The sequence below is a fragment of the Cervus canadensis genome, chromosome 17 (assembly GCF_019320065.1).
Source record: "Cervus canadensis isolate Bull #8, Minnesota chromosome 17, ASM1932006v1, whole genome shotgun sequence".
In the NCBI taxonomy this organism is placed as follows: domain Eukaryota; kingdom Metazoa; phylum Chordata; class Mammalia; order Artiodactyla; family Cervidae; genus Cervus; species Cervus canadensis.
This window is the reverse complement of record NC_057402.1, coordinates 19,770,763-20,059,120: the sequence shown is the minus strand read 5'-3', so window position 1 is coordinate 20,059,120 and position 288,358 is coordinate 19,770,763. Positions and strand designations below refer to the sequence as shown.

At 36.8% G+C, this 288,358-nt stretch overlaps 6 protein-coding genes, 1 long non-coding RNA gene, 2 other non-coding genes and 1 pseudogene across 27 annotated transcripts in view; 5 read left to right on the top strand and 5 right to left on the bottom strand.

Moving 5' to 3' along the window:
- The window catches only part of SEC23A (SEC23 homolog A, COPII coat complex component), a 58,718-nt gene extending 15,185 nt beyond the window's left edge, over positions 1–43,533 (bottom strand). Inside the window, exons 1-17 of one of the 2 annotated variants that reach the window (XM_043489532.1) lie at positions 43,341–43,533; positions 39,301–39,542; positions 37,865–37,922; positions 37,549–37,635; positions 36,409–36,645; positions 35,133–35,212; positions 33,805–33,949; positions 27,494–27,652; positions 25,191–25,306; positions 20,929–21,052; positions 18,012–18,092; positions 15,981–16,070; positions 14,224–14,330; positions 9,473–9,626; positions 5,593–5,670; positions 3,747–3,908; positions 213–299 (exon numbers count right to left, since the gene is read on the bottom strand). In XM_043489532.1, the coding sequence (XP_043345467.1) occupies positions 213–299; positions 3,747–3,908; positions 5,593–5,670; positions 9,473–9,626; positions 14,224–14,330; positions 15,981–16,070; positions 18,012–18,092; positions 20,929–21,052; positions 25,191–25,306; positions 27,494–27,652; positions 33,805–33,949; positions 35,133–35,212; positions 36,409–36,645; positions 37,549–37,635; positions 37,865–37,922; positions 39,301–39,521 (1,986 nt within the window). In that variant the 5' untranslated portion in view covers positions 39,522–39,542; positions 43,341–43,533. The remainder of the gene's footprint in view (positions 1–212; positions 300–3,746; positions 3,909–5,592; positions 5,671–9,472; positions 9,627–14,223; positions 14,331–15,980; positions 16,071–18,011; positions 18,093–20,928; positions 21,053–25,190; positions 25,307–27,493; positions 27,653–33,804; positions 33,950–35,132; positions 35,213–36,408; positions 36,646–37,548; positions 37,636–37,864; positions 37,923–39,300; positions 39,543–43,340) is intronic. The other variant, XM_043489533.1, reaches the window with a different exon arrangement.
- On the top strand, positions 26,708–27,091 carry LOC122454867. The gene has a single exon (XR_006273547.1). It is a non-coding gene; the product is annotated as an uncharacterized LOC122454867 (long non-coding RNA).
- Positions 43,534–56,795: 13,262 nt separating the features above from the next.
- GEMIN2 (gem nuclear organelle associated protein 2) lies at positions 56,796–72,801 on the top strand. 2 transcript variants are annotated; one of them, XM_043489414.1, is made up of 10 exons: positions 56,848–57,030; positions 57,409–57,493; positions 58,903–58,992; positions 59,263–59,322; positions 62,223–62,336; positions 64,058–64,102; positions 65,263–65,331; positions 66,593–66,703; positions 68,051–68,109; positions 72,391–72,801. In XM_043489414.1, the coding sequence occupies exons 1-10, from the start codon at positions 56,861–56,863 to the stop codon at positions 72,428–72,430; spliced, it is 843 nt and encodes a 280-aa protein (XP_043345349.1). In that variant the 5' UTR covers positions 56,848–56,860; the 3' UTR covers positions 72,431–72,801. The 2 variants fall into 2 exon arrangements, with proteins under 2 accessions (XP_043345350.1, XP_043345349.1); XM_043489415.1 differs by lacking the exon at positions 57,409–57,493 and having other exon boundaries at positions 56,796–57,030.
- Positions 63,820–63,925, bottom strand: LOC122419921. The gene has a single exon (XR_006263127.1). It is a non-coding gene; the product is annotated as a small nucleolar RNA U13 (small nucleolar RNA).
- A 4,385-nt stretch (positions 72,802–77,186) lies between the features above and the next one.
- TRAPPC6B (trafficking protein particle complex subunit 6B) lies at positions 77,187–88,591 on the bottom strand. Of its 2 annotated transcripts, none has more exons than XM_043489416.1 (6): positions 87,805–88,591; positions 82,881–82,948; positions 81,839–81,956; positions 80,789–80,872; positions 79,051–79,144; positions 77,187–78,336 (listed from the first exon to the last, which is right to left on the bottom strand). In XM_043489416.1, exons 1-6 carry the CDS (start codon positions 87,883–87,885, stop codon positions 78,305–78,307), a joined length of 477 nt encoding a protein of 158 aa, XP_043345351.1. In that variant the 5' UTR covers positions 87,886–88,591; the 3' UTR covers positions 77,187–78,304. The 2 variants fall into 2 exon arrangements, with proteins under 2 accessions (XP_043345351.1, XP_043345353.1); XM_043489418.1 differs by having other exon boundaries at positions 87,686–87,823.
- A 2,906-nt stretch (positions 88,592–91,497) lies between these two features.
- Positions 91,498–98,802, top strand: PNN (pinin, desmosome associated protein). Its single transcript, XM_043489413.1, has 9 exons — positions 91,498–91,952; positions 92,605–92,676; positions 93,064–93,132; positions 93,654–93,726; positions 93,839–93,933; positions 94,093–94,168; positions 95,221–95,376; positions 95,453–95,591; positions 96,348–98,802. The coding sequence occupies exons 1-9, from the start codon at positions 91,840–91,842 to the stop codon at positions 97,718–97,720; spliced, it is 2,166 nt and encodes a 721-aa protein (XP_043345348.1). The 5' UTR covers positions 91,498–91,839; the 3' UTR covers positions 97,721–98,802.
- Positions 98,803–116,307: 17,505 nt separating this feature from the next.
- On the top strand, positions 116,308–206,861 carry MIA2 (MIA SH3 domain ER export factor 2). Of its 16 annotated transcripts, XM_043434633.1 has the most exons (30): positions 116,308–116,623; positions 118,331–118,464; positions 121,262–121,348; positions 127,617–128,844; positions 135,033–135,251; positions 135,356–135,456; positions 149,908–150,036; positions 157,153–157,174; positions 157,262–157,350; positions 161,983–162,054; positions 163,523–163,549; positions 164,101–164,211; positions 164,854–164,925; positions 165,817–165,921; positions 170,082–170,204; positions 172,451–172,568; positions 174,047–174,093; positions 174,840–174,930; positions 177,335–177,473; positions 178,107–178,208; positions 179,228–179,288; positions 179,927–179,962; positions 183,218–183,285; positions 184,509–184,591; positions 186,207–186,335; positions 189,290–189,448; positions 200,154–200,276; positions 204,195–204,253; positions 204,911–205,145; positions 206,251–206,861. In XM_043434633.1, exons 1-30 carry the CDS (start codon positions 116,509–116,511, stop codon positions 206,415–206,417), a joined length of 4,251 nt encoding a protein of 1,416 aa, XP_043290568.1. In that variant the 5' UTR covers positions 116,308–116,508; the 3' UTR covers positions 206,418–206,861. The 16 variants fall into 16 exon arrangements, with proteins under 16 accessions (XP_043290568.1, XP_043290569.1, XP_043290570.1 ...); XM_043434634.1 differs by lacking the exon at positions 163,523–163,549; XM_043434635.1 differs by lacking the exon at positions 186,207–186,335 and having other exon boundaries at positions 116,324–116,623.
- LOC122419809 lies at positions 155,526–156,485 on the bottom strand (annotated as a pseudogene).
- Positions 206,862–213,266: 6,405 nt separating the features above from the next.
- Positions 213,267–237,047, bottom strand: FBXO33 (F-box protein 33). The gene is made up of 4 exons (XM_043434651.1): positions 236,110–237,047; positions 218,436–218,546; positions 217,131–217,816; positions 213,267–215,329 (listed from the first exon to the last, which is right to left on the bottom strand). The coding sequence occupies exons 1-4, from the start codon at positions 236,709–236,711 to the stop codon at positions 215,058–215,060; spliced, it is 1,671 nt and encodes a 556-aa protein (XP_043290586.1). The 5' UTR covers positions 236,712–237,047; the 3' UTR covers positions 213,267–215,057.
- A 23,471-nt stretch (positions 237,048–260,518) lies between these two features.
- TRNAR-GCG lies at positions 260,519–260,590 on the top strand. The gene has a single exon. It is a non-coding gene; the product is annotated as a tRNA-Arg (tRNA).
- Positions 260,591–288,358: the final 27,768 nt, after the last annotated feature.

The following is a 288,358-nucleotide window of genomic DNA, read 5'->3' as shown; positions in this document are numbered from 1 at the left end:
AAAGAAAATAACCACAGACAGGTCAACTGCAAATTAAGTCTAAAAATTCACAAAAGGAAGAATCACATTTTACACGTAACTTAATAAAAATGGAAATAAAGTTTACCATAGAGACACTAGTCATATAGTAAAGGGAGGGAAGCTTCTAGCAATATGAATTAAAAGACTTTACTGAAACTATGCGCACAGCTTTAAACACAAGGGAATCTTACCTCACCATGATAAATCAAAATCTGGAAAAACGTATCCATGAGGAGAATACGATCTGCAAGAATGCTGCTGCTATCAAGAAGAACCGGCTGATGTGAGGATAATAATGAAAGAGGAAGAAGGAAAAATTAATTACTTAAAAATAAAAATTTATCTTTTGAGGATCTTTTAAATTTTTAAAATGCATTATCTTACTACTTAAAACCTCTTGCTATTATGAATTCTTAAAGGATGTTTCAATTTAATTTTCTGAGAAATCACTAAACTGAAATAACAATTGAAACTAGAGTCTAGCCATAGGAAATCAGAGATGACTCCTAAGTCTGATGGTGTGCGGCACCACTGAGTGAGAGGGGAAAGGCTTGGGACAGAGAAAATTTGGAGATGGAAACACAGTTCTGAATATGAAATAGAAGGAAACAGCCTGAACTGACATAAACTGGGGTATCACATGCATGAAGATGGCAATTAGAGCTATGTGATTAGACTGCACCGCTTCAAGGGAATCTAGAGAAGCCAGAGATTGAGCCCGGAGCACACCAACATTTAGAGTTCAGAAAGCGAGAAGCCAGCAGGGGGAGTCTGAGAAGGAACAGGCAATGAGGAGGAGGAAAACCAGTAGGTGCTGTAGGCGTTGGAGAAGCCTAGAGCAAAAGATTTTCAAGCAGAGTCCTCACTGGGTAAACGCTGTTGTGAGTTCCAGCAAGATGAGGGCTTGGTGGCCTTGATAAGAATTGTTTCAGAATAATCTCAGGGACAAGAGTCTGACTAATCTAGGTTGAGAAGAGAATGTAACGTGGGAACATATATACAACAAATAACTCTCTGCGTTTAGCTGTGACTGGGGCCAGAGCAATGAGGCAGCAATTAGAGACAAAGCGAAGTCCAGGGGCTTTTGTTTAACAGGAGTGACACTAAGGTTTCTATGTTAATGAGAATGATCATGATGAGAGATAAGACAAGGCAGAAGAGAAAGGATAAATTCAAATGCAAAGCCTTAAGAAATGAATGGGATTCACGGTTTAAATGGAGAGTTTGAAATCTGACAGGAGCAGGCAGTGGGATTCCATTTTTCTTCTAAACACTTTTTGACATTTTCCAGATGTTGACAATTTACATATATTACTAAGACAGTATGGTACTGGCACAAAGACAGAAATATAGATCAATGGAACAGAATTGAAAGCCCAGAGATAAATCCACGAACCTATGGACACCTTATCTTTGACAAAGGAGGCAAGGATATACAATGGAAAAAAGACAACCTCTTTAACAAGTGGTGCTGGGAAAACTGGTCAACCACTTGTAAAAGAATGAAACTAGAACACTTTCTAACACCATACACAAAAATAAACTCAAAATGGATTAAAGATCTAAATGTAAGACCAGAAACTATAAAACTCCTAGAGGAGAACATAGGCAAAACACTCTCCGACATAAATCACAGCAGGATCCTCTATGACCCACCTCCCAGAATATTGGAAATAAAAGCAAAAATAAACAAATGGGACCTAATGAAACTTAAAAGCTTTTGCACAACAAAGGAAACCATAAGCAAGGTGAAAAGACAGCCCTCAGATTGGGAGAAAATAATAGCAAATGAAGAAACAGACAAAGGATTAATCTCAAAAATATACAAGCAACTCCTGCAGCTCAATTCCAGAAAAATAAATGACCCAATCAAAAAATGGGCCAAAGAACTAAACAGACATTTCTCCAAAGAAGACATACAGATGGCTAACAAACACATGAAAAGATGCTCAACATCACTCATTATCAGAGAAATGCAAATCAAAACCACAATGAGGTACCATTACACGCCAGTCAGGATGGCTGCTATCCAAAAGTCTACAAGCAATAAATGCTGGAGAGGGTGTGGAGAAAAGGGAACCCTCTTACACTGTTGGTGGGAATGCAAACTAGTACAGCCACTATGGAGAACAGTGTGGAGATTTCTTAAAAAACTGGAAATAGAACTGCCATATGACCCAGCAATCCCACTTCTGGGCATACACACTGAGGAAACCAGATCTGAAAGAGACACATGCACCCCAATGTTCATGGCAGCACTGTTTATAATAGCCAGGACATGGAAGCAACCTAGATGCCCATCAGCAGATGAATGGATAAGGAAGCTATGGTACATATACACAATGGAATATTACTCAGCCATTAAAAACAATTCATTTGAATCAGTTCTAAGGAGATGGATGAAACTGGAGCCCATTATACAGAGTGAAGTAAGCCAGAAAGATAAAGACCAGTACAGTATACTAACGCATATATATGGAATTTAAAAAGATGGTAACGATAACCCAATATGCAAAACAGAAAAAGAGACACAGATGTACAGAACAGACTTTGGGACTCTGGGAGAAGGTGAGGGTGGGATATTCTGAGAGAACAGCATTGAAACAAGTATACTAGCAAAGGTGAAACAGACCACCAGCCCAGGTTGGATGCAAGAGACAAGTGCTCAGGGCTGGTGCACTTGGAAGACCCAGAAGGATGGGATGGGGAGGGAGGCGGCAGGGGGGATTGGGATGGGGAACACATGTAAATCCAGGGCTGATTCATGTCAGTGTATGGCAAAAACCACTACAATATTGTAAAGTAATTAGCCTCCAACTAATAAAAATAAATGAAAAAAAATAATTAAAAAAAAAAGATATTTCTAAAACTTACTTTCCTCATTCAAACAACTGTGAGACCAAATATATAGCTAGACCAATTAAAAATGTATTTTCTAGAAATGTAAAAACTATGACAAATTACTTTAAAAAATAGCAACAAAATATAACTTTTTAACCATCATTTTTTTACAAAAGTGAATAAAGGCAGCATTAGAGATCATTAATCAATAGATATTATATTCTCTTTATACTGACCCTTCCTAAAGTTATTATTTTCAAATATAGTCATTATATACTTTTAAGTGAACAAATTGTTTTAATCATGAAACAGAAAAACTATCTATTTGAAAATAGGTTAAAATAATTGGGACAGTTTGCTAAAAAGGCAAAATGGATAGCTTTATCATTTTTCTGAGTATATATCTTTATAATCAACTGTATCTTATGTTCCAAAAGAATATAGGATAATGGGACTGTATTAAACAAGAGGCTTTGTTTAGACAGAATGCCCTAATTGTCAGACAGTAAACTCTGGAATACAGCTTATAGAACCAACATCACCTGCAGACACTGGTAAAGACATAAGACTAGTCATGAGCCCTGTAGGATTTTTATCAACCAAATGACTAGACAAAATGATCTTTTAAAAAGTCTGTTAAAAAATTTTTTAAATAAATAAAAAGTCTCTTATAGCTGTTTATTTTTTAATAATTTCCTAATATAGCCTAGCATTTTATCTAGCATAAACACTCATAAATATTAAGAGTATATATGAATAAGAAGATATTCATGCTTGAATTAAATTCTCACATTTAATAACTATATTTCAAGAAAGACCTAGTTGTTTTACTTTAATAGCACACAGCACAGTAACAAAACCAATTTCTTTTTCTACCCCCTTACCTCTGGTGGTCCACTAAAAGAATAAGCATATAGAATAGGCTGAATCATGATGAGAGACTGGGTCAAGTCTTGACGCATAAAGTGGTGACGATAATATGAACTCTCATCAGGACTATTGTTAAAAACTTGCAAGAAAGGAGATCTTCTTAAATGAAACATAAACTACAAGATAAAACACGCAAGATAGCTTTTACTGATTTTAATACAGCAACAGAAGTTTATTACTATGAACATATTTGATTACAACCATTAATACAAAAAAACAACTTACAATAAGAACATTCTAAATTGTATTTCTCAGAATTTTACCCATGATATTTATCAGTTACTTAAAAATGCAACTCAACAACAACTAAAAAGTAAAAGAGATGACTCAAAAGAAAAACAAGACTAGGGACAAAAACCCCTTGTTTGGATCTAAGTCAAATATTTAGACTAAGGGCTTCCCTGGTGCCTCAGTGGTAAAGAATCCGCCTGCCAATGCAGGAGACACAGTTTCAATCCCTGAGATGGAAGATCCCCTGGAGAAGGAAATGGCAATCCACTCCAGTATTCTTGCCGGGAGAATTCCAAGGACAGAGGAATCTGGCGAGCTACAATCCATAGGGGCACAAAAGAGTTGGACACGACTTAGTGACTAAACAACAATAACTTAGACTAATGCCCTCAATTCCCTTACTATTTTCTGATATGAAGTGAGGTCCGAGAATTCTCAAAACACAAAGGGTTGCCTCCCTTAAGACAAGTGAGTGAGTGACAGTCACTTAGTTGTACCTGACTCTTTTCGACCCCATGGACTATATATAGCCTGCCAGGCTCCTCTGTCCATGGAATTCTCCAGGCAAGAATACTGGAGTGGGTAGCCATTCCCTCTCCATTAAGACAATGCCTTATTCTAATTCTCCAAAATCTCAACCAGAGACTTGGGGAAGTCTCCCCCTATAAACATGGAGTTTCTAGGTTACAGATCAATAAAGTATTTTCAAAAAATAAGAGTATCTCTGAAAAGAAGGCCGGAGATTTAAACAAAGTTTTTGTGAGGAGCAAAAATTTGAATTTCCGTATCTCAATATTAATCATCCTTCCAGGTTAAGGTAAAATAAAATATCACTTCTTCCATAAAGATATACCAAATAATCCATTTGGAAGGATTCTTTAAAGTTTCCTTTAAATATTGTGTCTCTCTTGTAGTGTTGTATCTCACTTTCTTTTCTGCATTGTTTACATATATTTCAGATCTCATCCTTCAAAATGAAAGCTCCTTGAAAACAGAATCCATGTCAACCATCTTTATTCTCCTAAATTACTTGCACTTCGTATATACTCAGCTGAATAAATATTATCTCTATTACTCATCATATAAACCTATATTTTTGAGAATATCTACCAAAACAACAGACAGACAGACTCCACTATCCAAGTAGAAAGGTTCTGTAAGATAAAGGTTCTCTTCTATTTATCTGGGATGTCTCCATAAAGTTGTCCTCAGGCAATGATACCATAAGACTAGCAGATTGTTAAGATTATTTCCTTTCGGCAGTACTGCAATTAGTTAGATCCCTTTTATCAGATGGAAAGCTAATCTGCTTCATACCAAATTGTGCTCCCCGATAAGGTTCTGGTGTAAATTTCTACTCACCACAAATAAATGCTATATGCAAGGTTATCATAAAAATACTACTTACTTTTCACTAACTATTCAACCATAATACTATTTTCTTAGCTATCTCAAAACTTAAAACCTAACCAAAAGAATAATCCTGTAAGATGAGTAATAAAGGCAACAGGAAAAGTGAGACCCAACGCTATTATCAACACTAAGAACACAGATCTCCTGTCTACTCACCTGTGGATAAAGGGAGAAAGTTTCTGAAAATCTGAAGGAACTTGGATCATCTTTGTGATACTCGCCAAACTTCTGACACTAAATTAAATAAAACTTGTTAGTAATACATTCTCTGGCACAGAGCTAAAACTTCTGCCTATGTGTTTTCTATTTTTAAAAAGTTATTCTCTTTAGGAGGCAGATACTTGACACAGGATAAAACTGGGATATTATTTATAGACTTACCAAGATAATGATTATAAAAAAAGACAGAAATTTGAATTTTGGAAGCAAACAATACATTTGCTTCAGTGCAGAACAACTCACCTTAAAAGTGTCTAAATTTTTTTAAACTAAGTGTCTCTGATAGCAAATAAAGAGCTCTGGATGATGGCCCAAAGAGCTCAATATGTGCCCCCTAAGACCCTACCTAAAAAAGACAATAGTCTACAGACAGAAAGATGTACTGTCAAGATACCATAGTGGCTCTAAAGGCAAAATGATGGTATAAAATTGGGTACACTCGAAAAAATACCAAAAAGAAAGAGCTACTGAGGAAAAGAAAATCAAGATAAACAGGTAAACCAGTAAACAAAGAACACAAAGGCAGAAATTAAAAGACAATAAAGGAGACACATACTCTAGCAATAGGGAAGTAAACTCTCCATGATAATATAACAAAAGGCGTCAAAATAACTAAGATAATCCACAGGAGAAAGTGCTCAGCACAATGGCTGACACTAAGCACCAGTAAATGGTAGCTTCCTCTTTGTTCTTCAGCAAAGTCTCTGACCTGAAAAGTTTCTATAGTACTTATGTAACTGGTCTACTTCCTGGCGACATCTATAGTACTTGCATATAATCAAGGGCAAAAATAACAAGCAAAAAGTAACAAAAGATTCACTGCTGAAAGTAGTACAGGGCTTTTGTAGCCTAAAATGTTCAACTAAATCATTTACGTAGCTATCTGTGCCATAAAGAGCACATAAAAGGCATAATTGGTTTGATCACATCTTTGGCTTTCAGGAAAAATCATTTCAGAACCACAGCTATCCAAAGGATAAAAAAGCTGCAGTTGCAGCACTAATCCTCAGAAAATACATCTTGGTATCTGGGAATAAGTATTTCTGACATCAATGCGCCCTAGTGACATTTCACTGATGAAACTTATAGATTAGGATAATAATTTTCACTGTCCAATATGAAAAGCCACTAGCTATGATAAATTTAAATTAATTAAAATTAAATTAAAATCCAGCTTCTCAGTTGCACTAGCCATATTTCGAGTACTCAAGAGCCACATGTCTGTAGTAGTTCCATAATGGACAGTGCCAATAACAGAACATTTCTGCCGTTGTAGAAAGTTCTCCTGGAAGGACTGGTCTAAACTATAAAATATACTTGAGATCCAGAACATCAAACACATTGAAAAGATTCTTCAGAAAAGCCAGTATGTCACACATCATTTGATTTTATTAGAAGATCAGTTACTTTTTCATGTTTTTCGTTTTCATTTTTATTGGTCACTGCATTCCTTCTTTTGCTAATTCCTTGTCCATGACCTTTGCTTATCTTTTACCCAAATACTACTGATTTGCAATAGCTCTTATATATGAAAATTTTCACATTTTGCCATACATGTAATAATGTTGGTAATAAATTGTGCTACTGGTATTTTTACCACACAGACTCTTGTCTCATTTGAATGTAACAAATCTTTTAATATTTTTATTTAATGGCTCCTGATTATATGTTTCATATTTAAAGTCCTTTTTCATCCAGAAGTTAAATACATATTAACTTATTTTTTTTATAAATATTGCCTATGCCACAGATGACAATATAAACTTTGTGTAATATACACAAACATAAATCTCTAATCTTTGGGTTACTTTTAAAAATTTTATTGAACACTCAAATGCCCTAGAATTAATTACTGGAATTGTGAGGAGTAGTTCTTATTTACAACCCAAACAGAACACTACAACAAATGAGGAAAAAAGAAAAAAAAAACTGAAGCAAAAAGGAGGTATATCAAAGATCCACTGTTTGAGTTATTTAGTAGCAGTAAGACTGGGCAAATAAACCGACAGTAACACAATTTTCTTGGAGAAAATAACAACACTTGTAAAAACTTTAGTCTTTAATTCAGCAATTAGTTATGCACAAAGCCAGCCACATAAATGGGCCCAAAGGGTCAAAGCCTAACCTCTATAAGAATATGGTAATAACGGAAGCAGTCCTCCTTACAAACAGCACAACTAAAGTGCCTGGTCCCATCAGTATACGAGAAAAAGTCCAGCTTCACACTGAAAGCTACTTATCAGTGGGTTTTACACCGGTTGACAACCCAAGTTGTACTATTCAATTTTATGTCATATGTCATAACCTACAAATGCAGTGATAGCTCCAGCAAAACGGAAAAAGTACTTTACTACAAATCATAACCATATAACAAATAAATGTGCTGATTACTTGAAACAGCTTTTAGATTCTCAAAGCAGTAAAGCATTTGTTAAAATTACATAGTCACAATCAGTGAAAAAGCTCAGGAAACAAGATATTTCAAAGCAAAATTTATTATCTAGAAAAGTAAAAGTCACACAGTGAATAAGAACCTAATAATGACCACATGTAAAATTACAGTAAGTAAAAATGCTAGGATAAGATGAAGTCTGAGAAATTAAAAAGGTTCCATTGTAAAACAATATAAAAAATGAATGCATTCATGACATGTTACATGATGTTGAAGAGGTCTGTATAATAGGCTGAAAAATAACAGCTTCCCTATTCAAGCGAACAAGTCAACAGATTTCACCAATGTCATGCCAAGTTGCTAAATGACAGTGAAATTCCAGAGGACTTTTCTGCTGCCCTAAATAAGCAAAAGGCAAAAACATATTTAAAGTTTTGATCTTCTTAAATGGAAACCGAAGTCTACCTTGGAGAAACTATGCTGGCATTTGTACTGATGGTGTCCAATTAATGGCTGGCTCCAAGAGAGGTTTTATGACTCTTGTCAAAAAAAGACAGGCTGATGTTGTCATAACACTGCTTTCTTCACAAAGAGGTACCAGCGTAAAAATGCCCTCGAAAGTGAAAGAATGAAAGCACTGGATGATGCTACAAAAATGGTTAACTTTATTAAACAAATACTAGTTCCCTCAATAATGTTTTAAATATACATGAAAATTTAGACAAAAAACACAAAAACTTCCTGCTAAAAAAAGAAGTTTGATAGCCTAGCAAATAGAGTTCTCAATAGAGTTTCCAAACTCAAGGAAGAATTGAAGAAGTACTTTCAAGAGAATTATAGGCCAGAATTTGCTGAGTAAATAGGAAGCATTAAGAACAGAACTTAACTAGGCATTCTAGGTCATAAGGAGAGTAATGAGTTCCTGATACGTTAAAGCCCAAGTATAATTATCATTCTTAATAAGTTTACTAACATATACTTTGGTAGCCTAGATACAGATAATAAAGACTTGTCTAAGTTTTGTATGTTAATGTGTATAATTTTTACATCCTAATTAATTTCTCTTCAAACTTCCACTAAAATAAAAATAGAAAATTAAAACCACAGCAGCGGAGGAAAATATGCAAAAATACAGTAAAGACAAATACAGCAATTAAATTGGGAATTAATTTGATATCAGTCCCCCAAAATAATAATAGGTTATATAACTGTCACTCCTTCATTTTAAGGAAAAAAGGCATTTTCATTTACTGGAAGAGATCAATGAACTCTACTATTCATTACTATGCCTTTCTCAGCAACTTGATCAGTAGTCCCTCACACAGTCCTTCAGTTACACTGTCAAATACCTTTGAAAGAAATTATCAGAAAGTATTGACCATAAATAAATGCATACCGATTTAGAACAGTATGTTTATTTCTTACCAGTCTGATGAGCTGTCTGTCTAGCCATCTAAGCACATCTGGACCTTCTTCAGTTTCGGCTCTATAAATCGCCAGCCGAGCCATGAGAATGGCAGCTGCCTCCTGGTCAAAAGATGCAGCAATGTTTTGGATCTGAGTTTGAGCATCTGCCCAGCTAAAAACAAGAAGAAAACACAGAATTTCTGCTAAATTATTATGTTCATGATACCTTAGTTGGCTATTACACAGATTTAAATTTAAAAGATACAGAAAATTACTTCAATATTTCAAAATTCCAGTATTACCTAGAAAAATCAGGTTAAAAAAATCACTAGTAGTAGTTTCAGTACAGTACTCACTGTTTTTCAGAAAAATACATGCAAACCTAATAAAATCCTCTAAAATAACTGCATGTGCCTACGCGCTTCAGTCCTGTCCAACTCTTTGGACGCCATGGACCACAGCCCGCCAGGCTTCTCTGTCTATGGGATTCTCCAGGAAAGAATACTGGAATGAGTTGCAACACCCTCCTCCAGGGGATGTTCCTGATCCATGGATGAAATCCATGTCTCTTATGTCTCCTGCACTGGCAGGCAAGCTCTTGACCACTAGTGCCACCACAGAAGCAGCAGATTTCCAAACACATTCCTTAAAACATTAAGATCTTTACACATAAAAATAACAGCATAACTATCTGTGTGTGTATGCACACAGATACACGGGTTGGTATCACAACAAACTGTGGAAAATTCAACAGTTAGAACTGGACATGGAACAACAGACTGGTTCCAAATCGGGAAAGGAGTACATCAAGGCTACATATTGGCACCATGCTTATTTAACTTATAAGCAGAGTACATCATAAGAAATGCTGGACTGGATGAAGCACGAGCTGGAATCAAGATTGCTGGGAGAAATATCAATAACCTCAGATTCACAGATGACACCACCTTTATGGCAGAAAGCGAAGAACTAAAGAGCCTCTTGATGAAACTGAAAGAGGAGAGTGAAAAAGTTGGCTTAAAACTCAATATTCAGAAAACTAAGATCATGGCATCCAGTCCCATCACTTCATGGCAAATAGATGAAGAAACAGTGGAAACAGTGACAGACTTGATTTTTGTGGGCTTCAAAATCACTGCAGATGGTGACTACAGCCATGAAATTAAAAGGCACTTGCTCCTTGGAGGAAAAGTTATGACCAACCTAGACAAACCTATCAAAAAGCAGAGACATTACTCTGCCAACAAAGGTCCATCTAGTCAAAGCTATGGTTTTTCCAGTAGTCATGTATGGATGTGAGAGTTGGACTATAAAGAAAGCTGAGCACCAATGAATTGATGCTTTTGAACTGTGATGCTGGAGAAGACTCTTGAGAGTCCCTTGGATTGCAAGGAGATCCAACCAGTCCATCCTAAAGGAAATCAGTCCTGAATATTCATTGAAAGGACTGAAGCTGAAACTGAAACTCCAATACTTTGGCCATCTGATGTGAAGAAGTGATTCATTTGAAAAGACTGATGCTGGGAAAGACTAAAAGCAGGAGGAAAAGGGAACGACAGAGGATGTGATGGTTAGATGGTATCACTGACTGAATGGACATGAATTTGAGTAAACCCCAGGAGTTGGTGATGGACAGGGAGGCCTGGCGTGCTGCAGTCCATGGAGTCACAAAGAGTCGGACACGACTGAGCGACTGAACTGAACTGCACTGACATGGGTTGGTATATCAGATTTTAAAAATTCATTTCTTCAATCTTATAAAAACAGAAAAATGGAAATGCAAAAAATTAAGTTTTCTCCCAGACTAAATAATTACCATTTCCTAAACTGGAAAATGAATAAAATATCAGAATTTTTTCTCATTGGTCTTTAATTCAATTATTAGTAATAAAAATTATCTAATTAAAATTATTATGTATTCTTTTCTCTCCATATTGACACAATAAAACAATCAAAAATAATAAGTAAAATTTTAGTCTAAGTGATTCATTTGATATTATATATAAAATAACACAAATTATTAAACTCACTTGCACTATAAATCTAATCCAGTCAAGCTGATAAAGGGGAGACCCATCAATAGCTTTTGTTTGTTTGTCTAACATTCCACAGGCAGAGTTTTTTAATACTTCAGCTGATCCTGTTCCTAAAGTACCTCACTTTAAGCAATTCTGGCAATACTTATAGCTTTGTGAAAAGCTGAACCACTTTTATATGACTCAGAGCTCTAAGAAGGGATCCCAAGAAAACTCAGGCAGCAACACTCAAATTCTTCTTTCTTCCTTTGCTTTTAATTTTTTTTCAAGTAGACAAATAATTGTTTAATATTTTCCAGGTGACTTATAGCCATAGATTATCTCAGTCTAATGAAATACCAAGAAGCAGAAAACAATGAGAATGAATAAAGGAATAAGAATTGGTGATTTAAAGGTTATTTTTAGCACAATTTAAACAATTAGTGATTATACTAATAGTTTAATTTAATTACTTTTTAACTAAAAAAATAACATAGAACTAAAACCAAAGCTGTTGCTTGTTTGTTTGGCCATGCAGCAGGGCTTGCAGAATCTTAGTTCCCCAACCAGGGAGTGAACCAGGGCCAACAGCAGTTGAAGTACCAATGGTTAGGACCACTAGACCACCACGGAATTCTCAAAAGCAAAATTGTTTTAAATGGCAATTTCCCCAACTTGTACGACCATGATATTCACTTGTTGAAACATTTTTCTCCTGAAAACATAACGGTTCAACAGTGAAAAATACATTAGCAAGCAAACACATACAAATTTACTACCTAAAGTTATTTAACCATAAATTTAAAATTTTATTCTTAAAGTTTAAAGGGTTTGTTCACATTGCAAAATCTGTCTTCTGTATTTTCAATACTCCTTCACTATGATTCTTACCACTAGTTTCAAACCAAACTTTCAAGATCAAAGCTATTTTCTCTATACAACACAGGATAACTTGACTGTATCTCAGGAACTTAAGTCCTTTACTTTCACATGGCTTATTCACTTAACAAATGTACTTACCTCAGCCCCTAAAGTCGTATTTATAATAAATAAAAGGAAAAAAATAAGACTTGATTATTGAAAATGGCCAGGATAAGTTAATTTGAAGGAGTGGGCGCTTTGATGAGACACAACGATATAAATGGCACCAAAACACACATGGTATCTCTCTACAAATGGCCTCAAAAATTCGGTGCAAAAAAAAATTGAAGATCTATAAATCCATGAAAAATTTCTCAAAACAAAAGTTCCCTTTCTCTTGAAAGATTAACCTCTTTTTAAAACTTTTCATTTTAAGAATATTTCAAACATAAAAGCAATGAGTAGAATAATCTATATATTCATCACCTAGATTAAACAATTGTCAGCCCTGTAACATTCTGCTTTGCCATTCTCTCTTCCTTCATACACACATACTTTTTCTTTTGCCAAACTTTGTGAGAGTAAATTAAAGATAGATATATCACCTTCTCCTTAAATACTTCAGTGTGTATCTCCTAAGAACAAAAAAGCTCCCTTATACACCCCCAGTTACAAAATTAATGAAGTTAAACACTGATATAACTCCAGTATTCTTGTCTGGAAAATCTCATGGACAGAGGAACCGGGCAGGCTATAGTCCACGGCTTCGCAGAGTTGGACACAACTTAGCAACTGAACAACACCACCGCCACACAATCTGGAGGTTGGGATTTGGGGAAATAGTTCTTGATGGAAATTTGGCATAAAATGGAAAGTGAAGTGACCTAGCAATATGGAATTTAGACTTTTGTATGAAATTAAAATTTGTGTATAGAATAATAGCTGCAAATATTCAAACAATAAAGTCCGTGGTTAAAGGAAAGAAAAACCTGATAAAATATTATTATCCTATATGCAGACCAAATTCAAATTTCCCCAATTGTCTCAACAATGTCCCTACAGCAAAAATTTTCCGGACAGGATTTTATCCAGGATCACATACTGGCTTTAGTTGTCATGTCTTTAGTCTCCTTTAATTTCGACAAGTTACTAACAGTTTCTCTGCCTTCTAAGACATTTTTGTTGAGTCTGAGCCAGTGGCTTTGTAAACTATCCCTCAATTTGACATGCTCAGTTGTTTCCTTAAGGAAATACTTTGAATTCCAAATTAAGCTATACATGCATGTGGGTGTGGGATGTGTATATGTTGAGGGGGCATAAATAAATTGACCTATTTGCCAAGAATCAATACTTCAAAGTTTGTAGCATGAAATCTGAACAAATATAAAGGAAAGCCCAATTGGCATTTTTTGTTCAAAAGAATAATATATTCCCTTAACATTCATTCAAGGATTTTAAGTCAGAGCAAAGTTATAGCAGGACAATAAATCTAATCTCTCTACATACTGCCCTCTACTATTTAACAGGCCATCCAACACAACACTATGTTGAAACATTAGGCCATGTCCATCACTCACCAAAACAGTCTCATGGCTTTCAGAAATGAAGCTGGAATTTAAATACATTTCAGTAAAAGAAGAGCTATGATGCCTTCCTTCAGTGTGCATTTTCTAGACCATACCTAGACCAGGTTAAGTTTATACTGACCAACACTTCCTACCCAGACAATCAAGTCCAAGACAGACAAAAGTAGACCAAAAGTCTATTCACATCTAGACTCAGCTCATCTAAGAATCCTTTCCAGACTAACTTCATTCCAAAATGTCATTCAAAATAGGAAGCCAGTTTTGGGAGCATGACACATAAATTAAATCTCTAACAAATACAACTTACTTCCTAGCAATGGTGGTCACTCGTATACGTCTCTGCCCACTTGAATGCTGATACTGAGTCACAAACTGGATTGCACCACGCCCTCCTTGAGGAATTGGAGCATTATGCTGCATAAAAATAAAAGAGTAGAATCTAAGCAAAGTCTATTACAATGTTGTCATGCACTCATGGATTGCATATCCTAGCACTAACAATTCATTCTAAAATCTATCAGAAGGATGCTTATTTCAAGGGCATACAGAACAATGGTGATTTGCCACATGAAAGAGAAATGGATTGGGGAGAGGAGAAAAATTACGCAGGATAAAAGGGGATTGAGTCAAGCTAGGAAACCAATTTCAAGTAATATATAATTCAGAGAAACATGAAAAAGCAAAATGAAGGGAGAAATGTAAAGAAATTAAAAGATTAAAAGAAAGCATATGTGAGGCAATTCTGCCTAACAGTAACTGGATAAAAAGAAATGGAACTAACATAAAAAAGAATGAAATAATGCCTTTTATAGCAATATGGATGGACTGAGATATAAGTCCATCATACTAAGTAAGTATCATACTATCATACTAAGTAAGAGAGACAAACATGTATATCATATGATATCATTTATATGTAGAATCTAAAAAAAAAAAGATACAAATGAACTTATTTACAAAACAGAAACAAATTCACAGACATAGAAAACAAATTTATGGTTACCAAAGGGGAAGGTTGGGGTGGGGGATTAGGATTTTGGGATTAACATATACACACTACTATATATAAAATAGACAACCAACAAGGACCTACTGTATAGCACAGGGAACTATACTCAATATTTTGTAATAACCTATAAGGGAAAAGAATCTGAAAAAGAATAGAAAAATACATATGTATAACTTGGCTGTACACCTGAAGCTAACACAACATTTTAAATTGAGTACAATTCAAAAAAGAAAAAGAACTTGAGCTAACGTCTCCTCCCCTAGGTACACAAGATGAAAACAGAGACTTTAGGAAGATAACCACATGATGAACAGATGACCAACAGAAAACCATTAACGAGAAGAGACCAACAGTAATATATGATAATAATCCTCAGAAACAAGATGGTCAAAAGGGAAACTTTCTTCATGCCCTTTGACAACAGACATTCTTGCTTTGCTGTTGTTGTTACTGTCTGTCAAGAAAAGCCACTATCTTTTTCACAAATTCTAATAGTTAAAGAAAAATTACTGCATCTATTTTAGGAAGGCTCACTACTAATACTTCACAGTTCATTTTATGCCCAGTAACTACTGGTATATCAATATTTATATGTTACATCATTCTTTAATATGATAATGTTCTCCTGCAGCAGAACAAAATATCTTTCCAAATACTGGCATCTTTACCTTCCAATCTTCTTCTATAAATTTTGATATCTTAAACTCTCTTTCAAAAGGACTCATATATCAGTATATACCTTGTGACACCTAGGAGGAACTAGATACCTACCTACAAAAACGCATAACTAGAACAGAATTTAAGATTTTATTTATGCTACAGTTTTAGAACAAAAGACCAAAAGCTGGGTTGCCCAAGGTTGGGTATTTGCAGCTCTCCCTGACATCTCTATTATACAGTATGTCCTCTCACCAAGGAGTATAGCCTTGAGAAATAGAAAATGACAAAGAAAAATTTCAAACCAGAATAAGCTTTTGGTCATAGCTCTGGAAATACTCATGGCCTAAATTATGTTTTCAAACATACATTTCAATATTCAAATATAAAAGTCATACCTGATTGACCACTTCAAAATATATGGCTAAGGTTGTAGTGGGACTGAGTCCACATATCTTCCACTGACAAGTGCCACCTGTTCCTATCTCCTGTAAAAATAAAACATAGCATATTTGAAAGCTAGAGAATATAATTTATCTCTGGTGGTGGTGGTGGTTTTGTCACTAAGTCGTGTCCGACTCTTACAACCCCATGGACTGTAGCCTGCCAGACTCCTCTGTCCATGGGATTCTTCAGGCAAGCGTACTGGAGTGGGAATTTACCACTACACACACACACACACACACACACACACATATGCATATATATATAAAGGTGGAAAACTAGAAAAAATACCAGTGAGAAAAAATTTACTTCAGGTTTCTAACCAATTCAATAAATGTCAAATGTCTAAGATTTTTTTAAGATCATTTAAATATGCCATGAAATAAAATTAAGCAGTTTTCACACAAATAAAAGTAATTCAAATCCTTGCTAAGTACTTAAATTATAAAAGTTTCAGCATAAGTTCCTCATGTTGTAGACATTAAAAGTATACTCAACTTAATGAAGTAATTACAACTAACATTACCCTTCTATCCAATGATTTAACCCACTTAAAGAGATAGTGATTTAGTGAAGTCCCTCCGTCGTGTCCGACTCTTTGCAACCCCATGGACTGTAGCCTACCAGGCTCCTTCGTCCACGGAATTTTCCAGGCAAGAGTACTGGAGTGGGTGGCCATTTCCTTCTCCAGGGGATCTTCCTGACCCAGGGATCGAACCCAGGTCTCCGGCATTGTGGGCAGATGCTTTACCATCTAAGCCACCAGGGAAGCCCAAAGAAAGTGAAGTCGCTCAGTCGTGTCTGATTCTGCGATCCCATGGACTGTAGTCTACTAGGCTTCTCAGTCCATGGGATTTTCCAGGCAAGAGTACTGGAGTGGGTTGCCATTTCCTTCTCCATGTGATTTAACATACGCATATATGAATACAGGGCTTCCCTAGTAGCTCAGATAGTAAAGCATCTGCCTGCAATGCAGAAGACCCGGGTTCAATCCCATCGGGAAGGTCCCTGGTAGGAAAAGTCCCCTGGAGAAGGAAATGGCAACCCACTCCAGTATTCTTGCCTGGAAAATCCCATGGAGAGAGGAGCCTGGTGGACTAGAGTCCATGGGGTCATGAAGAGTCGGACAAGACTGAGTGACTAACACACATACATATATGAATACAGGTTCTTTGGATCAGAACTGTGTAATTTAAGCAGTCTAATTCCCAAGAAAACATCTTAGATATAAATTTTTACCATGCAAACTGCTTAAAATTAATTTTTAAAGTGTCATTTCAAAGATGATTGCACACTTTGTATTTTATTCCATCATTTTCTTCACAGCTACATGATTCTACCATTTCAAAGAGCCTTATACATCTCCTAGATGGAATAATAGTAAAGAAAGGAATTAATTCAGCTTGTGGCTTAGCTGGTAAAAAATCAGCCTGCAATGTGGGAGACCTGAGTTATAACCCTGGGTTGGGAAGATCCCGCTGCAGAAGGGAAAGGCTACCCACTCCAGTATTGTGGCCTGGAGAATTCCATGGACTGTATAGTCCATGGGGTTGCAAAGAGTCAGACATGACTGAGTGACTTTCACTTTCACTTTCAAAATCTTAAATCTAATTTAATTACTCCAATGGAACCTCTATTAATGAAAAAAATGGGGGGATTAATTTTGACTTTCAGAAATCTCCAACTTTCCAAATCGTAGTAGTTGCTTTCTTTCCCCCAGGCACAATGGGGCAAGGAATAACTTAGGCATAAAAAATAGAAGGCAAGTGACAGTGCAAAAGTTTTAATTTAGGGACAGATGGAAATAGTAGTATGTGGAAAGAACAACCACAAACAGAGGTATACCAATGGAAGCTGAACCACATTCTACTGAAAAGCAGCCCACACAGTAATTTTGAAAAGGAATGCTACATACTGCCACCCCAGGTCTCTATTGGATCTGCCCTGAGAAATAATGATTTTTAGAAAAAAAGGTCATGACTTACATTTTCAGACACACAGGGTCCTTTAGAATTGAGAGACACACAGGGTCCAATAGCTCCTGAAATCTTTATTTCCCTTGAGGTCTGCAAAATAAGAATATACAGTCAGCCCTCCATATTGGTGGGCTCCACATCAGCATTGTTTTGAATGAGAGCTTTCTGGATATATGTGGCAATTTCCTAAAATAAGACAACAATTAAATTTGCTGCATCAAATTACTCTTCTTTTCACAAGCAATTTCTCTGTAGAATGCAGCACTGCTGGACAGCATTTTACCCATTAATTGAACTTCTTTCAAAATTGGAGTGAGTCCTCTCAAACTCTGTCACTGCTTCATCAATTAAGTTTATATAATACTTTAAATCCTTTGTGGTCATTTCAACAATCTATACAGCATTTTCAGCAGCAGATTCTATTTCAAGAAACCCCACTTTCTTTGCTCATTCTTAAGAAGAAACTCCTCTCCATTCAAGTTTCATCATGAGATTGTAGCAATTCAGTCACATCTTCAGGCTTCATTTTCTTTTATATATTTATTTATTTCACTGTGCCAGATCCTAGCTGCAACACACAGGACCTTTGATCTTTATTGCAGCATGCAGGATCTTTAAGTTGTGTCACGTGACTTCTTTCAGTTGCAACATATGAACTCTTATTTGCCGCATGTGGAACCTAGTTCCCTGACCAGGGATGGAACCTAGGCCCCCTCATTAGGAGCACAGTCTCAGCCGCTGGACCACCAGAGAAGTCCCCAGGCTCTAATTCTAGTTAGCTCTAATTCCCCACTTCTAATTCTAGTTCCCTAGTTGTTTCCACTATATCTGTAATTACTTCCCCCACTGAAGTCTTGAACCCCTCAGAGACCTATGAGGCTTGAAACGTCTTTCAAATGCCTGTTAAGGCTGATATATTTTACCTCTTTCCACAAATTAAATATGTTCTTAATGGCATCTAGAATGGTGAATTCTCTGCCAAGATTCATCAAATGAATCACCGTCTATGGCAGCCATGACCTTATGAAACATATTTCTTAAAAAATATGACTTGAAAGTTGAAATTACTCCTTGATCCATGGGCTGCATAACGGATATTGGGTTAGCAGGCATGAAAACAACATGAATCTCATTGTCCATCTATATCAGAGCTCTTGGAGTACCAGGTGCATTTTCAGTGAGCAGTAGTATTTAAAAGAGAACCTTTTTTTCCTGAGCAGTAGGTCTCAACAGTGGGTTCAAAATATTCAGTAAACATGCGGTAAACAGATATGCTGTCATCCAGGCTATGCTCTTCCACTTAAAGGGCATGGAGAGAAGATTCTTAAGGGTCCAGGAATTTTCAAAAATGGTAAATGAGTCTTAACTCAACTTAAAGTCACCAACTGCATTAGCCTCTAACAAGAGAGTCAAGACTGTCCTTTGAAGCCAGACACTAACTTCTCTCTAGCTATGCAAGTTCTCAGTGGCATTTTCTTCCAGTAGAAGACCATTTCACCTACACTGAAAACTTGTTTTAATTAGCTACCTTCATTAATATCTTAGCTAGATCTTCTGGATAATTTTCCTGCAGCTTCTACATCACCACTTGCTGCTTCCCTTGCACTTTCATACTTTCCTTAAACCTTATGAACGAACTCTGTACTAGCTTCAGATTTTTCCTCTGTAGCTTCCTCACCTCTCTCAGCCTTCCAAGAACTGAAGAGTTAGGGCCTGCTCGAGATTAGGATTTGGCCTAAGGGAATGTTATAGCAGGTTTTATCCACTATCCAGGCCACTAAAAATATCTGCAATCAGGCTATTTCACCTTCTTTTTGCTATCATTCATGTACTTTTCATTTCCTTCAAGAACTTTTCCTTTGCCTTCACAACTTGGTTAAATGTTTGGTGCCAAGAAGCCTAGCTTTTGGCCTGTCTTGGCTTTTGACATGGCTTCCTCAGTAAGTTTTTTTTTTTTCTTCTCAGTAAGCTTTTGATTTAAAGTGAGAGATGTGGGACTCTTTCTTTCACTTGAATGCTTTAGAGGCCATTACATGGTTATTAATTGACTTAATTTAAAAATATTATTGTGTCTCAGGGAATAGGAAGGCCTGAGAAGAGGAAGAGAGACAGATGGAGTGATCAGAACATATACATTTGCTGATTAAGTTCACTGTCTTAAATGGGCATGGTTCATGGTGCCCCAAAACAATTATGGTATTAATGGTAACATGAAAAATCACGGATGACAAATGCAATAATAAAGTTTCAAATATTGTGAGAATTACCAAAATGTGACAGAGACATAAAATAAACAAGTGCTGGTGGAAAAATGGTGCTAACAGACTTGCTCCACACAGGGTTGCCACAAATCCTCAACTTGTAAAAAAACAGTACCTACAAAGCACAATAATACAAGGTATAGTGTAAAGTGAAGTCGCTCAGTCGTGTCCGACTCTTTGCGACCCCATGGACTAATGTAGCCCACCAGGCTTCTCCGTCCATGGGATTCTCCAGGCAAGAATACTAGAGTGGGTTGCCATTTCCTTCTCCAGGGGATCTTCCCCACCCAGGGATCAAACCCAGATCTCCCGCATTCTAGGCAGAGGCTTTAATCTCTGAGCCACCAGGGAAGCCCCCAATACGAGGTATACCTAGCCTTAAAAAGTTAAACCCTATATAAACAAAAAATGGAGTCAAAGGAAATTTTACTTACATGATTTTTTGTTTTAACAATTATCTATGGATGCTCAAGGAAAATTTCATTATATGTTTAATAATGAACAGTATTATGGTGAATAAAATCTCTAACTCCAGGTTTCAATGTAAAATAACCACTGTTTTTAAAGTATATATTGAATTTGACTGATGGTATTTTAAAATTATGATCAGGCATACAAATTTCTCTCTTAGTAACATACCACACATGTCAAGTTTTAGCTCTTACCTTTATTTCTAATGTACCACCAAAGCCCATTTTAAACTGCCCATGCATATCTTTGGTAAAAACTCTTTGAAAGGTCTGCTTGAATAAAGAAGTGTTGAAAGAGTCGCCCATTACCATGTATCCTCTGCATGAAAAGAACAAGAAACAATGTGATGCGAGTACTTGGGTCTATGTGGTAAAACCAGAAAAGCAGACTATTTCTCAACACTACTAACAACATTTTAAAGATACTTCCTAAAATGTGCTTATTAACATTAATTTTAAAAACTCAATTATATGAAAATATTCCTCCCCACAAATAATCTCAATTCTGAGGGTACCTGAGTGCCCCTAACACTTGTATTTGTCCTCAGTAATTTTTTAAAAATCTTTTTTAAATAGTTTATACATCATACATTACAAAATTCAGAGAGCACAAATGGGTACACAGTACCATGTGTTGGATGTGAGAGTTGGACTATAAAGAAAGCTGAGTGCCGAAGAATTGATGCTTTTGAACTGTGGTGGTGGAGAAGACTAGAGAGTCCCTTGGACTGCAAGAAGACCAACCAGTCCATCCTAAAGGAGATCAGTCCTGGGTGTTCACTGGAAGGACTGATGTTGAAGCTGAAACTCCCAATACTTTGGCCACCTGATGTGAAGAGCTGACTCATTTGAAAAAACCCTGATGCTGGGAAAGATTGAGGGCAGGAGGAGAAGGGGATGACAGAGGATGAGATGGTTGGATGGCATCCCTGACTCGATGGACATGAGTTTGGGTAGACTCTGGGAGCTGGGGATGGACAGGGAGGCCTGGCGTGCTGCAGTCCATGGGGTCGCAAAGAGTCAGACACGACTGAGCAACTGAACTGAACTGAACATATGGGTCTCTCCTACCCCGGTTACCCAGTTCTCCCTGCTAGTGAAGACAGCTGAGTTAATGGCATGCATTCTCATTTTTAAAAACAAGTATCTACATGTGTACATGTATATGCATGTATCTGTCTCTGTGTGCCACATCAAACTTAACCCCGTGAATGAGAATACAGGGATACTTTGGGAGCATTTTCACTTTATGCACTTAAATACTGTTAATTTTTTTTTTCCATAACCACGTACTTCTGTAAATTTAAGTTTTAAAAAAATATTAATTGTCAAACAGAAACTATCTGAGATGCCATTTCCACCCTAATAAATCAGCAAAGCAGTCTGACAATATATTCTGTTGAGGAGACTGTGGCAAAAGTAGGCACTTTCATAATTGCTGATGGGAATGGAAAATGGTACAACCCCAAGGCAAGGGAATGTGACAATATATAACAAAACTAAATATGTATTTTCTCTTTAATCCAGCAAACACACTGTTAGGAATCCATCCCAAAGATCACTGGGCAAACAAAAACAAAAAGCAAAATATAGACACAAGTCTATTCACTTAAGTACTTTTTACAATAATAAAAGATTGGAAATAATCCAGATGATCATCTGTTGAACTAGCTGAATAAAATACTCTATATCCACACTGTGGAGTAATATACAATTGATCCTTGAACAGCACAAGGTTTTGAACTGCATGGGTTCACTTACACGTGTATTTTTTTTTTTTTTCAGTAGTAAATACACAGAACCATACTATTCACTGATGGTTGAATCTGAGAATGTAGAACTGCAAATATGGAAGAACCACAGATATGGAGGGCTAGCTAAAAATTATATTCAGACTTTCCACTATGCAAACAGTCAGTTCCCCTAATCCTCAAATGGTTCAAGAGTCAACTGTATAAATCTATTTCCAGGATGTGGGTAAAAAATGCAAAGTAGGAAAAAATGCAAAGTAGGGGAAGGCATGTAAAATTTCTGTTTACAATAAATGGGGGATTAAAAAAATTTTAATAAAAAATTAAAAGAGGACACATATACTCATAAACATGAGTACAAACATTTATAAACATTTTGTATAGTTTTTAAATAATAAAAACATTTTGAGCAGTTTTTAAATAATAAAAACAATCAAAAATTAAATTAGGCAGAAGAATAAAACTGTAATTAATCAATGTTATTTATTTATTTGGCTGTGCAAGGTCTTCACTGAGGCATGCAGGATCTGGTTCCTGGACCAGGGATTGAAACCAGGCCCCCTACATTGGGAGTGTGAAGTCTTATTAGTCACTGAAGTACCAGGGAAGTACTCAACAGTAATTTTATTTTTGATACTGCTAAAGTCCTAATTTATGTCATTTCTGATGCTATTAAAGATTGTATGTTGTTAAATTTTGCTTGCTCTTTATTGTTGACTCTTGAACAACCCAGAGTTGGGACACAGACCCTTATGCTCAGTCAAAAATCTATGTAAAACTTTTTAGTTACCCCTTTGTATCCACAGTTCCACATCCCCAGATTCAACCAACTAAGGATAGTGTAGTAATTCAGTGTATATTTACTGAAAAAACATCCATATATAAGTGGACCTGTGCAGTTCAAATTCATGGTATTCAAGGGTCTACTGTATTTGTTACTGGTATACAAAAATATAATTGAAGCTTGTACACTGACTCTGATTTAGAAGTCTTGACAGCCTAACATACTGATTTTACAGTCGACATGTACATTCTTTCAGATTTTCTACTTTTGTAAACATACCATCTATAATGATCTACGTTATACTAAACCTAGTTAAGCATCCTAAATTAATGGCAACATATACTGCACTCTTATTACCTGCTCCCTTTTACAACAAACTTTTATGCAAGAGCTGTCTATACCGTTCCTAGTCAGTGTGGCCCTTGATCCATCAACATTAGCATCACCAAGGGTCTTGTTTGAAAAGCAGAATTTCAAGTCCCATCCTATGCATACTAAACCCAGAATCTGCATTTTACCAAGATATCCAGCTGATGTGTAAATGTGAAATGGAAGTCTGAGAAGTTCTGGTCTATACCAGCTGCTCCCACTCCCCTCTCCTGTTCCTTTTCTTATTCATTCTAAGTCAACTTTCAACCTCTTAAGAAAGTCACCAATGACCTTCACAGTGATAAATTACACAATCTTATAATCTCATCCACTTTTACTACTTTTAAAAAAATCTGTACTATTCTGGCAACTCCCACATTTATATCTACAGATATAAATCCAGACCTATCTTCTGCCTTCCAGGTTCTAATATCCAACTACCTACTCAACTCTTCCAACGGATGTCTACTGGCATATGAAACCAAACATGCTCAGAACTGAACTCCTAATCTTCTCCCCAACTGTTCTTCCTCCCAGTCGTGCCCATTTCAATAAGGAACAGCACAATCCTTCTAGACTCATTTGCTTTTCTCAAACCCCAGATCCAACCTATCAGCAAATCTTCTACCTTCTAAATATATCCAAAATCCAACCATGTCTCACCATCTGTGATACCACCACTTGGTATTCCTGTATCTCACTGCTGAAGACAACTGAAATCAATGACCCTTTTAAAACATTTAGTCAAATCATATCACTCCTCTCCCGAAAACTCCCTAATGACTTCCCATCTCACTCAAAGTAAAATCCAACAATCTAGGGATAGGAAAATATTCAACCTGATAAAAGCATCTACAAAAATCCACAGCTAATGTTATTCTTAATGGAGAAGGACAAAATGGCTTCCCCCTAATCAAGAATAGGCAAATCTATAGACACAGAAAGTAGTTTAGTGGTTGTTTAGGCTGAAAGGGGAGGGGAAGGAAAGAGAAATAGAGAGTAACTGCTAATGGGTACAGAGTTTCTTGCTGGGATAATGTAAATGTCCTAAAATTAAATTATGTTGATAGTTAGAATATACTAAAAAAATAAATTATATGCTTTAGGGACTTCCATGGCTGTCCAGTGGTTAAGACTCTGTGCTCCCAATGCAGAGGGCCCTGGTTTAATCCCTGGTCGGGGAACTAAGATCCCACATGCTACATGCCATGCAGCACAGCCAAAAGAAAGTAAAATAAATTATATGCTTTAAATGGGTAAATTTTATGGTATGTTGATTAAATTTCACAAAAGTCACTAAAGTAATAAAATACAACAATGACTTAAGAGTATCAAGATGAGCTTTTCAAAGAGAACTTGTGCCTTTTTAACTGTATTTTAGAAAAAATTTAAAGTGAGCATCACCGAAAGGAGTATCAAGAACTTAATAGTTGTTGCCCGAGAGTGGCCAGATGATGACTCAGTTACTTTTTCCGAAACTGTCATTGGTTTATATTTGTAAACTCTCATTATTAATTTATAATTGTAAAACATATAAAAATGTGAATACATACCCGGTAAGGTTAGGACAGCATTTCATCTCCAGGAGACCTGTCTGATCTAATGCACATGCATAGATATCAATAACATGACCAGTGGTAGCAGCACGATTAGCCAATGCTTCAAAATGCTACAACAGAATTTTTAAGATCAAATCAAAGTAATGTACAAACTTCATCATCCTATAACTCTTTTGCCATTAATAGGTCAAGATGATCTAAGAAATGTTCAGAGTCCATAGTAATTTAAATGTGATTTGTCCTAATTTAATTTTCTATAATGTCTCATAAAATAATACAATACATTACAGTAAATCTGGCACTTTCACATTCTTTACTTTAACTGCTATTCTTTCTAAACTCCTCAATCAAGTTAACCTTGAAGAAAAGCATAGTGAACATCTTGCTCTTCATACATAAAAATAATAGAAGAATCAACACAGAACTTTTTCTTGGCTAAATCTATACCCAAGTAACATCAAAAACAGAAAGACAATAACAAAAGTGTTAAGATAAACAAATATAAAACTGTTTTTGCAGCTCTAAGAAATATTCCAAGCTCAAAAGAGAAGTTAGGTGTCAGGAAAATAGTATCCATTAATAGTAACAAAAATTATCTGTTATTAACTACATACTAAAAATTGAATAATGACTACCAAAAAAAAATACGAGACAATACAGCACAACCAAGCTAAAATTGTAAACTTTAGAGAATTTTTTTTAAAGGGGGGATGGTTGGGAATTAACAAGCAGAACCAATACAAGGGTGTCAAGAATTAAAAGTAGTAAAAATGTACTGACACAAACCCAGGTAAAATTGAAGTTTCATGAACAGAGAACAACTCATGAGAAAATGATGGACTATTCAAATTACGAATAATACTCACATCTAAAAAGGGCAGCCTCTTGGAAACAAGAAATAGGAAAGTTTAAGAAATTCTTCCTTATGGGAAAGATGTTCATTAACATGAGTATTAAAAAGACACACAGGTTTTCTCCCAGGATTAACTTCTAAAGAGACACCTACTGGTGCTCACTATTAAGTTTTTAATTAAAAAATTAAATTTTTAAAGTTTTTAATACTTCAGCCACCTGATGCAAAGGTCTGACTCATTAGAAAAGACCCTGGGGGAAAAAAAAAAAAAAAGAAAAGACCCTGGGGAGCGGCGGCGGCACGGGGTGCAGCCTCGGAGGCTGCGGGCAGCGGCTGGCGGGCAGAAGCGTGTTCAGAGAGGATCCAGGAAACGTAAGGGCAGTGGAAAGTAGACTGGAGGAGGGTACACTGATGCTGAAGTACTATGAGCTTTCAGAACTTCTGGAAAGACTACAAAGTTCTGGTTGTTATGGTACCTCTGATTGGGTTCATACATTTGGGGTGGCACAGGATCAAAAGCAGCCCTGTTTTCCAAATTCCTAGTAAGGACAACCTCTCTGAACCAGACACTGGCACTTACAAGTCCTAAGAAGAACCACCTCCCAGGGAAGTAACAGGCTTGCAAGTTTCAGAAAGAAGCAGCTCTGAGTCAGAGCTTGAGCTAGAAAGAAGAGATGAAAAATAGCAGTTGGATCAGAAAGAACTGGCTTCTTGTAGCTGTGATTTCCTTCATAGGTGTCCATCTTGGGACATATTTTATACAGAGGGCTGCAAAACAGTCTGTAAAGTCTCAGCGTGAAGGCAAACAAAAGAATTTGAATAATGAAGAAAAATACATATTTGGAATTACTAAAATGTCATTATATCGATCATTATGTGCCAATTAGCTTCATAAGCATGGACCTCAGTATTTAATTTTATAGTCACCATGCTGTAAATTCAAACTCTGATTCCTGAAAGATAATCTTGTTAAATGTTAAAACCCAAGACAATACAATGAATAGAAAACTCTGGTTAACAAAAAAAAAGCTTTCTTCACAAATTAAAAAAAAAAAAAAGACCCTGATGTTGGGAAAGATTGAAGACAGGAGAAGAAGGGGACAACAGAGGATGAGAGGATGGCATCACCGACTCAATGGACATGAGTTTGAGTAAACTCCAGGAGTTGGTGATAGACAGGGAGGCCTGGCGTGCTGCAGTCCACAGGGTCGCAAAGAGTTGGACACAACTGAGCAACTAAACAACAAAATTAAGTTTTTAAATATTTAAAACCAGAAAATAAAATACCCTAAGTTATCAAGGAAAAAAAGACTATTTCTCTAATTCGGAACGGCAGCTTATAGGTTCACCACAATATCGGATTTATCATCAAGTAATTATATTCCTCCTCCTTCATCAAATGAATTTTTCTAATAAGGCAAAAAGACTTAAAAATAAAACTTACCTTAGTTCCCTTTTTGACATATTTGGCATTGTCTTTTTCAATGTCATGCCATGATCTTATGGGTGTCTTCAATTCATCTCCAACCACCATTCCAGGCCCCTGAGTGGCTGGACCACCAATGAACATCATGATACGAGCACCAGTGTTGGGAAAAGTACACTATCAGGAAAAAGTAACCCATGAGAAGAGTTTAAGGGGAAACATGGATATACATTTCTGATAGTGAATTTTGATATATTCTTTCTAAACAACAGGAGAGCACACATATTTCAAGAATGATCAAATGTTTAAAACAAAATTTAAACACGAGATGTTAATATCTTTCTTTTGAAAGTCTATTCTAATAACCATGTTTTCCTTATTTTATTTTTCTAATTTTAAAATTATCTATAAACCTGATCCCTATAAGCAAGGTTGTTCCTCCTGCTTAACTAGTACAGACGGGAAGGAGTAGGGAAAGAAGAAGAAAATAGGGCACTCTATTTGTTCCACATTAGTAATGAATAATATCATATTCAAAATGCTTTTATTTTTAGTTTCTATAAGCAGTTATTGAATAAAAATTCAGAGTGCATTCTCAAGCTACTTATTCATTACATTCAGAAAAGAATATATCACTTCTCAGGCTTTTGGCTAAGATCAAGTGCAGAAAAGAATGTAAGTGACATAAACTTTAATAATAATTTTAAAAATCACATACTTAACAAATCTAGGGAAAAGCAAAGAAAACTGCCTTTTAATTTTCATTTTCATATATCCTTATATATTGTTTGAATGTTTTTATTAGGTATACTTATTACTTGTATAACTTTCTTAAACTAGATTAATAAATAAAAATACTCTTTTCATCCTGGGTATCATCTTCCTGATGTAATAGCAATCATGTAAAGCTGAAACATCAGTAAAGAAGAACAAATAAAAGTATACAAACCAAACCAAAAAAAAAAAAAAGTATACAAACCACACATCTTCATAACTAGAACACAAAAAACGTTTAAACTTTGAATTACTTATAAGGAAAAAAATAAACACTAAGTCCCAGTGAGCTATCTCCCATGCAAACCTTCACAGAGAGCAAGGGCAGTTTGGGGAAAAGTACAGGGAAAAAAAGAAGGGAGCTAGCAACCAGCATAGAACAACTGCCAGATTCAAATGAAAACTTAAAGGAAACTAAAGAAAAGCAAGAAATTACCCAAGAGCATAAAAACGAAGTAAAGAAGAATAAAAGAGCAGAGACAAAGTGGCTGAAATGAAAGTGGCTGACAAAGAAGAATAAAAGAGCAGAGACAAAGTGGCTGAAAATAGGCAAAGATCCAATTTATGTGTAATTGGAGTTCTTAAAGAAGATAAAACAATGAAAAAACACTTAAAACTATGATACAAAAGATTTGAATACACATATAAAAAAGGATCACCAGACACTGGAGAAAATTTACCCACAAGACACTACTAATGCTATTAAGATAATAAAGATAAATTCCTCAAGATCTCCAAGCAAAATGATCAAATAATTTACATGGGCATGAGAATTAGACTGGCATCAGTCTTCTCAAAATCATCAAAGCAAGAAAACAACAGAGCATCATTTTCAAAAACTACCAGATAGAAAGTGAGAAGGAAGGCTTTTTATATCCTGCCAAGTTATCCTTCAGCTATAAAAAAGCCACAGAAAAAGTGTTTAAACATTAGACAGTTTATGAAATTCTGTACCCTTACATCTTCTTAAGAAATTTACTAGAAGACAAATTTCATACAACAAAGGGACTGACACTACTCTGAATACATAGTTTTGTACAACTTTGATTTGGAAGCATGTTAATGTTTCACTATACATATACACACATGCAAAACAAGAATGGGATTTTTAAAAAAGAAATGTACAGAATGTGCAACAAATGTAAAACATAACCACACGAAGTGGGGGGAGGGTATGGATAACTAACCCAGTTCACTTTTGAGTATAGTATATTTTGTCTCATATATCCTCAGAATGTTAAATAAACCTTGAGCCCTAATTCCTAGGCTTTTTTCACAGAGGTTTGAGCTAAAAATTATAAAACTAGTCTATCTGTATTCTAGGACTGAGAAAACAAGTAAATATATTTTGAATAGTCACAGCCAGCTTCTCACAGTCAAAGAAGGAGTTACAAATATGCAAAGTGGGAAGGACAGAATAAACCCTGTGGTACTAAATTGGAATTAGATACATCTGAAAGAACTCTTGGTTTTTAATATATATAGTGTTTAAGGTTTTAATAGAGATAGACATAGATGTTTGCAGGGGAATGTAGATATATGTATAAATATACGCACACATATGTACACATACACTTAATTATATGGATATGTGTGTATGTATATAAATATACAGCTATAGAGAGAGAGGGAAACATACATATAGATATATCTACTAATCTTCTTCTTATACATATCTACTTCTTAGCTCTATTCACTAGGACATAAAAGCAATGACATTCTGGTAACAGTGAACACATGAACCATCAGTTCAGTCACTCAGTCGTGTCTAACTCTTTGCAACCCCATGGCCTGCAGTACGCCAGATTCCTGCCTATCACCAACTCCCAGAGCTTGCTCAAACTCATGTCCATCAAGTCAGTGATGCCATCTAACCATCCATCCTCCGTCATCCCCTTCTCCTCCGGCCTTCAATCATTCCCAGCATCAGGGTCTTTTCCAGTGAGTCAGTTCTTCACATCAGGTGGCCAAAGTATGAAAGCTTCAGCTTCAGCATCAGTCCTTCCAATGAACACTCAGGACTGATCTCCTTTAGAATTGACTGGCTGGGTCTCCTTGCAGTCCAAGAGACTCTCAAGAGTCTTCTCCAACACCACAGTTCAAAAGCCATCGATTCTTCGGCACTCAGCTTTCTTTACAGCCCAACTCTCACATCCATACATGACTACTGGAAAAACCATAGCTTTGACTAGATGGACCTTTGTTGGCAAAGTAATGTCTCTGCTTTTTAATATGCTGTCTAGGCTGGTCATAGCTTTCCTTCCAAGGAGCAAGCATCTTTTAATTTCATGGCTGCAGTCACCAGCTGCAGCGATTTTTGAGCCCCAAAAATAAAGTCTTTTTCCATTGTTTCCTCATCTATTTGACATGAAGTGATGGGACTAGATGCCATGATCTTAGTTTTCTGAATACTGAGTTCTAAGCCAACTTTTTCACTCTCCTCTTTCACTTTCATCAAGAACCTCTTCAGTTCCTCTTCACTTTCTGCCATAAGGGTGATGTCATCTGCATATCTGTGGTTAATGATACTTCTCCCGGCAATCCTGATTCCAGCTTGTCCTTCATCCAGCCTGGCATTATATGTACTCTGCATATAAGTTAAATAAAAGCAGGGTGACAGTATACAGCCTTGATGTACTCCTTTCCCAATTTGGAAGCAGTTTTTTGTCCCACATCTGGTTCTAACTGTTGCTTCTTGACTTACATACAGATTTCTCAGGAGGCAGGTAAGATGGTCTGGTATTCTCATCTCTTTAAGAATTTTCCACAATTTGTTGTGATTCACACAGCCAAAGGCTTTGGCATAGTCAATAAAGCAGAAGTAGAAGCATGGTTATGTTTAAAAAGAAACAGAGCTAAAAGAAACCAGGGCTTTTAAATGGCTGATTTCAGGTCAAGGGCAGGGAACATGTAAGATGAGCCTTGAACATCTTACTATACTAGAAAGCAAGTAAATGTTCAAACAATGATGAGGACATATAATAAGGACCCAGGAGCCAGCTTAAAAGGGCTCCCATTGCCCAAATCTGGACAATTTGATTTTCAAAATAAATAATGACAGTAAAGGAATATAATCCATTGGATGAAATAAGAATTCACGTTGATATAATCATATAAATGAAGAATAGAACACTCTTCCTCAAGTAGAAAGTCAATAAATGTAGAAGAAATGATGGAATTAGTCACAATTTAGCCCCCCGCACAATAATAACTGATCAAGCAAGAATCAAGAATGGATGCTAAAACTACTGGGTAAAAGTTTGATGAGTACAGAAGGAATCTCCCCATTAGATACTTACAATGGGAAAAATATAACGCTACAGTGAAGAAACCTGGTAGAAACTACTTTGACCAAGTGATCAAAGCTAAGTAAACCAGCAGAAATAAACTAAGTTAACGTCACATCATGGACTTCCTCAGATGCTCCACTAAGCAGATCGCAAATCAGTATTTGCATTTTTTTTTGCAATATTCCTGCCAAAAGTGCAAAAGCTCAATCTACTCATGAGAAAAGATCAGATAAACTCAAATTGAAAGTCATTCTACAGAATAACTAGCCTAAACTAACACAACATTATAAAGCCATTGTCCTACAATTAAAAATTTCAAAATTAAAATAAAAAAATAACTAGACTGTACTCTTAAAAAATATTAATGTCACGAAACACAAAGAAAAACTGAGGAACTATTAGAATAAAGGACACTAAAGAGACACGACAACCGAATACAATAGAGTATTATTAGGATAACTGGTGAAATCTGAATAAAGTTTAAAGATTTGGAAAATAGTGTTCTATCATTGTTATCTCATGACTGTTAAATGAACTGCATTATAAAAGGAATGTTCTTGTGTAATTAAGAAGTACACACTAAAGTACTTAGAAGTAAAACGACATATTTGTAACTTACTTTCAAATGGTTTCACTATCTATATAAGCATCTAGAAAGAGAAGGACAAATCAAACGTAATAAATGTTAACATTTGAGGAATCTGGTTAAAAGATATAAAGGAATTCTTTAAACGATTTTTGTGACTTTTCCGTATGTTTGGAATTATGTCAAACTAGAAAGTTAAAGGAAAAAAAAACCTGAAAGTAACAGATTATAACTCGTATAAAACAGGAAACCATCAATCCACAGTGATATTAATAAATAAATGAATAAATTGAAAGTTTGATGAGGAATGGTTTTAAAGATCCTCACCATCTAATGTTTATTAATCATAAAGGGAAGAGAAATGAGAATAATTTTACAGTGGAGACTTCTGCCAGACACATTTTAATGAATGATCAAAGTGATCATCATCAATAATGGGGCAAATGAAAATCATGTGTCACCTGATAGGCTATAAAAAGAACAGATCACTTCTGTGATCTTCCTGCCAAAGATGCAAGACCTCAATCTAATTGTAAGGCTACCATCAAGACAAACCTAATTTGAGAGAAATTCTATATACTGGCCTGAATCTTCCAACATGCCAAGGTCATGAAAGTAAAGGAAGGCTGAGGAAATGTACTCAAGTGGAGACTAAACAGACATAATCACTACATGTGCGTGCATACATGCTGAGTTGCTTCAGTCGTGTCCAACTCTTTATGACCCCATGGATTGTAGCCCACCAGGCTCCTCTATCCATGGAATTCTCCAGGCATGAACACTGGAGTAGGCTGCCATGCCCTTCTCCAGGGGATCTGCCCGACCCAGGGATCAAACCTCCGTCTCTTATGTCTTGTGCATTGGCAAGCAGGTTCTTTACCACTGGTGTCACCTGGGAACCCAATCACTACATGCCTCTGAATTAAATCTTTTAAGCAAAAAAAAATTATTGAGATAATCAGTGAAACTTGAATGAGTTCTGAGAATTAGATGGCAGTAATATATCTGTGCTATGTATTGTATAATTCAATGGATATGAATTTGAGCAAACTCTTGGAGATAGTGAAGGACAGGGAAGCCTGGTGTGCTGCAGTCCATGGGGTCGCAAAGAGTTAGATGCAACTTACAACTGAACAACAACAACACAACAATACATCAGTGTCATGAATTGTATAAAACATCGGTATATATACACTGATATATACATCACATATTTTAAAACCTGATTTTAAAAGCTGTATTGTGGTTATATAGGAGAATATCTCAGTTTATAGAAAATACAGCTAAAGTATTCATGGAATTGGGAACATCACTTAATCACAAATAGTTCAGAGAAAAAAGTCCTTTGCAACTTTTCTAGTTAACATTTCAAATTTTAAAAAAAACTTTTTTTAACAAAAACTCTTCTAATTATTAATATAAAGCCAAGATATATCAAGTTTAAAATTTTCAAATTGTATTTAGTAAAATTCTCCTTATCCCGCCACTCTTAATATTTGGGAAAACATCATTCCAGAAGCTTCTCTACACACAAAAGGATATACCACAGATCAAACTTTAAATAAAATCATGTATGTGCTGTCCCATGACCTGATTTTTCCACCCAGCATCATCTTGTGCATATCAGTCCACACATACATGCACATATTTACATTCCAAAATAAAGTTACTGTCTCTACCTCAAGGAGTCCTACAGCTATGGAAAGTGCCACCCCAGAGGAACGCAAAGGTCTCTTTCCCTGTGGTACAGGCCAGGGGTCTCGCTGAAGTTCTCCCAGAAGGTCTGTGAGATTCATGTCTATCTTCTGTACTGGCTGCAAGAATCTACAAAACAAAATAAAATAAAAAGCCATTGATAAATGTTTGTGGGTGAAGGTTTAAGAAACAAATTGTCCACTTTCTTAAAAACAGAAAAAGCAGCTGAATACATGGCAGACCAAATGGTTCTCAAACTTTTGTGTATATCAGAATCAGTCAGAGGGTTTGTACTGACAGACTGCTGGTTCCAGGGTTTTGTTTCAGTAGGTCTGGGGTGGTGACCAAGAATTTGCATTTCAAGTAAGCTCCCAAGTGATGCTGTTTACCGCTGAGAAACTCCGTGTGTACAACTACTGTAAAGAAAACACTCAAACCAAGTGTTACTTTGAGATTGCATCTTCCATTTACCAATCTAGTAAGTTTTAAAGTTACTGAATTAATTATGAGAAGATGCATCAACTCAATTTTACTAATACCACCTCTGATCAGTAAGTTTAGCAGAAAAAGCTACCCATAAAGGTAAGAAGGTAAAGTAAAAAGCTTATGGGGCCCTATTTTTGCTTGGCTGTCCTCCCAAGCACAAAAATTAAGGTTTTTGAACTTAAAAATAGAAAAATCTGGAATATATCAAAACTGTATTCCAGAGGCTTTCCTGGTGTCTCAGTGGTAAAGAATCTGCCTGCCAATGCAGGAGACACAGGTTTGATTCCAAATCCAGGAAGATCCCAATGCTGCAGAGCAACTAAACCCCTATGCCACAACTATTGAGCCTGTGCTCTGGAGCCTGGGAGCCGCAACTACTGAGCCCGTACATGCTAGAGCCTGTGCCCTGCAATGGGAGCGGCCACTACAGTGAGAAGCCCTTGCACTGAAACTGAGGAGTAACCCCTGCTCACAGCAACTACAGAAAAGTCCATGCAACAACAAAGACCCAGTACCATCCAAACAAATAAATAAACAAAATGCCCCACATAAATTAAAAATATATATATATACTCCAATATTCAAAAAAAAATTTTAAAGACTGTATCAAAACTAAAGTAACTCCTTACATTGTAATGATGAAAAACCAACCATTTCAGCGATGTGATGTTACCTCAACTCTTTTTTAAAAAGTACACTAATTCAGTATTTATATTCCTAAAAATATTTAACAGTATGGTATCACTGAAGGCCTGTGTTCAAGTTAAGGGTGAAGACAGATGCATTAACTGTAAAACTGTGAGGTTCTTTTTGCCATATTTATTACCTGTTGGAAGGCGGTGGCTGCTGCACCTGAGGACCACGTGTTGCTTGAGTAACTGGTACTTTAGAGAGCCCCAGCATCTCCTGTAAAGAGATTATTTCTGTGATGTCCGTTTAATTACTCCTACAAAGATGTACTAACTATTTATGGCATGGAAGGTGCTTCCACAGGCATTAGAAACACAAAAATAAAGAACACAAAATCTCTTCCCTTGAAAGCAAAAGTTCCAAGTGGGCAGACTGTCAGGTGAACAGTGATACAATGAAATAAACATCATAAGAGAGCAAAGTACAAAGTGCTATGTGAGCAAAGAAGGGGGAAACTGGCTCAAAATACTTCACTTCTAATTAACAGTCAAAATAAATTACTGTGTAACTTGAATGTCTGTATTCTTAACTTGTATTCATTTATTCCTTTCAGCAGCTAAATAGTTCAAGTATCTGTTATGGGCCAGGTATGTAATGGTGAAAAATATAAATAGTCCCTGACTATATGGAAATTTAAATCTGGCAAAACCAACAAAAGTTAAAGTATTAGCTAATTAAGTGTAATAATAAATATGATGGATAGACAATAAGAAATTGTATAAAGGGGGATTATAAAGTAATAAACATCTTGCATGCCTATGATTTTTAATTCTCTGACTTACATGAACATTCTCTGCCCTCTCAACTATCTTCCAATTGATGAACATATTCATTTAAAGTAATATGAATATCTCTCATGATCTATCAAAATATCTAGACAGAAAAAGATTTTGAAAAATATACCAAGATAATCCTAGTATGTTGCACATAATTCCCTGCCTTGGAAGACAAGGCTTTAATTTGCTGCAAAAACAAAAATATCCCAGTGTATGAAAAAATACATATATTCACGGTTCACCTATTAACTCTCAAGCCTTAAAATAGCTCCCCTTGCCAAACACAAAGTGTTCAGCTCCTAAGTGACACACAAAGAAACAAGAGATAACACTGTGTGGCTGCCTCCTCGCAGTCTCAGCATGACTCTTCTACAAGCCTTCAGATTTTTGGTAAAAGAGCTTCAGTTTCACTCCAGATTTTACAGATACTTCAAAGGTGAAGGGTCTTCAATCTCTATGATTACAGCGTGAGGCAAACGAAAGAAAGCTGAGGCCAACACTAAGTTTAAAGGCTTTGTTTTAAGACAACTATGTTAGTCATTCATAACATTTTCTGGAAGCATCTATCTAGAAGGCATTTTTAGACGTACATAGAAAGATATGCAGAGACAGGCAAACCACCATTCTTGTTGTTACCTGCAGTTGTTTGGCAGACAGATCTTTTGTTCCTCTGAAGACATAGCTTTTTGAAATGCCCTCACATCCAAGTTCATGAACCTGCACCATTCTCCCAAAAGTAATTAAGCCAACCAAAGCTGTAGGTGGTAAAAGGCTTAGTGACATCTGCATAGATTCTTTCAGGGCTTGTAAATCTTCATCTTCCATGCAAGTATCAACCACATAGAGGAATATCAAAGGCATCTGAGGACCACGCTTTTAAAAAACATTGTGATAAAAAAAAATGTTTTAAAAGTATAACACTTCAGCTCAATACACAGGATAATCAATAGAGGACTAATTAAATAATGTATTATATGTTTAACAATGGAATTCTAATAAAGCCATTTTACAAATGAAACAGATTCTATATCTAATACATCATCAAGTGAAAAATTAACTTTATGAACATTAGTTATGTTACACGAAGGGGACTTTCACTTTCAATTTTACTTAACTGCATGAAGTTTGATTTCTTACAAGTATTTCTTTTAAAATAAGAAAACAGTAACTTTAAAGCTTAACAGCAAAATTAGGTTATTTTTATAAAATAATTACCTAATCTGAATTGCATTGTAAAGGAACTGGAAACTAGTCAGAGTGGACAAATTACTGACAGGCTCAAGTGAGTCATATTCTGCTTTCTCTACAACATTCATAAAAGATATTACCTTAATACTTAAGTATTAAAATAAACTATGTAAAGCTGTTCAGAAAGGGAAGAAAAATTATTTTCCTAACAAGAACCAATTCAAGAGTAATTTCATCATTAGACTTGGGGATATATCATTAAGCTCCAGTATCATATTGACCAAGTATCTGTAACTAACCTTCCAACTACAAAGCAAAATTGATTCTTTACTATTTATTGACCTACTCAATATAGCAAATCAAACCTCCCCGCCCAAAATCCTGGCCACCTTTCAAATAACTACAATAGAAATTACCTTGCTCAAACTGACCTTGACAGTTCTACCTTTGAAATGCTCAATCAATTCAATGTGAGAATGAAGAATGAACCTTTTAAGTCAGCTCAACTGAATAATTATTTTGGTATAAAGTACTGCTAAATTACTAGATATTTTAAACTTTCTTAAAGAGTTACTCTTATGTTCTTACCAGAACTACATATTCAATGCTAGAAAACTGAGGTAAAAGTTCAGCAGGCTGATTCAGTTCAGATATACCAGCGTAAGTTGGTGGAAACTACAGGTAGAAAAAAGCAAAATATTTTAAGAAATTATTACCAAGTAATGAAATTTTAAACTGTAAAGAAGTATTTCCTGATCACTTAATTACTTAAAAATAGATACTTTAATCATTTATTTATTTAATCCTAAAAAAATTAATCTTTATTTTTAAATATGTATTTTCCTGCATATATAGATCAGCATTAGTATTACAGCATTAACATCTACACTGGGGGCTTTCTTACCTGATTCCTTTGATAACAAAAGTTGCAAGCCCAGAGTTTTGCTCGATAATCCACTTGACTGTTTTAAGAAAAGATACAATAGCTCATGATTCAGCTAAACTGTGCAGTAATTCCAATTTGAATAAAATTAACTTCTTTCTGAAATGAATTAATTCAAATTGACAGTGAAAGCGATCTTTAAAAGCCATGTATTTTTAGGTGTTGCCAATATTTAATTCATACTTTTAACACATACAAGCTCACCAAAATGAATATATTGTAACTTTTAATATACAGCAAATACCAACAATAAATTAAGATAATACTATTTTTTTTCTCCAAGTGACTCAGTAACTTCTAAACTCAGCTCTAGAAAACACATATTCAATAAAAATATATACAGTTATTGAAGGCCATTATTCTAGGTGCTGATGATAAGTAAATGAGATCAAAGGTCCTACTATCTTAAAGCTTATTATATTCTAGAAGTGAAAGACAATAAATAATACATGCATAAATGCAGAAAATACTTTTAGATAGTGGTAATAAAAACTAAAGATAACAAAGCAAGACATGAGAATGTTATTTGGGAGGGCAACTTTAAAGGAAAGCCTTCATTAATAAACAACTAAAATGTAACTGAAATGAAAAGAAACCGGTTACAGGAAAATCTGGGGGCAGAGCAATCCAGGCAGCATGTACAGCTACTGCACAAAGTTTGTGGTAGAAATAAGTTAGGTATATCCAAGAATAGAAAGATGATAAGGTGTAATGTAGGTGAAATGAAGAAAATGGATGATACAGATGAAGGCAGAAATATATACAGGCTAGATTATATAGAGCTTTACAGGTCTTGATAAGGGGTTTGGATTTTTCATTATAAGTGTAATTCTCCACTCTTCTGGGTGGAGAAGAGACTACTGAAAGGCAAGAATGGAAACAGGAAGAACAGTTAGGAGGATAACAAAACCACCCAAGAAAAGATCACCATCTTTTGAAGCACCATGTACTAGCAGAGAATGAGAGTAAGAGACAGGATCAATAATGTTCTTGAGACAGAATCCACCAGATTTGCCAGTGGATTGAGTGGAAAGAGGGAGTAGAAAGAGGAATAAAAGGTGATTCTTCAGACTCTGGCTTATATAACAAGAAATCATAACATTTTTTAAACACCATACCACTCATTTATGACTTTTCAAATGACACAAAATAAGGTGATAGCCAGCATCAGTATCTAGAGAATACTGATAGAATCTAACAGTTTACATACTGACAGTTTTGCATTTGGTTTCTTTTTAACTCACTACAACTAGTATGAGTCTAAAATTTTATAACTCTGATTCTACTTTAACTTAAAAAACAACTATAAACAAAAACATTTTATATAAATGAACAAGAAAGAAACTACATTTTTAAATCATAGGGACACTTCAGTGTTTTCCATATGCTTTAATTACCATAAAGGATTCAAGACTGCACGGCAAGTGGTCCTGCTACAGAGAACAGGTTCATATTGAATGGGTGGCAAATCTGGTCTCTCCTTCAGTGGTGTAAATAAGGCTGCTACCGGAACGACCATTCTTGTAGCTTCCAATCGACTCGATGGCCAAACATTCCAACTAAATCGGACTCCATCTCGTTCTTCATTTTGTTGGATGAATTCCAAATAGGTTGTCATTGTAGAGCTTGATTCTTATTTCTGAAACAAAATTTAAAGATATTTTTAAATCTTATTAAGAAAATTCAAAATAAGTATGTTTTTCCCAGTTCTACTGATACTCATCCATTAGAAATCATAAACGAAAGAAAATAATTATTTCAGAAAAAAATTAGTAAGTGAACAATGACCTCAATTATAATAAAATAATGAATGGCTCTACAGAACCCAAAGCTCATTAAGCCCCAAGTGAGGTATTTTATCCTTTTTTCATTCACTCTTGAAAAAAACTACAGAAAAAATAATAAATGATAAAATTGATGTCCTATTGATTTAAGTCAAAAATGGAGAAAATCCAAGTCCTAAGTTTTTTGTATCAGCCTTGTGAGTTACATCGTTTTAATAAACAGATTGTCAAAAACATTAAATTCTAAAACTCACATGCTTTTCTACCCAGAAGGTAGTAAGCTTCCACTAAACTTGCTAAAGATAATGCTTAAGAGTACACAACAAAAAGATTTTTCTAAAAGAGGTACTTCTATTTTAGACAGGCAATTTTTTATCATACTAATACAGGACATTTGAGGCACAAGAAATAAATACATGATAAGTAGTAAAATACATGATAAGTGTTCCATGTGATGTATACATCATTTATTTCTTTTGCAGAAACAATTCAGAATACTTCTAACATTCCAACTTATGACAGCATTTTAAACTCTAATTTGAGATACATAATTTCAATATAATCATTTAAACTCACTACCAGAAGAGGGAGATGCCATTCTGGTTAGGGCCCGGTATCAAAAGACATCTTCATCTTGTTATTCTTTAACTGCTTGACTAGGATGCCAGCTCTCCTACCTAGGCAACAGGTCTATCTCATGCTCTCAAACTGCAGCAGTGGTTAGTGATGGAGGGAAATTATAAAATTTAAAGGTCTAAGAAGATAGAATCTCAAGTACTATCTGGCTGGCTAAAAGATTTGTGGGAGGGATGAATGGCATCAAGAATTGAAGAATTATGAAGGTAGGGTACCAACAGAGCCAGCATGGATGCTGAAGTTGCTAAGAACAATGATGGGATGAGGAAATGATTCTAAAATATAAGTGAGGGAAGAAAAGGTATTATTAGATATAACAGTTTTCAGAAAAATGCTCAAATATATTTTGATAATGCAAATTACAGAAACTGATGCTTAACAAATCTAAGTATCTTAAACAGCTAAGAACTTTCCCTTCTTTAAAAGAAATAAGAATGTTATTAGTCAAATTATATCCTAATTGAAAATATAATAAGAAAATAAAAATTAGACACTGTAATTCCTCCTATCAGAATTTCAGAGACAACTAGGGAATCTTACACTAAGCAAAAGCAATCATGGATTTTTCAAAGATTGACAAAGGGTAGAGAGAAATCCTAAGATAACTAGATTTGTTTAGAAAAGATTATTTTAAAGCTAAATATAGCAGACAGCTTTGAGAAAAATATAAGCATTCAAGAAAAACATGGCTGTTGAAAGATAATGATAAAACAAAGGTCAAGGATAATCAGAGGGGAGTTAGAAGATGCCAACCTCAGTTTTAGCACAGGAAACAATAAGAGTTTTCCAACTATGTGTTTATGTGAGGCCAGATTTCCTTCATACAATTCAACCAGACAACATATCAAAACAGACAGCAAGTAGATCTGAAAATCCACCTGTCTTCTATTAAGCCTAGCTCAGCTGGCAAAGAATCCTCCTGCAATGCAGGAGACCTGGGTTCAATCCCTGGGTTGGGAAGATCCCCTGGAGAAGGGAAAGGCTACCCACTTCAGTATTCTGGTCTGGAGAATTCCATGTACTGTGTAGTCCATGGAGTTGCAAAGAGTAGGACGTGACTGATCGACTTATTTTTTTTTTCTTTTCTTTTCTTCAGGATCCTCAGTAATGTTTAAGAGTATAAAGAGGTCCTGAGAATCACCTCCTTAGGATTCCAGGGCTTAATTTAAAAGCATGGAAGCTGGTAGAGAAAGGCTCTATGAAACTTATCATGAAGACATCTACACACAGGCAATGGCCAGGTATAAGTTTCTACAAGAGGTAACAAGCCTGGATTGTAACCCCACATCCTTACTTTTTATTGAGACATACTGAGTATCACCTGACTGATATTTGAGTACAATTCCCCTCCTCTTCCTCACTGTTTGTCCTCTCAATCGCTCTGCTCTAACATCCGATTTGTTCTCTAAATCACATCTATTTATTCATTATCACTTTTCAACAGTAGTCTGAAAAATGTCCCACGTTTTTCTTCTTAACTGGTCTGATTACAAAGATAAGCAAAACACCTCCCCAAATTCCCTCACCTTTCCTAGGGAGAAATTAATCTTAAAATCACTCACTCTAGAACAAATGCTGCCAGGCTTGGTCCCATACTCAACAACATCATATCTGAAATAAAGTCCTTTTGCAAACCAGCTCTTTATGAAATGGCATTATTTGATAAGCATTCTCTCCCCTAGTATTGTCTCTATAAAAGCATAAAACTAAAAAATTTTGATTCAAACACTAAACTAGGATGCAGAAAATAGACTGACTAGTCATTACATTTTATTAAGTGGTACAAAACATAAAAGACCATTCTAAAGAAATGTCTCCTTTTTAGCACAACTTATAATCATTGGGAATTACTCTAAATACTTTTTCACGGTATAACTAGAAGTAAAGAAACATTAAGTCACTGTAACCTAGCACATCAGATATATGCCCATTAGCCATTTTATAGATAGCTAAGTGAAAAAACTGTAAATTGTAAGTAAAATTTGAGTTCCTTCCAAACAGATGTATCTGTTAACAGACAATTAAACGTGGCTTTCCCACTTTTCTGTCCTAAAATCCTCAATTGAAGTGTCTTCAACTACTTCCCACGACTAGATTTATTATGCTGCACAAATAGCTTAATCTCTCAGATCCTCAAATTCTCATCAGTAAGATGAGAGGTTTGGGTTGGAAAACTACAAGGCCCCTTCCAAATCTAAAATGCTGAGCCAATTAAAAATAACTGAACTTCTAAAATGATGTCTGTTAGACTACTGGAGAAGGCAGAAAAGGAAGACTTAACATACATCTATATTTAAATCTAAAACTTCTTTTAACCAAGTTCACTTGGCTGGTTATCCACGACTTTGAGGCTTGGACCTTGAGGAAGCTCCCGTGAAAACACGGATTCAACATAAACTCACTCCAGTGATTCCAAGCGGATTTACGATGACTTTTCCCTTACCACCAAAACGGGAAAACACTTAGGGCCGAATGGAAGTACGGAAGATGGGTCCAATCTGAAAACTGAAATCTATTTGTAATCAAGGCCCAAGGTGTGAGCTCTAGCTGGCACTTTTCTCCTTCTCCCCTTTAACTCCCAAGGCCAAACTACGAGTGACGAAGTCACCTCGGGTCAAAGTCTAGGGCTCTTCAGATGAGGCAAGGAATGACCCAAGAAGCCAAAGTACCCAGAAGCCGTGATGGGGTGGGGTGAGGTGCGGTGGAGAAGGCAGATCGGCCAGGAGCGGAGGGTGGGGTGCTGCGAGAGATGCCCCAACTGCTGTTTTTCACTCGACTCTCATCTTTCACCCCTGATCCGGGGGAGATGGGTGAGGGGGCCGGTTCCCAGGCCCTGACAGAACTAAGCAGAGGTGGTGGGTGAAGAGGTGACAAGTTCAGGGCTCAAGGCAGCCCTCACCGGGCCGAGTCGCAGCCCCAGAGCACCCCCACCTGGCCCGGGCCACCCAGAGGGCAGAGTGGGCACCACCCTCGAGACCCCGGCCCCGCGGACCCGCCGCCGCCCTTCCCCCGCTTACCAGTGAGCGCTAGCGGCCCCGAAGTCGATCCTTACCACAGTGCCACCACGTATGAGATCCGCGCCCGTCGCAGCCTCTACCTTACAAACCCGTCCTCTCCGCCGAGCGGGAGCGGCCGTGGCACCGCAATCAGGGACCGCGCTGCCCCGCCCCCGGCCTGCGCACAGAACTCTGCTGGACCAACATGGCTGGTGCCGCCTCTGCCACGTCAAAGGGAGGGGGAGGGGCGGGGCGGGAGAGGAGGGGCGGGGCGGGAGGGAGAGGGGCGGGGCGGGAGGGAGAGGGGCGGGGCGGGAGGGGAGAGGAGAGGAGGGGCGGGGCGGGGCGGGAGAGGAGAGGAGGGGCGGGGCGGGGCGGGAGAGGAGAGGAGAGGACAGGCGGGGCTGGAGGGCGGGGCCACTCTGAGGGCGGGGCGACCGAGCCGCAGAACCGCAGGGGAGCCCGCGGGAGCGCGGCGGAGCCCGGAGGTTGGAGAAGGGGAGGAGAGAGGGGAGGGGGAATAGGCGGAGACGGAGCTTGAGGGGCGGGGCGACAGTGACAAATCTGACACGGATACCCCGGAAAGGCGCAGAAACCCGGTGGAACTAAAACGCCAGGGTGGGGCTGCGTCGTGGCGATGCGGTCTCCTCTCCCGGGAGGCACGGCGGATCCCATTCCCCGTGGGCCTCCACGATGTGGGACTTTCTGTCGCCAGACTCCTCACCTCGTTGAGAGAAACGGAGGTGTTCCCTAGGACATCCTCTCCTCTAGGGCCCTGGTTGATTCCAAGAACAAGCCGCATCTCCCCTGAAAAAGCAAAGTGAGAAGTTCGTTCTTTCGCTTAGTACAACAAACATTTACTGAACATTTGTCTGCTTTGTGCTAGGCACAGCAGCGATGCTGTGATACCGCGTAAGCAAAAAGGGCCAAATATTCGGTCTGGAAGAACTTACATACTATTTGTACACTATTGATGTATTCCTAGTCAGTTTACCTCCCCTCCCACACTGCCTCTGCTTCCTCTCCCCCCTAAACACATACAAATAAACACACACACACCCTCTACAATCTTTGGTTGATTAATCTTGATGTGTTTTCTGATTCTCTTTCCAAGAAAAGAATTGAGTAAAATGGGGAAGACCGAAACAGGCTGGAAAGACACTGGAGCTTGATGGTCTGAGGCAACCCCACCCTTCAGTGAGGAGTTTGTTGACTAAAAAAATAATATAGTCACAACCTTAAAGTAGAGAGGTATTTTATTTGGTGGGAATGTTAAGGACTTTGAGCCCAGAAGCAGCATCATTCACTAGACCTGAGAAAACTGCTCCAAGGAGGCAAGAGGGGAAGTCATGCTATTATACAAGTTTACAACAAAGTGGAGCAGGCAGTCTGACCATCAAAGATTATTGTGAGGTATGGGAAATCAACATTCAGAAAACTAAGATCATGGCATCTGGTCCCATCACTTCATGGGAATTAGATGGGGAGAAAGTGGAAACAGTGTCAGACTTTATTTTGGGGGGCTCCAAAATCACTGCAGATGGTGACTGCAGCCATGAAATTAAAAGACGCTTACTCCTTGGAAGGAAAGTTATGACCAACCTAGATAGCATATTAAAAAGCAGAGACATTACTTCACCAACAAAGGTCCGTCTGGTCAAGGCTATGGTTTTTCCAGTGGTCATGTATGGATGTGAGAGTTGGACTGTGAAGAAAGCTGAGCGCCAAAAAACTGATGCTTTTGAACTGTGGTGTTGGAGAAGACTTTTGAGAGTCCCTTGGACTGCAAGGAGATCCAACAGTCCTTCCTAAAGGAAATCAGTCCTGAATGTTCATTGGTAGAATTGATGCTGAAGCTGAAACTCCCATACTTTGGCCACCCGATGTGAAGAATTGACTCATTTGAAAAGACCCTGATGCTGGGAAAGATTGAAGGCAGGAGGAGAAGGGGACGACAGAGAATGTGATGGTTGGATCGCATCACCGACTGAATGGACACAAGTTTGAGTCAACTCCAGGAGTTGGTGATGGACAGGGAGGCCTGGCATGCTGCAGTCCAAGGGGTCGCAGAGTCAGACGCGACTGAACTGAACTGAAGGGAAATCAGTTATCAAGTTAAGGAATTTAGCATTCTATGTATGGGAAGATGCAAGTCTCTGGGCTCACTGAATTCATTCCTTTTATATGGACCTCAACTCTCTGGGGCCAAATCCTGTTTCCTGATTGTTTACATCCTTAATTCCTTGTTCACCTTTAGGAGTGGCAAATGTGGCAGATGGCTGCTTCCCCTAGCTTCTCAGCAATCCTGGGGGTGGAGGGTAAGGAGGGGGGCATGGCAGCATCTGCTGGACAGAAGGCATTGTGTTCCAAAATTGCTGATGTCTGTGACATTTCTTATTTATTGATATGGCAGGAGTTACTTCATGTCACAGATTGTTCATGAAATTATTTCCAAAAAGGACAACACCTAAACTCTTGCCAAGCTTAGCCCTATAAGCATTTTACTGCACAGAGAAAATGATTAATTTTTTTGTTCTTCGAAGCTTATATTCACAAGAAAGAAGATACATAGCAAATATATATTTTACTTTCTCTAAACTTGTTTTGTAAGATAAAAGAGGATGATTTTGGCTGTCAGATTTTAAACAATCCTGAAGAGGAAATGGGAATCAAAGGCCAAAATTCTGTACAGACCTGCAAATAAAGTGGGGTCAATGTGCCACCTTAACAAGGATTCTTGACTGAAAGTACAGCAAGTAAATAGCTGTAAACAATGATATAAAGGTGGAATATGGACATTCACAGAAAAAAAAGCAAGATCTAAGAATGAGTAGGGTAAATAGACACAGATGAGGGGATCCACTGGGATTCTGGAATTCCGTGAGAAATAAATCAAAGTCCAGCACCTTTGGTAAGTTCATTCATTTTATGGTCCCCAGAGAGGGATCTTTACCATACAACTCAATGAATTCTAAGAACTCATAATGTTTATGTTTTCAGTTGGACAAAAGGCTGTTGTTTCCTATTACAATGAAATAAATGTTAGGATGGGTAACACATTCAATTATATCTATTTTTATGTACTTAAGGATTAATGAGTTTAAGAGTTAACCCTTCTACATATTAGGAACTATTAGACCCAACTTTAGTTTTCAAAGATTTCCTCTTCTGGGAGTACTATTTGTAAGGATTGATTTTTTACAACTTTTATTATTTCTTAAAGGTCTTCAAAAAAACAAAAATTCATTTTAAAAAAATAGGATAAAACTTAATTCTATTTGCAGTTGTTACATGGGTCCATTGAACTGCTGTAAATCTAGGATACATCATGAAATCTTACTGATCTTATTTTTCCTGTCTTGCAACATTCTGCTACTTCATCATCCATGGAATTATTTCATCATTAATGATTAATTGTTCCAAACTATGCTTTAAAATATACTAAAATAATAAGAAAATGGAAAATGATATAATTACCTAAGATGATAGAATAGTGAAGTAAGTCATCACTATTGCATTATCCTTCAGTTTTCTTTTTGCAATGCTCCAAGTACTGTAGCTTCTTTCAAGATCTTTGTACTATGCCTCTAGCTCTCATTGAATATAGTTGAGAATTCAGAAGATGAATACAGAAATAGAAATACAGAAATTGCTCTCTAATAATGAGAGCAAAATCTTAAACTAAGAATCTTTAGATGACCATTTCCTAAATGAATGTTTCAAAGTCAAGAATTAATGAGTCAACAATATATTTCTAAAGACAAAAACCGTGATATTCTCATTCAGTTATTCATTCAAAAGGAATAACTTCATTCCACAAGATTTGCAACAAGCAGTTGCATGATCTTATTTTGCTAAGAGTACATATTATTGAATTGTTTCATCTTTTATGATGTTTATATGGATAATTTACTTGATAAGATTCTTAAGGGGATATTGGCTAATGGCAATTTTGTATACGAAGATGATAAACAGATAACCTAGAAATTAAAAATTCTTTGAGTTGCTCATTTATTAAACTAAAAATACAAATGTTTTGCAACTAGGTAGCAAAGAAGAAGAAGGAAATGGCAACCCAGTCCAGTATTCTTGCCTGGAGAATCCCAGGGACTAGGGAGCCTGGTTGGCTGCCATCTATGGAGTCGCACAGAGTCGGACACGACTGATGTGACTTAGCAGCAGCAGCAGCAGCAAAGAAGATGGCTGTCTTCTGTTCAACAAAATGATGAGCCTTTAAAGGTTTCAGAAAATTCTTTGCCTTATGTTTTGATGATGCAACTACAAAAAGAACCAGAAGTAACAATAAGCAATTCATAGTATGCAGTAGTAATGTATTTGGAATTTGCAGTCACTTTGTGCAAGATGGATGTGTTCCAGACACATTATTGCAGGCAATTAGAAGGTAGTTGCATTCAGAGCACATTGCCCATTTGGGGTATATCTTCAAAACCAGGAAAAAAGGGAATAAAAACTGGGATATTCTATGCTTAGATACTTATTTAAATTTCCAATAAAGTTGCTTTCCATTATCCTTTTATTCTTTTTTTAACAATGGCTTTATTGAATATCCCTTTAATCTAAATATGTATCAGTTATTCATGAAATGACTTGAAGATATAAACTTTAAAAATATAATGAGTCCAGATGGTAAAAGGTGAAGACTATTTTTTCTGATATATTGAGAGTTAAGTAGTTTTGATCTGAAGAAGAATAGAGAATGGGAAAAAAGTTTTTTTAATTGAAGTATAGTTGATTTACAATGTTGTGTTTGTTTTTGGTCTGGTATACAGCAAAGTGATTCGGATACATAGATATAGATAGATATGTGTATATATTCTTTTGACTAGATCAGTCTGACTTAAGAAAATACTGGTAAGATTTATAGTAGAGAATGTTTTGCCTATGTTCTCTTCTAAGAGTTTCATGGTATCATGTCATTTAAGTCTTAAGTCATTTTGAGCTTATTTTTGCAAGTGGTGTGAGAGTGTGTTCTAAGTTCATTGATTTACATGCAACTGTCCAGGTTTCCCAACACCACTTGCTTAAGAGACTGTCTTTTCCCCATTGTATATTCTTGCCTCTTTTGTTGAAGATCAATTAACCATACATGTGTGAGATAATTTCTGGGCTCTCTCTTTTCTGCTCCATTGATCCATATGCCTGTTTTGTGTAGTACTACCACACTGATCTCCCCTGGTGGCTAGTGGTATAGAATCCACCTGCCAATGCAGAGGATACAGGTTTGATCCCCGGTCTGGGAAGATTCCCTGGAGAACCCATTGCAGTATTCTGGTCTCAAAGAGCTCGTCATGACTTAGCAACTGAACAACAACAAACAGCATTGTTTTGCTTACTCTAGCTTTGTAGTAATGTCTGAAGTCTGGGAGGGTCATGCCTCCCACTTTGTTCTTTCTCCTCAGGATTGCTTTGGCGATTCTGGGTCTTCTGAAGTTCCATAAAAATTTTAAGATTATTTGTTCTAGTTCTGTGAAAAATATAATGGGCAATTTGACAGGTATTGTATTAAATCTGTAGATTGCTTTGAAGAGTATGGCCATTTTAAAGAATGGAAAATTTCTTGAGCTTCTGAGAAAGGAGTCAGACAATGAATTGGAAAAAGGGAAAATCTCCAAAAACAATCTTTCCTGGCTTTCTAATTTAATTATAGACATCGATAGACCAAGGCATTTTAGATCAATCTATTAACCTGAAGGATACTAGTTAAACATTTACCAACATGCAACCGATTATAACTGTTTGCTTTCAGTAAGTCCTAGCACAAAATGACTGTTCCCCGAAATACTTATGAATTGAGCATGAAACCTAAACAATTATAAAATACTGTTTTTATCATCATCATTCTTATGTACTTAGATTGACTGTAAAACTATAAAATCTGACATAAATCCCCCACAGAAAAAGTCTTTTTTAAAAGTAAATACTCCTAAGATAATTACTTCAAACTAGTATTTTTGAAAATGTCAGAATAGCCTGGGGTACTGCAGTCTATGGGATCACAAAAAGTCAGACACAACTGAGTGGCTGAACAACAGCAAATTAAAAAGAGAGAGGAAGAAGGAGAGGTCCCATGGTCAAATAAAGTCTGGAAATGCCAGCTATGTAAAATAGGTCTCTTAACTTGTCAAGAGTTTTAATATGTTAATATTTATTGTGAATCTTTAAGAGTGGCATTTGTGTACATTTCGCAAAGATGTTTGACCTAGGACTTTTTCCAGGGACTATCTAGGGGCAAGTATTCTGAACAACCTATGACTTTGTCTTCAGTCATTAATCACTTTAATCACTAGTTAATGTGTAACAGCCAGTATTTTCCTTCCCACTTTTGAACCCACAGATTTTTCCAAACTGGAGATTCCAGTAGTACACAGAGAATGCAAATTTCTTGGAATTGCATATACTCACCACCAGATGGAGCCTTTGCCACTACTTTTTCTTTTTGGTTTCATTTGTTTTTGGTTTTTGTCCTGTGGGATCTCAGTTCTCTGCCCAGGGATTGAACCCGGGTCACAATAGTAAAAGCACCAAATCCTAACCACTAGACCAGGGAATAAATGAAGCACCTGCAGTTTTTTCTAACATGTGTTTCTAACAGTTTTTTCTTTTATGTGTTCAGATGGTGACATTATAAGACACTACCCAACTATTTTTGGAGTACTCACTAGAAAAAGTAATACTAAGCATCAGCAGAATGTCCATATATACTTCATATGTGACATCATAGTCCATATAGTGTTGTAGTCTGCGCATACAACTACAATTGTTGTTGTTGTTCAGTTGCTAAGTCGTGTCCAACTCTGCGACCCCATGGACTGCAGCATGCCAGGCTTCCCTGTCCTTCATTATCTCCTGGAGTTTGCTCAAACTCATGTCCATTGAGTCTATGATGCCATCCAACCATCTCATCCTCTATCTCCTCCTTCTCCTCCTGACCTCAATCTTTCCCAGCATCAATTTCTTTTCCAGTGAGTCAGCTCTTCACATCTGGTGGCCAAAGTATTGAAGCTTCGGTTTCAGCATCAGCCCTTCCAAAGAATATTCAGGGTTGATTTCCTTTAGAATTGAGTGGCTTGGTCTCCTGGCTGTCCAGAGGACTCTCAAGAGTCTTCTACAGCACCACAGTTCAAAAGCATCAATTCGGCATTCAGCCTTCTTTCTGGTCCAACTCTCACATCCATACATGACTACTGGAAAAACCATAGCTTTAACTCTACGGACCTTTACCAGCAAAGTGATGAAAAAATCTGAAAAATAGTCTTGGAATGTTATATTAATTACATGAAATAGTTTTCCATTATAGTATTATCTAGTTTTAAATCACCTTGAATGATGAATCCTTTTCAATGTCAGGAGTTTGTTTTGTCTGTTCTTATTGCAGAATACACATGGTGATAAATTTTTGTTCATGTTTGACCTTAATGAAACTGTAGATCTTTTTTATTAGTTCCAAAAATGGGCAGAAGACCTAAATAATCAACATCACAATTTATTAGAGAAATTCAAATCAAAGCTACAATGAGGTACCACTTCACACCAGTCAGAATGGCCATCATCAAAAACTATACAAACAACAAATGCTAGAAAGGGTATGGAGAAAAAAGAGCCCTTCTACACTGTTGATGGGAATGTAAGTTGGGGCAGCCACTGTGGAAAACAACATGAAGATGCCTCAGAAAACTAAAAACAGAATTACCATATGATCCAGCAATCCCTCTCCTGGGCACAGATCCAGACAAGATTCTAACCGAAAAACCTACAAGCACCCCTCAATTCATTGCAGCACTATTCACAATAGCCAAGACAACCTAAATCTCCAAACAACCTAAATCTCCATTGACAGATGAATGCATAAAGATGTGGCACATATATACAATGGAATGCTACTCAGTTATTTTTAAAATGCCGTTTGTAGCAACATGGATGCAGCTAGAGATTATGATACTAAGTGATGTAAGTCAGAAAGAGCAAGACAAATAACATGATACCACTTACATATGGAATCTAAAATATAACACAAATGAACCTATCTGTGAAACAGAAACAGAACCATAAACATAGAGAACAGACTGGTGGTTATCAAGGGGGAGGGATAGGGTGGGAGGATGGGGCTAGCAAATACAGGCTTTTATACCTAGAATGAATAAACAACAAAGTCCTACTGCATAGCACAGAGAACTATATTCAATATGCTATGATAAACCATAATGGAAAATATTAAAAAAAGAATGCATAAATATATACATATATGTGTAACCAAATCACATTTCTGTACAGCAGCAACACAGTGATGTAATTCAACTCTACTTCAATGAAAAAATTGATAAATTTGCAAAAAATTCAATTATACACAAGAGTTGAGTTCAGTTCAGTTCAGTTGCTCAGTCATGTCCAACTCTTTGCAACCCCATGAACCGCAGCACGCCAAGCCTCCCTGTCCATCACCAACTCCTGGAGTCCACCCAAACCCACGTCCATTGAGTTGGGGATGCCATCCAACCATCTCATCCTCTGTCGTCCCCTTCTCCTCCTGCCCTCAATCTTTTCCAGCATCAGGGCCTTTTCTAATGAGTCAGCTCTTCGTATCAGGTGGCCAAAGTATTGGAGTTTCAGCTTCAACATCAGTCCTTCCAATGAACACCCAGGACTGATCTCCTTTAGGATGGACGAGAGTTATAGAATTCTAAACTCAAATAGATCTCAGTGATCAGTTAGTCCAATCCCTGTATATAACAAATGAATGTGAGGATAGTAGAGTTTAAGTAGCATATCCAAGGTCAGGGTGTTTATGTCCATTTAAAACCTAGAGCACTTAGTACTAGTTTCATGCCTGTCATATCCTCTTTAAATGTTGGCAAGCCTTGGCATTAAAATTTCTAGCTCTTGTTCAAACAGCAATTGTTTCTATTCCACAGAGTGCCCCACCAGTGTTATACTTCAGTATCATTTCATTCTGCCACTCTGACCAAATCCATAATTATTACTAAGAGTACATGTAATCAAACAAAACAAATGAAATTGTATGATCTGCTCTTAACTCAGTTATAGCTAAAGAAACATAACATGGTTATTTTTAAATTTTTTAAAAAATATTTTTAAAAGTTTTTTTCCTTTTCTTTTTGTCTAATGTTTATTTGATTTCCTAAGAACATAAGTGAAGTCACTCAGTCGTGTCTGACTCCAAAGAACATAAGAATTAGTAAAACCATGTAGCAAAGAAGAGAACTCCTACTTGAAAAGGAAGGAGCTAGATTTGTATTTTTACTTTAAAAGGGGAGTAAAGTTTTGGGTTTGGGGTTTCTATAATTAAGTTAGACTTTGCCTCAATTTTCTGGCATCAAGTCAGCTTTGTTGGATCTGGATTCAAAAGCTTGAGAACAGCATTCCCAGAGATAAAGAGTCTGACTGCTCATGCCCAAAGGGTGTGACCTAAGACTAGGTGTGACCTTGAACCTAATAGAATTGCCTCTCTCTAATCTATAGCCAGTGGGTCATAAAGGCTCTCACAAGTGATGAGGTGTATCTTGTGGAGCATGGTAATTTTTAGAGCAATGGTTCATTAATCTGACTACCCAAGATGGACTCTCCCCTTCATCCACTTCCTAGTTGTATGATCTGGGAATGTTATATAACCTTTTCTGAGCCAGTTTCTTCATCTGAAAATAAACATAATAATTGTACTTACCACTTAGAATAACAACATATCATGATAATCTGTATAAAACATATAGCCGAAAGAAAGAGAAAAGCAGTTTCTGAGAACCTGAAATTAGCCTGGCTCTATCTATGGGTCGGGAAGATCCCCTGGTGGAGGACATGGCAACCCACTCCAGTATTCTTGCCTGGAGAATCCCATGGACAGAGGAGCCTGGCGGGCTACAGTCCATAGAGTCGCAGAGAGTCAGACGTGACTGAAGCAACTGAGCATGCACACATGGTCAGGCCTAAAAAATCACATGTAGGTATTTAACCAAGGAACAGGACTCCTCAGAATTGTCCTCCTCAAAATTGTCCCCATTTCCTGACAGCAAACCTCCACTGTCCCCACATCACCTACTAAAGCCCAATGCCTATGCCAGTGTCCGACACATAATAAAAAACTGATAAACCTAGACAGCTTATTAAAAAGCAGAGACATACTTGGTCAACAAAGGTCCGTCTAGTCAAGGCTATGGTTTTTCCAGTAGTCATGTATACATGTGAGAGTTGAACTATAAAGAAAGCTGAGCATAGAAGAATTGATGCTTTTGAACTATGGTGTTGGAGAAGACTTGAGAGTCCCTTGGACTACAAGGAGATCCAACCAGTCCATCCTGAAGGGGATCAGTCCTGGGTGTTCACTGGAAGGACTGATGTTGAAGCTGAAACTCCAATACTTTGGCCACCTGATGCGAAGAGCTGACTCATTTGAAAAGACTCTGATGTTGGGAAAGATTGCAGGCAGAAGGAGAAGGGGACGACAGAGGATGAGATGGCTGGATGGCATCACCGACTCAATGGACATGAGTTTGGGTAAACTCTGAGAGTTGGTGATGGACAGGGAGGCCTGGCGTGCTGCGGTTCATGGGGTCACAAAGAGTCAGACACGACTGAGCGACTGAACTGAACTGAACTGAAACGTTACTTGGATGACTGAATTTATTAAAGTTTAATGGCATAAAGGGACAAGTGAAATTTCAGACTATGGCCAAGGAGAAAAGAAAGTACCCGACAAAGTATGGTAACACAGAAAAATTCTAGGGTGTGTGCTAAGTTGTTTGAGTCATGTCCGACTCTTTGAGAACCTATGGACTGTAGCCCGCCAGGCTCCTCTGTCCATGGGATTTATCAGGCAAGAATACTGGATGGCTTGTCACGCACTCCTTCAGGAGTGCGATCTCCAAGCCAGAGATCAAACCCGTGTCTCTTATGTCTCCTACATTGCCAGGTGAGTTCTTTACCACTAACACCACTTGGGGAGCCCCAAATTCTAGGGGAGTAAATCTTAAAGAATAAGGAGGAAAAGATAAAATGGATGGACTAAGCTATGTTTCTCACTTGGAATGCTTTCTAAAAATTTCAGTTTCAGAGTCCTACAACCAATAAACAGAGTCAGAAACTCTGGAGGAGAGAGCTATAGGACCCAGGAGTCTGTATTTTAAAGAATTTCTTCCAGTTAATTCTTGTATACGCTAATACTTGAAAATATCTGCTTAAAAGGACATAAAATACAGGGACAAATTTTTCATTTAGTTCTGCAAGTTTGACTTAGCAGATGCCGCTGTCATCAATAAACAGACATTCTGTGCTCACAACCTTCATATTACTCCCACAGCCAAGAACCAGTGTGAGAAACATTGAAACATAAAAATCTTTCCACTGTAAACTAAGAAGTGACTGGAAATCTTTAAAAACAGGGCCTCCGAAGCAGTTAAGTATCTTAGAAATAGTTCTTCCTAGGAAGAAATGGTTATTATAGTTTTAGAAGTTCAGATTTCTAAAAAGTTTTTCTTCAGAATAACTTCATCAACAAAATATAGTTTCTTCTCAACTGTCTCATAGCTCAATCAAAACATTCAAAAATTCTTATTGCAGGGGACTTCTCTGGTGGTCCAGTGGTTAAGATTTCACCTTCAATACAGGGGCTGCGGGTTCTATCCCTGGTCGGGAAGCTAACATGTCTCATGACCAAAAAAAAACAAAACATAAAACAGCAGCAGTATTGTGACAAATTCAATAAAGACTTAAAAAAAATACTTGGTGCAATTTCCTATTTATAACCATATCAAACGTGTTCCAAAATTCATTCCTTAATTCTTTTAAGCCAGATTAGTTTTAAAGAGCAGACAGTAACCCTTATAAATGTTTAATTAATTTCCTCTCTCTCGAATTATTGATGTCCTTTATTACACACTTCTTTTGAAAAAATTTTCTTATTATTTCCTGGGACGAGCTTTGTTCCATTTTGTTATCTCTCTTCTTGTCTCCTTCATCCATGTGTAGTTTTGCCATGCACTTATATACGGAGTCCAGTATTAAGAATTGTTCCCTTTGTGGTTGATCTAGTAGGTTCTTTTCTACAGAAAAATGGGGGGGGGGGGAATTGCTAATAAGCTAGTTTCCAAAGAAAAAAGTATGTGTAAGAAAATCCAGAAATGACACATTATGATTTCTAATTTATTCTTGATCATCACCAAAATGTTTGGTGACAGGAGTGTTTCTCCACATCTCTTGTAAGTTTGTTTCTTCTAAAATCAGTAAGAGTTTTTAACCAAATAACTTTTTAGTTTGCAGCCAGACAATTTCTTTCCATGTCTCCCAATTGTTTAGTTAGTATTTATAAGCACCAATTCTTAAGCGCTTAACCTAAGATTGTCCTTACTTTACTCCAGTTTAGAAAGTTACATTCTGGTTTTAAAATAAATTGTTTGCAATCTAAAGACTGATTTAAGAACAAACAAAAAAGCCTTAAATTAAATAGACCTTAGAAAACAATTGTATTCACTCAGAGCTTGTTTAGAAAAGACATAGTACTTTGTTTAGAAGAGACTTAGTACTTTCATTGTTTCTTGCAATTTGTGACCTAGCATAAGTTAACTTAAATCCATTTCTGCCTTGTTCACTCACTAGTAAAGTAGAAATAATAGTACCCCCTCACAAGATTGCCCCGAGATTAATAATGATAACTTCTGGGTGTTGGCATTAGCTTTGTTCTTTGCACTATTTAAGAAATCTTTCTTAAAAAAGAAAAAGGGATGGCTACTCTAGTAATAAGCTTCATTTTGGATAAATATAAACTGATCTGTGGCACAACCAAGTACAAGAAATTCCTCTGGGATACTAGTTTTACATTCATTTGGCATCAGATAAATCTGGGTTGGAATTGGCTCTTCTCTTCTGTTGTTCTTGTTCATTGGTGTCTGACTCTGCGATCCCATAGACTGCAGCACGCCAGGCTTCCCTATTCACCATCTCCCAGAGTTTGCTCAAACTCATATCCATGGAGTTGGTGATGCCGTCCAACCACCTCATCATCTGTCACTCCCGTCTCCTCCTGCTATCAATCTTTCCCAGCGTCAGGGGCTTTTCCAATGGGTCTTCTTTAGAAGAAAGTTACAATTGTCCTTCACCCCTCTTTCAGTCGATTTCCTCCCCCACAAACCTTGCACAATACCACTTACTTTAAAAGACAGTAAAAATTAAATGAGGAAATGCAGGTGATGTGAATTTAAAGCTCAATAAATGATCGTTACAGTAACTGCTCATTAACTTAAAAAGTACTTACAGTTCCCTCAATACTAATGATGCATAAAAGTTAATAACCCTCGGTCTTAGAAAGGTATAAGAATAAAACACAGAAAAAACTTCAGAACCACTTCTACCAGGAACTAAGTTCGCAGTCTTCACTACAGCACCGGACCCTTAAACTCTGGGACAAGCTTCAGGTTTGCTCATGCGCAGTTACGCCCCCTAAGGCCGGCCTCTTGCTCAACTCCGCGCCTAACGCGCCTCCATGTGCGCCTGCGCTGTGACCCCAGCTCTGGCGCATGCGCTGGGTGGGACGCTCTTCATTGAAAACTATGGCGTGGGTACCTGCGGAGTCTGCGGTGGAGGAGTTGATGCCACGGCTTTTGCCGGTGGAGCCCTGCGACTTGACGGAAAGTTTCGATCCCAGCGTACCTCCGAGCACTCCCCAGGAATACCTGAGGCGGGTCCAGTGAGTGTTGGACCCTGTGCGGGTGGGCCGGTTGTCCTTACGCCCTTGGGCACAGTACCCGTACCCCGCTCGACCCCGAAGTGCGATAAAGCCCCACTTCTGTTCCCTTACCATACTCGGTCAGAACAAAATCCCTTGATTACATCTTTGTGTGAGTGAGTTTCTGTGAACTTCATTTTATTAAACTTGATTACTCGTGACAAGATACATGCTCTTAGATTGCTTTCAGTCGAGATAATTTCAGAAATTTATTGTTTAGAGCTTCAATTGCAATTCTGAACTTTGTAATTTTATATTGAACTGTAGAAGTTGGATCGCTTGTTATACTACACGTGAACAATAGTAATCACGTTTTTTGCATTTATTACTTGTTTGTAGGATCGAAGCAGCTCAATGTCCAGATGTTGTGGTAGCTCAAATTGACCCAAAGAAGTTGAAAAGGAAGCAAAGTGTGAATGTTTCTGTGAGTGTTATTACGCGTCAGGGGATTTTTTTTTTTCCTGCCCGCAAATTAAAAGACGGAGGCTCACCGTATAGTGTCAGAAAGTATCAGGATCAGTTACAGTGTAAGATTTGACTGCTGTATGCTCAGTGAGACAGTTGCTTGTACTTTTCCCCCCAAAAGGACAGCTGGCGTTTACTGCCTCTAAAGAGGCTTTCAGTAACCCTGACATTCGTGGAGTTTTGCTCATAACAGTTTAGGAGCATGATCCGATCTTCATGGAGTCTTTAAATAGGTTGTTTATGCCAGCCTTTATTTTTAAGGTACCTTTTACCAGTTCATAATTATTATTGGGCTAGCGTTTAATCTTACTTAGAGTAGTTGGTATGTTTTGAATTTGACTAGGTTTTGTTTTTTAAAAACAGAAACCCAAGTGTCACACTTTTCTACCTACTTGCCCACTGTGAACCTTTTCATTCATTTATTTATCCAGCACATTTTTTTTTAACTAAGCAGCTGTATGCGCCAGGCACTGGGAATACAACAGAAGATGAGACAGAAAAAGTCCCTACCCTTGTAGAATTTGCTTCTCCTGAGGAAGACATTTAAAAAGCAAACAATTATATATTGTGTCTGTTGCTGTGAAGAAAGTTAACATATAATGACCAGTAAGTAACAGGGAGAACTAGTCTGGATGGGGTAGCCACAGAAGGTCCACTTGATGCTGTTTAACCTATGGTGGAAGGAGAGCAGCATTTTTTTTTTTTTTTTTTTTTTGAGAGCAGCATTTTTAAAATTACCACAGTTCCTTTTCCTTTTTTGTTCTAAGTAATTTGTTTATCTGATGTTTATTATCAGGAGATTTTAACTCAGACACTATAATGTTTCATATAATTCCTTTACAGGAATTTTTAGTTGATGACAGATGCTATCTTGTATACCTGGCTTTTAAAATGTGACCACACTCAGTTTTGTTTCAAGGCAATATGTGATCAGTTGTGACCTATGTGCTGTTTTGAAAAAACTCAAATGTAAAGTCAAATGTCTTGAATTATTTGCATTCTGCTCATACCGGAATGTTTTATTTGCATTATGTCTTTTTGTTTCAAACAGTTTTGCTATTATAGAAAGGTAGTACTGGGTTATATCTTTAGGTCTTATATTTGGATTTTGTAGAAACTCCCAACTATAAACTGTTCCAGATTGCTTTTACTAAAGCAACTATATAAGGATCTTTTCCTGATGTTTTAAACTCAAACATAAATGAATTGCCTCCTTTTTTACATCTGCAAAAAGTACTTCCTTTCTTGTGTAGTCTTACTTGCTTTATTACTCATTTTTCCTCTTGATTCTGCTTTCACTTTGCAGAGGCTTGAGATTCTAGTGGTAACACTTAACACTGATTCTGAAATTTATGAACTGATCTCTAGCTTTCAGGATGCCAGCCTGCCCCGGAAGGATACTCCCCCACTCTTCAGTGGCAACGGCAACAAGTGACACAGTTTTCAACTGTTCGGCAGGTAGGTTTCTACTTTTATCATTTAATCAAATTAAAGCCTTCCTTCAGATTTATTTCTGTTCTTAGACTGTAGTTGGAAAATTTGGGCTACTAAATATATAAAGATAAGAACATTCATGAATCAGTTACCAAATTACTATTATAATCACTCAACGTAATACAATTTGAAACATTTTCCAGGCTTTAAGATTGTTAGAATGTTGTGCAGCAATTGATTTCTTTTGAGTTATCCATTCTATGAAGATCATTTGTCTGATTTCTCTTCCTTTAGAGTGTGAACAGACATAGAAGTCACTGGAAATCACAACAGTTGGATAGTAATGTGACCATGGTATGTAAGTTTCTCTCTTTCCATTGTACAGTGTATAACTATTTGAAACAGTCAGTATTTACTTCAGTTCTTAAAGACTCTCTTGTTTAATCTATGTTATTTTAGTTCTCTCCCATCTACTATTAATAGTAACAGTTCCATTGTCTTTTCACCTGAAAAGGATAGAATAAGTAATGCAAGTTATGTTTATGACACCCTTAATCCACATCTTAAGAGACTTTGGATCACTCTCTACAAGTCTGTAAAGGTCCTTCTAGACATTTGGTTTTCGAGAAAGTAAATACATTTTTAGTATTTACAAAAAGATTGAATAAAGGTGCCTTGGATTTTCCTGATGGGATAATGGTGCCAGTACCAGTGACTGACTTTTTAGTAAAGTTTGTCATGCTTACTGGAAAGTACTGTTTCATGTATTATCAGCTTAGACTAATTTTTTAAAATTTTTAATTGGAGGATAGCTGTTTTACAATATTGTATTGGCTTCTGCCCTACATCAACATGAATGGTATACATACATCCCCTCCCTCTTGAACTTCATTCGCACCTCCCACCCCATCCAACCCCTCTAGGTTGTCACAGAGCACCTGATTTGAGTTCCTTATCTCATCCAGCAAATTTCTACTTGCTATCTATTTTACATGGTAATTTATATGTTCCATGCTGCTCTGCAAATTCGTCCCACCTTCTGCTTCCCACACCGTGTCCCCAAGTCTGTACCCTATGTCTGTATCTCCATTGAAAAAGTGAAAGTGTTTGTCACTCAATCGTGTCTGACTCTTTGCGACCCCATGGACTGTAGCCCACCAGACTCCTCTGTCCATGGGATATCCCAGGGAAGAATATTGGAGTGGGTTGCCATTTCCTTCCCCAGGGTATCTTTCCAACCCAGGGATTGAAGCCGAGACTCCTGCGTTGGCAGGCCGATTCTTTACCACTGAGCAACCAGGAAAGCTCTTTAATGTCTTAGGGAGTCTCATATTCTTCTGGAGGATCAAATGAAAGCTGTTTATTTTCAGAGGGGGGAAAATGCACCTATTCATACAATTTTGCTCATTGTTTCACGTGGTTCATAGATTTCAGGGGGTTTTTTGGCCATGCTGCGCTCCCCGTGGGATCTTGGTTCCCTGACCAGGGATCAAACCCATGCCTCCTGCAGTGTAAGCACAGAGTCCTAACCATTGGCCCACCAGGGAATTCCCCATAGATTTCAGGTTTTAGAAGCTTCTTCTAAGCAGTGCTTCCTAACATCTTTTAAATGATGTCACTTTGGGATAAATGGAGGAAGCTGCTCTCATGGCTTAAGACTACCAGCTGAAAACAGAGATTCAGTAACCTCTGTCTATGCTTCTGTATACTAGTTGGAAGCTCTGCTCTAGAAAAAGTGTGAAAGACACTAACATCACTTGCCCAAGATCATTTAACTCATAAAATAAGTATAGCTGAGATACAGACCAGACTTTGATTCGAAAGCCTTTCACTGTACGGTGAGGCCTCCTGGTAAGAAGAGGGAGAGGGCAGTAGGTAGGTAGATACATTTTTTCCTTGCTCAAGGTAAGGACTTTTGGGTACCTATATAATTCAAAAAGAAGCTGCATCAGTAACATGATGATGATATAATTTTGTCAAAAAAGAAATGACAACATAATTAATTGACTTAATGAAGATCCTCTATCAAAACAGTGGAATATTACATAGCAGTAACATATATTCATCGTGGCAGATGTGAAACATGTAAATAATAATATGAATTTTTAGAGCAGCCTCTGAAGGCAGCTATGTAAATATGAATATTGATTGATTGATTGATCTAATCATTTGTTAAGCACCAACCATATGTAATGATTAGGATTTTCAGTGCTACCTGAAGTAGAAACAGTCTCTGACCTAGTGGAGTAATGGGAAAACATTGTTCCAGGACAGTAGGCTTTTACCTTTTAGGGGTTTTGTTTTCCTTCTGAGAATCTAACTGCATGTGTGTATAAAATGATTTGTGAGGTGATGTGTCCAAATAAAAATTGTTCTGTTAACTGAATCACTTTGCTATACACCTGAAACTAACTCAATATTATAAATCAACTATAAATAAATAAATATTTTTTTAAAAAATTTTAGGTTGTTCTGTTAAGATTGAGCTGAAAGGTCATGCTTTTTTCCTCTGACAGTGTAAATCTGTTCCTTCTTTGATTGGACAGCCTTTTATGTGAAGTATGTAATTGTGTCTCCTTCCTTGGGATAAATAGGCTTCATTCTTGTAAGCATTCTTAGTGTATTTTTTTTAATATCAATTTTACATCTTTATCACCCTCTTTTGAGCACGTACTTGCTTGTCAGTGTTCACTAAAGTATGATCCAGACTGAAAAGGTCCCACATATGGTGTGACCACTTGGGTCCTGTATCGGTTTGCTAGGACTGCTGTAACAAACCACCACAGATGGAGTGGCTTAACAAACAGTAATGTATTTTCTCACAGCTTTGTGGGTTAGAGGGCTAAGATCAAAGTTTCAGTAGGTTTCTCTAAAGGTCACTCTTTCTCTCTGGCTTGCAGATGGCCATCTTCTAGCTGTGTCCTCACATGGCCTTCTGTGTGCACACGCATCCCTCATGTCTTTTTATCCAAATTTCCTCTTCTAACAAGGATGTCGGTCAGATTGGATTAGGACCCAGTCTACCCACCTCATTTTAACTTAAATCACTGCTGTAAAGACTCAGTCTCCTAACCGTCACATGCTGGAGGTGAGGGTTTCAACATACGAATTTTGAGAGGACACAGTTCCCTCTGTTACAAGCACTATATGTTTGTGTGAGGTGGTGGGAATATGAAGGAATCCTCACTTGTTTTTTCATTGATCAGTATTAAAGAAAATACGTAAGTAAATTCTTTTTTTTTTTTTTCTTTTAGCCAAAATCTGAAGATGAAGAAGGCTGGAAAAAATTCTGTCTAGGTGAAAGGTTATGTGCTGAAGGGGCTATTGGACCAGCTGCAAGTGAAAGTCCTGGAATCGATTATGTACAAGTAAGTGATACTGTGACTAAACAAACAAAAAACAGGTCCTAGTTTTGGTGGGAGATTTAGTATAGAGACTTAGCAGAATACAGCTTAGGCCAAATCCAGTCTCCTGACTATTTTTATAAGCTCATTTGCTAAACATAGAAGCATAATAGCTTTTTTGTTTTCCAAGTTTATAAAAAAATTTTAAAAAGCAAATAATATATGACTGATTTAGATCAGCCTGTTTTCTAAAACAGTGTGTGCTTTAGCTGTTTAATAATTTTTTGAGCTAGATAGGACTTTTTTTTTAATGATTAGGCAAGGGTCAAACAATGAGTTCTGAGCAGTCAGAGAAACAAAGGAAAACATGACTCAGGTGCTTAAAAATGCTTAATAAATTGCATATTCTGGCAGTGAAATGTTGAAGCTATATTTATATTTTACAAATATAAAGATTATTTATGTTTCATATGACTTTAATAATAAATTATGTGGCCAGCTGCTTCTTGTCCTTCAGGATTCACCTGCCCCCAAGCTTGCAGATGTCCATACATCTGCATTACTGGTAACTCCCTATTCCATGTTGTCTGTTCTGTTGAATAGGTATTTATTGTTTTCTCTTTGGTGCCACGTTTTGTTTTTCTCATTTAAAATTAGCTTATCCCCTAAATGTAAAAGCTCTGAAAATTGCCAAACAAGACCAAGACCCCAGTTGGAAAAAAAAAGCAAAGGATGTAAAGAGACATTTCACAGGAAGGAAATGTAAATTGTTCTTTTATGAGAAGATGCCCAAACTCACTTAAAATAAAAACATTACAGCTCCATTGAGCTGGGATTTTTCAGTTAACATTGGTAAAGCAAGTTTGACACACTCTTAGTAAGGGCTGGGAAAACAGGCACTCTTAATGCATGGTGGTGGGAGTGTAGACAGATTCAGTTCTCAGAGCTAGTTTGATGCTGATTCTTAAACAGCATTTCGTCTATTGGATTATATCCCTAATATATGTTACTTTTTAAAATTCTATTATTTATTTATTTATTTGTTTAACTTTTCTTCAAAATTTTTTAATTTGGCAAAGAATGTATATTTATTCAGTTTGTTACTGCAAAATATACTTTAATGCGTGTCCACTTAAGTTTCTCATAAGTCGGTACCGTTTTCATAATCAAAGCTCCCAACATTAAAGTCCAAAATAATTTTTTTTATTTAAAGCAGATTAGGTTTGAAAGAACTCATTCAAGTACCCTTACTTCCCCAAAATGTTTGCTTTAGCTAAAAGTTTTTGAAAGAGTGTGCACAAGTTATTAATATCATACTATGTTTTTAATTACATGCTTTATTTTAATATCTTCATTACTCAGATCATTCTATATTTTTACATTTATGTATTCAAATGTCAAGACATTGTTTTCTTGGGCATTATTAGCATAATAGTTCATGGAATATTTTATTGTAATATATAATGAAGGAATTTTTTTTTTTTTTTCTTTTTTCTTTTTTTTTTCACGTCAGACAGGTAATGTGCCGATGTCGTAACAAGGTTTGTGAGGGAGGCACATGTCACGCAGCAGCGTGAACACCCAATCATCATGCTCATGAACTACAAAAGGATCATAATGAAGGAATTTTATCTATTTTTTGTTTTTATAAAACAGCATGTTGAGAAATTCACCAATTTAAAAAAATGAAGCCTCCCCGTCTTTGTAATACCACTTAGTAAACCTCAGTCTCATTTTTCTTTCAGATTGGTTTTCCTCCCTTGCTTAGTATTGTTAGCAGAATGAATCAGGTAAAATATATCTAATAATAATAAGAATATATGCATTCTTCTGTTTGCAGTGTGTGTTAAGATATTTGAATACATTTATTTAATTTTTACAGTATGTAAGACCCTGTCCTAAACTCTTTAAAATTCTTACTTAATCCTCACTACAGCCTTATATGGGGAATTATTATTAATATCCATTTTTTTTTAATAAATGAGGAAACAGTTGGCGATTAAGTCATTTGCAGGTGGTTTATTGGCAAGTTTTACTGGCAGTACTGGAATTCAGTCCCAGGCTGATCTCACTTCAGAACGCATGCTCTTTATCATGCTGCTAAACTATTCATACGCTTATGTTTCAGTTATAAGTCTTAGATTATGGGGTTTGAAAAAATTACTAAGGTTAGATTGCTATTTCTAGTTCCAGATGTTGTGCACACTTCATTAAGAATTAAATTTGAATTTCTTAGGTCAAAAGGGAAGCAATATGGATTTTATTTGTTCAGTCTCTCAGCACTAGGAACTCTGTTACCCACTTAAAGAGCAAATAAAACTTTGATTGTTTGTATTCACATATATTGGCTACCCTTGGAAGATAAATTTTTTAACAGGTCATACTCTGTTGTAAATAATATACTAGCCTACAGTTTTACTTATTTGATCATTTACATTAAGATACTCAAATAATTATATTAAATTCAATGAGAGTGAATTTTGTAAATGTCCCATCTGTATTAGAATAAGCTAGAGAATTTGGTAAATTCTATCTGTATAGCTTTAAAATTAATCTTTCTCTAGCTAACTTTGTCTTTAGATTATTTGTACTTTGATTTAATGAAAATAAGCTGAAGGTATTTATGCAAAGACCTTTTTTTAAGAGTAGGTGAAATTTTTAAAAAATAGTTCTGAACTAAATTAGTAGTTACTAACTAAATCCTAGGATTTAAACCGTGTTGATAATTGAAAAATATATAAAAATATTTGTCAAAAAAGCCTTATCTCACTGAGTGTTCCATCTAATCAAATTACTAAATAGAGTCAAAGGTTTCTCTTTAAGTCTAAAGAAGAAGTCCATTTTAAGCAGAGCTGCTTTCTCACTGAACTTGGTGTAACTCAGCTTGAACTTGTCAGTGCTATATTACTAATGCTGTTCTCCCATCTCTTCCCCCTCCCCCTTTTTTTAGTCAACAGTAACTAGTGTCTTGGAATATCTGAATAATTGGTTTGGAGAAAGAGACTTTACTCCAGAATTGGTAGTACTGCATCTTTTTCTTTTCGTAATGCAGACAAAATTATATATACTTACCTTATATGTAAGCTATGGCTCTACACTATTTATATATATGTATGTGTTATTCATCTATATGTATAATGCAGATAATGCTTGTTTGCAGTAAAATAAGGAACTTACAATAGAATGTTAATCAACATAGTACTTCCTTCATTGAGAGTCTTGCATTGAGGAGGAAAAAAATCAACCAAATAGTTGGTTTATATCCTGGGAGAAGCTGCTTATCTTTTCACAGATCAGTAACAAACAGAATGGCTACCAGTCTGCAGACCCCATTTCAAATAGTCCTGGCTTAGAGAAGTTTGAAATGCATTTGTAAAATGGTTTTGAAATCCTGTCCACTAAAGAGTATCAGAAATAGGAATAATAGCAAATATATGTGCCAGGCTTCATTCTAAGGATTTTATGTATAATAACTCCGTGACTCTTTGAATAACCTATGAGCTGTTATTTCCATTTTACAGATGAGGAAACAGCTCATAGGGATTCAGTAACTCGCCTGAGGGCACACAGATTATGACTGGCAGAACCGAGACTCATGCTGGGGCAGTCTGGCTGTACTCTGACCAACTATACTGTACTGTCCTTCTATTTTATTGCGTTACACTCAGAGCTTAAAATTTTTTCACCTTCAAAATTGGGTAAATTTGACAGATGTTATGTAAATGAATTGCCCACTTAATCCCCTAATAGGAAATCCTTTGCAGTTAGATTTGATTTTAAAAACAAGTATTTTTCATCATTGAGGATACTTGCAAAAAAGAGTATCTGAAGCTTCAAGGCTCCCAGTCAAAACAAGATATAATGTTTGCCGTCCAGAAGCTTCTGGTCAAGTTTAAATGTATACCTCTCTTTTCACGTAGAAGAGAATCCCACTCACTCTTTGTGAAAGGAACCTGGATGTGAATCTTTTTGTTCAAGAAAAAGTCATTGAAATAAAGCTTGAATAGATCAAAACCATTTTTTTTAAAAAATGGAAAAAAAAGCCATTGACTTGGGGTTGCTTGAGGAGCTACCTTAGTGTGTTGACAGATTGCTATTTAAACTTTGTTCTAATCCTCTTGAGTAGTCCGTGGAGTGATGTGTTGCTCCAAATAAACTCAGTCACGTGTACTGCTGGTGGAATATAACCTGATACGGCCTTTCTGAGGTACAATTAAGTAATTATAAATTAAACTTACGGTGTAGTTTGCCTACTTACTACTTTTTTAAATCCTGTATAGGGAAGATGGCTTTATGCTTTATTGGCTTGTCTTGAAAAACCTTTATTACCGGAGGCTCATTCACTGATTCGGCAGCTTGCAAGAAGGTGCTCTGAAGTGAGGCTTTTGGTGGTAAGTTCAGACTCACTATTTCATATTGGAAGTACTCAGCAGCTTCTGTGATCGTAAAGAACGATTTCAGTGAAATAACAAAACGTGGACTATGTTGTTAGACAGGATTAGATTTAGCTGCATAATAGAAGAGTCCAAAATAACATTATCTTAAATAAAATGGAAGTTTTTTCTCAAAGGGAGTATGAAGGTAGGCAGATTAGATCTAAGGTGGCGGTAACCCAGGCCTTCCAGTTCTGCCACATGTGGTTTCCCTCCCCAGACTCACTTCATAATTCAGGTTCCGCCAGTATGTTTCACTAAAGGAAGCTGGAAAGAAGAGAAGGTCCTTCCCTCTAAAGAGCCTTCCCAAAGCCTCTTACAAGCACATCTGGCCAAAACAGCTCATTGGCCAGAATTTGGTCACATGACCATAAAGAATTATAGGAAATGTTTATTTTGGTTGGGTGACAGTGTACCCATCTGAAAATGAGCTTCATTTGCTACATAATAAGGGGAATCAAGCCAGAGTGGTCAACTAGCAGTCTGTGGCATGATAATGGTTTTGAATTTTTCTAGTTAGACCCTTCCTCTAACTCATGCCTGCAGCATTACGATATAAATTAATTCGATGCAGACTAAGCTGATTTTTTTTCATTCCTCCTTTCACCTGCACAAGATATATAACTGTTCTCCACTGACTACTCCAAAATATTTTCATTAAACTTCCATGAGATGGCACAGACTAATTTAAATGGCCTGTACTCTGAGCAAAATGTAACTTATTACTCACTATATATTTAAAGTGAATTTTAGGAAATGTATAGTTCAGGAACAACTTCCTTCATCATTGAGAACTCTGATCTGAAATATTTTCTTTAAAATATGTCTGTATATTTTGCTTCCATTAGTGTCCAGTTAGGACACAGGCTTTTTTCAGTCTTATACTTGGAATCAGGAAAGGTATCTCTCCCAAGTTATCCTCCTTAGAGCCCTCAACTCTTATTCCTTTCTAGGACCTATTCAGGAGCTTTCTTTAAAAGATCTTAGATGTTTCTCAAGGAATCATTAACTCTACAGTTTCTCTGTTTTCTTTGATGTTTCCTATATCCATGTGATTATGATTGTCATATAATAAAATGTTCGTGTTTTGCACCTTAAAACTTCCTTCAAAAATAATAGGTGGTTGGGGCTTTGCTGACAATCCAGTGGAAGCAAAACTCTGCTTCCACCACAGGGAGCGTGGGTTTGATCTCTGGTCAGGGAACTAAGATCCCATATGCTGCGAGGCCACAATAAAAGAAGAAGAAAAAATTAGGGGATAACAGACTACATTGCAAGCTTTCTTTTTTTCTTCTTACTTTTTAGGACAGCAAAGATGATGAAAGGGTTCCTGCTTTGAATTTATTAATCTGCTTGGTTAGCAGGTAAGTAATCCTTGACTTCTTTATGAGCTTCCCTGGCGGCTCAGATGGTAAAGCATCTAGCTGCAATGTGGGAGACCTGGGTTCGATCCCTGGGTTGGGAAGATCCCCTGGAGAGGGAAATGGCAACCCACTCCAGTACTCTTGCCTAGAAAATTCCATGGACGGAGGAGTCTGGTAGGCTAAAGTCCATGGGGTCAAAGAGTCGGACACGACTGAGCGACTTTACTTTCACTTTCTTGCTTTATAATAGCAGTATTAATGGTGGTAGAAAGTATTGTTTCCATTTTACAGTGAGGAAGTTGAGGCATAAGGAAACAGTATTATATGTATCACAATTCCCTTTATTTCTAGTTTTTCTCTATAAATAATGCTGCATTGAAGATTCTTATACCTACAGCTCTGCTTATTGCCTAAGGGCAAATTCCTGGAAATAAATTAAAGGACTTGCATGTACTTGTAAAACTGAGATATTTATTGCATTTGCCTTCTAGAAAGATCATACCACTCTGGGTTCCCACTAAAATGTTGGTGAGAGTGCCCATCTACTATTCAACGCTGAGTGTTTTCAGTTGATGTAAATATTTGCATTCTAGTAATAAAAAGATGCAGATTATTTTTATTTGCTTTGTGTGGTTATCCATAAGGGTAGAGTATGTTTCATTTTATTGCAGTATTTTTTAATTGCTTGTGTCCTTTGTTCATTTTCAGTTGGAGCATATTTTTATTTAGTTTATCTTTTATTTCATTTCTTACATTAAAATTCCACCTGGAATTTACATGAAAATGTCTTCATATTCTAAGTTCTTATATGTGAATATGTGTATACATACACATACATATTTATTTTAGGTCTCTTTCTGGACTTGATATTTTTGTTCATTGGTCTGTGTTTTTAGTTTCTTGGCCTATAATAATTATGCTAATGATAATAATTAATACTTGCTGGTCAGTTGTGCCAGGCATTTTTCTTAGTGCTTCAAAATAGGAACTCATTTAATCCTTAGAAGATAGGGCAGAAGTTTCTGAGGCTATAGACTTCACTTAGGAAAACCTATAGGTTACAGCAGGTTTGAAAACCATTTAACATAGGCCTTGACTCTGTTTTAACTGCTTCAGTGTAAGCAACTTACATGGTTATAAGTCTTCTGTGTTTTTTTTGTTGGTTTTCTTTCAATAGCTTTAAGGCAATAGCTGCTAATTCATAGAAATACCTTATCAGATGAGTAGGATCGCACTCACACAGGACCCAGTAACTGTTGTGTGTGCATAGTTGCTTCAGTGTAGGGTCTGACTCTTTGTGACCTTACAGACTGTAGCCCACCAGGCTCCTCTGTCTGTGGGATCCTCTAGGCAACAATAGTGGAGTGGGTTGCCATGCCCTCCTCCAGGGGATCTTCCCAACCCAGGGATCTAACCCAGTCTCCTGCACTGCAGGCAGATTCTCTACTGCTGAGCCACTGGGGAAGCCCCCCGGTAGCTATTAGCCACCTTAATTATTTTACCAATCATAATTATTTTTTATGCTCCATATTATAGAGATTTTTAAACACATAAAAATGTTTTAAACAAATATTAGACATATTATTTCTCCTGTTTTAGTGTATCTGACTCATAAAGGGTTTTTAAAAAAAATGACTGTAATATTGCACTCATAACCAGTAAATTTAGTGATAACTCTGTATCATCGGATGCCCAGTTGTGTTTCATATTCCCTAATTATCCCAAGAATGTCTTTTTATGTTTGAATTTCAATCCAGGATCCAAGTAGGATGCACTCGTTGCATTTGTCTGATATGTCTCTTAAGTACCCCCATCAACCCTTTCGGTTTTTTTCTTTGCTATTTATTTGTTGAAAAAAACGGATCCTTTGACTTGTAGAATTTCCTGTATTTTGGTTTTGACAGCTAACTTCATGGTGGTGTTTAATGGTTCATTTATCCTGCATGTTTTCTGTAAACTGGTAGGTAGGTCTAGAGGTTTGATTATATATAATGATGTGTGTTTGTGTGTTTGTTTACAAGACTGTGTGCTCTTGTGTCACGTCAGGAAGCATACTGTCTAGTTTTCTTTCGTAGAGTGGTGTGAGGATGATCTTCACATTCAGGTAAAGGGATATAGCAGTCATTCTTTTTGATGCTCAAATTGTTCTATCTTTGGATAGTGGGAGCCCTTCAAATCAGTTCCTGTGCTTTTTGGTCTATGACCTCAGTGGTCTTTTGATAGCTTTCTTACTTTCTGCTCTGCCAGAATGACTCAGTTATATCTTGGGCACGTCTGGCTCCAGATCTGGAATTAGTCTTTTCTCCTGGGAGTGCTGGTTCATCTTTCAAAGTAGAAAGTGGTATCTAGAGTCCATAAATTGAACATTAGGGAAGCTAGATGTTTTCGGGTTGGTCATTGCACCTAGACCTTTTCACTGAACAGAGCTATGAAGTATGTATTTTTTAGAAAGAAAAATAAAATCATAGGTCCAAGTTGATATTTCAGTTCTAACTTAAGATTACTTGATTTTTCTTAATAACATAATTATTGGCTTTATCCTACAATATTCACATAGTAGTTTCAGAATAACAATACTAACAATATTACCAGTAGTAAAACTGTTGAAGTCCCTTTAAGAATTCTTTGCAGTTCTTTTTGTCTATGGTGTATCTTACTAGTTACATATATCAGAACATCATGTTTAAGATTACTTGGAATTATTCTCCTATTTGGTTTATGCCACCAACATAGTATAGGAGAAGACTCATTTAGTGGAGTCTGGTTAGTGATTTTATCTTTACTTAAACTTGTTTTATAATTTCATAAAATATTTACATTGTTCCAAAGTTAAAATTGTAATTTGTATTTTAGAATCCACCTTTATCCTCTGTAGTCTCTTTTCTCCCTTTTGTAGTTATCTGTTTTATTGTTAATTTTTGATTTATCCTCCCATTCACTGTTTCTTTTTTAAAAATATAAGCAAATGTATATATACCCTGCACATGCTTATAAAATATAACATACTTAGCTTTCCGTTCTGTACTTTGATTTTTCACTTAATGAATCCTGGGAATTACATGGTTTCAGTGTAGATATTTTCCTCATTCCCTTTTTTATAAAAGCCTTGTAATATTTCACTGTGTAGATGTACTATGGTTTATTCAGCCAGTCACTTTATTGATGGATATTTGGGTTGTTTGTAGTCTTTTGCTATTACAAAAACATTATTTTTTATAGCTGAGTAATATTCCTTATATATGTATATAGATGTATCCTTTTGGATATGCTACAATTAATATTTTTAAGTATACATTAATTTTTAAAAATTGAAATATAGTTGGTTTACAATGTTGTGTTAGTTTCTGGTGCATGGCACAGTGATTCAGTTATGCATATATATATGTATATTCTATTTCAGATTTTTCCCTTTATAGTTTATTATAAGATATTAAATATAGTTCACCATGCTGTACGGTAGGACCTTGTTTATTTTGTATGTAGCAATTTGTATCTGCTCACTGGGAACTCCTAATTCAATCTCCCCTGCCCTGCCCCTCACCTTTCTCCTTCAGTTATCATAAACTTGTTTTCTATGCCTGTGAGTCTGTTTCAGTTTTATATCATTTTGTTCATTTGTATCATTTTTTAGATTCCACATAAAAGTGATATCATATGGTATTTATCTTTGTCTGACCTACTTCACCTTGTATGATAATCTTTAGGTCCATCCATGTTGCTGCAAATAGCATTATTTCATTATTTTTTATAGCTTAGTGATATTCTTTATATATGTATATACATGTACCTTTTTAGAGTTTTCTCCAGATATATGCCCAGGAGTGGGATTGCTAGATCATATGGTAACTCTATTTTTAATTTTTTTTAGGAACCTCCATACTGTTTTTCCATAGTGGCTGCACCAATTTCCATTCCCACCAACAGTGTAGGAGAGTTCCCTTTTCTCCATACCCTTTCCGTCATTTGATGATGGCCATTCTGATTGGCGTGAGGTGATACCTCATTGTAGTTTTGATTTGCATTTCTCAAAAAATTAGTGATGTTGAGCACCTTTTCATGTGCCTGTTGGCCAGCTATATATCTTCTTTGGAGAAATGTCTGTATAGGTTTTCTGCTCACTTTTTTTATTGGGTTTTTTTGTTATTGAGTTGCATGAGTTGTTTTTTTATTTTGGAAATTATACCCTCATGGATCACATCGTTTGCAAATATTTTCTCCCAGTTCATAGGTTCCCATTTCATTTTATGCTTTCCTTAGCTGTGCAAATTCTTTTTTCACCAGGTATTTTGACCAGCGTGACTTAGCTGATGAGCCATCTTGATGTAGCTGATCTCTCAGAGATAGAAGATACTTGTGATGAAGACAGCCTGAGTCTGAGGAAGTGCACTGCCAGTTCAAGTGCAGATTGCCTCACATTTTCAGCACCGTGTGAAGAGTCTTCAACTTAACCTGTGCAACTCAGGTTGATCTTAGAAGATAGGTTGTTTTATTTTGAATATCTGAGGTATCTTTGAAAGATCTTACCCAGTTTTTAATGAATAAGCAGTTTTCTGTAATCATGTGCTTTTAGAGCAAAAGTAAAAGGTTTATTGATGAAGCATCCTACACAGAACCTGTATGGTAAAATTGTACAGAGGTCTTTGGTGCTGTTTTGTTATTTACATATACACATATAAAATTTTATTGAAAATATGTTTTGGTTACTAGATTTTGTTTGACTCTTTTAACAAAACAAAAGACAGCAGACTAATGTCCTTAGTATTAGAATTAAGATAATCTAGATTATGTGACATGTGTATTCATAGTTAGCTACAAAATTAGTCTGATGTTTTCTCTTTACGCTCAGTACTTATATTTTTTAAAGTTTTCTTGCATAAATGCAATTTTTTCTTTACAAATCATTTTCTATAATACTATAAAAGGTCAACACTTAATTTTTCCGTCAAATCTTTTATCGTTCACTTACACTTTTTCTACTTCTATATCAGGTAGGAGTGTTTCATACTTTAAGTGACAGAAGATCCAAGTAGCAATGGTTTTTCAAATAGGGATTTATTTTTCTCATATAACAAAAAACCTAGAGGAGCTGGCATTGGTTCAGTGACTCCACTTTACCAAGGTCTCTGAAAGTCTGTTAGTTTTTCCCTCTTGGTAAGATGGCCACTGCAGTGCAGAGCGGTGTGTCTGTATTCAAGACAGAAAAGTGAGGGAAGGAGGCAGAGCCTCCCACATCTGATCCTTTCCTCATAAAAGCAAAACCTTCTCCAGAAATCCATAGCAGACTTGTGTTCATCTGTTGGCCTTGAATGTATAAAATCATTACCTCTAGCTCCAAGAAGAATGGGAAATGAAATTGTAAGCTTTTCCAATCTTTCTAATGGAAAAGGAAAAGAGGATTGGGAATAAATGTGGATCGGGCAACCAATAGTTTTGCCACTAGTTATAAATGGAGCAGATATAATTTTGTATTTTAATCTTTTCTACTGTGTTGTCTTCCAAAAGTTGGTTTTGGCAGTGGGGGACGGGGGTCGCGCCCAGTGGCTTGTGGGATCTTAGTTCCCCAACCAGGGATTGAACCCCCGGGCCCTTAGCAATCAAAGCAAGGAGTCCAAACCACTGGACTGCCAGGGAATTCCCTCAAAAAACTTGAGTTTTAAATGGTAGCCTAGTAGTCTTAAGTTGTGTTTTACCAGAATTTTAACATTCTCTCATTGTTGGATATTTAATCTGTTTTCAGTGCTAATCCAATATAGAAAATATCTTTATGTACAACATTTTCCTTTCTTTGACCAGAAGTTCCCAAGAGTAGGATTGCAAATCCAACAGTTAAACATTGCTTTTGAAACTTGACTTAATTGAGGTTTTAAAAATTAAGAATTTTTTTTCTTATTAATTCTGATTTGAGAAGTTCAGGGCTGGTGTAGCAGCTGGCTGTAACAATATCTTAAATATTCTAGGCTACATACAAATTTCTCTTTTATCAATCTTAGAGGATAGTTTTCATCTTTTTAGTCATGATATGGTTGTTTTATCTCTTTGAATCTACATTCCAGGGAGGATAAAAAGGTATCACACTTCTCGATGTCATATCAGGGGAGAAAAGTATTACAAGAAATCCTCAACTTACACATTATTTGCCAGAATTATGATATTTTCTACTTAGAATGAAGGCTGGAAAATGTAATTATTGGTGAGCACATTGTCACTTCTACCAAAAATGGTTCTGTTAGACAAGAGGGGAGAGGGGCTGTTGAGTAGGCAGCCAGCAGTGTCTACCATGAAGAGTTTCAATTTCCAACCAATAACCACAAGTAGCCTTGTAATAGCCTCATGTTCTTTGCTATTTGATCTTTAGTGGGTAAGGCTAGGAACTGACTTATTAATAGTAAAGGTATAAAGTGTCAGTTATTGTTGTAACTAATGTATAGCTTTTCCATGGCTAGTGGCTGAGCATGTAATTATGGTCACTACTCACACAGAAGAATTAACTTTCCTGAGAACTTGAAACAAAAAAGGCAATTTTGCATGTACAGAAGACAATTGGTATATGAAATTATTTTAATGCTCTTATACCTCTGTTTTCCAGCAAACTGTAGGTCTTTAATATTTAACTGAAAATTTATTTTTGTAATAACTTTACTTGGCATAAGGATATTTTTCAGGAATGTAGAAACAAGATATTTTAAGCCACAAATATAGTTAGGCAGACTACCAATATAGCTGAAGGGTTTATCAAGTCTTTAACAAAAGTATCTTCTGATGTTAATGAGAAATTGAAGAGGAAAATTTTTCCAAACTTTGACACAAAAATCTTTTAAGTTCATTGAGAAATTACACATTTTAAATGCAGAATTTAAAGGTAATTATTTTGAAAATAATAGCTACCATACAGTAGTTTAATCAGGTCTGTGGGGGTATGGACCAGATAAATTGGATTGCACCTATTTTTTTTCACATAAAGATTGATTACTTCTTTGGTCAGGAGGACATTATGCATTCATTAAATTGTAACTTTTATTGTATACATTTTTTAAGATAAGATTATTTCATCTGTATCTCTTAGCAGAATTAGTCAATTAGAGACTGAACTAGATGAAAAGTGGTTCAAGTTACCAGTTTTACCATCTGGGGACAAAAATAATAAAAATGCGTTTGAAATTGAGAAAGATGAGTATAGCAGTATATAGTAGAAAAGCAGACCAAATGGACCAAGACAGGTTCTGATGACATCTCCAGGCTTAAGTTCCTTTACAGAGGTTTGGCTGGTAGACAAGGGTTGAACTGTCATCATGGTTAGTATAGGCCACTGACTACAGTTTATAAAAACTAGTTTATAAAGCTACCTCATAGTTTGTCATTCATACAGTATATTTACCTTTGAAACATACACCTGCTCTTCAACACAAGTTTACAGTTCACTTAGGCTGTTGATGACTATAATTAAAACATAAAGTTGTACAGAAAGATACCCAAATAAAAATATCTTTATTGTGGGATTACTTTAAAATAATCTACTGTACAATTTACTTACACCTTTCAAGTCTTTTGGATACACTCATAGTCATGTATATTTATATTTTACATATTGCATGTGTGGTATCCTGTAAAAAAAAAAAACAAACCTTTCTCTCAAGACCAATTAACATCATGCCATGTAAGCAAATACATACAGCTCTATTTCATCCTTTTTACTGGCTGCACATTATTTCCTTGTTTGCCAGTACAAATCAAGTGCCGTCAATGAATATAGTCAAATAGTGAAAATCCTTATACATACAATGAACATTTAGGTTGGTTCCACTTCTCGGCTATTGTTAACAATGCTGCAGTGGACATGGGAGTGCAAATAACTCTTCAACATCCTGATTTAAATTATTTGTAATAAATACTCTCCAGTGGGATTGCTGGAATATATAGTAGTTTTAAATTTTTGTGAAATCTTTATACTCTCTTCCACAGTGGCTGTATCATTTTAACATTACCACTGAGAGTGCACAAGGGTTCCAATATCTTCACATCCTTGCCAACACATATTTTCTGGTTTGGGTTTTTTTTAATGGCCATCCTAACTGGTGTGGGGTAGTAACTAGTGGTGGTTTTGATATGCATTTCCCTCATTAGTCATGATACTTAGCATCTTTTCATATACCTGTTGGCCATTTGTATGTATTTTTGGAGTAATATGTGTTTCAGTCCTCTGTTCATTTCTAATTGGGTTATTTGAGTTTTTTTTGCTAGTTTTAGTCCCCTGTATACTTTAGGTATTAACCACTTACCAGGGAACATGGTTTGCGTCAACTTTCTGCATTCCACAGGGCCACTTCACACTCTGTTCTTTCTTTTGCTGGGCAGCTTTTTGGTTTGATACAGTCTCACTTGTCTGTTTTTGCTTTTGTTGCCAGTGCTTTCAGTGTCAAATCTAAGAAACCATTGCTAAGACCAATATTATAAAGCTCTTTTCCTGTTTTCCTCTGGGAATTTTAAAGTTTCAGGTCTTGAGTCTTCAACACAGTTTCAGTAGATTTTTGTGTATGGTATAAGGGTCCAACTCCATTCTTTTGCATGTGGATGTGTATTCAGTTTTCCCAGTACCATTTCTTGAAGATATGCTATTTTTCTACTATTTGGCTTTATTTGATTTTCTACAAGTCTTGAAAAGGCCTTCTCTACTACAAGATCATAGAACCTCATATTGTCTTTAGCACCTTATGGTTTTATTGTTTTAAATGTAAACCTTTGTCTTGCCCTCCCCCTATAGAAAAAAGAAAATTCAATATTCCCATACTGTTTCCTGTATAACCTAACTTTTGCCTCACCTCTACCAAGACAGGCCTGTTTTTTGGCTACAAGTGGTGGCACTAATGGTAAAGAATCTGCTTGCCAATGCAGGAAACACAAGAGATGCAGGTTCAATCCCTGGATTGGGAAGATCTCCTGGAGAAGGAAATGGCACTCAACTCCAGTATTCTTGCCTGGAGAATTCTATAGACAGAGGAGCCTGGCGGGCTACAGTCCATGGGGCCGCAAAGAGTCAGACACAACTGAGCACACACACACAACAAAATACACAAAAGGGAGACTGACCAATATAAGGAATTTATTATAAAAGAAAAAGTCCAAAGGTATAGCAGTTCCAGGATTGGTTAATTCAGGAGCACCATTCAGGTGCTTTCTGTCTGCACCTGCTATCCTCAATAATGACAGCTTTCATCTCCATGCTTGTCCTTTCATGATCATCATATGAAAGAAGAGGTAAGAGATACACTAGATGAACACTGACCTCAACCCACAGAAGCTTATGGGCCCATGAATACTGGTGTGACTATCGATTCATCCACCCCTCTGCCCTTGGGGAAGACTAAAAGTAAGGGGGAAAAGTACAGATGTTAGAATCTTCACCAGCACTTCCACATATGGAGAGAGAAATGGAAAGTCAAGACTGTTAACTGGAGTAAGTATAACAATTCCTTCCTCAAATACCTATTATTCTTTGGCTCTGGAGTCACTGAATTCACATCTGTATCCCACTTTGTCTAGATCTATATTTTACTTTATTATATTAATGAAGCTTTCAAGAACTGAATTCTATTAAAGTAAAATAAAGTTTTAAAGCAATTTAGGCAGTTAAATATATATCACACACACACAACACACAATGTATATAATGAAATCCTTATACATGCATAAAAACTCAATAGAAATAAATTATAAGCAATAAGATAATAAAGTTTAAAATTTAGTGTACTATTTGCTTTTTTAATAACAAATTCATAAACCAAAATTTGTTCATTTTTACACAAATGATTCTGATTGGTGCATACTTTTCTTTATGCTAATTTACCAAACCCTGAGTTTTGCTTCTCCATTTCTGGTTAAATATGTATCACTCTAAGCAAATAAAAATGTTTAAATAAGGGTCCTGCATTGGTGTTTAGTTATTTGAAATTAGATTTTCATTCTAAATAGTTTCAGTAAAGTGTATGTTATAGTAGAATGTCTCTACTTGCTTTAAGGTCTGTCTTAAATTGATAAAATACAACCTTCCTCTGCTTAAGCGTGCATCTTTCATTATACAAGTTAGCAAATAGCTTATATCAGTACAAATGTCCAACAATGTAATCATTGCCTTCTGAAATATTTTATACAGGAATAATTTATCTCTTTACACTAGTAAAGCCTTGCATTTCAGTAGGTTCTATAGCTTCTGTATCATCACTTGAAATTTACCTAAAAGGAAAACATGAAAATCATTTTGATTTCAGGTAAAAGGTAAACATGTCTAAACATCCATTTTCTGCTCTTTTTATTAAGTTGTTTCAATCAAGAAACTTGCTATATCAAATGACCTTTCACACTTCACACTATTTGATAAAGTCAGTTTCATTTTTATCATGATTATCCGGTTTGTGAATGAATGCCTTTGTTTCTCTGATTTCTATATTTTAGGTATTTCATTGCTAGTTACTATGAATAGAAAGGAAATAGAGTGATGCTCAATCCAATTTTATTCTTGGTTAGTAGCTATGGCGAAGAGATTTTTGAAAAGGAGTTTAGTGATAAAAGACTAGTTAGCTTTATCTAGCTTTATATAACATATGTATTTGAGAAAATTTTTTAAAAAATTTCATTATAAGGAAATTTGCTATCTTAAAATTTTCCTTTAAAAATTAAGAGTCACCCTTTAAGTTGTCTTATAAATTTACATTTCCTTAACACATTTTCTTAAATCATTGTCTCTTACGAATTTTAAAATCATTGACTATAAATATAAGTATGCTACATATAACTACATTAAGTGTTAAAATTGACAAAAGTAAAATGAAATGGTTCTGGCATTTTAAATGTCCTCTAAGTAACAAATACAAGAAACAAACAAAAAGAACACCAGACCTGATAAATAACTGCTAAAAACATTTGTTAAGAAATATGAAGTCAACTTACAGGCAGGCATTGAAGATACTTCAGCTGTTACAATACTTTTTATCCCCAAGTTTGATAAGCCACCTCTGATTAAGCCACATGTAAAAGCTAAATACTAAAAGGAACAAAAGTGTAAAAAGTATTAAGGGTTTACTAAGACAGTAAAGGTATTGCTAAATATCACATTTAGTTAAACCTTGACGTTAATAAGTAAGTCACTTATTTGGAAAAGCTGTAATAATTTTTCAAACTATTAAAAATTCTTACTATTAGATTTCCCAGCTCCTACTCAACTGAACATGGACACATGACTTAAGCTCAGTCAACTCACTGGCCCAGTCCATGACCCTGAATCTACAATGAGTGACAGAAAAAGCTGGAAACAGGTTAGAATTCGTTCTAGAGACAGCAAAGGTGGTTTGTGTCTACCGTCGGTGCTGCTTGAAGGATTCTATCTAGACTCTCCTTGTGCAGCGATCTGGCTGCTTTAACTTCCCATGGTGCCTTTTTTTCCTTGAATTTTGGCCACACCATGTTGCATGGCTTATGGGATCAGTTCCCTGACCAGGGACTGAACCTGGGCCACAGCAAATCCTAACTACTAAACCACCAGGAGATTCCCCTTCCCTGGTTCTTGCCTGTTTTCTGAGCCTTCCCATCAATTCTGTAAGCTAACTAATATGATTCCATTCAATCAAAATTGGTTTCTGGAGTCAAGAATCTTGACTTGTTCAAGACTTATAGCCTGCCACAACAAAGACTTATCCAGTTTAAAGGATCAAAGTGCCAATGTTGAGAAACTGTTAAGGGAACAAGCAAATGGGACTAAGCCATAGCAGAGACAGCACAAAAAGAGAACCAAAAATCAAATAGTCCAAGGTATTTTATCATCTACATTTTTGAATTGCATGATATTCAACAATATGTATGAATAATATAAAAAATATTTTATAATATACATAAACGGGTAATGATAGGTAATCAGATATAGAATCATGAAATTATAAACTGGGAAAGAACTTAGAGATTGTTTATAATATACTGTTACAATCAATTTTATTAATAAGGAAACTAAGGTCCAGAGGGGATCTATAAGTTGTGGAGTTAGCTTAAAATCTAGATTTATTTGGTCCCAAGTTCATACTCTTCCCACTACACCAAACTGCCTTTGTGTTAGATTAATTTAGGTGTGGACAAATTTTACAGATAAAAAGCAGCTTTTACATACTGCCCAATGTATTTTAATCTGTAATACATCTGGCCTATTTATTGATTCCTACTTGAGACTGAAAAAAAAATACATGAGACCCTGAAATGCAGATATACTTAATACAAGACATATATTCTTAGAAATAAATATTAACTATATTAAAAATTTTTTTAATTTACTGATGGAGATTGTAAATATGAACTCTGAATTGAATAATTTTGTATAGCTAATACCAGTTTTTTAAGCTTGAGTATCTTTTCTGATGTATCCATACTATATTTTAGTACTATCTTATCATTAATCTACATTTTTAATGACATTTAAACTAGTGTTTCTTGAATTGGTCATCATAAGCCTACTTAGTTACAAGTTAATATAAACTATTTCAATATGATAAATATCTTTCTCCTATTTCGTAGAGAAGTGTTTAGGCAAAAGGAACAATTTTAAAACATTTTGAATTCACGTCTACTGTGATTAGTATTGTACTTTTCCCTACATTTCTACTTGTTTCATAATAAAAAACCAATCTTTTATTCCATTAAATACCTTTGATGCATGTTCTAAATATTGTTTTCCTGCAGACATTTGAGTAAGCAGGCGAAATTTGTTGTCCTGAAGTACATAGATGCCCTGTCCCAAAAACAGAAAGACATCCAAAGTCAATGTAATCTGTACTCTTCCCTTCAAAACAATTTAAGAATTTTTAAGTTATTAAAACTTTCCCTTCCATTGGTCAAATTTTCTTTATACAAAGAGGTTTTGCAGTGTTCAAGTTGAAGAGCTGTTCATCATTTATAACGCTAATATTTACTGAATGCTTTAAAGATACTGAAGATACAATGATACATAAAACAGTTCCTATCCTTAAAGAATTCAGTCTAGTGTGAAAGAATCAAAAATACATTCTAGGTGAAATTAGCAGCTATATCTAATTAACTCATACCTAGAAAGCCAATAATCAGTGTCACTTTTTCACATAAGCATTTCAAGTACTTTTAGGTTAAGGCTGATGTTATCTGTAAAAATGAATTCTACTGGTAGCTAAGAGAGAACATTATTTTCATTTTTTATACTTTAGTAAATGCCAAATATATTCTAAATATCTCCTAAAATTTTATGTCATTTTTTGCATAATCTCTCACGCAACCTATTAACTTTTTTTTTCCTATTAACTTTTATATTAACAAAATATTTTAAGAATAAAGAATACAATGGCAACTGAACAGGCAAGAATTACAATGAGACTTAGGAATTATTTGAAAGACAGAAATGTGATATATCTGTGGTTCTGCATATTACCACCACTAAGTAAGAATAATGAAAGAACCAAGTCCTAAAACTTATCATTCTGATATTTGCTACTTTTTAAAACTTAAAATTTTATTGAGAGAAAGGGACAGCTGTCATTACAGATAACTGCCCTTGCCTTTATTCACTATACCCTACTAGAGAAAAAAAGTAGTGATGTATTAATAACATAGAAATATTCCTAAGTTTCTGAGAAATTAAGTTTTATATAACAAGTAAGTCACTAAACTAGGACATTTATATTAAGATAAAGGACTTTAAAAAATAGGCCTTAATTTATCTAAATACCTGATGATTTGTCCTTAAATTGTCGATTTGCTTCTTGAATACTGTAGTCCAAAAATCTTTACAAATGAACTTCATGATATCTAACTCATCCTTGAACCTTGCAGTATCTTTTGTAAACCTAAAAAGATCAACTAGAAGTAATACAGTACTTTTCATCCAGAGAAAGGAGGGGCAAATTATTCACTAATTTCCAAATGCCACAATAGCACTGAACATTTACTGACAGTTATAAAGTGACAGGCACCAAGCAACGTAGTTCCCATTTCAGTGAATTCACATACTGTTATATAATGATGGGGCTAAAATTAGTCTTAACAGTAAGCAATTTTAGGTACAGCTGACACATTTTAAAAAAAAAAAAAGCTGAGCATGATCATGGTACTGTTATATAAAATATGAAAGAGAGAGGTCACTCAGTTGTGTCCGACTCCTTGTGATCCATGGTGCCAGGCTCCTCTGTCCATGGGATATTCCAGGCAGGAACACTGGAGTGGGTTGCCATTTCCTTCTCCAGAGGATCTTCCCAATCCAGGGATCAAATCCAGATCTCCTGCATTGCAGGTGGATTCTTTACCACCTGAGCCATGAGGGAAGATCAGGAAAATATAACAGAGTTCAGTTATTTCAGATAGAAAGGAATACTAAAAGAAATTGATCTGTAAGTTTGAAGACGATCACATGCATAAACAGACTCTTAAGGTACACATTTAAACCATATTCCATTTAGGATAAAGAACCTACTAGAGCTTAAGTAGGAAATGCAACAAGATTTTAGATAGTTGTTTCAGCACATCAAAGTTTTCAGGAAAAAAATTTTAAACAAATACTTATTTTCTTCAAATTTTGAAACATGAAAGTTGGATAACTGAGTTAAAATAGCATCAGACCTAAAAAGAAATTTCAATCTGTGAATAAAGAACAGAGAATAAATAAAATTTAGGAATTAAAATGAAAGTATCTCAAGTTTTATGCAATCTTTTGAAATGGATCATCTTTGTTCATAACCTACCTGGAAGAAAATTTTCAAATCCATACTGCTCACCTTTCTATCAATCCTTGTCCCACTCGAAACCCCATGTTTTCCAGTTTAGTTATACAGCGTCCATTTTCCTATTTAAAACAATAATAGTTTTGAATAATTTTAGAATGCCAGAATGTAAATATTTCACTGAACATTGTGAGAAAAAGTGAATTACAGGTCATTTGAATTTTCTTAATCATTTTCATAAGGCAATAAGATAAACAGAACTGTTACTACTTTTCAGAAATGCCAAAGCCTCTTCCCAATTACTCTTCCTGCTTTCCCTGGCTTTTTCCATTTTCAACTATTCTTTCCGTTATAAAATTAAGGTCAAGGTATCGCTTTTGACTTTTTTCTGTCATTCCCTTTGTGCTGTCACTAAGTTCTAAGTTCTGCTTGAAAATGTCTCTTAAAGAGTCACCCAAGCTTTCCATTTCCCAGTGTATCTTAGTTGGTGACCCCACCATCCTATTTCTGGAATCATGCAATTGCCTCACTCTTCCTTTGACAATCTCATCCACTCTTCAGTCGTTAAATAACACCTATGTCAAAGACTCTCAAAATCCTCTGGATGACCTACAAAGCCCTATACAATCCAGACTCCTGTGCCTCTCTAACCTCACCTCCTCTTCTTCACTCACCCCATCCAGCTTCACTGATTTCCTTGCTGTCCTTAAACATGCCAGGCAAGCTCTAGGCACCTCTCCATCTAGATAACTCACATGACCACCTCACTGGCTTTAGGTCTTCATTCACAAGTCATCATCTCAATGAGGCCAATTTCAGTCTTTTAAAACTACAGTATCATTCCACTTCAGAAACTACCTAATGATTCTCAAAGTGTGTCCCAAGACTAACAACATCGGCATCACATGGGAACTTGCAAAAATTGCAAATTCTGTAACCCCACCCCCAATTCAGTGAATCAGAAACTGTAGGTATGGGTCAGTAACCTGTGTTTTAAGAAGCCCTCCAAAAGTGATACTGATGCTCTGATTTCTCTGCTTAATTTGTCTCCAGGGAACTTCTTTCACCATTTAACCCAATATACATGTTACTAATTTTATACTGTTCATGTTCTTCCATCCCCACCTACTAGAATACAGCAACAACAGGGCAAGAAATTTTATATATTTTGAAGCCTTTGTCTTCCATTAACACCACAGGCCTCGTTATCTGCTGAACTTTCTTCTAAGTACTCCACTAATAGGGCTGACTACTAACTCTTTATTTCTAGTACAGATTTTAGCAGACACAGTCATCTAGCGGTCCCATTGTGTGCATGCTCAGTCATGTCCAACTCTTTGCAACCCCGCTGACTGTCACCCATCAGGCTCCTCTGTCTGGGATTCTCCAGGCAAGAATACTGGAGTGGGTTGCCATTGCCCTCCTCCAAGGGATCTTCCCAGCCCAGAGATCGAACCCATGTCTCCTGCGTCTCTTGGATTGCAGGTGGATTCTTTACCTCTAGCGCCACCTGGGAAGCCCCGAGGTCCCACAGGCCCCTTAAATACGGCATGTTCAAAATGATATTATCTTAGCATCCTCAGCTTGCTCTGCCTCCAAAATTCTTTAACCTCACTAATGGCACCACCATCTATCTAGTTACTACAACCAGAAAACTTCCATTTCCTTCACTTCTGTGCTGCCAAGCCTACATACACACTGCAGTCCTGTGGAGCCTATCATCTACATGCTTTCCCAAGTCCATCTTCTCTCTCCTGACTGCTTAAATTAGCTCTTAACTTTTCTCTCCTGGTCTTCAGTTAGAACCTCCTAACTGACCTCCTTGTCTCTAGTTTTTTCTCCTTTGATTTATTTTCTGTATTTATGCTATAGACTTTCTAAACACCAAATTGTGTTGTTTCTCCACTGGACCATACAGCACCACTCTGTTCATTTCCACACCGGTTTCCAAACATGCTCAGGTAGAATGACCTGCAAATCATGACACTCTTTGTAGAATCACCCAGGAATATATTGATAAGCAGGAAATATGCTTACATGCAGACATTCTCAAATCTTAACTATGAATCACATGAACTCTTGAATTAAGCCCTAGGAAAACCTTCTGATGTTGCTACATGTTCATTCACTTTGGCATCTGTGAGTGCTCACTAGTAAGTACCAAATTTTTAAGAAAAACTTAGGAATATTTTATCCATTAATGTAAAAAAAAATATTCCCAATAAATTGCTAAATGTCCAGTTGTTCAATTATTAGATTTAATACCTCTTTGGCACAGTTGGAAAATTATTGAAGTGTGAGAACATTAGTCTTTTCCTTGATTTCACTTAAACTTATGACTTCATGTCTAAAAAGATATATAAAGGCCATCTCTGATAGAATTATGTCTTTCTTTTACATTTTTTTATTATGAAAAATTTGAAGCACACACAAAGTAGAGACGTTACCAAACCCTCATACACCAAGATGCCAGTATGGATTCTAATCATCAAGCCTACTACATAACTTTTTAAAAATCCTTTTTGCTTATATGCACTTAAAATTTTTTCCCCACCATACACAAACTGCAATAGGAAAAGAAAGTTATTTTTAATGATTCAAAACTTTTGGATTTCCTTTCTCTTATAGGACTAGCACATCTCTCAAAATTATCAGTCACGATTAGAACAACCGTTTTGTTTTATTTTGGCTAACCCATTTGGGGGGGGGGGGGCGGATTTTTAAAAAAGGTTTTCCTGGGCAAGAGCTGAAAGAGGGAAAGAAAGTAGAAGAGAGTAGAATCAAGCAAGCTGATGCATGTGTGGTGGGGCAGGGAGCAGGGATTTTATGATAATAGAGTAAAAGAGATGTGTTACTAATTATTCTCTGGGGAAAAGGATTTAAGGAACTCTAACTCTACACAAACACAAATGTCTGCTACTCAGCACTAGCACTCAGCACAGATGCTGAACATTAACTACTGGTTGTTAATGATGTTAAAGTCAAAAGTTTGTAATTTGGAAAAAATCTCTTATTACTGATGAATCTGAATAATAGACTTTGTGGGATTCCCTGGTGGTTCTGTGGTTAGGACTCACTGCTGCGGGCGTGAGTTCAATCTAGGAACTAAGATCCTGCATGCTGCAAGGTGTAGCCAAAAAAAAAAAAAGATAAAATTTGCTTTATTTCCAATACTCTTCCTGATATCTTCCTATTAATATCTCTAATGCATAATTAATACCATAGATTAAATCTATCTCCCCAAAATTCGTATGTTGAAAATCTAACCCCCAGATGGTATTAGGAGGTAGGGGCCTTGGGAGATGATTCTGTCTTGAGGGTGGAGCCCTCAAGAAAAGCATTACTGCCCTTATAAAAGATACCCCAGAGAGCTAGTTAGTCCCCTTCTACCATGTGAGCACACAGCCAAAACACCACTATCTATAAATCAGGAAGCGGCTTTCACCAGACACTAAATTTTCTGGTGCCTTGACTGTACTTCCCAGCCTTCAGAACTGTGAGAAATGAATTTCTGTTGTTTATAAATCACTCTGGCATCTTTGTTACTGCCCCCTAAAACAGACAGTATCCTTCTTACAGTTCACAAACTGACAGCCACTCTTCCTGGATGTCTTAAGGTGCCACAAATTCAACCAATCCAAAATAATTCAGTATCTTCACCTCTTCTTTATTCCTTCTCCATCCAACCCAGCGGCTCAAGCTAAACACTTGGGGATAATTTTCAATTCTCATTCCTATACCTAATCACGTCTTAGAGATTCGGCCTCCTATCTCTCAAACCGTTCTCTCCTCTTTATCCAGATCTTCATCATCTCCTGCCTGGACTCCTACAATAAGGAAGCTTCTCACTACAAGAGCTTCCCTCTCCAGTCCAAAGAATACTTTCGTCTTTCTGAAATGCAAATGGACTGTGTCATTCTTTTTAAAAATCCTCCACTGAGAAGGTCCATGTTTTTAATCATACAAGGCTCTTTCTAGCTTCAGCTTTCAAAACTTTTCACTCTCCACCTATTCAATCTAGTCACAGTGAATGCTCAGGCATATTTAAATACTCTACACCTTTCATTCCACTATGACTTTCCCTTTGCCTAGGATGCTTGACCTGCCCTTAATTTCTACCCCTCTTTATCAACAGCATTATAGAAACTAGAGCTTCTGACCTGAGCATGACTTTAGAATACTTTATTTATGAAATCCTACAACTCCATTATTTCATACCACCAAATACTGTTAATTATTCACTGAACCACATTCCCCAATGACTGTGAGGCAGGGACTTCACCTTATTAATCTAACAGTGTCAGGCCCACAATACACTTAACATATTTTCTAAATGAATCAATTAGTGAATGAAGACTCACATACATTAGAAGTAACCTCCAGGAGGATGGGGCCATTGTTTGCTTCTTCATTACTATATCCCCAGCGACCAGCTCTGACATATAATGCACACTAAATTTTTTTACATTGTGTTTCCTAATCATAGTAACACATGCAAAATTTCCTTTGCTTCGACCTCAAATCTCATTAACGTTCTTTCTCTGAGTTTCCTGGAGTGTTAGTGAGAGTTAGGGATGTGGAGGGAGGGACAGGATTCTCAGGCTAGGAGAGATCTGTCCAGTGGACAACTGGGAAGTGCTGTTAGTGACACTGTAATTAAGTAGGGGTGCCAAAATCAGCAGTTAACTCTTTCGCAAATCAGGGCAGGGACAACACATGGAAGGGACAAAACTAAGAAAATCTGTGGCCTGCCAGACACAGATACGGGACTGGACAAAAAGGTATCATAGAGTAGAAGATATACGAAAGAGACAAGAATGCAAGACTGGACAGCTGACAGGTTCTAAGGCTTAGGATACCTGAAAGTGTACCAATTCGTCTACACTTCGGGAGGCGACGAGTGGCATGCGATGGGACAGGGGTTGAAGGAAAGAACTGAGTGGAAACAAGCAGTGTCAGGGCGTGTGGCAGCACTCACCACCTCCCCCTGCTCCGCGGACTTGTACACTCCAGACACCATCTCGTTATGCAGAAGCAAAAACAACGCCTCGTCCGCCATTTCCTGCTTATTCCTCCAAGCTCGGGGTTTCGGCTCCCGTTTGGGTCCGGCTTGGGGATTCTGGATAGCGCCCCAACTGCTTGGACAAGCTACGCGGCTGGCTCAGTCCGCGGCCGGGCCCTCGTTGCTAGGAGACCGAGGAATCCACTCAGCTTCCTGAAGGCTGGTAATGGAGTGAGTCTGGTCCCGGGGCGAGCTCACCCCCAGGGCCACTCGGCCCTGCGGCTGAACGGGAGAGTCTGACAGCAACGGGAACCAAACCCAGCCCGGGGAGACCCGATCCGGCCCCTAGGCGGGGAGGTGAAAACACAACATCCGGTCCCCTCTACCCCGGCATTCCGCCAGCTCTATGGTCACAGAGTTCCTTCCCCGGGGTGAACTGCTGGCGCCGATAGGAAGAAGGATTTTTCGTGTGCAAAGTGGCAAAGTTGGTAAGAGAAGAGAAGAGCTCCCGCTGCCATCTCTGTTAATTTGTTATGTTAGGCACAACAATGTCTAACAGCTTCATTAAAAGCTTCCACTTCTGCTATATGTTCCTAAATATGAAAAGTTGTATGGAGTGAATAAATGGTCAGTTTTCAGGCTATAAATTTGAGGTTGGTGATGGACAGGGAAGCCTGACGTGCTGCAGTGCATGGGGTCGCAGAGTCGGACACAACTGAGGACTGAACTGAACTGATAAATTTTAGGTATATTGAGAAATTACCCCAATCCATTTTGGATAAGCCTAGGTGTAAGATTTAGAGCCATTTTGGCCGCCAGGAAGGTTACTGGAAGTAAGGGACAAGAAAGGGAAATTTGAATCAGAAAATGCAAATAAAAGACTTCAGAAATGCGACTGAAGGGATGGAGTTCATATAAGAATCTATGGCGGATGTGGACAACTGCTGCAGACGTGCAAATACAAATGTTAGACCATATACACATTTTAAATTTGGCAAACTTTGGCTTAAACGTGTTGCTGCGCCTATGATTAGTTCTTTTCTTAGTAACTTACAGAAAAGATTTTTTGCCCAATGAAGTCATTGCTTCCCTCAAAGTGCTGAGTTTCTCAAATTGTTAACCTTTCAACTCTTCATATTCTTTCATAAAATTTAAGACCATGTACCATAATTGGAATAGAGGCGGGTTTGTTTTGTTTTTAAAAATGTCCCTTCTAACGTTTCAATCAGTTTTTTCAACCACCACAAAAAAATCAAGCGTGTTTCAACAAACCCTTTGAAAATAGACTAATTTTGAAGAGTATTTTGTAATCTTAATCTTGATTTTTCCAGCACTAAAATCTCCCATTTGTGAAATCAGGTCCTTTATGTCCCAGTTGTATTCTCCCCTGTCACCACCAGCAAGGTCAAAGATTAGGCAAAAAATTGGTGTCTTACTAAGGTCTATTTCTTAAACCACAATAACGGTGTCTTCGGATATTTTGGCGACTGGAGGGGAAACTAATATTTATTGAGCATTACTAAATGTTGGACGTGGCATTCTACTGATTATCCCCCGTAAATGAGACTGTTAAATTTCCCAAGGATGTTAGTAATAGATTCTAAGGAAGTAGGACTAGATCCTACCTTTTTGGCTGACTCTAAAAGCATCTTCCCATGGAAACACTGTTACACTTCATGGCACTATTACCACACTCAGGTTCCAAGTACTGTTTACTACACAGGATTGTGGTAAGGATCCATGAGACTAAGCATGCTGACAGTCAGTTCAGTTCAGTTGCTCAGTTGTGTCCGACTCTTTGCAACCCCATGGACTGCAGCACGCCAGGCCTCCCTGTCCATCACCAACTCAAGGAGTTTACTCAAACTCATGTCCATCGAGTTGGTGAAGCCATCCAACCATCTCCTCTGCCTTCAATTTTTCCCAGCATCAGGATCTTTTCAAATGATTCAGTTATTTGCATCAGGTGGCCATAGTATTGGAGTTTCAGCTTCAGCATCAGTCCTTCCAATGAATATTCAGGACTGATTTCCTCTAGGATGGACTGGTTGGATCTCCTTGCTGTCCAAGGGACTGAGTCTTCTCCAACACCACAGTTCAAAAGTATCAATTCTTCTGTGCTCAGCTTTCTTTATAGTTCAACTCTCAAATCCATACATGACTATTAGAAAAACCGTAGCCTTGACTAGATGGACCTTTGTTGGGAAAGTAGTGTGTCTGCTTTTTAATAAACTGTCTAGATTGGTCATAACTTTTCTTCCAAGGAGCAACCGTCTTTTAACTTCATGGCTGCAGTCACCATCTGCAGTGATTGCTCACAATCAGAACCATGTAATTTTTTTCCCCCATACAACAGCTGCAAGCAGAATTTTAGTTCTCCAACCAGGGATCAAACCTGAGCCCCCTGCAGTGGAAGTTTAGGAGTCTTAACCACTGCACCACCAAAGAAGTCCCAGAATCATTTAATTATTTATCAAGACTCATCCTTCTTGGCTTCCCAGGTGGTGCTAGTGGTAAAGAAACTGCCTGCCAATGCAGGAGATCCCTGGATCAGGAAGACTCCCTGGAGGAGGGACCGGCAATTCACTCCAGTATTCTTGCCTGGAGATTCCCACGGACAGAGGGGCCTGGGGCTATAGGCCATGGCGTTGCAAAGGCACGACTGAGCACACACGCATCCTTCTTACCCAGCTTTACATTTTCTTTTTTTGTATAGCACTTAACCCATTTCTACCACGTTTTATAATTAACTTATGCTTTTATCTGTCTCCTCATTCGTCCCATCGCCAAGCTCCTTGTGGGCAGATATCTGTATTGTACAGTGACTATCCAAGTGCACATAGTAGGCATTTCATAAATATTTGTTAAATGCGTAAAGTACAGGAAGCATTTTGCTCCCTGAGAAGCCTACAAACTTCGTGGAAGCAGGAACCACAGCTATCTTGTTCCAGGATTTTTCCAGAGTCCAGATTAACAGATCAAGAACTTTTAAGGATTGTTGGATGAATTTAATGGTAACTCAGATTAAATACTGCTGGCCTGCTAAGCTTAGTGCACGATGCCTAGCTAACGAGTGAAGGATGAGAACATAAAGATTATCCATAACATTGTTCTTCAGAACCCATTTTAAACCAACCAGCTGCAACCTAGGTGTAGAGGCTAATACCCATTATCGTCGCTTTCTTTCTTTCTTTTTTTTTTTTTTTAGTATAACCCTGCACATGATCTGATCATTTTTTTGTAGTACAATCTGGCACTGGTCTGATCATAGGGTGATTCTGGACCGGCGTGACCTAGGACAGTTACATTATCTCCAGATTCAATTTCCTTATCAGTAGTAACAAGCCTGAGTAACAAGTTTATTCAAGCCTTTGGCTTGTGGGGGATAATGCACGTAAAGTGTTTCACAGAGTACAAAATAATTGTTAGCTATTAGGAAAAATGACTTTTCCTCTTCACTCGCTTCCCTCCGCTCTTCTAAGGTTTAACCTAATCAAGAGAAGTCTGCGCCCCGCCCACCGCCTCTCTGGGCATGCGCACCAACGGAATGGCCGCACCCTGTCCTAATCAAATCATTTACCGGGGGAAGACGGGGAAATAGACTCGTCTGAACCCTACTCTGAGGGGATCAGGTGGTAAACGATAAGAGGCACGTCATCTACAGGTTAAAAGGACCAGGAAGACCCCGCTCTCCTCACCAGAAGAGGTGGGCCGCGAACCCACGTCTCCGAGGACCCAAGTAGTCTCAAACCCGCCCCGGCTCTGCGCTAGAAGCGGAGCCCAGCCACCCGCAGCTAATTGGGGAGGGAGGGGACCCCTGCCTGACTTTTCATTGGCCCAGAGTCACAAAGGCCGGCAGTTTCTCCCCCTTCCGGTTGCTGAGTGGTTGAGGCCGAAATACAACTCCTTTTGCCATTGGCTGAGCCCAGCTGTCAGTCCTCTGGCGTCTTGCGGCGCGACACAGGCAGGCGCGGCCTATAGAGCAGTCTCGAAGCCTGCTGCAGGGAGAAGATGGCGGTCGCAGTGAGAACTTTGCAGGAGCAGCTAGAAAAGGCCAAAGAGAGCCTAAAGAATGTGGATGAGAATATTCGCAAGCTCACCGGGCGGGATCCGAATGACGTGAGGTAAGGAGTGGATGGGGAATGCTGGCTCCCAGAGGCGGCCGTGAAGCCGGGGTGAATTGGGGGCGGGGAGGGCGGTCAGCCCTGAGAAGACTGGAACATCGAGGCCTGTTCCCGAGCAGCCGTGGGACCCTGTTCTCTGTGAGGTGGGAATTTCCAAGGCCTTCAGCGTTAAGTCCTGGGTGCGTGAGGAAAGAGCGGAGCCTGGGTGCACCGGGATGGCCTCCCGTCCTGTGGGAAGGCCGGGACTGCTGATTCCCGCCCTCGGCTCCGCAGGCCCGGAACTGCAGCACAAAGCCTTCCTCCTTCCCGGGCTACCCGATTCAGGGTTGGCCCTGGGACCCTCCGGGGACGCGGGCCGCCGCCTCACCCTCCGGCTCTTGCCCACGTGCAACTTTCTTTGGGTTGGTGAAATTGGAACCTGACTCAGGTCTGTTAACGTGTAGTGGTGTTGAGAGAAATACATTTCTGTGAAACTGGTCTTGGGAAAACGAGGTAGTTAGTAAAGTGCCACTTGCCGTGCTTCAAACACGTGGATTTGAAACCTTTTTCTTAGAACTTTTCTGTTTATTTTCTCTTGATGGTGAACCGCACCCGTTGGAGTGTTTGGTGCTGTTAGAAACGATTGTTGCACTGATTTGTAAATATTTTGTAGGCCCATCCAAGCCAGATTGCTCGCCCTTTCTGGTCCTGGTGGAGGTAGAGGACGTGGTAGTTTATTGCTGAGGTAAGATTTCCTTAAAATTTAATACATTGGTACTGTACTAAATTAATGAATCGGTTTAAACAAATTTCGTGCTAGAGTTAGTGTTAAGGAAAGTTTGGTTTGTTTGAAGCTGTGATTAGCTGTAGTTTTCTCTATAGTTAATTTCATTTACATTTACAGCTAGAGATTGAAGAGTATAGTAAGTATATCAGTTATGTGCAAACTTAATTTATTCTCATAGAGCTAAGAGAAATGCTATAAAAACATCCATCTTGAAGTAAATGTCCATTTGAGGTTACTTTATTTGGAAGAGGAGTTTTTAATAATTGCAACTAAATTATCTTCTTAAGTAGAAATAACCATTTTTCTTAATTTTCATGCACTTTATGTTGGACATTTTTATTGCAGGCGTGGATTCTCAGATAGTGGAGGAGGACCCCCAGCCAAACAGAGAGACCTTGAAGGGGCAGTCAGTAGGTATGTTGGAGGACATGATTCTGGAAGCATACTTTATTTTATGAGGTAGAATATAAGTACTTAATATTGTTGGATTGAGTTGTATTAGAATTGAGTAGTATCACTTACTCTGAGTCTTTCACTTGGTATTTGACTGAACTGAGACAGCCAGTATCCCTGAAAACTCAGTTCTTCATGGCAGTAACAGAAATCTTAGCACATGGAGAAGGAAATGGCAACCCACTGCAGTCTTCTTGCCTCGAAAAGTCCATGGACAGAGGAACCTGGCAGGCTGCAGTCCATGGGGTTACATGACTGAGTACGCATGCAGGATAGATATTGGAGGGAGATGGGTTGGTAGCAGTAAACTGATAAAACTAAAAAAGAATGAAAGCACAGTAAAGGTCAGGAGAAAAATAAGATTGAGGAAATAGTCAGTTTGTGTTACTTTCCTGTCTTAAACTACAAAAGCTTAAGTGGATTGAGAGCTCTAGGAAATCAAAGTTTGAATTGGCCTTTTTAAATTCCCTTTCCTATGTCAGGCTGGGAGGGGAGCGTCGGACTCGACGAGAATCACGCCAAGAAAGCGACCCAGAGGATGATGATGTTAAGAAGGTAATTGAGATTAAAAGAACTTCATAGAGGGTGAATATAGTATTTTCACCTTGCTACATTTAGTAGAGTGCTACTGGTATGTTAGATTACTGAGATTTCTTTTCTCCTGCAGCCAGCTTTGCAGTCTTCAGTTGTAGCTACCTCCAAAGAGCGCACACGGAGAGACCTTATCCAGGATCAAAATATGGATGAAAAGGGAAAGCAAAGGTATTTGAGTATCTTTCTGGAGGAAAATAACTCTTGTTAAATAATGCAATTTTAAGAAAATTTTAGGAATTGTTCAAGTGTATAACCGTGCTGCTTATAGGACATGGCAGACTCAAATGAAGTAGAACCTTTTGAAACTGGATTTTTTCTTTTCTTTAGGAACCGGCGAATATTTGGCTTGTTGATGGGCACCCTTCAGAAATTTAAACAAGAATCCACTGTTGCTACCGAAAGGGTATTTATGCAGTTTTTCTTTTGCTTCCTTTATTAAGCTGTCAAGGTAGTTAATTATGTGTTAAATGTTTTAAAAAATCTTAAGATTTAATTGCAAGATTCATAAAGTGCATTACTGATATTTCCTAAGGAGGGAAAAAGATTTAATTGCCAGCCTAAAATAAAGCTAAGGAAAAACTTAAAACTTTCTCAAGTTGTTATTAACTGGTTCTTTCTGAGGTGCTGCTAAGTAACTTAGTGAACTTTTCTTTGTTCATTGAGCCTAATCTGACTCAGGAGAATCTGGATTCAGGTTTTCAGCTCTATAGCAGTCTCACTTTCAGGTCTTGGCCAAGTCTCTCCATTTCTTCAGGCCTTACAGTACTTTCTTTAAAACAGCAAGTTGAACTTATTAATCATTGTAATTTATTAAGTAATTATAAATTCTAAAACACACTCAGAGGTACTCTAGAAGCAGAAGCATAAATTATATTTCCTGCTCTCCCGAGTTTATTTGTCCTATTTCTGGAAGTTTTTATTTTACTAAAGCTACAAAATTGTGTCCTTGGAGTTGAACACCAAGTTACTGCTTCTCAGGGGAGAAGGGAGATAGCAATTCAGTTACAGGAAGTTAATCAAGTTTTATTTCAGAGAGAGTGAACTAGTTGTCTGTTCTAGGATATCACTTGTCTCCAGTTTTTTGCTTTGGAAAGAGTAACTGAAAATAACCTATAAAGACAGTACTCTTCTCTTTCAGGTGAACTTTTATTTTTTATTTATTTATTTATTTATTTTTTTCAGGTGAACTTTTAGGTTAAGTTCTTTCATATATTGTGTTGGAATGAAATAGTAACTGATATTATAGCTGGCAGCTTTAAAATTTAGATTTTTTACATGAAAAGGCTTCAGTCCCCATTTCCTGAAAGGGAAACTGCAGTCTGCCTCAGATGCCAAGTTTGAATTAGCTGGTGTCCTGAATTGCAGATGTGACACATGTTTGTAGACATCAGTAAAATTGCAGTGTTTCACATCAGGGTGCATAATAAGCTTTTAAAGGTTGTTGTTTATCCTTAGCAAAAGAGACGCCAGGAAATTGAACAAAAACTTGAAGTGCAGGCAGAAGAAGAAAGAAAACAGGTTGAAAATGAGAGGAGAGAACTGTTTGAAGAGAGACGTGCTAAACAGACAGAACTGCGACTTTTGGAACAGAAGGTTGAGCTTGCGCAGCTGGTGAGTATATTTTGGAATTCTAAGATTGGTAATCCTTCATGTTGACAAAAGCACTGACCTTTTACCTTTTCTTTAGCAAGAAGAATGGAATGAGCATAATGCCAAGATAATAAAATATATCAGAACTAAAACAAAGCCCCATTTGTTCTATATTCCTGGAAGAATGTGTCCTGCTACCCAAAAATTAATAGAGGAGTCTCAGAGAAAAATGAATGGTAAGTGTAAAGAAGAGGTCCCTTGAAATTTCCTTGGTGGGTAAGGTAACAGATTCATACATACATACATGTTTGTTTCTTTCATGTAGCAGTTGCAATTCGTTAATGTTTTAGAACGATATTCTTAAGGTGCTAACGTGTTTCGAGTACAGAATCATTTGTTTCATGACAGATATTAGGTACAGGAAACTTAACATATTAGGTGGTACTTAATGCATGTTTGTTTCTAAAGCATTTGTGTGAGCTGACTTCGTGTTTTGCTTGACATCCTTAGTAGCCAGGTTCAAATGCTGATGAATCAAGAAAAAGGTGAAGATTGATGTAGTCTATAGAGGAAGTATATACATGGAAGGGTAGATACTACTAAGATTGTGATTAGCTCATTTGTCTCTTTTTGGGATCAGAAAAATTAATTCATGGTATGATACCATGAAATTGATTGTTTAAAAGAAGTTTTGTTCTTTTTCATTTAGTCTGCAGTAAAATAGCAAAAGATAGTCCTGTTTTTCCATCAATTAGATAATATGTAGTTTTGCCTGCTACTGATTTCTTAAAGTGTATAGGTTTCCAGTGGTTGTTTGCTTTTGTCATCTTATATCAATTTGGAATTACTTACTTGACATAATCAGTCTTGTCATCTCTTTACAAAAAAGACATCTCTTTACAAAAAAGACATTCTGTGACCAGATGTCAAATTGTGACTTTGAGTTTTTTAAATCTTAGTAAATTTTACACATGTAAATTTTTATTCTTTAGCTTTATTTGAAGGTAGACGCATCGAATTTGCAGAACAAATAAATAAAATGGAGGCTAGGCCTAGAAGACAATCAATGAAGGAAAAAGAACATCAGGTGGTGGTGCGTAATGAAGAACAGAAGTCGGAACAAGAAGAGGGTAAGGTGGCTCAGCGAGAGGAAGAGTTGGAGGAGACAGGTAATCAGCACAATGATGTAGAAATAGAGGAAGCAGGAGAGGAAGAGGAAAAGGAAATTGGTATAGTTCATAGTGATGCAGAGAAGGAACAGGAGGAGGAGGAACAAAAACAGGAAATGGAAGTAAAGATGGAGGAGGAAACTGAGGTAAGGGAAAGTGAGAAGCAGCAGGATAGTCAGCCTGAAGAAGTTATGGATGTGCTAGAGATGGTCGAGAGTGTCAAAAATGTAATTGCTGAGCAGGAGGTAATGGAAATCAATCAAGTTGAAAGCATAGAACCGTCAGAAAATGAAACTAGCAAAGAATTGGAGCCAGAAATGGAATTTGAAGTTGAGCCAGATAAAGAATGTAAATCTGTTTCTCCTGCAAAAGAGAATGCTAGTACTCTAGAAATGGAAAATGAGCCTGAGGAAAAAGAAGAAAAAGAATCTGAGCCCCAACCTGAGCCTATGGCTCAACCTCAGTCCCTGCCTCAGCCCCAGCCCCAGTCGCAACCTCAATCCCAGTCTCAGCCCCAACAAGTACTCCAGCCCCAGCCTCTCTCTCAGCCTGAGAATTTGCCGTTAGCTGTTTCACAGCCACCACCTCAGGTTGTTCAGGAGCAAGGGCATTTGCCACCTGAGAGGAAGGAGTTTCTTGTAGAGTCTGTAAAACTCACTGAGGTGACAGAGCCAGTCCTGACGGTACATTCAGAGAGCAAGAACAAAACCAAAACTAGGAGCAGAAGTAGAGGTCGAGCTAGAAATAAGACAAGCAAGAGTAGAAGTCGAAGCAGTAGCAGTAGCAGTTCCAGTAGCAGCTCAACCAGTAGCAGCAGCGGCAGCAGTTCCAGCAGTGGCAGCAGCAGTAGCCGCAGTAGCTCCAGTAGCAGCTCCAGTTCCAGCGGCAGCAGCAGTAGAGACAGTAGCAGCAGCACGACTAGCAGTAGTGAGAGTAGGAGTCGGAGTAGGGGCCGGGGACATAACAGGGATAGAAAGCACAGGAGGAGCGTGGATCGGAAGCGAAGGGATGCTTCAGGACTAGAAAGAAGTCACAAGTCTTCAAAAGGAGGTAGTGGTAGAGATGCGAAAGGGTCAAAGGATAAGAATTCCCGGTCTGACAGAAAGAGGTCTATATCAGAGAGTAGTCGATCAGGCAAAAGATCTTCAAGAAGTGAAAGAGACCGAAAATCAGACAGGAAAGACAAGAGGCGTTAATGGAAGAAGCCAGGCTTTCTTAGCCTATTCTTTGCAGCAGAAGATTTCTTGATGAGTTAAAAGGATTACCTTTCCTTGTAAGGAGAATGCTGCCTTAAGAATTGCATGTTGTAAAAAATTTTTTGGAAAATACAGACTGTTTGTTTACCAGACATTCTTGTACTTTTGCATAATTTTGTAAGAGTTATTTATCAAAATTATGTGAGGTTCCAAAATATGTAAAAACAATAATAATAAAAAAAGATTAACATCCCTTGTCATCTTTTTTAAATATCCTATACTCTTCAGTAAGAATCTGTATATTTTAATAGGTAAATCTTTAAGTCTGTTCCCTTCTGTATCATACATTGCTTTTGTAGAAATAAATGTGCATTTCTTTCATTAGCTTTGGGATGTCCTCGTTGACGCTTGTATAATAAATACCCTCTTAATACCATTTTCAGCTTTTATCACTAGATAACTAAACGTGATTAGAATGTTTTTGAAGGTTTCCTCACATTTATTTGCCTTAGACAATTATTTTGAGTTGTCAAAGTCAGAACTCTCCGGCTTTGATGGGAACATAGTTTGTTGCCCTTCAAAATCACTTACCACATTTTTCTAATCTCCCTTGTTATTTTAATCTAAGCATTTCCCCATTTTTCCTGTTTTCTCATATTTAAACCATATATTTGGTAGATAAAACAGTATGACTGGCATTTTCTTTATGATTATGGGAGCATCTTTTGTCTCCATGGTTACTTCTGTGATACGGCATATACATCTGTTAAAGAAAATAATCACTTTCTAGGGGAGGGAGGTAGAAAAGTATATTCTAAACTTGGATTTTAAGTTTGTGGTCTTGTCTTAACTTTTGTGTTGGCCCTATCTGAAACATGCCAATATGTGTTTTCAAGAATTTTTGTTTAAGTATTTGTGTGAAAGTTTACAAAATGAAGGAACTTCATCTACACTTGAATCTGTAAGCAAGATAACACGCAAGTGGTACCAAATGATTATTTGTTGTTTTATAAATTTGTATGAATTGGAGTATCTGTTGCCCATTACTATACATGTGCAAATAAATGTGGCTTAGACTTGTGTGCCTGCTTAAGACTAGTACTTGTATTAACTTTCTGATGCTTTATACAAGAGAGCGCTTAAATTGCAGATGGTCTTTGAGTTCATAATTTTTTGTTGTGACTGTAGCTTTAGGCTTAATTTTGAATATTCATTATGCCTTCTCTTGACAAGAAAACGGTAAGAGTTAAAATGTCAACACATTTCCAGCATTGTATAAATGTTAGTGAACATGGTAAAAGACCTTTTTAAAAAATACTTTCTTGAAGCAGTTATTAAATAGTAAATGTGTAGAACTTCTCAAGCTGCAAAGCTAGATACCTGCATCCCTGGGCCAGTTGTTTCTAACAGTCACTTTACCGAGGAATTGTAATGCTTTTCAGCATACAGTATAAGCTTTATTTTCTTGTGTGCCATTATGGGAGGAAGGTTGGTAAACACTTAAAAGGGATAACCATAGGACAACCTGATTCTTTTCTTAAAGCATCCTTGTTTGATGAATCTAAAATACTTTCATGTATTACAGTCTTAAACAAATTAAATGTTGTTCACTCATTTTTATCCAGAAAATTTGAACTGTTGTCATGCTTATACAGAAGATTATTTTGGGATTATAATGCATAAGGAGAAAAAAGGAAAAGATCTTTGGAATATGCAGAACAATTTTATTTTGGTTAAGCTATATTGATGTATATAAAGAAAATTCTAATAACTTAGCTTTTTAGTGGTATGCATTTATAAATGAGAAAGTTTCATTTTTAAAATTGGGGTTTGCTTTGTCCTTGTAAATGATACTTTAAGGAATTTATGTTTAGAGAATCGTGTAATTGGTTCCTTAAAAAGGTACAAGAAATGTTAGAATATAATAAAAGTAGTGACAGTTTCTTAGGGGAAAAAGACATACAGGAATCCTATTAGAAATTATTTTTATGGGAAAATTTAGAAGGGTAAAAGGGGTACATTTACTGACCAAGGACTGAAATTAGTTTGGAGCTCTGTTAATTAGAGACATCTAAGAAGCTGTTAAGAAAACCCTCTGCTCTAAGAGTCCAACGTTTGGTATGGCCACAGAAATTAGAAAATAGTAGTCTTCGATGAGCTGCATCCAGTCTAGGGCTTGTCTTTGCACTATCGAACTCTGGTAATTATACACATGTTTTAGAGCCAAGCACTAATGCAGCAATTGAATGAGTTCATAGGCTGCTGAATTGACAGTTGATTACATGGGATAGTAATGTAGCCCAGTGCCCTCAGAATAGCAAGTCACTAGCATGTTTGGGGTTCAGTATCTTAACATGAGTTTTTTAGATCATTTTTTTTAAATCATTGAGTAAAAGTAAAATCAGTTTCCCATCTTGAAATACTGCCATTAAAGCACTTAGCCCAGAAAACCTGATGCCTGTTTACATGTTTGGACTTTGCTTCTGTAAGAAGTCAATGGGGAGGACTGCAGCTTGGCAGACCTGAGGTAGCTGAAAATCTCAAACACTACTCTTTGTCTCACCTAGCATACTTCCCATTGCCACTTCAGGAGCTTATTTAAGTTACAGCACCCTTACTATCCTCTTTATTTTCTTCCATAATACTTAGTGTTATGTAGTTATATTGTACTTCGATATGTTGTATATGTCCCATTAGAATTCAAACTCCATGAGTGATTTTTTTTTTTTTTTTAATCCCATTGCTGTAATTCAGATACCTTGGATATGGCCTTGTTTGTTTTAGGCAATATCATGAATAAATTATGATGGGTAATTAATGTTTGTGTGATTTGATCTTTTTCTTTCCAGCTCACTTTGCCTCTCCTATCACATTAAAATATGCTTCTTTAAAACAATGAACTGTTTCAAATGTATCAGCCATTGTAGCTGGACCCAAGGAGATATTCTGGCTTAAGTTCTTTAGCTTTTGTTTATGGCATGTCATTAGAGAGTTTTGAACAAAGAGGTTAAATGATAGGATTTAATAGAATTACTTTGGCTACTGTGCTGAGGAAAGACTAAATGGAACCAAGGCCAGTGACAAACTGTTAAGGAGCTACTATAATTAGGCACAATGTAGTGATTTGGTGGGAGCAGTAGAAGTTGTTAGCAGATTCTGGATATATTTTTAAGATAGTTCCTTTCTTGTGGACAGTATGTTGTGAGAAGTCAGGGGTGATTAAAGATTTTACCTGCACAACTAGAAGTGGATTGTTAGTAACTGAAATGGGAGAGATGAGGATGAATAAATAGATTTGAGAATAGTGAAGGTGAGTGGGTCAGGAATTTAGTTTGAGATTCCTATTGGATATCCAAGTGACAGTATGCAGTAAAAGGAGCAAGACATTTTACTGGAAGTGAAAGTTGATTCAGGAGATGCTTTATTGGAAGTACAAATTCGAGAGTTCTGAGGGTATCCATGGTAAGATCACCAAGGGTAAGAATAGAAGAAGAGTTGTAATGAGAGTCCTGGGTGTTTCAGCTTTTAAGAGAATGGGAAGCTAAGGAGAAAGAAAAATAGGGAAATAGAGGGGTGTTTTTGAAGTTCAGGGAAGGAAGTCTTTCCAGGAGGAAGTAATAATCATGTGCCAAGTGGTGCAAATAGGTTAATGAAGAGTAAGAACCCTTGAATTTAGCAACAGGTCACTAGTGAACTTCAGAAGAACAATTTAATAAAACAAAGCCCTAATATATATGTAGCACAGTGAAAATATATTCACTATCCTGTGGTATAGTGGAAAAGTATAAAAAATACATAACTGAGTCACTTTGCTGTACAGCAAAAATTAAACTATTTGAATAAATTTTTTAAAGAACAGATTCAGGACAGTGATGGGGTAAGAGCATGATGGAAAAGAAATGTATCATTTCCAGTTAAGGTAGTTACATTGGACCTATCTCCCCACTGAGAACTAGAAAAGCTGTGACTTAATAGACATGTATGTGTATGTCTGTGTATATATATATAGAAAGAAGTATAGATATAAACATCTGAAACCTTCAGAGACCCACCAAGGTACTAAAGGATTATAGGGCCAAAATCTGAGAAAGGAAGAACAAAGAGGTGCTTGGTGTTTGAGGCTATTTTTCCCCCAGGACCTATTCTGGAAGAGGCTACCAAGAAGCTGAAAAACAGATGTACAGAATCAAGTGCCAAGCAGACAAAACCTTGAGTTCAGTGGTCACCAAAAAGGGGAGCCCTTTTAAGCCTCCCATGCCCCAGGCTTTGATTGGGAACCCCAAGTTACTATATACTCTAGGCTGAACCAGAAGTATTAATAGACTAGTTTTCAAAGGGACTGAATGAACCTTACTGGATTATTATCTGAGATTCAGAGGAGCAAAGTTGTTTTGTATGAAGATAACATTACTGGTGTTTCAAGTTTTTGTGCAATTTTTTGTACGTGATCAAATATATTTGATCCAAGAGTAAGAGAGATAAAGACCTGGTCAAAAGACAACAGACACAAAGGTGACAGAGTCAAAGGGAATCCTGATAATATGTAATCAATCCTGAACTTTAACTGCTTAATATATACAAGGAACTAAGGGAAGATGGAGAATTTAACAGAATGGAAAATTAGTTTTAAGAAAGAGCAAAATGGAAATTCTTAGAACTGAGAAACTTTTTGAAATCAAAGAGTTCAGTAGCCAAATTTAACAATAGATAGAGACAGTCACTCAACAGTGGCTGAGGATCTCCCACAACTGAGGAAACACAATAAAGCCATAGTCTTGAACCTCAAGTGAAATAAGTAAAAAGCTATTAAGCATGGTAAAACTTTTCAAAACCAAATCCAAATCCAAATGTATGGGAATTTTCTAGTATCTTTTTATTATTGATTTATAGTTTAACTCTGTCATTAAAGAGCTTATTCTGTGTAATTTCAATTGATTAAATTTTGTTGAGAATTACTATTAGGTTAGACCTTGCATATGTTTAGTTGACTATTACATGGCCTTGAACAAAACAGTGATTCTGTAGCTATTTGCAGTTTATGTCAATTAGATTCTTTTTATTGGTGTGTTGCTTAAATCTTTTATATCCTTATTTCTTTATTGACTCAGTTACCAAGAGGTGTGTTATAACTTGCCACTAAGTTCATGGATTTGTCTTTCTCGTTTTGTTTTTATTTTATGTATTTTTGAGGCTGTTGTAGTGCATATAAATTTAAAATAGCTTCTTCATCTTTGTGAATTGACCCTTTTAGAATTTTCAAAGGTGTTTACTTGTAACAATATTTTTTTCTTAAAGTCTACTTTGCTTGATTCTAGTATAGCTGCTGCATCTTTCTTTGGGATAGTGTTGGCATAATTTCTTTTCCACATTTTACTTTCAAGCTTTCTGTTATCCTTGTATTAAAGATGTGTTTTATAAGCAAGATATTTCTAAAAACCAATATGATAGTCTTTGTCTTTTTTTTTGGAATAGTCTGCCTAACTTTAATTATTGACATATTTAGGTTTAAATCTTAACATATTAATAATTGATTATTTTTCTTTGCTGTTCTATTTCTTTATATTTCTTGACTTCTTTTGAACTGAATGAGTAATTACTAATATTTTGTTTTCCTGCTCTATTAACTTGATACATTCTTTTAAAGTTTCTTAAGAGCTTCCCTGGTGACTCAAATGGTAAGAAATCCGCCTTCAGTTCAGGAGACCTGAGTTCAATCCCTGGGTCAGGAAGGTCCCCTGGAGAAGGGAATAGCTACCCAAAATATTCTTGCCTAGAGAGTTCCATGGACAGAGGAGCCTGGCAGGCCACAGTCCATGGGTTGCAGAGTCGGACACAACTGAGCGAGTAATACTTTCACCTTTTCAGGTGGCAGTCCTTTAATTTACAATATTTATCTATGCATGAGGCAATACCCTTAGAACATTTTGCTCCATTTATATGCTAGTTTTTTCATATAGTTTGTCTATTTATGTTTTAAGCCTCATAACACATTGTTATAGATTCATACTTTCATATTCATTTACACTTTGCATTGCTTTTTATACCTTCCTGCACCTTCAAGCTTTGATCTGGGATCATTTTCCTTCTGCCTGAAGAACATTCTTTAGTATATCCTTCAATGCGCGTCTTCTGGTGATGTAGTCTCTGTTTTTATTTATCCTAAAATTCTTTTATTTCATCTACATTTTTGCAGGATGTATTTGCTCCACATAGAAGTTTGGGTTGGTAGGTATTTTCTTTCTGTATTTTGAACAACTTGTTTTATTGCCTTCTGTATTCATTGTTTCTGTTGAAGTCAAATGATGGCCTTATTTTTGCTCCTTTGAAGGTAATCTAGACCTTTCCCCTAAGAGGAGAGGGAAACAGCAGAGGAGAAAATTCCAGGCCCCAGTTATTTCATCAGTGAATTCTATTAATTTGACATAGACCCTTACAGAGAGTAGAAGAGCAAACACTTCTGAGCTCATTTTGCGAGGCCTGTATAACGCTAATAGCAGTATGACACACGGATATTAGACGAAAGGGAAAATTACAGTGCAATTCACTCAACCTACAAATGTAAAACCTTAAACTATGGGAAGGTCAAATCCAGCAGTGGTGAAAAATGATACACAGCAGTAAAATACTCTGCACTTTATCCTTGAGATTAAGAACAAAAAAAGATTCATTATCTCCACCTTTATTCAACATTTTACTGAATGGACAACTCTAGTGCAATAAGGCAAGAAGAAAAAATAGATGGTAGGAAGATTGGACAGGAAAAAAAAATTGAAAACTACAGAGAAAACTAAAAGATTATTGAGAGAAGTTTTAGAAGAATTAAGTGAAAGAATGTACCAGATTCAATCATTAAGATTATTATAAAAATGTTAACTTCCATCAAGTTGGTCTATCAATTCAATATAATTCTAGTATAGGTTCCACAAGTGTGTGGGGGAAGGGAGAGGTGGGGTGTGTAAGGATTGACAGGGATCCCTAAAATGTATATGAAAATAGAAAAGGTAAAAAACCTAATCCTTGAAGAAGGATATCTGGATATCTACCAGATACCAAGACTTTTTATAAACTAAAGTAACTAAGACTGATATTGGTGCAAGTACAGTCAAACAGACCAATGAAATAAAGTCCAGAAATAGATGGTCACCACAATAGCTAAAATTAAAAAAGAATGACAATGCCATATGCTGGTAAGGTTATGGGGTAAAGAGAACTCTCATATATTGCTGGTGAAAAAGTAAAAAAAAAAAAGTAGTATAACCAACCTACTTAGAAAACTGGCAGTATCTGCTGAAGTACATTTCTCTGCAGATCCTATATCCAAGCAATTTTATCACTAGGTATAAATCCAATAAAAATAAGATCGGGAGCTGACTGTGGCTCAGATCATGAACTCCTTGTTGACGAATTCAAACTTAAATTGAAGAAAGTAGGGAAAACCACTAGACCATTCAGGTATGACCGGAATCAAAACCCTTATGATTATACAGTGGAAGTGACAAATAGATTCCAGGGATTAGATATGATAAAGTGCCTGAAGAACTATGGACAGAGTTTTGTGACATTGTACAGCAGGCAGTGATCAAGACCATCCCCAAGAAAAAGAAATGCAAAAAGACAAAATGGTTGTATGAGGAGACCTTACAAATAGCTGAGAAAAGAGAACCTAATGGCAAAGGAGAAAAGGCAAGATATACCCATTTGAATGCAGAGTTCCAAAAAAATTGCAAGGAGAGATAAGAAAGCCTTCCTCTGTGATCAGTGCAAAGAAATAGAGGAAAGCAATAGAATGAGAAAGACTAGAGATCTCTTCAAGAAAATTAGAGATACAAAGGGAACATTTCATGCAAAGATGGGCACGATAAAGGACAGAAATGGTATGGACCTAACAGAAGCAGAAGATACTAAGAAGAGGTGGTGAGAATACACAGAAGAACTATACAAAAAAGGTCTTCACAACCCAGATAATCATGATGGTCTGATCACTCACCTAGAGCCAGACATCCTGGAATGCGAAATCAAGTGGACCTTAAGAAGCATCACTACAAAGCTAGTGAAGGTGATGGAATTCCAGTTGAGCTATTTCAAAAACTAAAAGATGATGTTAAAGTGCTGCACTCAATATGCCAGCAAATTTGGAAAACTCAGCAGTGGCCACAGGACTGGAAAAGGTCAGTTTTAATTCCAATCCCAAAGAAGGGCAATGCCAAAGAATGTTCAAACTACTGCACAATTGCACTCATCTCACACGCTAGTAAAGTAATGCTCAAAATTCTCCAAGCCAGGTTCAACAGTGTGTGAACCATGAACTTCCAGATGTTCAAGCTGGATTTAGAAAGGCAGAGGAAGCAGAGATCAAATTTCCAACATCTGTTGGATCATCCAAAAAGCAAGAGAGTTCCAGAAAAATATCTACTTCTGCTTTATTGATTATGCCGAAGTCTTTGTGTGGATCACAACAAACTGTGGAAAATTCTTCAAGGGATGGGAATACCAGATCACCTGACCTGCCTCCTAAGAAATCTGTATGCAGGTCAAGAAGCAACAGTTAGAACTGGACATAGTCCCTTGGACTGCAGGGAGATCCAGCCAGTCCATGCTAAAGGAAATCAGTCCTGAATATTCATTGAAAGGGCTGATGCTGAAGCTGAAATTCCTCCAATACTTTAGCCACCTGATGCGAAGAACTGACTCATTGGAAAAGACCCTGATGCTGGGAAAGATTGAAGGCAGGAGGAGAAGGGGACGACAGAGGATGAGATGGTTGGATGGCATCACCAGTTCGATGGACATGAGTTTGAGCAAGCTCCGGGAGTTGGTGATGGACAGGGAAGCCTGGTGTGCTGCAGCTGCAGTCCATGGGGGCGCAAAGAGTCAGACATGACTGAGTGACTGAACTGAACTAATAAATCCAATAGAAAAGTATGCAGTCTTCACCAAGATATATACATAATATCTCTAGCAGCCTTGTTTATAGATGGCCCAACTGTAAAAATCCAAATTCCCTCAACAATGAGATGAATAAATTGTGACTTACTCATATGATGGAATGCTGTTCAGCAATTCACAGTTACATGATCAACATGATACCTCCTACAACTGCAATATTGAGCAAAAGAAATCAGTGAGGAATACATATCATGTGATCCCATTGACACAAATTTCAAAAACTAGTCCATAGTTTTAGAACTAATGGTGTTAGAAATCAAGACAGCGGTACCTTTGGGAGGAATGGAGAGGTTAATGACTGAAAGGGGTCATGAAGGAAACTTCTAAGTTGCTGGTAAAGTTCTTTCTTCGCCTGGATAATGGTTATATTTGTGGGAATCTGCTGCATTGTATAGTTAAAACGTGTACTTTTCTGTACCTTTGTTATCCTTAAGATCATCTCAAGAATGCTTATAGATTATTACTACTTCTAGATCAACCCAAACAAGTTAGTCTCTCAACATAGCAAAGTTAACAATCTGTTGAGTGATTCAATTTAGGAAATATTTATTGAAAGCCTATTTATTTTATTTTTGTATTATTTATTTTTTTTAGCTACAGTATGTGGGATCCTAGTTGCCCCAACCAGGGATCAAACCCACACCCCCTGCATTGGGAGTGCAGTCCCTACCATTAGTCTGCCAGGGAAGTCCCAAAATCCTATTTATTCAGTAAAAGGAAGACATTGGAGAATGAGAGAGTGAGTGGTAGTCCTTGCCTTCCATTACTAAGAAAAACTTGAAGCTGCTTTCACTCTCTTAAGGACTGATAATAGTCCTGCATTTATTGAGCATCTGTTCAACACAAGATGCTGGAAATGGAATGTATTCACATAGACCTCACTGCTTCTTAGAAAATAGTCAAGATTCATATGTTTATAATGCATTGTGGTTTAGCTTCTACAGATTTTTCACAATCTTCCCATAAGAATACTTAGCAAACCTGGTTCTAATGGTTACTTTATGGAATTAGTTTCCAGTGAAAAGTGAAAGTGAAGTTGCTCAGTCGAGTCTGACTCTTTGCGACCCCGTGGACTGCAGCCTACCAGGCTCCTCTGTCCATGGGATTTTCCAGGCAAGAGTACTGGAGTGGGTTGTCATTGCCTTCTCTGATTGAAATGATAGCAGTGTTCATTTAATGAACAGATAGGTGCTTTCAATGAGAAATATTGTATGCTGGGCAATTTTGGGAAAAATCTTAAATGTTTTTCCTTTTGGAAGAAATTAACTGGGCAGATTGGTGATACCAGCAAAAAACAAACAAACAAAAAGCCACATTTGTATATATAGGCAGTCCTTGACTTATGATTATGACTTATGACTTAATTTTTTGATTTTATGATTTTTTTTTACTTTACCATGGTATGAAAGCAGTATATGGCATTCAGTAGAAACTGTACTTCAAATTTTGATCATTTCCCAGATGTAACAGTATCTGGTAGGATGCTCCATCATTCAGTGCACTGAATAGTCGTCTGCCCAAAATACAGACCTTCCATTTTGGCTTAAATAGTGTGACACTCTGAAAAAGAAGTTAGTCATGATAGCAATAGGACAGGAATCGGACGATGTCGGATGAAAATGCACTGCCAACTCCCACGTTACTCATCTCCAAAGGGATTTCCATAAAGATATTCAACAACATCTGAAAAGCTAGCCATGGAGATACATCTATAAGTGTGTTTGCCACAACGTGACTCATTTAACATGGCATATTTTTAGAAGCCCACACACAGTTCGTAAGGTTTCAAAGTAAAAATTTCTAAGCTTTTAAGTAGCTCTTTATTACTGTGAATTTATAATAGTCTGAATTTTATGTGCAGGTCTATAAGAAGCAATACTTTGTAATATGATAATATTTCTAATTATTTTTGTTTGAACTACTGCTTGATTACTGTAACTCGACATGACTTTCCTATTGAGAATGAAAAATCAGGATTTAATACTGGGGATGCAGGTCTTACGTCTTTTAACATGCACCATTTAAGTTTTTATGCTCTACAATACGGGGAAAAAAGTGTTCTACAAATGTGAGGAAAGCAGACAGGCAGAAAAGGCTCTTTGGCTGACATTTCACTCTTCACATGCTTTGAGTTGAATTTTTGGAGAAAAGTTTTTTATTATCACTAAATTTTGAAACATATGTATGTAGCTCTAGGTGCCGATTTTGCTGTAACGGAGTCCTGAAGTATGCATGAAGGCGACATGAATTCTCAGCAGGACTGTTGTGGGGCTTGAGTGAAAGTAGATATGTTGGATCTAGTTTACAGTACTCTGTAGAGTGTAATCCTCTGTAAGACAGGTCTCGACCCTTATATGAATGGCTGATATATCAACATGAACTTTCTTATGAGGCAGTTCTCTGGCATAGGCCCAGAAAGCAGTCCTAAAGTAAAAGCCCTCCAATGTCTCTGAATTGTTGATCCTGAAGAAAAAAAATGCTCACACTTTTGTCACTTGAAAATGTTATTTCTTTTAAAATAATTATGGAGATAATTTTCTGTCAACAGGTTATATAAAACAAAATCTGCTCAAGTGTTGGTAATGTTTATTGATAAGACTATGAGCATTTTCACAATATATTGGCTTTGTTCCAGCATCATTCTCACACCTTGTCTGAGAATATTAGAAATACAGATCTAATATAAAGTTAATCTCAATCCCCTGATTACAGTGTGGGTGGGTTATAGATTTTTGTAACATACCTTCAGCAATGCAAATTTAATGAAAAGGATCACTTGACTTTTATTGAAATGAGAGAAAGAAGCAGTTGAGCCTCACAGCTGAAGATACAGTTTCATTTAGCAATGGGACATGACGAATCTTGCCCTTGAAAAGAAATCAGTTTGTTTACTCATTCAGGAATGTGTTAATTTATTCACTTAATAAAAAATTGAGTGATATATTCATTAAGTGATTTAACTTAAGATACTTGAACACTAAGTAGGGGTTGGTAAAGCAAAAAAGTGAGGTTATATATAAACACAAATAATGTCAGTCCCTTCCTTAAAACTTCCTATGGCATCCCACTGCACTTAGAACAAAGCTCATTCATTTCCAAAGTCAAAAGTCCCTACACGATTGGATCTGTGTCTCCTACTTCATCTCTGACCACTCTCCACCTGCCTTTATGTTTCTTGATTATATATGCCAAGTTAGTTTCCACTTTAGAGCCTTGTTTCTGACATACTATAATGCATTCAATGTGACTTTTTCATTTTTTTTCTTTACATCTTTAGTAATCAAACTTCTGGAGAAGGGAATGGCAATCTACTCCACTATTCTTGCCTGGAGAATTCCATGGACAGAGAAGCCTGGTGGGCTACAGTCCATGGGGTTGCAGAGTCGGACACAACTGAGTGACTAATACACACACACACAATCAAACTTCAGACAATGAAGTAGACTTTCTCATTAATTCTCCCCTCTGCACACAATGTTCTGCCTTCCTGCTCCCCCATCTGAAATCAAACGTCACTGTCCAGAAATGCCTTTCCTTGCAATTTTATCTTAAGCAAACTTACATAACAAGTTATCACTACTTTCAGTTATCCTGTTCATTTATTTGCTTGTTTGTTCTTGTCTGTCTCTCTTCACTAGCATACAAAGTCCTTGAGAGCAAGGACTTTGCCCTGTTCATTCCTGTACCTCCAGTCCCTAGAAGGGTGGCTGACACATCACAGGCACTCAATGAATAATACCCATCCTGGAAGGTGAGATTTGCATGTGAAATATTAAGCTTATTGATACAGAGCTGGTGTTCAACAAACTTTAAATTCCTTTCCTACCCACTGATGAGACTTAACCAATTCAGTCCCCTGACCAGCAAATATCAACACACATGCCATCTTGACTATAGAGGATATTGCATACTATCATTCAAAAACACACAGTAAAGGAATAATGACAACGTGGAGGGTATTCTCTTCTGCTCCTCCCACTCCACTCTTTACCACTCTGCTCTGCATCTCTAGAACACAGAACTTTAGAATGGCTTCAAAGTGTTCCCTATTCTCTAGTTTCTGGCTGGGTTTGATGGATTGGAGATAAAATCAGAAGATCAGAAAAAAAGAGATTCTCTTGACTGAGTTCCTTTACTGAAGGTTTCAAGTTTGTTTTGGGCAGTACTTTCCTGGAGTTCTCTCCAGGTTGTGGTTACTGTTCCTTCAGGCCTGGAGATGTTACATCCCTGCTGGTCTTTCTTAACCCTGCCCCCACCTTTGTTATTAAAAACTCCTCAATCACTCAGGAGTGCCTCCCTCAAAATGGAATACTCATCTGTCTCCTGGTAGAACTCTGACTGATAGAATAAGAGGAAGTGGTCAGAATTAAAACATAGCCTTCAGCAACACAAAACAACACAAGCCATGGAGTGACTAGCACCAATGGCAAGTCAAAGTGTGCACTTTCTCCTCTTTTTGCATCTGCGGATCACTAGCATCTGAGATTGGGTCCTCTAGGTAATAAATACTGAGACAGAGTTTTGGGTTCAAGAGATTAACACCTATTAAAGGAGAGGAGAGAAGGAGGGATTGGGCAGAAAGGGAAGTCAAACTCCAATGCAGGCTCTGCAAACTTCAGTCAACCCAACAAGGAGCTCTGTAGTGAGGAATGCCTGTCAGAGTGTCCTGCCTTAGGCTGAGATGATCCTGCTTTTGTATTCACTTGTCATTTATTAACAAGATTCATCAGATCACCCAGGAAGGGGTGATCTTGGGTAAGGTGGCTCTCTGTAGCTGAGGCAGACCTGGAAATAGGTGCACTGTTAGAAGTCATATGAATGTGGTCTCTCTCTCAACATTTCTTTTTTTGTTATTAATTTTTATTGGAGCATAGTTGCTTTACAATACTGTGTTAGTTTCTGCCGTACAAAGTGAATCAGTTAAATAAATATATACATATATAATATATATATATATCTCCACTCTTCTTTGGATTCCCTCCCATTTAGATCATCACAGAGCATTCAGTAGAGATTCCTGTGCTGTACAGTAGGTTCTCATTAGTTATGCATTTATATATAATAGTGTGTATATGGAGATACACAATCTTATACACAATTCCCAGTCTCCCAATTCATCCCACCCCTATTTCCTCCACTGGTAACCACAAGATTGTTTTCTACATCTGTGACTGTATTTCTGCCTTGCAAATAAGTTCATCTGTAAGCCTGTACCATTTTTTAAAGTCCACTATGAGTGATATTATACAGTATTTGAGGTTTCTCAGGTGGCTCGGTGGTAAAGAATCTGCCTGCTAATGCAGGAGACGTGGGAGAGGCAGATTTGATCCCTAGTTTAAAAAGATCCCCTGGCGTTGGAAATGGCAACCCACTCCAATATTCTTGCCTGGAAAATTCCATGGACAGAGGAGCCTGGCAGGCAATTCATGGGGTTGCAAACAGTCTTGCATGACCGAGTTCACATATTTGCCTTTCTCTGGCTGTATGACAATCTGTATGTCACACTGACTGTATGACTCTATGACTGTATGACTCTAGGTCCATCCTGTCACTACAGGTGGCATTATTTCATTCCTTTCTGTGACTGAGTAATATTCCATTGTATGTATGTACCACATCTTTATCCATTCCTCATTTAATGGACATTTAGTTTGCTTGCATGTCCTGGCTATTGTAAAACAGTGCTTCAGTGAATATTGGGGTGCATGCATCCTTTTGAATTATTTTTTTCTGTATATATGCCCAGGAGTGGGATTGTTGGATCATATGGTAGCTTTATTTTTATTTTTTTTTGAAAGAATCTCCATACTCTTCTCCATAGTGGCAGTATCAATTCACATTTCCACCAACAAGGTAGGAGGGTTCCCTTTTCTCTATACACTTTCCAGCATTTATTATTTGTATATCTTTTAATGAAATCTATTCTGACTGGTGTGAGGTGATACCTCATTGTATTAATAGTTTTATTCTGCATTTCTCTAAAAATTAGTGATATTGAGTATCTTTTCATGTGTTTTTTGGCCATCTGTATGTCTTCTCTTTCCAAGCATTTCTTATTGTACAAATTTAATGCCCTTTCCATCTTAACTAAGCATTTACCAGACATTGTGGGTGTAACTTTTGCATTTTGAAGTGTGATAGCAAAACCAGCACAAATTTCTTTTTCCTTCTTCACAATTTCACAGATAGATTTGTTTCTACCTTAGATCTCAGCAATCTCAGCATATGATTTTTTTCTGCTTATTAAGTCAAGTACTTTCCCATTTTCACCTAAAGGAAGTGCTTTATGGCTTCTCTTTGGCATACCCAATTTGCCAGCATCGTTACTCCTGTGTTTGGGGTCATTTTTAAGTAAACCAAAGGCTCCTTGAACACAAGCACTGTGATACCTTGACAACCCATCTGATAACCAAGGTGGCTACTAGGTGACTGATGGACAGGATGTACTGGACAAAGGGATGATTCTGAGCAGGAGGGAGAAGGACAGCAGGAGATTTCATCACACCACTCAGAACAGTGCACAATTTAAAACTTGTGACTTGTTTATTTCTGGAATTTTCAATATAATGTTCTCAGATCTCAGGTAGCAGAATCCATGGAAAGTGAAAATATGGATAAGATGGGACCACTGTAATCAAGCTTCTCTATTTTATAAACTGCCAAGGTAACAGGCAGCTGGTTGAAGAAGTATGTTCCCACTTTAGGAAATCTGAGGCACTAAGAGAAAAGGTAGTACCACATAGTATCAGAAATAACATCACCAAGCAGTAGAAGTGCAGCATTCATGATTATGTCTGTATATTCCCATGGGAAGGTCTGCTTTGTCATACTACCTCTAAGATACTGAACGTTCGTGGCTTTGAGGATTGATTCTTTAGCTCAGTGCAGTAGTTACTCTTACATCCTGTGTGATTTCTGAAGAAAGCTATTGTTGCTCAGTCACTAAGTTGTGTCTGATCACTCAAATATAGACCCTATGGACTACAGCATACCAGGCTCCCCTGTCTTCCACATCTCCCAGAAGTTATTCAAATTCATGTCCATTGACTGACTGATGCTATCTAACCATCTCATCCTCTGCTGCCCCCTTCTCCTGCCCTCAATCTTTTCTAGCATCATGTTTTTTCCATGAGTCAGCTCTTCGTACCAGGTGGCCAAAGTATTGGAGCTTCAGAATCAGTCCTTCCAATGAATATTCAAGGTTGATTTCCTTTAGGATTGACTGGTTTGGCTTCCTTGCAGTCCAAGGGACTCTCAAGAGTCTTCTCCAACACCACAATTCAAAATAATCAATTCTTCTGTGTTCAGCATTTTTTATGATACAGTTCTTATAGCCGTACATGATTACTGGAAAAACCATATCTTTGACTATACAGACCTTTGTTGGCAAACTGATTCCAATACTGATTTGGAAGAAAGCCTTCCAAAGGCCTATCTTTTGGAAGATAGGCCTTCCAAATCAGTGTTCCTGACTCGTACTATGAAATCCTCCTCAGAAGCAGTATTATATTTTAATACTGACACAACACTTGAGCTGCAAAATGCATCAGCCATTATATAACATCTGACTAAGTTAATATAACTATTTTTGCAGTGAAAATTGATACTTCAGTTTCTTTAAACTAAATGTTCTCATCCTTTTCATATACCACCTCTTCATCTGGATCTGTTAGAGACAGTTGACATTATGCTACCACATTTTCAGATTTCTTGTTAAAATATATTTGAATAATAGTTTGAACATAAAATGAGATCATTTGAGTGCATTAAGTAGTAAGAAAGTGGGAGCATTTCTAGCAAGAGTAAATCTCTGCAAGGTGGTATCTTAGGCAAGGATTTTTCTCTTGTTTTTCTGGACTCAAACAAACAGACACATTTCTCTGGGTTCGTCTGTCTCATAATGGAGAACACAATTAAATTAACTAGTTAAGAATTTAGCTTTAACATTTTTTAATACTGAATACAGAAAAGGATGAAGTACATTAATTATTGAACATTCTTGATTTGATACTACGGACTATGTAAGTAATTCTGTGCCAAAATTTGAAGCTGAAGAGCTTCTTCAATATCTTTGACAAATATAGTTTACAGATTTGCAAAAGTATTCAGGAAACAAACCTACACCTTTTTGAGTGTGCACATGTATAGCTATGCAGTGCTCTAATTGTAAACCAAAGGACCCTCAAACTCATGCTCTGTCAGATTTTTCTGAAGAGGGAAAAATCTTTGATCTCAGAGAACAGGTTTCCTACTAATTATTGGTTCTGGAAAACAAATAGAGAACACACATCCTTTTATTTAGGACTTTGAATGCAACAGACTTTCACTTTAGCTTGCTCAGGCACTAGAGGGGAGTGTGGTGTCACACAAGTGTTGCAAGTGCTGCATTCTGCAAAGTGCATGTATGTTGGCATGCCCAGACACTGGGAAAAGGTACAGCAAAGAAGGACTAAGAAAAATATTCCCCTAAGATTGAAACAGGACAAACTTAGTTTCCAAAAGTCTACTTTGACCTAGTGTTTTACACAAAAATTCCCAATATAGGGATTTGATCTCCTTTAAGGGACAATATCATTCAATTTGGAGAAAGAAATGGCCACCTACTCCAGTATTTGTACCTGGGAAATGCCATGGACAAAGGAGCGTGGAGGGCTACACTCCATGGGGTCGCAAAAAGAGTCAGACGTGACTTAGTGACTAAACAAGTCATTCAAGTAATTTAATTTCCATAACCTTACTGTTATTTAAAAATGATATATGCTTACTTATTTTTAAGAAGAAAGTTAAACAATATAGAAAGTACAAAGAGGAAAGTGAAAACAACTGAACTCAAACGATATATTCCCACCGTATGGGGGAGGAGTCTTTCAGACCTCTCTCTCATTCACCCTTTACATACAGAAATACACATATGATTTTAAATACATTAAATGATACTGTATGTATGTGTTGTATGAAACTGCCTTCTGTTTCTGTAATGGTATTGTTGCAGAGGGAATAGACATCTTTCTGTGGTTGTGAGAAGGAGGAGTCACGGGACCTAGGTTTAAATTTCTTCTCCATGCACTATGTGACGTTGGGCAAGTGAGTTAACCCATCTGCATGTACCTCAGTTTCCCCATAATGCAAGAATAGGGATGATAATGTCACCTATTTAGACAGTTGATGTGAAAGTAAAATCAGATCGTGTAATTGTTTAAGACAGTACGTGGATCTTAATAAGTACTTAATACATTTTAACTATCTTAACTGAATACAAGTTTCAACCTCAGAGTAACATGGAAGGTTGTTATAATATGAAAGTGGGATTTTTTTTTAAATAACTTTCATCATGATAATCCTGAATGATGCTTTTAATATAAATTATTATTGCTTCTACATTTAACTATATCTTCCCTGACGCTGGTATTTACATGCAGCAAATACTATGTACTTATTTACTGATCTACCCGAAGACTTTAACAGAAAGAGATAAACTACCTTTTGTGGAGGCCATTTAAGAATTGTTCTGTGGAACACAAGGTGCCTTTAAGCAAGAGAATTTTCCATGGGCTGGCTTTATAAGACATGACTCCAGCTAAAAATCCCTGTTAATTATTAAACCCTTATGTATAATCTGGATACCTGACACTGCAGATACTGAAGATTGAGAACAGAGAGTGTTTTCCCTCAAGTTAAGCCTAAACACCGATAGAAAAAAGTAGTTATCAAGAGGTTGAAAAACCTCAAACCTTTCCCTCTTACATTTAGAAAATATGCTGGGTTATCTCCTGTTTTGGCTGGCATAAATATTGCCTAAACGATCAGTTTAAACCTTGTTTGGGATTCCTGCTTATTTTAGCATGGCGGATCTTAAAGTTCACAGGATCTTCCTTTTGGTTATTTCTCTGACAAAGTGTTTGGAGAGCACAAAACTGCTGGCAGACTTAAAAAAATGTGGTGACTTGGAATGTGAAAGTAAGTTGCTTTTCTTTTTTTCCTCTTAAACTAAAGCTCTGAAATGATATAAAATGTTATTGTGGACATGTATGATAAAAAATGAACATTAATATCATTGGGAAATATTTGTAGTTATAAGGTGTAGTCCACTATAAAAAGGACATGCTAGAAGCAAAACATTTTATGATAGTTTTTAATGTAAATATAAAGGAGTAAGGATAACCTTATATATAAATATATCAGAAATTATAAGGACATTAATCCAGCTTTCAAAACAAACTAGCACTTTTACTACTTTTTAAGATAAATGTAAATGATTTGTATTAAAAAAAAGCCATTTGATAGCTATTTTTATGAAGCTCTTACTTTTTTAGTTTCTGTTTCACAATCAGAAGTTGCTGACTCTCATGAGTTTTCTAAGACTGTTTTTATTTCATACCATCATGATTTATTGTCTAAAACTTTATCACACATTAATCATTTTTGCATAATTTATTATGTAAAAATAATGAAATCAATTTTAGGAGTTGAAAGTTTTATTTATGTCTGAATATTAAGCTTTCTCCTACAATGATAAATTAATTTTCATTTTGTTCTTTAAGAACTTATTATGGTACAGAACGAATAGCATCTTTCATCCCAATATATTAGAATCGCTTTAAACCTTCTATCCCTCCAGTATGTGAGAATTATTTCTAATTTGCAACATGGAAATTAAAAATTTAAAATATTATTAGTATTAACATAAATAATTTAAAAGTAAATTTTTATGTGTAAACATTTTCCTTAATAATTTGGATATGTAATTTAATATAGAAAGAATGTTTACTAGATGATAATAATAATATTATTATATAACCATTATATAATTATATTATTATCTAATTATATAATAATAATTAAAACAATTTTTATTTCTTTCTTTACAGCCTCATTTTAGTTGCCTTAGGGTTAGGCACATATCATGTTAACAGAACATTCACATTTATAGTAATCGATAAAAGTTATTTTAACTTTAATTGCACAACTTAATCAAAATGTTTTACATATGTCAGTATAATTATAATAGTTAATATGATATGTATATTACTTTACATGTTGAAGGGCTAAATCTAGCATATGGGGATATAATCGTTCATAGTTACCAAGGGTCTGTCATGTGCTGGGTCTGCAAGATGAGGGATGTGTATCTAAGCAGAATAAAATAAAATGTAAGATAAGTTTCTCTTCCTCCAGGGATTTTCATTCTAGTAAATGATGATAAGACAGGTCAATATGAAATAGTAAATAGGGGTATAACATAAGAATAATAGGTAATTTTGAAATTCAGAGAAGGGGTGGAGTAGGCTGGACCAATTAGGGATATCTCATATAAGAAGTAGGATATGAGTTGTCCATTAAGAGAGACTGATGGATTTCTAGAAAGGTTTAGGGAAAAACAAAGAAAAGCTCAGAATATAGAAAGCAGATGTTGCAGTGAAAAGAAAGTCAGTTCAGATCTGGCTCCACTATTTATCAGGTGTGTGACCATCTCTTTGAGACTTAATTAAAGGCTCATTTGTTAGTCTGAGATGAGATTATTTACCTCATAGCCTGTTTTGAGAATTTAATAATAACAAGGATAAAAGGTATGAAAGAGCTTATCATGATGCCTGGAGTATAGTAGATGCTAGGAAGAAAACTAATTATCTTTTCCTTCCCTTCTCTACTTTGCATGTTACATAGCTTTAATAAGCAGAGTCTCAGCCATAAGAGATTACAGAGGACCTGACTGTCGATACCTGAACTTCACTAAGGGAGAAGAGATATCGGTTTATGTTAAACTCTCAGGAAAAAGGGAAGACTTGTGGGCAGGAAGTGTAAGTATCTAACCTTATAAATCGAATACAGAATAAATGACCAGCTTGCACAAAGAAGCCTCGTTTTCATCTCTAAAAGAACTTAAAACATTTCAAAGTACTATATATATATATAACTTTTGATATATTTAAACAAACAACATGGACATGTTCACTATTGGTTCCAGAATTTCTATAAAAGTAGCTTTGGGGAAGCCAGTCTGATTGAGATGAAGGCTTAAGAGTGCCTTGAAGTTATTTTACATAAAATGCATAGTTTTTTAACTTAACTTTTATATTTGTTTGGAGAGACTTTAGAGGTACTGATGGAGGTTACCAGGTGACTAGGTAAGCCCAGCCATCCCTTGGTGCTACCAAGGTTTAGGAGAGACTGGGAAGTTTTAGTTAATCAGATTAAAAAACGTGTCTTGGGACTTCCCTGGCAGTCCAGTGGTTAGAGCTCCATGATATCACCTTTCACTGCCAAAGGTGCAGTTCCATTTCCTAACTGGGAAAACTGAGATCTCACTTGGCCAAAAAAATAAAAAAGACATGTCTTTCTGAGCAAATAAAGGTCTGAGTTGCTATTGAAGAGGTCCTCTGAAAGATTAGTAGCCTAAGGAAATGAGATATATTAATTTTTCATGGAAAAAAAGAATAGCTGAGACACTTTTATTCAGCCCAAAGTCCTATTACACTGAAATTCCTAGGCTCCTGAATCATCTTTCTGAATGCATAATGTAGAAAAATTAATGATTAATATTTTCAGTTGAAAATAGATTGGTATCTAAGATTATATCATTATGTTTAAGAATGAAAACATACCATGACACATGATTTTATTCCCAAGCTGAGCAAGCATGACCAAACTATACATACATCATTTCCATATAGCATATGCATAAGATCTCTTCGTTGTATAGCATCTAAACGGGAAGCCTCTGATCTTTATTTGAAGGTGCAGATTCTATGTGGGTCAATCCTGCTTCTTAGCATTAGAGGCTATATGACTGAACCTCAGACATTGTTGACCAGAATTGTTTACCTGGACTTTGCAGCTCCCAAGACTTCTTACTGCTTATGGTTCTTTAAACACACTATTTCTCTGACTTGAATGCACTGGAGGTATCTAATGCAACTATAAGAAAAATTAAACAGTAGGTATCATAAGAAGAAAAGAAAGCATTCTTTCTTGTCTGCTGCTACTGCTGCTAAGTCACTTCAGTCATGTCTGACTCTGTGCGACCCCATAGATGGCAGCCCACCAGGCTCCCCCATCCCTGGGATTCTCCAGGCAAGAACACTGGAGTGGGTTGCCATTTCCTTCTCCAATGCATGAAAGTGAAAAGTGAAAGTGAAGTCTCTCAGTTGTGTCTGACTCTTAGCAAACCCCATGGACCGCAGCCTACCAGGCTCCTCCATCCATGGGATTTTCCAGGCAAAAGTATTGGAGTGGGGTGCCATTGCCTTCTCCGTCTTTCTTTCTTGTCTACAATGTGTGAAAATGATAGTTCCACACAAAGCAAGATGTAATGTGTGGAGCCAGGGTGAAGTTTCAAGCACACTTACTTTTATGCTTTAGGTGTCTAGTCCAGGCAGATAGCCATTTAAGCAGCCACACTGTGGGCTTCCCTGGTGTCTCAGCGGTAAGGAATCCACCTGCCAGTGCAGGAGACACGGGTTTGATCTCTGCTCTGGGAGGATCCCAATGCTGCGAAGCCACTGAGACTGTGGGCCACAGTTACTGAACCTGCACTCTGGAGCCTGGAGTCACAACCACTGAGCCCACATGCCACGACTCCCGAAGCCCATGTGCCCTCGAGCCCATGCCCTGCAACAAGAGAAGCCACTGTGATGAGAGGCCTACACACCGTGACTGGAGAATAGGCCCTGCTGGCTGCAACCAGAGAAAAGCCTGCATGGCAACAAAGACATAGCACAGCCAAAAATAAGTAAATAACTAAAATTAAAAGAATCCACACTGTGTGATTAAGACTCTGGGCTTTTGTTGCTGAGGGCCTGGGTTCAATCCCTCATTAAAGAACTAAGACCCTGCAAACCAGGTTTTGCCACCATAGAAAAGGAGCCACATTGTGGAGTTCGCTTTGTCAGTTTTCAAATAGTTGCAGCAACTGAAGAGCTGGAAAAATCAGAATTGAGGTGTAATGGTGCTAAATCAAAGGGCCAAAAGAAATACACTCTTTAAACTTGGACAGGGGTAGGAAATGGACTGAGAGTGGCCGTGTGAAGCCTTCACTCTTGGGGGACATCTTGAAGGCACTTAAACATGATTGAGAGGACCTCTGTCACCAAGGTACAGAAGTTGAATGGAACCCAATCCCCTCTGGAGGACTCATAGATCTTTACTATCTTGATGAATCCATCTTGGCCCTTCAGGTTTAAACATCTTATCTTATTTTGACATCCTGAAAATGCTGAATATGTCACAGCTCCATCTAGCTTGGCTACTGTCACCTTTCCCTTGTTTTTTCATATTCCAGGTTTATTAGTATAAATCTGTGGTCCACGAGGCAAGAAAGGTCATTAAGAACAGAAAAAGGAAGAAAATGAGTGGTTTTCCCTCTGAAATCTGAAAAAGTGCCATTTTATAGCTTGCCCCTTTGTTCCCTCAAATTAACCCTGTTCTGTTGAGTAGCAAGCGGAATATGATTTAATTGGACTTTCTTTTAGATAGTAAATGAAAACCAATAAATATTTGTGATTTGAAATACATGAAAGTCAAGGACATGGAACAAAATTAGACTCAATAGCTATTGCTTTGATTACTCTTGTTAATATTTATTCTTCATTTTGATAGAAAGGAAAGGACTTTGGGTATTTTCCCAGAGATGCAGTCCAGATTGAACAAGTATTCATATCTGAGGAAGTTCAAATACCAACAAAAGTGAGTAAACAGATTTTGGTTGTTAATTGAACTGATTTATTTTTCTAAAGTAAATTTATGTATTTTTTTCCCTAACAAGAATTCTCTTTTCCAATTACCCGTTTTCTTTTTCTTCTTTCTCCTTTTAATGAATGTATTCTTTATTTAATTTAATTTATTTTTTAATTAATTGATATGGGAGTATAGTTGTTCTGTGTGTGTGTGTGTGTGTGTGTGTGTGTGTGTGTTAGTCATTCATTCATGTCTGACTCTTTGTGACCCCTTTGGACAGTAGCCCACCAGGATTCTCTGTCCATGGAATTCTCAAGGCAAGAATATTGGACTGGGTTGCCATTCCCTTATCGGTTATTAGTTGAATTTAAAATTTCTTGATTAACACAGTTTTCTGTGGTGTAAATGCCCATTGGTTATACATCTTATAGAGTGGATACATAAAATAGTCTTAAGAACTCACGCTAGGAATAGTTTGAGTATGTGAATAAAATCAGGTAAGACAGGGTTAATGACAAAGATTTTGCTTACTGAAAAATTAGCAGGCAGTAGAATATAGTAGTTCAGAGCATAAATTTTGGAGATGGGCTGGGTTCAAAGCCTGACTTAGCCACTGAGTTGTTATGTGATCTTTCTGCCTTTTTTCTCATTTGTGAAATGAGGATGATGATTATAAACTTACCTCATGAATGTATTGAGGAAAAAAGAGCATATGAAAGCACATAAAACAGCATTTACTAAATGCTATGTAAATGTTAGATATTATTACTAATGTTATTGTCCTCCTGAGACAGAGTTTATCTCCCATCATATTCTCTAGGTCTCCAATCTATAAACTTCTTTTGCTGTTGGAGCTTTAACTGAGTTTGATAATGCTGGGCTTGATAATGAGAAAGGGAATCAGAAGGTGACTCTTCAATACATGAATTTGACTAGCGCATTTAATTCAGATTCTGGGTTCGATCCCTGGATCAGCAAGATTCTCTGGAGGAGAGTATGGCCACCCACTCCAGAATTCTTGCCTGGAAAATCCCATGGACAGAGGAGCCTGGCAGGCTACGGTCCATAGGATCACAAAGAGTCAGACACAACTGAAACGACTTAGCACACACACATGCAGGTTAAGCCAGTTTACCTTAAATGAGGTCAGTGTGAAGTCAGCCAGTTTACCTTAAATGAGGTCAGTGTGAAGTCAGTTCTGCCTGGTTAAGTAAACTGTCTATTATCTGGCTCTTTCCCAGCACAAATTCTGGGATTACCTGTCTATTCACTGTGTAACTATCGGTCCTGCCAGTTCTGTCTCCAAAATATATCTATCTGTCTTCTCTTCATTTTTACTCTCCCTATAGCTCTGACTCAAAGCATAATTACCTCCTGAGTAGAACCTGTAGTAGGTTTCTAACTGGTCTTTTTACCTTTACTTTTGCCTTCTTCCAATTCATTCTCTAAACAGCCATGAATCTTATAGTCATGAATCAAAATCCAAAAAATCAGATCTTGTCATTCACTTGTTTTAAAGCCTTTTAACGGCTTTGCGTTGAATCTGGAATCAAGCTCTGACTCCTTACCTGGCTCTGCATGATCTGTTCCTGCCCTCTGCTGACCTTGTCTTATGCCCTTCTTCTGGCCCCGACTATGCTCCTAGCCATGCTGGCCTATTGACTGTTCTTAGACCATGCCAAGCCCTTTCCCCGCCTACAAACCCAAATTGGTCATTCCCCTTGTTTGGAATGCTTTCCCTAAGTTCTTCACCTGGTTAGTCCCTCCTTATCCTTTTGTTGTTGTTGTTTAGTCCTTAAGTTGTATCTGTTATTGCTTAGTCGTTAAGCTGTAGGTCGCAGCTTAAACATCAGTGCCTCAGAGAGCTCTTCCATGATGATTCTAAAGGAATTAATGCTTCTCAACCACAACTTCCTATTTCCTGCATAGCACTTATAACAATCTATTACTTATTGTTTCTATCATTTACTGTAGAATTTCAGTACTTGGCACAGAGCAGAGCACATAGTAGGCATATCAGTTCAGTCAGTTCAGTTCAGTCCCTCAGTCATGTCCGACTCTGCGACCCCATGAATCGCAGCATGCCAGGCCTCCCTGTCCATCAAAAACTCCCAGAGTTTACTCAAACTCATGTCCATCGAGTCAGTGATGCCATCCAACCATCTCATCCTCTGTCACCCCCTGCTCCTCCTGCCCCCAATCCCTCCCCAGCATCAGGGTCTTTTCCAATGAGTCAACTCTTCGCATGAGGTGGCCAAAGTATTGGAGTTTCAGCTTCAACATCAGTCCTTCCAATGAACACCCAGGACTGTTCTCCTTTAGGATGGACTGATTGGATCTCCTTGCAGTCCAAGGGACTCTCAAGAGTCTTCTCCAACACCACAGTTCAAAAGCATCAATTTTTCGGCACTCAGCTTTCTTCACAGTCCAACTCTCACATCCATACATGACCACTGGAAAAACCATAACCTTGACTAGATGGACATTTGTTGACAAAGTAATGTCTCTGCTTTTTAATATGCTATCTAGGTTGGTCATAACTTTCCTTCCAAGGAGTAAGTGTCTTTTAATTTCATGGCTTCATTCACCACCTGCAGTGATTTTGGAGCCCAAAAAAGTAAAGTCTGACACTACTTCCACTGTCTCCCCATCTATTTGCCATGAAGTGATGGGACCAGATGCCATGATCTTAGTTTTCTGAATGTTGAGCTTTAAGCCAACTTTTTCACTCTCCTCTTTCACTTTCATCAAGAGGCTTTTTAGTTCCTCTTCACTTTCTGCCATAAGGGTGCTGTCATCTGCATATCTGAGGTTATTGATATTTCTCCCAGCAATCTTGATTCCATCTTGTGCTTCTTCCAGCCCAGCATTTCTCATGATGTACTCTGCATATATATTAAATAAGCAGGGTGACAATATACAGCCTTGACGTACTCCTTTTCCTATTTGGAACCGGTCTGTTGTTCCATGTCCAGTTCTAACTGTTGCTTCCTGACCTGCATATAGGTTTCTTAAGAGGCAGGTCATGTGGTCTGGTATTCCCATCATTTTCAGAATTTTCCACAGTTTATTGTGATCCACACAGTCAAAGGCTTTGACATAGTCAATAAAGCAGAAATAGATATTTTTCTGGAACTCTCTTGCTTTTTCGATGATCCAGCAGATGTTAGCAATTTGATCTCTGGTTCCTCTGCCTTTTCTAAAACCAGCTTGAACATCTGGAAGCTCACGGTTCACATGTTGCTGAAGCCTGGCTTGGAGAATTTTGAGCATTACTTTACTAGCATGTGAGATGAGTGCAATTGTGTGGTAGTTTGAGCATTCTTTGGCATTGCCTTTCTTTGGGATTGGAATGAAAACTGACCTTTTCCAGTTCTGTGGCCACTGCTGAGTTTTCCAAATTTGCTGGCATATTGAGTGCAGCACTTTCACAGCATCATCTTTCAGGATTTGAAATAGCTCAACTGGAATTCCATCACCTCCACTAGCTTTGTTCGTAGTGATGCTTTCTAAGGCCCACCTGAAAAACAAAAAATAAGGCCCACCTGACTTCACATTCCAGGATGTCTGGCTCTTGGTGAGTGATCACACCATTGTGATTATCTGGGTCGTGAAGATCTTTTTTGTACAGTTCTTCTTTGTATTCTTGCCACCTCTTAATATCTTCTGCTTCTGTTAGCTCCATACCATTTCTGTCGTTTATCGAACCCATCTTTGCATGAAATGTTCCCTTGGTATCTCTAATTTTCTTGAAGAGATCTCTCGTCTTTCCCATTCTGTTGTTTTCCTCTATTTCTTTCCCTTGATCACTGAGGAATGCTTTCTTATCTCTCCTTGCTATTCTTTGGAACTCTGCATTCAAATGGGAATATCTTTCCTTTTCTCCTTTGCTTTTTGCTTCTCTTCTTACAGCTATTTGTAAGGCCTCCTCAGACAACTCTTTTGCCCTTTTGCATTTCTTCTCCATGGGGATGGTCTTGATCCCTGTCTCTGTACAGTGTCACGGACCTTTGTCCATAGTTCATCAGGCATTCTGTCTATCAGATCTAATCCCTTAAATCTATTTCTCACTTCTACTGTATAGTCATAAGGGATTTGATTTAGGTCATACCTGAATGGTCTAGTGGTTTTCTCCACTTTCTTCAATTTCATTCTGAATTTGGCAATAAGGAGTTCATGATCTGAGCCAGAGTCAGCTCCTGGTCTTGTTTTTGCTGACTGTATAGAGCTTCTCCATCTTTGGCTGCAAAGAATATAATCAATCTGGTGTTGACCATCTGGTGATGTCCATGTGTAGAGTCTTCTCTTGCGTTGTTGGAACAGGGTGTTTGCTATGACCAGTGTGTTCTCTTGGCAAAACTCTATTAGCCTTTGCCCTGCTTCATTCCATACTCCAAGGCCAAATTTGCCTGTTACTCCAAGTGTTTCTTGACTTCCTACTTTTGCATTCCAGTCCTCTATAATGAAAAGGACGTCTTTTTTGGGTGTTAGTTCTAGAAGGCCTTGTAGGTCTTCATAGAACCGTTCAACTTCAGCTTCTTCAGCATTACTGGTTGGGACATAGGCTTGGATTACCGTGATACTGAATGGTTTGCCTTGGAAACGAACAGAGATCATTCTGTCATTTTTGAGATTGCATCCAAGTACTGCATTTCAGACTCTTTTGTTGACCATGATGGCTACTCCATTTCTTCTAAGGGATTCCTGCCTGCAGTAGTAGATATAATGGTCATCTGAGTTAAATTCACCCATTCCAGTCCATTTTAGTTCGCTGATTCCTAGAAGGTCGACATTCTAGGCATATAGGAGGCCCAAATTCTTAGGTCAAGTCCCCTGGGAAATAGATGGACTTTTGCATCCAAGAAAGGTACTGGGGAGTACTCTTGGGACTAGCACTTATAAAGAAACACCAGAAAATGCAGGATTGGACAGACAGAGAAGTTGAACTATAATGCAGTTGCAGCAATGATTTCAGGTGATTCTATAAGGAACTTAGAAGCTGAGATGACTTTTCAGATTTGTTCTGAATAGAGGCAAGGGGATAAGCCTTTTTATCCTTGCACGACTGGCTCATCTAGGGTAGTATAACCTTGGGCTACATTAGACTAGTATTTACTAGAGACAGTTTCTATTTTAAGTACTTGATTCATTTAATCGTTTACAACAGCCCTATAAGGTATTATTTTTCTCATTTTGTGAATGAAGAGACTGAGGCATAGGAAGGTCATCTAATTCACCCAAGGTCACAGAGCTAGTAAACAGCAGGATTAAGATTTCAATCCAAGGGTGAAACAGATCACCAGCCCAGGTTGGATGCATAAGACAAGTGCTCAGGGCTGGTGCACTGGGAAGACCCAGAGGGATGGGATGGGGAGGGGGGGTGGGAGGGAGGATTGGGATGGGGAACACATGTAAATCCATGGCTGATTCATTTCAATGTATGGCAAAAACCACTACAATATTGTAAAGTAATTAGCCTCCAACTAATAAAAATAAATGAAAAAATAAATAAATAAAAAATAAAAAATGAAAAAAAAGATTTCAATCCATAGTGTTTGGCTCCAACGTCTATTAATCACCTACAGTGTTGTAGTGCCAAAATTATACTGTAGAAATTGCAATTCTGAGGTTTTTTTTTGTAAAATTCTGAGTTTTATTCTCATTTTATAATGGTGATTACCAAACAGCAGTGCATATCAGTGTCTCATACCTTCAGAAAAAAAAATAGCTTTTATCACTTTATTCTTGAAAATTCGGTTTTCTGTGAAATGAGCAAGTGGATCCCTGTCTCCATTGGCTGCTTACAGTAACTCAGTTAAAGAAGCCTGAGTGTTTTAGTGTAGCTTCTAACCAGGCCATCATGCTTTGGAATCTGGTTTTTCTGAGCTGTGATCATCCTGCTGTAAATTCCGGTCTGAAACCACTGCACAGCTCCAAATGTCCATTCAGTGTACCCTTACAAGGAGCAAGATTTTGTGGCCATGTATGCCTTTTCATTAGAGTTTCTTTGCGGAATATACTCAATACTGGATTGTCTTTTCTTCTAAAGTTCTTCAACTATTTGATCACAAATCCTAATGCAAGTGGATCTCACTGAGGTTTATATCACTAACCCTGAAAAGTCAGTTAGGATACAAATGTTTGCGATTAGGAGTTTTTGCTCAGCTATTGAGCTAGTTGTGTGGCCTTGGGAAAATGACACTCACTTGGAATGATTTTGGACAAACAAGGAGTTTCAGTATATTAATGTCAATCATATATATATTTTTCCTTTCAGGAATCTGACTTTTTCTGTCTTCTTGGAATAAACTATGTATTTGAAAATGAAGCTAGTGAGTTAAACAGTGATAATAGTGAAAATATGTATCCATATGAAGAAGATAATGACCCCAAATCTAGTGTATATGAAAATGATTTTCAGATAGAACCTGGCTTTTATTCAACTTCTGAAGGTAGTTTGTTTGAAGACCAATTTCCAGCTTCAGAGGCTCCTGAAGATATCAGAAGTACTAGTCAATCAGAAGATTGGGAAGCAGAAGCTGGAAGTATGGAACAGTATCTTATTCCAGAAGAGGATCATGTCCCACCGTCTTCAACTGTGCCTGAAGTGAAAGAATGGTTTGGATTCGGAAAGGACCAAACTGAAGAAAAGACTTTTGAATCAGTTATTGAACCTCAAGAAGAAAGCTCATTTCGAAGTAGACAAACAGCAGTGGAAGATGGGAATGACCCAGAGGAATTAAACAGTGGTAAGCCCCAAACAGAACATAAGCAAGAACTTGAATCAGAGTTTGATTCAGTGCCAAAGGAACAGTCTGAACTAGTATCTGAGTCAGAGCACATTTTCAATCCTCAAGACGCTGGTTGGTTTGGTGGTGGATTTACAAGTTATTTGGGTTTTGGAGGTGAGGATACAGAGCTTGAGTTATTGTCCAAAGAAAGCAACCCACCTTTAGAAGATGTTCCTAGTTCCATATCCTCTGAAGAAGAACCCACTGTTCTGTGTACAGAAATATTAACAGAAAAAGAAGACATAATCACTAATAACAGCTCAATTCTCAAGCCAAGCTGGTTTGATTTTGGTTTTGCTATGCTAGGCTTTGCATATGCTAATGAAGATAAAATGATATCAGATGATGGAATAAATGAAGAAGGAGGTGTGGGAGATAAACATAGACATCCTTCAACAAGTGAATTTGACCCTCATAAAGAACAAGAAATAAAACTAATAAAAATTACGGAAACTGAAAATCAAATAGTCAAGGAAAGGGTCTTAGAGAAAACAGATGATTCTGATACTGTACCATATTTTAAAAAGCTATTGTATAATTTTAACAATCGCTGGAGGTTCCAGAATACTCCAAAGGAAACGGAATTGACATTTCCCAAACAGACTCTGGATGAAAGTAATATAGGTGAAAATGATAAAACAGAAGAATTTTCAGCTGAAAAGTACCCCACAGATAATATAGAAGATATGTTGAAAAGTGATTACAGTCAGCCAGGTTAGTATAAAATATCTATAATGTGATTTCTTTTTTAAACATAGGAAAAAGTGAAATTGCTAGTTGCTCAGTCTTGTCTCACTTTTTGAGGTGCCATGGACTGTAGCCCGCCAGGCTCCTCTGTCCATGAATTCTCCAGGCCAGAATACCAGAGTGGGTAGAGATTCTCTTCTTCAGGGGGTCTTCCCAAGCCAGGGGTCAAACCCGGGTCTCCCGCATTATGGGCAGATTCTTTATAGTCTGAGCCTACTTTTAAAAATACAAATCACATGAAAAATCCAGGAATCCTTGTTTTTCTAAATAAACAATAATCAGCAACAAGCTTATCAATCACCCTTTTATCAATATATCTGGTTTGCTCTGGGACTTAGTAGATCTTGAAGTGAAGTGAAAGTCAGTCAGTCATGTCCAACTCTTTGCGACCCCATGGACAGGCGCCTGCCAGGCTCCTCTGTTCATGGAATTCTGCAGGCAAGAATACTGGAGTGGGTTGCCATTCCATTCTCCAGGGGATATTCCCAACTCAGGGTTCAAACCCAGGTCTCCCACATTGCAGGTGGATTCTTTACTGTATGAGCCACCAGGGAAGCCCTTAGTAGATCTCAGTATCATAAAATCTCAAGGGGCAAGGAATGATTGGATATATATGGATATTTCAAGGAGATCTCTAGGTATTTTACAATAAGTTTTAATCAAACTGCTATATGTAGACAGGTTTAAAAATATATGTAGTGCTAAGGCTTTTTTGTTTTTTTTAAACAAAAGCAATTTCTATTCCCTTTGTCTATCTCTACTTCCACCTCTCTCCCAAGGATAATAATTTCTTTTATTTTTTAGAGAAAATTTATTTTAGTATTTATCTATTTTCTAAATAAAATATTTATATTGTTCTTCTTTGATTAACCTATTAACCTATTTTAGATAATGTCCATTGACTTCTTGTTCTGTTAGGTGATAATTTTGCTTATTAGGTTATTCTAAAAACACCTTTCATTAATTTAAAATAGTCTTGGTTTCTAAATTATATTTTATTCTAGATCTATAGTTCCTCACCTCCCCCCTAAGAAGATCTGTGATAACAAGGGTTTTCTTTAAGTGTACAAGATAATATGGAAACTCAAGCAAAAACAATGTAAAAAGTTTTCCACATTCTCCCTCAAGTCTCTCAATTCTGGGAGCTCAACAGAGGACAACAGAAGAGGGCAGAGTAGCAGAGGAGACTTCTAGGTGTCCAGGCATCAGTGACTCCTATGATTAAAAACATGTGGATTATATTTTAAGTAGAGTTATATAACATGACTTTCTCACATCTCCATTCTGATGTCTTTATGATGGACAGATTAGAAACTCAACAAATATTGGCCAATAATACAGACACAATTGAACTTTAGAATGACAGAAAAACTTTCACAAGAAGAGATCAATAATGCAAACTCAGAAAGAAACACATTTCTTTGGAGCTAGTTGATTTTCTTGAATTTCCAGAAGAACTATATGTTATTTCTTAATATTCTACAAAATGTGAGTTCTTTACTTGATCAACATCCTCTAACCAGAATATAGACTTTAGATTCTAAGTGAAGTGAAAGTATTTGTTGCTCAGTCATGTCAGACTCTTTGAGACCCCATGGACTGTAGCCGGCTAGGCTCTTCTGTTCATGGAATTCTCCAGGCAAGAATACTGGAGCGGGTAGCCATTCCCTTCTCTAGGGGATCTTCCTGACCCAGGGATCGAACTTGGGTCTCCTGCATTGCAGGCAGATTCTTTGCCATCTGAGCCACTTCTAACACTTTTCTAAATAAGAAAGGTGTAGATATGATGATTTTCATGATTGAAAACATTAGAGACCTAGATTTTCAAAGGCTAGAGGAAATCATTTTATTCTAAGCTTGTTAGATCCTAAAGAGATATTTGTGAAAAAGCAGATGAGAGTAACTGGAAAGAAGAGAGACTAAAACAAAGCAATATCAACCCAGAAATATAGGCGAAAAATTTTTATAGATGTATAAAAATATTTTAGAGCTTATTTATAGAAACTTCAGGGCATTCTGAATATCATTTTAGTAGAATTTATTTCATGTAGCGATGCTGGGAGAATAACTTGGTAAATAGTCAAGCAGTGCATTTATGCAACTATAACTAGTTTTGAAGGATTTTTATAAAAGTGTTAAGAAATTCTTTTAAGGTTCAGAGAAAAGATGCCTTACTCTACAAATATTTCAAACATTTCACTATTAGCTAAATGAAAAGCAAACTAGGGTCATGCAAAGTTTGCTATTAAAAAAGAGAATACTAAAGGAAGGATTCAGTTAATGCCACAGAGTCTATTTTCTGGATATTGGAGAAATAGCTAAAATAGCCAATATTTTCAGATAATTTCAGTAACCCTTTTAGGGAATAACAAGTGAAAACTGGACTTAAGTATAAAGAATGCATAAGAAAAATGAACCACTGATCTTGAATAAGTATTTGTGAAAAGCTGAGACTTGAGATAACACATTGACAAAAAGCCAATATTGCTGATCTAAGAATTTACAAAATAAATTAATTAGATAAGTTATTTATATTACAATATTAATAGCTATTTTACAAAAGGATTCCAACTGAGCTTATTTAAATAATGAATTTTTCAAGTACAGTTAAATAGGAAAGAAAATTCATTTTTTAATTTGAATTAAAACTTTATTAATTTATTAACAATTATAAGAAAGTCATAACTGTATCTAATGTAAATCTTTTTAAAAAATTGAATTATTTACAATATTTCAGGTATACAGCAAAGTGATTCAGTTATATATAACAATATATGTACATATAAGAACATATATGAGTACATACATAAGAATATATATTATTTTTCAGATTGTTTTCAATTACAGGTTATTGTAAGATATTGAGTATAGTTTCCTGTGCTATTATTAGGACTTTGTTGTTTATTTTATATACTGCTGCTGCTGCTAAGCTGCTTCAGTCGTGTCCGACTCTGTGCGACCCCACAGACAGCAGCCCACCAGGCTCCTCTGTCCCTGGGATTCTCCAGGCAAGAATACTGGAGTGGGTTGCCATTTCCTTCTCCAATGCATGAAAATGAAGTGAAAGTTAAGTCGCTCAGTTGTGTCCGACTCTTGGAGACCCCATATATACTGCTGCTGCTACTGCTAAGTCATTTCAGTCATGTCCGACTCTGTTCGACCCCATAGATGGCAGCCCACCAGGCTCCCCCATCCCTGGGATTCTCCAGGCAAGAACACTGGAGTGGGTTGCCATTTCCTTCTCCAATGCATGAAAGTGAAAAATGAAAGTGAAGTCGCTCAGTTGTGTCTGACTCTTAGCGACCCCATGGACCGCAGCCTACCAGGCTCCTCCATCCATGGGATTTTCCAGGCAACAGTACTGGAGTGGGGTGCCATTGCCTTCTCCACCCATATATACAGTAGTATATAAATGTTAATCCCAAATTCTTAATTTATCCCTCCCTTTCTTTCTCTTGGTAACTATAAGTTTGTTTTTTGCTTGTGAGTCTATTTCTGTTTTGTAGGTAAGTTCATTTGTATAATTTTTCTAGATTCCACATGTAAGTGATATCATATGATATTTGTCATTCACTATCTGACTTCATCTAATATGATAATCTCTAGGTCTATCCAATGCTGCAAATAGCATATTTCATTCTTTTTTATGGCATGTAGTCCATTGTATGTATTTAATACATACAATCTTCTTTTTCTGTTCATCTGTTGATAGACATTTAGATTGCTTCCATGTCTTGGCTATTGTAAATAATGCATGTATGTTTTCAAATTGTAGTTTTCTCCCAGTATACGGCCAGGTGTGGGGTTGTTCGATCCTATGGAAGTTCTATTTTTAGTTTTTTAAGGGACCGCCATGCTGTTCTCCCTAGTGGCTGCACCAGTTTATGTTCCCACCAGAGTACAGAAGGCTTTCCTTTTCTCCACACCCTCTTCAGTATTCATTGTTTGTCGACATTTTGATGATGGCCATTCTGACTGGTGTGGTACCTTACTGTAGGTTTGATTTACATTTCTCTAATAATTAGCAATGTGCTTCTTCTTGGCCATCTGGATGTCTTCTTTGAAGAATTGTCTGTTTAGGTCTTCCACTCATTTTTGATTGAGTTGTTTGCTTTTTTGATATTGACCTGTATGAGCTGTTTGTGTATTTTGGAAATCAATCCCTTGTCCATAGCATCATTTGCAAATATTTTCTCCCATTTCATAGGATGTCTCTTTGTTTTGTTTATGGTTTCTTTCGCTGTGCAAAGATTTTTAGTTTAATTAGGTCCCATTTATTTTTGGTTTTGTTTTCTTTACTCTAGGAGACAGATTCCCCAAAATATTGCTGTGATTTATATAAAAAAGTGTTCTACCGTTGCTTTCCTCTAGGAGTTTTTATAGTATCCAGTCTTGTAGTTAGGTCTCTAAATTTTTTGTGTATGGTATTAGAGAATGTTCTAATTGCATTCTTTTACGTGTTGCTGTCTAGTTTTTCCTGTACCACTTATTGAAGAAACTATCTTTTCTACATTGTATATCCTTATCTACTTTGTTGTAGATTAATTGACCATAAGTGTGTGGGCCTATTTCTGGGCTCTCTAGACTACTCCATTGATCCATGTATCTATTTTTGTTCCAGTGTCATACTGTTCTCATGATTGTAGCTTTGTAGTGTAAGCTGAAGTCAGGGAGTATGATTCCTCCAGATCTGTTCTTCTTTCTCAAGATTGCTTTGGCTTCTAATGTAAATCCTAAGGCTTGCATTTGAGTCATGTAAAAATAATACCTCAGAAATGTAATTAAATATGAAAATAATATAGGAAGTTTTTGGTTTTTTACATATATTTATTTCAAGTGTATTATCAGATAACATTTTAAAAAGAATCAATCTAGGCACACATAAATTTTGGGAAATCAATTGTTGAATAAGTCTTTTTTCCTCTTATGCCATTAAACATCATTGTAGATCACTATTTGAATCCTGTATTTACAGTGGTCCAATTATATTCAGACTCCTGAATTGATTGTTAATTTTAAATTTTAATGTCCACATGTGATATTATTAAATTACAGGTACCTGTTTGCTCACTGGGGACTTTCTTCTTTTAAACAATGCTAAGTGTCAGCATGAAAATGATATGTTACATTCATAACTCAAAGAGCGAAGTTAGATATTGAATAATTCAGTTAGGACTATTCTTTAATATTGTTTTTCAGGACTGCAATGATAGTTTTCTATCTTTGTCTTAAAAAGTAACTGAGAAATAAATTCCACAATTTACTTGACTACTATACCTCAGGCTAGGACTAGTTAGAACCTTTTTTAAAAAAAAAATCCTGTTTGATTAGTTCATTGAATCAAGTGATCTGTTTAAACTATATTTGAAGATTGAATTGATGGCTGTGTGACATGGCATGCACATAAATATATGGTGCAACATTACAAGTATGGAAAATTATAACACATATATTTCAAATTAAATTTTTTTCTTAATTTTGGAGAAGGGTAATCCTTTTTAAGGGCTTCCCAGATGGCTCAGTTGTAATCTGCTTGCCAATGCATGTCGGGTTCACTCTCTGGGTTCGGAAGAGCCCCTGAAGAAGGAAATGGCAACCTGCTCCAATAGTCTTGCCTGGAAAATCCCATGGACAGAGAAGCCTGGCAGGCTACATTCCATGGGATCACAAAAGTTGGACACAACTTAATGACTAAACATCAACGACAACAATCCTCTTTAAAATGAATTTTCTCGAGATATGCATATAGATATATATGTGTGTGTGTGTGTGTGTATATATATATATATATATATATATCTTCATATATACAGGGCCATGAGCCAAAGGATGCAGATGGCCTCCAGAAGGCAGAACAAGCAAGGATATGAATTCTCCTCTAGACCTCCAGAAGGAACACAGCCCTGCCAAAGCCTTGGTTTTAGGATTTCTGATTTCTAGAAATATATTTGTGTTGTTTAAGCTATTAAGTGTGTGTTAATTTATTATATCTGCATTAGGAACTAATACAGACTATAAATTTGTTTCAATGAATTCTTTCCATAATGAAGTATCACAATGCCCACAAAGATTCAAAGGATGACCTGCCTAGAAAAAAATAGGAAGCCTACAACAAAGTAAACATTATTAAAAACCCTAAACATTTCTATTTGCAGATATGGACTCTGAAATAGAGCTCCCTATGGGAATTCATGAAGAAGCTCATTTCAAAACTCTATCTTCTGAAAATAGTGATGAAAAATTAAAAACGTCACTAGACACTGAAAGGCCTACTCAGGTGGAAATGGACACATCTACGGAAAATACCCTGTCAAACAGTCAGATCCTTTTAACTGATAACTCTTTATCTCCTCAAAATTACATTGCTAAAAAAGGTAAGAAACAAGTTATTTGTTCTCTAATGCAGCAATTAAGGAAGAAATTAAACTCAAAATTTGTATCTTATCAAGTATTAACATTTTAATTTATAAATTGACAGAAGATGCTTCTTGGCGTCAGCTTCTGGAATATTTATTTCAAATTGATGTTTATGATTTCCTGAATTCTGCATTTTCACCAATTGTAATTCTTATAGAAAGGGTAAGTTGAAATTTTAGATATTTTTCAATACTTTTATGTGTGTGCTAAGTTGAGTCAGTTGTGTCTGACTCTTTGTGAGGCTATAAACTGCAGCCTGCCAGGTTCCTCTGCCTATGGGATGATGTAGGCAAGAATATTGGAGTGGATTGCCATTTTCTTCTTCAGGGGATCTACCCGACCAAGGGATTGAACCTGAATTTCTATGTCTTTTGCATTGGCAGGTGGGTTCTTTATCACTAGCGCCACCCAATAATTTTACCTATTTTACTAAATATAGGAGTAACTGAAAATTATGTTTGAGTGAATCCTCCATATGTAAATATTATTGATGCATAACATTTCTCTTTGCGTAAAACCTTACATGAAGCTTTTCCCTTACATGAATATTTTGTTGCATGGATGTTCTTAAAGATATTTTAAAAAACCTTTCCTTAAGCTTTGTTGATCTTGAGCATTAGGGTTTTTTCCTTCTCTCTTTTTTTAAATCAGAAGAAATCATACTAAGATTTAACTCAGAAATAATATGAACTGAAACTTAATCTTAAGCAAATTACTAATATTTGAATAACAGCTGTGACCTCAAAATGATGTAATGTGAGAATCTTGCAAAAACAACTAGTACTTCAAAATTTAACCAAGTCATAACTAAAATTCTAAAGTTTGTCTGCTTTTTCATTTATTGTAACTTCTATTAAATTCTATCTCATTTATTGTAAATGAAATATTACAAAAGGACCTAGCCGTAGTATTTGGCACATAAGGTCTTTTGCAAGTGTTTGTTCCTTTTCTCATTTACTACTATTATATAAATAATTGAGGAAGCACTTGTATCTTCTCATTTACATTTTAAGATGAAACTTAACAGTGGTTGCCCTCAAGGAGTTCATTCCCGTTGGACACAGTAGAAAAAGCAATAACTGTACTATGTGCTGTAATGGCCACAGGATGCTACTGCTACACAGGAGGAGCTGCCTGGTAGACTGATTGGGAATGGTAGGTAGAGAGAGTGGGAAGGAGGAGCCTGGGAAAATGTCCCAGAAGAGATCTTACTTGAGCTGATGTTGAAGAAAGAGTAGCAGTTAGCCAGGCAAGAAAGGATGAACATTCTAGGTTGAGAGTGCATTTTTAGAAAGTACAGAAGTGGGAGAGATTCTGGCATTTCTAAGCAATTCAGTCTGATTGAATTTATAAGCAATAAATTTATAAGCAATTTATAAGTAATTCAGTCTGATTGAATATAAAGTGAGACTAAAGTTGAATACTGGGATTAAAGAGAAAGGTTAGCTTTGCATTTGTGATAGGAAGTTGAACTCTATCTTTTCAATAATGGGGCACTATTTTTTTTTTTTTTAATTTTTTTTGGGGGGCACTATTTTTTAAATTTATTTTTAATTGGAAGATAATTGCTTTAAGTAAAGTGAAAAAGTTTCATGTATGAAGTCTGTCAACCCACACTGTCAATATTAATAAGAATTGAATGAAGACCAGAGGAAGGGAGTCCAATCAAGAAGTTATCACTTGAGTTCAGGAAACAAATCGTGAAGGTCTAAATTAGGGTTTATAAACTCAAATGAAATGAGTGCAGCACAGGTAAAGGAGAGAACTGTAGCCAACTATAGAGTGTACACCTTCTCCAAAGGATATAGTTCCTTCAGTTTGGGTTTTTTTTTTTCCAGATTTTCTGATATTTCGAGAAAAATTGGAAATCTAGATTTTTTTTCTCTTTTTTTTTGAAATCTAGTTTTTTTTTGTGTGTGAAATCTCCCATTTTTAAAAAAAGAACCTGTTTTTTAAAAATAATATTTAAAAATATTTATTGATTTATGGCTGTGTTGGGTCTTTGTCGCTGCACAGGTTTTTTCTAGCTTCAGTGAGTGGGGGCCGCTCTAGCTGTGGTGCAAGGGCTTCTCACTGCCGTGGCTCCTGTTACGGAGCACAGGCTCCAGTGCGAGGGCTCCGGGGGTCACAGTACACGGGCGCAGCAGCTGTGGCTTGAGGGCCCGAGAGCATGGGCTCAGTAGTTGCTGCACTTGGGTTTAGTTGCTCTGCGGTATTCGGGATCTTCTCTGACCGGGGACTGGACCTGTGTCTCCTGCAATGGCAGGTGGATTCTTTTTTATTAATTTATTTTTAGTTGAAGGATAATTGCTTTACAGTATTGTGTTGGTTTCTGCCAAACATCAACAAGAATTGGCAATAGGTATACATATGTCCCCTCCTTCTTGAACCTCCCTTCCACCTCCCTCCCCATCCCACCCCTCTAGGTTGTTACAGAGTCCTGGTTTGAGTTCCCTGAGTCAGACAGCAAATTACTATTAGCGATCTATTTCATATGTGGTAATGTATGTTTCTATGTTACTCTCTCCATACCTCCCACCCTCTCCTTCCTTCCCTGCCCTGTGTCCATAAGTCTGTTCTTTATGTCTGTGTCTCCATTGCTGTCCTGCAAATAATTTTATCAGCACTATCTTTCTAGATTCCTTATATATGTGTTAGTATACGATATTGGCTTTTCTTTTTCTGATTTACTTCACTCTGTGTAATAGGCTCTAGGTTCATCTATCTTATTAGAACTGACTCAAATGTGCTCCTTTTTATGGTTGAGTAATATTCTATTGTATATATGTACCATGGCTTCTTTATTTGTTCATATGTTGCTGGACATCTAGGTTGCTTCCATGTCCTAGCTATTGTAAATAGTACTGCAGTGAACATTGGGGAACATGTGTCTATTTCAATTTCGGTTTCCTCAGTGTATATGCCTAGTAGTGGGATTTCTGGGTCATATGGTGGTTTTGGAGAAGGGAATGGCAACCCACTCCAGTACTCTTGCCTGGGAAATCCCATGGACAGAGGAGCCTGGCGGGCTATAGTCCATAGGGTTGCAGAGTTGGACACAACTAAAGCAACTTAGGAAGCACACACATGGTGGTTTTATTCCCAGTTTTTTTTTTTTTAAATCTCCACACTCTCTTCCATCATGACTGTATCAATTTATATTCCCACCAGCAATGTAAGAGGGTTCCGTTTGCTCCGCAGCTTCTCCAGCATTTGTTTGTAGACATTTTGATGACAGCCATTCTGACTGGTGTGAGGTGGTATCTTATAGTTTTGATTTGCATTTCTCTAATATTGAGCAATGTTGAGCATCTTTTCATGTGCTTGTTAGCCATCTGTATGTCTTCTTTGGGGAAATGTCTATTTAGGTCTTTTCCCACTTTTTTTTTCCCATTTATTTTTATTAGTTGGAGGTTTTTCCCACTTTTTGATTGGGTTGTTTTTCTGATATTGACTTATATGAGCTGCTTGTTTATTTTGGAAATGAATCCTTTGTCAGTTGTTTCATTTGCTATTATTTTCTCTCATTCTGAGGGGTGTCTTTTCACTTTGTTTATAGTTTCCTTTGCTGTGTAAAATTTTTAAGTTTAATTAGGTTCCACTTATTTATTTTTGTTTTTATTTCCACTACTCTAGGAGGTGGGTCATAGAGGATCTTGCTGTGATTTATGTCATAGAGTGTTCTGCCTATGTCTTCCTCTAAGAATTTTATAGTATCTGGTCTTACATTTAGGTCTTTAATCCATTTTGAGTTTATCTTGATATATGGTGTTAGGGATGTGGGTTCAATCCCTTGGTCGGGAAGATCCCCTGGAGGAGGGCTCAGGCAACCCACTCCAGTATTCTTCCCTAGAATATCCCCATCGGCAGAGGAGCCTGGTGGGCTATAGTCCATGGGGTCTCAAAGAGTCGAACATGACTGAAGAGACTTAAGATGGTGCGAGGAAGTGTTCTACTTTCATTCTTTTACCTGTAGCTGTCCAATTTTCTCAGCACCACTTACTGAAGAAGCTATCTTTGCCCCACTGTGTATTTTTGCCTCCTTTGTTAAAAATAAGGTATCCATAGGTGCATGGGTTTATCTCTGGGCTTTTTATACTATTCCATTGGTCTATATGTCTGTTTTTGTGCCAGTATCGTACTGTCTTCTTGATGACTACAGCTTTGTAATATAGTCTGAAGTCAGGAAAGTTGTTTCCTCTAGCTACATTCTTCTTTCTCAAGATTGTTTTGGCTATTTGGTGTCTTTTGTGTTTCCATATGAATTGTGAGATTTTTTTGTTCTAGTTCTGTGAAAAATGGCAGGTGGATTCTTTACCCCTGAGCCACCAGGGAAGCTTGAAATCTCCCAATTTTTAACTGCTGGCAAATATTCAGATTAAAAAAAAAATACCATGCAGGTCAGACAAAATGTTCTGTGGGTTGAGTTTGGGCTACTAGCCATATTTTTTAACCTCTGACCTAAGTATCTGATAATGGTTATTAAAATGATTGGAAGAACAAACTAGATAGACCTTTTGCAGATAGACCACTGGATTTAGTGATTGATTGAAAGTAGCAAGGAGAAAATGAAAAACAGGAAAATTTACGAGATTTCTAGCTAAGGTGACCAGGTGCCACTGACTGTAAGAGTATTTGTGAAAACTAGGCTTAATAACACATATTGTTTTGCTTTCAGAGGCTTCCTCCTCACTTTCTTTGGTGGGTTCCAGAGAGTTGACATTACCTAGTAAATAAGCTCAGAGAAATGATTAATTTACTCAGTATGATTTGGTGTTGAAGATGTTGGTTAAAAACATTACTCAGAAATCTGCTCTAGCATAGGAGAGAATAAAAACTAATGATGATGTAGTTTCTAAAATAGTTGTAATAAAACTTTCAACTGCTTATTTAATTCTATTTATTAGTATGTCCTACTGACATAGCCCTTACTTGTCGTCTCCCCATAAATTATATCAGTGAAGTTACTAAATTAAAAAATAATTTATTGCTACACCATATTAACCTTTCTATACAGTTAAGTGCTTATTTAATATAGGCTGTGCTAAGTATGCTTACTTTTGTGGACTCAGTAAATTTTGTCAAATACATTTTATATGAACATCTTGTTTGAGATTCTTTAGACATGAAAATATTGACTTTAAATGTATTAATTATCTTGTGACCCTGGAAAGTCACTTATTCTCTGGGGAAGTCTCAGTTTAAAACTCTAATATCAGAGATTAGATGACAGGCTACTGGTCATAGACTGGCTTGAGCTTTGTGTAAAACATTATGAATCAGTTGCCTGCACTTAAAATGTGCATTAATAAAAAAATCTGGATTTCTGCACTTTGTTGAAAAAGTAGAAGACTGTAATACATAGTCTCCCATTCTTCTACAGCAACAAGAAGTTCAAGCTGAATAGAGCTTGTACTGAGTAGACATGCATTTTTCATTTCCCTACACTTATTTCAACTGTTTGGCCTCTATATGGTTTAAGTTCATAATGTTTGGACTAAATATTCTGAAGCGTTCCTGTCAGACCAGGAATTTCAACAATCTTAATGTGTCTAATAAGCACCAATAAATTTAGGTGAAAGGGTTTCCTTTTTTTCTTTCCTAAATTGTTTCCATTTGTTGATAAGTTCAGTTAGATTTTGTAAAAAAAAAAAAAAAAAAAAAGCCTAAGGAATAGGAATCAACACTACTTTTATCTACTTTATTTTATAATTGAAGAGGCTCTTTGAGTTCTAACATTTATATATTCTTAACTAGAATGCTTCATTTATATATGGAATAAACAATGGAAATTACCCAACTCTTGTTCAACAGGTAGCTTCTGATTTAAATGTTCTGAGAACAAACTCTTACATCATTAGCGAATGAAGATGTGGCTCAGCATGTTTGACTTTCTTTTGAAAGACTAGATCTTATAGCCAGTGATACTGACTGTTTAATCAAAAGGGAGTAACTAGTATTTATAGTTTAGCAACAGGGCCCTTTATAAGGGAAATCAGTTTCTGGATTGTAGACAAAGTTTACTGGTTAGCATGTTTCCAGTGGTCTTGTATGGGTTCTTGTAGCTGTCACAAACACTGACTGCATGTGTTCTCCATTTCCTTTTAGATGGGCCTATATAAGTGGCAAAATCCCGTATCTACTTAAGGAAAACAAACTTTGAATGTAAATATGGTAAAAATCATATACTCTATATGAATATATGTTAAAACATTCAATTTTATTTTTATCAAAGTTACCTAATCCAGGATTTCTCTTTTCAATTGTAGATTTTAAGAGAGTAGTACTTGCATGATATTTAAAGACAAAAACTGACCAGGAGTTTTGTCCATGAAATTAGATTATGGGTTGGTAGTCACAACTCCACCTATAACACCCCTTTACCACACAAGTGTCAAAACAGGATCACAGTCTTTGTAGAAACAGAAAAGTGCAGGATGTATTAGAACCTGAAATCTTTCTCAAAGATATGAGGTACTACTAGAATTTTACATATATATTAGGATATTTTAACATGAACTTTTTAAAAAATGGAATTGAAAGATCTAGAGGAAGAGGTAAGTTTCAATATGACTATTAAGTGTCTACAGAAATGAGGTTCGGATCTGGCATTGAGTTTAAGGTTTACTGTTTTTGCCATGGGAAATTTGTAGATTTTTAAAAAATGTCATTTATCCTTTTGTCCCTGACTATGTTTTTAATATTTGTGGTGGTAATTATTGTTAAATTAGAAAAAAGCACAGACTGTCTCTGGGAGAGCAAAGGGACTTTAAAAAAAATGCTTTAGGTTGTAAATAAGTCCTGAAAGCTGAAAGTAATTCTGGAGTTCTCTAAAAATGTTCAGATTTACTGAAGAATTTTCATTCAGTAACACAATGTTTTGAGGCATACTTTGTTCTAAGATTCTTTTAAATTTTAAAGACAGAGTTTTAGTTTGGCTTCTGTTTGAATAAGCTATGCATATAGTTTAGTTTGAGTATATACTGTCCAACACATATGAAGGTTGTGTAATACCTTAAATATGGAGAATTATTAAGCAATTTCTGCTGTTTTTTGCTACCGATAGTTCCTGAAACTCCTTAGGCTGATGTGGCAAATGAGAGTTCCGAAAATCTAGGCGGCATTTTGGTTCCGAAAATCTTCCATCGTGAATTGGACCATTTTTGGATTCTTTATGGCACAATGCTTTTGTTGTTGCTGGAGCTAAACATTAGGGAAGTTTCCTAAGGAACTAACATATTGTTCAACTGCTGAGTTCTCTGAGGTGATTTGTTAAGGAAGACGTATCCGTTCCGTTCCTTTTCTTGTTGCTTCAACGAGGACTTCAGTTGGAAAATGCAGAGATGGTCTATAAAACCCATCTCTAAGAACAGATCCATCCCCGGGTATTTTATTCAACAGACCTAAATATAGGGTCCTAAATTTAGAGGGCAAGGTGCTACTTTTAGCTCCCGTTTTCAGAGAACACGCGCTCAGCCGAGGTTCACACGGGTTTGATTTGGCGTCTGGGTAACTAGGAGCTCATGGAGTTTAAGAGTTTTGCGTAGCAAGTGCCCAGGTAACTCAGGTAAAAGTGAGTAAGCCCCTGGAACCCTCCGCTGGGCACCGAAGGCCCGATCGATGTTCTCTTGCGTGGGAGAGGTTAAACTTTGCCCAGATCACAGCTGACCCAAGACGCCTTCCTGTCCAAAGTCCGGACACGGTTGGCAGGACGCAGAGGCCCGGGCCCCGCAAGCCATTTTGTGACTGGAATGAAGACGGCGGTCGGTTTCCCTGGGCCGGCGAGCTCCCCCGGGGTACGACGCCATCAAGGCTTCTGTGGGGTGCGGACAGCAGGCTCTTGAAGCGCTGCGAGATGAAAGCATTGGGGGCTGGGCTTGGGCCAGGCGCCGGCAGTCGGGCAGAGGAGGCGCGTCGCGCTGACCCAGCCGGGCGACCCGAAGGGGCCTCCTGGAGAAGTCTAGCAGCCGCCAGCCCGGTGGTGGGGATTTCTGGGCCGTGGTCTTGACCTTTGGTGGGGATGTCTGGGGCCCGCGCTACAACTCAGGGCCGGAGGCCGAATCCTTCTCTCTCAGCCCTGAGCACCTCGATTTCCAAGGATGGGTAGCTTCTCTAGGTAGAGGGCCGGCCCCTTTAAGAGAGAAAGACAAGGACACGTCTACGAACCTCGCGCGAAGAAGGAAGGGAAATTAACAGAGTCCCCGCGACCCCGCCTCCCCGCCGCGGCCCGGCCGAAACCAAACCGCGGGGTAGGGCAGCAAGGAGAGTGTAGATCGCAGACTCGCGCGGGCGGGTTTGAACCTTCCCATCTTCGGTACGCAAAGCGTAACTTGGGGTGGGTGGCGAAGCTCCCCGGGTGGTCAGCATGGACGCTAGAGGCACGGCGGCGCCATTCATCTCCAGCACCCCCCTGTAGCCGGCTCCGCAGTGGTCTGCTCCGGTTGCCGGGTGCAGGTTAGGGTTCCGGACCGAACGCTGCGTGTTCTGTTCATTTGTTGTGGCTCGGCCAGGCCCTGGATACGGCTCCGATTGCCAGAGCAGCCTTGGCGCTATGGAGGGGCCCGGGAGTGCCCCTCAGCCGTACCTGGGGCTGCTCCTGGCAAAGCTTCGCTGGGTGAGTCCAGGCGCGATCAGGGTTACTTGGCCCAGGGGTCGCGGGTGCCTCCCGGGGAGGGAAGCTGCAGACTTTGGCTTTGGGGTCTGAGCCGCAGTGGTCGGAGGTCCTGAAGCCAGTTCTCACCTGCCGGCGGGCTGCGGCCTGTGTCCAGGGCAGTAGCCAGGTTCCTAGGGTGTTTGGGCGGCTTCTGATGTGGTGTAGGGGGACCTGGAGATCCGGAAGGTGAAGAGAGCATTTGCTTATGCTTAGCAGGACTTTAGAAAGGTGAGTTTCCTGATTTCTAAAATCAGTTAGCCTTTCGGTCACGTTATTTATTTTGATGACACGTGGTTTCCCAGACTGTGAGAAACTTGAGGACTGATCCTCTGAAATGAGTTCCTTTTAAGTGCTGAAACTTCGCGTTGCTTGAAAGGACATCTAAGCCTGGAGAGGAATTTGGATTCTAATTCTGCGGTTTCTTTTAAGAAAGAATGCTCTTTTGAGATGCTTTACCATAAGTGAGATTGTTCGTTGCTTCTTTCTGTCTTGTTAATGTAAACGGTCGTGTTAACGTCAAGATCTGGAGATAATGAGCTCCCAGTGTTTACAATTTCTCTTTTGTTTTTTAAGGCTCAGTTTATAATCAGGTTGCAGGGATTTTTCTCAGTAACTTTATAAGTGTCTTTGTTGACATGTTTAGGGGCATTTATGTCACCGTATTTTTTTTAAAAAAATATTTGCGTTAGAAATGTCAAAAGCCCCTTTAAATATTGGGGCAATTACAATTTTTGGTTTCTTATACGTAAATTAAAAAGTTCTATTGCCCTGGTATTCACTGGTGTGTCTCGTGTCTGTGTATGTGTAGATGTAAACACAGATGATAGTTACATGGAGCGTCTAGATAGACTAAGACAGGCTGGGCCACCGCTGTCCTACTGTCAGTTACGGGGGAGGAGACAGAAGCAGTAAGAGGTAGAAATGGATAAAGTGCTTACTGAAGCATACATACAAAGTGCTGAGGAAGTTGAGGGGTGGGAGAGAGGACATTTTCTTGAGTGATTATGAAAGCCTCTGCAGACTGAGTGAATAGCCTAAGCGAGCAATGAAAACAGCATGGTGTGTCCAGCCGACTAGAAGCCGTGTTACTGGAGTGTAAAGTGGGCTCAGGGAGCAACATGCAGTGATGCTTGTTGGAGACATAAGTAGGTTCCAAGTGATGTAGGTGCTGGAGAGCCTTCAAAGTATTTCAGTGGTTAGGCTTTTGGCTTAAATAGATCGTCCTGGTAGGAGGGTGTAGGTCAGATGTAAGAACAACCCAACTAGGAGCACAGTGTACGGGAGAGGTGACAGACTTGTCACAGAGGGATAGAGAAGAGGGTGTGCTCATGCTCAGTCGTGTCCGACTCTTTGTGACCCCATAGACTATAACCTGCCAGGCTCCTCTGTCCATGGGATTTCCCAGGTTAAGAATACTGGAGTGGGTTGCCATTTCCTTCTCCAGAGGATCTTCCCGACCCAGGGACTGAACCTGCATCTCCTGCACTGGTAGGTGGATTCTTTACCACTGAGCCACCTGGGAAGCAGCGAAGAGGGTACTGAATGGGAAATATTTAGTAGCGAAGTGCTGTAGTGGGTAGGAATTTATTGACTGGACACAAAGGATCAGAGAGAGAAAAGTAATGTAGAATGACTCCCAGGTTTCTGGTTATGGCAGCTTTTTCATTCAAAGAGATAGTATATGTAGAAAGGGAAGGATTTGTGGGATGAGAGATAATTTCAGGTTGCACATATTTCCTTCTTCACGAAAAACAACAATAATCAAAACTTAATTTTTGTGGGACTGTCAGTGGAGAGACACATGGAGAAGGGTAACCAAATTTTGGGTAAGTTGTTCTACTGTGTGAACAATATCTTTACCTGGATGATTTTTTTTTTTTTTTTGGCTAAATACACTATTCTCACAAAACTAGCCTGGGGCCTAGGATTGCACAGCACTGCTCTACTTTTTAATTTTTTAGATAAAAAAATAATTTATTGAGATAAAATCAGATAACATAAAATTTACCCATTTTTAATGCTGAATTCAGTGATTTTTTTTGGCGTATGTTCACTGCATTGTGCAACCATCACCACAATTTTGGAATACTTTTATCATTCTAAAAAGAAACCCTGTCCTTATTAGTAATCAGTCCCAATTCTTGCCTCATTTCATTCCTTCAGTTCAGTTCAGTTTACTCAGTTGTGTCTAACTCTTTGCAACTCAATGGACTGCAGCACGCCAGGCTTCCCTTCCATCACTACCTCCTGAAACTTGCTCAAACTCATGTCCATCAGGTCGGTGATGCCATCCAACCATCTCATCCTCTGTTGTCCCCTTCTCCTCTGGCCCTCAATCTTTCCCAGCATCAGGGTCTTTTCAAAAGAGTTAGCTCTTTGCATCAGGTGGCCAAAGTATTGGAGTTTCAGCTTCAACATCCGTCCCTCCAATGAACACCCAGGACTGATCTCCTTTAGGATGGACTGGTTGGATTCCTTGCAGTCCAAGGGACTCTCAAGAGTCTTCTCCAACACCATATTTCAAAAGCATCAGTTCTTCGGTGCTCAGCTTTCTTTATAGTCCAACTCTCACATCCATACATAACTACTGGAAAAACAATAGCCTTGACTAGACAGACCTTTGTTGACAAAATAAGGTCTCTGTTTTTTAGTATGTGGTCTAGGTTGGTCATAACTTTCCTTCCAAGGAGTAAGCATCTTTTAATTTCATGGCTGCATTCACCATCTGCAGTGATTTTGGAGCCCCAAAAAATAAAGTCTGACACTGTTTCCACTGTTTCCCCATCTATTTGCCATGAAGTGATGGGACCAGATGCCATGATCTTAGTTTTCTGAATGTTGAGCTTTAAGCCAACTTCTTCACTCTTCTGTTTCACTTTTTTAGTTCTTCTTCGCTTTCTGCCAAAAGGGTGGTGTCATCTGCATATCTGAGGTTACTGATATTTCTCTCAGCAATCTTGATTCCAGCTTGTGCTTCTTCCAGCCCAGCATTTCTCATGATATACTCTGCATATAAGTTAAATAAGCAGGGTGACAATATATAGCCTTGACGTACTCCTTTACCTATTTGGAACCAGTCTGTTGTTCCATGTCCAGTTAACTGTTGCTTCCCGACCTGCCTACAGGTTTCTCAAAAGGCAGGTCAGGTGGCCTGGTATTCCCATCTCTCAGAATTTTCCACAGTTTATTGTGATCCACACAGTCAAAGACTTTGGCATAGTCAATAAAGCAGAAATAGATGTTTTTCTGGAGCTCTCTTGCTTTTTCGATGATCCAGTGGACGTTGGCAATTCGATGTCTGGTTCCTCTGCCTTTTCTAAAACCAGCTTGAACATCTGGAAGCTCACAGTTCATGTATTGCTGAAGCCTAGCTTGGAGAATTTTGAGCATTACTTTACTAGCATGTGAGATGAGTGCAATTGTGTGGTAGTTTGAGCATGCTTTGGCATTGTATTTCTTTGGGATTGGAATGAAAACTGACCTTTTCCAGTCCTGTGGCCACTGATGAGTCTTTCAAATTTGCTGACATGCTGAGTGCAGCACTTTCACAGCATCATCTTTCAGGATTTGAAATTAGCTCAACTGGACTTCCATCACCTCCACAAGCTTTGTTCGTAGTGATGCTTCCTAAGGCCCACTTGACTTCACATTCCAGGATGTCTGGTTGTAGGTGAGTGTGAGTGATCACACCATCATGATTATCTGGTTAGTGAAGATCTTTTTTTGTACAGTTCTTCTGTGTATTCTTGCCACCTCTTCCTAGTATCTTCTGCTTGTAGTTTTCTTTATGCATAGTAGTTTGTACCTCTTACCTGCCTTCCCTTATCTTGCCTTTTCCTGTCTCTCTCTCCCCGCTAGTAACCACAGATTTGTTCTTTATAACCTTGAGTCACTTTCTGTTTTGTTGCATTCATTTGTTTTATTTCTTAGATCCCGCATATAGTGATAATTCCAGTGTCTGTCTTTCTTCGTCTCGCTGATTTCACTAAGCTAATACCTTCCAGATTTACTCATATTGCAAATAGCAAAATTTTATCTTTTTTATATATGACTAACATTCCATTGTGTGTGTGTGTATACACTACACCTTCTTTTTGAATTTTTTAAAATTTTTATCTTGTATTGAGGTATAGCTGATTAACAGACAATATTATGAGAATTTCCAGGTGTACAGTGAGATAGGACATGGCCATACATATACATGTATCTGTTTCTTCCCAGTATTGTGTATCCAAATACTTCTTTTTCTCAGAAACAGAAATAATTTTAAAAAATTATCATTAGTGTGTATAGTGATGTCACAGTTCTGTGAGCTGGTAGTGGGTAATGTAGGGAAAGGCAGAGGTAAAGATCAGGGTAAAGGGTGTTTTTTTGTTTTTTGGAAAGGTATAAAATAAGGTTTATTTAATACAGCTTAATGAACTGTAGATAGCATATATGGATCAGAGTTATAAAAAAGATTTTAAAAAGGAGAATAGATATTGAAGGGTGTTTTTCTAGATAGAAATGGCCTAAAAAGGAAAGATTTGCCAATAGAGGTTTTGGATTGAAGTCTGGAAAGTCTCAAACCTGATCAAACTTCAGGTTGTTCTTAAAAAAAGGATATTTTTCTCCTATTCCTCTACCTTTTACCTTTTTTTTACCCTGTTTATTTTTGACGGCCCTGGGTCTTCATTTCTTTGCGATGGCTTTCTCTAGCTGCAGGGAGCAGGCGCTTCTCTTAAGTGTGCACAGGTTTCTCACTGGACGCCTCCCTTGTTGTGGAGCAAGACCTCTAGGTGCTCTGGCTCAGTAGTTATGGGACAATGAGGTTAGTTGCCCTGTGGCATGTAGAATCGTCCAGGACCAGGGATTGAACCCGGGACCCTGGCATTGGCAGACAGATTCCTAATCATTCAACCACTAGGGAAGTCCCCTCTTACCTTTTTATGTGATTGAATAATATGTGGGGCCTGGTAACAAAGAAAAAATAACCTCCTTGGATGACAGTGAAGACGAATTGACCCAGAGAAAGGTAAAATACAGAAGGAGCTGCAAAAGCCTTCCACTGTTTTGCGCTGAAGTCTTGCTAGGGAAAGAAGTAATGTGGAAAGGCCATGGTTACAGTATCATGGTCTTTGGAAGAGGAATAATAGAAACAGTTACCTGTATTGAGCACCTGTCCTCCATGTTCAAACAGCATTATTCCCATTACAGATCGAGAAGGTATGGTAGAGGGATTCAGATTCTAAAGCCAAGGTTTCATCAGTAGTTTTTAAACTTTAATAAAGCAGCAGATCTGTTTTTTTACCCCCTAGGTAAATCTTATATGGAAGCCAATATACACTATGGAAAAAACCTAAAATGATTGAATCAGGATAAGAGTATCTGATTCAGCTTCTTTCTTTGGCCTTCTCTCCTCTTACTCTCACTTTCAGGCATCTCTGTAGAACTCTGGTTTAAAAATCATTACATTTCACCCTACTGTTTTCCTTCATCACTTGGTGATAGTGGTTAATAACAGGTCATTTTATAAAACAGGTTTTATACATGTAAACATGTAAAACAGGTGTTTACATGTAAATTTGTACGTATGTTTATGTCTTAGTCTGACAGGGCTGCTATAACAAAAATGCTGTAGACTGAGTGACTTAACAAACATTTTCATCATAGTTCTAGGGGCTGGGAAAGTGAAAGAAAGAAAGAAAGTGAAGTCGCTCAGTCGTCACTGACTCTTTGTGACCCCATGGACTGTAGCCTACCAGGCTCCTCCCTCCATGGGATTTTCCAGGCAAGAGTACTGGATTGGGTTGCCATTTCCTTCTCCAGGGGATCTTCCCAACTCAGGGATCGAACTGGGGTCTCCCACATTCCAGGCAGACGCTTTAACCTCTGAGCCAGGAGCACCATGATAAAGGTGCTGCAGGTCTGGTGTGTGGTGATCAAAACTTTTTAACAAGTTAATTTTCTTTGTCTTGAAGGCTGTGGCAGCATTGCCTGAAGATATGAGACAATCCAACTTGTATGGTTTTCCATGGGAGTTGGTGATATGTGCAACTATTGTTGGATTTTTTGCTGTTCTCTTGTTTTTGTGGAGAAGTTTTCGGTCGGTAAGTAACCAATGCTAGGTATACTAAGAGAATGTTCATTCAGTCTTCACGTTGAATAGGTAATATGAGAAACGTATCTTTTGTTTTAAGGAAACAGGTTGTCGTTTTGTGGGCTACTCATGTTAATGTGTAGAAACTCAATATAGATTTTTTTTTTTTTAATTTTTTAATGGTGTATTTTCATTTTGATAACACAGTTCAAGAAATAATAGTATAACAATGTTCCTGATCCTTGCTGCTCAAAATCTGATCTGAGATCAGCAACATCAATATCACCTGGGAGGTTGTTAGAAATGCAGAGTCTCAGACTCACCCAGACCTCCTGAGTCAGAATTTTCATTTTAACAAGATCTCCAGAGATTCATACATATATTTCAATTTGAGAAACCCTGCTCCAGATCCGCTGAGTGATTGCCTTAAAAGCTAGTGCTACTACTGGATTTCAGTATGAAAGTTTGCATTTGATGCCAAATAAGTACTTTTTTCTTTTCATTTTGAAATTCGTCAGACCTACAGAAAATTTTAAATAATAGAATGACAAAAACCCAAATACCCTTCACCTGAATGCAACAATTGTTAATATTTTACTACATTTACTTTCTCTCACATATGTATAAGTGTGTATGCACACATTTACTCACAAATATACAAATATTTATGTATACATATACACATACAGGTTTTTTTTTTTGCCATATCTTTTAGAGTTGTAGATATCACATATTTCACCCCTAAATTCTTCATTAAAAGCTTTTGCACTACAAAGGAAACTATAAGCAAGGTGAAAAGACAGCCCTCAGATTGGGAGAAAATAATAGCAAATGAAGAAACAGACAAAGGATTAATCTCAAAAATATACAAGCAACTCCTGAAGCTCAATTCCAGAAAAATAAACGACCCAATCAAAAAATGGGCCAAAGAACTAAACAGACATTTCTCCAAAGAAGACATACAGATGGCTAACAAAAACTTGAAAAGATGCTCAACATCACTCATTATCAGAGAAATGCAAATCAAAACCACAATGAGGTACCATTACACGCCAGTCAGGATGGCTGCTATCCAAAAGTCTACAAGCAATAAATGCTGGAGAGGGTGTGGAGAAAAGGGAACCTCTTACACTGTTGGTGGGAATGCAAACTAGTACAGCCGCTATGGAAAACAGTGTGGAGATTTCTTAAAAAACTGGAAATAGAACTGCCATATGACCCAGCAATCCCACTTCTGGGCATACACACTGAGGAACCCAGATCTGAAAGAGACACGTGCACCCCAATGTTCATCGCAGCACTGTTTATAATAGCCAGGACATGGAAGCAACCTAGATGCCCATCAGCAGATGAATGGATAAGGAACCTGTGGTACATATACACCATGGAATATTACTCAGCCATTAAAAAGAATTCATTTGAACCAGTTCTAATGAGATGGATGAAACTGGAGCCCCTTATACAGAGTGAAGTAAGCCAGAAAGATAAAGAACATTACAGCATACTAACACATATATATGGAATTTAGAAAGATGGTAACGATAACCCTATATGCAAAACAGAAAAAGAGACACAGAAATACAGAACAGACTTTTGAACTCTGTGGGAGAATGTGAGGGTGGGATATTTCAAAAGAACAGCATGTATACTATCTATGGTGAAACAGATCACCAGCCCAGGTGGGATGCATGAGACAAGTGCTCGGGCCTGGTGCACTGGGAAGACCCAGAGGAATCGGGTGGAGAGGGGGGTGGGAGGGGGGATCGGGATTGGGAATACATGTAAATCAATATAGATTTTAAGAAATTTTTTTTTTTCTTTCATTTTTTGGCCACACCATGCAGCATGCAGGATCTTAGGTCCCTGACCAGGGATAGAACCTATGCCCCACTGCAGTGGAAGCATGGAGTCTTAACCACTGGACTGCCAGGGAAATCTCTAGAGGAATTTTTTAAAGTGCTGAAATTTAAAAAAATTTCTTTACACGAGTATTCCATACTAACACTAAAACCCTGCCTTTATTTCTTATTTCTTATTTGGGTGGTGTTTGTTTTTAATAGTCTACTAAACATCTGTGAATATATGACCCACCTGGAATCAAAGACATTGACCGTCACTTATGTTTAGATGCTCCTCCTCATTTCATCCCCCTGCCTCCCTGAAGTAGAGGTAATCCTTTTCAAGATCCTGTGTTGATATTCCAGTGCCTCAAAAAAAATTAATTTTTGTCATATGTATTAAATACATATATCCTTCAGAAGTATAGTAATTTTGCTTAGTTGCATGCCAAATATCATGTTTTGGAACTTGTTTACTCCATCCTATATTGCTAAGATTCATCCATATTTTTGGCTCATTTTGATTTAATATTACATCATGAGAATATATTACAGTTAATTTATATTTTTTATGGTCTTGGGCCTTTGAGTTTACAGGTTTTTTCTATTACAAATCATGCTGCTGTGTAAATTCTTATACTTGTCTCCTGTTGTGTGTTTGTAAGTTTCTCTTGGGAATATACTGGATCTGAGATTTACTTGGTTTAGTGCATGCTGGAGGTTCTACTTTTAAAAGGTAATGCTAGATTCTTTTCCAGTTGTCTGTACCAGTTTATACTCCCAACAGCAATATATAAGAGGTCCTAGAGATCCATTTGATCTCTGTCCTCTCCATCAGTTGTTATTGTTGAAATTCTTTATTTTTGCCACTTGAACGATATCTTACAATGGTTCTGATGTACTCTTTGATCACTAAGGAGATTAGAAACTTAATTTACTGGCCATATGTATTTGTTCTTCAGGGAAATATTTTGTTTATGTCTTATGCCCCTTTTTATTTTGAGTAGTTCTTTTCCTTTTTATTTGTAGGAATTTCTTATGTTTTCTTTAAAAATTTTTTTTAATTGGAGTTTGATTGCTTTACACTGTTGTGTTGGTTTCTGCTGTATATCAAAGTGAATCAGCTATAAGTATACATATGTCTCCTCCCTCTTGAGCCTTCCTCCCATCCCCTCCTTATGTAATCTTGATGATATCCTTGTTGATTATGTCTATTACAGATGTCCCAGTATGAAACATCTTTTCATTGTTCTTAAGATGTTTTCTGATGAGTAGAATTTCTTAATTAAAATAATTTCCATTTAGTACAGAAGTGCTTGATTCATTTTGAGTTAATTTGCTGGTTGGTGTAGGGTAGCAAGTCTGTAATTCCCCATCCTCCTCACCCTACCCCCCAAATAACCTTTTTCCCAGCTTTGTTTATTGAATAGTCTTTCCTTTTCCCATTTGTCTGCCATGCTACACATGAGAGTGCCAAGTGGACGTAGACCTTTTCTGTGCTCTTTTTTCTATTCCACTGAGTATTATTGAAAACAAATACATATGTATCATTCCATATTCATCCATTATTAGGTCAGTCTTGCTAACTGACTAATTTGTAGTGTTCATGTATCACATATTCTTGCTCTTTTTTGTTGTTTCCTTCATCTATTAAGAATAGGCAAGTTGGCTGAATTCCACTGTCATGATGGATTTATCAGTTACTTTCTATAGTTTTTTCAATTCTTTATTTACATATTTTGAGAATATTGTGTTAGGTGGATATATGTTTAGAATTGCTATATCTCTTCTTGGTGGGTTAACTGTTTAATCAATATTTAGTGACCCTCTATAACTCTACTGATGCTTTTGTCTTAGAAGTTTCTTATCTGATGTTAATACAGCTAGACCAGTTTTCTTTTTGGTAATATTTATTGTGTCTTTTTTCCATCCTTATGTTTTCCAGTCTTTCTGTGGTCTTTTACTTAATGTATGTACTCTATGAATTTCTCTTTTTATTTTATTGGAGCATAGTTGATTTACTGTGTTGTGTTAGTTTCAGGCATACAGCAAAGTGATTCAGTTCTGTATGAACTTTTTTTATATTTAATCCGAAAATCTCTGTGTTTTCACTGAGTTTACTGTCTCTATGTATACTATGATTATTGATTACCGATGTATTTGGACCACTTTCTCCTAGCATACTTCATTAATTTGTTCCACTTTTTATATATTTCTTTTCAGTTCTTTCTACATTCATAAAGTAGATTTTCCTAGTGAAAAGACAAGAACCTTATTTAGTGTACTCTCACATCCCTTGGTCTCTTTCACTTTCCAAACTACTTTCATATTGGTGTAACCTAGAATTTTAGTTCTAAAAATATTTCTCTTTTCTTTTTTATGTTCTTCTCCACCCCTTCTCCATCCCTGAAGACAACAATAAATATTACCAAGATATTTGATCACCAGTAATTGACATATCTCTTGTAGGGTCTTCTGGATTTAATTCTTTTCATATTTGGATACTTCTTTCTATATTGTGTTTAATATTGGTCTTTGTATGGCAAATCTTTTGTATGCTTGAGGATGTTTGAATTAAGTCCTTACGCTGGAACAGCAGTTTGTCTGATTTAAGCATTCTGGGTCTAAAGTTTCATCCTGCTAATATTTTAAAATCCTTTACTTCCTTGTCTTTTTATATCTAATGTTACTTATTGAAAGGTCTCTTGTCAGTTTGATTCTTATTCATTTGTAAGTGATCTGTTCTCTGTAGAGGCTTTTAATTTGATATCCTTATTTCAATATATTTTGTTTAGGCTTGATTGTTTTCTTATTTCTTCTTTGAATTATCTTAAATATTTAAATATGAAATCTTTTATATTTTTTAATTCTGAGAAGTTTTTTCTGCATTTTACTTTTTTTTTCCTCTTTGGGACTGTTGCTGTTTAAGATGTTGGCTTTTCTCACTTCCTTATCTCTTTAACGATTTTTTTTCATTTTTTTTTTAATGGTTTACTGTTACTTTTTTTTTTAATTTAAAGAAAAAATTTATTGAAGATCTGAAAAACAATTTCTAAAAGATTAGCTTTTCCAGAAAACTGTAGCTATACAATGCATTGCATCTGTCATGTTAAAATGTGCATTAGACACAAATACAAAAACCATGAAACAAGCCACCTTTCTTCAGCAATCTGAGCAAAGATAAAATGCCTAAGAAACAACTTGGATGGATGACTCACAAAGGATGGGCTCTTTACTTTAAGCACCATAAAAAAAAGGGGAGCACAAATAGATGAATGTCTTCAGTTATATACACTGAGTTGGTCCTTTGGCACTAGGAATCAGAGCATTCTGTCATGTGGCATTAACACATATTGTAAAAGTGCGTGTGTCAAAGGAATAGAAACCACCAGTATTCAAAAGCAGCTTTGTCAACTAAGCAATTAAACACTCTACAGTATGTCTCTCTGTTGTCCATCACTGTATACTCTGGCAGCAACTTCGAAATGAAAAAAAGGAAAGAAAAAAGGAGCCGTTTTATTTTCTCTGTTTAAAATCAAACAGAAAACAAACATCAATTTTGTTATACACGAACATTTCCAAAGTACATTGTTTGTACAAGAGAAGGACTAAGAAACAAAAAGCTGTTTATAGAGATCAAATGTGGGTGGGTGGACACACCTCACATGGCTTTCCGATGATACTCAGAGGGAGCCACTTCATAATTGCTGGCACTAAACAAAATTGCAGAGTTCTTTGCCAGGTATTTTAGGAAATCGTGAAGATTATTCAGTAATAAAGCAAGGCTCTTCTTATCCAGAGGTGTATAGGCCAACATTGCTCCAATTCTTACAAAACAGTCTCAGGAGATATGGTGGCCCGTACACCTGGGACATGGGTGCATCAGGGTGGTCTGCAAGGATCTCAGCGTACTGCGGCCTCTCAAATTTGTAGAGCAGTTGAGTGCCCAGCACCACACTGAGGTACTCCTGTATCCCAGCCCCAACCTCATTGACTGCATACTCTATATTATCTGTTTCCTCAAGATTTCTTGTAATTTGCATAATCCTCTAGAATGGAATACACATTCTTCTTGGCAGGAAGATAAAAGAGCTGTTTTTGCTATGTAATTAAGTCCCAGTCATCAACAAGCCATGGTTTCAGTTCTTCAGGAATCTTTAACTTCAACTCTGCTCATGAATGTTGCCTCATTTTCAACAGTAGGATCTACTCGAGCCCTTTTCTTGCAAGGAGACTGAGGGGTCTCACTGGTGCTGCCACCATCTCCGTTTCCAGGTGTCTTTGTTCTTTTTTGTTTCACTGGAGTGTTTCTCTGCTGCAGCCCAGCAGTCTTCTTTCCAGGGGCAGCCCCTGGCATCTTCCCCTCTGCATACTGCTTCTGATTGGCTTTTTGAAGTTCTCCTCGTTTCTGCAGATTGACATCCACGTACTTGAGTACCCTGCTTTCTGGAACCCATTCATCCCAATTTTTATTCCAACCACTGTACTGTATAAAGTATTTCACTTGTTTATCCTTTATGGCAACTTTTACACGCTTTGCTTCATAAAGAAGAGGCCCATGGAAGCACAGCACTCTCTCACCCTCCTGGAATTTAGGCTTCGGGTCCTGCTTCGGCACCATTTGGAAGAGATTCGCCGCTGCCGCCTCCTCCTGTTACTTTTTGAGATAGTTTCTGAGTCTGTTTCAGTTCACTAGTTGTTCCTCATCTAACTAATTATACTGTACCTTGACTTTTAAATCTTGTTTCATTTAATTTTATTCCTGTATATCTTCTGTAGATTATCTAAGTCCCCATTGTTTTTTAGTCCTAAGCCTGACCCACTTACAAATTGAAATTTTTCCTTCATTGTTTGAAAGAGAGGTTAAAGAAGAAAAAAGTTTTTTTTACTTCAAAGTCAGCAGATCCATGGCCCCATGGTAACAATTTTCAAATTTTGTTATTTTAGATATTAGTACTAAAGGAGATGATAGTAGGGGCTTCTTTAAGTAGTTTGTTTTGGGGTCAAATATGTTTGAGGAGCAGTGGGCTAAATGAAATGAAACGGGTATCTTTAAGGTAGAGTTATTTCATAGCCTTTATTATGCTAATAAATAATGTGTATCTTCAATGGGGGGACTTTAATATGCAGTATTATTTTCTCAATGGAAATAGACCACTTTTTGGCTAGCTTACATTTATACTAAAGGTAATAAGAAACACTTTAAGTTGTCAGTAGCAGTTAAATAAGTAATATTTGCCTGAATGTATGTTTGTTTTAATGTAATTTTTGTTAAAAATTTGTTTCAGGTTAGAAGCCGGCTTTATGTGGGTAAGTTCTTTTTTCTATTTTAGATCACTTCTTTGTTGTTTGTAATTGAATAAACTTAAAAACATGATAACATTAACTCTTTTTTAGGGAGAGAGAAAAAGCTTGCTGTAGAACTTTCTACACTAATTGAAGAAAAATGTAAACTGCTTGAAAAATTTAGCATTGTTCAAAAGGAGGTAAGACATTTTTGAAAATGTTGACATTCATGTTAGGATCCTCTAGGATCCTTACTTTTCAGAGCAGGTATTTCTGTATAAGTTTAAGATTATTAATGCTTTGTTTGCAAAGTATGAGAGTTCAGTTGCTTTCATATTACCAATCTAAATTGTAACCATTGTGGTCGGTGCATAGAGATGTCTCATTGTGATTTCAGTTTTCGTTTCCCTGACCAATGAGGTTGAGCACCCTTTGATGTTTTATTGGCCATTTGGATATAACCTTTTTGTTTCATGTTGCCTAGTTAATTTTTTTCACATTTTTAAAATGTGAAGAAGTATGGTCATCTTTTTCCTTTTGGTATATAGATTTTTCCTATATTTTGGATACAAGTCCTTTGTCAGATACATGTATTACAAATACCTTCTTCTACTCTGTGGTTTGCCTTTATATTTCAAGTGGTATCTTGGTAAGCAGAAGTTCTTATTTGTACCAGTCTAATTTGTCAGTCTTTTCTTTATGATGACTGCTGTCTGTTTCCTACTTAAATTTTTTTTTTGTCTACTCAAGAACATGAAGATATTCATCTGTGTTATCTTTTAGAAACTTTTATCTTCTTTACTTTTCTTATTTAGTCTTTTTATTAGTTTGATGGGACTGTCATAACACAATACCACAGACTGGATGACTTACGTAGAAATTACATTTTTCATGGTTTTGGAGGTTGGAAGCCCAGGATCAAGGTGATGACTGGTTTGGTTTGTTCTGAGGCCTGTCACTTTGACATAACCAGTCAACCTCTTAGTCAATTCTCACATCGTCTTTTCTCTGTGCAGGTGCATGTTTCTGACGTTTCTCTGTGTCCAAATTTCCTTCTCTTGTAAGGGTACCAGTCAGATTGGATTAGAGCCTATCTTAATCCAAGGGGCTCATCTTAACTTAATGCCCTTTAAGAGGCCTGTCTCCAAACACAGTCACATTTTGAGGTATTGGAGCTTCAACAAACAAATATTGAGGGGAAACTCAGTTCAGCCCCAAATTAATCAGTCTTTAATCCATCTAGAATTGACTCTGTGGTGTGTGATTTGGTGGTTAGTATTTCACATTTTTCATATGGCTGTTGAATTTACCAGGACCATTATTAAAAGGCCATCTTTTCCCTTTGTTATATAGTGTTGTTGTTAAGCCTTGTTAAATCTTGTGACTGTGTATATCTGAGCCTGTTTCTATAATATTTTCTGTTCTGTTGGTATATTATATATATATATATATATACACACACACATATGTGTATATATTTTTGCACCAGTACCATGCTTTTTAAAATCTACCTAGCACGTCTTGGCATCTGACAGTGTAAATCTCCAGACTTGTTTTTCAAGATTTTGTCTTTTCATATAAATTTTCAATCACTTCATCAGTTTACACATGCACATAGCCTGCTAGGAATTTGGGATTAATTGAATATATAGATTAATTTGGAGAGAATTTACATTTTTACAATGTTGAGTATCTATCGATGGACCATGATATATCCCTCTAGTTATGTCTTTTTTAAATTCTCAGTATTGTTTATACACTCTTGTGTTGAGGTCTTGCACATCTTTTCTTAGATTTATTCCCTGTTATCTGAGGATTTTGAAACTATTATAGTATTTTTTTTAACAGCTCTGTTGGGATGTAATTCACATACTGTACTGTTCACCCATTTAAATTATACAAATGATTCTTTGTATAATTAGTATATTTTAGTATACTTTTAGTATTCTTAAGTATATTTAGTATACTTTTGGTATATTTACCACAAAATGTTTTTGAACATATTTTTTACACCTTAAAGGAGCCCTGCACGTCTTAGCTGTCACCCTTCACCCAATCTCCCCTATTCCCAAGCCCTAGACAGCTTACCTACTTTTTATTTCTATAAACTTGCCTACTCTGGATTCCATTTCACATAAATGGAATGATATAACATGTGCTTCATTGTGACTAGTTTTTTAAACCTAGCTTAATCCATGCTGTAGCAAACACCAATACTATATATATATATCTTTTTTTGCCAAATAATATTCCTTACTACAACTGACATATTGATTTTTCAATTGATGGTTATTTGGGTTATTGTACTTTTTGGCTGTTATAAATGATGCTGCTATGGACATTCTTGTACAAATTTTCGTGTGAATGTATGGTTTAAATTATTTTGGGTATATACCTAGGAGTAGAATTGTTGGATCTATATTTAACTTTTTGAAGAACTGCCATATTGTGTTTCACAGTGGCTGTGCCAGTTTATATTTCCACATTTTCTCCACATCTTTTCCAACACTTGTTATTATGTCTTTTTGGTTATAGCCATCCTAATGGATGTGAAGTGTTGGCTCAATGAGTTGTTTGTTTTTTTAAATTTTATTGATGTATAGTTGATTTATAGTGTTGTTCAGTGAGGTTTTAATGTACATTTCCCTCATAGCTAGTGATTTGAACACTAGCTATGTGTTTTTTTTTTTTATGGGGTTTTCTTTTTTTAATCAGTCTAAAAAATATTTTTATTTAATTAGACTATTTAGTTCATTTGCGTTTAATATAATTTCTAATTTATTAGGGGTCAAATCGACCATCTTAACTATTTTCTATTTGACCCATCTGTTCCACATGCCTTTTTCTCTTCTGTTTTTTTACTTTTGGGTTGCAAAGTTTTTTTACTAATTCAATATTTTCTACATCAGTGGGTTTGTTAGTTATGGATTTTTTTTTTAATGGTTACCTTCAAGATTAGAGCATATATTTTTAATTTATTGAGTTCTAATATAAACTTGTGCTATTATAATACTGCTTAATTGATAGTACAAAGATCTTAGAATGCTTTAATTTCACTTGCCCCCTTTCATGTATATGCCATTGCATTATATTTTGCCTTTATATTTATATAAACCCCCAAATAATTTTATTATTCTTTGAGACAGTCAAGATTCATTTGGATTAATCCACACATTTATTCTTTCCATTACTCTTCATTCTTCCTTTCCTTTCCAGCTTCCATCTGGGGTGATTTTTGTAAAGAATAGAAGGAGCTCCTGTTCTTTTTTTTCTATAATATACTGTCGATAACTCTTAGTTTTTGTCTGATCATGTCTTTATTTCTCTGTTTTGTATAATGTTCTTTATAGAAGTCTGAGTTGGCAGTTATTTTCTTTAAGCCACTTTGGGGACACCTCATTTTACTACTTTTTTCTTGGCATGTTGTTTGTGGGTCAAAGTCAGCTCTAAGTTTTATTGAAATTTGGTGTTATGTCTTTTTTTATATTATTTTTCTCTTTCAATTTAAAAACTTGAAGTATAGTTTTCAATAGTTAAATGGACATTCTTAAATACACAGTTCTGTGAATTTTCACAGGTGTATTCACCCAGGAATCTCCCACCCTCATTAGTACATAAAACATTTCTATCACCCTTGTAAATTCCCTTGTCCTCATTTTCATTCAGTCCCATACCCCTGCCAGCAACCACTGTTTATATTTTTATCTCCATAAATTAGTTTTTGTCTATTTTAGAGTTTCTGTAAATGAAATCATACTTTTTTGTGTCTGGCTTTTTTTCAGGTAGCATTGTATTTTTGAGATTCACTATGTTGTTGCATATAGTAGTTTTTTTTTTTTTAAACTTGAAAGTAAATTTGCATTATATCAACATACCACATTTTCTTTTATCCATTTACCTCTTAATGTGGTTATTTCCATCTTTGGCTATTATGAATAAAGTTGCTATGATCATTCTACCTTTTTTTGGTGTGTGGGTATATGTTTTTATTTTTCTTTTGTAAGTACCTCAGAATTAGTGGGTCATATGGCAGGAAGTGTATAACTTTATAAGAAACTATGTGCCTATTTTTATGATTTTCTCTTTATCTTTGATTTTCAGCAGTGTTATTAGTTGTGTGGATGTGGTATCTTCTGTTATTCATCCCTGGGCTTCATGATGTTCCAGAATCTGTGGCTTAATGTCTTATTTGTTTTGTAATTCTCTTGATCATAACCTTTTCAAATATTGTTTTTGCTCTTTTTTTCTTCTCTTGCTGGGATTCCAAATACTTGTATTTTAGCCTTTTACTATATCCCACATATCTGTTATGTTCTCTGGATTTCTTATCTTTTTGTTCACACTTCAGTCTGGATATTTTCTTCTGCTCTAGCTTCCATTTTACTAATTGTCTTCACCTATGCCTAATCACCTTTTAAACCTTCTTAATTTCATCTATTGCCTTTTTCGGCTCTAAAGGTTGTGTGGCTCTTTTTGTAGTTCTTTTTCTTTGGCTCAATGATTGTCTTTTAGTTCCTCTTATATATTAAGCTTACTTACTTTGTTGTCTGAAGGAGAACTCTGTTACCTGAACCCTCTAAGATTGTTTTTTTCTCTTGTTCAGTTTTTCTCTTGATTCTCACTCAGATCTTATTTTCTTGAATGCCAGATTTTTCCATGTTGAGTATCAGTAATAGTATAATAAAAATTATTGTGGTAAATCTGAAGCTGTGGATGATGCTGTCTTTCTGCAGTGCGGTCTTAACTGTTGCTTCTCATAGAATTGGTGGGTCAGAGGGCACGTTTGGAATAAAATTTATAGTACTTTTACTTATAGTGTTGCTTTTTTTCAGTATGAAGGCTTAGAGTCATCTTTAAAGGATGCCAACTTTGAAAAGGAGTCAACAGAAGCACAAAGTTTGGAGGTAAGAACAAATAGATACTTACAAAAGTTAAAAGAAAGGTTCTTACTAAATGACAAACTTTAAAAGTCATGTATCTTCTCAAAACTCACATTTCATGGATATTAAAACTTAAAAAAATTTAAGTTAAATATAGGAAATAGAATGTTAGTAAGTAGCATAAGGTATTTTAAAATTTTGAGCCTTTGTTGATGACTTGTTTTGAGTCAAGCATATTCAGTTCATTGTCATCTAGAGTTGTATAGACGCTCTTAATTCTTCATTCCTGGGAAGTGCATTAGGGTAATCATTCCTTTTTTGGCTCAATTTGCTTCAGGACGGAAAAATAGAATTCATTTTCATAAATTTAGGAGTAATTTGAAATAGTAAATTATGTAAGTTGAGGCAGTTCTTGCCTTTACCTCATCAAAGGGTTAGGAGCTGACTAGAATGTTACACACAGTGATGTGCTGGTATCTAAAAAGTAGGAGCCTTTATTTGTAACACCTGCTGAGTTCTGTTGTGTATATACTCCTACTATGACCAATTTCAAGGTAGCAAATGATGCCACAGAATGTAGAGTTTGGAAGAAATACAGAGTTGGCGCTCCTGAGCCAGGTTTGATTTTGGCTAATAGGGAGGAAGGAAAATGTCAAGGTATGACAGATAAGGGTTTGTAATAGGAGTGTCCTGCTACTGTTTAGAGATGGAAGTGTTGTAAAAAGCATACTAATGTTAAAGTAGAAAATGATGGACTTTGTACCTTTGGTATATATGTTCAGTTTAGCTTCGCAGTTCTCCGTCACTGATGTTTATAACCATCAAAGCATATGGATCAGAATTTCCTAGTAGCATCCAAAGGAAGTCATAAATTGAATTCCAAGTAAAATTGAATTCTTAACCTTTTCTTTCTTCATTTTACCAATTAATATTGTCAAGAACTTGTTGAAATTATTATATTTTATTTGTTGACCCTCTATTTTAACTAGTGTTCTCATAGTAACTTATTAGATTGAATAAAATAGAATTTCACACGAAATTTAGCATGCTGACAAAAGAACAAAAACTGAAGCACAAATATATTTACTTAAGCTTTGCAATGTTGTGGATAAAATAAAGCACACCAATTTATTCTTAGGCATTGAATTTTTACTTTAAAATGAATATTTTAGAAGTTTTTCTCTAATTGTAGTAATTTTTTGAAACATACAGTGTTTATTTTCAAGATTGGTAAGCATAGTTGAATATAAACTATAATGTGGTATAGTTACAAAAAATTGCTGTTTGAATCTGTAGATAAAATCCAAATATCAGGGTAATTTTGATTCAAGTCAGAGAACTTGTATCATCAGATAGTCAAATCTGGGGAAATATATGCATATATATATAAATATGCTTTTTAACCAGTATGATATAGTATGTACTTATTCTAGTTTTATTTTGGCCTGCATTAAGTTCTTTGATTCTTTTGGTTTATTTTTCTTTTAACAAGTTTGTTGAAGGATCACAAATATCAGAGGTATGTTTATTACAGTATTTAAATTCCAACTGGATAATCCAATAACTAATCATTTTAAATTAAAAAGGCCACAGAAAATAAGTCTTAATTCAGTGTAGAATATTATCTTGATTGTCTTTTGAGTTTATTTTTGATTTTATGTATTATATGCAATTGGGTTTTTTCTCATTGCTTCTTTTATAATGCTTTAGAGCAGAAGTTGGCAAACTGGGCTCTGAGCTCTCCACCTGTTATTGTAAATAAAATTTTATTGAAACACAGCCATGCTCATTCATTTATGTATTGTCTTTGCTTTCTTGCTACACATGTATATGACTTTAGCTGGGACAGAAACTGCATGGCTTTCAAGCCTAAAATATTTACTATCACTTTATAGAAAAAGTTTGCTAACATCTGCTAGTATTGCTGTTATTTCAGTGTTATAAAAATGAACGAATATTTGAACTAGACTTTTTATTTAACTTACAGTGTGTGTATTTGATTACATTCATCTGATTTATCTTGACCAAATATTCCCATGACTGTCTTACAAAGTTTTATTCCTCTTTCAGGCATTCTGTGAAAAATTGAACGGGTTCAAATCTGAACTTGAGGATGAAATACTCATTCTAGAAAAAGAGTTAAAGGAAGAGAAATCTAAACATTCGAAGCAAGATGAGTTGGTAGGACTTTTGTGTTTGAGGAGACTATAGGAAAAAGAAAGTTATTGAGTTAAAAAAAGGTTATATGATCTCGGTTAAAGTATTACATGCACTGTAAAAAAAAAAGTCCAAAGAATAGAGAAGGCTATAAAGTGGAGAATAAGATTTTCTGGGTCCTCTAGCTCTTTTCATTTGTTAGAGGTTAGCATTACTATGTTACATTTCTTGCATATTCTTATAGAAATTTTCTGTTTGCACTGTGGAGTAGCTCACATAAATCATTTAAGTTGAATAATCACATACATAGTAGTTTTTTTTATTACTCAGAAAGTGTTTTAGGAAGTTAAACTTTCCTTTATTTGTCTTTATATTAAAATCTGTCTTAAGGATGATCTTAATGTGTGAGATTATTTAGGAAGATATAATGCTAGTAGCCTTCTTATATATAACTTAAATGTTAAGAAATATTAAAGATGAGTTGAAATATTGTTGTTATATAACTTTCATATAAAATCCCTTTAAGCATATAGCTGTTAAGTTTTCTTAATTTGAATCCTCCCTTTTGGACCAAAAGTGTTAGGTTAATAATATACTTGATAGAAATAGCATCTTGAAAATTGGACAAGTTCAGTAAATACTTGTTGATTGATACTGTCTTTTTAGATGTTGGACATTTCAAAAAGGATCCAGTCCCTAGAGGATGAATCCAAGTCCCTCAAATCACAAGTAGCTGAAGTAAGTTGAATTATTTTAATAGATCTATTGCTTTAAAGATCATTTACATTTTGCTATTACTTTTATGATTAAAGAATTAAATATTAGAATTTAGATACAGTTTTTAAAACATCTACTTTTGGCTGTGTTGTGTCTTTGTTGCCGTGCGGGCTTTTTCTCTAGCTGTGGGCAGTGGGGGCTAACTCTCTGGAAGCTGTGCACAGGCCTGTCAGTGCAGTGACTTCTCTGGCTACAGGGCACAGGCTCTAGGTGTACAAGGTTCAGTGGTTGTGGTGCGTGGACTCAGTAGTTGTGGCTCTTGGGCTCTAGAGTACAGGCTCAATAGTTGTAGCAAACAGGCTTAGTTGGTCCTTGGTATGTGGAATTTTCCTGGATCAGGGATTGAACCTGTGTCTCTTGCATTGGCAGGCAGATTCTTCACCGCTGAGCCACCAGGGAGGCCCTAGACACAGTCGTAAGATACACAGTATCTGAGGAGAGTTCATTCTTTTCATTGAATAGTATTTCTTGAGCCATAGCTGTGTGTACTGTTCACTGTTGAAGGTGATTGGCACTTAATATTACTAGACAAAATGGACAGAAAGGCTCTTGTGGATTTTAAGTTCTAGTAAGAGAGACAATAGAAAGTTAATGAAATTTGCCAGGTAGTACATAGAAGGTTACGAGAGGTTAAATCATTTGTCCAGAGTCATGTGGCAAGTTAGTGGCAGAGCAACTAGACCTTGAGGGACTAGACCGTGAGTTTAAGTCAGCCTTTTTTCTGCTATAGCATGCTGCCTCTCCTATTAATATTGGCATATTTTTAATTTTAATCCCATGTTTCAAGGAGTGTGTATAAAAAAGGGCTTTCAAACCAATTCTTGTAATCTCATTATGTTGTATTTTACTTAGGCCAAAACAACCTTCAAAATATTTCAGATGAATGAAGAACGACTTAAGATAGCTATAAAAGATGCTCTGAGTGAAAATTCTCAACTTCAGGAAAAACAGAAACAGGTTTGTACTGAAAAGGGACTCCTCAACTTGTGAGTATATGGTTATAAATGTTCCAGGCATACTCATGACTGACTCATGCTGGGGGCAAAAGTAGGCTATTTCTGGAGACCACAAGAGCAGGGCAATCTCTATGTATCCTATGGTGTCTCTTTTGTATAGCATACAAAGGTCTGTATTCCTGGAACCGTGTTCCCCCAGGAGTGAAAGTAAGCCTGGACACTCACCATTTTGATAATAATAGCAAATAGCGTTTAGCACAAATCTTCAAAGCCAGATTGTAGGAGAGCAGAGAAAACCATGATAGTTATTGCAGCTAGGGGCCTAAGGACAGAAGCAGTTACTTAAGGTGGCAGATATTGTAAGGATTTAACTTTTATCTTCTTCCTCCTCACATATGTAGACACTGCCACACACCCAAACATATTTCCTCTCCTACTGTTCTCCCAATACAGTTAGAATTTTTCAGTGGGAAATTTTTTAAAATTATAACATTATTTATAATTTTCTAAACTTGTTCACAGCTAAGCCACATGATGTGCTCTGATTACGTATTCTGTTTCACTCAACTTTTTATTTGCCATAGAGTTAATAATTGTCTTGCTTCTTTTATACCTATCTGTAATTTATCTGTATTTCAATCATAAATGTCTCTTTTAGAGATTATGTAAATATTTTGTTTATGTGTGCAAAGGCTTTGGTTAATCTACTAATTTCATTTTTTTCCCTGAAGCAGTACTTTCTGGGGTCTTCCATCCTAGTTCAGTAGGAACTTGTTCTCTAGGTCTGTTATATTTCTGCCGTTCTGAGATTTCCCTTCTCCCCGTATCCTTTGACTTTTCTGTCTTCTGTGTTGGATCTTCTATTTCTTATGTCCTGTGTGTGCTTTATGTGGTAAATTCCCTTGATTATCTTCCTGAGGAAAAGTATAGGAGGGAACTTTTTAGGAAGTTTCATGACTTAGAATGTCTTCTCTCATACTGCTAACATTTTGGTTGCATACCTTCTGGGTTCCAGTTTTTCTTTTCTTGAACTTTTGACATTATTGCTCTATTGTCTTCATTTTCCAGACTCACTTGTAAGAAATCAAGTGCTGTTTGGATTACTGAACCTTTTTTGTGACCTACTCTTTTCCTCTGTGGAAAATTTTAGTATCTTTCATTATTTCCACTTCTCTGAAATTTCACAATGATATGGCTTAGTGTGGGTCTTTTTCCATATATTTGTTGGATACACTCTGTCTAGAAACTCTTGATTCAGCTCTGGGAAATTTACTGGAATTATTTCATTCATTTTGGGGTGTATTTTGTATGATGTATGAAATTATTTTAAAATGTCTTTTTTGGTTTCTTTATGACTATGAAACTTTTGTTCACTTATTCTCTGATATTTTTTACTTGTAAGAATTCTTTGTTGTTTTGCTTATGCTTTTTACTGGTTTCATGGATGCAATGTCTTACTTTGCTGAGGACGTCATGTTTTTTTCCCCCTACTCTTTTTTGATTTTTTTTTTTTTGCTGAGTTGCCTTGTTTTCTTTGAGTTCCTTTGTTTTCTGTTTTAGTCTATGTCTTTTGTCTAAGAGTTTCTTTTTTCAGATGTTTGGTGATTCATGGGTGTCTATTTATTTAATAGTAGGGGTCTCCAAATCTAGTTGGAAGCCCTGTGTGTGTTTCTTATGGGCCTTTCTACATAGTAATCTGGCTAGGGTATTTCTTTGGAGAGTGTCCAGATGTTGGTATTCAGAGACCATTTTCCACAGAGATGAGTCCTCCACAGTTCCTATTTGGGAGGTATAGGGCTGTTGGTGAACATTGAGGTAAGCAGCTTAGTGAGGTAAGGAGCTGGTATCTCACTGTTCAGTATATCAGTTTTCACTTAATGCTTTTATGCTTACAGCTTATTACTCACACCTTTACCTGGGTCAGGTGTCCCAGAGTTTCAGATTCTAGCTCTCCAGAGAATAAAACCCTCCAGGCTTTTGCCAGATGTGTGTATGTCTGTGTAAGTGTGTGTGCACATGCATGTGTTCGTGCATGTAAAAGAGGGAGAGAGGGATGAACTGAGAATTAGAATGTTTGTATATGTATGTGTGGGGAGAACATGGGGTTTTCTCTAACTGGTTTTCATACAGACTTTTGAACAGTACTTCTCTTTTCATTCCACTTATAAACTAGTACATGAGCCTTCCTGGTTTGTATCAAGTCAACACTGCTTTTAGACTCTACCATCTTCTGCCTTAGATTTCAATTGTCTGGTCTTTTACTATGCTTCCATCACTTTCCACTTCTGGAACTATCTTTTTCTTCATCACATTTGTCTTTTTCCTTGTGGGTTTATGCTTTTTTTCCCCCTTACACCTCTTTACTGTCATCTTAGTAGATTTCAGGAGAAAGTGGCTGGTATCAATATATCCTGTGTTAATTTTGCTATGTTATCAATATAGTCAAAAGTGACCTTCTGTACATTGAAAATATTTCATCTAGATTGTCTTACTCTTTATAGCTGCTTTAATCTAACTCCTTTTTGGTCATCAGAGTTTTTGAAATAAACTATTCTGTATGCACTGACTCCATGGTCTAACACATTCCTTCTTTAACCTAATAAGACTGCTTGCTTTGTATGCAGTCTCCTTAGTAACTCACTAAAGATCAGCCAGTCACCAAATCCAAGTTTTATTCTTCAATTCTTATTTATTTTTAATCTGTCAAAATTGTCTTATTTTACTAACATACGTGGAGAAGGACTAGTTTTTTGTGTGCTAGGGAATATGCTGATGAAGCCTTAATTTTGCAGGGAAACCCAGTAATTACTATTTAATAAAATAGAGTTTTAAAGATTAAATAAATTTGGCCTTTTTTCCATATATATATAGGCTGATTGTTTTGTAAATTACTTGCTGATTCTGTTTTTTGGGGGAGAGGACCTGTTTTTCTTACTGACTTCTAAAAGCTTTTTGCATATTACAGTTATTAACCCTTTGGTATATATAAATATTTCTTTCTAGTTACTTGCTTGTTTTTAAATTTTAAATTTTATTTTTGTTATTTTTTGATTTTTAAAACTTTGAAATAAGCATTATGTAGTTAAGTTTATCTTATATGACCATCTTGACCGTTTATTCATGTTGAGAAAGTTCTCCTCTGTAAAAGTCTGTACAGTAGAAGATTGTTTATGCAGAATTTGATCTATTCTAGATTAAGGGTATTTCTGAAGGTTAGTTAGCCACAAAATGGCCCATGATTAAAAAAAAAAGATTAATATAAATGAGGTATGGCATGTTATATGGGATATAAAGAATGGCAAAAAATGGCCAAATCTAACAAGTGTGTTTGTCTCAGAAAGCTTTTAATTTGATATAAATTTATCATGTAAGTAGTTGAAGAATGTTAAAGTGTCTGTTATTTTACTTTAAAACCCATGTTTTAAAAGTTCTTTGAAAAAGGGAGCCCTTCCTTCCTTCCCTTCTTTCCTCATTACACTCCTCCTTCCTCACCACCTCCTTTTTTCTCGCTTTTCTTAGCAGCACATTTTGTTGTATAATATTTATTAGTGGTGCATGTGTGCTCAGTTGCTAAGTTGTGTTGGACTCTTTGCAACTCCGTGGACTCTAGCCCACCAGGCTCTTCTGTCCATGGGATTTCCCAGGCAAGAATACTGAAGTGGGTTGCCATTTCTGTCGCCAAGGGATCTTCCCAACCCAGGGATCAAACCCAGGTCTCCTGTGCTGGCAGGCGAATTCTTTACCACTGAGTGACCCGGGAAGCCTCTTTATTAGTGGTGCACCTAGGTATATATAAATAAGTGCATCTACACCTGAGTTTGATACAAGAATATGAGTTACTCTCCTTTTTGTGAGGTTCTATTAATGATACACCTTACATACATAAGTGTGAAAGTGAAAGTCGCTCAGTTGTGTCCGACTCTTTGTGACCCCATGGATATACAGTCCATGGAATTCTCCAGGCCAGAATACTGGAGTGGATAGCCTTTCCCTTCTCCAGGGAATCTTCCCAACCCAGGGATGGAACCCAGGTCTCCCGCATTGCAGGTGTATTCTTAACCAGCTGAACCACAAGGGAACCCCATAAATAAGTGTACCTGTGCATAAATATGATGAGATAATAAGAGTTGCTTTTCTTTTTCTTTGGGGTTTAAATTTTAGCTTTTACAAGAAGCTGAAGAATTGAGAGAACAAGTGAATGAGCTTAATAAACAGAAAATAACATTTGAAGACTACAAAGTACATGTGGAACAAGTTCTGTGTGATAAAGAAAATCAGATTAAGGTAAATGTCCCTGCTGGTTTAATGACTGAGTTAAGCTAGAACTTTAAATTAATTGTGAAATATAAGAAATTTTGTTTTTAACAGCTTTTATTTTGAGGACATTTGAGGAGATGTACTTTTTGGCAAACATTGCTAGTTGTACTTACTGTGTTTTTATTCTTGTTGCCAAATGTTCTTTGAAAACTTGTAGATTTGTAGTGTGTGTGTGTATATATATATATATGTATATATATGTGTGTGTATGTATATATATGTGTATATATATATGTGTGTGTGTGTATGTATACACACATATATGTATTCCCCATGTCCTTTTTTCTTCTCTCTTCTATTTTAGCCTAGCTATTTAATGAAGAAAGACAAAAGACTTTGGATTTTAGCTTTTATCTTAAGATTTCCATCTTTTTTTGTTGATGAGAAGAGTTAGAAAGAATTTTATAAATTGGACAAACGAAGTTATATGCATTGAATATAAATATGAATATCTTTAATGCCTAGATTAACCAGTATATGTACTTTCACAGAGATGAATATTTTAGGTAAATCTAGTTGCACTTTAACTCCATTAGGAATAAAATAATTGGTATTACTGTTAAGATTTATTGATTTTTTTCCTACTTCTTATCTCTCCCTTCTACCAGTTTTTCCTGCCTACACTTTTAAATCTTACATTTTTAAGCTGCAAACAGATACTCAAGTGTGAATATTAACTAATAAGATGTACAACTAACATTCTGTAACCTGCACAGTGAAGTGGATGATGTCATCTTGAAAGCTATACATTTACACTATTTACTTCACTACTAAGGATGTTTTGGGGGCTTCCTCAGTGTCTCAACAGTAAAGAACCCACCTGCCAGTGCAGGAGACGGGGGCTCGATCCCTGGGACGGTCCCTGGAGGAGGGCATGGCAGCCCACTCCAGGGTTCCTGCCTAGAGAATCCCATGGACAGAGGAGCCTAGAGGGCTGCAGTCCATGGGGTCACAAAGAGTTGGACACGACTGAAGCGACTTAGCATGCTTGCAAAGATGTTTTCACAGTTCCATCATTAGGATTTGTATTTGTAATTTGGCATATTGTTTTGTTTTATTTTTTCCTAAACTTTGCTAAAAGACTTGGGACTCTTCCTAACAGAAGAAGAATGAGGTGCTAATCTCAAACTCTGCTCAGAGCTGTAGGCCATGACATTTGTGCCTGGAACTCTCAAAAGGGAGGAGATTGAAGGGTGGAAATTATAGAGCAGAATCAGTCTTTTAGGTGTGTCCTTCCACAGAAATACATGGAATAGTCTATTTTATTCTCTATAGTGTAAGAAAATCTTTAAGAAAATTCAAAAAGAACTATAGCAAAGCCTCTAATGTTGCAACTCAGATTCTCTTTTACAATTTCTTTTTCTTTTTGTCAGTTATGTCAGTTGATCTCCTCAGCTAGTTGTTTACTTGAATAAATTGAATCTGTGAAATCTCTTTTTTCATATATCATGTACTTCACCTGGGGATTTGTTTGACTTCACACAAAATTTGTTCTCATGTTAATGACTGCTCTTACTGTGGCAGTGAGAAATACCACATAAGAAATCTTGTTACTATCTGGAGAAGGAAATGGCAACCCACTCCAGTACTCTTGCCTGGAGAATCCCATGGAGGGAGGAGCCTGGTAGGCTACAGTCCACAGGGTCGCAAAGAGTCAGACACGACTGAGCGACTTCAAAAAAAAAAAAAAGAAATCTTGTTACTATATAGTCATTGATACATTTAGCAAAAATGGGCCATTACTAGGTATTATATTTATTTGATTTGGACTTCCTTGGTGGCTCAGATGGTAAGGAATCCACCTGCAATGCAGGAGACCTGGGTTTGATCCCTGAGTTGGAAGATCACTAGAGAAATGAATGGCTATCCACGCCAGTATTCTTGCCTGGAGAATTCCATGGACAAAGGTGCCTGGTGGGCTACAGTCCATGGGGTCATGAAGAGTCGGACCTGACTAAGTGACTGACACTTTGCGTTTTCACTTTTCATATTTGATTTAAGAGTAACCAGTTGTTATTTTTAACTTGTAGACCTTAATAGTAAATAAATGTTAGTTTTTGAGAGTATTTACATATTTTATGCTGGGTAGAGAGTAAGAGCTCATGTACTTTTATCTATGTGGATTGATTTTTAGACTACAGTTATGCATTCAGAGGTTGTAAAGTCAGCATAAGGCATTACCCTCTTTTTTTCCCCCTTTGGTAAATGTCAAGTCTCTGACAGAGCGCTTACGAAAGATGAAAGACTGGACTGCTGTACTTGGTGAAGACATTACAGATGATAACTTGGAATGGGAAGTGAAGAGTGATTCAGAAAGTGATGCATACCTAGGTATTAAGTCATAACTCATCTTCTTTTACTGGAAATGATGACTGGCTCTTGTATATCCTTTTAGTTCCCCATGTGCATAATACTCTTTATATACTCATGTAATATTCTTTTCGTCTCTCGCTATCCCTTATGGTTGTTTCAGCTAAGATAGCTCCATTTCAGTAAATCTTTCTTCAGTGCCTCAGATAGACTTTCAGCCTTCCTCATCTCTGTTCTTTTTATGTGTTGTACATTATAGCAGTCTTTGGCTTCCCTGGTGGCTCAGTGGTAAAGAATCTGCCTGTAATGTAGGGGACCACCTGCAAGGCGGGAGATGTGTGTTCGATCCCTGGGTCAGGAAAATCCCCTGGAGAAGGAAATGGCAACCCACTCCAGTATTCTTGCCTGGGAAATCTCATGGACAGAGGAGCCTGGCGGGCTACAATCCAAGGGGTCGCAAGAGTCATACATGACTTAGCGACTAAACCACAACCACGACCACAGCAGTCTTCACATAGCATCATAATTCTTTCCATGCCTATTTCCCCCTGTACTGTAAGCTGATCAAATGGATGGGTGAGTAGTTGGAAAATTGAGTGTTATATAAATGAATGCCTTAAGATGCATTTCTTTAGATGGTTCATATGGTGACAGTACTTTAATTTTTACCAGCCCAAATTCTGTTGCCATTACTGGTTGCAGTATGAAAACTCAGCAGAAGTTAGGTTCCCTATAGCCACTTAGTATGTTTTCAGATCAGTTCTTTTGACTTTGAAAGAGAACATCTTGTTTTGATGTATAGACTCACAGAAAATCATAAGAACAGTGCAGAGAGATCTCAGGTACCTTCTTTGAGTTTCCCCCCAGTGATAGTTTTTCTGACTTTTGTAACCTTTCTCTTTTCTCTCCCTCCATCCTCTATGTCAGTAAAAAATATGTTAAGGAGAAGGTGTGACTTTTTTTTTAGAAGATTTTCTTTGATGATAACATTAATGTCTTGGAAGAAAAGTATACTCCAAAGTAAAGACCTATAGTTCTGTTTGTACTTTTTTACTTCTGCTTTATCTTGTAAGAAATAATTATTTTTCTTTTTTTTAAATTTTAATTTATTTTTTTAGAAATAATTATTTTTCTAATGAGAAAACTCATGTTTAATGTTATTTTAATTTGGAATATAATTCTGGTCATATTTTGTCTGATGAGGGATTCTAAGAATAATTGAAACTGGGCTAGATTTAGGTGATTCCCAAATGCTTATTTTAACTCTGTTTTTGGAGTTAGTGGTGAAGAACCGTGTTACATGATACTATGATAATTCCATTGCTTTTTTTGTTTAGCTTCCTTGGAGCAGGTCTGAGGCCACTGTGCCTTATATTAAATTCTTTATTGTAGCAAGGGATTATAAAGCTCTAGTTGAGTGAACTAATAAAATCATTTGGCTGTCTGTTGTGTCATTGTACTGTTTTATCAAGTTATTATGTTTTTGTTTTTCACTATAGATAATCAACCAAAAGGAGCTTTGAAGAAACTGATTCATGCTGCTAAGGTTTGCATTACTACATAAGAATATAGAGAAACAGATAAAGCATGGATTAAATCCATATATCCTAGTAACTGTTTTAAATGTCCATTTTATAGTTACCATATAAGTGACAGAAGTTTTAGAAGTGATCAGAATTTTCTTCAGTTGCTTTTTAATTTTTTTACAGTAACTAGAAATTCATATTGTTAGTTTTTAGAATTTATTGTAATAAAAATTTTCAAGGTGTGCACTCATTTCTTTGGATAAGGACTGTATTAAGATTATTTACTACATATTTTCCCATACTTTTCCTCTTTCAATGTTCTTCATCCTCTGGTCTCAGTGTTTTCTAATATTCTATTGCCCCATCTCTTATCTTGAGAAGTAGGTACTAGATTCATTTTCTTGTGATTTATCCCTACTCTGTTTCATCCTAGTAGTGGTATCTTGATCTTTATTGATCTATGTGAAGTTTCAGTAATGTAGCTTGAAGGTTGCTTTGATCAAAATTTATGTGCTGAAAGCAAACAGCTGCTGTTCAAGCATTAGTCACTGACTTCTTTATTCCTGTTTTGAGATTTACATGTGTTGATGACTTTGCTAACTTTCTAAGATGGAAACTCCATTGTTGGCTTCTGTAGTCTGCGTAGTAATTTCATCGGAGTGTAAAAGAGCTTCAAAGGATTAGGATGGTATATTGAGATTTTTATTTGTTTTGGTATAATTGTTTAATGTTGCTTTTTTTCTTCTCCTTCTCCCATTCTTTGAAGTTAAGAGCTTCTTTAAAAACCCTAGAAGGAGAAAGAAACCAAATTTACACTCAATTATCTGAAGTTGATAAAACAAAAGAAGAGCTTACAGGTAGATAATCTATAGACTTACAAAGTTTCTCTGAATAAATATGTCTTCTTATAGAGAATAGAACATTAATTGAATCAATTATGGGGAGATACAATTTGATTTTTTTTTTTTTACTTTTGTTTGTTATTTGTGAAAAGTTAGTCTGAGTTTTTATTGTTGGTAAAGTCATATCGTTTCCCCCATATTTATATAAAATTAATGGCATTATTAAAAAAATGTAAAGCTGTACTTTCAATTTCAGTGTCAAATATTTGGTATGGTTTTAGTTATTAAAAAGTAGCAAATTAAAACTTAGTTAAAAAAAACTTTGTTAATTGCAGATTTGATTTTTAGTAGTGGTACTTCTATATTTTGTAGATGTTTTTATGGTACAGTTTTTTCCTCTAATGTCCTTGCATAGTATATTAACATATATGGGAATGATGTTAGGCCTGTAGAACTGATGTTTTTTTTCACTGAAAAGATTTTTTTTTTATTTTGCTGATAGCATTTTTTTTCCTCAAGTGAACAAATACTGTTATGTTCCAAAATTTTAAAAGTTGATGTAAGGAACATTCCATATTGTAAAAAAAAAAAAAATTCAGCATAACTGTTAGCATAAAAAAATGATGGAAGGACATTCTCGAATGTCAGCCATGATTCTCTTTGAATATGGGATCATGGACAGATTTCTGTTTTCTTTTTACTTATTTTCAAAAATTTCTAAAATAAGTAAACTGTATTTATAATAAGATATTTTTTGAAAAGGTTGAACCACCAAAGATACAGATTATTTAAAAAATTATCATTGCCCTATTCACATGGTACTGGTAGTTCGGTTATTTTTGAATTTTGGAAAACATTAATATTAACTTAAAGTTTTGCTAATGTATGGTACTGAAAGCCATGGGAGATTTACAAGAGGAAAAGATACGGAGCCTACTTTCAAGGAAGCCCTATTTTAGTACATTAACAGGCTCTCAGTGAGGAACTGTAATGAGTGCTGGGACAGTAAGGAATTTGCTCACCAGTTACCCCATCACTTAATATGGTATCTTGGCAAATTACTATTTTTCTAAAACTAGTATTTGGAGACTTTCTGTCCCTGCTTGCAAATCTTTCTTATTTTAGGGAGTCATGAAAGATAAATTTCTATAATTAATCTTCTATTCAGAACAGAAAGGTTTTCTTCTGAATTGTTTCTCCTCTGACCCTGCCGTTTTTGGTAATCATTTACAGTGCTATTTTAAGATACAGAGGATTTGAAACAAAATAGTTATGGTAGAAGTGAAAAAATATAATGAAAGTTTAAGTGTTGGTTTGATTTTTTTTTTTAAATAGAGATGATCCAATTTTAAAAGAAGTAATATCCAACATGAATGTCAGTTAAGTGACTTAACAATGGCTTGTTAAGAATTGTTAAGATGGCATGGCAATGGCTTAAGGCCAAAGGTCAACAAACTTTACTGATCTAGATTTAAAAATTTCTTGGAAAGACAGATGTGGACAATTTTCTGCACATTTAATCATTTAATGTTAAGGTATTAAACTATCTTTTTGGTGTGTATATTTAATTAGTAGATGTTTTAGAATAATTATATAACATTACATAAATCAATAAAATTCTAATGATTGTTAGTATTGTTTTGGAATTGTCCTGTTTAGGCAGAGTGAGTTTTGCCTTGTTTCAAGATTTGTCCTATGGTTGTGATTCATACACGTTTTTTGGGGAGATGTCACCTTAGTCTTAGAGGAGTTGAATTATGTTATGTTGAAACAAATAATTTCCCTAATTAGTGTACCCACTGATTATTTTATAATCATAATTAATTAGAATTGTTTAATTTTCATGGATGATTCTTTTAGGTTGAAACAAAGCTAAAGTTAGTATTTTCCTTTCCAGTCTTGATCTGGTGTAAGCCAGCAGGACTTTGGGGCATTCGTTATGAGAAGATCCAAATTTCTGGCTTGATTTTTACCATGTATAAAAATTTTGGCTTAAAAAGAGGCTGGGTAGAAGTATTAATGGGTAAACTTTACTAGCGAAAAAAAGATACATTATTAATCATGTGGGAGAGATTCACAGGAAATATTAAGCTAAAGTATTTGCCTTCAAAATCCTCATCACCAAAACTTTGAGAATTTTAGTGACTTTTGTCTCCTAGACTGAAAATTAGATGCTAGAATTAGAGTACTGAAGGTTTTAGAAATTTTTTGTAGGAAATCCTTAAATAATAAAAAAATTATAATTTATATAGCTCTTTAACATGTTAAAAGGTATTTAGGCAAACAAAATATCAATTTTCTGTCAGAAAGAATTTAGTTTATTAATAACTAGTTTTTGTAATTTTTATTTTTATAAAATATTAATGTGTAGCTCAAAATATTTGCTCCCTTAATTGTGATTTAAAAAATTTTTCTGTAGAGTGTATTAAAAATCTCCAGACTGAACAAGCATCTTTACAGTCAGAAAATACACAGTTCGAAAGTGAAACTCAAAAACTTCAGCAGAAACTTAAAGTAATGACTGAACTATATCAAGAAAATGAAATGATACTTCACAGGTAATAAATTACATTGGTCACTCCATTGAGTGGCAGATAAAATAGCTTAAAGATATTTTGCTTTCAGCTTATGTGATTATTTAGGCTTCCCTTGTGGCTCAGCTGGTAAAGAATCCACCTGCAATGTGGGAGACTTGGGTTTGATCCCTGTGTTGGGAAGATCCCCTGGAGAAGGGAAAGGCTACCCACTCCAGTATTTTGACCTAGAGAATTCCACAGACTCTATAGTCCATGGGGTCACAGAGTTGGACACCACTGAGTGACTTTCACTTTCATTATGTGGTTATTCAAAGTTCTTAATTTATGATTGGGTTGCATCTCATCAATTTATTTTTTTAAGAAAGCTATTTGATTTTGAAACATTTTTTGTTCAATGATAAAAATATAAATGCTAATGGTGAACTCTTAAAGCATCTGTATTAGTAGTACTGTATTGGATAAGGTGCTTTACAATTTGATTCTATTATATTAAATTCCACACAGGTACATTTGTTTTTTTCTTACGTGTGATGTTTTTATTGATATTTACAGGTTGCTTTAGTAGAATAAATCACCAGTTGTGATATAATTAAAAATATACCATTGGTTATTTTATGACATACAATAACAGAAATAAAAACTTTTTGTTTTAAGGAAATTGACAATGGAGGAAAATTACCGGTTAGAGAAAGAGGAGAAACTTTCCAAAGCTGATGAAAAGATCAACCATGCAGCTGAAGAGCTGGAGACCTATAGGTATGAATATATTTCACCCCTTTCTTTTTGAGGTAGGAAGGGTATCCATACAAAAGCCCAAAAGCAGAAAAAAATAATAGAGTAATCAAAAAAAATCCCCCATAATTTTGTTTTATTATTTTTCATTTAGATGTCTTGCTCTTATGTGATTATACAGAAAATATAAAAAGGAAAAAAGTTTTACTTTATGTAATTCAAAATCTCTTAGAGTAGTTGGATTTGAATATGGGCAATCCTATATTATGTTAAAGTTAAGAACTTTGTCAATGTGACTAATTTTAAGGTCTTTCCTCTTTGGTTCATATGGGGAAGAATGTATATAATATTAATCAGTTTGAGAAGTATGCTGCAAAAAGAATAAGCCTTAATTAAAGTTATGAAGAAGTGTTTATAAGACCATAAATCTAGTTTTTACCTTAGCTCAATCCTTTCTGAAATAATCAATCCTAAAATAATAGAAATAATAAAAACCTAGAGAAAATAAGTGACAAGATTCAGCAGTACTCCAAATTGTTGTGATACTTCATTTTACATTAGGAAGAGCAAGCTTGAATTTTATCCAAAAGAAGTTTTTAGTCTTATAAGGTCTTTTTATAGTCTTATGAACTTTAAGTCTTTTTAGTCTTATAAAGGTAATAGCATTTTCTTTCTCACAGATCTTTAATTTCCTAGAGTTCTATTAAGACACTAGACATCTGAATACATCTCCCAATATGCTTCTTAAAAATGAATATGAGCCAGTATTCCATCTAAATCTTTTCATGATTTTTGTTTTAGGTAAACTCAAGTAGTAATATTCCTAAAGCTTACCTAATGTTTAAATTATATCAGGAAAAAAATATGCTTTAGAACCTTGCAACTAAACCAGCAACCCCAAAGGTGATGAACATGTGGAGTTCTAGCATTACATGAAACAAAGCAGTCTAGGTGTTAAATTAATTAATATTTTCAGTAGAGATAGTGTGTTCTGTCATTTCTTAGTTTATGTTAAGAGTAGAATGATTGTTTGTTCTTTATAGAAAGCGAGCCAAAGATCTAGAAGAAGAGTTGGAGAGAACTATTCATTCTTATCAAGGACAGGTATGTGTGTGTGTGTGTGTGTGTGTGTGTGTGTGTGTGTATGTGTAACTTAAAACAGTGGTGATTTGTTTGAATTCATATCTGTTTTGATGCAGGAGTATAGTTAGTCTCTTGAGGTTTTGCATGTGGTGGCGGAACATTTCTAGGGAGCAAAGATTCTGGGACAAGAGACATTGTTTAAAGTTGCTATGTGAACTACTGCTGATTTGGGAATTTGAGTTGCATAAATAAATAAACATATATCAGCATTAGGGTCTTTTATTTATATATAAATATATGACCAGTCTGGCTAGTTGTTTCTTAATTGGTATCTCCTATTCATGGGGTCGCAAAGAGTCGGACACGACTGAGCGAGTGAATTGAACTGAACTGAACTGATTGTAATTGATTATTGTGTAAAACAGAAATGTACTAGACAAAAATTTCAGTTGTCTTAACATTGTTTTTGTTTTAGAAGTGTAATAGAGTAGATCATATGTATATGAAAATTTGCTTTAAAATAATACTTGCTGACTTTTTAGAGATGATTGAGTTATATTTGAGTTTATGAGTTTTGTATTAAATCATAGTGGTAGGTATGAATGTTTTTTACAGAAAAAATAGTTATTAGTAGTATTTTAATGACTTTTCTTTTTCAGATTATTTCTCATGAGAAAAAAGCACATGATAATTGGGTAAGTATTAAATTTTCTTAGGCTTTTTTGTCAAATTGTTCTTTTTCCTAATTTAGATGAGCAGTGTAAAGGTACACTTTTATAACTAAGAAAAAAGGTAGTGTATAAAGAAATCAGTTTCTTTTAATTTCACCAGTAGTGGAATTACATCCCTTATGAACTAAATACTTTGTTATGATACAGTTATTCACAAAATCTGATTTTTCCTTCTCTGCTTTTAGCACATTACTTCTTTGCAAGGAGCTTTACTCTTTGGGGCTTATACTCTGGGGGAGGTGAGGCAACATTCATAGACTTGTTTCAGGCAGTGGATTGCCAGCTAATTACTTGTGGACAAATTTTTAAAATTCTCTGGGCTTGTTTACTCATCTGTAAAACAATGGGACTAGCTGAAGTAATAATCTAAAGCCCGTCCTAGTTCTAAAAGTTATATTAATATAATTCAGGTATCTGATTCTCTGATTTTTAATTACTTGTTACACATTAAAAAAAAGACCTTCACAAGAAATGACATGTCAGTGTTTTGGAGGAACTGTATGAGAAAGTGATAACTATATAGATTTTGAGTAATGATCAGGATGGTCTCTCTAACATGAAGAACTGTTGTTAACAGCTGGCCTTTGAAAGACTTGCCCCTCAAAGTCTTCAAGGGGAAGTGATTTGCACAGTAGGTGAATATGGGGTCTGGAGTCATCCTGTCTTGGTTGCTATCCTGGCTCTATCACTTACCACCCGTTCCTTACCTAAAGACAGAGATATTACTAGTATCTATTTCACAGTTATTGTGATGACATTAAAGAAGATAATTCTGAAGCCAAGTACCTGACATATAGTAGGCATTCAATAAATGTTAACTGTTAAATTATCATTGTTGTACTGAAGCTTGGAAGATATTTTTATTTTTAGGCATGGATGTTTCTTGGAATGGAGATTTCAGCTTAGAGTAAGAAATTAGATAAGTTGAATATCAGGATCCTTCCCAGTTTTGAGCTTTTATGTATATGCTTCTGTAATATTTGTTACTGAAATAATATTTGTTATTGAAATAATATGCTGGTCTTGGAAGTGAGTTTAGTCTTCCTCACTCCTTTCTAAATGCTCAGATGCAAATTATTTTTTAAAGATGGAGAGGAACTGATGTTTATTAGTATTGCGTATATTCTAGGCACTGTACTCAAAGGCATTTTACATATATTACTCACTTAGTCCACACAATAACTGTAAAAAAAATGGGTATTGTAATTCAGGTCTTCCTGATGAGGAAACAGCCCTAGGTCACGTGATTAGAGAGTTAAGATTGGAGATTGAAACACTGACCTTTTAGATTCTAAGTCTTATATGTTTTTTTTTTAAGATTCCAAGTCTTATACTTTTTCTTTTCAATACATTGAAATTCTTGTTTAGTAAATAATGACATTGACCTTAAATTAAAACATGCAGAAAATATGCCCTTCATGTCTCAAACTAAAAAGATATTTTATATACTCATTGAACAAAAATTATACCATGTAGAAAAGTACAAAGAAGTAATCAGCAGTAGTACTTTAATTTATTCCATACTTTTATAGATACATTGAGACATAAAGCACATATATATGTTTAAAAAAACAAGATCATATATTAATGTTTTATAACCTTTCTTAATATATCATAGATATTTTTTATGAAGTTTTATCTTTTCTATGAAGGTTTTCATTTTATAAACTTTCAGTTTGTTTCCACTAATTTACTGTAATAATTTCTTAATTTTAGGTGTTACTTACTCTGTTGAGCATTTCTTTGCTCCATCCTGTTAGATTTAATCTTCCTTTAAATTGTCATAGTACTTGGGTTTTTTTTTTTTGTATCCTGTGGCAAGTACTGTGGTTATTTGTATTTGTTCTTACCACAGATTTAAGCTTATAGGGACTGTTTTGTTTTCCTTCTTAACACCTGTACCTAATAGAATCTTTTTGCGTATTTTAATTCAAGTGTTCAATATCTGAATATAAATGTTCTAGATTACAACATAGTTGGTTATTTACTAAGATTACAGTTTTTGCTAACTTCTGGGGGTAGATTTTTCAAATGTGAACCGTTGTGATCAGTCTATTTTTATATTTCTTTGTTGTAGGTATATCTTTAATATATACTACACTATAATCAGAGTAGAACTTACTTTTGACTTAACTACACATTTTTGTGCCATGTATTTAAGAGTAAATATGTTACACATTAGCAAACATTTAGAAATGATTTTAGTTCTGCATCATTAAAAGTTAAATGAATTGGTATTTTGTTAACAAAAATTGTTACAATGGTGTTCTTTTTTGTTAGTACAAAATTGATTATATAATTTGGAAAAAGATTTACACCTGGAATCTTTTGATATTGAGTGCTAACATGTGGTTAAGCTATATTTTTAGTGAATATTGGCCCAGTTAAAGTCAATTCTCAGGTACAGTTCACAATTACAGACTGCGTTAATTTGCCTGCCTTTTGGTGACTGTCACATTTGCCCTAGTGAACTGCATTAATCTGGCGGGTGTGGTGTTCCCCACTCTGCTGCTTCTATCCTGGAGAGTCCACAGGATAACAGGGAAACGTAGTATTCTATGCAAGCTTAATTTTACCCACAGCTGTTTGGGTTTATTGCATATTCTTGGTATAGCCTTTTTTTCTTGTAACATCTGTATTGGTACTCTGATTTTTATTAAATGAAAGTGTCTGTAAATAAATGTAAAAGACTAAAGGAATGTATCTCTACAGTGCTGTGTACTTAATAAACATGCAGCATTCTTTGATTATATTCAGTCATTAAAAAAAATGGCCTTTACCAGCATGTTTAGACCTTTATAGTTTCACAGAATTACAGTGATCTCTTTCCAGAGATAGGTACTTTGTTCCGCTGCCAATGCTGCCACGCATAATTCTGAGTCTCCATTCCTAAGCTTGAGTCCTCTTCCATAGCTCTTGTCATGTTATTTGGATATTTACAACACCAAGCAATTCTAATCCTTGACTTCACATCTAGCTGAAAGCATTTCTTGGCAAGTACATGATTAAACTCCAGCCTTAGGTTCATCTGGTTGTATGAAACTCATTTCTTTTTGATATAATTTTCTAAATTAATTTTTTTTTACATTGAGTTTACTGAAATGCTTACTGACATACTTAAGTGATTGTGATATTTGTATGCAATTATTGAGATATTTATGTATGCTTATATTTCAAGTTTTCATAAATTTATTTTAAAAATATATTATTTTCCTTAAGTTGGCAGCTCGGACTGCTGAAAGAAACCTCAATGATTTAAGGAAAGAAAATGCTCACAACAGACAAAAGTAAGTATCTTAGTAGGAATACTTTAAAAACTTTGCTTATGACTTTTATTCTTAGTTGTTATTTTATTAAGTAGTTGATATTTTTATAAGGATAAACAGACTTTCAGTGACCCAACATATCTAGTAATAAAGTATACCTTAGTTCTATTAGAGTTTACTAGATTTTTTGTTTGAAACGCTTGACTAGAGGTTACTGTAACAGAGAGAAACTTTTCATAGATTTTTTTGTAAAAAGTATAACTTAAAAAAATTTTGTTTAAATCAGAGTGGGTAGAAAGAGATTATAAGAGATGGAGATAGAAAGGATAAATCTTTTTGACATGGTAATTCACAGAGTATTAACATCTTTTAATGAATAAATGGATAGAATGTTTATTATTTCTCTTTTTCCATGATTTTATTATATTGGATGGCATTGCTTTACAATAACAAAATGAATGAGAGGATAAAAGAGTACAGTGTACAATTGAAGGGAAGAGTAAATGGTTTTCTATGAAGACTGTAAAAGTCTTCCCATAGTGTTATAATTTCTTGACAGAATGTACTATTAACATTATCCAGTATTAGTTTTAGTCTCTTACTTGTCTTTTCTACTCAGAAATTAAAGCCATATGATTAAATGTTTTATTTCAGATCTAATGGCATAGAACTAGAAATAAGATTCTTTTAAAATGTCATATTTTTCAGATAAAAGTTTGGAAAGGAATAAAATAGTAGGATGAATTAATCAGGTTCCAACTTTATGTTATGACTGGAATCGTATGGGTAACACTACAACGGAAAGCTTATGTGACTCAGAGCTGGGAGCCCTGAGCTTTAACCCCGGTACTTTCATTTTGCATAAATCATTTAAACTCCTAACCTCACTTTCCTTAGTTGTAAAATAATAGTTTTGAACTCATTGACCTTGGAGGGCCCTTCACAATCTTTCTAAAAGTTGGATTCTGTGATATGGTATTCTTTGTAGCCTAGTTTTGAAAGAGAATAAAACAATTCCAAACCTCAACAAAACATCACTATCATGAGGCAAAAGGAACCTGTTACCCTAAAATAAATAGTGGGGGATATATAAAGGTATTTTGGTCAGAATAATTTTAAAGGACCTGTTTCTTTTATGTAGATATTGAGATAATAAAAAATAGTTTATAATAGTGGCATTTTTCTTGAAATGTGAGTGCTTCTCTTAGATAAGTAACTTAGTGATGTTTGTTCTTTATTTGCAGATTAACTGAAACAGAGTTTAAAATTGAACTTTTAGAAAAAGATCCTTATGCACTTGATGTTCCAAATACAGCATTTGGCAGAGGTAGTTTTTTTTTTAACCCCTCATTAAAAAAATACTTAATATATTTTGTACATACCATTTATATTAGTGTGAATTAACACTACTTATGAATTTTTTAGATTTTGGAGCTAGGGTTCTAATCTGAGTTATCTTGTGGTCTGCCAAGTTTCTGAGTTTTGTTCTCTAGCAATAATGTGAGTAATGGCTTTCTCAGTGGTATTTTGTAGGATGATGTATGTTTAGTACCTTGAGCTCCTTGGGAAGCAAAGTGCTTGGTACATAGTAAGGTACTCATTATTTTTTTGGAGAGTGAATGGGTAAAGATTGCTTAAATGGAATAGCATTGTGACTGTTTACATGTTAACCATTCTTTGGAATTTGCTTGAATTTTAAAAATAAGAATTAAAACAGCTGGTTTTAAATTATTTAAAACTTCATTAAAAGGGTAGGAAAACTTTATTAATCTGAGTTTTGATTGCTTTAATTACCTCCAAAAGAACCAGTTATTTGGAAGATGTATTTAATATTTCTGTCCATTCATTAGTGAGTTAGCATCTTTATGATCTCATACTATTCCAAATAGTTTACATTTTTCAAAGTAATTTTGCTTGAATTGGAATTAAGCTTCTAGGGTAGTAAAAGCAAACCTATCTTGTGTAGGTAGACTCCTCTTTTAATAACTGTTGAAAAGTTATAAAAATCACTTTGAGAGTCCAGTTTCATTAAGTATTTCTACATTAAGAAATAGCAGATTGTTATGAATTTCAAATAGGAACAAAGTCTGGAGTTGAGGGAGTTACACAGAAAGAATTTTTATCTGAATCTAATGCAAAAATGTCTCAGGGTAAATAATGCTTTGATCTTTTGTTGTAACTACATTCAAATATTATATAAGCTGCATAATAAAATTTAGCATGTTTTGAAAAGTGTTATTTTGGGTGGCATTGAAGTTTGTTTGTTTTTTGATAATGTTGTTGATTTTCGATCTTTGGAAGAATAACCATTATTTGAGAATGGTGAAGTTTGTAAAATGATCACACTTTTGGTTATATGGTTTATAGATAAAGTGATTTATTTGATGTGTAAAACTGAGTTTTCACTGGTGATAAATCAGAAGTAATTTCTGATGGTTCAGAGTATTTTGTGGTTTTTTTTTTCCTGCTTTTGAAAATCTGAACTTTACTCGGGTAATTCATAGCCCAATACAGGCCCTGTCTGGCCCTGATTTAAACAGAGCCCTTCTATTGGTACAACCCTCACCAGCTGAACTATCTGGAAGCATACTGCCATTAAAAACAAAACAAAAACAAACAAACTTCATGCCCCTCAAATCCTCTTATAACTCTAAAATATGGTGTCCTTTACTTAATAGTGTATGATCATTTAAGTGTATTAGTTACCAAAAGAGTGATGTTTTTATTGACTGAAGTGTCTGGTAGATAGACTTAAACACATGGTTCTATATATAGCTCTATCCCATATTAGCTAAACCCAAGGCACCTTTAGTATTTAGGACAGAGATTAAATTTAAATTGGCAATAGAATGACCCGATGGTAATTTGCTGAGTTAGGATTCTAATCTATAGTGTAGGTAATTGAAACTATGAATTTAAATATGCTGTTTTAATTATTCCAGAGCATTCCCCATATGGTCCCTCACCATTGGGTCGACCTTCACCTGAAATGAGAGCTTTTCTCTCCCCTCCAACTTTGTTGGAGGGTCCACTCAGACTCTCACCTTTGCTTCCAGGGGGAGGAGGAAGAGGTATATTGTTTAAACATCTTTATTACTCTAGATTTCTTCCTTACTTTATATTTTCATCTCAACTTATCTTTAAAATGATCTTTAAAATAAACCTTTGAAAAATACAGGCATTCCTTGCACTTACTTACTCTGGGTTAATTTTTGTTTGGAAAAGAAACTCTGTGACATCTAATTTGAATATATTTTTCCCTTAGAAACCTATTTCTGATGGATTACATTTTGGTCAGGGACTTGATACATCATCTTTTAAAATCTTTTTAAAAGCTGGAACTTTTACTACATAATATATAACTTTATAAAAGTATACATGAAATATAGTAACAGTATAACCTAGCATAAAATTGTATTTTAATTAAGCATTATTGGAATACAGAATTAAAAAAAAATTTTTTTTTACTTTATTATCATGATCTTTTTATTGTAAAAAATCAGAAAGTGAAAGAGCTTTTTTTTTTTAAGAAATAAGGAATTCAGAAGTGCTCTCTTGTAGACATAGTTTTGTTGGGAACCTTAAAAGAGCCCTAAATCATATGTTAATACTTTAAGAAACTGACCCAAGATCGTGTGCTTTGTTACCCCCTTATGTGTTTTTGAGAATTTCCAGAGCCATTCAAGCCCAAGCATTAGCTATTGATCTTTCTGCAGTTACCTCATCAGCACTGATGTTACCTGTATACCTCTTTTGATCTGGAGTTTTCCTCTTTTATCTCTCAACTATATTTTGTTTGTCAAGTTACTTTAGAACTTTCCCTTGTGTTGTGGCAAAATTCAAACATATTTATTCCAAAATCGAGAGCCTTAGGTTTTTAGCCCTGAATTTCTGTTTATATCATGTCAGATTACACATGAACATAAGTGTTATTGAAGCCAGTCACATGAGGTAGTACTACCCTTACTATCTTTGATGCTTTTTGATAACTTCTATTCAGTTCTATTCCATTTCATTAAGAAAGAATACTAGTTAAGATTAACTTCATATGCCACAATGGGTTGCAGCCAACAGTTCTGAAAAACAGTGCCCTATAAGTAAGGGTATAAACTAGCTAAATTGGCAATGTGAATCACTAGAAGTTGAATGACATAAGTCAAGGATTGCTTGTAGTTAATTGAATATTTGAAATAACAGTAAAAATTACCTTTGATTTCTCCTCTCCTATTTAAGTTACTTTCCTTTCTTTTTTAAATAACTTTCAAGATACAATGTGATTAGATCATTTGCAAGGGTGTTTTACTGTTTGTTAGAAAAGCTACAGAAGTTTTAGGTAAGTTAGCAGGCCTTAAAAAGAGTTGCTTTGAACTGAAAGTTTCTATGACCCACAAAAGAAGAATGACCTTTCTTTTCCTTCCTCTTATCTTTTTTTTTTGAAAGTTTGGATGAGATACATGTTTGAGTAAGATTGAGTGTAAGGAAAATAATTTCTTTTTAGAGTAAATTGTATGTAACTTGTGGACTGAATGAAAAACCTTGACCTTTAGCATGTTCATGTTGGCAGTTTTTCACCTAATAGTCACTTGCCTGTACTTTTTTCCTCTGGAGGTAAGCAATCAGGAGAAAGTCTTTGAGTGTCTCCTTTAAAGATCCATTTTTCACTCTAGACAACCTCAGCCTAATTGACTCTTGCACATATTTCACTGATTTAATTTTCTGCTATCCCAGCCTTTTTTTCCCTTCTGATGAACTGATTAAAAGGATGAACAAACTAGAAGGAATAAGGATAAATAGACCTTCTGACATAAAAGTCAGTTGGCTTCCTGACAACAAGAGTAGATAGAACAATTTTAAAAATTACTAAAATTAAAAAAAAAAAACAAAAACAGAATGTTTATACTGATTGCTACAAGTTACCATGAAAAGGTACTTTTATCTCTTAAAGGAAGTGCTGAAATGTGGGGAGCATTTTAGAATGATTTCTATTAAAATAATTGTTTTTTAAAGTTGTTCTTTGAAAAATTAAATAAGCTTTTGTTTTCTGGGCAATGTAGTTTTGAGGAGACCTCATTCTCCCCTCAATGATAGATCAAATATTAATTAATTAATTTTGTTATTTAATATTAAACCTTTTTATATTTGTGTTTTTCACTTTAATTGAGTATGGGTTATTAGTTGAGGTGCCATTCTTTCTGTGGTCATAGGAAGGGAATTTTGGAATGATTCCCTTTCTTTATAAATGCTGGCATGTCAGATTTTCTTACCCAAATGAATGTTACCTTGTTCAGTGTTTATTTCAACAGTGCTGTTGCTTTTGAAACTCTTTATTTTAGACTTGACTTCAGAGTTAATGAGCTCTCTTTGGAGGTGAACTTGATATTTAAAAATTGCTAGAAGCCGCTTAAAGTCAAATATATTTGGCATATATAAATTTTGTAATCAGACTGGCTAAAATCATTTCTGAGGCAGAAATCATGAAGAGTCATGTCTCTACTTACTACAATAGTAAGATGCAATTTCTTAAGTAGCTGTTAAGTTAATCTGAGTACATTTCTAAAATATACTTTGAGTAGTTGCAGAATTATTAAAATAGGTACATAGCCTCTAAGATGACTGTTTTAAAGGCTTCATACTCTTTGACTATTGGCATATTAGTTTAATTAAAAAAAAATCTCATAATTATTACATCTGATATAGAAATCCTTTACTTTGCTATTTACTTTGTACTCTTATTTTTCAGACTTAGTATTTATAATTTCCAATTTAACCACTGATTTTGTATGTAACTAATGATGGTAATAACATTTAAGAATGAGTTTTATAGGCAAGTATTTATGTATATGACAAAATATTTCCTTTTGTTTTAGAAATGGCTTTGGTAGGATAGAGTTATAGTCTAATGTGTCTTGGGAAAACTTGGTTAGAATCTGATTGTTTTGCCTTTCAAAAAAGACCTGGATTTTATTTGATGAGATCTTATAATACTTTTTTAGATAAAACAGTTGTATCTTTCTTCTTTAATTAGGCTCAAGAGGCCCAGGGAATCCTCTGGACCATCCGATTACCAATGAAAGAGGAGAATCAAATTCTGATAGGTTAACTGATCCTCACAGAGCGTCTTCTGACACTGGTTCCCTTTCACCACCCTGGGAACAAGATCGTAGGATGATGATTCCTCCATCAGGTATAGAATGAGTATAGTTGGTGTGTATATTTGAAAGGCATCCAGTGTGTGTGCAACATACAGGAATAGAGAAGTACACATGTGCCCTGTCTTAAGGAGAACCATGATACATATTAGAAAACAGTAGTAACACCAATTTCCAAAGAGAGTAATTAGGGATAATTATTCACATTATAGAAAACTGTCCTCCCTCCACCCCCACCATGCAATGTCTTTATAGTTTTTGTTGCTCATAGAAGTGATACATGTTTATATTTATGTTAGAAAGTTCAAACAATGGAGAAATGTGTAATTAGGAAAGTGAAAAAATCCCCCTTGTCATCTTAAGCATGCCCCTCCCAGAATATAGTTTTATATCTTTTAGGGAGTTCTTTTTTGATATGTTTTCATAAACATAGGTATACCCATTCCTTCATCACTTCTGTGCAGTTATACCATTCACCTTATAATTGTCTTTTTACCCTTGAGCAATATATCTTAGATTAATTGTCAAGATAAATATGTTTACTGGAAGACTCACAGTAGAATATTCTGAAGTAAGGCAATAACTGCTATTCCCTTATAGCCTCTATTTGCCCAAGGAATGTTATTAAAATTATTCAGTTTGCTAAACTTTTATTTATGCACAGTGTTTCAGGGACAGACACTGTTATGTAAAGTGAGCTATGTCTGCTTTGCATAAATTAGTTACATTTTAAAAAATATACTAGTTCAGATTGCTTCCTGAGGAGTTGGAGAAGGAAGAATATTGTGGTTAAAAAAACCCTTTAATTCCAAGAGTTAGCCTTTGCTAACACTAACAAAGTGTGTGTATGTTGTATGAAGTGGTAATTTCTTTGGTTTGAGGTTACTTTCTTTTGTTTGATATCATTAGAGTATCAGCTTCATAAAAACAGAGATTTGTGTCACTTTAGTTCACTGCTGTATCTCCAGAAATTAGAACAGTGCTGAGCCTGTAATATTTGCCCAGTAAATATTTGTTGAATGAATGAATACCCAAATAATTCTAAGAAAGCTGAATATTTTTCTTACTGTTTTTATGTCTAGAACTATATATGCTGTGACTTTCAGACTTAAGAATCTGTTAATAGGTGGCATAGAAATCCTCCTTTCAAGGATTTTTTTCTTAAGTAGCATTCATTTTAAACTTTAGATGTGATAAAAATAAAGATGAATAATTTACAGCCCCTTTCATAAGGAGTTTGATTTCAAGCTTTTGGTATATATTGTATTTCTCTGTGTGTGTGTGTGTGTGTATATATATATATATATATGCATACACATATATATATATTTTAAATTTTTTGTTTGGCTGCATTAGTCCTTAGAGGGATCTTTCTTTGTGACTCACGGACTCTAGCTGTGGTGCATGGGCTAGTTGCTCCAAGGTATGTGGGATCTTAGTTCCCTGATCAGGGATCAAACTCATGTCCCCTGCATTGCAAGGTGGATCCTTAACCACTGAACCACCAGGGAAATCTCATATTTTTGTAAAGGATGTTCCTTTTGAGAATTTACAAGCTGTCAGTACCAAGAGTCCCTGTCACATGCTCTGCCTCTCCCCCCAAGTATTAGCTAGTGTGATGATGCTCAAACTTGGCTTATCATCAGAAATAATCTAGGGGACTTAAAAAAATGCAAATGCCTGGGTTTCACCACATTCCCCCGCCCTAGTTTTTCTGTAAATTTCATTGAAGTATAGTTGATGTACGATGTTGTCATTACACCTTCTGAACATAATCTCTGGAGGTAAGATCTGTATTTCCCAAAAAAACCTCTCTAGGAGGTTCTGAGGAATAGCTAAATTTAAAAACCACTAATTTATCCAGTGTCCTTACTAAATAGAGAAGGGAACTGAGTCCCAGAAGAAGGATTTTCCCTGACAGTCTTCAGTTAGAACAGTTAGCTAGATGAGGAGCTGAGGCTGGAACCCAAACAATAGTGACCGTTATTCATAAAATTGGAACATATTTGACATGTTGTTTAACAATTGGCTGAAACCTATAATTTTTCAGACCTTTTGATGTTGTCCCATGGATGTCTGTCTCCTCATTTTATTGCCAAATTTTTTTCCTTTCTTTCTTTTTATGGTTGAATAACTTCTGTTGATCTATCTTCAAATTTACTGACTCTTTCCAGTGTTACTTCCATTCTGCTGTTAAGCCCATCTGGTACATTTGGAGCTTTCCTGGTGGCTTAGTGGTAAAGAATCTGCCTGCCAATACAGGAGACATGGATTCGATCCCTGGGTTGGGAAGATCCCCTGGAGAAGGAAGTGGCAACCCACTCGGGCATTCTTGCTTGGGAAATCCCATGGACAAGGGGCCTGGCAGGCTACAGTCCACAGGATCACAAAGAGTTGGACACGATTGAGCAACTAAACAACCCCATGGACTGTAGCCTCTGCAGAATTCTGCAGGTGAAAAAGTATTTGGATTGGAAATTAAGAAATTTGATTTCTAATCTTCACTCTTTAATCTTTTTATGTGATTTTTGAAATTTGTTTTAGCTCTTTGGAGTTCAGTCCTTTTATACAGTGAGAGAGATGAACTGAGTGATCTGTGTAATCTGTTTATCGGAGTAATAGAACATTTAGTTCAGTATTAGTGGTTAATGTTGAGATGTTCTAGATAATGTTCAATCTAGTTGACAGACCAAATAATATAATATACAATGTTAGTAAAACCAGACTACAGCATTCTTTCTTAAATCCAGTTGTGAACACACCTTTTTCAGTTTAAAAACTTAATTGAGGGACTTCCTGTTCTAGGTCAAGCTACCTTTTAATCAAACTGGTAAATGTTTTCAGCAGTTAACAGTGATAAGTTATGTACTACCTAGAGCAACCACTAAAAAGTCTTCTTAAAGAGAAGAATCTGCCTGCAACGCAGGAGAGCCGGGTTTGATCCCTGGCTTGGGAAGCTCCCCTGGAGAAGGGAATGGCTACCCACTCCAGTATTCTTGCCTGGAGAACTCCATAAACAGAGGAGCCTGACCGGCTACAGTCCATGGGGTCTCGAGGAGACAGACACAACTGAGTGACTAACATAAGGCCATGATGGTGACTGAGAAAAGTATCTCAGAAGGTCAGATAATATATGATTTTATGTATATGATCCTTTAATGACAAAATTATAGAACTAGAAAACAGATTAGTGGATGCCATGAATTAGGGATGCTGGAGGGAGGAGAGTGGATGTGATTAAAGGGAAGCCTGAGAGAGATCCTTTTGGTAATGGAATAGTTCTGTATCTTGAGTGTGCTGGTGGTTTCATAAATCTATTCATGATAAAATCTATCCATGGCAAGAACTATACACATAGTTAGTAATAATGTTAGTTTCCTGTTATTACATTGAACTATAGTTATGAAAGATGTAAACATTTGGGGAAACTGGGTAAAGGGTATACAGGAACTTTCTACATTATTTTTGCAGCTCTCTGGGAATCTTTATTTTAAAATCAACAGTTAAAAAAAAAACAAAACAACCTTCTTATCTGGATACAGTGCATATAAAGTGCAAGTGTTTTTAAGCATATAACCTGATGATTGTTTCAAAATTTGAGCACACCTGTAAGCCAGCATTCAGGTTAAGAAACTGTTTTCAGTTTATTTTTATTTGTCTTATGAATTTAGGTAGAAATATCACGTCATAAGTAATCAGAATTAAAATTTTAACAAGAAGATGTCCCGTAATTAACAAGCCCATTATAAATTCTTAATAAACATTGAACTGCAACACGAATTTCGTCAGTGTTACTTACCTTGCTCAGTGTTTCATTCTGTGAGAAGTAGAACTTTATTCTGTGAGGATCTCACCCTTGAAGTTCAGGAGTAGAAAAGCAAAAACATCAAAATGCTTTTTGAAGCCTCTCTGAATCACAACAGCTAACATTTGGTTGACAAAGCAAGTCACATGGCAGAATTTGGAATCATTGGGCAGGATAGGTATTTTACCTCTCAAGGACAAGCATACAAGGAAAGGTAAATAATTGAGATCATGAATACAATCTAGCCAGAGGGATTATATGAATACTATTGTGATGTATTTTCACTTACTGTATGACTAGCTTTAAAAAACATATTTGGGTAATATAATTTTAAAATTTTAAAATTACTTTTTGGAAGAAAGGAATATATGGTTTTTCTGTTAAGTTCTTCCTAAGTAATTGCCTTGTTTTCTTTGTAGTTGCTCTTATTTACAAAGCTGTGCATAGTAAGCAATCTTGACTAATGGTTGAACAAGTTTTTAGAAAGTCTTAAAATATGATCTAACTCCCATATGTGTGTTCGCTGGGTCACTCAGTCATGTCCATTTATTTGCAACACCATGGACTGTAACCCATAAGGATCCTCTGTCCATGGAATTTTCTAGGTGAGAATACTGGAGTGGGTTGCCATTTCCTACTCCAGTAGATTTTCCCAACCTAGGGATTGAACCCATATCTTCTGCATCTCCTGCTCCCACATTTAGTAGTTATTAATACATTTTGAGAGACATGCTTATTAAAATGTTCTTATGCTTTTTGTAAACTGTAATTAGTAACTGTGTTTCTACGATACTAGTAACATAATTCAAATAAGAAGAGAAATGCTAAAATTTAAATGATAGCTTTTTGACTGTCAGGGTATGAATCTGCAGGATTCTTGACTTTTAGTCTTTTAACCGATTCTTGAGAATTATATCTATAAGTAATTTATAGTATAGGTATTAATCACAATAATGATTCATCATATGTACATGACTGTATTCATGAATCTAACAAGAAAGATAGTAATTGTGTCTAAGTTCATGTAAATATTTTAGTAAAATTTTAAGTTAAGAAAATAAAACCACAGATACTTTAATGAAACAAAGTTTCAGTTTTTATCATTTTTTTTCTCACTCTTTGGTATTCTTAATCTCTCAATGCCCCTCTTGATCTTTCAGTGCTCCAGCTTCAGTGTCCTTTTATTCCTCTATGCTACTTCACGATTTCTTTTTCCCGGAATAGAGAAGTACTAGAGAAGAATAAGAATCTTAATTCTCAGCAGATCTTATGCTACTCTAGAGATATGCATTAATAGTGAATTATATAGTTTTTCCTCCTTGTACTTTTTTGAACTTTAGCAAAGAGCAGGGAATATGTATGTAGGTATGTATTCCATTTTTTTTTTTTTTTTTGGTCAGTGCTTATCTTTAACTGATTTAGATAATATATTTTATGTAAGGGGTAGCAAAGAGACTTAGATGTTATTTCTTGGTGGTTTTATCATGAATTAAGTGTGGTCTTCAGCCTTGCATATTTAAAAAACATGCTTTTTATCTCTCTTTTTTTAAAAAGCTATGCAGAAGACATATACAGCCAACTTGATGAGGACAGTTCTAAATTTTACCTTGAGAGAGAAGAGCAGGCTAAACAGATCAGAACAGTTGGGAGAGCTTTATCAGAACAGTTTGGAGAACACAGGCATAGATTTTTACATTACTGGCTCTGATCTGTAGATGTTTGTGTAGACCATTGCCCTGCATTGCAAACATTCTTTCAGATAAGATGCGTTTGATAGAATTATAGTTTGTCTCAAGTGAGGTTCACTTTGATTTCCTTGTTGAGATTTTGGAGTCTTCATAAGCTGAAAAAGTGTACTAAAACCCATAGTGATGCTTTTCTGCTCTTAGAGGATGAGATTTACTTTAAAGTTGTTTCCAAATTTTGAGGCTGTCACTTTTTTGGGAGTATATATTTCTTGTGGCGCTTCAACTTTCTTGTGTAATGATCCTTTTTAAATTCTAATGATTAGCATTTGGTTGCTAACTTACTGCTATATGTAGTTATATAAACTTGAAAAATCCATGTTTAGTTTTTCAGTCTTCCTGAAGAGAGTAGATAGAGGAAAGATTAAGATGTGGGGACAAATGTAAACAATATTTGAAAAAATTTGCTTTTAATAAAAATGAGAGATGAGGTGGTAATTGGATGGAGAAATGTTTTTGTTTTTAAAGATAGAAAACATTACAACATGTTTATTTGCTGATGGGAATGATCTAAGATCAGAGGAGAAATTGACGATGTGTGGGAGAGGGTATAAAAGTACACAAAAAGAGTGGGATCCAGAGGGTAATTAAGAAATTAGATAGTGTTTGAATAACTTTGTGAAAGGAAGGAAGGCAGAGCAACTGGGTACAGATTAGAGGCTGAGTGAGGTTAAGTGAGTGTGTTTAGTTGCATCAAGTTTCTTGATGTGTAAGATCATTAACTTGGGATAGGAGAGAAAGGGAGGGGATTGTCAGAGATTTGGAGGGAGAAAAAGGTACACAGTAGCCATTTAGGAGAGTGAAAGAGTTTACATGTAAGTGAAATGTGGTATGATTACAGGGCAATGTTGAGGATCCAGTTGAAGTTTATGATCATAGATTTGAAAGAGACCAGTCGATACTATAGGCTTCCCAGGTGGTACTAGTGGTAAAGAATCTGCCTGCCAGTGCAGGAGATGCAAGGGACGAGTTCGACCCCTTTGTCAGGAAGATTCCCTGGAGGAAGAAATGGCAGCTCATTCCAGTATTCTTGCCTGGAAAATCCCATGGACACAGGAGCCTGGGGTACAGTCCATGCAGTCACATAGAGTTGAATGCGACTGAGCACACAAGTCAATACTATATTTTAATATAGTTTGTAATTATAAAAAATTTATCATTACAGCTACTTTGGGATGCTTACTTTGTGCCAGATGTTAAGAGCTTTATATTAATCATTCTAACACTCTTAAATTTATTATTCCCATTTTACAGGTGAAGAAAAAAAAAATAAGAAGTTAAAAAACAGAATAATCCTGTCTATCACCTACCAGAATTTACATATTAATATTTGTTTCATATATATATGTGTGTGTGTGTGTGTAGCTGTGTGTCAGAGAAAGAGAATGGGTAAATAAAACAAATATAAACAGCATACTATATGAGTTGAAGTCTCTTCTGTTTCCTTCACAGCAGGTGGATTCTTTACCCTCTGAGCCACTGGGGAAACTATTCTGTTTCCTTTCCCAAGGTCGTCATTACCTTCTTTCCCAGAGACAATTACTCATAAGTTTAATGTTTGTAAACTTATAGTCTATATATGATTTTTTTAAAATTTCTATTTTATCAAGTTTTTGTCAGCATATGTTCCTGATTTCTTTCCATTTTAATAAAAAATTATTATTGCTGTATTTAAGTATATGAATATACCACAATTTATTTATCCCGTCTTATCCATTTTCCTCTGATGAACATTCAGGGTGTTTTCAGTGTTTCACCATTACTAACAGTGCTGCAGTTAAAACTTTATTTTTGCACATATGTTCTTTAGAGATGAGTCCAGGTTATGAAATTGCTGGAAAGTAAGATACATACAGTTTCGGTTTTAATAGATGTTACCCTTGGTCTTCAAGGGTGGTTATGTGTGAAGTATTTGAGAGTAGCTGTTTCTTCAATACCTGATATAAAACTTTTAAAAAATATTTCCAGCCATATGAGTTAAATTTTTTCTCATTTTTCTTTGATTTTTTTTTTACAGTTCCTTCATTATTTGTGAGCTTGAGCCTCTTTTCATGTTTATTGGTCATTTGTATTTACTTCTGTAGATTGCCTGATCCATTTCTCTTTAGGTTAATAGGAATTCTTAGCATCCTTTGGATGCTAATCTTCTATCTTTTGTAAATATTTTCTTGGTTTATTGTTATGTATGTTATTGTTATATATCAAAAACCAAAAGTTTTCTATTTTTGTTAAGGGAAATTAATCCATTTTTATTTGTACTGAATTTTTTTTCTTTAGAACCTGTCTACATCAAAAAGATACTCTTTTCTTCTAAAAATTTAAAATTTTGTTTTGACTTTTTAAGTCCTTAATATGGATTTTATTTTGGTTTTCGTGTTTAGTTGAAGAGTTTTTTTGCCCCATGGGTAGACAGTTGTTTTAATACTGTATATTTACTTATCAATTTGAAATATTACTTTTATCTTAAATGTCCATGTTTGCATACGTATGTTTCTTAGACATTTTCTCTGTACCATCGGTCTCTTTATTCCAGAGCCATAATCTATCCATATTGATGGTTTTATCAGCTACTTTCTGGAAGTTTTACTTTCCATTAATTCCTTAATCATTAAATTATTTTTTCACATTCTGAGTAAAGATGCCTATTGTACTTGATTAGTGAACAGTATTGAGTTAAAAAATGCAAATCCTTTATCCATCTTTATAATTCTCTTCTTAACCACATTAATGTTCTTATTATATGGTAGACCCCCAGTTATTAAAGCTACTGAAGGAACTATTATAAGCTGAGATTTGTTTTGGAATGAAAAGAGATGAGTAACATTTTTGTTTAAACTAGACATTGTGAATTTTTTGGTAATTTTTATTTTATGAAATTGCTTCACGGTGCTCTGTATGCTTCTTCCTCCTTTTCTATTTTTTTTCCCTGATTCTTTTCCTTCTCCCATTCTTTCTTTTTAATCATCTATTCTCTGAGAAGGGTGGTAGAAAACAAAGGTAAGCAGGCAAAAGAGAAAGGAACCCTTCATGTACTTATTTGTATTTTAGTCTTTCATTGGTCATATGCTTTCCACGTAGTTTTATCTTAATACATCAAGTATATGTGTGTGTTTATGTATGTACATGTACATATACATGTATACGTATATTTGAATTTGACTAGAATATCATTGTTTACTCGTTTGTCCTTCCTTATTTTTCTTTCAGGGCAAGCTTTACCTTCTCTGTGGCACTGTTTCTGACTTCTCCAGTCAGAATTAGATAGACCATCTCTCATATTATTTGTATGCCCTTTTATTTAAAATATGATTTGTTTTTGTTTCATCACCATAAGGACACAGATTGTATTAAAACCAACTTTGTATCACTGATGCCTGGCACATAAGAGCTGGTAGATTTAAAGAGTGGATTATTTTCCTAGAGGAGGGCAATGTGTGACATATGGTCAGTAAAACAGAATACTTATAACAAAATCTTGTATTTCTCAGGTTATTGATATTGTGGGGATATATTTTAGAAGCAAGATAATGATATGGTATCTTGAGACCTGATTTTAAGAAAGAGTTGGAAAGTCTGCCATTTAGTTAATTCTGTGTTTAAAGTAGGGAAAACTCAGTTTAGACCTCAGTGGTTGGTATTGGCCTTTTCTCCCATGGGGCTAATTCAGATGGTTACAACTCTGAAAGAGGGAGGAAATGAGCCTTCAAGACTCTCTGAATCTCTCTTTCCTAAGTCACATCCCTTGACCCTTGCTGCTGCTGCTGCTGCTGCTGCTAAGTCGCTTCAGTCGTGTCTGACTGTGTGACCCCATGGACAGCAGCCCACCAGGCTCCTCTGTCCACGGGATTCTCTAGGCAAGAATACTGGAGTGGGTTGCCATTTCCTTCTCCACTTGACCCTTGAGCACTCATTAAATATAATTTTCATCATTGACTTGAGTTGATGGCAGGTGGTATCCTTGGCTTTTTGTGGGAAAGATGTCTCTATAAGGTCCCAAGGGACTGAGTCATATAACAAGTATGTATGGAGTTCACATTATGTTCACCTAGGACAGTCATGGAAGGTAGTATGAGACCGTATCTGTTAGGATGAGAGAGTGAAACAGGGCAAAAAAAAGTTATCCCCTTTCTCCTCTGCCATATTTTTTTAATAGTATTATTACTTATTAACTTTTGCAAGAATCTGGTTGCTTAAGGAAGCTTCTGGCCCTTCTCTCCCACCGTAGCAGTGTCTTTAAGAACTTCCACCTAATTATTCAGATAGAGGAAGACAGATACTGCAGGACCTTACTTGTACGTGGGCATCTGAAAATGTGGAACATATAGAAGGAGTGGACCAATGGCCTACCAGGGGTTGGGGATGGGGAAATGGGCAGATGCTGGTCATGTTCTCTACTATATTTTTGAAGATTGGCAAAAGCACCCTTAATCAAAGTCTACCATCACCTAACAGATGAGATAGACTACCTGTATTTTTTCAAGAATGATGAGTTCCACAAGGATCCATGAATTATTACCATTTTGTCTTCATAAATGACAAAGGAGGCTGACTGTAGAAGCACTTGAGTCAGAGCCTGTGCCTAAATTTGTGTCTGCCCAGATGCCCTTAATCTGAGCATTGTGAACCTACCATTCATCTATTGAGTCAGAGATTTTTTCCCTTTAGTTTTGGAGGGATGCTAAATTCTAAAATATTGAAGTTACTGAAGATTTGATTACTTGATGACCTCACAGATACTATTTCTGCTCTGGTGACCCATTTCTTTTATCATCAGTTCTGCTAAATTTCTTTCTATGTTTACAGCATATTCTGTCTTTGTTTACTAGTAGCTAGCTCCTCGAAGCCTTTTTTTGATTTATTGATGTATTCACTTCCTTCCACTATTATTAAAGTTAAAGTTAAATGTATCTATAAATATATATATATATAACTAAATTCTGTTCATATATTCTGATATACATGTAGTAACAGAAACTTTCAAACTCCAAGGTATCATCATATTTGTGTTAACTAAAAAGCAAAATTATTGCCTTAAGTAAAGTGTGTAGTTTTCCTAAAATTGTTTACTATCGTCTACCAAGAATATGTGTCAAAGTCTTTTAGAGAGAAAAATTCTATGTTCAATGTATTAAATTTAAGGAAACTTGATTTTTATCTTTAATGAAGATATTTTAAAAACATGTTTTCTAGGCCAGCCATATCCTGATCCAGTTCTTCTTCCACAAAGGCAAGATAGATTTTATTCTAATTCTGGTAGACTTTCTGGACCAGCAGAACTCAGAAGTTTTAATATGCCTTCTTTGGATAAAACAGGTAAGAAATATTCTGGGTATATATGTGTTTTTTAGTAATGATGGCATACTAAAGAACTGGAAGCTGCATAAAGGACTAATATAATAGTGATTTCTGCTTAGCTCTCAAGGTCACAGTTTCTTTCCTGGGAACTTCCTGGTTTTATGTTTCTTGCTGTTTTGTACACATCCATGGCATCTGCACATGTGTCGGTGGTTGGTTTGGGCACTATTGCAATGACTTTATTCTGTGTACGTGTCATGGTAAATTTTACTGTGTTCCATGATTAATTTTCTAGTTTTTCCAGTCCACTTACATAAATCCTGTGTAGTAATCAGAGAAATTAGGCTGTGTGAATGATATGTGAAAATCAGAGAAATAATTTGAGTGCATGTTCGGTTGATGGGTTAATCAGTTACCTTGTTTAAATTTTTCATGCTTAGGTAGATTTAACATTTACTGAGCAACCAACAATTTGTCTTGGGCTCATTTTCTTAAACCACCTCATAGCAACCCATTGAAATTGGGAATTACATACACCCAATGTATTTTAGAAGTACATAACAAAAGATTAAAAGTAGAAAATGAAAATTTATGGGTAAAAAATTTCCTCAGGAAAGGGTATGTATTTTAGGAGAGGGAAATTATCCAGTTGGAATATGTATTATTCTGGAAAATCATTCTTCTTTGAATATTAAGCAAAGAAGGAGACCTGTGGCCTGGTTTTCTGTTATTATAATTATTTCTGTTTGGTGTTTGAAATTGTTTTCCCCCATTAATTCAAGCTTAATGTGAATGAAAGTATGTGTGATTAAACATCTATTTCTAAACTAATGCTATTTAAAATTTTTCACATTTTTGTTCATTTTTTTTGCAATTGAACAATATTCAATTTAGCAAATAATTTTTATGTTCTTTCACTTTAGAAGGTGCACTGCATGACATGGTAGACAATATAATTATAGTAAGGTATAGTTTTTAGCTCTGAGGAGCTAATAATTACTAATAGAGGAGAAAGACAGATATATATGCTTGACTGATACTAGCCAGGATGATAAGTCCCATTAGAGAATATGTTAGGTTCACAGAAAGTGAAAACGCCCATATAGTTGAAGGATCAGGGAAAACTCTTTGAAAGAGGTGGCATTTGAGCTGCTTTTGAGGAAATTTGAAAATTTAGTTAAAAGGTAAAGGTCTGTGCCAGTAATAATGAAGAGTATGAGCAAAAATAAAGAAAAGAGCATAAGTTATTGATGGATAATGCCTGTAAAACTGACATATGAATCCCTTGATATTATGAGGGTTAAATGAGTTAATGTGTGTGGAAGTATTTTGTAAGCTGAAAAATTTCTATATCTATGTAATGTTTTGTTATTGGTTTATCAGTGTATGGTGTTTACATGAAGGAAAGTGGTGTGAAATGGAAATACATTAAGTAACACTAGTGCTCAGTAAACATTTATTGAATGAAATGAATGACCTCATTTCATCTTTACAATAAACCTGTAGAGTAGATACTATTACCCTTATTTTATAGATGAAGAAATTAAGGCTCAAAAAAGGTGCTAAAGAGCTTAGGTAAGAAGTGTTAGAGCTAGGATTTGATACCCTGTCTGACTCCAGAGCCATGGTCTTGATCCTTAGGCTTTACTGAAATGAGAGGGTAGTGGATCAGTTTAGTCTCTCAGCCCTGCCATTGATGCACTAAATATCTGTAGACTGTTTACCGTTTGACAGGCACTGTGGTAGCTGCTCTGTTTCACTGGTGAATAGGAGGTCAGCATTCCTTGTGCCTGTGGTCTGCAGGCAATTGCACTATATAGCGACAAAAGTAACACGTGCAAAATGTTATGGGAGCTTATGGGCCACGAGCCACTAACCTAGATGAGAGGTGGTGATGTTTTGAATGTGGGGTTGTCGAGAAAGTCTTTTTGGAGAAAATGATGTATAAGCTGAGAATTAAAGGAGGAATTAGCTGGGCCAGAATGATGTTTGATAATGTTCTGGGAGGAGAGAATAGCATATTTAAAGACACAGGTAGGAAGGCCTTGTAAATGTGGCTGCAACATGGAGTGGAAGTCAGAATATTGAAACAAGTAGTGTAGAAGTAAGCAGTGCATAGTTTTCAAGGCCTTGCAAACCTGTTCAGGAATTTTGGACCTACTTGTGGGATAATGGGAACATGTTAAAGGATTTTAAATGGAGAATAATCAGATAAGAAGTGCATTTTGGAGAAATTATTCTGGTTGTGTTATGGGGAATAGATTAGAGAGAGTGGTTGAGATTGGAGAGAGGGTAACTTTTTAGAAGATTGTGACAGAAATCTACATGGATGATGGTGGTGACTTAGCTGAGCAGACAGAAAGATGTGAAGAGACACAGAGATAATATAACTGGGAGGACTTCAGATTGAACGGAATGAGGGAGGAGGGAGAGTCTTGGCTGATGCTTGGGTTCTTGGCTAAGGCATGTGGGCCATTCATTGTTCAGAGACAAGGAGCAAGAAGCAGTATAATGTTTGACGGGAAATATTTTAAGTTAACTTTGAACTTAAATTAGCTGCTCCTGTGATACAACTGCAAGGCTATTCAGGTAGGCACTTCAAGCTTGGAATTCCTGGGGGAAATATATAGATCTGACTTAAACGTCTGGAAGTACAGTAGTAGTATACATCAAATTAGAGCTGTAGAATGGGTGAAATTTCTCAAGGAGAGGATGAGAGGAGAGGAGGCTGAGGGCGGAACTCTGAAGAGACCACCCCTGAGGAGTCCTGGGGCCCACGGAGGAGACTGAGAAGGAGCAGCTAGGAAGGAGAGAGAGAAGGTGCCCTCCCGGAAGGTGAAGGCGGAGAGGAGTGAAGGAGGGAGGGAGTAGTCAACTATGTGAGAAATCACAAAAAATAAGAACTGAAAGTTCTGTTATCTTGGGGGATATAATTTCAGGGGAACAGTGTATGCTGCACATAGATTGAGTACAACTGAGAGACAAAATGGCAGGAATTCTGAATAATATATATAGAAAAACTTTTTTTGAAGAAGAAGAAGAACTTTTGACTGTGAAGGGGAACGATAGCTCTAAGGGGGTTCTCTTTTTCTTTATAATTTTAAAATAGTAGTTGGGAGAGACCTGCCGATAGGATGGGTCTAGCAGAAAGGGTGGAGGGAGGAAGCAGAATGGAAGATCCCAGCGGAAGCTCAAGGCAGGGGACTCTGAGTACAGAATCAGGCTCTTAGATTGTCTAGAAGAATCCTAGGCAGGTGAAAGATGGCCAACAGGATAAAGACACTAGTGACTGGCTGTTAGCAGTGGAGTCTCCGAGATCAGCTAATTAGGGAGGGAAATGAAGAATGGAGGAAACTGAGAGATCAGAGGACTGGAAGCCTCAGTGATACCCAAGGACAAGTATAGTGAGAGTAATGAAATGAAAAGGCTGGGAGGGGACAGGCAGTTGTGGTCAGAGAGAGGGTTGTTTAAATTTATGTTCTCAGAGCCTGTGCAATTCTTAATGATAAAGCCCAGACATATTTATTTAGAAACAGCGGCTAATTCAGTTGCTAGTCCATGTCATGTGATGGAGGAATAAGGAAGGAAAGATGAGAGAGAAGGGAGGAAGAAAGGAAAGGAAAGGAAGGCAGGAGGAAAGGAGCTGGGGAGAGGGAGAGGAATGCTGTCTGCTGGAAGCTTCCTTAATGATGCAGCTTGTAGGATTGTCTAGGCACGAGGTGGGGAAACCACAAACATACGCCTTGACAGAACTCTGAGTCTGCCAAAAGCTCCACGGACCCCGAGCTGTCCCTGTGGCCCCAATACAGGATGCTGGTGTCAAGCTGGCTTATGTGCCGGCAAGGGGAGTAGGGATATCAATGTCCTTTGTGATCTGAAGCTGTAAGAATGGTGTGTTAAACCAAGTATTTTTCATGGTTTAACTTTTATTTTTAGATGGGCCAGTATCTTCAGAAATGGAATCCAGTAGAAATGAAAGCAAAGATGATCTTGGTGTAAGTATTCAAAGTGAAATTGTATCCATGTATTCAGGATCTTTCTAATCTCTTGGTTTACTAGAATAGTAATTTAGCCAGCATCTGGTTTTTTGATTAAAAGCTGCTGTTTTCTTTTTGACAAATGTACTTCATGCTTTGCATTATAGCTATTTCCTTTTTGGATTGTACCCCATGGTGATAAAGTACAACATACAGACTCAAGGCTTGATTTAGTTTGTATAGTTAAACAAGAACTTGAATTCCCTCTTGGACTTTTATTTTAAATACAGGACTGTTTTAAAGTATGTTTTTTGTTTACTGTACTTACAATCTTGGTTTTTGGTCACCTTGAAAATATTAACATAAGCATTTTTTTTTAGTATATGCTTGATAAAAGAATGTATATTTTGGTACTCTTGGGCTATTCTTATGTTTTATTTTTAGTTGGGCAATTACATTGTTGGTTAACACTGTTTTCTGTTGAGTTAATAAAATATTCATGATAGCTAAAATCCATCTGATGTAGAAAACGGAATCTTTTTCTGGAGCCTTTTACGGTATCATAGACTGCTTTCTGCCTAGGTGCTTAGATGCCTTCTTCTAAGCCTAAGCTTATAAGGAAAGCTATTGCAAACTTTGCTATTGCAGTGACTGCTGTATGTCAATTTGTTGTAGAATTTAAATGTTGCTGATTCATCTCTTCCCATTGAAAATGAAGCAACTGGACCTGGTTTTGTTCCTCCACCTCGTCCTCCAGTCAGAGTTCCATTGTTTCCGATGGATACAAGGGGTCCTTTCATAAGAAGAGGGCCTCCTTTTCCTCCACCTCCTCCAGGAAGCATGTATGGAGCTCCCCGAGATTATTTTCCACCAAGGGATTTCCCTGGCCCACCACCTCCACCATTCGCAAGTATGCTTCATAAAGCTTTATATATGTCTTATAGAGTAGATAAGAAACATTAATTTTACTTTCTATTCATGTAGTAATACAATGGAGGAAAATTTTTCTCATCTTCTGTAAGTATACCATTATTTTTCCAAATTGGGAAGATTGCCAGCCATCAGTAATGAGGTCTCATCAGTAATGAGGCTTCAATTTGATTCATCTTAATAGATGTAGAATTACTTCTGTGTGTCAGTAATCAAGAAAATCATTGGCTTTTTGCAACAGTCTTATGTTAAGACTAAAACTATTTGTATCTTATTAGACAGAAATTGGGTACTATGTCAATTAGTAAAAATAATTACAGTTTATATTTTTGTGTTAAAGTGACTGACTAAAGTATTTTAGAAAATCTTTTAAAATCCTTTTTCATAAGTAGCTCCCATGTAATCCTACTTATTTAAAACCTAGAATGTGTTTATCATCATGTTTGGACTAATTGTTGAATTTATTAAAATTCCTCAGGCCTCACATTTGAGAAAAGAAATGATTATTGCTTTTATGACTGTTTCCATTTAGAACTACAGATTTCAGTAGGATAAATACATGGTTAACAAACACCAGGAAAAAGCCTATCATTTGTCTGATAGAGTCATTCCTTCCCTCATTCCTCCTCTTTTTAAAGTTTAGAGTGAACTAAAATGAATTTTATTTGAAGAATTTCAAGACAGTTTTTGATATAACTGTAAATATTTTAGGATACTGTCAAATTAGATTTGGGAATTACTGATCTTAATTTTAAATCTGGTGAAAATTACATTACATGAAAGCTTTTTTGAGTTACTCTATTTTGAAATAATTCTTCTCCTTTTTAAAAAGTGTTAAGATGTTAGATTTTCATAGGACAAAAACCTGCAGCTAAAATTAGTGATATTCCCTTTAATCACGTAAAGTTGAAGAGCATATGTTTTTCTCAGTGTTTTAAGAATTCATTTGTTAAATCAGGTAATTATTCTGGTGTCATCTTTTGAAAATAAAGATAGGTACTAGATGTTATAAGCTAATGATTTATTGGGGCCACAGTGTAGGTGCTGAAAGTTAAAACCTGTCTTTTACCAATCTCTCTGAACAGTGAGAAATGTCTATCCACCAAGAGGTTTTCCTCATTATCTTCTCCCGAGAGCTGGATTTTTCCCCCCACCCCCACATCCTGAAAGTAGAAGTGAGATCCCATCAGGGCTGATCCCACCTTCAAATGAGCCTACTACTGAGCATCCAGAGCCACCGCAAGAAACTTGACCATATTGTGGGTCTCTCTTCAAAAGCGATTTTGACTTCTCTCTCATTTTCAGTTTAAGTAACTGCTGTTACTTAAGTGAGTATACTTTTGCTCAAATTGAAGCTTAATGGAATTATAATTCTCAGGATAGTATTTTGTAAATAAAGATGATTTAAATATGAATCTTATGAGTAAATTATTTCCATTTTATTTTGTTCTAGATGGTATAATTATTTTAATTTAATTCATCCACTATAACATAAACAATAAAGAGAGTTTTATATATGTAATCTTGCAGTTGGGGATATTTTAAATTCCAAAGGCTGTGCGTCTTTATGCCAAGAACTGTATTTACTATGGTTGCAGACAAATGTGAAAGTAACTTTATGCCAAATTAAATAAATTTTGATTGATTTAAAGACTTGATTGGCATTAATAATAATAAAATCAGCTAGTTTTTTCATTAATATGGCTCCATTAGTTAGTTTTTTTTTTACTTCTACCAGTGGCTTTGAGGCTAAAAATAATACTTTGGATCTTTCGCATTCAGTTATCTTAACCAAAACTGTGCCCTTTTCTTATAAATAGACATGAATGACCCAGTGCAAAAAGTTAATACACTTAAATATCATATTTTAAAACCAGGATATTGTCTAATGGCAAATTTCAGAATTTGGATATTCTTAGTTAATTCACTGATTTCCTGTGCAGCTTTATTTTTTTTCTTGTTTTTCTCTTCATTTGTAAGATATTTACTGTTTTTAGTGGGGAAATGTTGAGATTTACTCTACGATAGCTGTATTGAGGCAGTGTGTCATTTTGAGCTTTGAACTCAGTATCTTTAGAATGTCTCTGTAACTCCGGTTTGTATTCTGTTGTTAGTCATCTTGCACATTAATATGATTTTGAAAGGAAAGGCAATTAAGTATAGCTAATATTACACTATTTATATTGAAAAGTTGATTGGTTTCAGTTGTTTACTTGGGTTTTTTCCTTCAGTGCCAAGAGACTGAAGATTAAATATTCTTGAACAAAGCAGTGATGCATTATAATTGGAACACTTCATACCAGCATTCCCCCAGATGTTCTTTGAAACGCTGTTCTTGTGAAGCATTTACACTCTGTCTCCATTTTTACCCCTGCCATAGAAAAAAGGCTAAAAAGAAAGGCTCCATGTTAAATGCTTGGATAAAATAATAAGTAGAATGAGGACCAAGAAGCATCATTATATTCAGTATTAAAAGGCAGCCTTCAGTAGGAAATAAGGACTATTTTTTTTTTTTAAAGATGGAAAGGGAAAGAAGAGAAATGTAAAAGGAGTAATGTGGAAGGTGGTAATCAAGTAAATAAAATTTTTTTGCCCTGGGGTAGGAAAGACTTGTCTTGGCTTAAGACAGGAGAGAGGAGAAAGCAAATCAAGCATAACAGAGAGAATGGTAATAAACCAAGGAGGCAGATGAGAGCATGGTGGGAGGCAGGAGACTTGATGTGGGCTGAGTGGTCTAAAATACTTTGGGATTCCAGAATAAAGAAACATAGTTAGTTTAAAAATATGTTTTATTAAGGTAATATAAACAACTGGGAATAAATCAAATAATAGAATTTAAGGATCAATTTCAAGTTTTCCCCATTTATTCCTTATGCCCAGTTATACATCCTAGACATTTTCTCTTTTAACTTTTTTTTTTCCTTTTTAATTCTGGTGATTTTAGAAGATATACATATAATCTATGAACTTACATATATTAATTTGTATGTGTATTGATTCCTTGAGATGAAAAATTGGGACTTAATGCACTTGTACTATTCTCATCCCTGTTTTCCTTTCTTCTTCATGTTTGATATTTATCCCAGTTAAAGTTTTCTATTGTTGCTTTTGCAATTTTTAATGTATTTAAACCTCTATTAGTATATCTCTTTTTTAAATTATTTATTTTTGGCCATGCTGGGTCTTTGTTGTTATGTGGGCTTTTCTCTATATTTTAGGAATATATCCCTAAAGAATTATCCTTTCTCCCCTGCCCCAGATACCCTGTTTTATAGGGTTGCTATGAGAACTACATAAAATACATTATTGTGAAGTAGTTAAAAATATGCTTGGTACACAGTAAATATTCACTTTCTATCAGTCATGATATTTCTTAGCTAATAACTGTGTTTCTTAGAAAATTTCACTTAAGTATTTCTTGATTAAAATCCATTCTTTTAAACACAAATATTTATTTTAACCATCTTGTGTGCAAAGATTTCCAAGATATTATTAAGTGTTCTATTAACTCACTACAGAGATATTTTGAATATATTTTTATATTGTTTCAGAGTCATTGCATTTACAGTGTATTTAAAGCTTGTTATGGGGTTGTTTAGGTCTATTTCAAGTTTCTTCACAATGACTTAAGATTATATTCTTTTTTGAGGATTGTAAACTTCTGCCTTCCACACTCATTTATTCTCTCCACTTCTAATCTACTGGAGACAAAGAAACAAACAGACTTACTAGAATTATGCTGAACATAAGAACAAATGAAAAAAAAATAAAAAAGAACAAATGAGCTGGAAGGAAACAAGTGGCTCTACTGAATTTGATGCCTTTTAGTACAGGGAATAATCTCCCACAAACCTTTTATATTTACTTGTGGATTCTTGGCCATACTCCAAATAGCTGAGGTTGTTTTCTTTAACAATTATGTAAAGAATACTCCTTTACCTAGAGAGCAAATTTAACATTTGCCTTAATTTTTTTCAAGAAAAAAAAAAAAAATTCCAGATGCAGTTGTCCTCATGTTATAGAGGTAAGTACTCTTGTGAAAAGAGAGTGAATGTTTTTTTGTTTTTCCAGTTAAATGTGTTTATGTATAGTATATAGGTTTATTTTTCCTGCCTTTCAAAAATGTATAAAAATCAATAGTCTTTTTATATATATATATACATATATATATATACACACACACACACACACACACACACACACACACATATATCGTTTAGAAGTTGCCTTTTTTTTTTACCTCAACATTATTTGGAGATCCATCATGTTAATAAATGGAGGTCAGGTTAGTTCATTCTGACCACCGTGTGGTATTCCACTGTGTGGCTTTGCCAGAGTAACTCTGTTCTGATATTAATGGGCATTAGGTTGCTGCTGATTTTTCATTGTAAATAATGTGGAAATAAGCCTGTTAATATTTCTTGTCACAGAAGCTATAGTTTTCAAACTGGGGTACACCTCCTGAGGGGCTTCCCTGGTGGTAAAGAATCTGCCTGCCAATGCAGGAGACACAGGTTTAATCCCGGGGTCAGGAAGATGCTCTGAAGGAATGACAACCCACTCCATCATTCTTGCCTAGGAAATCCCACGGGGAGAGAGAGGGGCCTGGCTGTCTACAGTCCACGGGGTGACAAGAGTCAGACACGACTTAGTGACTAAACACCACCACCAGCCCCCCAGAGTGTGGGAAAAAATTTCCAAATGTTATGCGGGTATGCTTCTAGGAAAATTCACAGAATTCACTTCCATCTGTGTACTGCTTAACTGCTATTCTGCCTAGAAAGAACTTGTGAACAAGTTCAGGTTCTCCTTTCCTTTTCTTCATTTTGCAGGTAACCCTTCTCCCATGTATAAAATGAGCACATACCTTTAACCTTCTAGTCTTATGATGATGCATCCAACTAAGGTGTGTAAACATTTGGAGCTAAAGGCAGTTTGAGATATTGGTGTCAGTGATGAGAAAGTGAATAATTAAAGATTGTTTTCAACTGTTGACCTATATAAAATAACTTCTGATAATAGGACAGTGCTTTGTTTGGTCCTGAAAACTCAGAAGTTGAAGAATGAGTGACATTGCTGTAACAAAACTCTCATCTACTTATATATGTGAAACAAATTTTTTTTACCATTTGTGTTTATAAAAATGAAAATAAAATTGAATGGATGATGAACCTGACTCATTTTCAGGAATAAGTAATAATATTTGTATTTTTGATCAATTATATTTAATAGGTATGAAATCTAGGACAAAAAATGTAATGGCTTTTAAGAAAATCACATTTTAAACTCTTTTGTTGCAGAAAATATGTAAGTAATCAATGAAAAACTAACAAGTATTAGATTTGCATAAAAAGCTGTGGCATAGTTGAAAAGGATATATGTAGCAGTCTGGATCAAATCAGAAGACAAAGCACACAGTAGTTTGAGCAGGGAAAGTTTAATATAAAGAATTATTACTATGATAATAATTGTAAAATGTGAGGAAACTGTATGTGGCCCCTTAAAGCTGAGGTGGGCACTCATGGTAGGACAGACTCAGAAGGGCTTCAGTCCTCTTTGGTGAAGGTATGTTTCAGCCCCCAGGACAGCAGAGATAGATCACTGGTTCCACAAGGCCTGAGCTAGTCTGGAGATGCTCAGCAAGCAATAGGCTGAGCAGGGTGCAGGTGGGGAGGAGGCCAACAGCAACTATTGGCCCTGGGTGTGCAGTGGGCGTGTGGACACCAGGGATGGAGAGGCCTGCAGAGCTCGTGTGGGCCACGTGACATGCAGGGCAGGGAATGGGAGTCCAGTGCGGGCAGGAAGCACATGAGCTTCACAGCCTGTGAGAGTGGTCAGGCGGAGGCTGCAAGGTAGCAGAGGGACCACGGCTGGGGGAGGCTACACCGGGAGTCTTACGGCCAGGCTGCCTACCCTGGAACCTACATGATAAACTGACTTCTACCGTGTCCCTCATGGCCCTTTCTGAACAACACTGTTCTGACTTTAAAGGTGTGTTACTCAAAGGAGTTCCATTATTGGAGAGCATACATTGAAGGGTGCATTCAGAGCTGAGGCAACAAATTAATAACTTATATGATATATAGGTTTAAGGGGGAAAATGATGTAAAATTTCCAAATGATCAAGACCTTATTGCATTTTTAAAATAGATGAATGGTAGTAGGTATGGAATCACCACGGTATTGTATTTACCAGAGTGGTGTGTACTTGTAATTGTACCCAGGCACCCACTTCTCCCTTGCCAGATGCAGTGTTCTGCTGTCCACACACGGACAATGGGGACCTATGAAGCTGGGAAAGAAGTATGCTCCAGGTGCTTGAAGAGCAGGTAGGAAGTCCAGGTGTGAAATTCCAGATGTAGCTGGTGAGTGTGAGGAGGGGGGTGTTGGGGGCTGGAAGTGGGAGCGGGGCTTCCTGCAGGCCTTGAATTGCTTTCATATAAATCAGGTATTTCTGATTTGTTGGTAGCTGTGTGTTGGTAGCTGATGGGTGCTCTCAACAGTGGCTCAACTAGCAGCAGAGTTATGTATGTACAAATTAGAGCTTCATCATTATTTCTAAATACTTGTAGTGAAAAAAAATCACTTGAATTTGAAAATTAATTTACATTATGTAAGAAAGCTCAACATTACACTTACCATTACATTTAGAGCTGTTAGATTTCATAAGGATAATTTCAACTGCATACATGTTTGATGTTGTGGATGGAAAGGTTTAAAAATTAGCATCCATTTGTGGGGTGTTTCTTTTGGGAACATTAAAATTTTTAATAGGTTATAAGTTAAAATATTTGAAAAGATTTTATTTGAAAGTTCTATACAAAAAATGATTTCCGCCAACCTTCTGCATTTTTCTAATTATGTAATGAAAACAATGATTTTTTTTTTTTTTTGCTTCAATTCCTTCTGTTTATACCAGTGTGCTGCATAATATTTTCTATGTGTCAGCATATGAAAAAGCTTAGGAAGCTTTGATACAGACAATGTGGTGTGACTGTTGGGTATTATTTACACCTACTGTATGTTACTCCACTAGTGCCATTTAATGTTACTAGCTTCATAACAACCCAGTCTGGTTCATGCTATTGGATAAGCCACAAGCAAGTTAGGTGCTGAATCTATGTGTTCAATCATAAGCACACTGTCCTTCCCAAGCCCCACCCTCCCAACTCCCTAACTTCTCTATTCCCAGGGTGGTGGAAGAAATAGGAAAGTAATTTTAGATATACAAATTTCATCTAGTTTAGTGAGTTGTGTTTTAAAAATAAATATTTGTCTACAAGCTGTCAGACTAACATCAGCTGAAACTTTCAATGAAGAATCAGTTTTAGGCGAATTCCTCATTTCACAGATGAGGAAACTGAGGCTCGAGAGTCTCTGCTCTGCTCATGTAGCGTTAGTCAGAGCTTAGTGGAGAAAACGGGTTAACACCCCCAGTTTAGTGCTTTACTATATACAACTTCACTTTTACATATATGTATATATTCATAGACTTTCTTTTTTCATGTATTTTAGGTATTGTTTTGGTATTTTAAATACAGACATGTTGATTCATCCAAAGGAGTTAGATGTACCCATGAAATGAGGGAGCAGTAGGTATAATAACAGTTCTTCGTGAACCCCAGATTATTCCATGATGAGGCAGTGCTTGGAAGAAGTGGTGTCTGGAATGATGAGAGAAGGAAGAAGGAATGACAGCTGTTTGCCTTAACAACCAAGAGTGGAGATTACAAAGCCAAACTAAAGCAGTGTAGAAGTTTAAGATCTATTTAAGTACTGGCATACTGAAATGGGTTTTTTTTTTTTCTTTTCATCCAGTAGAAGAATTTTTAAAAGTAAGTTCCTATAGTCTATAAATAATGTATTCTAAATACATAATACACTTGGATTTGGTGGTAACCAGTCTATTTGCTTTTATGTTTATATTTTGCCACAGTGAGTTAAAAAAAAAAATCAAAACTCTCCAAATTGTTCAAATTTAAGCTTTGCTATACCAGACTACCAATAGGAGCTAATGTGATTATACACATTGTTAGGATTACTCTAGTTTATTTAACACTAAAGGTTTTCAGGCTTCATGAACAAGAAAATGTTACAATGATCACATTTTAATGCTTTATTCATTGATTAAAAGAATATACATTTAACATAAACCATACAACATCAGTCATCAGGTCAAACATTCAGCTGGTTTCCTTACAGTTTCTGTCAGGAGTTATTTTATCTGATCACATTTATAAGATAAAATCTCACCACATCTGGCATTTACACACCCTGTGCCAGTGGATTCACACTACTGATGTACATAAAAAATCCGCATGGTATGTGCTCACTGGAGACAAAACAGTGCACACCTGTCAAAAGGTCATTTTAATATAAGATGGTAAAACCATTTGTAAAATACATATAAACTTTTTCCATAAATAGAATCATATCTGGACATCTGTTGCATAAATTGTGTTTCCAAAGCTTACAATAGAGCAGCCAGGTCTCAGCACTGCTGGGCACCCACGTTGGCTACTTACTTTATTATTGCAGACTGTCCTTTAACATTAAATGCACAACATTCGTACCACTTAAAACTGGGGTCAGGTGGAAGTCTCACAGAGACCACGTCTGTACCGCGGTTGCCCTGAAACAGTTAAGTCGGCTTTTAAAGCCTCTCAGATATAACAAGGTTTTAAAACATACTTCATGGAATGTTCTTCATTTATCATAGCAGCTCATACCTGTGATAGAACAAGCTTTCAGTTTTTCCTTTTTTTCCTTTACATTCACTATTCACAGTGAAACAGGTGCATGGTTTTTTTTTTTCTTTTTTTTTGTTTTGTGTTTTTTTTTTTTTCAGAGATCTGAGGTTGCTGACTGAGCCACAGCACAGCTGTGTACCACAGGTCGAAATTCGACCTTAAATATTACAATCTAGCAGTATCTGGCTGGCCAGAGTGGGCCAGCCCCTGCCAGCATGTGGGCACTTCTTCAGTTAAGTCTATTCTTTGGCAGCTGACACGCGCGCTGACAGAGAAAAATCCAGTGACTTGTTGCTAGGGATTTCACGACTAATGTTTGTTTGCAAGCATGTGTGTTTACAACTCTGTGATTTGATGATATTTTTTTAGGAGGTTTTACCCTGGAATATTATTTCTTTCTTCCTCCACTATTTGAAATCTGGGCTAAAAAGCTAACTTGAATGTATAATGTAATTGATGAATTAAATTATGTCAGATATAGTTAGGAAAAATCCAATAATTTGAGTATTCATGTTTATGTAAATGCATTTTAAAAAGGATTAAGCAATGTTCTAACCTTCTACTATACAAAATTCAGAGTGGTAATTGATGATAATTGACTATTATATATGTAATGAAAGTTAAAAGTCTTGGCTTTTCTGTTAAAGATGACTCACTTGGGATCGTAGTATCCTCCCTTCTTCCATTTCAAATAAAAATCAATGAAATGCTATCAGAATGAATGAATGCAGTGCATTGCATACAAATCCATCAGGCTATGGATATATATCTATATATGTATAAAAATATTTTGGCTCCTGAGCTCTTACACACAAGAATAAAAACATCAAAAGGCAGAGTAACTCAGTGAAAAATAGTTAGCCAGCAACCTCAGACAACCTTCGGTTGTATATTCTTAAGGTCTGGTCTGGTAACAAGTCCATTAACCGTGAAAGCCCTATACATTGTCACTTTGAACTTCTAAACCAATACCCGACTATGTTCTTTGATCAAGAAGTAGAATATACACATATAATTCTATAAAGCTAATACTGATTAAACACAGCACAAAGGGGTTAATTCACACTACTGAAGGGAAAAAAAAAAACATAATAGGACCCTACTTGCAAATGTAACCACAGGAATCGTACATTAAAAAAAAGCTAAATGTCTTCGCTGAAGCTCTGCATCTCTCTGTAAAAATGACGATTTGGTTCAGTGAAGACACTGAGTGATTCGATGTCCATGACTGCATGCCAAGGCTGACCGAGGCCCAGGGATACCTGCTCAATAAGATTATGCACTGGATCCACATCCTGGTCGGCCAGTTCGCCTTGGTCAAAATCAATGCTTTCTTCGGTGACTTCAAGTACTTTTAGATCAGAGCCACGAAGACGAGCAATGGCTATGAGGTTGTGTGCCCACACTGTGTAACCTTAAAAATAAGCAAAAGACAAGCACTGTCATTTCCTTGTATTTTATTTTGTCTATTTTATACATCTGTCTTTTCCACAAATTTGTATCTCACCACTTTGGGGTCTTTTTCCTTTAAAAATATGCTGAGATTTGTAGATTCTTTACCACTGCCAGGGAAGCCCCAGTAATTGTTTAGCTCAGAGGAAAAAAAAAAGACTAGAAGTCTGATATTATCTCCAAGACCATCACTGCAGCTGGTGAACAGATAGGTGCTGTAACTGTATTCTGATATCAGCACATTTAGTAAAATTGAAGACATTTAAAGTATAATTTTATAGCTTTTGATTAACAATACATAGTAAGCTGATATTTTTCATTAGTAAAAGTCATCTCCTATGGTGCTTCCCAGGTGGTGCAGTGGTAAAGAATTTGGCGTGTCAATGCAGGAGAAGCAGGTTCGATCCCTGGGTTGGGAAGATCCCCTGGAGTAGGAAATGGCAACACATTTCAGTATTCCTGCCTAGAAAATTCCATGGACAGAGAAGCCTGACAGCATACAGTCCATGGGGTCCCAAAGAATTGAGATGTGACGAGCACCCTGCGTGTGCATGCGTGCGCGCGCACACACACACACACACACACACACACACACACACACACACACGTATTCACAGTCCAAAGTTATAAAGTGACACTTTAATAAGAGAAAAAAACTTTAGCAAATTCTCTGGTGACCCAATGGTTAGGATTCAGCTCTTTCACTGCTCGGGCCTGGGTTTGATATCTGGTTGGGTAACTAAGATCCCAGAAGCCTCTCAGCAGAGTCAAAAAAATAAAAAGAAGTTTTAAAAAGACTGACTTAATTTTAAATATCTTGCTATTTCTTCATCCTATTAAAAAAATCCTAATTTATTAACTTCAATATTGATCTATTCTTTGCTATTACTTCCAATGACTGGCCAAATTATAAAGCAAAACTTGAAAAGTAAGATACACTCCCACACTCAAATGAAGCTAAGATTAATTTCAGAAATAATGAAACATAATAAATTTAAGTTGTTCATGCAGACTTTCTATTTTATATTCTCTAAATGTCTTACAAGTTTCAGAAAAGAAGTAATATGTTCTTCTAAGAGGAACTCTGTCCAAATGAAAAATAGTTCACATTCAGATGAAAGGCCTGCCAGTAAGAAAAGAGCACTTCCCAAACAACAACCATCGTTTTAAAAAATGTTGTACAAATTAACATGTTGATACCAAGAATCTAGAAGATGAGGCAGTGAGCATGAAAGAAATCATACTTTCTTCTTCCTTCTGTGTTATGTTTTTAAGAGGAAGAAATATATTTATTGCAGGTGAATATGTATGTTTTCTTGGATAATTTCAGTGCCATTTTTGTGAAGTACTATTAATCACATGGCAAAAGAAAAACAGTAATACAGGAGTTGGAACAAAATAGGGTAGAAATGTGTCTTTCCACTTGTAAGTGGTCTATGTTATACATGTTATACACATGTTCCTGCTGCTGCTAAGTCGCTCAGTCGTGTCCGACTCTGTGCGACCCCACAGATGGCAGCCCACCAGGCTCCTCCATCCCTGGGATTCTCCAGGCAAGAACACTGGAGTGGGTTGCCATTTCCTTCTCCAATGCATGCATGCATGCTAAGTTGCTTCAGTCATGTTAGAAAGTATAAAAAATCTGCATATCAACTTGTTCTAAGAGTTTTTGACAGTATACATGTCAGTGTTATCTTTTTATTGGTATAAAATGTTTCAGCTGTAATAACAAATTCAAACTATAACAAACAAAAGTCACCTACCATGAATTGCCAGAAGAGAGAGCTTTGTGCACCTCCATGCTAATAAAACCAACGGATCTTCATTTCGGTTGTCACTAAGATCTGGAAAACCAGACGTGTCAATCACATCATTCATTAATATAAAATGAGTGAGGAACTTGTCGTACTGCCTAGATATAAGATCAACAATAGCTCCTGAAACACAAGTGATATAGCTGTCAAAATGAATCCTCTCTAGTGGTATACTGGGTTTCAGAATCTTTAACATATCTTCACTCTTGATATCAAAAGCCATAATATAGACCCGAAGGCTGGTGCTCTTTCTTGACAAGGCTTTCCAATGCTCATCATTTGGCATGTTGTCCAGAGACTTGTGCATCACGGAAACATTGTGAACCAGGAGAGAAAGTCGCTGCAAAGGCACATGGTTGTTATCGGTTAAGACTCTAGCCATCTCAGCTGTAAAGTCACAGAAATCCAGGGCAAGTGAGCGCAGGTTCACGAATCGCTCCAGTTCTGCTGTGGTGATAAGGGTGCTGTTACCAGAAATGTTGTTGTCCAGTAAACTCAGGTGCTCCATGGTGTTGGCAATAGAGTTTGAGAGAGATGACAGTGATGTTGGGGTTACTATTTCCAGCATAAACCCACAAGACAGCCATTTCAGTTGCCTACTATTACTCAGTATTTCTTCAAACAGTTGCTGAATTCTGTAAGGAAAACACATGCCACACAATCCTGTTAAGACTTAGCTCTAGGTGGCTCAGATGGTAAAGAATCCACCTGCAATGCAGGAGACATGGGTTTGATCCCTGGGTCGGGAAGATCCTCTGGAGAAGGGAATGGTAACACACTCCAGTATTCTTGCCCGGGAAATCCCATCGACAGAGGAACCTGGCAAGCTACATTCCATGCAGTTGCGAAGAGTTGGACATGACTGAGCAACTGAGCACACTCATTTAACCCACAAGTAGTATTATCATTAAAATTCACATAAAAATATAATACATATTACACATATAGAAATATGTGTACTTGAAATCCTTCAAGTGAAGGAGCATTTTATATCAGTAGAAAAGACTGATGATTTACAATTCATGTTATAGCAAAGTAAAGTAGAGAAGTTAAGTTTTAAATAGCAATAATTACACAGCAAATTCTTGTCTTAAAGATTGGAATGGTATGTATTGATCACTATTGTTAAGGCATTTCAGAGTACATGTTCTTTTCAGAAAAAAATATCATTACTCTTTGGACAGTATCTTAACATTGTTCAGAAAAATATTTTTATTATTATAGAGTCCCCTTTCCATTAACTATATAACTTACTGTTTAATTTTTTTGCCATCAGGGTCCACCTTGCTGAGGTATGTATTTGACAAACTTCCTTGCTGTTGTAGAACGCTTATGTCTCCAAAAAGGCTAAACTTCTGGAGGTTCCTATAAGAAAAGTAATTTAAAAAAAAAAAAGAAAAGTAATTTAAAATGATTGTCTAAATAATTAACATAAAAGTATAAATATTAAAAGTAAACATATGCAGAAGGGATATTCTACAGATGTTCCACCTTAGTAACTCATTTAGAATCCAACTAAGTACTTTCAGATTGCTTTTAACATACAGTGAAAAACTTGTGATAGCATAACAAGTGAAGCATACTTGTGAAGCACAAGTAGTTCAGAACTCAAGGTTTTATTTATTTATTTTTTCCATTTATTTTTATTAGTTAGAACTCAAGGTTTTAGTGACCATGGAAAAGTCTTCTTAAAGTTGCTGGAATTCAACTCTATCAGTAATAATAATACCTACCTTAAAGGTTTAGGGATGAATAAATAACAAAATGACATATGGAAGAACATTCAAGCTCTAAGTTTCATATATATATATTTTTCATATACATTTTAACTATAATATAAAATTCTCCCAAACCAGTTAACTTAGTGCATTAAATGTTCTAAGGTGGGGCACTGCTTTGGAGATATCTCTATCTCCACGGTAAGAAATACTCTAACTAAAATCTAGAGAACCTTCTGTGATTTTGTGATCAAACATAGAGTTTACCATTAAGAGGTTAATTAAAAAAAATAACTGTAAAAATCTGTAAATAACTTTAGCTACAAAACACACTTTTCTAAATAGTAAAATTCTAAACACAGTAGGAGAAAGGATAAAGATTAAAAATTCCTAAATGCTAATAATAATGGTTAAAACAACAAAAATTCAACTGAGTAAATTGCTTTTAAAATAGAAAGGAAGTAGAAAAATACATTATTAGTAAATAATGCACTGTTCCAGGCAATAGTCACCCTCCTACAGGGAACTGAAGGGACTATATGGCAGACTGCCTCACTAGTGCTGACCTGGTAATTCCAGGCTAACTGATTAAAGGTTACAATCCTGAGGCTGATTAAACCACAGCTGGGCTAGGTACTGAGTCTTAGTTTGGTGACATGGGGTTTAGCACAACTGACTCCATTTTGGGTCTGCTGTTTTGTTTTTAACACAACCACTAGAGAATTACGTCTGTAACTAGAAGTTTGGGATAACTTTAATAAGAAATGTATAATCCACAAAAGTGATAAAAAGATTTAAGTAAATGAAAAATAACTTCTTAATATTATGTCATATTTTCCCAAATTAGTAACCTTAGTTTCACTAAAAAGTCTGATGATTCTAAAACTTAGCTTGAAGAATGATCATTAATTGCCAAACAATCTTGAGAAAGAAGACCAGAGCTGGAAGAATCAGGTTCCCTAACTTCAGACTATACTGCAAAGTTGTAATAATCAAAACAGCATGGTACTGGCACAAAAATGGAAATACAGATCAATGAAATAGAACAGACAGTCCAGAGATAAACACAGGCACCTATGGTGACCTAACTGATGACAAAGGAGGCAAGAATATATAATGAAGAAATGGACAGCGTCTTCAATAAGTGATGCTGGGAAAAGATGAAAATGGATAGCTACATGTAAAAGAATGAAATTAGAACATTCTCTAACACCATATACAAAAATAAACTCAAAACAGATTAAAGACCTAAACATAAGACCAAATAATATAAAACTCAAGAGGAAAACACAGGCAGAACATTCTTGGACATAAATTGCAGCAATATTTTTTGGATTCAGTTCCTAGAGTAATGGAAACAAAAATAAATGGGACTTAATTAAACTTAAAAGCTTTTGCACAGCAAAGGAAATCATAAACAAAATGAAAAGACAATCCCCAGAATGGGAGAAAATATTTGCTAATGATGTAATCCACAAGGGGTCACTTTCCAAAATATGCAAATAGCTCATACAGCTCAACATTTTCCTGAGAAGACATATAGATGGCCAAGAGCACATGAAAAGATGCTCAACATTGATAATTATTAGAAACACACAAATCAAAACTACAATGATGTATCACCTCAAACCAGTCAGAATAGCCATCATCAAAAAATCTACAAATAATAAATGCTGGAGAAGCTGTGCAGAAAAGGGAACCCTCCTATACCTGTTGGTGGGGATGTAAATTGGTGCAACCACTATGGAGAACAGGATGGAGGTTAATTAAAAAACTAGAAAATAGAGCTACCATATGATCCAGCAATCCCACTCCTGGGCATAATGTGGAGAAAACCATACTTCCAAAATATACATGAACCCCAGTGTTCATTGCAGTACCATTTATAATAGCCAAAACATGGAAGCAACCTAAATGTCTATCAACAGATGAATGGATAAAGAAGATATAGAATACACATACAATGGAATACTACTCAGCCATAAAAAAGAATGAAACAATATCATTTGCAGCAACATGGATGGATGTAGAGATTATCATACTAAATGAAGACAGAAAAACAAATATCATATGCTATTACTATATGTGGAATCTAATTAAAAATGATACAAATGAACTTATTTACAAAACAGAAACAGATTTCAAAAACAAACTTATGGTTACCAAATGGGAAATGTCGGGAGTAAGGATAAATTATCAACTTGAGATTAATAAACACACATTATTATATATAAAATAACCAATAAGGACCTATTGTATAGCACAGGGAACTCAATATTCTGCAATAACTTATGTGGGTAAAATATCTAGAAAAAAATGTATAACTGAATCATTTTGCTGTACACCTAAAATTAACATAATATGGTAAATCAATTACACTCCAAAATTTTTTTAAAAATAACATTCCACACCCATATTACATAAATAAATACACCCAGATCATACAAAAGTAAGGATTTATAGGCTCTTAACCTATAGAAACTGTTGGCAAAATATTTTGTTTATGTGCACTTTCTGGAGAAAGATCACTAGCTTTATCAGACAGTTCACTGTCTGTGCTGTACCTTCTATAAGCTTGGACAAATGCAAAATGATATGCATATAGTATGATACAGGAAAGCTTCATGACCCCAGAAGTCCTCTGAGCTCCACCTAGTCATCTGTCCATTCCCTCTAGCCCTTGGCAACTACTGATATTTTAACTGTCTCTGTAGTTTTGTCTCTCCCAGAATATTATATATTGAATAGTTGGAGTCATTCAGTATATAGCTTTTTCAGGTTGGTTTCTTTCACTTAGTTCTATGCATTTATGTTTCCTCCATGTCTTTTCATGGCTTAATAGTCTTTTTCTTTCCTAGTGCTGAATATCATTTCATTGTACTCTGAATATCACTCAGATTACATCATAAGTAATCTCCTACTTAAGGGCATCTTGGTTGTTTCCAACTGTTGGCAATTATAAATGAAGCTGTTGTGATGGGTTTTGTGTGGCCAAAAAGCTTTTAACTCTTTTGGGTAGGAGCATGATTTTTAGATTATAGGGTAGAAGGAAATTTAGTGTTGTAAGAAACTGCCAAACTGTCTTTCAAAGAGGCTATACCATCTTGCATTTCCACAAAGAATGAATGAGAGTTCCTGTTACTCCACATCCTCATCAGTATTTGATGTTGTCAGTATTCTGGACTTTGGTCATTCTAATAGGTGTGTAGTGGTGTCCTGTTGCTTTAATTTGACATATAATGTGGAACACCTTTTCACATGCTTGTTTGCCATTTGCATATCTTCTTTGCTGAGGTTTTTATTAAAGTCTTTGGCCTACTTTTTAATAGGGTTTTTGCTTTCTTATTATTGAGTTTTAAGAGCTCTTTATATATGTTGGACAAGAGCCCTTTCTTAGAGGTCATTTATGAATATTTTTTCCTAGTCTGTGGCTTTCACTCCATCAACAGGGTCTTTCACAGATTGAAAATTATAATTTTAATGTAGTCCAGCTTATCAGTGCTTCTTTTCATGGACCATCCCTTGGATGTTGTACTGAAAAAGTCATGATCAAACCCTAGACTACATAAATTTTCTCCCATTTTCTTGTAGGAGCTTTACAGCTTTGTGTTTTACACCTAAGGTCTGTGATCCTAAGTTGAGCTAATTATTGTGAAAGGAATAAAGTCTGTGTCTATAGATTTTTTCCCCATGTGGATGTCCAGTTGTTCCAACACTTATTTGTTGAAAAGATTATCATTTCTCTATTATATTGCCTTTGCTCCTTTTGCATTTCCCTGATGATTAGTGACGTTGAACATCTTTTCACGTGTCTGTTGGTTAACTGTATTTCTTCTTTGGAAAAATGTCTGTTCAGGTCCTCTGCCCACTTTATAACTGGGTTGCTTGTTTTTCTGATGTTAAGTTTTATGAATTCTTTATATAGTTTGGATATTATCCCCCATATGGGATATCTTACTTGTGACTACCTTCTCCTATTTAGTTGGCAGTCTTTTTGTTGGTAGTTTCCTTGACTGTGCAAAAGCTTTTTAGTTTGGTGTGGTCCCATTTGTTTAATTTAGCTTTTGTTTTCCATTTCTGAGGAAACATATCTAAAAAAATACTGCTAAGACTGATGTCAAAGAGCATATTGCCCATGTTTTCTTCTAAAAGTTTTATGGTTTCAGGTCTTTACCAACTGAGCCACCGGGGCAGCCTGCTTTTAGGTCTTACAGTTAAATCTTTAAACCATTTTCAGCTTACGTTTGTATACATTGTGAAAAAAATAGTCCTGTTTGATTCTTTTGCATGTAGCTGTCCAGTTTTCCCAATACTGAAGAGGCTGTCTTTATACAATGTCTTCCCACTGTATATTCTTAGCTCCTCTGTTGTAGGTTGGTTGATCATCTAAGTGTGGGCTCATTTCTGAGTTTTCTATTTTGTTCCACTGATCTGTGCATCTGTTTTTGCAATAGTACCATACTGTTTTGATTACTGTAGCTTTGTAGTATAGTTTTAAATCAGAGTGTGTGATACTTGAAGCTTTGTTCTTTCTTAAGAAAGCCTCGGCTTTTCAGTGTCTTTTGTGTTTCCATGAAAATAACAATTATTTATTCTACTTCTGAGAAATATAATTGGTATTTTGATAGTAATTGCACTGAATCTGTAAATTACTTTGGATATTTTAACAACACTGGTTCTTCTTATCTATAAGCATGGTATGTTTTTCTGTTTGTGTCATTTTTAATGTCTTTCATCAAAGTCTTTATAGTTTTTGGAGTACAGGTCTTTCACCTCCTGAGATTTATTCCTAGTTATTTCACTCTTTTTGATGTGGTTATGAATGGGATTGTTCTCTTAATTTTGCTTATAGTTCACTGTTGGTACATAAAAAAGCAACATATTTCTACACACGAATTCTGTATTTTGCAACTTCACTGAATTCATTGGTAAGTTTTAATAGGTTTTAGTGGAGCTTTTAGTATTTTTGGTATATAGTATCATGTCATCTGCAAACAGTGACAATTTTCTTTTCCAACTTGGATTTCTTTCATTTCTTTTTCTTGTCTGACTGCTATTGCTAGGACTTTGATTATACTGAACAAAGGAATTGAGAGTGGACATCCTTGTTTTACTCCTAATCTTAGAGGAAATGCTTTCAGCTTTTCACCATTGAGTATGATGATAAGCTGAGGGCTTGTCTATATGACCTTTGTTATGCTGAGGGATGTTACTTTTATACTCACTTTGTAGGGAGTTTTTAATCATAAATGGATGTTAAATTTTGTCAAAAAGCATTTTCTGCTCTATTTAGATGATCATATGATTCAGTTTGTTGTATCACATTGATTGATATGTGGATAGTGAACTATCTTTGCATCCGTAGGATAAATCCCAGTTGATCATGGTGTATGATCCTTTTAATGTATTGCTGAATTCAGGGTGCTAATATTTTGCTGAGAATTTTGCGTTTATGTTCATCAGTGATATTATTTCAGTGTAACTTTCTCTCTTTCTTTTTTGTGGTGTCATTTTCTGGTTTTGGTATCAGAGTGATGCTATCCTCACAGAATGGGTTCAGAAGTGTTCCTTTCTCTGCAACAATCTCTTTGGAATAGTTTTAGAGCATAGGTGCTAACGCTTCTCTAAATGTTTGGTAGAATTCACCTATGAAGCTCTCTGGTCCTGGAATTTTGTTTATTGGCAGATTTTTTAAAAAATTACTGATTTAGTTTCATTACTAGTAATTGGTCTGTTCATATTTTGTGTTCTCTTCCTGGTTCAGTTTTGGGAGATCGCACATTTCTATGTATTTGTCCATTTCTTCTAGGTCATCTATGTTATTGATGAATCACTGTTAGTAATCTCTTATGATCCTTTCCATATCTGTGGTGTTGACTGTAATTTCTCCTTTTTCATTTCTAATTTTATTGATTTGGGTCCTCTCTTTTTCTTTTTTTTTATTTTTATTTTTATTTATTTATTTATTTTTTCCTCTCTTTTTCTTGAGGAGCCTGATAAAGGTTTGTCGATTTTGTATCTCTTTCCAAAGAACTAGCTCTTAGTTTCATTGATCTTTTATATATTTATATATATATATTTTACTCTATTTATTTCTGCTCTTTTATTCTTTTTTTTGAAACTTAAGGTTTTGTTTTTTCTTCCTTTCCTAGTTTCTTTGGGTATAAGTTTAGGTTGTTTTGAGATTTTTCTTCATGAGTCTGGTTAAAGGTTTATTCAAAACCACATATATATTATTATTCCAATTTTATAAAAGGATGTTTCACATTTTACTAGAATTATCACTGATGAATTTTTCCTTTAAATCAGCTTTACATAGCTTTCACCTGTATAAGAGCTTAATTCACATCAAGATCATTAAAAGAATTAACAACCTGCATGTTAGTAAAATTTAACAAGTTAAAACAAGGAAACTGTCTGGATGACCCCTATTTTTAGTTCCAGGTATATAATACAGAATTCTTTCCTGCACAATATCCACAACACAATTTTGATCAAAAGGCATGAACAAAAACATACTGGGAAAACAGTTCTGTTGGTTAGAAATATTTTCTTTTTTTTTTTTAGAAATATTTTCTTTCATCTTAGTTCTTCAAATTAACTTAGTTCTGTTCCTATGGTAATACTAATAGGATACAACCTACTTAATAGTCCCTTTGCAAATCCTAAAATGTGTTGTAAACAAGCATAAAGTCATAAGAAGTGTTGATAATCAAGAACACATTTCTTCAACTAATTGCATTCTTTTTCAATCCTATTTTACAAACTCATCATCTAGATCCAGAGCAGTGTCAGACTGTTAAGTACTTATAATTTAGAAACTGAGGCTACAGACTGCTCTCCTACTCTCTGCTCATTCACTTATCAGATATGTACTGTGTGTCAGTTACATGAAAAGTTACTGTGGTTAAGTTACAAAGGTACAAGTTTAGATTCTTGGCGTGGAAATAAAGGTTTTATTTTAAAAAGGCTAATTAAAAAATCAGGATAGACTAAAGAATTATTGACAATTTTGCTAAGTGTATTAATGTTATTTTGGTTATATGTACATGTGTGCTCAGTTACTTCAGTCATGTCCGACTCTGTGCGACACCATGGACTGCAGCCTGCCAGGCTCCTCTGTACATGGGGATTTTCCAGGCAAGAATACTGGAGTGGGTTGCTGTGCCCGCCTCCACAGGATCTTCCCAACTCAGGGACTGAACCTGCATCTCACACCTACCTGCATTGGCAGGTGGGTTCTTTACCACTAGCGCCACCTGGGAAGTCCTATATGTATATATATGTCCATAATTTTCAAAATTTTATGTTGAAGTGTGTAGTATAAAATGAATGACATCTATATATTGGATTTCCTTTCAAATACTTCAGTAAAGATAAATGGTTGCTGAATACTGCTGTTTCTCTAGGAAAATTAGTTTACGATTTCAAGACTATCAAGAACACAAACACTCCTCAGCTCTCTGCAGTACTGGCAACATGACTGGGGCTCACCCAGCCCCATGACCACGGTGGTAACTCTACTAGGACTTTGGTATGGAGAAGGTATGTGGCTTGGGAAGGTGGATCTAAGCTATAGGTCAAAGTCTTTTGCCTCAGGTGAGTGCCTTTCTCCTTTGCCTTGAACCAAAGTTGATTTTTTGAGATTTCTAAGAATGAGATTCTTTTTGGAAGTTATCAGCAATATCTGATTAACAAACTGGGTTAAAGATGGCTCAAGTGTGGCCTCAGTTTCCTTCTTTTTCCTTGCCCATTTCAGAGATGTAACAGAAGAGTACACAAGACAAGTTTCTGGACAGAAAAACCGATTTACCTGACTTAGTGTTAACAGTGATAAGAGCAGTGATTTGGAGCAAACGAAAGGAAGAAGCCTTATGCAGAGTACTATGAGATTGGTGCAAAAGTAATAGCAGTTTTGCACTGTTGAACTTTGCCATTTCATAGTCTAATACATTCTTAAATAAATGTGGTTATGTTTATACACTAGTTTAATGTGCATTTCTCGCTTTATGTTTTTTGCTTATGACTATTTGCTGTGTATTTTATATTTATTTTAGACTAGGGAAATGATATTAGACAAAAAGCAAATTCGAGTAATTTTCTTATTTGAGTTTAAAATGGATCATAAAGCAGTGGAGACAATTCACGATATCAACAATGCATTTGGCCCACAAACTGATAATCAACATACAGTGCAGTGGTGGTTCAAGAAGTTTTGCAAAGGAGACCAGAGCCCTGAAGATGAGGAGCATAGTGGCTGGCCATTGGAATGATGATGACCAATTGAGAGCAATCATCAAAGCTGATCCTCTTACAACTATATGAGAAGTTGCTGAAGAACTCACTGTCGACCATTCTACAGTTGTTTGGCATTTGAAGCAAACTGGTAAGGTGAAAAAGCTACATAAGCTGACTGAGCTGACTGAAAATAAAAAAAAAAATTGTTTTTGAAATGTCATCTTCTCTTTTTTTTTTACACAACAACAAGGAACCATTTCTTGATTGGATTGTGACATGTGATGAAAAGTGGATTTTGTATGACAACTGGCCAATGACCAGCTCAGTGGCTGGATGGAGAAGTTACAAAGTACTTCCCAAAGCCAAATTTGTACCAAAAAATGGTCATGGTTACTGTTTGGTGGTCGGCTGCCAGTCTGATCCCAATTGTTTTCCATGACAATGCCTGACCACATGTTGTACAACCAATGCTTTAAAAGTTGAATGAATTGGGTTATGAAGTTTTGCCTCATCTGCCAATTCACCTGACCTCTAGACAAGTGACTACCACTTCAAGTATCTCACCAACTTTTTGTAGGAAAAATGCTTCCACAACCAGGGGAAGGCAGAAAATGCTTTCCAAGAGTTCACTGAATCCCAGAAGCATGGATTTTTATGCTACAGGAATAAACAAATTTATTTCTCATTGTCAAAGACATGTTGATTGTAATGGTTCCTATTTTGATTAATAACGATGTGTTTGAGTCTAGTTATAATGATTTAAAATTCATGGTCCAAAACCGCAATTATGTTTGCACCAACATAATACTTGCTGCTTCTTTTCACTTAGTCTTACCATTCTATAGCTTACATGTGGGTCAGACTTTAGCAAATTTCAAGGAATAGTGGGTTTACATGAAACAGGAAAGTGAAGGAGGAGAAACAAATCCAAGTGATTGCAGTGAGGAAGCCCAGGAAGTTTCTGGGGAAATTTGACAAATTGATTCTGATTTATGTAAGGCCTATATGAGCAGAGCACTACTTAAAGAAAAGCCATGCTTTCAATTTCTCAAATAAATATGGTTATGTTATACATTAGTTCCACTTGACAAAATTAAACACAAAACAAAAACAACTATCAAAACACTCATGACACTTCACAGAACTAGAACAAATTATCCTAAAATTTTTATGGATATTAATCTAAGACAAAGGAGAGAAAAATATATTGATACAATGAAGAAAAGACAGTCTCTTCAATAAGTGGTCCTGAGCAAAATGGACAGCTACATGTAAAGTGAAGTCAGAATACTGCCTCACACCATATATAAAAATAAATCCCAAATGATTTCAAAACAGAAGTATAAGACATGACACCATAAAACTTTTAGAAGGAAAAAAAAAACTTTTAGAAGGGAACATAAGCAAAACATTCTCAGACATAAACTGTAGTAATACTTTCTTATTTCTTAGCTATGTCTCCTAAGGCAAAAGAAATATGGCCATCATCAAAAAATCTATAAACAATAAATGCTGGAGAGGATTTGGAGAAAAGGGAATGTTCTAGCACTGTTGGTGGGAATGTAAATGGATACAGCTACTATGGAGAACAACATGGAGACTCCTTTAAAAACTAGGAATAAAACTACCATATGACTCCGCAATTCCACTACTGGGTGTATACCCTGAGAAAGCCATAACTTAAAAAAATACATGTACCCCAATGTCCATAGAAGCACTATTTACAATAGCTAGGATATGGAAGCAGCCTAGATGTCCAGCGACAGATGAATGCATAAAAAAGATGCAGTACATATATACAATGCAGTATTACTCAGGCATAAAAAAGAACAGATTTCAATCAGTTCTAGTGAAGTGGATGAACCTAGAGCCTGTTATACAGAGTGATGAATTCCCTGGGGGCTCAGCGGCAAAAGTCTGCCTGCAATGCAGGAGATGTGGGTCCATGGGTTCAACCACTCGCTTGGGAAGATCCCCTGGAGAAGGAAATGGCAACCTGCTCCAGCACTCTTCCCTGGGAAATCCCATGGACAGAGAGGAGCCTGGCAGGCTACAGTCTATAGGATGGCAAGAGTTGGACACAACTTAGCAACTAAACCGCTACCACCACCATCATACAGAGTAAGTCAGAAAGAGAAAAAGAAGTATTGTATATTAATGCATGTATACAGAATCTAGAAAAATGAAACTGATGAACCTATTTGCAGGGAAGGAATGGAGACGCAGAAAATGGACTTGTGCACACAGTAGGGGAAGGGCAGAGGGAAGAATTAAGAAAGCAGCATCAACATATATATGCTACCATGTATAAAACAGAGCTGGGGAGAAGCTGCTCCATAACACAGGGAGCCAGCCCGGCCTCTGTGATGACCAAGAGGGGTGGGACAGGGGAACGGGAGGGAGGGGATATATGTATAATGATGGCTCATTTGCATTGTTGTATGGCAGAAACCAACACAACTTTGTAAAGCAATTTTCCCCCTATTAAAAAGAAATAAAAATTAAAAAGATAATCTATGGAATGGGAGAAAATATTCGTAAACGATGTGACTGACAAAGGGGATACTGTCCAAAATATACAAATAGTTCATATAACTCAACATCAGAAAAACCAATCAGTGAAAAAAACGGCCACTTATTTGTGGAATCTAAAAAATAATACAAATATACCTATATAGAAAACAGAAACAAACTCACAGACATAGAACACAAATTTATGGCTACAAAAGCGGAAAAGGAGGATGGAGAGGGATAAATTAGGGGCATGAAATTAACAGATATAAACTATTACACATAAAATAGATAGGCAACAAAGATTTACTGTATAACACAGGCAACTATATTCAATATCTTGTAAAAACCTACAGTGGAAAATAATCTGAAAAAAAAAAAAAATGTAAGTGAATCACTTTGCTGCATACCTGAAACTAATAATAATATTCTAAATCAACTATACTTCAATAAAAAATTTTTAAAAAGAAATTAAACCACCACACAACTTTTCACTGAAAACAGTGATCTTATTTTATTTTTAGGGTAAAAATTTCCCTATGAATCAAACAATCAGCACAATTTTTGATAGCCTTATTATAAAAACCTGTACATACAGATTCAGTGCGTTAGCTTGGGCAATTCTTTGAAAACAATATTAACCACCTTTGAGCTTAAGAAATACTCCCCAAGGTCTAACTGCAGTGCTAAAAACTCTTCATTTTTCTCTGAGATTTCTTTGGATTATTTAGTATAACCTTAAATTAGAGGTAATACAGCTAAGTCTAATTAACTATGAAAAAGGAGACTACATACAAACTTGATTATTTAAAAAGAAGCAATTATTAACAAGGTTAAGTCTTTCTCAATGATGTATAGGAGGTCACAAAATGCAATTTTTTCCTTTTCTAACCTAATAAGCTAATCTATATCATTGCATAAAATTTTTTCAGACCAATTCTAATCTTCTTAGTCCATGTTTGATATCAAATGTGTTTGAATTTACATAATACTTAATGGTAGCCAGTGGCCACATATGGAGCACTTGAAACGTGTCTAGTACAGTAAACTAAATCTTCAATTTTATCCAAGTAATTTAAAATTTGATTAGCTATATGTAGCTATTGGTACAGCTTTAGAGATTCCACAACTAAGTCACAGGCCTATAGTAGTATTCCTTATCAACTTTCTTAGGAACCATTAACTAAAAGCAATTTTCCAGAATTTGCTCTATGAATTCACTTACTGAATTGTTGCTGCTTAGTGGCTAAGTTGTGTCTGACTCTTTGTGACCCCATGGACTGTAGCCTGCCAGGCTCTCTATGTCCATGGGATTTTCCAAGCAAGAGTATTAGAGGGGGTTGCCATTTTCTCTTCCAGGAGATTCCCGACCCAGGGACCAAGCCCGCATCTCCTGCATTGGCAGGAGGATTCTTTACCCCTGAGCCACCAGGGAAGCCCTCACTTATTGAATTACCATCATCCTCAAATCCCAGGGGTTACGAAATAAAAAAAGATTTAAATAAGACTGACATTTAAAACTGTCATTTAACATATCATTAGAAGATAATTTTAACAGTACTAAGGAAGAAAGAAAGAAAACTGAGTGAGTTTTAAAGACAAATGGTAAAAAAAATTTGATTCTTCCTTTCCTCTATATCCTAGCAGCAAGTCGTTTTGGCTCTACGTCCACACATATATATTCCATATCCATCCACCTTTAAAAAAATCTTTTCTTCCATCATACTCTAGGTTATCATCATCTCTTACGAGGATTATTCATTCATTACACAGTAACCAGAATGACTGCCTTAAAATGCAAATTAGATCACCTTATGCTTGTCCTTAACATTTTTTCAATAACTTCTATTCTTGGAATATAGTCCAAACTTTATTTCACAAGTCCCCATAAAAAAACACCATTCCTTCCTCCTCCTACACGTAAGAGCTCATTGTGACAGTGCTCTCACCCTTCACATGGTCCTGCCTTACTTTCTTTCCTACTGTTGCAAGCAGTCAAAAATTTGGCTGGCCTAAAGCCTTGGTGCTTACTCTTTTTTCTGCTTGGAATGCTGTTTGCTCAAATCTTCAGATGGGTGACTTGTCATTCATGTAGCAGCTTAAATGTCCTTTATAGAAAAAGTTTTTCCCTTACCAATCTATCTCATGTTGCCACCTAGTCACTATTACATAGTCCTCTTTTACTTTCACAATCGAAATAATCTTGCTTTTACTTGTTTACTTGCTTCTGCCTATCTTTTCCCTCTGGAATGTCGAATCCATGGGAACAGGGAGTTTGTCTTCACTGCTTGGCACATAGCATATTCTCAATATTTGGAGAGGAAAAAAACACATTTTAATAATTATCATCTTAAATCAGCTATAAATTTAACAACTTGGGTGAACTCTTCCGAGGCTGCCTCAGAACTAAAATATTAAAATGGAGTTAACTTAATCCTTTCACTCAAAAGCTGCTCAGTCACTTCTTTTAACACAGGAAAAGTATTTTACTTTGATGACCTTTTTGTTGAGTTTTATCTCCTATCCTCTATCTTCAGTTCTCAGTCACTGGAAGAAGTTACCTATGGACTAAAGAGAGCCCTAATTCCTCTCAACAGCCCTCCAAGGAGATCAGTTTCTTCATCAGGTTAGTCTCCTTTCTGCTCAATGACCTTGAAGCTATCCCCATGGAGTCACTTTACTTTGTCCGTTTTAAGGTGAGGAGTCTATTGGGTAAGGTATCTCTTCTCTAAAAGCAACCATCTCTTGGGCAGCAAGGACTGGTCAGAGTCCCAATATATTTTAATATACATGTTCTCCAAATGGGCTTTTTAAAACAAATAACAAAAGTTAGCTCTCAAAAGTGAAATATTATTATTGCACGTATTTATTGCCCCGTGATGGGAAAATATTTCAAGAAAAATAAGGCTCAGGGTTGTTGGAGATGATACCTTCAAGAATGTCCTATGTTCTTGGATAGTAATAGGAAATGTCCAAAGATTTTTTAATCTATTTTAAGATGTATTTTTAGATTGCTTTATCAGTTGCTGTGTCTTGGCATACTGATGTGGAAAAAAATACTAAGGTAAGATTCTCTGTGACTGCATGTGCCAAATCAGCAGACCACATCTAAGAATTATTGATAGATGTTCTACTACTAGCAGGGTATATAAGCAGGCACAGTCAAAAAACTGGTCAATCTAGATAGTTAGATTTTCTTAAAATTGGAGAATAATTGCTTTACAATGTTGTGTTAGTTTCTGCCATAAATCAATGTGAATCAGCCATAAATATACATATGTCCCCTCCCTCTTGAACCTCACCCCCACCTCATGTAGTTAGAATTTTAACAAGAAAATCACTCTATACAAAGTCTCCATGGCTTGCATCTTTTAGAAAAGCACTGCCCTCAATTTAGTATTTCATCCAAAAAGGCTCATGCAAAATATTTATATAGTCCAGGAAAGTATAAATCAGATGTTGACAATGTACCTAATGCTTACTGATTAAGAATAAGTATTTTTAGTGACTGAGTCTATTAGCTATTATCATAAATCTTATTGTCTCTGAAGTTTCCTTTTTCCTAAGGAGTATGGAATACAGTATTTTAATAGGTAGTACTCAACTTGACAACCAGGTTAAATTCTAAAAATGCATATTTATATTTGTTGTTTCCAACTTCTAAGGACAATTTCCTACAGAAGAAATTCAGCCGATTTAATTTACAATAGAGTTGAAAGTGTGTTTTTTTGTTTTTTTTTTTAGTATTTTGAGTACTAACTTTTTATTTACATTCTTACTGTTGATCAAGAAGGCAGGTATCCTAGCACCCTCTGGAGAAGTGAACTCTGAAGACAGAAGACTGTCTTTTACCCTCCGAGAGGCATTTCCGTACCTCTTTGATTCTCATCAGTTGTCCCCAACACCTAAGAAATTGGTAAGGTGGCTACAGTCACTCTGAGAGCACATGTGCATACCCAGGAATTAAGCAAAACAAAATGCCAATTATTCTTTCAGAACAGTACCCTTGAAAAGTTCCCACAATTCAAGGTTACAGTTTTAGTTCTTTAACTCAGAGACAAGAAAATAACTGAAACAGCAAAATGAAAGTTTGAATTGTATGAAATTCAACATAAAGGCAGGAAGCATAAAGCTTGTCACTTGGTAGGTTCATACCCTCCTCTTCTACCTATAAAATGGTAGAAATCATAAGGCAAAAGCACTGTAAAATTTACCTTGGAAATGTAAGCAATGTCAAATATTGATTTTTCTCATTAGTTATTAAATTCTATGGTTTTAGAAAACCAAAGAACACTAAAGCATTTGAGTCATTCTTCATTGAGCCTGAGTCTGATGTTTAAGTGGTTACGAAGGAAATAAGAATAGGCTTTATCAGAGTTATCAAATAAACATCTTGGTTTAAAACATTTCCAATTTCTCTAAAGAAAACTAGTTTCACTTAAATTTTTAACATTCATATTAGTACTTCCAATATTAGTAGAGTATCTCAAAATACTTTAAAAAAATAAAGCTGAGACATTTTTTCCAAATATATAAAGATTATTTAGAGGGCGGTCTTATAGACAAGTAGATAGAGATGCTAAAGAAGAGGTAGGTTCACTTTTATTTGTCAACTTTACCTCAACACACACAGCTAAAAAAATAAAAACTGATGAAAAATTAAACAACAAAGAAAAGAGGTGATATATCACTATTTTGCCTATATAACCTTTACCTGTCCAACCAACCAATCAGTTAAAAGGAACTAGATAGAAACTTTGTAAAGTGGGTTCTTACTTGGACAAAAGACATGCATTTTTAAATGACTGCTCAGAACTCCTATCTAACCTCAAGAAAAATCTAACTGATACTGTCAAATTACTTGACCCTGTTACGTTTCAGTTTCCTTTCTTTAAAGAATCCATCCCACTTCTACCCTCCAATGAATCATCAGCAGTAAGTGCTCACTGACTGAATGTAACCTCTGGGTCAGGTGGGCCTCCAGCCACACATCCAACTCTGACAGAAAGTCTCCAACACGATCAAGACCAACTTATAGTCTTAAACAGCCTCTTTTGCCACATAAAATCAAAGTGAGGAAATAAGATGGCTTGGTGTGAGAAGCTAGGAAAATACACAGTACACTGAGATGATGCAGCCATGCTCCAGATACAACTTGCAGCTAACGCTTATATTCCACCCTTCTGATTCAAACAGAGAATTAAGAATACACATGTATCTATCTCACTTAGCATAACCAGGACCTTCACTCCATCCTGTTAAACATAATGTATTTACTGCAAAAGGAAGTACACTGCTGTCAGAGAAAAACAGTACTGTATGATAATTTGCAAATTATTTGACCCTGTTACGTTTCAGTTTCCTTTCTATAAAGCAGGGATAATAACAGCTGTCCTAACTCACAGGCTCAGCTGAAAGGATCAAATAAGATCCTGAATGTGAAACTACTTGCAAACTGCTGAACTATTACTACTATATAAGTTGCTCCTTTTTTGAACTTATGAACTTTCCTCTACCTCCCAGTTTAATTTTAGGCTTAGTTAGAATATCCAGATAGAGAAAATCTACGTTAATAGGATTCTGGAAAGGGCGGTAGATAAAGAATGGAAAACACTGATTAGGACGACGGGCCAGAACACAGGAAGTTAACCCCAGAATGAAAGATTTTGATGCAATATCAGGACAGTTTGGGCTTACCCTTTGCAGACACTGGCCAGTTCCCCCAACACACGCAAACACCAAGCTGTACTGTGCTACTTTTAGGTGAATCACTGGGGACAAGTTGAGTATGGAGGTTCGCAAAAGGGAGGGACCTTCTAATCCTGATTATCAGGCAGTTCCCCGATCCCTTAAAAAAAAAAAAAAAAAAATTCCTCCTACTCTTTGTGCCTGGCCTAGTTAAAACCATTCCCGGTAAGAAAATGGCTGTCAAAGATTTCTTTTTATGCCAGGAGAGTCTCGAACCTATGCGAAACCTGTGGCATACCTACTCTCTCCGCCACCACGAACTATTTTGATCGGAAAGGTTCAGAACAAAACGACAACAACAACAAAAAACAGATTCGTTTTGTTTCTCCCAAGACTCATTCACAGGCCTCACCCTCCAAGCTTCAGCTCTCTCATCTGTAAAATGAAGAATGACCGCGCCTGTCAACTCCATCCCACTGCTGCCGAAAGGATGAATGAGACAGTGCCTGGAAGGCGCCAGGAGTGCTGTCTGATAAACACCAAGTCCATCACTGTTTATAAAGTATTAGGATGAGTCCTGTTATGCCCTCCCGCCTCAAGGAAATCGCCGGATTAGAACTGACACCCCCAGTCACTGAAAAAAGCAACGCTGAAGCGCGCGGGGCGTTTCCACACTGAATCTATTTCGAGGTGAGAGGAAGGAGGCGACCCAGCGCCCCGGGAAGTGGAGGCGGGAGGGAGGAGGATGAATGGAGGGGCTGCGAAGTGCCTACCTGTTGTTCCGGATGCTGACTAGCACGCACAGGACCAGCTCTAAGTAGGTGCGCAGCACTTCCAGCCAACGGGTTGAGAGCTGCAGGGCTTCGACTTCTTCGCCGCCAGTCCCGGCGTCGGCGCTGCCTCCATCGCCCGGGCCGCCGCCGCCGCTCAGGTAGTTCTCCGCGGCGAATTCAACACGCAGCTCTCGCACGAACCAGCCGCACTTGCGCATGAGGAATTCGAGCCGTGGCTGCTCCGCGGGCGAGACGCGGAGGCAGATGCGGAGCTGGGGCCAGAGAGCCGGATAGAAGAGGCACTCGCGCCAGTGCGAGCAGGAGGCCGAGGCCCGGAGCCGGTCGGACGCGGACAGGAAGGAGAAGATGTGCACGATCAGCTCGCTGGGCAGCGACGCGGCGCCAGCCGCCTGCCCGCACAGAGCCATCCGGCCCCGCCGCCGGCTGCCGATCCCCGGCCGCCCCCGCAGTCCCCGGAGCAGCCCCCGCAGCCGTCGCAGCTGCTGCAGCCGCAGCCGCCGCCACCGCGCCACCCGGGCGGCCCCGGCTCGGGTTCGGGCTCCCGGTGGTCGGGGCTGCGGCACTGACAAGAACAACAACATCAATGACAAGGAAGAAGGGGGCGGAACCGTCGTGGGTCTCGGCGGAACCAAGTGCGGCACCAGTTGCGCAGAGGGGGAAAGGCCTCTGCGGGGGTGGCCTCCAGATAGCCAGCCTCTGGCCTCTCAAACTTTACTCACGCGCGTCCGAGGCCTGCGCTCTCCGCAACTTCAAAACCCTCGCTTGTACTGGTTAGGCGGCCGGAAGCGGCAGGATTTATTTTAAGGAACCGGGAGCCCTCCCCGCGCCTGGAGGCGGAGGCAGACCAGTGGTAGGAGCTGAGTTTGACGTCACCGGTGGTGGGAGGAGCCTGGGCGTGACTGGGCGCGACTTCCGGAAGAAGGGAGCGCCCGCTTGCCGGTAGGGATGAGAGACGAGGCACGTGATTCCTGACGCACTTAGGCCGGTGGGGCGGGGCGGGAAGCGCTGGTGGTGCCAGCAAATGGGCGCCCTCTTCCGTCCCTCAGAGACCACTCAGTTCAGTCAAGTCTGTAAGTCGGTTAACTTGGGCGCTCAGGAGGTCGACGCGGCGTTAACTCGCGTTGGTGCGAGATGTCCTGACGCTTTTTGTTGTACGCTTCTCTGTTTCTGGGCTGAGGGCTCAGAGCCAGAGTGCTGGCTTGTGTCTTTCCTAGCCGTCCCGCCTGCCCCGAGTGTTGTGGAGAGTTTCTGAGAGACAGCCCCTGAGAAGGGGAGCGGGCGCTTTCGCGGGCTCACTCGGAGGGGTAGGGTTAGGGAGAGGAGCCGCGCTGGCCGGGGCGGCGGAGAGGCCGGACCGAGGTGGTCAGTGGACGCCGCCACCCCTCGGTCGGACCTCGAAGTGGACCTGCGCGCACACCTGGTGTGTGGGGAAGGAATGAGGACAGCGCCACCCTTCGGATTTAGAGGGAGAGGAGAAAACAAGGCAAATGAGTTAGATCTGCTGGTTGATAATCGGCGTCTTCCCTGGGCTTCGAGGGAGGCTCTGCGTTCCCTGTTTTGAGGCCCTAGAAGTAAAGAAGCTGGTGGTTACGGTAAAGGTTTTCTTTAGCTTGGCTCCCCTCGCTTGAGAGAGGGATTTTCGAAAGAGTTTCCGTTAACTTCACCACATCTTGGAAAGTAGTAAACTGGTTGTACAGGGCAGTGAAGTCAGAAGGGAATAGGTAATTTTATGTAACAATTGAGGATTGCATTAGTGAGGCTGCCGCTTCAGAGCCTTAGCTGTGATCTCGAAACAGCATAGTTTTCTTGTAATTAACTTCACGAGACTGTTCTACAAGATATTTTTAGCTTTTTGAGGGCAAAATTCCCCATTTGTGATGCTTTGATGCCTTTTGGTGTCTTGTTGTCTGTGATACTGAGTTGTTACCTCTGAGTTATCTGTCTTCCTTTCGGTCGCTGTAAAAACGACAAAAAACCAACAACAGAAAAAATGCTTTCCTTCGTGGTAGATCACGTCTCTGAACCTCTTGTCTGCAAGAGATTTTTCTATGTAATTCTTCTTATAATTTATGAATGAATTAATGAGCAGTAATAGAAACAGCAATGAATTAGTAAGTTGAGACTTGGATTTAAATTTTTTATTTTTTAAATTCATTGAAATATTTTGAAGTGGACCATGGGTATCTGAATCTCCCACTTGTAAGTAGTACAATATGTGTTTCTGAAAACATAATCGTATATAACAAAAATAGTGTTATCACGCTTAAGGTAACTTCTGTTATCTTCAAGTTTGTCTAGTTATCTCTCAAATATTCTTTATAGCCATCTTGTCCAAACCAGGATCCAATTAAAGACCACACTTGTTTTTGTTTATATTTCAAAATCTCAATCTAGATTAGTCACCCCTACTTTTTTTTGGTTTCTCTGATTAGCTAAAGAGGAGGCATATTGACCTGGAGAATGTCTTCCCTTCTGTGATTGTTTGACTACTTTCTCTTGGTGTTTATTACTCTAGTACCTGAAGTTCTAATAAACCTGGACATTTAATGCTAACGGCTTGATTAGGTTGGTGACGTCTCCGTAAAACAAAGTGATCTGTGAGGTGTGATGTTTTCTGTCCACCTTTCCCTTCAACCACTTAATGGCCTTAATAATAATTGATAATTCTTGCCTGAATTATAATTTTATTATGGGCTTCAAAATGATAATTTGTAATTTTTTCATTCCATCTACATTCATTAATTTGCATTCCTCTGTATTGGAGAAGCTTTCTGTCATAAACTGGCAGCATTTCATTACCCTGAAATATAACTTTTATTGGAAAGTCAGAAAAAATGCTTAGTTCTTTTTCTTTTATTACCCATTTTGAAAGTTGTATGGCCTCAAAGAGTGACAAATGAGTTTTTCTAGCTTTTATTTTATTTTTCTGAACATCAGGTTCTTAGGATTTTTATGTTTTAAACATTCTTTTAGGTTTTCAAATTTTGATACTTCTAGAACTCCTCACAAAGAAATCTGTGTAACTATTATTGTAATTTTAAACAATTCCATGGTATTTTATTTTTAGTAGGAGGCTGAGACTGGATTTTGGTCTATTCTACTTTTGTCAGAATCTAGCTGGGTAACATTTAAACAAGTTGTTTAACCCTTTGGGGCCTCACTTTCTTCATTTGTCTGAATTCTGGCAAGGTTCCCTGCAGCTCTAATGTTCTTTGACTTTAAAAAAGAAAACACCCTATTTTATTGAGATATGTTTTTCATATATAATTCATTTATTTCAAGTATACACATTAATAATTTATATTATCAAGTGGTACAACCAACACTATAAATAGATTTTAGAACATTTTCATCTCTTTAATAAGATTCCACATGCCCATTTACCTCCACTTCTACCTCCTCACTTCTACCTCCAGGCAACCATGAATGTATTTTCCTTTTCTGTAAATTTGACTTTTCTGAATATTTGATATGAATGTATTTATACAGTGGATGATCTCTTACGTCTGTCTTCTTTGACTTAACATAGTGTTTTTGATCTTGGGTCATTAATTCCTTTTGTTATTGCTGAATAGAATTTCATTTATTTATGGTTTACTCATTTACCAGTTGATTAACATTATTTGTTTGTTTATTTATGGCCACTCTTAGTTCTGTGATTAGGGATTGAATCCCAGCACTGGTAGTGAAAGCACCAAATCCTAACCATTGGACCACCAGGGGATTCTCTGATGAACATTTAGGTTTCTAGTTTTTGGCTATTTTGAATAATACCATTTCTATAACTCTTTATTTGCACGTCTTTTGTGGACATATGGTCTTGTTTCTCTTGAGTAGATACCTAGAAGTGAAAATGATAGGTTGTATGATAGTTCTCTGTATAACTTTTGGAGAAACTTACAAGCTGTTTTTATAATGACTGTGTCATTTTCCAGTCCTAACAGCAATGTATGAGGGTTGCCAGTCTCTGACTCTTTGATGGTCTGGAGATATTCTCTGATTGATTTGAGAATGATATTTTTCCTTATTCTTAGTGTTGTACTAGCAACAAACTATCCTCTCCTTGTTGTTGTTGTTGTTTAGTCACTAAGTTTTGTCTGACTGTTTTGCTTCTCCATGGCCTATAGCCCAGCAGACTCCTCTTATCTATGAGATTCCTCAGGCAAGAATACTGGAATGGGTTTTCCTCCAAGGTATCTTCCTGACCCAGGGATTAAACCTGCATCTTTGGCATTGGCAGGCGGATACCTGCCTTAAATACCACTAATAATTAGTCTCTAATTATTAGGAATAGTTTCTAAAGGAAATAAAAATACAGATAGTCTCCAAAGTAGGTGGTTCTGCTTATGATTTTTTAATTTCACAATGGTGTGAAACCGTGATGTGCATTCAGTGGAAACCTAAGTTTGATTTTCCCCAGGTTAGTAATACATAGTGTGATACTCTTCTCACGATGCTAGACAGTGGCAGTGAGCCACATATCCCAGTTGCATCACAATATTGAGGGTAAACAACCCAATACACTAAAAAATTTATGTTTTTCACTTTTAGAACAATGTACAATAAGTCACATGAGATATTAAACACTTTGTTATAAAATAGGCTTGTGTTAGATGATTAGCCAACTAAATTTAAGTGTTCTAAGCATGTTTAAGGTAGCCTAGGCTAAGCTGTGATATTTGGTAGGTTAGGTATATTAAATTGTTCTTGACTTATGGTATTTTCGATTTATGATGGATTTATTGGAACAGAACCCCATTATAAGGCAAGAAGGACCTCTTTATCAGTCTGCTATAAAATAAAATGCTGCTTCTTAGTGTTGCTTTTGAATTTTTGTTTCATTTAATATGAAAATCATTTAGTTTTCGTATTAAATGAAGGATGGTAGGAATACTATTATTAATAACATTGAGCTAAGACATGAATTAATAAGATATGATCATGCTCAGTTACGATTTAAAACCAGTATATTTCAGGGACTTCCCTGGTAGTCCAGTGCAAGGGGTGCTGGTTGGGGAGCTAATATTTCACATGCCTTGTGGCCAAAAACCCAAAACATTAAATAAAAAGAAACAATATTGTAGCATGTTCAATAAAGACTGGTCCACATCTTTAAAAAATTCTTTAAAAAAATACATTTCAATAATGGCATACAATTTATTTTATTAAGCCAGAATCTTTAATATTAATCCACTAAGCATGTATTGAGTATGTATATTCTTAACATGTTAAATGACTTAGGTTGCTTCTCTTGACATTTACTATACTACATAAACTATAAATTATTTTAGGGGAAACTATTTTTGAGAAAGTAACAAAATTGACTTCTTAAAGGACAGAATGAAATCACATTTTGTGAAGTTTTAATGTCGGAATGTGTAATGTTGGATGTATAATTCAAAGTGTGGGAGGAAGTACTGACGTTATGAAGACCATAAGTACTCAGTAGTACTAAGCTTCTGGTTCCAAAAGTGGCATATTGTCACTATAGCAACTACCCATGCTTATTTGGATTTGAAACCCAGGCAACGAATAATGGATAAGAGTATAACATCAAGATGGATATGTACCCTGGTGGAGTGATATGTGTGCCTGCTGATGGTCAGGTGTTTGTCCTGTTTCTCTTGTTATGTTTATTATGATTGATTCTTTTGTAGAGTTACCTTAATTCTTGTTAATGTGTTTTTTTGGAGAAAAACATTCAATATTCTTATGTTCTTCCTTTTCTAACATGCTAAAGTTAATGCTTTTTCCAATTTGGTTATTAGGATATTAAATCTATTTTTCCTCTAACTTTCTCTGCGTTGCCAAACAGTAGTTATAAAAATATAACTTTACTGAATCATTTGAAATTTCAATACAGAAAAAACCTGTGACACAAATTTTGTTTTAATTACATTATGAAAAGATGTTCAAGGCTACCAGTAAACATGCAAGTTGCCTAAATTCAAAAATTTTTTGAAATAATTTTTTTTTTCCTGAGCAAGTTTCAGACACTGCTGGCTGGTAGAGATGATGTAATTTCCTTCCAGTTATCTATTAGCTACATCCATAAGTACGTAGAGGCACAGGAGCCGCCTGGGAGATTAGAACTGAGAATTTGATTCTTCCTCTCCACCCTTGTCTGAGGGATTGGGATGGTTCCTAGAGAGGTCGTATTACAGGAAAAAGAAACGAAGAACTGAAGGACACTTGTCTTTAGGGTAGGAAAAGTCTGCCCTGGTATGCTGGATGCAGGACAAAAGACCAAATCTTTTTTTTTTTCCTCTGTTAATAGTTGCACCATGTTGTTGATGTCAGAACTGATCTTAACCAAGCCACTCACAAGTTGGTTATGCAAGTTTGTGAACTGGAAGATCTATATCAATGGAGAGATTGATAGCTTATATCCTAAAGGCTCATATCCTCCTGCAGTTCGGGAAACCCCAGTTCTATTCATGGGTCAGGAAGATTCCCCTGGGGAAGGGATAGGCTACCCATGCCAGTGTTCTGGGGCTTCCCTGGTGGCTCAGATGGTAAAGAATCCACCTGCAATGCGGGAGACCTGGGTTTGATCCCTGGGTTGGGAAGATTCCCTGAAGGAGGGCATGGCGACCCACTCCAGTATTCTTGCCCGGGGAATCCCCATGAACAGAGGAGCCTGGTGGGCTACTCTGTAGCAAAGAGTCTGACATGACTGAGTGACTAAGTACAGCCCTTCCTAAAGGAGTCAGGAGCAACAGGGGAAGAATTGGGTTCTCAGCAACATAATAGGTAGTGGGGAGGACTGTGGCTTCCCAGAGGATGCTTTTCCCAATGGGAAACTGGGCTCTGTGTTTCCAGGTTTACTAATTTTTCAGGAGAAACTAAAATTCTAACTTTTTAAAAGATGAAATGTCTTGATTTTCAGCTTTCACATTAAGAATATTCTGTAGGGCAAACATAACCAGATTTAAACAAAACCAGAAATCCGGCAGGATGCCGGATTACAACTTCTTAACCAAAGAACTTTCATATGTGTGGCTGGAGCCCCTTTGTGTTCCAAGAGCAGGGCCTGCTAGCTAATTCCTGTGTTTTCAGTTCCACTCCTAGAACTATTATATATATATATATATTTTCATTCATTCCTTTCAGAGTTTAAAGAAAAAAGAGGTTTAACTTGAATGTCTTATTTTTATAGCATTACTATTTTCCTGCTTTTAATTCAAGAGATTGAATGGTTCTATAGGTATCTTTTGTAATTAAAAACTGCATGTTGCTATCTTTAATGCAAGTTGATAGAACCAATAGGTTCCTTGACTTCTAGTCAAGATCAGTAATTGACTGATTTTAATTATCTTGGTTCCAGTTGTACAGCTTATATTGTGTATTTGCAGTATCCCACAGTTACTCCAAGGGTGCTGTCTCTAAGTAGGCATTTTAATTGGGTTCCTTTAGTTTTTAACTAGTTTATGTAATGAGGGGATTTTTTTTTTTCTTTTTCTTTTTTTAGAGATACTTTAGGGAGTTTTGAGGACATCCATATGCGTACATTAGAACACACCTGAGCCTTACCGGAACTAGATGGGGAACTAAAAACAGTAATTAATTGTTCCATGGAAGTGGAAGTGAAAATCACTCAGTCATGTCCGACTCTTTGCTACCCCATGGACTATACAGTCCATGCCATTCTCCCGGCCAGAATACTGGAGTGGATAGCCTTTCCCTTCTCTAGGGGATCTTCCCAACCCGGGGAATCAAATTCAGGTCTCCCACATTGTGGGCAGATTCTTTACCAGCTGAGCTACAAGGGAAGCCTAGTTGTTCCATTGAAAAGGAGAGACCTTTTCAGCAGGCTTCCTTTGCTGTTACCTTTTGCATAGGGCCCAGCTGCTGGCCCTCACTAGTTTACATGGTCTTCTAGGTCAAGTATCTACTTTCATTTGCAAGTTTGTTCTTTGTCTCCAGTTGAAATTTGTGTGAAGATCTCATTGGGTTATTTTGGAAGATATGCCACAAAAAAGTTGATCATATTCCTCTTGATTGGCTTGCTTTAAGGTGAAGTGTCCTGCCCTAGTCCAATTAGCTGAATTTAGGAGGATGGAGTAATGTGCGGAGTGCTTTAGACAGATGGATGTGGGGATTTGGGTGAAGAGAGGAAAGAACTTTGTTCAGAACAGGATGTGGGCCAGCATCTATCTGCTCATCTGCTCGATACCATGGCTCAGTAATAACCTTTGATCCAGAGATTCCTGGAACTCTGTATTGAACAAAATCGGTCTAAGCTGTCAACAGATCTTTTAAATAGTTGTTGAAAAGTGTTTGGACAGTCTTTTTGCCTTTCCTTACCACTTGAATATCCATCAGACTTCCAAGTTATATTAGTTGAGTAGCTACAAGACTCCGCCATGAAGAAGTACATTCTTAATGTTCAATTATGGCAAGATTCTCATCACAGAATGTAATATGTAACTTTTGGAAAAATCTGTTAAGCCTTTTAACTGCTGAAAAGGCTAAATGAAGTAAATATTTTCATGTCGTAAACTTTAATTGGAGTGTTGCTTTGTTCTAGGGTAAAGAAGTTTCACTTGATTTGCCAACTCTGATCAGTTTTGGAGGGTGAGGAGTACTGTATTGAGATGGATTTTGGAATTTGAGATTGTTCCCTTGTGTTACTGGGCAGAGTGCCATGTTTGATTTGTGATGTCTGCCATGGTTGGAAAGAATTGTTGACCTGAATGACCTGTGTTTTATTTGTAGTTTGGGTTAATTATTGTTTAAATAATCTATTAGTGTTTGTTTTCTATCTTCCTTTTGTTGTACTTATACTTTTTGGTGGCTAGTATTCATGTCAATTCTCTATATTGTGAGTAACAGCAGATCACTTAAGTCTTAAGTTTTATAAGTAAATTTTTCCATATTAAGAATTTTTTATGGTGAAAGTGATGTTAAGTTAATTTCTAAATATTAAAATTTGTTACTTCCTAACTGCATTCTCCAGGAATGTGAATTACTTCTGCACTTATACTGAATACAAAGGGGAGACTCATACTTTTGTACCACAATGAAAGTATAAGTTTCCTTTCATGTACACAGTTTTTTTCCGTGGTATTCAGTTTATATATAGGAATATTCTCTCATCTCTAAAATCTAGCCTTTAAGTGAGAAATTTCTAGTAGAAATTCATTACTTTTTTTCTTGGAGTAATACGTGAACATGTCAACAAAAAAATGTAGTACAACAACACTTTTGATATAAAGCAACAGTTTCTGTTCTTTGCCACTAGTTGTTAGGCCTACCCCCAGAAACAGACATTTGAACTAATTTATTGTTTGTTCGTTAGGAAACTTTATATGCTTTTACCTACACTCCTTGGTTGATTAAACACCATCTATTTCCTCCACTTTATAAAAGATGAAGATTTAGTTCAGTTACTTCCTTTTCCCTCCCCTAATTTCTACCAGTGTTTGGTAGTTAATTGTAATTTTAAGTTTTTTTTTTTTGTGTATGTGTGTATGTGTATACACACATATAGTTACATATATATTTATTGAGGTAACATTGACTTATAACATTATGATATGTTTTAATATTGGTTTATAATATGTGTACAACATAATAATTTGACAACTTTATGCACAGCAAAGTGCTCACCACCAAAGAAGTCTAGTTTCCATCCATCACCATACACCCTCTTTATCCATTTTGTCTTCTCCCCACTCCTCTTCCCCTCTGGTAACCACCAGTCTGTTCTCTGTATCTGTGTGTGTGTGTGTGTGTGTGTGTGTATTTTATTTTTAAAAATATTCCACATGTGAGTGAAATCATACAGTATTTGTCTTTTTCTGTCTGACTTGTTCATTTGGCATAATACCTTCAGGTTCCCTCCATATTGTACCAGATGGCAAAATTTAATCTTTGTTTAATGTCTTGGTTCTTATTAATCACCTTTTACTTCATAGCAGTCACAATCTTTTGTGTGCAAGAGAGTGAATTGTGACAGATTAGGTAACTGTTCAGCAGATATTTACTTCTTGACCAGAAGAACTTGTGAAGAAGTGACAGTGCACCAGTTCTGAGCCTAGGCCTTATAAGCTATTAAATGTTTCCACTTGCCCCTCTGGGAGTTTCCAATCTTTGCCTAATCAAACAGGTCCCAGGCATCTGGTGGCCACTGTAGAGCCCTAGATAGAAACACATGGAAAAGATGTCAACTTGATCTACAGCCTGAAACAGAACTGCCCTATTTGACTTAAATAATTTATTTCTCTAAGTGAGAAATATATGCTTATTTTTGTATGTTATCGAGATTTTGTGTTTGCTTGTTTTGCCTGATAAGGATGATTAATTTAAAAATGAGTACCTCAGAGTGGGGTGCAGCTATAACAGAAACTTCAATTACATACCATTGGCTTTGAAACTGGTTGGTGGTTAGCAAGGAAACCACTATAGGAGGCTGGGAAAATGGTGAATTGTGTTATGTAGTAGCAAAACTTTTGATAAAACTATTGTCTGTGGTATCATGGAAGGCAGTTTAATGAAGTTGCAGTTTTGGACAAAGAAATTTGTTGAAAGTTGAAAGCGTGTGCTAGTTGCTATTGGCTGCATAGGATAAGGTACTACAAGAATAATCCAGTCTACCACATCTGACCTCTTGGTGATAATCATTCATGTCCTTCCCATTCCAGTGACCTAGTTCTTCGTCTTAATATGCATGTGTGATGGAACATGCCAGCTGCCAGGCTTTCCTTTAGTGTGGGTGGATAGAAAGCCGACTGTCAGGCTGCTGATATTCCAAATGCCACAGAGAGGAAGGCCTGCCTCTGGGTCGCTAAAACCGAAGCTTAATTTTTCTGTTGATGTTTTTCCCTTCCTCCTTTTTTTATTTCCTTTTTAAAAAAGTGACTGTCGTTAGTAAGGATGCTGTTTGCTGAAATCAGTAAACCTGAAAATTCAATGGCTTAACAAAAAAGCATTTTATTTTTTTGCTTCTTTAGTCGTCCAATGAGGGTCTTCTCAGCAGGCAACTTTCCTTCCTGTGATTTAGTGTACTGAATTTCTTTTGTGATTCTGTTATCCTTAAAATTCCTTGTGGTTCTCTGTCTCCTAGAGGAAGGGAAGGAGAGAATAGAGAAGGCCCTTCATTGCCTGGCAGGGAAATGACCCATTACTTCTGTTTCATTCCATTGGCTACAACTAGTCATATGGTAGTACCTAGATACAAGAGGGGTCTGAGAAAGGGTGGATTGTTTGGCTAAGCAGTTCCATCTTAGAGATAACTCCATCTTTTAGGTTGATAGTTGACCATCTTTGCCACAAAGGACAGTTATCCTCTTGTTGTTTTTGGTTAGGGATAAATATTAGGCTTCCATGTATGCTTTGTGGTTAGAGGTGGAAGAGGAAGGTAGATGTGGAGTATTTGACTGGGTACAGTTTTTCTATATTCAGATCTTCTTGTTGTCTCTATCCTTAGCTAGTCCCTTCTTTAATAACCCTTTGAGACAGCTCCTCTGGTATCCCTGAGCCTAGAATCCATCTGGGGTTCCAGAGGGCAGGTTGGCTTTCATCTCAGTTGCAGCTTCCTCCTATTGTCGTCTGTTCTGTTTAATTTGTTAATACACTCCTGTCTGTTATTGTTTTTCAGAAATTTGTTGAAATCTTTTGCTGGCCAATGATCAAGGATCATTCCAAGCTGAGTTTTCTTTACTGTTATACAGATGAAGTATCTGTAAGTTGTTTTTTATTTTAAATTTTAGAAGTCATATGTAGTAAATATAGAATATTTTCAACTAGTACATCTAACAGAATTTAAAGTATTTTTTTTAACACCTGCTACTTAATGAAGATGCTTTACATCCGTCATCTACTGAGCACTTTTCCAGGCTCTGGAGGACATGAAAAAAGGTATGATATATAACACTGTAAGTATAAAGTCCCTCCTCATCCTGTCCACTCCCAGCTTACTTTTTCAAAGACACTGATTCTGTCATGGTACTCCTTTAGAAATATTTGGGGCTTTTTCCTCGCTTATCTTTCCCTCTGTAAACCCTACCTGGCTTTTAATTCCCTCTCTCACACTACATGCCCCTCAAGTAAGAACTATACTGTTCATTGTGTCAGCAACATGCCATGTCATTTCTCACATCTGTGTCTTTGTACATACATGTAGTGTCTACTTTCCAGAGTTACTGTCCCTTTCATATCTGAGTCCAGCTTAAACAAATGCTGAATTCAAGTTTCAGATTTTTTCAAATAAGTGAATATTCATTAATTTAAACCCTGAGTTTTTTTTTTTTTCCATTTATTAGTTGGAGGCTAATTACTTTACAATATTGTAGTGGTCTTTGTCATACATTGACATGAATCAGCTGTGGATTTACATGTATTCCCCATCCCGATCCCCACTCCCACCTCCCTTTCTACCCGATCCCTCTGGGTCTTCCCAGTGCACCAGACCTGAGCACTTGTCTCATGCATCCAACCTGGGCTGGTGATCTGTTTCACCCTAGATAGTATACATGTTTCGATGCTGTTCTCTCGAAACATCCCACCCTCGCCTTCTCCCACAGAGTCCAAAAGTCTGTTCTGTATTTCTGTGTCTCTTTTTCTGTTTTGCATATAGGGTTATCATTACCATCTTTCTAAATTCCATATATATGCGTTAGTATACTGCATTGGTCTTTTATCTTTCTGGCTTACTTCACTCTGTATAATGGGCTCCAGTTTCATCCATCTCATTAGAACTGATTCAAATGAATTCTTTTTAATGGCTGAGTAATATTCCATGGTGTATATGTACCACAGCTTCCTTATCCATTCGTCTGCTGATGGGCATCTAGGTTGCTTCCATGTCCTGGCTATTATAAACAGTGCTGCGATGAACATTGGGGTGCACCTGTCTCTTTCAGATCTGGTTTCCTCGGTGTGTATGCCCAGAAGTGAGATTGCTGAGTCATATGGCAGTTCTATTTCCAGTTTTTTAAGAAATCTCCACACTGTTTTCCATAGCGGCTGTACTAGTTTGCATTCCCACCAACAGTGTAAGAGGGTTCCCTTTTCTCCACACCCTCTCCAGCATTTATTGCTTGTAGACTTTTGGATAGCAGCCATCCTGACTGTCGTGTAATGGTACCTCATTGTGGTTTTGATTTGCATTTCTCTGATAATGAGTGATGTTGAGCATCTTTTCATGTGTTTGTTAGCCATCTGTATGTCTTCTTTGGAGAAATGTCTGTTTAGTTCTTTGGCCCATTTTTTGATTGGGTCATTTATTTTTCTGGAATTGAGCCGCAGGAGTTGCTTGTATATTTTTGAGATTAATCCTTTGTCTGTTGCTTCATTTGCTGTTATCTTCTCCCAGTCTAAGGGCTGTCTTTTCACATTGCTTATAGTTTCCTTTGTTGTGCAAAAGCTTTTAAGTTTCATTAGGTCCCATTTGTTTATTTTTGCTTTTATTTCCAATATTCTGGGAGGTGGGTCATAGAGGATCCTGCTGTGATTTATGTTGGAGAGTGTTTTGCCTATGTTCTCCTCTAGGAGTTTTATAGTTTCTGGTCTTACATTTAGATCTTTAATCCATTTTGAGTTTATTTTTGTGTATGGTGTTAGAAAGTGTTCTAGTTTCATTCTTTTACAAGTGGTTGACCAGTTTTCCCAGCACCACTTGTTAAAGAGGTTGTCTTTTTTCCATTGTATATCCTTGCCTCCTTTGTCAAAGATAAGGTGTCCATAGGTTCGTGGATTTATCTCTGGGCTTTCTATTCTGTTCCATTGATCTATATTTCTGTCTTTGTGCCAGTACCATACTGTCTTGATGACTGTGGCTTTGTAGTAGAGTCTGAAGTCAGGCAGGTTGATTCCTCCAGTTCCATTCTTCTTTCTCAAGATTGCTTTGGCTATTCGAGGTTTTTTGTATTTCCATACAAATTGTGAAATTATTTGTCTAGTTCTGTGAAGAATACCATTGGTAGCTTGATAGGGATTGCATTGAATCTATAGATTGCTTTGGTAGTATAGTCATTTTGACAATATTGATTCTTCTAATCCATGAACATGGTATATTTCTCCATCTGTTTGTGTCCTCTTTGATTTCTTTCATCAGTGTTTTATAGTTTTCTATGTATAGGTCTTTTGTTTCTTTAGGTAGATATACTCCTAAGTATTTTATTCTTTTTGTTGCAATGGTGAATGGTATTGTTTCCTTAATTTCTCTTTCTGTTTTCTCATTGTTAGTGTATAGGAATGCAAGGGATTTCTGTGTGTTAATTTTATATCCTGCAACTTTACTATATTCATTGATTAGCTCTAGTAATTTTCTGGTAGAGTCTTTAGGGTTTTCTATGTAGAGGATCATGTCATCTGCAAACAGCGAGAGTTTCACTTCTTCTTTTCCTATCTGGATTCCTTTTACTTCTTTTTCTGCTCTGATTGCTGTGGCCAAAACTTCCAACACTATGTTGAATAGTAGTGGTGAGAGTGGGCACCCTTGTCTTGTTCCTGATTTTAGGGGAAATGCTTTCAATTTTTCACCATTAAGGGTAATGCTTGCTGTGTGTTTGTCATATATAGTTTTTATTATGTTGAGCTATGTTCCTTCTATTCCTGCTTTCTGGAGAGTTTTAATCATGAATGGGTGTTGAATTTTGTCAAAGGCTTTCTCTGCATCTATTGAGATAATCATATGGTTTTTATCTTTCAATTTGTTAATGTGGTGTATTACATTGATTGATTTGCAGATATTAAAAAATCCTTGCATTCCTGGGATAGAGCCCACTTGGTCATGGTGTATGATTTTTTTAATATGTTGTTGGATTCTGTTTGCTAGAATTTTGTCAAGGATTTTTGCATCTATGTTCATCAGTGATATTGGCCTGTAGTTTTCCTTTTTTGTGGCATCTTTGTCTGGTTTTGGAATTAGGGTGATGGTGGCCTCATAGAATGAGTTTGGAAGTTTACCTTCTGCAATTTTCTGGAAGAGTTTGAGTAAGATGGGTGTTAGCTCTTCTCTAAATTTTTGGTAGAATTCAGCTGTGAAGCCATCTGGTCCTGGGCTTTTGTTTGCTGGAAGATTTCTGATTACAGTTTCGATTTTCTTGCTTGTGATGGCTCTGTTAAGATCTTCTATTTCTTTCTGGTTTAGTTTTGGAAAGTTACACTTTTCTAAGAATTTGTCTGTTTCTTCCAAGTTGTCCATTTTATTGGCATAGAGCTGCTGGTAGCAGTCTCTTATGATCCTTTGTATTTCAGTGTTGTCTATTGTGATCTCTCCATTTTCATTTCTAATTTTGTTAATTTGATTCTTCTCCTTTTGTTTCTTAATGAGTCTTGCTAACGGTTTGTCAATTTTATTTTTTCAAAAAACCAGCTTTTAGCTTTGTTGATTTTTGCTCTGGTCTCTTTAGTTTCTTTTGCATTTATTTCTGCCCTAATTTTTAAGATTTCTTTCCTTCTACTAACCCTGGGGTTCTTCATTTCTTCCTTCTCTAGTTGCTTTAGGTGTAGAGTTAGGTTATTTATTTGACTTTTTTCTTGTTTCTTGAGGTAAGCCTGTAATGCTATGAACCTTCCCCTTTTACAGTGTCCGATAGGTTTGGGTTGTTGTGTTTTCATTTTCATTCGTTTCTATGCATATTTTGATTTCTTTTTTGATTTCTTCTGTGATTTGTTGGTTATTCAGAAGCGTGTTATTTAGCCTCCATATGTTTGAATTTTTAATAGTTTTTTTTCCTGTAATTGAGATCTAATCTTACTGCACTGTGGTCAGAAAAGATGACTGGAATGATTTCAATTTTTAAAACACTAGTTCTTTAAGACACATGCTGTTCAACGTGCATTCTATAAATTCGTTTCCCATTTAGGTTATTGAAGAATATTGAGCAGAATAACTGAATCACCTTGCTAAACACCTGCAACTAACACAACATTGTTAATCAACTATGCTCCAATATAAAATAAAAATTTAAAAACAAAATGAAAAAACCCAAAGTGCAGACTGATACACCAGTGTGTGAACTATTACCACTGTGCTGAAATATAAGTGTAAAAATTAAGAGTAATCTTTAGCAACTTTTCTAGGAATTTGACAGAGAAATTATATGCCTGTCAAATTTATAATAAAATTTGGTTTCTATTTTACATGTTTAAAAAATTCTAGTAATCATTTAAATTTCACTTTATAAAAGGCTTGGTCCACAAAGTAGAAAAATTTTTTAAATGGCATTTTACCACAGATAGTTCAAGAAGTATTTCTTGGGACTTCCTTAGTGGCTCAGTGGTAAAGAATCCACCTGCCAATGTAGGAGACTGTTTTAATCCCTGGTCCTGGAAGGTCACACATGCGGCAGAGCAACTAAGCCCATGAGTCACAACTATTGAGTCATATGCTGCCACTGCGGAAGCCTGTGCCTAGAGCCTATGCTAGTGTACTGCAACTAGACAATAGCCCCCATTTGCCACAACTAGAGAAAAAGAAAAGAAGCACTTATTTATTTTAGTTTCCCCACCAGGGACTGAACCCAGGTCTTGGCAGTGAAAGTGCTGTGGACTGCCAGGAATTTACAAGAAGCACTAATTTAGACTGCAAAGATTATGAATATTTAGCAGTGAAGAGATTAGAAGAGGATTTCACAAAGAAGATGAGATCTCTTTTTGAATGGTGACTGGGATTCGGATGTTTGTAAAGCACTGTGGCATTTCCAACAGGAATAATGGGGTTTTGGATTACAAATGAAGGAGAGTTGTGCTATGAATAATATGATCTGCGGTGACGAAGGAGAAAAGAGTCCTAGCAGAATATGTGAGACTAGTTTATAGTTTTAATAACACAGAATCCTTAATGTGGTAAGTTTGGAACTCACAGCTCTAGTAAGGGAATTTGTACTTCTTATTTTGGTGGAAATTGCTGCATCTGAAGAGAAGCCTTAGCATCTTACTTGACTCTGCTCTGATTATATTTCAGGATTATCATGAAGATGCCTTGAAAGTTACACAGCACTGGAGGAGTGTGATAGCCCTTTCAGTTGGTAATCTTCCTGTCATGAAAGTTGCTTGCCACCTTTACTTTTGAGTGAACACAGTAAACACCTAGGTGAAAATATCAATGAAAAAAATCTACTCTCCATACTATATATATTTCCCTATATGTTCTGAACCTGCTTATAGCCACCTACCACAGCAGTCTGTAGTTTCTGTTTGCCAAACTATTAAAAGTCTTAGTTAAAATCATCTATTTTTTCTGCTGTTCTACCTTGACTTTCCCTTCAGCTCTTGCTCCTCAGGATTGCGATATGGAAAGATCCTTCTGTCCTTTACCACACAGTTCCTTTGTCAGGAATTCCAGGATTTCCTCCAAGTTTGCAAGTATGTATTTGACTTATTCCTTAATTTCAACACTGACTGTTTCATTTTGTGTTTTCCTACTTTTGTAATTAGGGTTGACTCTTTTAAAGTTTTTATTTTATATTTTACTTGAAATATAGTTGACATACAATATTATCTTAGTTTTAAGTGAAAACAATGCTTTGACATTTGTATACGTTATGGGCTTCCCCAGTGGCTCACACAGTAAAGATCTGCCTGCAATGCAGGAGACCCGGGTTTGATCCCTGGGTGGGGAAGATCCCTCGGAGAAGGAAATATCAACCCACTCCAGCATTCTTGCCTGGAGAATTCCAAGGACAGAGTAACCTGGCAGGCTGCAGTCCTTGGGGTCGCAAAGAGTCAGACATGACTGCGTGACTAACACACACATGCATTATGAATTGATTACAACTGTAAGTTTTTTAACCAAATATCACCATACATATTTATTGCAGTTATTATTAACTGTGTTGCTTGTGTTGAACATTACATCTTGGTTACTCATTTGTTTTATACCTGGAGGTTTGTACTTCTGAATCCCCTTTACCTATTTTACCCAACCCCCACCCAGTTCCCCTCTGGTGCCACCAGTTTGTTACCTGTTTCTCTGACTCTGTTTCTCTCTTGTTTTCCTTTGTCTTGTTTTGTAGAGTCCATATATAAGTGAAATTACTTGGTATTTGTGATTTCTCTGACTTATTTCACTTAGCATAATACTCTGTAAGTCCATCGGTTTGTCTTCCCAGTTCTAGTGCCCCAGACTAGGGAGCCTGACAAGGGGTTCAGTTGCCTTACTCTCCAGGGTTAATATTTGCGGTTGTGATACCCCTCCTGGTTGTGGGTTGCTGCACTAGGATGTGGGTTCTGTGTCCCTCCTACCCATTTTCTTTTATATCTTTAGTTGTAGAAAATGTATTCTGCTAGTCTTTAAGTCATTTTCAGAGATAGTTATTCTATATGTAGTTCTATGTGTGTGTACGTTGGAGAAGATGAGCTTGGGATCTTCCTACTCTGTCCACCATCTTGATCTTCTAGATCCAATCTGATAAAAATTATTTTCAATTTAAAAAACTTGTTTTTATCTTGTTTTCTATTTTCCTTTGTCATTTTTATCTTGGATCACAGCTTTTCTTCCTTGTTACTGAATTACAGTGATAGGAATTCAGAGACATGGGATTAAAAAGAATACTGATATAATCATTCCTTCTGGAGAATTAGCATTAACTTATAGTACATATGTGAGCTGAATTAGTTTTTTTTTTTTTTTTTGTAGTAAAATATACATAACAAATTCAGACTTAAATTGAAGAAAGTGGGGAAAACCACTAGACCATTCGGGTATGACCTAAATCAAATCCCTTATGACTATACAGTGGAAGTGAGAAATAGATATAAGGGACTAGATCTGATAGAGTGCCTGATGAACTATGGACAGAGGTTCATGACATTGTACAGGAGTCAGGGATTAAGACCATCCCCAAGAAAAAGAAATGCAGAAAAGCAAAATGGCTGTCTGAGGAGGCCTTACAAATAGCTGTGAAAAGAAGAGAAGCAGAAAGCAAAGGAGAAAAGGAAAGATACTCCCATTTGAATGCAGAGTTCCAAAGAATAGCAAGGAGAGATAAGAAAGCCTTCCTCAGTGATCAATGGAAAGAAATAGAGGAAAACAATAGAACAGGAGAGACTAGAGATCTCTTCAAGAAAATTAGAGATACCAAGGGAACATTTCATGCAAAGATGGGTTCAATAAAGGACAGAAATGGTATGACCTAACAGAAGCACAGCTTCACTGGTGGCTCAGAGGTTAAAGCGTCTGCCTGCAATGTGGGAGACCTGCGTCCGATCCCTGGGTCGGGAAGATCCCCTGGAGAGGGAAATGGCAGTCCACTCCAGCATTCTTGCCAGGAGAATCCCATGGACGGAGGAGCCTGGTGGGCTACAGTCCACAGGGTTGCAAAGAGTCGGACACGACTGAGCAACTTAACTAACTTAACTAACAGAAGCAGAAGATATTAAGAAGAGGTGGCAAGAATACACAGAAGAACTGTACAAAAAAGATCTTCACGACCCAGATAATCACGATGGTGTGATCACTCACCTAGAGCCAGACATCCTGGAATGTGAAGTCAAGTGGGCCTTAGGAAGCATCACTACGAACAAAGCTAGTGGAGGTGATGTAATTCCAGTTGAGCTATTTCAGTTCTTAAAAGATGATGTGGTGAAAGTGCTGCATTCAATATGCCAGCAAATTTGGAAAACTCAGCAGTGGCCACAGGACTGGAAAAGGTCAGTTTTCATTCCAATCCCAAAGAAAGGCAATGCCAAAGAGTGCTCAAGCTACTGCACAATTGCACTCATCTCACACGCTAGTAAAGTAATGCTCAAAATTCTCCAAGCCAAGCTTCAGCAACATGTGAACTGTGAACTTCCAGTGTTCAAACTGGTTTTGGAAAGGCAGAGGAACCAGAGATCAAATTGCCAACATCTGCTGGATCATCCAAAAAGCAAGAGAGTTCCAGAAAAACATCTACTTCTGTTTTATTGACTATGCCAAAGCCTTTGTGTGGATCACAATAAACTGGAAAATTCTTCAAGAGTTGAGAATACCACACTACCTGACCTGCCTCCTGAGAAACCTGTATGCCGGTCAGGAAGCAACAGTTAGAACTGGACATGGAATAACAGTTCAGTTCAGTTCAGTTGCTCAGTTGTGTCGATCTGTGTGACCCCATGAACTGCAGTACGCCAGCCCCCCTGGTCCATCAACTCCTGGAGTTTACCCCAAATCATGTCCACTGAGTCGGTGATGCCATCCAACCATCTCATCGTCTGTTGTCCCCTTCTCCTCCAGCCCTCAATCTTTCCCAGCATCAGGGTCTTTTCAAATGAGTCAGCTCTTCGCTTCAGGTGGCCAAAGTATTGGAGTTTCAGCTTCAACATCAGTCCTACCAGTGAATACCTAGGTATGATCTCCTTTAGGATGGACTGGTTGGATCTCCTTGCAGTTCAAGGGACTCTCAAGAGTCTTCTCCAACACCACAGTTCAAAAGCATCAATTCTTCGGCACTCAGCTTTCTTTATAGTCCAACTCTCACATCCATACGTGACCACTGGAAAAACCATAACCTTGACTAGACGGACCTTTGTTGACAAAGTAGTGTCTCTGCTTTTCAATATGCTGTCTATGTTGGTCATAACTTTCTTGCAAGGAGTAAGCGTCTTTTAATTTCATGGCTGCAGTCACCATCTGCAGTGATTATGGAGCTCAGAAAAATAAAGTCAGCCACTGTTTCTCCATCTATTTGCCTCAAAGTGATGGGACCACAGATGGTTCCAAATAGGAAAAGAGGTACATCAAGGCTGTATACTGTTACCCTGCTTAATTAATTTATATGAGGAGCACATCATAAGAAACGCTGGGCTGGAGGAAGCACTAGCTGGAATCAAGATTGCAGGGAGAAATATCAATAACCTCAGATATGCAGATGACACCACCCTTATGGCAGAAAGTGAAGAACTAAAGAGCCTCTTGATGAAAGTGAAAGAGGAGAGTGAAAAAGTTGGCTTAAAGCTTAACATTCAGAAAAGTAAGATCATGGCATCTGGTCCCATCACTTTGAGGCAAATAGATGGGGAAACAGTGGAAACAGTGGCTGACTTTATTTTTTGGGCTCCAAAGTCACTGCAGATGGTGACTGCTGCCATGAAATTAAAAGATGCTTACTCCTTGGAAGTAAAGTTATGACCAACCTGCTGCTGCTGCTAAGTTGCTTCAGTCATGTCTGACACTGTGCGACCCCATAGACGGCAGCCCACCAGGCTCCCCCATCCCTGGGATTCTCCAGTCTAGCACACTGCAGTGGGTTGCCATTTCCTTCTCCAATGCATGAAAGTGAAAAGTGAAAGTGAAGTCACTCAGTCATGTCCGACTCCTAGTGACCCCATGGACTGCAGCCTACCAGGCTCCTCCATCCATGGGATTTTCCAGGCAAGAGTACTGGAGTGGGTTGCCATTGCCTTCTCTATATGACCAACCTAGACAACATTAAAAAGCAGAGACATTACTTTGTCAACAAAGGTCCGTCTAGCAAGGCTGTGGTTTTTCCAGCAGTCATGTAAGGGTATAAGAATTGGACTATAAAGAAAGCTCAGCACCAGAGAATTGATGCTTTTGATCTGTGGTGTTGGAGAAGACTCTTGAGAGTTGCTTGGACTGCAAGGAGATCCAACCAGTCCATCCTAAAGGAGATCCGTCCTAAGTGTTCATTGGAAGGACTGATATTGAAGCTGAAACTCCAATACTTTGGCCACCTCATGCGAAGAACTGACTCATTTGAAAAGACCTGATGCTGGGAAAGATTGAGGGCAGGAGGAGAAGGGGACGAGAGGATGAGATGGTTGGATGGCATCACCGACTCAATGGATATGAGTTTGTGTAAACTCTGGGAGTTGATGATGGACAGGGAGCCCTGGCGTGCTGTGGTTCATGTGTTGGCAGAGTCAGACATGACTGAGCGACTGAACTGAACTGATACATAACAAAAGTTTATCATTAAGCGTAGAGTTCAGTGGCCTTAAGTATATCCACATTGTTGTGTGACTGTTAACCACCATCCATCTGCAGAACTTTTTTATTTTTCCAAACGAAAACTCTATACCAATTAAAAAATTCCTTATTTCCTCTCCCTACCCTGAACTAATTATTTTAAGTTTATCTATTTTTGTATCTGTTTACCTGTTTTGCTTGCTATTATTATAAATGAATATATATTGAATACTACATCTATGTATGGAGCTGGGCCAGATCAGGGTGAAGTTACATTTATAAGGGAGGCTGAGCAGTTTGCCATTAAGTGGTTTCCTGGGTGACAGACTTGTATCATATTCTTGATCTTACATCTGCACTCCAGTCCGTGAAATGTGCAGAAGTACATAAGCTGTTTTTTGTTTCAGAGTTTACCAGGAAAATGCCTAATTTTACCAGTCTGACAATTCTAAGTCAAGATTCAACTGAAATATTGCTTTGATTTCATCTGATATCTTGAGTATGTGAATGAACATATTTACAGAATTGCTAAATGTAAAATGAATGGTAGCTTGATTATTTTTTTTTAAAGCCTGAAAAAATTTATATATATATATTTGAGGTGTCCTTGTTTTCATTCTTTCTCTCTTTTTTTTCTTTGTTATGTTCAGGTGCACCTCTTCCTTCTCCTGCCCTGTTGGTTACTTATTTCTCATGGTTTTTACCTTTAGTCTTTTGCTTAGAAATCTCACTTTTTTCAGTTCACCGATGTCTTTGTGAGAAAATAACTCCTAAGTCTTTATAGTTGCCACTTGAACAATATGTGTTTGAACTGCGTGGATTCACTTTTATGTTGAGTTTTTAATAATAATACACAATTTGTGACTGGTTGAATCTGCAGGTACAAAACTACAGATACTGAGGGCTGACTATAAAGTACACGGGTTTTTGACTGGATGGAGGATTGGTACCCATAACTCCATGTTGTTTAAGGGTCAACTGCATTCTTAACCCGAAGTCATAGTTCTGAATCTAGAACTGTCCTGAAATTTTCTCTTATGTGATCTGGTATCACCTCAAATATATCTAATATTGGACTTAACATTTTTCCTGCCACTTTAATCCTCCTCTTTTCTCTCTTTTTTTTAAAAAAAATAGCACTGCTATTTTTGTCATTACCTAAGTTTGACATTTAGCAGTGATTTGCTGTTTCTTTCTGAATTCGACTAGTCACCAAGTCCTACCAACTGTTTCTTTTATTATGATCATTGTCACATATGACCCTTTCCATTTTTATTGTACTCTAGCCAATATAGGGCCTAATCAGCTGATACCTAGGTTACTGCAGTTGTCCCCTACTGATAGAGTTTTTCTCTTGAGTCCCTTGTACCACTTTTTTTTTTCCCTGTAATTCTCACATAAAAGTTGTGAATGTCTATTTTGGATTATAGTTAATTATGTCCCACTGCTGTCTTTTTAGTCTTTGTACTCCCCAGAAGCCTTGCAACAACTGAGCGACTGAACTGGAATGTTTTTAAGAATATGGTATTCTTATGAATATGGTATAATTATGTATTTTGTACAGCATTGCCATGTTCTTTCATTCATTTAACAAATATTTATTGAGTGCTTATTATGTACCAAGGATGTGTAGCTGCAAAGGGTATAATAATCTTATAGCAATCAATAATCAAACAAAAACTTATGACTCTGGTGGCTTATATTCCAGTGAGGTCGTGCAATGACAAAGGAGCAAAATGCCTAATGTCTTAGATGGTGATAACTGAAAAGGAGAAAAAAATAAATGAAGTGGGGAAATAGGGAGTATTGAGGGTGAAAGGTTGACATTTTGGATAAGGTCCTAGGAAGGCCCTTCTGTAAAGGTGGCATTTCAGTAAAGACTTGAAGAAAATGAGTGGGAAAGGCAGCAAATATCTGAGGAAAAGAGGTTTCCAAGCAAAGGGAGCAGCAAGTACAAAGGTCCTCAGATGGAAGCATGTCTGGCATGTTTGAATATTAGGGAGGAGTAGAGTGAGCTAGAAGATGGGTAATATTAATAGAAATCAAAGGTATATATTAGGAAGATAGGTATAGAGTGGAAAAATACAGGTTGAGTGGGGCCTTGTAGGACACAATTAGGAGTGTGGTTTTTTTTTTTTCTCTGAATGAAATGTTTAGCCTTGGGAAGATATTGAAGTTAAAAAGTGACAAGATCCTTTTTGTTAATAGAATCATTCTGGCAGCTGTAATTGAAAAGAAAGAGGAAGCAGGAGATCAGATAGGAGCTTTGACCCAGATCTCAGTGAGAGATCGTAGAGGCTCAGACATCAGTGATAGCAGTGGCAGTCGTGAGAGGCATTCTGGTTTGGGATGTAGTTGAAGTAGAACCAGTAGAATTTTCTGGTGGGTTGGATGTGAAACATGAGGGGAAATGGACAGTCAAGGATTATTTGAAGTTCTTTTGGCCTGAGCAGCTGAAGAATGGAGTTACTATTAACTGAGATACAGGTGCCTCTGAGAGGAGCAGGTTTGGTAGTGGGTTGGGCTTCCCTTGTGGCTCAGAGGATAAAGCATCTGCCTGCGATGCAGGAGACCCAGGTTCGATCCCTGGGTTGGGAAGATCCCCTGGAGAAGGAAATGGCAACCCATTCCAGTATTCTTGGCTGGAGAATCCCATGGACAGAGGAGCCTGGCGAGCTACAGTCCATGGGGTTTCAAAGAGTTGGACACGACTGAGTGACTTCACTTTGTTAGGAGTTAAGCTCTGTACATGCTCAGTTTGTGATCCCAGCTTGACATCCAAGCAGAGCAAAACTGTCCAGGTTCAGGTGGGTATGAAAGTCAAAGTCAAAGTCACTCAGTCAGGTCCAGATATTTGCAACCCCATGGACTATACAGTCCATGGAATTCTGCAGGCCAGAATACTGGAGTTGGTAGCCTTTCTCTTCTCCAAGGTCTTCCCAACCCAGGGATCAAACCCAGGTCTCCTGCATTGTAGGCAGATTCTTTATCAGACCCAGGTCTCCCACACTGCAGGTGGATTCTTTACCAGCTGAGCCACAAGGGAAGCCAGGAATACTTGAGTGGGTAGCCTATCTCTTCTCCAGCAGATCTTCTTGACCCAGGAATCGAACCTGAGTCTCCTGAATTGCAGGCAGATTCTTTACCAACTGAGCTATCAGGAAAGCCCTATTAGACTGAAATTTAGGAAGCAGGTCTGGGAGTCATCAGAATTGAGATAGTGTTTAAAACTATGAGACTGAGTCATCTGGAAATGAATGTAGTAACAAAAGATTAAACTTTTTGAAATAAACTGTTTGAAATACCCTGTATCTCTGCTTAGTACATACCTTTAAAGGCTCCAGGTTCTCGTGCCTTTCACAGTTAGTCTTGTATAAATCTCTTCAATCAGTCACACTGGATACTTGCTGAAGATCTTCTTTATCCTGTCACCACAGAATGATCTGTTTCTTTTCCAAACACCAGTTATTCTTTCATTTTGTGAAAGTCTGCATCTTTATTCCACTCCCCCTTTATCTTGTCTGTGTTGTGAAGTTCATTATATTTTTATACGTGTCCTTTTTTCCTCTAATAAGCTAATGAAATCTGTAGCAGGAGCCATGATTTTTAATATTTTCTATAATGATCAGAAGTTCAGATCTCCTCCTCAGGGGATATCTTTGGAGAAAGCCTTTACAAACATTAGAAACCTGGGGGAAGCAAGGCTGTTTAGAAGCATCTGGACATTAACTTTGGTTCCTCCCATTACATAAAAAGTTGTGATTGTGATCGCCAGATATACGCTGTTGATACTATGTATAAAATAGATAACTACTGAGAACCTACTGAGAGTCAATTCCTAGGCAGTTTGATAAGAAGTCTGGGGTCCCCGAGGAGGAGAGAGGGTCCTGGGGTTCTCAAAGGAGATAGGGGTCTGGATTCTCAAGAAGGAAGAAAGAACAACTCTTTTTTTTCCCCCTCTACATTCCTTAGTCTTAGTCACATAAAATGTTTTTTTCTTTAAGCCTGGAATTGATGATTACACAACAAACAACTCAGTTTAAACTGAGGATAATATAACAACAATGTATTCTGCTTGAGGAGTTTCTCCTTCCTGAAAACCTTCTGACTAATCTTGTTATTGTAAAGTGTTTATTATGGGACTGGGTCAGGTAGGATCTTTCTTTTTTTAAGTTCTAATCCTGTTATCCTAAAATATAAATTGTGGGAGTAGGTCTGGTAAAATTTTTACAACCTTGAGACATTCTTTTGATTTATTGTAATAACTAATTAAAAAAGTATATGATTCCCTTGCTAAAGACTAGCGAGTGGGGCACTCTCCACCTCCTTCCCCTGTCTATCGTCAGAAGGTTTCTCTGTCTCTTTTCACTGTAATAAAACTTCTGCCACACAAGAGCCCTGAGTGGTCAAGCCTGGTCTCTGGTCCCGAAGCTAAATCTTTGGAGATCGCGAATCCGACATCGTTCACTGTAAGCTGTCACTACTCCATAGCACGGGGAGCTCTGCTCAGTGTTCTGTGCTGACTTAAATGGGAAGGAAATCCAAAAAAGAGGAGATACGTGTATGTATAAAGCTGATTCACTTTGCTGCATGGCAGAAACTAACACAACATTGTAAAGCAATTATACTCCAATAAAGATTGTTTAAAAAGTGGCCTCATTAGCACTGAGTTTGGCTCAGGAACCAGCAGGAACCCAGATGTCTGGAATATCTTGCCATTAAAGGGCATAACTTGTTAGAGATTGTATTGCACAAAGTGCTGATGTAAGCCCTAAGCATAAAAGAGAGTGGAACCAAGAGAACTGAACTGGCCAGATACTGCAAGACCCCACCTTGTCCTCTCACTGCAGGCCGATGGAAGCTCTGCTGAGATATGCTACATTTGTCCCTGCTTTTAGTGGCACCCTCACTGCTGAGATTTGACTCTTTGGCTAAGTAAGTCAGGAGGTAAATACAAACTTATTTTGTGTGTGTTCCCTCTAATTCATAGCTGATAGCTAACGTTTAGGGTTTACTGCTCTGAACCACTCACAGTTCTAAAGCTCTATTTGTATTAACTCTCTTAATCTTCATAACATCATATGAATTAGCTATTTTCAGCATATAGCCATTTTTAGATAAGAAAATTTAAGAAGAAAAGACCAAGTAACTTTACTTAATAGCATTGTTGACACTAAATGGAGGAATGGAGCTTGATCCCAGGAAGTTTTGATCCAGAACTTTAATTTTTAACTGCTGAAATACTAAAAGCCAATTTTAATTATTTCTTTTTGTTTTCTATTAGATGCCTCTATAATTTATAATAATATACCACTATTTTTCTTGATCCGTCAGCTAAGGCAGTAAGTGTTGATGACCTGTCGTTAAAGATTAGGCTTTAGGGAATTCCCTGGTGATCCAGTGGTTAGGGTTCTCTTGCTTCCACTGCAGGGGAACTCTGTTTGATCCCTGGTCAGGGAACTAGATCCCACAAGCTGTGTGATGTGGCTTTAAAAAAAAAATGATGAGGCTTTAGTTTATTTACACTACTCTTGTGCTACCCTACTTTCCTTCAAATTTTATATGCTTAATTGATGTTATTCCTCTGTTTTTGCAGCTCCAGTGTACGTAAGCCTCTATTTTGTGTTCCATTAATTGTTAGCACTATCTCTTATTTTCCTTTTTATAAAGCGAGACTATTATCAGTCATATCCTTTACGTTAACCTTTTTTCTGTCTTTTAACTTTTAACAGTAAAATATCTGTTTACTTTAAAATGATCAAAGTTGATAATATTTATATTGTATTTAAAGAAGACTAGAATATAAATATCAACTTTGATCATTTTAAAGTAGATATTTAATAGAACATTTATAATATTTAGATAAATGTAGATAATTATATAATTATAATTATATATAAATATAGAGATATATAATTATATATTATATAATTATATTACAATATTATATTATAAATACTATATTTAAAGATGGTGGACTTCCTTGATAGCTTAGTTGGTGAAGAATCTGCCTGCAATGCAGGAGTCCCCAGTTCAATTCCTGGGCCAGGAAGATCTACTAGAAAAGGGATAGGCTACCCACTCCAGTATTCTTGGGCTTCTCTTGTGGCTCAGCTGGTAAAGAATCACCTGCAATGCGGGACACGTTGGTCTGGTAAAGAATCCGCCTGCGATGCAGGATACCCTGGTTCAGTCCCTGGGTTGGGAAGATGTGGGAAGGGAAAGGCTACCCATTCCAGTATTCTGGCCTGCAGAATTCCATGGACTGTATAGTCCATGGGGTCGCAAAGAGTTGGACACGACTGAGTGACTTTCACTAAAGAAGGCAGCATGACATTATGGTTAAGAATGTAGATTTTGGAGCCAGGCCTCCTGGGTTGAAATCCAAGCTCTACCACATCCTGACTTTGTGATGTTGGCAAGTTATTTCATCTCTGTGTGCCTCACTTTCCTCAACTGTGAAAAGGGGATAATAATGATATTATTTCACAGGATTAGTGTTACGACTAACTGACTTACTATATGTAAAGTATTTAAAACAAGGCCTGGTACCTACTAAGTACTATATGAATGATTGCTATCAGTGTTATCATTATCCTGAAATCATAATTAACTGTTGCATGCTTTCAGTTTATTCTAAAAGTTACAAATAGTACATCATGATTATATTTCTTTGTTTCTGGGTCCAAAATCATAACCTTAGCAATAAGGTTTTTAAGAGCAAAGTCAAATGGATTATATTTTCTTGTATACCATATATTTTAAAAATTATGCATATTTTAATTTTATTTATAGTTGGATAATGACTTTCTTTTAGAGCCCTTCCCAACCCCACCAGAGTTTTGAATTATTTTTTTCCTTCTTATTGACAAAAAAAATATTTCATCGTGTTCTCACAATTACCTTTTATGTTATACTTAATTATAAAAACTCACTTCCTTCTTGGAGATGGCCCTTTCACTGTCTTGAAAGATAAAACTGATAAATTGAACTTTATCAAAATTAACAACTTTTGCTCTATAGAAGATACTGTTAAGACAATGAAAAGTCTATTTATACCTAGGAGAAAATGTTTGCAAATCACATATTTTAAAAAAATGTATGTGTTGAATATATAACAAATTTTTAAAGCTCACCAGTGAAACAGTCAATCATTATAAAAATGGACAGAAGATCTGAGTAGACACTTTAAACAAGATTTATGGATGCCAAAAACCATATGAAAAGATAGTCAACATTATTTTTCACTAGGGAAGTGAAGAGTGAAACAGTGAGGAGCTACTACACATTGATTAGAATGGTTAAAACCCAAAATTTGGGAGTACCAAATCCTGGTGCTCTCATGTGCTGGTAGAATGCACAAGGGTGTAGCCACTTTGGAAGACAGTTCAGCAATTTCTTATACAATTAAACACAGACTTGTCATATGACCTAGCATTGCACTCCTAGGTATTTAGCAAGTTGATTTGAAAATGTATTTACACACAAAAACCCATGTGTGCTTTATTCACAACTGCTGTCTTTTTTTCATAATCATCAAAAAAGTGGAAGCAATCAAGAAGTTCTTCAATAATAGTTGAACAGATAATCAAAGGATGGTACAGCTATACAATGGGTATGAAAAGCAGGGATAACTGTAGATTAATGCTGCAACTTCTTTTGTATATTCAACAAGTATGTAATATGAATATGAATACTCATTCAACGAGTATGTAAAACTCCAGTACTTTGGCCACCTGATGTGAAGACTGACTCATTGGAAAAGACCCTGATGCTGGGGAAGACTGAGGGCAGGAGGAGAAGGGGACGACAGAGGATGAGATGGTTGGATGCCATCACCGACGCAATGGACAGGAGTTTGAGCAAGCTGTAAGAGTTGGTGATGGACAGGGAAGCCTGGCCTGCTGCAGTCCATGGGGTCACAAGAAGTCAGACATGACTGAGCAACTGAACTGGATTGAACTGAGTGCTACAATATGAATGCATCTTAAATGCATTTTGCTGAGTTAAAGAAGCCAAGGACTGAAAAGGCTACATACGAAATGATACCATTCATATGGCCTTCTAGAAAGGGCAAAACTATAGGGATGGAAATCAGATCAGTGGTTGTCAGAGGTTTGAGGAAGGGGGAGTGTTTGACTTGGGGGAGCACAGGGGGAGTTTTTAGGGTGATGAACTAAACTGTTGTGGCGGACATATGATGCTACACATTCTTTAAAATCCATAGAACTCTATAGCATAAAAAGTTACTGTATGCAAATTTAAAAAATCAACCAGGATTTTGGGGGATCCCAAAATGGAACGCAGAGTAATAATCTAACAAGCGTTTTAAAATGTATATGACATAGTCTCATTTAAGGAATGGGTAAGGAAATGCTTGACATGAATAACTTTGGAAAAGAATACTTTGACTCAGAAACTGTAAAATTAAAGACAAAAGTATATATAAACACTGTACTGTGATTGATAAAAGTTGTTTCTCACAGGGGTGCAGATGACAATTCTGGAACTACAAGTGTACTGGGAATGAACGAGTGTGTAAAAGTATGGTGGCTGATAGCCAGTTTTCTCACTATTGAAAAGGGAGATTGGAGATGAGCATGGGGAGATGCTACAATGAACATGTAGCTGACCAGTACTGCTTAGAACTGTGAAAATCATCAAAAGTAAGGTCTTTAGAAACTGTTACCAGAAAAAGGTGGGAAAACATGATCACTAAATATGATATTATATCCTGAATGGGATCTGGAACAGAAAGGACATTAGGGAGAAATTAGTGAAATCCACGTTAAATGTGTAGTGTGAAGAAGTGAAAGTGAAAGTGTTGCTCAGTCATCTTTGCAACCCGATGGACTAGAGCCTACCAGGCTTCTCTGTCCATGGAATTCTCCAGGCAAGAATACTGGAGTGGGTTGCCATGCCCTCCTCCAGGGGATCTTCCCAACCCAGTGATCAAACCTGAGTCTCCTAAAATGTATAGTTAATACTAAAGTATCAGTGTTCATTCCCTAGTTGTGACAGCCATGCTGTATATAAAGTAAGATGTTAATAATATGGGAGACTGGCATATAGGAACTCTCTCTACTATCTTGATAACTTTTCTATAAATCAAGCTTTAAATTAAAAGCTTGTTTAAATTAAACAAAAGTTTGTTTAAATTAAAAAAGTCAGTAAACAACATTTAACTTACTATGATTATATAATGCAGAACCAAGTAGTTTATACTATGATTACATTTTTTTGTCTCTGTGTCCAAAATCATGACCCTAAAGAGAATATTTCTAGGATCATGGTCAAATAGATTATTTTTTTTTACTACTACATACATTTCTAAAAGTTATATAATAGTTCGATTTTCTTTATAGCTGAATCTTGACTTTCATATATAGCTTTTTTTCCTCTCTAGAATTTGGAATTACTGTTTTTTTCTTCTAAATGACATAAGAATAAAATACCTTCATTCTCAAAATGATCTGGTTTCTCTGTCATACTCAGTCAGTTTTAAGACTCCACTTTCTTCTTGGAGACCGTCATTTCAGAGATTTGTCTTAGTGTGAGATTTGTTATTCTCCAGGTCTGCCATGTGGTCGTCATTCTGGATCTTTCCTTTCTGTGTCATTGGACTAGATATTCTATTTCTTAGATCCTGTGTTTTGTCTTTCACTTCATTTCGCTGAACTACGTCCTTGATGTCTTCAGAACATTGCTTAACAACAACTTTTAGGGTTGATTGTGTATGAGAGTGTTTTGCCTGATCTTTATAGTTGATGGAGCTGTGGGTATAGAATTTTAAGTTCAAAGTTACAAACATTTTTCTTCAGAACTTTGAAGGCAAAGCACATTGCCTTCAAGCATTTTGTGTTGTTACCAAGAAGCCTGATAGCTGCTTATTTCTTACCTTCCAGAAGCTTTTAAATTATTTTTCATATATTCCTTATACTAAAGAATAAGTTTCAAGAATGTATCTAAATAAGGATCTTATTTTTATTCATTTGATGTTTGGTGTATAGCTTTTCAATATAAAGACTTGCATTTTAAGTTCTCTGAAAATTTCTTCTATTTATTTAATTATTTCCTCCATCTGGAACTTCTGTTTGTTTATCTGACATTGACTCTTTTAGATTTATATTCCAATTTTTATATCATTTGTTCCATAGTTTCCTCTTTGCTTTTGCTGTATGTTCTAGGAAATGCCTTTGCCTTTATTTTCTAGTCCTTTCAGAATGTTTTCAGCATTCTTTATAAAGATGATCAACTCTTGACTGAGGTCATGGGGGCAGTGAGCCTTGTGTGTCTCTCATCCTAGCATCAGGCTAACCTAGACTTGTTCACATGACAGATGCAAGGATCTAAGTGAGGTAAGCAGAATTAGAAACACTTTTGAAGTATAGACTTTGAACTGGCTGAGAAATTAACATTGTCACTCTCTTCGACCCTTTTGACCAAAATAAGTCATAAAACCAGCCCAGATTCAAGAAATATTTGTTAAATATTTTGTTTATATTTTTTCTTTCACTATGAAAGAGCTTTTTAGTTTGATGTAATCCCATTTATTCTTGCTTTTATTGCTTATGCTTTTGGTATCCTATCCATAAAATCATGGTCACATCCAATATCAAGGAGCTTTTACCTTATGTTTTCTTCTAGGACTTGGATGGTTTCAGGTTTTAAGTTTAGCATCCTTTTCTGTCATTAGACCACTTGCCTCTAAAATGAATGTTGCAGTTCTGTAAGGTGTCTTATGGAAGTTTTGCAGAAAATTTGGAGAATCTTTAATCTGTATAATGGAGAGTGGCCTTTATAGCCGGTCACCAGTGTCATATTTTGCAGTGTTCTCTTCTTTCCCCCTAACTCCTATCTAGATCACTACCCAGACACAATTGCCTTTATTTATTTATTTATTTTTTGCATTTGTCTCCTTTTGGTAATAGCCAAATACATTTGCTCACTCTTGAGAATATTACGCAAGTTTCTAATCTACTTGTCTAAATGGTACCTGTTGTAGATACAAGACCTTCCAGTGTTTTCTGAACAAAGGAAAATTACCTTGACTTATTTTCTTTTCAATAGAAAAGAAAATTTTTTTTTTTTGTGAAGTCTTTTGGGTGCATTGAGGTTTCTCTGGGAACAATTTTGGGATAAAGAAACTACTAAATAATCAAAAGAACATAAATATTTATGCTGCCAAACTGTCTATAAGATTTCACCTTAAGATTTTTCTTTGAAAAGGGCTATTAAGTAGAGCTACTAAAATAAATAATTAAAAGATAATGTGTATTTCAAAGTAGACGACAGTAGCAAGTTGATAAATAGGACTTTGGGCTGAGTTCTCAAAGCTGAGAACAGAGCACATTAGTGCCTGTAGGTTTTAGAGCAGGTTACTACCTGATCTGTGCAGAGCTTGTTATGGCCACAGTTCTTGCTGGGGAGGCAGTTGTAGGCAGTCCTTGCAGATGGTGGCTCAGTGCAGTGCCACGGGACTTGTCCAGCTCATCAGCAGCTGTCTGCTGACGGCTGGACTCAGTGCTCCATCCCTCCAGCTGTAGCCAGCCACGGCCTACGAGATGCTGCCTTGAAGGCACTGCCGCATAAGGGAAATGGTCATTTGCGGGTCAGTGAAACTTGGTTTTTTAAAAAAAGAAAACCAAAATCTTTGTTTTTTTTTTTAAAGAAAATTTAAGCAGAAGTTACAGTGATATAGGCAGTTAGTTATAAGAGCACGAAAATGCAAGGAAATGCAAGTAAATAACTGAGTCGTATCAGTGTTGAAATAATAAAAAAGAGATCCATCAACTCCTACTAGAGCTGCCTGAATCTAAATCTTAAAAAATGTTTCTTTCATCTGATCAGGTTCTGTTTAAGTTTCATATAAGCTTGTTTTCAAGCATAAGTGAGATTTAGGCTACTAGAAGTAATGCTCATGTTTTGGCAGTTTATAGGAGACATTATTTTCTCCCTCATTCTTCATACATACCTACTTATCTGAGTGGCTCCAGTTGTTGCAGTAGAGATTCTATTTGAAATTTCCACTATAATTCTTGTCCACTTGAGCTAGAAGAACTGACAGCATCTCCAGTTGTCATCATGACTCCTTTAGGCATAGAAAGCACAGTTAAGATTTTGTATCTGTTAGGAAAGGAAGGCTTGGTAAGATAGTGTTTATTTTACAGAGTAATAATCTTTTATCTGAATGTTATTCTCAATTCTGTTCCAGAAAGTGTCACTGGCAAATAAAAACTTCACTTCTTTTAAAAACGAGAAAACTTCTTCTAAAGAGAAAACATATAATAGGGAGTCAGGATCCCATAGAGAGTTCATGCTATTGGTTTCTAGTGGGCTTGAAATAAGATATTTACCTGTGGTTATATAGAAATGTAGTAGGTGAAACTGGAGAGAGAGAAGAGAGGGGAGGGAAAGAGAAAGAGATGGAGAGGGAGGGAGAACAGAAGAGAGGAGAGAGGATCTGAGAGAATACAGGCTTCTTTTCCAGGTTTATGCTTTTCCTACCATGAAGCTGAGAGAATAATCTGGCCTGTATTAACAACCGCAGGCCCTCCCTGAGTTTCTGAAGATTTTTCTGGAGAGAAATTGTGTTGAAATTCTCATGATCACTACCACCTCTGAGCGTCAAGTAGATACTGGGGAAAACTTCCTCTATCCCCAAGGTAAAGGTGGGGTGTGTAAATTAGAAATACAGAATGTGCAGGGAACCCCAGCTTGACCTTTTCTTGCTTTTCTTCCTGGTAGCTTTTCTCTCAGATACCACTGAAGTGACACCTTCTGACAACCTCTCTGTGACAGTACCTCCTGGACTTCTTTCTTACTATTGGCTCTCATCATAGGGGCCTGCCTTTAGCGGTTGTAGTTCTTTAGAGTCCCCAGTAATTCCCAGCTGCAGCTGTTCCCCGTGGTAGTGTCACACCTGATTTGACCCTAGGCCGCTTGCTTACTCCTATAGCAACATCATATGTTCTCAGCCTTGCTTTTAGCCTCAACTCTCACTAATTCCTTCCTTCCTGCTCTCCTACCTTAATGGATTTATTCATACCAATACAGTGGTTTCCCAAATATAACCCACTGTTTGATACCTGCTCCTCTTCATGTCAGCCCCCAACTTTGGTTCAGGGGTTACTTATTTCTGTGATTTCCCAGGTGGAATTAACCACTGCCTACTTTGTGCTCCTCATCTGTTCTTTACAACATCTATCATAGCATCTGTAGTTCTTTGTTGTTTATGTCTCCTTTGGATGGAGCAGAAATGAATTATCCCCACCAAGCCCTGCACAAAGTGCAGATTCTTGAGCAAATATTGTTCTTTTAAGCCACTAAGTTTGGGGGTAATTTGTTTTGCAGTCATAGAAACTGAGTTAGATTTTGGTATTTGGAGGTGGGGTGCCATGTGACAGAAACCTCAAAATGTAGTGGTGACTGAAGCTAAACTAGACAGGACTAGACAATGGGCAGAAGGTGGGAGGACATTGAAGAGATTGTTCAGTTCAGTCGCTCAGTCATGTCTGACTCTGCGAGTCCATGAATGGCAGCACGCCAGGCCTCCCTGTCCATCACCAACTCCTGGAGTTTACTCAAACTCATGCCCATCGAGTCGGTGATGCCATCCAGACATCTCATCCTCTGTTGTCCCCTTCTCCTCCTTCCACCAATCCCTCTCAGCATCAGGGTCTTTTCCAATGAGTCAACTCTTCGCTTCAGGTGGCCAAAGTATTGGAGTTTCAGCTTCAGCGTCAGTCCTTCCAGTGAACACCCAGGACTGATCTCCTTTAGGATGGATTGGTTGGATCTCCTTGCAGTTCAAGGGACTCTCAAGAGTCTTCTCCAACACCACAGTTCAAAAGCATCAATTTTTCAGCGCTTGGCTTTCTTCACAGTCCAACTCTCACATCCATACATGACCACTGGAAAACCATAGCCTTGACTAGACGGACCTTTGTTGGCAAAGTAATGTCTCTGCTTTTTAATATACTGTCTAAGTTGGTCATGGCTTTCCTTCCAAGGAGTAAGCGTCTTTTAATTTCATGGCTGCAATCACCATCCACAGTGATTTTGGAGCTCCCCAAAATAAAGTCTGATACTGTTTCCACTGTCTCCCCATCTATTTCCCATGAAGTGATGGGACCAGATGCCATGATCTTAGTTTTCTGAATGTTGAGCTTTAAGCCAACTTTTTCACTCTCCTCTTTCACTTTCATCAAGAGGCTTTTTAGTTCCTCTTCACTTTCTGCCATAAGGGTGGTGTCATCTGCATATCTGAGGTTATTGATATTTCTCCCGGCAGTCTTGATTCCAGCTTGTGCTTCTTCCAGCCCAGCGTTTCTCATGATGCACTCTACATATTTAAATAAGAAGAGATTGTTAGTGAAATCCTAATGGTCAAGGAGGATTTCAGTGAAGGTTTAAAGGAAAGTGAAAGTATCACTGGGAGCAGGAGAAAAGATCCTTGTTATGCAATAGCAGAAAGTTTAGCAACGTTGTCACTTATGGTAATATGGAAAAGAGAAAATGGTTATAATGAATCGCACAAATTCAAAGGTATTGTCTGGCTGTTTCTTGCTGCTTATAGTAAACTTGACAGGAGGAAGTGCTGTGGTGTGACGGCTTGTATCCCTCAAAATTCATATGCTGATGCCCAGTGTGATGGTATTAGGAAATGGGGAGGTGCTTAGGGAAGTACTTAAGTCCGAATGGTGGAGCCCTCATCAATAGGATTAGTGCTTTTATAAAAGAGACCATGCAGAGCTCCCTAGCCCTTTCCACCATGAGATAACACAGTGAGGTGACAATCTGCCACTCGGAACGCTCTGGCCTTCACCAGAACCTAACCATTCTGGCACACTGATCTTGGACTTCCAACCTCCACAACTGTGAGAAATTAATTTTTGTGATTTATAAGCCTCTGTCATTTCATAAATAGTAGTCCAGTTAGGCTAAGAGAGAGAATTTAAGGAAAGAATTGTTAAATACAAAGGAACCAGAACTTACTGAGTCTGAAAATAAAACTCTTTTCTAGTTTCTCCAGGTGGCAGAAAATTTTCAAATTAAGAAAAATCTTATGGAAAGAGATTAAATCTAGAGTATTGTGATTTACTCTAGATTCACATGGTTTAACTATGAAACCAAGGGAGTGATTGTGACATTCTTTGATAAGGTCTCAGGAGATTTAATTTATGCCTCACCAAGGCAAGTAGTCCATCTTGAGGATATACCATGCCTCACACATCTTTACTAAATGAAAATGTCCTCTAAGAATTTTAAGAGAATTGTCTCTCAGGATACCTAGAGGAAGCTCAAGGACATATATTGAAATTTATGAGTGTGATTTTTGTCTGATGGAGTGGATTATAAATTGATTCACAAGAAATCTACACAGTTAAAAGATTTTATTTTTTAGAGCAGTTTTAGGTTCACAACAAAATTCAGCAGAGAGCACAGAGAATTCCCACATATCCCTTGTCCTTGTATACCTGAGTAGCACCTTGGTAAAATCGATGAACCTGAACATTGATGCATCATTATCACCCCTGGTGTATAGTTTACAGAAGGTTTCACTCTTGATGTATATTCTATGTTGTTGTTCAGTTGCAAATTGTGTCCTACTCTCTGCAATCCCATGAACTGACATATATCCACTATTATAGCACTTAAAAATCCTCTGTGCTTTGTCTTTTCACCTACCCTACCCCAGTCCCTTGTTGTTCAGTCACCAAGTCATGTCTGACACTTGACCCCATGAATTGCAGCCTGCTAGGCTTCTTTGTCCATCTCTATTGCCCTCAGTTTGCTCAAACTCATGTCCATTGAGACAGTGATGCCATCCAACCATCTTATCCCCCTCACCCCCTTCTCATCTTACCCTCAGTTTTTCCCAGCATCAGGGTCTTTTCCAATGAGTCAGCTCTTTGCATCAGGTGGCCAAAGTATTGAAGCTTCAGTTTCAGCATCAGTCCTTCCAATGACTATTTAGGGTTGATGTCCTTTAGGATTGACTAGTTTGATCTCCCTGCTGTTCAAGGGACTCTCAAAGGTCTCCAGCACCACAGTTTGAAACTGTCAATTCTTCGGCACTCAGCGTTCTGTATGGTCCAACTCCCACATCTATCCATACATGACTACTGGAAAATAGCTTTGACTATAGCTTTGACTATATGGACCTTTGTCGGCAAAGTGATGTCTCTGCTTTTCAATACACTGCCTAGGTTTGTCAGAGCTATTCTTCCAAGGAGTAGGCATCTTTTAATTTCATGGCTGCAGTCATCATCCGCATTGATTTTGGAGCCCAAGAAATTAAGATCTGTCACTGTTTTCACATTTTCCCCATCTTATTTGCCTTGAAGTGCTATCATCTGTGTATGTGAGGTTCTTGATATTTCTCCGAGCAGTTTTGATTCCAGCTTGTGATTCATCCAGCCCAACATTTCGCATGATGTACTCTGCATATAAGTTAAATAAGCAGGGTGACAATATACAGCCTTGATGTACTCCTTTCCCAATTTTGAAGCTGAAGCTGAATGATTCTATGAAGACCTATAAGACCTCTTAGAACTAACATCAAAAAAAGATTTCTTTTCATGATAGGGGACTGGAATGCAAAAGTAGGAAGTCAAGAGATACCTTACATCAAGGTAAGTTTGACCTTGGAGTACAAAATGAAGCAGGGCATAGGCTAACAGAGTTTTGCCAAGAGAACACACTGATCATAGCAAATACCCTCTTCCAGTAACACAAGAGGCTATGCACATGAACATCACCAGATGGTCAGTACTGAAATCAAATTGATTAAATTCAGTTCAGTTGCTCAGTCATGTACGACTCTTTCTGAACCCATGGACTGCAGCACACCAGGCCTCCCTGTCCATCACCAATTCCCGGAGTTTACTCAAACTCATGTCCATTGAGTCAGTGATGCCATCCAACCGTCTCACCCTCTGTTGTCCCCTTCTCCTCCTGCCCTCAATCTTTCCCAGCGTCAGGGTCTTTTCAAATGAGTCAGTTCTTCGCATCAGGTGGCCAAAGTATTGGAGTTTCAGCTTCAACATCAGTCCTTCCAATGAATATTCAGGGCTGATTTCCTTTAGGATGGACTGGTTGGATCTCTTTGAAGTCTGAAGGACTCTCAAGAGTCTTCTCCAACACCACAGTTTAAAAGCATCAATTCCTTGGCACTCAGCTTTCTTTATAGTCCAACTCTCACACCCTTACATGACTACTGGAAAAACCATAGCTTTGACTAGACAGACCTTTGTTGGCAAAGTAGTGTCTCTGCTTTTTAATATGCTGTCTAAGTTGGTCATAACTTTTCTTCCAAGGAGCAAGCGTCTTTTAATTTCATGGCTGCAGTCACCATCTACAGTGATTTTGGAGCCCCCCAAAATAAAGTCTGTCACTGTTTCCACTGTTTCCCCATCTATTTGCCATGAAGTGATAGGACCGGATGCCATGACCTTAGTTTCTTAAACGTTGGGCTTTAAGTCAGCCTTTTTACTCTCCTCTTTCACTTTCATCATGAGGCTCTTTAGTTCTTTGCTTTCTGCCATAAAGGCGGTTTCATCTGCATATCTGAGGTTATTGATATTTCTCCCAGCAATCTTGATTCCAGCTTGGGCTTCCTCCAGCCCAGCATTTCTCGTGATGTACTCTGCATATAAGTTAAATAAGCAGGGTGACAATATATAGCCTTGACTTACTCCTTTTCCTATTTGGAACCAGTCTGTTGTTCCATGTCCAGTTTTAACTGTTGCTTCTGACCTGCATACAGATTTCTCAAGAGGCAGATCAGTGGTCTGGGATTCCCAGACCACTTTCAGAATTTTCCACAGTTTGTTGTGATCCACACAGTCAAAGGCTTTGGCCTAATCAATAAGACAGAGTAGGTGTTTTTCTGGAACTCTCTTGCTTTTTCAATGATCCAATGAATGTTGGCAATTTGATCTCTGGTTCCTCTGCGTTTTCTAAAACCAGCTTGAACATCTGGAAGTTCACAGTTCATGTGAACTTGCTGAAGCCTGGCTTGGAGAATTTTGAGCATTACTTTACTAGCGTGTGAGATGAGTGCAGTTGTGCGGTAGTTTGAACATTCTTTGGCATTGCCTTTCTTTGGGATTGGAATGAAAACTGACCTTTTCCAGTCCTGTGGCCCCTGCTGAGTTTTCCAAATTTGCTGACATATTGAGTGCAGCACTTTCACAGCATCATCTTTCAGGATTTGAAATAGCTCAACTGGAATTCCATCACTTCCACTAGCTTTGTTCGTAGTGACGCTTCCTAAGGCCCACTTGACTTCACATTCCAGGATGTCTAGCTCTAGGTGAGGGATCACACCATTGTGGTTATCTGGGTCGTGAAGATCTTTTTTGTATAGTTCTGTGTATTCTTGCCACCTCTTCTTAATATCTTCTTCTGTTAGGTCCATACCATTCCTGTCCTTTATTGAGCCCATCTTTGCATGAAATGTTCCCTTGGTATCTCTAATTTTCTTAAAGAGACTTCTCATCTTTCCCATTCAATTGTTTTCCTCTGTTTCTTTGCACTTAGGTCAATAAGTACTAGGGTAGTTTTTTAATATAGTCTTAGTAGCTGAGATAATTAGAATGGTTTATCATTTTGGGTTTATTTTTTATTTTTTTCCCTATTTATTTTTGTTAGTTGGAGGCTAATTACTTTACAATATTGTAGTCGTTTTTGCCATACATTGACGTGAAACAGCCATGGATTTACGTGTGTTCCCCATCCTGAATCCCCCTCCCACCTCCCTCCCCATCCCATCCCTTTGGGTCATCCCAGTGCACCAGCCCCGAGCACTTGTCTCATGCATCCAACCTGGACTGGCGATCTGTTTCACACTTGATAATATACATGTTTTGATGCTGTTCTCTCAGATCATCCCACCCTCGCCTTCTCCCATAGAGTCCAAAAGTCTGTTCTATACATCTGTGTCTCTTTTTCTGTCTTGCATTATAGGGTTATCGTTACCATCTTTCTAAATTCCATATATATGCATTAGTATACTGTATTGGTGTTTATCTTTCTGGCTTACTTCACTCTGTATAATGGGCTCCAGTTTTATCCATCTCATTAGAACTGATTCAGATGTATTCTTTTTAATGGCTGGGTAATATTCCATTGTGTATATTTACCACAGCTTTCTTATCCATTTGTCTGCTGATGGTGGGTTTATTTTTTAAATTAAGTTCTGGTAATAAAGTTATTCTGGCTTCATGAAATGAAGTGAGTCACATTTCATCTTTCTGTTTGATATGAAATAATTTAAATAATATTGTAATTATTTGTTACTAAAAGTTAGGTGGACTAAGGTTTAAAGATTTTTTGGATATATCATTATTATCTAAAATAATAGTCGCCTTTCCAATCCCTTCTTTGGTAATTAGTCCAGTTGGTTTTCTACTTGGTTTTCTCTGATTTATTTGTATTTTCTAGGAAATCACACATTGCTTCTATGTCTTGTCTTGCTAATATTTGTTTTGTCTTAACATTTTTAAGCAGGATCATAAATGGTGTGTGTGTTTGTATGTGTGTGTATGTATCTTGTTTGTTAGTCTTTAAAACAGCATCTTTTGCAATTATTTATTAACTCTTCTACTGTTTTCCTGTATCAGATTATATCTGGTATCTTTCTCTATTTACTCCTCAAATTTTCTTTTAGTTAACTTCGTGCTTTTTAAAAAAATACTTAGGATAAACATGTTTCTGAACCTGTGCTCATTTGTCTTCATAATGAAAGGATTTAGGGACATCACTTTTTATCTAATTATGGCTTTTTCTGTGTTCTGTAAATTTTTATGTAGTTACTTTTTCATTAATTTCTAAAGTGTTTGTGGGCTTCCCAGGTGGCGCTAGTGGATAAAGAACCTGCTTGCCAATGCGAAGACGTAAGAGACACAAATTCTATCCCTAAGTCAGGAAGATCCTCTGGAGGAAGAAACGGCAATCTACTCCAGTAGTCTTGCCTGGAGAATACCATGGACATAGGAACCTAATGGGCTACACTCCCTGGGATGGCAGAGAGTTGGACAGACTGAAGTGACTTAGCATGCATGCAATCACGTGTGTTTATGATTTTTCTCCTTGATCAGGAGTTAATTTTCAAGTTGTTAAGGTATTTCAAACATGTAAAAATTATTTCTTATATTTTTAAATTATGATCAGTGACTGTGACTTGTAATATATTTACTTTTAAGTATTTCTTATGATTTGCTTTGTGGATTTTATTGCACCTTTAGTATCTCTTCAAGGAATGCTTTCTTAGTTTGCCAAATAGGTAGGCTGAGAATTTTCTAAATCTTTCAGTTCTAGTTCCTTTTTGCTTAAGAATTCCATCTTCAAATCATTTCTTTCTTTTCACATCTTGCCATAAGTAGTCAGGAGGAGCCAGGCCACTCCTTCAGTATTTTGCATAGAGATATCCTCAGCTAAATATCCAATTTAATTACTTGCAAGTTCTACCTTCCACAGAACACTAGAACATGAAGTCATTTCAGTCAAGTTCCTTGCGACTTTATAATAAGGATCACTTTTTCTCCAGTTTCCAATGACATGTTGCTCATTTCCATCTGAGACCTCATCATAATGGCCTTTGTAAGTCTACACTTCTACCAACATTCTCCTCAGGGTTACTTAAATATTCTCTAAGAAGACTGAGGTTTTCTCTCCTCTCCTCTTTTCTTTCTGAACCCTTAGCATAAATACCCTTAATGCTCATATTTCTAGTGTGTACCTCTAAATTCTTCCAGCTGCTACCAGTAAACCAGTTGCAAAGTCACTTCCACTTTTTAAGTTATTTGTTATGGCAACATCCCACTCTCAGTACCAAAATCTGTAGCAGTCAAGGTTCTCCAGAGAAACAGAACTTCCAGGACCTGAGGAATCTCGTGATCTGCTCTCTGTAAACTGGAGACCTGAGAATTGCGGTGGTGTAATCCAGTCTGAGCCTAAAGGCCTGAGAACCAGAGGAGCCAATGAGATAAATTCCACTTCAAGGGCAGAAGATGAGATGAGATGTCTCAGCTCAGTGAAGCTGGGAAAAAGAAGCAAATATGTCCTTCCCCCACCTTTTGTTCCATATAAGCCCTCAACAGGTTGGATGGTGCCCATCCACAACTGGACAAGGCATCCCAGTGCGTCTATGAATTCAAATGCTAATCTCATCCAGAATCACCCTCATAGACCCCAGAAATAGTGTTTAATGTGAGTGCCTCTTGGCCAATCAAGTTTATGCATAAAATTAACCACCACACATATAAACATAGGAAAAAAAAATCACTGAAATTAAACTTTAGAAGAATTTAAGGAGAGTCACTCTGGAGATCAATCCAAATTAGTGTATTGGAAAAATCAAGAGGAAGAATATCTAAAAACTAAGAACAAATTCATACAGAGAAATAAATTACAACAAAAACATTCAGAGGTTGATTTTCCACATACCATTTCTGTGGACATTATTGGAGCCTGTGCATCATCAAAATACTGGTGTAAATCAAGGAAGAAGAAAACAAAATTGAGGGAACAGGATCCAACATAAAAGAGAGACAAAGGAATTTACTTGAGTGGGTAAAGAGACACATCAAATGATAGTTTTGCAGCAGGCCTGAAAATGAATCGATCTAGATTGTAACAGGTTAGAAAGCTCAAGGAGAGACTTCTTTAAGAAGATGAAATTAATAAAATACCCAGTGGGTTTGACTATTGGGAAGAGATTTACACAAGCTTTGGAGAATATGGGAGGAAAAATTAATGTTAAAACATAGAAAAGTTTAAAAAAATTTCTTAATTAGAGATAATAATCATAGTAAACATGATTGAGTTATCATAGTATTTGCATGGTCAACATAAACAATATTAATCTAAACAATAGATATGGGTCCTGTAGTGTTATCCTGTGGTATTGATACCACAGACCTTTAGAAGGGCTGGCTAGGGGAGTTGTGTGAGGGAGAGACTCGGAGAAAATGGATATTGATTTATCATAACTTTATAAGATTTTGGAAGAACGTGGGAACCCAAGTGTGTGTGTGGGAGTGGGGTGAGAATGGTGGTTATATGTGAAAGAGCTAAATTCTCATCTTCTGTATTAATAATAGATATTTTCAGTAGATAGTAATGCCAGTAACTGATAGTAAGAACATAAGACTGTAAACATATTATTTAGAGATTGGGGATAAATACTGGAAACCAACAGGAAGAATTGAAAGCAGTTGCTTTCCAGGATGAGAAATGTGAAATGTGTGGAATTGTGAAGTGAACTCAAAGTCGCTCAATTGTGTCTGACTCTGCGACCTCATAGACTGTAGCCTGCCAGGCTCCTCTGTCCGTGGAATTCTCATGGGTTGCCATTCCCTTCTCCAGGGGATCTTCTCAACCCAGTGATTGAACCCAGGTCTCCTGCATTGCAGGCAGATTCTTTACCGTCTGAGCCATCAGGAAAGCCCCTGAAATGTGTGGGACCTAATGTTTTTCATAACAAGTCTTATAAAATTTTAAATGATGCACATGTGTGACTTTGCCAAAAATACCTCTCTGCCAACCCTAGATTAAAAACAAAATGGAAAAACAAAAGAAGACATAAACTTAAGATTCAGGAGATATAAGGAGGAGTTCTACAAGGTTAAAAAAAAGAAAATTATAAGAACTCATATTAGAAAGAAGATCTGCATTTTGAAAAATACCCCATTCCTTCCCCTCAGTCCAAATTTCAGTTAGCATTGATGAGGAAAACTAATAGATGTATTCCTATACATTTTTTAAGTTTCAGGGATAACAAAATCTTGCTGGGTTCCAGAAAGAAAAAAAAGTTACTTGTGAAGGAAAAAAAAAATGATAGATTGAATTTCCTGCATCGAACTTTGGAGACTGGAAGATGGTAGGATAATGTCACTGAACTAGTGATAGAATTACATCCTGTAAATCCTATACTGGGCTAAGTAATCAGTCACCTGGCAGGGAGAGAGATGTGCAGATGTTTGAGGAGTCAAATATTAGAGAAGTCTTGAGAAAATACACTAACCAACAAAAGGATTTGAACAGTGACTATGGGAAATGAAAAATAAGAGAGGAAATGTTGCTAAGTAATGAAGTCAATATACCCATGGTCCAGTTTTAGTGGTTAGAGGCCAACTTAGAAAATGTTTACTATAAGCTCTAAAGAAGTATTCTTTTTTCTCAACCTTTCAGCTTGAAAATTTTCAAAATAAAATCTGAAAGACTTTTACCTAGATTAACCAGTTTCTCTTGCAGTAGAGTGCTTTTGATTCTTTAGAAATGGCTGATTCTAGGGCAGGAAAAATAGGTGAGCCTGCATTTTTTTTTAACATGACAAAGAAATGTGTCACAATAAAAGGGCAGAGAGTGCATACGAAAGATTTATTGGTGAGTGCCTTTTGAAAAACCACCTGTCAGGGAGTGAACAAAGTGGGATTGGAAGAGGAGGAAGTTCTGTTGTGGTGCATTTCATCTTCCGCACTGTGAGCTCTAGACCTGATATGGTCCAGCTCTGACTGTCGTATTTGTCCATTTGTTGTCAAAATTGGACAAAGGAGTATGAAGAGATAGATCCCTTTCATATATGCCTATCATATGACAAACGTATTGTCATCTGGCGATAAAAAATACCCTGCACTTTTGTGACACAAGCCCTACCTCTTTCTGATGACCAAGATCATTTACTCCTGCCAGATTTGTTTCTTGGCTCAAGGTACTTGGAGTGACCAGGCGACAGTTGTAACTTAAAGTTTAATGGGCTCTGTCCCTTCGTGAGAACAGGACTTCCAGATTCATAGAACCTAGCGTTGCAGGGAAAGGAAATATAAATTTCTAAATGGGCCCTGGGACTGAGGCGGCCATTCCTGCTTCTTCCCCTTGTTTCTTGCCTACGTGTATGTTACTTCTTAGAGATGCTGTAGCATAATGTTTACTGATTTAGGGCACAACTACAAGCCAGAGGAGGGTGTCCTATCTTCACATGGTATCATCACCTCAACCATGCCTTCAGAATGCTCCTCAAGCATTTCAGATCACTGTCTCAGATTGGCAGCTTCTGAAGGTTGTGGTATGTAATAGGACTAGTGGACCGAGCAGTCTGTATTGACATCTCCCTTGCTTTAGTACATCTGTTTGGTTGGTAGCAAAGTTCTGTAGGATATAAAGTGAACCAGAAACATTGTTAAATCTCAGGTACTGGTGTTAAGTGTCTTCTTTCCTTGTTCCATTTTATTTTTAACTTAAGTTTGGGAGTTTATTTTTGGCAAAGTCATAAATGTGAACCATTTAAAATTTTGTAATTCACAAGCTCACATTTATACTTGTGGTCAGGAAAGGTAAATCCATACCTGTAATAAGTGTTGATTCTGGTCAAGGTGAATCACTGCACCTTTCAGAGTGTAAAAGGGTCCAATGTAATCAGTTTACTCTGTCTGATGGTCTCCTGGGGGAAATGTTCTATACTGGGGGTTCAGCTTTGGTCTCTTTCAGATTAGATAATCTGTTTTAGCACTTAGCTAGATCAGCCTTGGTGAGAGGGAGCCCAGACTGTTGGGCCCATGCATAATCTCTATTTCTGCCACCCTGGCAGCTTAGCCCATTGTGCTAGCACTGAGGTGGTCAGTGATATGCTGGATGATGTCAACTGGTTAGTATTCTGTCTACTTGGTTGTCTAGTGCCTCTTCCTTGGTGGAGTCCTTTCTGATGGGTGTTAATATGTGATACAAAGATTCTCACATTTTATGTCCATTCCTACAGGACTATCCTCATGCCCTTTTCCAGAAAAACCAGTCAAGAGACTTCAACCTTTTAGATGAAACTAAAGATTTCCTGAGCTAGCAGAGTGGCCGAGACTATAAATAAACATTATATCTGAACAGTATTTCAGGTTAGGCTTGTGCTACTTTAGAGACTCCCAAAATTTTCAATCTGATTAATTAGGAGGATCAGAAATTCATCTTAACTGAGGCAAGGGATTTAGGAAGAAGTTGGTCTGTAGGTGAGACAGATACATTTTATTTATTTATTTGTTTTTATTGGAGGATACTTGCTTTATAGTGTTTTTGGTTTCTGCTGTACAACAGCAGGAATCAGCTGTAAGTGTCCATGTACCCCCTCCCTCAGGAGCCTCCCCCCTCCCGCCCCTGTCCTGCCCCTCTAGGTCACTGTGGAGCGCCAAGCCGTGTTATACATGGTAGTGTGTTTATGTCAGTGCCACTCTCTTAATTCATTCTACCTTCCCCCTTCCCCTTCCCCTTCCCCTGCTGTGTCCACAAGTCTGTTCTCTACATCTGTGTCTCTGTTCCTGGTCTGGAACTCAAGAGAGAGGTCAGAATTAGAGACACACACATAGCCATGTCATAAGGCTACCCATTTCAAAACTCAGAACTGCAGGAAAAAGTTTATTTGCTATCACTGCTCTAATTCATCCTCTACAAATCTCAATTTGCTGGTTATTGGGGGATTGGTAGTATGAGGGAACAAGTAACAGTAACAAAAAATACAAGGAAATTACCAGGTTTTAAACTTAGGTGCGTGTAAGCATTTTTTTTTTTTTTTTTGCGTGTAAGCATTTAAACATTTCCTTTCAGTTTTCAGTAGTGTTTAATGTCTTAGTATAACTGCTCTCTTAAGCGTTTGTCTCTAAGATGTTATCTGAGTATGTGATGGAGGGGTGGCTTCTGTGATCTTATGGCTTGAAGAAGGCAGGTTTCTCAGATTTCTATATTGTCTCAAGGTTCCTCTGGTCACCATGGTGATGTCCTTCGTCAGTTGCTGCTCTTCTGTTTGGACTCCTCTCCTTTAGTTTGGTCAGAGCCTAGTGATGCTTCTTGGCTCTCAAGACCTCTGGTGTTTGAGACCCCTCTGAAATCTGGCAGTGACTTGGGTCAGTTCAGCTTGGGTGGCTCACTTTGAGCCATGGACCCTCACCCTCACACAGAAACCTCAACTGGCAGTCTCCCTAGCTGGATATTCTGGGGTTAACCTATGCCAGCCTTGGGGAAGCTAAGCTCAGAGTGCCTCTCTAACAAGACTCAATTGCAAAGTTTTTGTTACCATATTTTGATACTTTCCTATTTATTTGTGGTTTAATTTGTTTAGTATTTGTCACTACCCACCCTTCCCTTACAATATCAACTCATGATAATCAAGAATATCAACTCATGATAATGGGGACCTTGTCAGTCTTGTTCATCACTGAATCACAAACTCGAAGGATAAGTAGCTGTCACATGGTTGGCCCTTAGTAGATTTTTGTTAAAGAAGGGCAGAAATAATAGATGAAATCCCTAAGTAAGAGTATATCAAGTGAGAACAAGATGAGGACTAAACTGTTTAGTACATCTTCTGCCTTCTCTTTTAGAGGTAGGAAGCAGAAGAGGTTCCAGGGAAGAAAACTGAGAACTGATCAAGAGAAGTATGAAGAGGATGGAGTGCAGAAGATGGGGAGAAGCATGTTCAGTCGAGTGTGATAATCCCTGTTGCCCAAAGCGTCAGGAGTTGAGTCGGAGTAACTGAAGCTGACAAGTCTGTTGATTGGTAATCTGGGGTAGGAGAGCAGTATCAAGATATGAGTTTGAGAAAACTCAGGTCTCAAGAAATTGTGCCATCAAACGGAGAGGATAACTGTGGCAGCACGTAAAGTCTTTTATGAAGATTGTTGGTGAAGGTAGGAAGGAGTTAGGATTTGTCACTGGCCTCTTCAGAAACAGGACTCAATGGAGGGCTCTTTTCCCCCCCAAGACAGAAGAAGCTTGGTGTTTTGATATGTAGGGAGGAAGGAGCTGGTGAGGAAAAGAGGAGGAAGACTGAAGAAAGAGATAATTTATGAGTTAAGGTCTCAGAACTTAACTGGAAAGGATGAGATCAACCTTGGAATGGAAGGCAAGAAGGAAAGAGGAATGAATGGAAAATAGAAGGTGTGAGGCAAATGGGAAGAACATACAGGAATTTCCATCAGCTTTTGCTTAATGAAATAGAGGTATCCAGATTATCTGCTAAGAGTACATGTATATAGACCCCTGTAAGAATTGGTCTCCTACCTCCCACACTTCATTTGCATGTTCTTTGACTCTTTCCTGACTGAGGGTTAACAGCCAGGCTCCCTGGAAGTGCCTTTCCAAAGAGTTCTGAAGAAGAGAACTCTTCAGTTCTTGTTCAAACTCAAGGGACTTTGGTGCCCTGGAGTTCCACAGAATTCGTATGCAGATCTCAGTAGATCTCACACTCAGCTCTGTCTGTGATCCTGGGTTATGTAACTAACATGAAAAATTCAAACATCACGACTTTCAGTTTGTTTTGTACCTCAGCAATGCTGACTCATTATCAAATAAATAAAATTTATTTACCCCGAATGTTTCGTCTTAGTTGGTGCTCTTAACTGATGAGAAAGTCCATCAATATCTTCTTTTAGATTACCTTATGAAAATGAAGAGTTTATGGATTATATGCTGATGGGAAAATTACCTGCTGAGTTAGCTTCATATTCTTTATTCTACTGAAAATTCATATGTATATGAATTTTGCAAAATGTGAGTTTTTTGAATGAGCACACATACACACACACATATATGTGTATATATATATATATATATAAGGAAGTGCATAATGTGCATGTCTGAAGCCAAAATATTTAAAGTTATTCTGAATTAATAAAAGTTTATATGTAATAATATTTACTTTGTTTGTGCTTTTTTGACTGTCACTCATTTATTCATTTACCATATACTTACTGGCTACAATGTGTAGGTTCTGTTCCAGGTGCTAGGAGTATAAATGCTCAAAAGATACAGTCCCTGAGTTTCAAGGAATTTATGGTCTGGTTATAGGAGACAGATGTTGTAATAAAACAAGTACTGTGCTATATTGTATGTGCTAAGAAAGAAATATGTACAGGATGAACTAGGGCCTGAGGGAGGGAGCAGCCAATTTCTGTTTCAGAAGGGTGAGAACTTGCTGTCAAAAAGTTTTTTTTTTTTTGCTTTTTTTTATTTTTTATTTATTTATTTATTTTTTTCCAGTGGGTTTTGTCATACATTGATATGAATCAGCCATGGATTTACATGTATTCCCAATCCCGATCCCCCCTCCCACCTCCCTCTCCACCCGATTCCTCTGGGTCTTCCCAGTGCACCAGGCCGGAGCACTTGTCAAAAAGTTTTGAGGTAGGTAGGAGGCAGATTGCCCTGCACCCAAGGTAAAGCAATTGGAGATTCATTCCCTATGGACTGAAATTCCAAGAAGAGAAAAGCAGAACAATTAAGGGAGGAGGCTGGACCCTGCCCAAACTCCCTGACCACACACGCACAGAAAAGTCTCCTTGGATGTTAAAGGAGGAGTTCTGTCAAAGGATGTTCTGTACCCATATGCCTTTTCGGTAAAATCCATCTTGGCTAAGAGATGCGTGTGCACACATGGGAGATCAGATATACCAAATATGGACTGAGCCAGCTAATCAAAATGACTGGCCAGAGGAAACCTGTAAGAAATACCCCGTAAAATTAATTCCAACTGCCACGACAGTGCAACTCAGGGACTGTCCCTCTTGAGTCTGCTCGTGTGTATCCACACGTACTGTACTCTTTTTCCTCTTAATAAATACTTCACGTGCTTCACTATTTTCTGTATCTTGGTGGAAATTCTTTTCTGCAAAGCCGAAAGGCTGGGGCCCATGTCATGGACCACTGGTCTAGTAGGTAGGCTCTGGTGCTTTCACTGCCATGACCCCGCCTCAATCTCTCCTTGGGAACCCACTCCCCCTCCCCCACCCCCAAGCCACTGCAGCCCGAGGCCACCTTAGTTAAGTTTTACTGATGAAATGGTGCCTGAATCTTGAAAGGTAAGAAAGTGTTTTTGTTAAGTTTGCCATCAGATAATACGAAGTCTTTGGGGACAAAGAACTTCCTTTTATACAAGTTTATATTCTAGCACAAAGGAAGAATTTGCCAATAAATGAAAATCTCTTAAGGTTTCAAATTTAAAACTATTGACTATTATAAAGGTATTTCTGTTTTCAAATACCAGCAGGTGGCAATATTACCCCATGAAAAACTGATCACCAAAAGCTGAAAATGTCTTTCTTGAATTTCCATATCTGGTAATGAGGGTGTTCTGGGTTAAAAATGGATGAGAAAAACTAAGTTTGAATTTTTTTATTTTTCTCAACAGGCCAATTGAAAATGCCAGTGTCGGAACCCCATCCCCCTCCTCCTTCCCATTCATCCTGAGCCCAAGAGATCTCCATAAAATTGACCTGGATACCTTTCATTCAAGGCTTGTGGGAGTCTGAAGCCGGTCTCAAGATTTCTCCACTACACTGACCCAGAAGAAAAACTGAGCTCCCTGTCTGATGTCCAGTAAAAGCCAATTCACAGAAAATATTCATGAATCTAAGAGATGTTAGTGACGATTTGGGGAAAGGATAATAGAGTTTACACAGCAGCAATGCAAACAAGCACAAGTGAGTTGGCCTCCCAGATCTCAAAATGTCCGTTAGCCATGCACCATCTTGAAGTTTCACGGGATTCTTTTGTTTCAGCCCTTCATCTGGTTGGCTCCTCTTTTACCCTTCTTGGCCTTGGAACTTCAATTTCTTTTCCTTTTCTCCTTCTCTCCCTCTCTCTATCTCCTTCCTATTTCCCTGTTTCCTCTCCCTGCCTCTGCCTCTCCTCCTCCCTTTTTCTTTCTCCTGGTCTTGCACCCCCAAAACCCACTAAGATTGCTTACAGTAAAGGGCCCTACCCTCTGTGTGGCCCCCACTTCCTTAAAGGCATTAGTAGCAATTTTTTACCTTGAAACAAAGCAGACCAATTTTTCAGTTTTCAGTGTAATAAAAATACTTGAAAAAACATGCCCTGCAGATATTAAAAAAAAATCCCCAAACCTGTGATTTTGGTTTTCAGCTGGTGTTTGCAGGTTTTTCTTTAGTAGGGTAATGTTAAGTGAGCTTGTTAGGATCCTCTGCACCTCTTTTCATCTTCCATGTGCCTACAAAATAAACTGCCCTTGTAGCTCAGCTGGTAAAAAATCCTCCTGCAGACCTGGGTTCTTTCCTGGGTTGGGAAGATCTGCTGGAGAAGGGAAAGGCTACCCACTTTAGTATTCTAGCCTAGAGAACTGTATAGTCCATGGGGTCACAAACAGTTAGACACGACTGAGCAACTTCCACTTTCACTTTCTTCCATGATCTATCGTATTTGCATTATTTGCCATTGATTTTTTTTTTTTTAAATTGAGTTTCTTACCTCTGGTCCCAGATAAGGATCAGTTAGGAGACTCTGGTCTGCTGTGGTAGACCATTTTTCCTCTAAACTTTTTGTTATGGAAATGTTCAGTACAAAGAATATTTGAATCTGTCACCT

Bases quoted from the DNA above. Each gene is read 5' to 3' on its own strand.
- GEMIN2 (XM_043489414.1), top strand. From the start codon at position 56,861: ATGCGCTGGGTGGGACGCTCTTCATTGAAAACTATGGCGTGGGTACCT. The intron at 59,323-62,222 runs GTATGTAAGTTT...TTTTTCTTTTAG, and splicing joins TGGATAGTAATGTGACCATG to CCAAAATCTGAAGATGAAGA. The intron at 68,110-72,390 runs GTAAGTAATCCT...TTTTTTCACCAG, and splicing joins TTAATCTGCTTGGTTAGCAG to GTATTTTGACCAGCGTGACT.
- TRAPPC6B (XM_043489416.1), bottom strand. From the start codon at position 87,885: ATGGCGGACGAGGCGTTGTTTTTGCTTCTGCATAACGAGATGGTGTCT. The intron at 81,957-82,880 runs GTGAGCAGTATG...TGATCTTTTTAG, and splicing joins GGACAAGGATTGATAGAAAG to GTTTACAAAAGATACTGCAA. The intron at 79,145-80,788 runs GTATTTAATGGA...TGTTCCTTTTAG, and splicing joins ATTTAGAACATGCATCAAAG to TATTTAGCTTTTACATGTGG.
- PNN (XM_043489413.1), top strand. From the start codon at position 91,840: ATGGCGGTCGCAGTGAGAACTTTGCAGGAGCAGCTAGAAAAGGCCAAA. The intron at 93,133-93,653 runs GTATGTTGGAGG...TTCCTATGTCAG, and splicing joins CTTGAAGGGGCAGTCAGTAG to GCTGGGAGGGGAGCGTCGGA. The intron at 93,934-94,092 runs GTATTTGAGTAT...TCTTTTCTTTAG, and splicing joins GATGAAAAGGGAAAGCAAAG to GAACCGGCGAATATTTGGCT.
- MIA2 (XM_043434633.1), top strand. From the start codon at position 116,509: ATGGCGGATCTTAAAGTTCACAGGATCTTCCTTTTGGTTATTTCTCTG. The intron at 162,055-163,522 runs GTAAGAACAAAT...TCTTTTAACAAG, and splicing joins CAGAAGCACAAAGTTTGGAG to TTTGTTGAAGGATCACAAAT. The intron at 205,146-206,250 runs GTATGCTTCATA...CTCTCTGAACAG, and splicing joins ACCACCTCCACCATTCGCAA to TGAGAAATGTCTATCCACCA.
- FBXO33 (XM_043434651.1), bottom strand. From the start codon at position 236,711: ATGTTGTTGTTCTTGTCAGTGCCGCAGCCCCGACCACCGGGAGCCCGA. The intron at 218,547-236,109 runs GTAGGCACTTCG...CTTTTCTTATAG, and splicing joins GTCAGCATCCGGAACAACAG to GAACCTCCAGAAGTTTAGCC. The intron at 217,817-218,435 runs GTAAGTTATATA...TTTTCCTTACAG, and splicing joins GATGGCAAAAAAATTAAACA to AATTCAGCAACTGTTTGAAG.